The sequence below is a fragment of the Plutella xylostella genome, chromosome 25 (genome assembly GCF_932276165.1).
Source record: "Plutella xylostella chromosome 25, ilPluXylo3.1, whole genome shotgun sequence".
NCBI classification, from domain to species: Eukaryota; Metazoa; Arthropoda; class Insecta; order Lepidoptera; family Plutellidae; genus Plutella; species Plutella xylostella.
The window spans coordinates 1,034,520-1,265,819 of NC_064005.1; the positions used below are offsets into that span (position 1 = coordinate 1,034,520).

Below are 231,300 nucleotides of genomic sequence, written 5' to 3' on the forward strand. Positions count from 1 at the left end.
GGGTGTGCACCGGAAGTGGGTTGCATGTAAGGTCGTATTTACATAAACAGTATAAGTCGCAGAAATACAGCTATTTTAATATGGATATTTTTAGCAAAAATATATTTTATGAATGAAATCCGATTTTATTGAAGTTGGAAAACGCAATACACTTGCATCAAAAAACACCAGGAACCCATAAATCAAAGGTCAATCCAATCGAAGCGGTCCATACTTACTTCATACCATATCCGAAGACCACATTTTATATTATTACGAAACAGAAGCGTCAATTTCTATGAGCGGTCACGTAAAGAAAAACAGGGACAACCATAACTCACTTTAATGAGATAGAAAGAGATCAATCTAATCTCAGTGTTGCCGCTGCGTTTAGAAAAAGGAATGCGTTTTCTTTCTTTTATTCGGGAAAAGCAAATTAAGAGGACAAGGAAACTACTTTTATACCAATATTTCACCTTATTTCTGAACTGACCGTTCTGAAATCAGAAGACTTCTTTGTGACCATTGTCTTGTATGAAACCTTCTTGTCTTACTTTTTAAATATGGAACAGCATCTTTCCATTTGTCGGCAGTTTGCGGCCCTCAGAATAATAACGGCCTTGCGCTTCGCTTGCGCCTTCATCCTCATTCGTGAACCCTTATAAAGATGGCGACTGTATATTCGGAATTCGAACAGGCTAATAAAGAAATTGCGATTCCTTTTACGGTAAACATTTAATAGTGATGTGGCCACTAATGAAGTGCTTTAATTGAATAATCTCTCTAAGTGGATGCCGGCTGACATTGTTTTTACTGGAATAACTCCGTTTGTGGGTATTGTATTAATGTTGTTTATTGAAGTAACTATGTGGGTCTTGTGGGTAGGTCTGTAAAACTGTGCACTTAACTACTTAGATATCGACAACGCTATCATTGAAGCGGATTGTTTAAAATATTTTCCTTTGAAACGTTAGTCGGACTCTGTGTAGAATTTTCATTCGATGTCACAAGTCGAATATTCGGAGGACCGAGCAGTTAAACCGATTCAATAAGTCATTGAATATTTTTTTAAATGCGGTTATGTGGGTATCTTGTTACTATTAATCTAATTTTTGTACCGTAGTTTTTTCTCGCGGATTGTGGTGTTCTTTCGCGATCGGATTCTTTGATAATATAATACTTATATACAATACAGTCCAACTATACGGTCGTGAAAACGGAAGTGGATCCTAACTAATTGTTTAAGATCGTATTTAATCGATCTGTTATATTTATTAAAGGACAAATCCGTTAAAAATCCATAATCGAATGGTATTTTATTTTTAAATAACTGATGATCATAAAAAGTCTTAGCAAAATCGCACTCTTTGATGTCAGGACTTTATAGTTTGACTGTACACTTAAACATGTGGGTGTTGTGATTTAGGTAACATCGCTATTTTTGTGCATATGTTATTATTGCATTATGTATTTGAAGAACTACAAGTGTGTGTGATCGGATCATCAATTTTTGTCGGATTTGTCCCACGTTACCTTCGTGCCAGCCTGAATAACTCAAGGTTCTCATTCATATTTATCTATTAACATTTGTTTCTTAGTATTTTAACAAATACAAATCTCGCATCCGCTAAGCTCCAGTGGAAATAGCTAAGCAGAGATGTGTCATATTTGTATGGTGTCAACAATATTTGAGTACGAACAACAATAAATAAGTTCGGTTAGAAGATTTGTGACCTTATTCATTGGCACAATGGTTGTCATCAGGTTGAACTTAAAGCGGTTTGACAGGACTTTCTTTTTTGGCGGGAAAGAGAAAGGGCGCCTATTTTAAATTTTATTTTCAAAAATTTAAATTTTATTATATATATTGTAAATTAAGTGTGAATAAATGTATATAAAATGGATGGAAATGAAGGGGACCCGAGTAGTGCCAGTGTAAATAAAAAAAAGAGACCTGCGGAGAGTAGCGGCGGCGGTGAGGATGTAGACAATAATTCGTACAGTCCATTTTTAAAACAAAACTATGTAAGACTATATCCAGACAATTCTACAAACGTTGAGTTCAAAGTGTTTGTTGAAAGTGCGGATAAAAAGGACAAATTGGGAAACAAAAGTCCCATATATTTGAACCATATATTCACGACGGACATTAAGGGGGTAATTGGCATTCACCGAGTTAACGCTAACAAAATTGCGGCTGTTTTCAAACAATCCAACAATGCGAATAACTTTATTACCAACGCTACATTCCTGGCTAAACACCAATTAAGGGCCTATATACCAGCGGCTCAGATTGAGAAAACTGGAATAATTCGGTTTGTACCAACGAACATTTCCAACAAAGAGCTGTACAACAAGCTCTCAAGCACTAGTGAGATCATAGCAATAAGACGATTCACGAAAAAAGTAGGGCAAGAAAGGGTCCCACTGCAAACAGTCAGTTTGACCTTTCTATCAAACTCCCTACCAGACCATGTCCAATATGACCTATTTTCTTATAGGGTATTTGACTACATACCACCACTACAGCAATGTTTTAGGTGCTTTAAGTTCAATCATTCGGCAAAGGTGTGCAATGGCAAGCAGCGCTGCAGCTGCTGTGCTGGTGAGCACCATTACAAAGAATGCAGCACACCGGATGAGGTTCGCTGCTGTAATTGCAGCGGGCCTCATTTGGCTATTTCAAAGTCATGCCCAATTAAATTAAAAAAGATTATGGAAAAAAAGAGCAAAATCACATATGCTAGCGCTGCGGCCAGTAAACAACTAGAACTTGAAGTAAACTTCCCACCTTTACCAGCTGTAAATAAAACTCAAAATGTAAATAGTAATAAGTTTAATAATAAGAATGTAAACAAGTCTGTACAAAGTGTATCTAACAATGTAAATAAAAATAAACAAAAAGGTAACGAACCTGTCTCACAAGACTTTTCGCCTAAGGCTGTTGACTTAAAGACGCAGCTAATCAACAATGATGACCTAGTTAACGTCATAGTGAGCACCCTAATACAACTGGGTAATAAGAGTGACGATAATCCTATAACTACGTCATTTATCAAAGAATTATTATTTAAAAACCTAACCTAATATGGATAATAACTTGAACATAACACAACTCAAAATAGCTCAATTTAATATTCAAAGTTTAAATAACAAAAAGCCGTTACTTATAAAATTTCTACAGGAAAAAAATCTTGATATTTGCCTTTTAAATGAAACATGGTTTAAGGAGAACCAACATATTTCTATACCCGGTTACAATATTCACTTTAAAAATGCAAAAAATGAGCATGGTGGTGTTGCCATCTTAATTCGTCCTTATTTCAAATACAAATTAATTAACACTGTCTTTTATGAAGATATTCAAACAATAGCTATATCAATTTCTACAGGATGTGGAGAACTAACTCTATTATGTGTATATTGTCCACCTACAAGTAGTCATATTAGAATTAGTAAATTACATAATTTAATTAGATATCTGGGCAGTTCTTCTTTTTAACCTACATAACTTAGTCTCCATCAGTTATGAAGAAAAAATCATGAGTTTTTCAAATATTTATTTATTTATTTATATTTCAGCGTGCATTGTACTAAAAACACAACGGCTGTGCACGTTTACAAAAATATAAATTTATATTTTTGTATTTAAAATTACGTTACAGAGTGGTAAATCCGCGTGACAGAGGTGTATTTCATACGAATCTTGGCTGTCTCCCGCAACTTCATCCTGCGCATATTCGATAATGTTACAAAAAATATATATGACGACATAAAATATAAAAATTTATTTAAACTCCAGAAGATATTACCTATTTAATAAAACAAAATATATATTTTTAAATGATTTCAGAAATATTTTAAAAAAATGTTGAAAATTTGTCTCTTACTACCTAATGTTTTAGTAGTTACATTCTGTCACGTAGGTTGCCATTTAAAATATTTGTTTGAGCCACTCGTCCTTATTGCCATCGATCAGAGTTTAGGTCTCCTTTTCCCCTTGGTAAGATTTCCCCTTTGAGATCCAGACACCGCGTATCGGCCACCCGCAAAGTGTGACAGGAGGTGCGTGTGTTTATTCGGCGACAGCTTCGTCACGTAGGTAATTGTTAAAATAAAATACAATTAAATTATTATTTTGCTATTTACTCATTGGTAATAACAATTACTTTGCAATCAACATGTGAATATTACACTTTATGTTACTGTTTAAATGCTAATCGACTTTGCAACACATTTTACCCCTCTGTCACACGACAAATCTGTCACATTCTTACGAAACACTCCAACCTGAGGAAATTCACCAAAGAAAAATTGAAGAGAAACTACACGTTTTGGTTAAAGTAAGAAGCGGAAGGAACGTCCAATACACTTGCGCTGCATTAATAAAAAGTTTCGTTTGTGAAAAAGGTAATTTCGTGCTATTGTTCTCAAGAACAGACGATGAATGTGGTAGACTGTTTAATATGGTGGAGAATGATTTATCGGATGTTTGATGATAACATTAAAGTCCTTCCAGCTTCTAAGGCAATTAAAAAAGGAAAGAGTATTTTTTTCAAGTTCTAAGAGCCACTGCTGTATTTTCGAAATATGGCTAGTTAAAACTTTAACAAATTACGTAATTTTCCATTAAGTTACTTAAATTTTAGGTTGCCGAAAATATTATTTGTGCAGATAAACACTATTTTATGTAGTTGGAACAAATTTGTCCTTTAAGTTCCTGAAATACGGATATTTCACTCTCCAGAGGTTCTCAAGTGTGATTTCATTAGTTATACTAACAATAAAGATATATCCAGTAATTTTTTTGACTAACTTGAAACCATAATGATTTATAAGTAAGTTACTAAATTATTATTTTTAAATAAAACTGTTTTATTCCAAAACGCTGCCGCATATTTAATAGAATAACAACTATGTCACATCGTTTACCACTCTGTAACGATTGGTGTCTCCTGGTAGTCAACTTATTTTTGGTCGTTTATATGTTCTGTTATAAATAGTGCAACTTTGGAAAAATCATATTAAATTTAGTCATTGATGTTAACGTCTATGCTGTTAATTTTTGACTGTAATTAGTAGCGAAAAAATATTTATAGCAAAAACAAGCTTCATTTTAGCTGAAATTGTGACAGAGTGGTAAAAACTACTTAATAAATATTTTGTTATTACTAAAAATCCATTCCTTCATATGTTTTCTAAAATGGTATTTTGTTTATTAACGTATCAAAAAAGTTTCATTTTAATCGACGAAGACTATTTCGATAAAAAAAAATAAAAGATTCTGTGACGAAGGTGTAATTTTCTTTGCCTTATCCACGTATTATGTTCTGAAAATCTTGAAAAAATACTTAAGCTTCGCGGCCAACCACCTTTTTCGATAGAATAGAAATGTAGCTATCATAAAAATTATTAGAGTTCACCAAAAAGCTAAAGTAATTTTTTTCAAATTCGGGATAATTTTTTATCCATTATGTAGGTTAAAAAGAAGAACTGCCCATCTGCCTAAACCTATTTTAGTATCAGGTGATTTTAATGCTCACCATATTGCTTTTGGGTGCTTATCCACTAAAGGACGAGGACACCAATTATACAATGTTATAGATGAATTGGACCTATGTATCCTTAACGATGGTAATTTTACTACTATTAATTATCCTAATCGAAACCCATCGGCTATAGATGTCGCTTTTACCAGCTCAGCCATTGCACCCTTGTGTGATTGGACTGTTCACGATGACAATATGGGTAGCTACCACTTTCCTGTGATCATTACTATTGCACTTTCAATTGATAGATATCAAATAAATCCTCCAATAGATAAATTTATGTACAGTAAAGCAAACTGGCAAAAATACCACGAACTTTCTAAGTCCTTTTTTACAAATTTTACCATTAATAGTGATAATCCTTTAGAAACTTATCAATATTTTTGTAACAAGTTAAACTCTCTTAAAGAAGAATGCGTTAGGAAATTTACAAAACCTAGCTCATACAAAAGTAAACTACCAGCTCCTTGGTGGAACGATAGATGTGAAAAAAGTGTTATAGACTCTTATGAAGCTTTAAAATATTATAGAAGTAATCCTACAATAGGAAATTTTATAAAATATCAAAGATTAAATGCTATTAAAAAAAGAACAATATCAGAAGAAAAGAAAAATGGATGGAGTAGACTATGTAACAGTTTTAATAGAACTACACCGATAAGTAAAATATGGAATTACATTAAAATGTTTAAACATAGAAAAGCTTCCAATAAATCTTATTCAGACGAATTCATTGATGGATTTTTTGATAAGTTAACAGAAACCGGCTTACACATTCATGAATTAAATACCTATTTTGATCTTCATAATTCAGACATTAAATCAAGTTTTCTTATACAAAAATTTACTTTCCACGAATTTGAAAATAGTTTGAACTCGCGAAAGAATACAACACCTGGATTAGATGATTTTCCTTATATTCTTATAAAAAAATTAGATACTTCAGTGCAGAAATTATTTTTAAATATACTTAATAGTCTTTGGGTGAATCAAATAATCCCACAATCTTGGAAGACTCAATGTGTTATTCCTGTTTTAAAACAAGATAAGCCTCCAGAAGATCCAAATTCATATAGACCCATTTCTCTCTCTTCATGTTTAGGTAAAATATTTGAAAATATGATTAAAACTCGTCTTGATTGGTTTGTTGAGTCAAATGGCTTGATTCCCAATGTTCAATATGGCTTCAGAAAAGGTAGAAGTTGTGCTGACAGTTTCGCCTCCCTTATCTCAGATCTGGAAAATGCAAAACATAATAAAGTTAGTGCTGTGTGTGCTTTCCTAGATGTACAAGGTGCATTTGACAATGTCCAACCAAGTATACTTGTAAAAGTGTTATCAGGGCTGGGTATTCCCGGTATCCTATGTAAATGGATTTATAATTTTTTGATTGATAGAGTTTTATATGTAAAGCATAATAATAACTTATATGGACCAAAAACTGCCTCTAAAGGCACAATGCAAGGTGCAACTTTATCGCCATTGTTGTATAATTTATACACAAGTGAGATATGTAAATATGTAAATAATAAGTTTGTAAATATACTGCAATTTGCGGATGATCTTGTATTATACAGTATGAATGTTAATGTGGATGTAGCAATACATAATTTAAATAGTGCCTTAACACAATTACATAATTACTATAGCGGTAGATTGAAACTTAAAATAAATCCTAATAAAAGTAAAGTAGTAATATTTAGTAAGGACTCCAACAATGATGCAGTTATGTACAATGATGTAGAGATCTCAACAGCTAGCTGTCACAAGTTTTTAGGTGTTATCATAGATAATAAGTTGACATTCAAACAACACATTATGTATATAATTCAAAATGCCCTTAAAAGCTTAAATATTCTTAGATGTTTAGCTGGTGTATCTTGGGGTGCAGACCCAAAGACACTGACCGTACTATATAAAGCTATAGTCAGAAGTCATTTTGATTACAGCTGCTTTGCTTATATGAATAGTACTCATGTAAATAAGTTAGATATTATTCAGAACAGAGCTTTGAGAATTATTTTAGGTGCTATGTGCTCAACTCCTATTCGTGCAATGGAAATTGAAGCCATGGTAATGCCTCTTAATATACGAAGGCTTTTATTAGCTGAAAGATTTTCATTAAAACTTGTATCATCCAATAATCAACAGATAATTAAAAAAATCTTACCTAATTCAATTGTCCATCAAACACCTATGACCTCAGGTAATGATTTGTTATGGAACAGAAGTCCCAATTTGTCTCAGATTCTCCTGGAAATTAAAAGTAAATACTCAAATATATGTATTAGGCCTTTATGGCCAATGTATTTAAATACCTATAGCAATCTTCTATTCAAAATTAAAATAATAGATGTCACAGTGAATAATAATACAGAACTTCTACAATTTCTAGATCTTAATAGAGAATATTATAAACTTTATACTGATGGAAGTAAAACAAGCTCTCATGTGCGTAGTGCTGTATATGATCCACAATTGAACTTTTCTCAGAGCTTTGTTCTCAATAATTACTGTAGCATTTTCACTGCAGAGGCTTTTGCAGTGTTAGAAGCCCTGAAGCGTATAAACTCTGTACATAATCACAAGTGTTTCATAATATTAACAGACTCATTAAGTTTGGTGGAAAGTTTGAGGAACCCAAAATGTCATTTTAAAACTAATTATATTTTATTTTTAATTATAAATAATGTACAAAAATATGAATTGATGGGTATAAACATATTATTTATGTGGATTCCTTCTCATAGAGGGATCACAGGTAATGAAATAGCAGATAGAATAGCCTATGAAGGTATAAACTCTTTAGATGTAAGTACAGTTGTAAATATACCATTTACTGATTGTTATAATAGCATTAGTAATGACATGTACAGTTTATGGAAAGATTTTTGGAAAAAAGACCAAGAAATAAATGGAAAAGGAAAATGGTATGGAAGTATACAAGAAGACTTACCTTCTAAGCCCTGGTACAATGAATTGAAAATAGCCAGTCGAGATTTTATCACAACAATGAATAGACTGAGATTTGGTCACACAAAAGCACCATCGCATTTAAAAAGATTTAACATAATAGAAGATAGCACATGTTTATCATGTCAAAATGCTGTTGGAACGCTAGAACATATGTTTTTTGAATGCCCTACCCACAACATGGAACGTTTAGTTTTTGCAAGTGAAGTGAGTGAATTTATAACAAATGAAGATAATCCCTCCCGCCGCCTCATTATGCTACTAAAACTAAAAGTGTGCTTTAATGCTATATACTATTATATTAAAAATACCTTCAATAAAATATAGTGAAGAAGTGAAAGTGCAACTGTGCTGTGAAATGTGAAAATAAAGACATGGCTTAAAGGCCCAGTGGCCAAGCCAAAACCCTTATAAAAAAAAAAAAAAAAGCGGTTTGACAGTAAACAAAATGCGGATAGTTTTTTGTTTTGTTTTTGTATTCATGACCATCTTGTTCGCATGTTTAATCTAAGTTCACAATACAGTGTGCTAAAAAATATAGTTGTGCTATTTCGTTAAACCGACAACCAACAGCCAAGCAGCTTGTACCTTCTTGTAGTGTAGACTTGTAGACTTGTAGAGCACCAAGCTCTTAAATTTAATTACTCTCAGGTTGGTACCGTGGACAAGTATAAATGTATTGTTTATGGTTTACAAGAGGCAGGTTGTTCGACATTAGATGTGCAGGCAGTAGCTGAGAGTTGCGACCAATCTTAATGAATCATTATTGTACAACGGGCCGTATTGTTTGCTTTTTATACAGGGTGTAGCCAGAAAGTTAAGCTAATGTTTTTAAACAAAATAGTAGATTTTCAGTATTTAAAATATTAATTCTTAATGTTTACTTATTATTTATTTTGAGTCATGTAACTAAAAATAAATCTTTCACCAGTAAAACTATTTTAATTTTTATCACCGCTGCCGGCAGTAACTTGTAAAACCGATTAACGAACGAAGCTACCGCAAAATAAAATGATCTTAAATCAAAGCTACCTTAATGAACAGCCTGTACATATGTTGGAGCAAACTTATGTAACATTGTAGGTACAAGGATCGAACCTAGGAGCGGTGGTTCAAAGCCAGCCCCCCGCTGCGCCGGCGCTGGCCTACCAGGCGGGCAGAGAACGCAACGCGGCGCAGCGTGAGCCGGCCTTTAAACGTCTGATACGATAATAAATCCTGTTTTAAAACCTCTTCCCGCCCCTGCGCCCCTGGTCCCGCGCTGCAACTATTTCATGTTTAATGGACCAAATAACTGCTTTGATAGCAATGGACTTTGTCCAGAACAGTTTTTAAAGATGTTCCTTGTTAAGAAATTATTTTTATTGCCAATGCGGAAACCGTGTGTTACTAGGTGATTTAGAACGGCGAAGCCACGGAAAATACTGGCCACTTACAAAAATTACGAAGCTGCGTTTGAATTTCGAAATGAAGAAATGAAAATTCAAAATAGGAGCGTGCACATTGGCGACGGCGCATAAATCGGGCGGGCCGGTCCACATTTCAATTGTCGGTGTAAATATCTGGCGGTGTTCGCGACCGAAAACGCCGTTTTACTAAATAGCTGGAGCGTTTCGCGGCGCGTAGATTAGTGAGCGTTCGTCTACGCGCTGTGAAAAACCAGCGGTCGCCGCGCCGAGGTACCGACAGCAATCTTTAATATATCTTTATCTTTAATATCTTTATTAAGTAAAACACATTACACAGTTACTAATAACTAAACTATACTAAGGCTAAAGTAGATGTCTCATAAAAGTTATTGTTTAGCCTCCACTGCCGAACTAGGTAAAAACCTGTATTTCAGCAAGTAGCGCCTCACCCGCCAAAAATGACAAAATAGCCATAGACAAAGGCAAAACTAGACTCGCTAAGTCTGTTTATGTAACTTAAAAAAGTATATTACAGTTACTTATAACTAACATAAAAAAGTAAGAAATTACAGAATTTATTAAATTATAATAAAAAATACTTTAAAGAATTTTGAGAGTTTTGAGAATGTGCTTTCTTGTCTTAGTTGTGTTATAAATTCACAGAAAATGAGAGTAAGATTAATGTAATATATATTTTGATTATTACTACCGACAGCAATAGCATACTGGAAGCGTGAGAGCTAGCATATATACTAATAGCTACTTACTATACTTACGAGGGCACACACTAATAACCACTTATTATACTTACTAGAATAAAAACGCTGAAATTATCCTCAGCTATCATGACTATAATAATATAATACAATAATAATACAATAAAGATATTACTATAGGTATAATATTCATAAGCTACTTTAATTAGTGCACCTTGCATTGTTACAACTTAAGGGTGCGCGAAAGGAGCCTCCCGAGTGACGTTTCGATTGTACTTTTTGGATTATGGCTGGACATAAACCTGTACAAAAGGAGCACTAACACTAACACCCCATCCGCTCTGTCGAAAATATACTAAGCCATTCCCCTATCTACCCTAGATACCCTAAACATTTATTCCTATTACATCAAACAAATTGTCAAGCGTAGGATTGGACGCCCTCCGGCCACCCTCGACAAGAGACCAAAGCCGATGGTGGCTGGATGAGGAAGGCCGAGGACGCACTCATCCGCTGCTTGAGGAAAGGCAGTCCAGCAATCCACGATGACCATAACCAACATACCTAAAATATCCATCGCAAATAGTCGGTTATTTTGCCGACGGTCCACAGCGGTGCGTTGTGATCGTCCGTACTCTTTCCGCGCCGTCGAGCGTCTGAAAAATGCCCCGCGACCGCGATACTTCTATTCGGGCCCACTGTGCTGTGCCGTAGTCTATAGACTGCGCTTTATGTTTTTACTGGCTATAGACATTGGCATTATTCTTTATTTCTATGTGCTTTTTCATTTTGTACTGCTGGTTTTGTTTCTGCCGTTCATCAAAATCGGTCTTGGAACAATCTGCTTAATAAATTACATTCGCGAGCAATTTCACTCACAAAATACCCCTTTTTTAGAGTAATCTTGAGACTGAAAGACCCAGGTGCAGGTACTTACACCCCCACAGAGAATAATAGAATAGAATAAAATAGAGTACATACCTAATCTTTATTTCACTATGGAATAATAACAAATTTACATATAAACTTAATTAGGGTACAAAAGACGGGCTTATAGCGATCTCTTCCAGACCACCTTCGGATGGAATCTACTTTAATTATGCCGCTCAGTGTTTCGTAACTTTCCTTGAGTTTTTAATGCATGTATTTCAAACTAATTGCTTGTATAAAAATACTTTATAAATTATGATTACGCATAAGCCTTTTTTAATAAATTACTATACCAAAAAATCACCTAACCTCTAAATACACTTCATTCATAATATTATCAGTCCATTGGTTTGGTTTTCATAAAACTAATCAGTATACTTGTACTTACGTACTAATTACGTTATTCCTGAAGGAATATTTCAGCTGAAAGTGAGCGCCCGCGGCCAGGTGATCGGGCTCGGCACAAATAAATTGTAAACTCCGCTTATTGTTTCGGCAACTGGGCCGAAACGTAGCGATAGCAACGAAATAACCTCACCAACGTTAAAACTACGACATTCAACACTAAAACTCGACACGTATTGAACGGATGAACCGATTGTCATGAAACATGGCTCATTGCCTGAAACACTCAGGGTATCATTACCTATGAGCCTATGACCCTACCACAGACAGATACACGTACTCAGATACACAGACACGTTAAACTTATAACACCCCTTTCAGTTTCTCTATACAAAAAACACAAAAAAAAACACGCACTCACGCCTTGTACTAATGTACTCCCTTGCGGGGTAGGCAGAGGTGCATTGCTGCACCCACTTTTCGCCAGAGTGTTATGTTAGTCACATCCAAGACCCGAGAACAAATATCTGTGTTTAAACAAATATCTGCCCCAGCCGGGAATCGAACCCGGGACCATCGGCTCAGTAGTCACGTCACTAACCACTCTCTATACATTTATAAAAATTACTTCGATCAGATACTTACGATACCGATAGGTGAGGTGGACGCTTACCTATCATGTAATGCTATTGATTTTACTGTCACGCAGATTTTCATACAATCACACTCACGGGCAATGAAATAGTTCCACTCACAAAATGCCGACACGAAACGACCCCAATTTTTTCAAACGTTTCATTTAAAATTCGAACGTAATACTACCGTTTTTACTTGGTAATATCATGATGCTTTGTTTAATGTACTTCAATGTTGCAGAAGCAGCCATTAAGCTAGACTTTTCTGCTTAGGCGTAATTTAGTGCTTTTTTCAGTGGAACCTTTTCATAACAGTTATATGTCTATGTTATATATTTTGACGTTTTTATTGAAATTTAGTATGTATTAATTTGTTTGCACACCGTACTGTGCGGACTAGCTGTTTGTTTCCGCGTAAAACTTTAATTAACCAATAAACTTGTCTGCGAGGACCGTCTTAAATTGTGAACGAACGAAAATTGCACCGCACCGGAGCCTAACGCCAACTTTAATACGATCTTCTCTAAACTCCGTGATTATAATAATATACAGGGTGTTGCAAAAAGGTATACTAAGCCGAAACCTTCATGTGCAGCATGGTATATCGAAGCCCGAAAATGAAATCAGAATTTCAAAATTCGCGAAAAAAGAACTCATTCTCCATAGTAAAAAGTCACGTGACCAACTAAATTTCTATATCTATTCGCGAATTTTTAAATTCTGATTTCAGTTTCGTGCTTAGATATACCTACCATGCTGCACATGTAGGTTTCGGCTTAGTATACTCTTTTTGCAACACCCTGTATACTCTTTGACTCTGTGATCTTCTGTTAGGGCTTAAAGACACCACTATGATTAAAGTTTTAGCGTATTTACGGGCCTAGGCCTATGTGTTTATAACACCTTTGATAGGTTCGTGCGGGCAGGTAAGCAGAGTTTTCAATTTGCAATTTATAAACGCTATTCAGTCTATAATAATTATAGTAAGAACATTAAATTGTATATAATGGTTTAATGAGTTGGTTTGGATCCTTGGTTTTCCTCTTGTAGCTGTTGGGCGATGCAAAACTTTTATCACGGCTTGATGTGCGCGTCTTGTGCACCGTGCTAGCCCTTCAGGTTCGTGGCTATTTTTATAAAATTTAATGTCCTTTATTTACCTTTTGATCATAATTTTATTATTCGACTGTCGTTCATTCATCACTTGCTACGAGCTACGCGGCTACGAGCTACGGCTACGGTGCTACGAATCGCTACGCACTCGCTATTTCTGCTATTATCCTAGTCATATTTTTTAATTAACTATCATTCTTAGAACAATTATTTATTCCAAAAATATTCTAAACATTAGTTGCAGCTTGAGCCCTTTATGATTGATAATTATTCTGAGTGTGAGCTATTTCCACGATTGCTTAGGAAAGTTCTAACACCATACCGCGTACCCTCTTAGTACCGTTTCGTGTAATCTCTCAGTACCGTTGTCAATAGGTATTAGACGACCGAATGGTATAGTATTTTATGATCCTAACTGCTATGCCGAAGGTCCCGGGTTTTTCCCCGGCCGGGGCAGATATTTAAAGACATATATTTGTATACATATTTGTGTAGATATATCAGCTCGCCGACAACCATATTATAGGCTCTGCCTAGCTCTTGGGGTAGGATGGCCGTGTGTGAGATGCCACCATCAGAACTTCAGATCTGTTCTAACTACTTACTGCTGGTTCATATAAGTGTATCTATAGATGACTGGCAGACTTCTTAGGGTATGGGCGACAAACACTAGAGCTGGACTAGGATTTGACATGTTTGTAAAATATACTATGTATAATATACTTCGGGTTGACTGGCAGAAAATGCTTTTAGCGTTAAGTCCACCCTTTGTACTTTTATTTGTAATATCTGTACAATAAAGAGTTAAATAAAATAAAATAAATAAAATATAACCCCTAACCAGACCCATAGGCCCCTTAGCCCCTTAGCCCCCATAGATATCTGGTATCTCCCTCCCGGTAAGATCATTAGGTTTATAAAAGACCTGGGCCTGGAGAGTGAGATTTGACTCGGCAAGGGGAGTCACAATTGATCTTTTAGGTCGCAGTGGCGAATGGGCACTGGTTGCCCCCCGTTTTCTATAACTATATACCTACTTACCCCTAACCACAAGGCCAAAGAACTAAAACGAAATCTTCAATTTTATTTTATCGTCTCAATCCATTCGATTTTCAAAGTGCGTCATAAGTTTTTCATAAACCGTAAGTAATACAAACTTGTTTACACTGCCCAAGAAGGTTTTATCCAAAGAGGAATAAATTCAAAAAGTTCCCGCAAACACTTCGGCAACTACGCGGGAAAATATCACCTCCTTTTTACTTATTGCGTGCGCTCTTCTTAAATTATTCTGGGTCTATTTCTACTGAATGTTGGTAAACCTGATACTTTATTCAGTTTTTTTAAATATTGGAAAAAGTTTTAAGCTCGTTTTATGATGAATTGCCACAAAATAACGGGGTCCATCCACGACTGTCAACTGGCGTCCAGCATGCAGGGTAGTGTTGCCAGTTTAGTCACTGTTCACACTTTTGCATTATTCCACTGTAATATCTGTAACCTCTAAAGGTTAGGTTTGGAACAACCATTATTGTACAGTAATGTATCCTACAAGTTAGACGGACAATTAATTTAGTGGACTTCATTAGTTTCGTCTTGAAAATGAAACAAAGCATATTTTTTTATAGTTTTAATATTTTTTACACAATTCTTGCATTCATAATGCCGACAGTTCCTTGGGTGTTTTCTCAGGGCTATTGTAGTTGATCTAACGTATTCAAACCTGCCATTACATCGAGATATATGTACTGGATAAAGTGTACAATACAAATATATAGTTAATTTCCGTACCAATCGAATAATTGATAATTTTGACTGCTTTGCTCACTGAGAATCGGATCTTCACTATATGTACACATCGCGTCTCACCTTCAAATCAATATATGTATAATAAATATACATACAAATGTAAAGAGAAAAAGAAAATAGAATTCTCAATTAATACATTAATATACCTAACAACTACTATTTAAGATTTTCCTTCTTAATAAAATATTTTACACGCAAATAATATAACAATAATAATAATAAAGGGTAAAATATCAACAAAGTTTGCAGCTGCGTTTTACATGTGATTTTTTTTTCATCATTTTAATACTGAAAAATTATACGGCTTTATACAAAGAAATAGGGCATGATTCATGAAATATTTACACAAACAAAATACTATTATTAATATTAGCTGCGATGTATGAAAATGCTATTAACACAAGACAATATGGCGATATTACACTAGATTTAAGATCGAAGTAAGAAATATTTACAAAATGGACATCAGAAAATAACGGCGTAACTCAGATTTTCACAAAAAAATACGCAAGTGAAGATTTTGTTCTGTGAACAGGTGAATTATTCTAACAATACAAAATTGATTAGTAGAATGAAGATTTGAGATTTTTCAAAACTTTTGTGATGTCCATTTTAAAACGATATAGGTACTTCGATAAATTGGTAAAGCTTTCCGGTTAACTAAGTCCTACACGTTGTTCCGTTAGCTTATAGACCGATTTGTCAATATTTTTTTTAATATAAGTTATTTTATTCCGTTCGTATACATGTCATAAGGCTGTAATGCGCCGCATTACTTAAATTTTTATGTACTTTGTTACATTCATTCAACGTTTTCCAATCTCTGATCTGTATTTTGTTGCGTACTGTGGTTCCGTGAATATTTTTATATTTTTAACAAGTTGCAACTTCTAGTCTATTAACAGTAAGTTTCTAACTATGTATATCGTATAACGTGTTATTTTTCTGCGTATACTTTTTAAGTTTCTGGGTTTACCTTTGATTGCAAGCGAACAGTTTAAAAGGTTGTAAAGAAAGTTTTTTTATTATCTATTGAACTTTGAAATTTTCGAACCGGATATTTGAGACGGAATACTGGTCGCTTGCAGCCAAAAAACAATTTAAAACCAATATCTACTTCAAGAAGTACATAAGTAGAATTGAACTGAACTTATATTCCATAACTCTACATCAATTTAATCGTTAGTAAAACTCATATTTCAATTCAAGATTCACGGAACATAATAATGAAAATAATAATACACAATTAAATCTAGAAAAGCTCAGAGTTTCTCAGTCATTTTCGAATCTTAACTGTATTTTTTCATTCACAATTATGCACCGTTTCTAAATAATGTTACTTGTTTGAGGTTTCCTTACGACTGATCCAAATTCAGAAAATACATCATACAAAAAATCAGTGACTTTTCTTAACTTTGACCATTTGATTACATCCGAAGGTCTCCTAATGTCCGAAACAGTGAAACGATCCATGCTGTCGGATGGGCATGTAAAGCAGTCGGTCCTGCGCCTAGCTCTCTCCAGTCGTGTCGGTTAATCCGTCCCATTGGGCTATGAGAGTGATGGAACAGAGAGTGCTCCTGTGTACTGCGCACACACTTGGGCACTATAATCTACTCCTGCGTAGATGGCTGATCTCAAATGAGATTGGCCGCCGTGGTCGAAATTCGGCTAGGAGGACATTATTATTACATCCGAAGGAGTTCTTCTTACATTTGGATTAGTCTCAGGCGAACACTCTTACAAGATAATGATTATGTACTTGAACAAAATGATCCTGATAATAGTATGTAGTCGAAGGCTTTAAGGTAAGGTAAGGTAGATCTAAAATCTCTTTTCAACATTGTAAAATATAATATTTAATCGTCGTATACGTCGGTTACAAATTGTGCTTTAATCGGCTGAACACCAAGGCAACGTGAAATTATATTTAAATTTACAAATATCATTACAATAAGAATAATATATATTTTTTAAAGATATGTATTTTAATTTCTCCTGTAAAGAAATAGTTACAAAGCTACTTGTTTGTTAGTATACATTTTCAGCGTTTAAACTTCGAATAAAAATTGACATTTACCTAGAAGTACATCTTGAGCTTCGAGAGGTGGCGTGGGGAATAAATAATATTTATTGTGATTTGAGGCAACACTACAAAACAATTTTTACATAAAATTACACGGTTTATTCTGTGCAAGTTGTGAAAATTCATTTAACTGTACAAGTAACGAACATGTGAGGGTAACCCCGCATTTGATGGACAGCCTGGCAACACTGGCCAGCGCCGCCGTACAAAATGTGTTGCCGCCGATAAAAAATATAATTACATAATACACAACGCGTTACAAAAGTCCATTTCTAGTTCCGGCTTCGTCTGCTACCCTAGTACTTCCACAGATAGTTTACATTACATCTTACGACTTTTTTATTTATATTTATAATAATTACGTTAACAATACACAATTAGCTATAAATATTTATACGATTACTATCAAACCTTTTTATTGTTTAACCTTGCTCCAGACAACTGTAGGGCCTGCCCCACGGCGTGAGTGTGAGGGTTATCTGAAAGATTCGGCAACATCAACAGAATTACCACGGCTGCTAAAGACTACCACCGCCATGTCGTTGTTGCTTTATCCTTCAGATAAACTTTACATGGAAGCGGTGAAGCAGGCCCTTAGCATTTATAAATAGAGGCTGATTGTTCCGAGCATCGAATATATCTTACAGCTTAGTCCATGTTTCACTTCACTCATTTACAAGTTAATCCCTTTTAACATTAGAGTTGACTTTTATATCTTAATTTAGGAGATCGTATACTGTTTCAAATATTACAAAATGTATGCGTTTTTTATATATATACAATCGTCTCCTTTGTTCGTATCACGGTTGAACACGGTGTGTCTGTGTGTCTGCACATCACAGACGTCTCTACATGGTGCCGAGCGACCACTCGCATGCGATACTCTTTGCTTTATTATCTGTAAAAGAAGAAAAAAGTATTAGTTCCCGTTATTCGTAACATTTAATTAATTATCGTGACAGAATTATATTTGACTATGGCAACTCTGAAAGCGGTCGGCCATTTTGTGTGCCGAGTAACCGACAACACTTGCTGTAGAAGCTAGGAAAAATTGCAGTAAAACAATCGCAACTCAATATGTAAACGTTAACATGACTCCTTGCGCCATTGCATCTTTTTCTATTTTTTATTTGAATTTATCCATGCTACCAAAAAAAAGATTATTGCCAACATAACAAAAAACATTCCATTTTCAAACTCAAAAAACCTTGATACTCACATACACAACGTTCAGCATTAAAGATGGTGGCCGTAGTACTCCGCCGGCGGGTAGTGGTATCCCTGGTGGAAGGCGGGGTCGGCCGGGGGCCTGTGCATCATCTGCTGGCCGTCCATCATGTAGCCCATGGTGGCTTCGGGGCTGTAGGCGCCGCTGGGGCCCGCGTGGGGGAACACTGCCGGGTAGAACACTGGGGGTTAATCAAGCTGCCTGACTCAGGTTGCGGGGGGTTAAATGGGAGATGTTGTGAGCCTAAAATTAGGGGTCTTGGCGTGGGAGATGTGTTGAGGGTTGTGGAGGGAGATCCGTAGTGGTGTTTAATGATTCATAGTTAATGGTGAATATGGTGATAATGAGTTACGGAGGACTGTTACTAGGGATAGCAATCCAGCGGCGTTTTCAATCCAGCTGGATTCTTGCTTAATGGATTTTAAACACCTAATATTTTAATTATTTAGATTTCAAGACAATTTTCAAAACATAGTTACGTATTAAGTATATACAGTGAGGTTATAGTTTAAATATTTTTTAAGTAACCTTAGTAATATATTTCCAGTGGCTTTCGTAGAGAAAGTTTTTGTGTTCTAGCTGAGATACATAAAAGCCATGTTAATCCATGCTTTGATAGCTGATTTCAGCGAATAACTCAATACCGATTTTTCCTTAACAAAAGATCTAGGCCCGTCGGGAAACCGAGGAACGGTAAATCACGGCCGCCAAACAATACCCTTAGAATTCGAACGCACCAATAAAAAGCTCCAGTTCAATTGTTTATTTCTCTCAGCAATGCGCTCAATTTTACCACAAAACTGTTATGACTTCCGAACGCAATATTTCTATTTGGATTATCAATCGAAAGGTAATGTTTAGTAGTTGCAAGACTGCTACCAGTCGGTGGCGCTAGTGTCTTCGCGGGGTGGTTCGTTTTGTTCTGTTTCGTGCAAGTTTTCTTTTCCCGTCGTGTTTTTTTGCTGGTCGATGTCTAATGGGGTTCGGCCATTATGGGAGCCGATTTCCGTTCGCTGGCGGGGGTTTTATGGTGACACGGTCCATTGGCTCACGAGAGAACTGCGACAAACAGAGGGATCAATCCGCGGGGTCGAGTTGGAATACGCTATTTGCGATTTGCAAGCCAGTTTCCGATCACTGTATTTTTTTGTGATGAAAATTATGAGCTAATGAAAACTGAATAAAATATTATTAACTGCGAGGATTTTGTTATTGCATTATTTTTTAAGTTCAAAAGGTTTTGAAAAACTGTATTATAAAGTTTATAGCTAGAATTACATTCAACAGATCAAACTATATAATTAAATTTGATTCATTTGTTTTCGTATCACATTAGAAAAACGATCCGTTTCTGTCATTAAAATATACTTTTCGCAAGTATTTCCCATTTGATGCTTGCAAAATAAAACTCTCCAACTCAAACTGGGGTCAGTGGAGCGTGAATCCTGCACCAGGACAACAGCAAGACTCAGGAAGTAATAACGGGGCTCCTGGTACGGCGCCCGGGAGAGCCCCTAACTACCAGGAAACTATGATTTAGTGAGGGACAACTTTCAGGAGGCGCCTTGTAATCTATATTGTGCGCCGCATTGACGTGATCCCGTCAATTACGATTGTAATGCGAGTTTACGGACGTCTTTAGCGATAACATCTAAGTGTAATGTTTATAGATACTCGTAGTAAGTCATGCAAAACTTGGACCCGGCTAACCTACTTAACATTTTGGACGGTGGCGCCCAAAACGGGGATGACCATTTTGTCTGCAGAATTAATTTGTAATGTAACGATGCAATTCACTAAAGTAGTGGAACATCAGAATTCCGGCGGCGTTGGCACACTTGAGGCAGCGAGTCGACAACATAAAACAGCGGCGAATTCTAAATTTCCCCCGAGCAGCCAGCGCGGCGGACGCCACGCCAACTCCGCACACGACGGAAAATGGAAAAACCAGAGGGTGGAAGGATAGATGGAAAATTGTTTTGGCAATGGACTAAAGAAAATGGCCACCGCATTTCCTGTGGTCAAGCCAAAAAGCGCTTTTCCAATCGCTATATTAGTTTCCTTCTGCGTTTACGTATTCGCCGCGCGTGCGATCCCCCCACTTCGTGTGCCGCTACTTTTTCTTGGACGACTCAATCGCGCCGGCCACTGTTTTTTGTCCCAATTTATTTGACGTTTAACGTCAACACGTGCCAGTTTTAAAAATCGAACGTATAGAGCCATGAATGTTTATTAATGGATGGACATATCTGCGTTTGTCACGGCGATGGCGGTCGCTGGTCGCACGGCGTCGCGCGCTGCTAATGAATTTATTATAAGGGTATAAATTGGTCTCTGATGCGACGCCATTATAGCGGCAGACTGTAAATTACGGTTCGCTTCGGCTTTCGGCCATAGTGCGCTATTTCCGCTCGATCATTTATTGAGCTCTTTGCGAGGATTAAATCGTGTCATACACTCCGCTCCGGTGATAAAAGGTTTTATGTGTCGTAACTCCATCATCGTGAGGGTTTCAAAGATAGTTTCGCATTTCTGGACGAGCTCGTGAGCTTTTTAAATAGAGCGTGTATTTTAGATGACAGTGTCTTCTTGCGAGCGTGGACACTTTCCAGTGCACGAAACAGATATAAATAACATCAATCAGAAAATGTTTCAGAGCTTAAGGTAATCTGCAGTCCATGGTATTCGTAACATCGGGGAGAGAATATCGTAGATAGATATCACTCACGAAATTACAGACAGACAAAAAGGGAAAGATGTAGTGGAGTAGTTGGTAGGTCCGGGGCGGCGGCGGCGGCGGCGGGGGCCGTGATGGATCGCCCGGGACGGGTCAACGAATTCGAACATTATTCTTTTTTACCCTTCTTGCGTTCCCGCCGTTCGCACAAGTAAGCCCTTTTTCTGCGACGTCCTTTTTTCTCTCCCTGCCCCGGAATTTTTGCGCGGGAAACGTTTTATGGACTTGTGTGCTACAATTACAAAGTAAAAATAGATCGCGTATTTCTCTAAATGGATCAGGTTCGACGTCAGCTTTTACCGAATTGGTCGAGTGAATTTTATGTCGTGTATAATTTATGGTTTAGTTTAAAAAGTGGCCGTATAAATTTGTCTCTATCGTCATTATTCAGGAGCGCAGCTGGCCGGATGGTACTAGGAGCACATAACTCGCTGAAAGGCTGGCCGACGTTAAAAGCGGGAGAAAGACGAGGTCTCTCGGGACGCTCGTTACTGGCTGCGGCATGCGACCACCTGCATACTGGATGAAGCCGGACCGGCCGCAGAGCGGTCAGAAAACTCAATTTCCGACTTCAAAGCGGTAAGACAAATTTACGTTTCGAATTTCAGCCGCCTAAAGGGTGTGCGAGCGTGGACCGGCCCCGCATTCCAAATGCGGAACCCAATTTCGAAATGTCATTGTCGTTTTCATTTACAAATTACAGATGTAAAAGAAAAATGTTACCTGCTCTATTTGACTGGTCTATCATTGGCTGCACTATCCTACGTCTCGCGTTGATGAACCTGAAACAACAAAAAATACATCCTTAGTAATGTAAGCAAAAATATTCAGGAGGAGGAAAAAACAACAATTAATAATTGAGAGCACATGGGACTCATAAGTGTACAGCAAGACGGTTTATATTTGAAGCAATTACTCGAGCAATATGTTACACGTCTGTTGAATAAGTAATAACTGTAGCGAGCGCTGGGGCCCTGGTAGCGGCGCCGAGAATGCATTTCCAAATTAACTGTCAGATAAATTTTGCACGATTTCGTGATATTCTCGGATTGTTTCGCGATTCGATTAGTTTTTGTGCAGTAATTGTTTGGATAATTTCGACGTTTTTCGGGTTGAGCTAATTAAAAATTGTTTATGACATGTGCAGAGTTACGAGCCGGAGTGGAGGCAATCGTGTGGGTAATAGAATAACAGCACATGTTTGTAAACTAGTCGCAGAGTTGATTGGCTTTCCCAATACTGGTTCTGTGACGGCTTCCTGGGATAAATATTCCGTCACATATTTTACTGAGCTTCAGAGCTCTAATGCAGCAATAAAGTAGCAATTTGGAGTCAACAGTCGTCGCCCGTAGTCTGAGGAGGCCGGGCTACAATAATAACTGTTAACCCTTTGAACGGACTGTAGTAATTACTCGAACAGGGCGTCCGATGTGTCTAATGTAATGTTAATATCGAGATTAGTTCATTAACTCGTCATCCGGAGGGTTGAGGCACCGGGGACCCCGTTTAGCCGACTCCGCGGGGGAAAAAGGGGTAAATTTTACGACGTTGTAAAGAGATTCCGTTAAATTGTCTTCTGTATTAATTTGCGAGAGAGCTCTTTGTGACGCGGTAGTTATGCGGTGTTTTCTGTAATTTCGGAGATGATTGTCGAGTTTTATGGCCGATTCACTTTTATGCGTCACTGCGAAATAATTTGGAAAGAGTGTTCACGGATGGGCTTTTTAGTGCCCTTTTTACACGGTACACCGGTCAGGTTGCGCTTGTGAATACTGAACAAAAGTAAACGCTACAAGCTAATGCAATAATTCTAAACAAACGCACCGAAAGTCCCGATTGTTATTATGAATATAATTCCTGCCGGCATGAATGCGCGTCCCCTGATAACAGGCGCTCGTAAATCATAACATGCTCTAATCTGGATTTGTTAATATTGTCGCAGGGAAGGGTTGACACAAAGCCGCCGTCAAATGGTCACCGAAAACATGACTGCACATGCACACTGATATATCACTTCTCTATGCAAATGCGACTAATTGTAATAACATTTAAGTGTCAAATTATAATGGCGCATCTGTATTCTTAGCGCGCCGTATGCGACTTAATGGATGCGGGGGGATAAAGGACAAATTCGTTACGATAATAGTATGGAGACTACTCGAGGCCGGTGCCAATATCTATTATTATCATTGTGTGATTTTCCTGCGTTCCCTAAAACAGGAAAAGTTAAAAAGGCCATTTGGCCGCCGCGACACGTCCGCGGGCGATCCCCACCGGCGGGGCAATCTTAGCGGCCCCGGCGAGAATACGTAATGTCACTTCCCGAACGGAGATTAGAATGAGTATAAAATTTAATTTCGTCCCGAAGTTTTTGGATTTTAATTACCTGAGTACAAATTAAATAACGAGGGTTGCGCCGGCATTCCTGAACGGGTGATATTAGGAATTCTTAGCTCAGTCGAAAAGTTGGGCGTTAATTGTGAAATTATTTATTGGGAAACCTGGCTGTGATGGGGGTAATTGGGAGAAATGATTCAAGGGGATATATTCTCGCACAAACAATTACCACAACAAACCGCAAGTTGCTCATAAATAGTGTCATTACTGTCCCAATTTACAATGAGATATTAGACAGTGTTTATGTATGATAGTTTAAGTCTGAGTAGCGTTTTAAAAGACAAATGCCTGTTTCCCACCTGTAATTTTTGTCCCATGACCCGTCCATTCGCAAGAGCTAGGTACCTTTACCCGGGAGCCTCCAATCAATACCGCACCCCTGAAGACTCCGGATTCCCGGGGCAGGTGGGCCGACGCTGCTTGAAGCAATAAATTCCGTTTTTCCCTAATTAAGGTTTAATTCCGACTATCGCGGGCACAGGCGAGAGCTCTGAAATTCTATTTGTTTTGCGCCAACATTTTAAAACAGAATTTCAAGGGGTAAATTATTGTAAAAGCTTTAATATATATAAGTTTTTTTAACAAAATACATAACGTTCAGTGCATAAAGAAAATTATCAAACTTTTACCTGAATAACACCAGGAGTTCATAGATTGCGAGAATCGAATATCAGTGGCAATTTATCAGTAGACGTACGCATCCCCACAGCCTATCTGTAAGGGAGAGTGACCGCGGGCTATCGGGGGGCCGGCTTTATGAAAACTAATGCCTTCATTTGACCGGTCCCCGTCCACCGGCGATAAGCTATGTCGTCCTGGTATGCCAGGATTACTAACAGGGATTTGGACGACGCAGACCCACTGATAAAACTCGGCCGGAACTTCGGAGCTTTGGACCTTCCCGGAGTTTGTTCAATTAATGTTTGGTTTGATATCGAAGCGGTTTAGGGTTGCACCCTTTGCGTAATTTAATACCGCAAATATATAAAAGAAAACGTAAAGGTGAAACCTAAAATATATTTTAGACTTACTGGAAAATTCCTAATAACACCGGTTTCAATACAAACAATAAGATTTTCCGAAGTCTTGAAGATTTGAAGATTTGCCGGCTAAAGCAACATGATCCCAACACCATGTCCAGTGTTTGCAGGGATCAGGGAATCGTCAAAAGGGTGAATAATTCGCTTGTTTCCCGACACAAAGCCGCAAAGCCACAACCGACTGATTCCGGAGACTGCGGATGAATAGTGACTTGATACTGCTATCTCTGTATGAGATCCTGGTGATTGATTACAAAGGAATAGCAATACAGATGTCGGTCAGATTGTGGTCGCTAGTCAATATAAGAAAAATATATGTAGGTAATAAAGGAACACTTCATTATCCTTATCATGATGTTGTCTATAATCAAATCCAACAACAACATCGCAAAATAAAGCGCGATTAGGTCACGTACATATTCTTCTAATTCCCAGGGCCTTAAGCTTCGGCCTCAATAAGTCCGGGACACTATAAATATGACCCGTAGAAATCCAGCGGTGTCCACACCGCATAGAAACGGCCCTAAAATAGGCAATTGTAGGTGCTGCCCAGTAAATAATAACCAGGAGATCAAGAGTTAGGGAGGCCATGCCTTATTGTCCGGCTGGTGTTGGCGGATGATTGGATGTTGTTTCTTGATGCCGTTTTATCGACGTCCGAAAATAACAAGGGGAAAACTGAGCACAAATATGAAAACGAAAAGATATTAAAGATAATAAGGCTGTATCGTATTATATTTATCTATATCTTATATACTAGAAAGGGACGAAAGTTCTATACATAAATCAGTTGCTCGACAATTAATCTTTCAAAAGATCGGTGCGCAAAATTCGCAGCAATAAATTACGCGTGGACGAAAATGCTTCATTTTAAGGAAAGTGGCTCCTTAGTCCGCTGCTGCCCTGGTGGCCGGTGGTTCTAATTACTGTACGCAATATATCGCCGGTTCGACCCCCGGCCTGGGCTCGTCACGTCAAATGCCAGGCAGGCGAGTGCCATGGACAAAGCGATTTCCTTGTAGTTTAAGTATAAAATCTTTATATTCAGACGTAATTCCCTAAATTTGTTTGCCCGCTTTTAGCGCAGGTTTCTGCCTTTGGGCAAGTATACTAAACAACGAAGCTCCAATTAGCTCAAGGCTTCAGATTGCTTCCGCTCCCGCTCCCAGCCAGTGTCCCTGCCCTCCGCGCCGACACATGTCGCCAGCGTTAATAGTGAGGGTAGAAAATAGAGATTTTGACGACTGCTCCTCATTTGGAGGGGATTGCGCTATTACCGACCAGCAATCAATCAAGACCGGGAGCTGGGAAACCTACGGGGATTGTAAGCAAATGTAATTGGATAGTGCAAAGTCTACTGCCACTGTTTGCAGACATCTAGGAAGTGATGCTCATTTTAAGAGATTGCGTTTTATATAAACTGTAATTTATATTAAAGAGAATCCAACGGACAGAACACCGAGAAATAATTAGTAATTCAGTACGCAATTAGAATACTTATCTAGTTTTCATTTGAAATTGTTTCAGTCCTGAAATCCTGCAACACTTCCTTGACAATTTCGGGAGCGCGATCGTATTTTTCGTCCGGAATGCCGCCCGAAAATTAATTAACACCAGCAGTTTAGTGTCTCAAAAGTAATTACAGATACTAGGGTAGCATAAATCGGCAGTAAATATTTCGCGCCATCTGGTGTCAAAACACGTTATTGATACATGGGGTCGTAGGGTCGAAGGAATGGGCGACCCTGGCAGCATGTTGCCGTGATTGCCACTTGACAGGGGCGGTAAGGTGTTGCCAGATTATCACGATTTTTGGCATTGCAATTTTGTAGGGTCAGTCGCATGCGACGCTGTATTATGTACCGATAAAGGGTTAAATCGGCGCGTTGCGTTTCGAAAACATCTCTATTTTAAGCTACCAATGAACAATAATGTATTCTCATAAGTGATTTGTCTAATAAGAGCCAAAAATTGGATCAAGCAAAAATTACTACCTAATAAACAGTCGCAAAATCGCGTTGCTTATAACTCCAACCGCCATAAACTCTGAGAAAAGGGTTGAAGGTGTGAAGTTAGTATTGTAGCAGAAATTTATGGACAGTGGCAATTGTTTGCTATCCCTGACCGCACCTGACAGCAAGGCTTGTTTGGAAACCGGCGCGCTTCGGATCAGGGGTAAAAAACATTTGGTGACCAAAGTTACCAAGTTTGGGTTTGATTTATAATGACTGCGGCAAAGACAGTTTTTGCATCCCATAGATAAAGATATTCTAAAGTAAGTTAGATCATGCTTGCCTACCTCTACTTCAGTAAATAATTATCTTATTATCTTTAATGGTAGGTAGAGCTTTATCTTGAGTCGATGGATATTTTTCATTTCGGTGGACTTTTCATGAGGTGCAGTAAATCGGAAGCATTTTTTTAATAAGTTCTGTCAAGTCCTAAGATTCCTTATTAAACAGTATGTAGAGTGTGTAGGCCCTCTTTGATTGTATTTATACATATAATTTCCCGGTAGGCTAATACCTACATACCTATAAGATATGTTACAGATTTTTATTTATGAATGATAAAGCCAATAATTCCAAGCCATATGTATGGAGCGCGAGCCACGCAGCGCAAGCTGTTAAGCAGCCGTCATCAGACCATCCATCATTGGAGAGAAATTAGTTCGCGTTTCCGCCGCACGCCGCGCCGGCGCTAGCGGCGCTCATTAGCGGTCGCGTATGACTGAAACTGTACGATAATTTGTTGCAGAGCTTCATCTGTTCGCCTCTAATGTTGCCGATTCACGATGAAAGGTAATTTAAAAATAGAACATGAAAATTGCGGTAAACTTTATACAGAGAATCGAGATACACGATAAAATCACCATTAATATAGCACATAACGATCTAAATAATAAATACGTATTTAAACATGTTTTACGTCTACGTATGGTCATCAAAATTGAAGCACGATTTAATAAGATCGTTAAAAATCGTTTCGGAACATCACTATAAATCTTGGACTCATTTGAAAAGCTAATTGCAACATGATTTACGCCGGCGACAGCCATCCTCGTGTGCTATCACTGCATCTCAACTCCAGCCGGGTGTAAAATGGTCATTAGCTTCACTTCAACTAGCGACAAACTAAATTTTTCATTTAAATAGGATGACATTTGTAATTACATTAATAGACAGCCTGTGTGTTTATAGGCTGCAAGACAGATGTTCCTTTGCCGCACCGGTTAGAAAAAATGCAATTAATAATATCGCAATGTTGGTATTAAAATGTTGCCACATTGATAAATTGTCCCCGTTCAGGTGGCGCGTAAGTAATGACACTATCAATACAATATCCATTAAAATAATGTTTCTCGAAGTGCCGGGCGGCATGGAGAGATATCGGATATGTACTGCAACGGGTCAAGAGCGTCTTCGATCAACAACTGTTTATCTAAAACATTCCAATGCGACATAATAAATTACGGATATCAGTGTTGCCAACCGAAATCCAAATTAATGTTTTGGCGCTCGTAATATGAAACTTTTCTATCGGTAGGTACATACAATGACGATTGCATGCGCAGTATAGTTCCACAACTCGTACACTAGAAAGGCAAATGCATAATCAAAACCCTTATCTCTGTCAAGAAAAAAAAGTTAAAACTCGTTTCAGACGTTCAGAAATTCAGATTGCGACACGGCGATTACGCTATGTACTAATTCGTGTGTGCTTACTTTACACGCGAGGACGCCATTAACAATGGAAAGGAGGTTTTAGAGAATAGAGAGATGTCTGTTTGAGTTAAAATTTCAGCTTTTGCCTTTCCATATTGGATTAAAAGTTTTAGTTTTTCGTTGGTCTCTGTCAGTGGCCGTCAGGTGGCGTAGCGGAGCGGGTATAAAATTCGGCGTCCCGTAGTCATTAATTTGACAAATGACCGCAGGGCGGCGGGTAGTGCCCCAGACCGCGCGGCTGCCGCGGGGGCGCTGACACCGCCGATGGTTCAGAAACTCACTTTAATTTGTCTACCTACGTTCCGAAACAACAAAAAACACTTTTAATACCTATTATTTTCAATTACAATCAAAATTTCGTAGTTGCTTCTAGCTAAGCGTTCGAAAATGTATTTTTAAGCATTGGAGATTATAAGTAGTCTCTGTGTGTGAAGGATTTATATCGGGTTGTTAGGGTAGCGCTGCGTTACGCTCACTTCCGTGTGTGTTTTGCTTTACCCGGCACATTCCTTCGCCAATTTATTTGGATTTAGAACGAGATTGTGATGCCAGTTTGTTTTTGTATTAATCCTGCAACCGCCATTCCAATTACGACAAGGAACGCGCGGAATTTTTATGTGTTTTCATTTTCATAATTTCCATTCTACCTCTATTATTATGTTTTTGGAAGCGAATAATCTAAGCTCACCAATATAAATCGTTTGTACGGCTACCTAAAAACACAGTTTTATTATTTTATCAAACACGCTCAAAATTGAAATATCTTAAATCAACGGCTATCAATTATGTGGAATCGCGATGAATCCCCGCACAGCTGAAAACAACTCGCCCACAAAATCATAACGAATAGATGCCCACTCTCGATAGCTGTATCGCGAGACAAAAACCACAATAAATAAAAGCACGGTTAAAATTTTAAGGGCCGGTGCAGGGGAGGCCATTAGAGGCCCTTAGCGATGTAACGAATGTGTCTCCGAGAGATGCGAGCGAAGATCGCCCAATTGTTACCGGCCAGCGTGAAATCGCGCCGATGCATAAACGAAACAATACTTGGCTCCAATTTCAAACGTATGAATGGCTCCGTTCAATCGCATATCGAAAACCGTGTTCCATTTTCAAAGATCGCATCTTCGTATTCGCATTTCGAACTGCAGCCACCGCGTCGGCTGCAACTTCGTTTCCTTTCTTACTAATACTTTCGTAATGTTTGTTTAGATTGATGTAATGTCCCTCATTTTGAATCGAAATTTTCTGTTTATGTTAAAAAGCAGCCGGATTATGACCACATTATGACGCTTTTACCGTCGAGTATTTAATTAAATGTTCAACCTGACACTTATTAATTGTTATACCGCTCAGGAATGTCTTATAAAGCGAAAAACATTCTTAGTAGTTTCGATTACATCGATGACCAACCAGTTCCTTGTCACTTTACGGCATTCGTATTAATCGATTCGAATAAATCACTCATGATTTTGTACAAACATGAGAGAATACGTTTTTTAAATTATAATTTTCGATGTTACCAGTGGAAAATAAAGCATAGAGCCATATAATGCGATCGCATGCTGTAACGGAGCGAGGCGGATGTGACCGCCGCGTCTTCCTGTCACAATTAATTTCCGGGAGCGCTGAAATTGGCGCGAAAACTGTCGCGAGCGAGAGCAGCGCCACCGCGGCGGGAATTTTAATTACGCACTCGTATTTCGAATACCAATGTCGTCTTGTTTAAATTAAATATAAATTATTCTCTTCTAGGCCCGCTGCGAGCCTGGTGTTATTGTGAAAATTGCGTCGACTTCAATTACCAGTTGCCCTTTAATTACACAGGAATTTCTAATTTCTAAACTCTTAATAGGAAAGGTCCACGGAAAAAAATCCGTCACAGATAAGAAGATAAGCGAACACGACAGAACGGAGGAAAAGAAAAAGCGCTCCAAATGTAATTAGAGGGCAAATGAAAACTTTACAAGCCAGACGGGTGCACCTCTAAAAGCATTCAGCAAACTTTGATAAAGAGATTAAAGTATGACAGTTTGAAATATAGCCACGGTAGTTGGAGAGAAAAAATACAGTGCAAAAGTTTCTCAGGCGGGTTCAGTCTCCATTGTTGGCAACTACGGCGAGTTAATTTTGTAGAAAAGAAACAGAGGCGAGGCGGGCGCAGGTGCCGCCGCGCGCTGTATTAATTTGAGCGGCGCAACCCCGCCTAATGCTACGTATGATTGTGCCACACAGCGCTAAATTTATACGCAAAGTTATAAACGGAACGTGGCCGGATCCCGTGCATGGGTGGCTTTACAATAAATCCGAACGCGACGGATTATGACGTAGCGCAGTGACATCCAGCGAGTATCCTGAACGCAGCCGACTCCTTCCCGCCGAGAAAACTCTCAATTACGAACGCGGCTTTAATTGTAAATTATGGGTTGAGACGAGCGCGTTTAACCGACGCAGCTATTAACATAATTGTTTCAAAAGAAATGTTCTTGGTAAACGACAACTCGAGATCTTAGTAGAGATATTTTAGTAATTAAGAGGCATATTTGCATAGTGATGCGGCCGCCGCACTGACATTTCGTATTTCTTTCCAGTGTAATGTCGCGATTGCCATTTTGGGCCGTTGAGCTTATCTTTTTATTATTTCTTATCATTTTCTTAGAATTTATAGCAAAATATGAGCCGGCTTTGTCCCGATGATCTCGACTCGTCGCCACATCTTGTCAGTCCGGTTGTGGCGCCATCAACATGAGTTATCCAAATGTGCATTTTTAATTATAACGTTTTAGATGTTATATTTTCTTTATTGCTGGTATTACGTGTTGTTTTGCAATAAAAGTCGTTTTTAATTACTTTGTTATAATACTTATAATTGCAAGTATTATTTTCATTGGCAGTGCCGTGACAATTTTATTGATTGTAAAACCGTTTGTAAGTATTAATTGGACTGGAATGTTGTTTCTGGAGATTACAAGTTGACGTGTACGGTCTGCTGCAGACGAACATGGGGGGTCACTCTATATGAAGAAAAACTAAGTTTTGGAACGCTTCTGCGAGCCACGACTCTATCTAATTGTTTTAAAGGTGCCTTGCACGTTTGTTGCACGACGGTTCTTGTTCGTTCGTTGTTCGTCAGTATAGAGTAACCCCCCTGAGCCTCGGCCGGGAACGGGATTACGAGTACGGCTGCGTTCCGAGAAAGGGGATTTAAATAAATTCACATGTGACAACACTCGAGGGTGACGGATTGCTATATTTGGAGTTACAGGCTGTTAAATAAGTTAGGAGACTACACAAACTAACACTTAGAATAAGCACGGTTCTTAAGAAAGAAATGTGATGATCTTTATTTATTTATACATAGAAAAATACCTGTGAATCGTCGCGTAGTGCAGCTTTTCCATAGGCATTACTTAATGAAATATCAAAATAAAGCCAGGTATCTATCCCCTTTAAAGCACATCAACTAGTGTTGCCCAAATGCAAGAACAAGACGAGACTTAGCCAGTCTTGGTCTTGGTCTTGCGCCAATACACCTGGTCTTGGTCTTGGTCTTGGTCTTGCGCCAATACACCTGGTCTTGGTCTTGGTCTTGGTCTTGCGCTCCCAGTCTTGGTCTTGGTCTTGGTCTTGCAGCAAGAGTCTTGCAAGTCTTGCAATTACCTATTAGTCTATTACTATTTATTAAAGTTTACTTTTTGATTTTAATAGATATTTTTTTATTCGCTATGTTTATGGTATTAGTCGTAATGCGCATAGGTCCAGTTTTTCATTTTCTTTGATACAGTTTTTTGCATCTCATAGAATTCCTAAGCGTACTTACCTATACACCGAACTGTTACACCTAACTACTCAGTGAAATAGCGCTCTGCAAGACGCAAGAGTCTTGCAGGCTATGTCTTGTTCTTGCTCAAGTCTTGCACGGTCAGTCTTGGTCTTGGTCTTGCTAAAAATACGCGGTCTTGTTCTTGGTCTTGGTCTTGCAAAAACGCAAGAACAAGACCAAGACTGCAAGACCAAGACTGAATTTGGGCAACACTAACATCAACTAATTAGAAACTCGACGAAACAACAAAGTCCGGTAAACAGGCGAAATCTAAACAACCGTCCGCCATAACTCACACCCGCGCCTGAAGATAAGGCTTTCATTACGCGAATTCTGAATTTAAAACCGAGTTTAATCAACAAGCGGGCTAACGGGAAACCCGGCCTGTTTAATACCTCACCTGTACGCAAACGCAATTTTCAAGCCAAATGTTTGTTTTCGATCGATGTACTGATGGAAATCGAGGGTTAAGCAGATTCTGTTTAAAGAATTTTCAAACTGCTACTTTAGGTTATGTGCTTAGAATATAATTAAGCAGATATGTAGGTACAAGGTTTTAGAAGGAAAGATTAATGCGATTGACAGACAGACTATCTGCGCATGAAAATAGACTTTTGGTTTCGGAAAACGTCCCGACAGACGGCGGCTAGCTTGATTTATTGGGACACGGAGAGAACTTGATCCGCCATCTTGATAACGTGAGTGGCGCAGCTGAAGCGTCGCTAGGTATTCCTGCTCTCCTGGTGGCTCGTAAGTTTATCCCTATGTTTGTTTGTTGTTTCTGTCGTTAACTAAGCCATTTTATGTATCAGTCGCGGAGGTAGGACTGAGAGCAGACTCCGGGAGCCCTAACCCCTTCGCCGTTTGATAAATGGCCAATTACGGAGCGCCCGCGTCCCTTCTGTTAGCTTGTTGCCTATTTTGAATTGCTTTTGCTTTTTCGTTTAGATTAATATCTAAATAGGATAGATACGGATCCCGTTTAGGTATTTCCCCGTTGTTTTTAACGTAAATTTTCGGCGAGGAAAAGCCTTTTGTCTTGCCCGCCATTGTTCTAGCGCAGATATACCAGCTCAAGGCTGCCTGTGCCCGTTTAGATTAGTTCCGTGTTGTTTCTCTTTGTATTTTTTCTCCGGGCTCAGGTGTGAAATGGCCGCATTCTTAATTCGCGTCATCGGCGCTGATGAGGGTGCGGTCCCCAGCCCTCGACCCTCCGTGTTTATTTTTCAGTATTTAAAGTGGTATAATTGCGCCCCGCCTTAAGCCTGTCCAAATGGTATCCAACAAATACGGTTATCCGACATAATCGCGGCCCGCAGAAGCGTACACACATTTTTAGATAGAAACAAAAACAATGGGCGTATCGAAACGTAATAACGCTCCAGCACGCTCCTTGATCACAATAGGCTTTCGTGCGAGAATCACGTCCCAAATAACGGTCATTATCCGCCGCTGTACTTATTATTGTGATTGTAACAAACGCCATTAGAGCTACATAATAATATCATTTTCAATTGGTGAGCGGAACCGATGCGATTACGGCGAAGGCGCGGCCACGGAGCCGCCGGACGGAACGGGAACAGCGTACAACGGAACGCCAAGCAAATGGCGCGAAACGACTATTCGAAATTCGAATTTGACAGCGCACAAGATGGCGTGCGTCGGGATAACATTTTTGTGTAAATTTAATTGTTGCCGCGTACGCTCATGAAAGCAATTTATGTCCGTGATTGATGGTGCGGTGTTTATTAGAAAAAAGTTAATAACGGCTCGGACACGGAAATAGTCATTAACAGCGGGCCGAGTTGTTTTCTTCTGATTCGTGTCACGTTGGAGCTGCGGGTCACATCATCATGGACAGCGGTGATTAGATGAATCAAAGGGCACGAAGTACACCAACATAATTAAATAAACCGTGTGAAGTCTATGATTCCAAATTGTTCCGTATGTAGCGGAAATGTACGAGATGAACGTGATTTATAAGAATAAAAGTGGTTACACCGATGTGGGCTAGAGTCAACGACCGCCGCCTTCGCTCCGCTTCGCCCGATATCGACAAGATTGATGACGCCGGCTCAACAACAGTTCACGTGTTGGGATGTAACCACGTTAATTACTATACAAATTAATATTCGATAGCTTTTACATCAACTTAAATAGAATTGAATCTTCCACTTTAAAAAACTTATCCCTAAATCTCGTAGCTTTTACAACCACGTCCTTACGTCACTCAAACAAAAGATACCAACCTAGTTCGTCGCCAGAAACCAAAAGAAAAGAAACGTCATTTTTATTTTTTAAATTTAATTGAAGTATTAGCTGAACACAGATAAAGCCGGAGGCACCGAGTTTTTTCGAAAGTTTTATCTGATGGCTTACCATTTGAATGTTTAAAGGTGCAAGTAGCTACAAAGTTTTAATAGACTGTCTCAGGGCAATCAGATTGAATTCCAAAGAAAAATACGAGTGAAACGATAAAAATCTTTGTTTTTAAAAAAAGGTGGATATTACATTCATCGGAGGCCAATGACAAATGAAATGGCGGGAAAAAAGGAAAACACAAAATTGGTCAGTATGACCACGCCATAAATTCGGGGCTGGCTGAATGGCTCTAATTCCTTTGTTTGCGAAAACTGAAACGGGCGCGGACATAGCGGGAACTAGCAATACCATATTTCACTCACTCGCACTTGACGGATTCCTCTGTGTTGGAAAGTGATAGACGTAGAAGGTTAAGTTATTGGTCGTTCCGATGTGTAGTTATGTCGTCTTAGTGGATTTATTCCATCGTGGGTAGATATTTGGAGGCTGTTTCGTTTTTAACTGTTCCTATTTATGAGCCAGTAGAGTGACGGCGGTGTTACTCGATGTAATAAAATTGTTATTTATAATTATTAATTGTTAGAAATGAATAATATTAGAGCTATTCGTACTTAGGTTAAACAGATGACTTCGGAAATCCATAGGACTGTGTAGGAAATGCGACACTTTATTTCTATCCCTTTACGTGTAACTTGTAACGTTGACGTCATGAGACTTTACTGAAATAATATAGCACATTTCAGGATAATTTACAATTTAAAGCATTTAACAGTACAGATTAGTTTCAAAGTAAGCAGCGATCTCGCAACTGGGTTATGTCATTTCGTCAAGCAGCCTGGAGTCGCGCCAGATCGCTTCTGTTGAGAGCTCAGAAGAAACGGTTTAAGTATTGATACAATTTACGACCGCTTTTTGTTACCTATACCTAATGCTCTGAAAGACAAAGAAGTGTCAACAGTTAGTAAAATTATCGTATAAAAACAGCGGACTTTACATTAAAAACAAACTTTATAATGAATTTTCTCGAATTAGTACATCTGGGGCCCAATATAAAAAAATATTGTACCTATCTATGTCCTAAATAAATATTAAATAATAAATGTCAAGTATTTATTTCAAACATTCACGATTTTTATATTTATATGGTCACAGATACTTTGGGTTTCCCTTAAGTAGAGACTGAATAATTCAAACATTTGCATTACAAAAAAAATACAATTAAATATCTCTTACCACCTACGACGCGACGTGGTGCGTTCGGAAATCAAAACAAAAGACACACGATTCGTCTGGAAACGCGCGCGTCACCCGATACAGGCTTGCGTATGATTAAAATCGTCTCGTTCAGAAACGTTCAAAAACCTCTGATACGTATAAATAAATGGTGATAATATCTCGAGTTGATCCCTGCATTAGCTGTGGCCGTACCACCTTGGTTTTACGTTACGTTTCGCTTTCTTGTGTCAGCTTGTTCCTTGCTTTTAAATATATATGCCCTTGTCAATGCATTTTTATGTTGGTCTGTGAAATAGATTTAAATTACAGGATTCCGCAACAAGCTATGTGTGTAAAAAACAGCGAAAATCGTTAACTTTAAGGTACGCAGGTTGAGCATTTTGTTGCTATTGAAACCAAAAAGGTGCAAGTGGAAGACAGTCGAACCGAACTTGCATTAACTCGCCATGTCGCAGCTTATAATAAGACAAGATAAACAATTGTGAGTATGTACTTATTTATTTTGAAAAATTGCAATAATGTCCATATCGAAATTAATTTACATGGAATATATTAATCTCTCCAAAGAAAGATTGGTAAATATTTAGGCAGTATTGTTATTAAAATATTTTTTTGCCGGTATTATAAAAGCCAGCATTATTTAATTTTGCAGTTTGACATCGTATCGTCGGTTCTAGTGTGTTCGTATTGAGGTCATAATTATTTTATTACACACTTACCTATAAATAGAGTGTAAGATACCTGTCCATGGCGACCCCATACGGTCTAAGCTCATTCGTTCAATGACACAGTCATGATGCCTTTGATTCTTGTATTTACGCGGCCGCGCCTGACCCCATCGTTTTTTACTTTTTAATTTTGTTTCTTTTTTTTCGAGCGAAGCGTTGATTTTTTTCTTCGTGCCAGTTTCTTTGAGGCTTAAATTTCTGATGTGATCTCTCGGACGTCGCATTCTCGACATATTTGATTTTATTCCGATTTGTTGCTTTTTTCTTTCTTTTTCGCCTGCCTCAACGTCGAAATAAAGATGGCTACAGGCAAGTTTATGTCCGCGGGTGTTTGTAGTGAAGACATTTGAGATATTTCTCAGGAGAAGATAAGTATCGTCATAATTAGCCAAGCAGTTGGAAGTAAAGTTTTGTGTCCTGAGACTTGTTTAGCAAGAAGTAGTACACAGTCTCAGATAAATCATTTTCTGCATATTACTTTGTTGTTGTCGTGTTTTAGTGGAACTAATTAAACAGGAAATTATCTAAGCGGACCTTAAACCAGTGCTATTAAGTACACAAGCACTTGACAAGCGCCATGCGTCAAGACATGACAGTGGTACATCCCTCGTGTACCAGGGCGGCAGCGGGGCCGTCGCGTCGGCGTCCAGGCGCGAGGGAGCACACACAATACAGATCCTGCGTTATTGTCCAACAATGCGTGAAATGCCCTGACAAACGATGACAGCGGGCCGCGCGCCGCCAGCCTGCTCGACCTACCAGCAATTTATGATATCCTATTACGAGATTTAATGACACTAAACGTCGGGTCACTCTGTTTACGCCGTAAGTCACGCATTTGACCCGAAAACTCTACGCTCCAACTTTGCAGTCGAGACCTTGGATCTTGACAGCAGAGTGCCAAACTCCAAGATTTATCTGGCGAATTAAAGTCAGTTTAGATAATATTGGTAGTTAAACAAACAGCGCTATTGTAAAGAGGGGCTGTCGTGAACAGAATACACTTAGAAGCGAGAAGGAGGGAAACTGAAAAATTACCATATCCCGACTGTGTAAACACATCCCGCAATCTTCCCGTTGTCAGCCGACGGAGCGTCCGAACTTGCCGCGCCAAATATTTGCCAGAGTCTCATAAATTCAACGCGGGGTACCAGGATAACACACATAATGCACAGCGCCACGGATCGGTAAACATATTGTAATGGGAAACGCCGTCATTGTTTGCATTTTATGATGTCCTGGTGTAAACTGACGCCTGACATGAGCCTAAAAGGCAAATCTCCATTCCTGCTGTGGCTCTCTTCCTTGCGCGCAAATTATTGTACAGTGTACGAAGATGTCTCATAATAAACTCCACTAAATTATCAGCAGGGTCTTATTAAAGGCAAATGCGGGGTAAGACGCTAAACTCGATATACAACCTCCACGTAGCACCTAACTCTACGTAATGCCCTTAAATATTCGAAATCCGTCAAGAACGTAAATCGCGCGCTTTTGTATGTGGGTCGGGGAAGTCCTATTTACGAGACGCGGAGAGGTTCAGATAGCCCGCACCCGAATTAAACTTGAATTTAAAACCATTTTATATTAGCTAAGCTAGCTTAGATCGGTGCTGCGGCGCCGCAAGAGATAAGAGAATTGGCCTGTCAGGCTCCGGATGATATATTTGACCAACATTTCCATACCGCCGCCCCCGCCCGCGCCCCCAGCCCGCACCCTCCCTATTTTCATTTTGTACGTGTCTGGGATCTCTCGTATCCATAATATATCCTTTCTGTTTAGGAGTTTCATTGAAAAAAAAAGCCTGGAAACGCGGCTGTAGCGTAAAATTTTTATAGACGTCAAATCGTGACAGGCGAGTGTGTTTTTTCGAGTTTTATATGCTATTTTAGTAACGGAGTGATACAGCGTAGTTGAGCAAGTATTATTCATAGCTATTTCCTCGCTGTGCTCATTTGAATAATTAAAAATTTGGCAGCGCGAGGCGGGCGCACGAGAATGTCTGGGAAAAGCTTACGGATGGATAATCAGCCGGTTTTTACTGCACTGCGCCGAAATTATTATTAAAACACTTAGTTATTGTGAAATGAGGATCCTATAGGCAATTATATAATATGTATATACCATGAATATATGAAGATACTTAGGTAATATTTCCCGTACTCGGTCGATGTTTTCCAATAACAACTTGACCCGTAATTGTCTTAACTCTTACCACTAACCTGTGATTTAACCTTATTACCAGCTTTCGATAAACGGAATATAATACCGCGGTACTCGGAATAGCGGCAACTTACCTGTAATAAAAGAAAAATCACACATTAGTTATTACAACTCGCAATTAATTAGAGCTATAAAACGGAAACATGTTTATCTATTCGCACGATTTGGAATTTTATATTCGTTCACTAATGCGCTAAAGAGGCGATAATTCTAAAATTATATGTCGCGGGCAATCATTTTAGTCAAAACAGTAATTTGCTTAGTTTGACAGATGGCGCGATTCCCGCCTTTATTACGAGCTGCTTGTCTATGACTCAACTTTTAGGTTATGTCATGTTTTAGGTTATGATTGCTGATTCGATTATTTAAAGTTAAAATCTTTTACTGTATCAAATTAATAATTGACGAAATGAAATTACTTCAAATTACGTAAATTTAACATTGTTGGTTTCCGTGTACACCACGGCTGTCAGTCAATCTGTCTGTCCTATGATGTTTAAATTGGCCAGAACACTTTAATTGTATAATTCAATAATTATGCAATTTTATACGAGTTCGTTCACAATTTCATGGATACGCAGATTTTCCTATTGTGTTGTAATTCTTGTGCCACGGAAATGAGGGTAAATTGTTATATTTCCTAAACACAATGATTATTTGTTGCAGGGCTAGTCATAATCACAATGTATTCAGCTGCATATTAATGGGTAATTTTCCATTTACAACACCCACAGGCTATTTGTTACATGTATAGTAAAAAAAGATATAGACTTTTGAATGGTTTCAAAATAATTTGACTCAGGTGCCAAAATAATGTGAAAGCCTCTATAAGTATATTGAGTACAAACAACAAGTTTGAAAAGTTGGTTCTCGAACAAGTTGTAAGATTACGCAGAAACCCCAAAAGATGCCCAAAAACGGAAATTTGATTGGATTCTAAGTAACTTTAAACAAGTACCTATGAGTGTAGTGGAAGGTACAGGGTACATGAGGTACATCGAACACGCAGTCGAGCCCGAGCAGGTGTCCGGCACGAGTTGAACGCGCAGTGAACACAGCCTGAGCGACTAATTAAGCATAACTCTAAGTAATTCTTCCCACTTTTATTTTGCTAAGATTTCAGACCGCCTTAAATTGTGAAAAGTGCCTTCTCCCCCCCCCCCTCCGACCCCCCGCTGCCCTCCCCCCCGCACCTGCCTGCACTTGCAGCGACACCGACCACTGGTTTTTATTTCCTTTTCGCTCTTTTGTGTCGGTGGATGTCGATCTCTCGCTTCGGTACGCTCCGCCCATTTGTAACATCGACTCGCGTCGCGCCGCACCTGTCCCTCTCTGCCCGCCTGATTTATGTGGGAGTGAAAGAGTTTGATCGATGCATTGTTTTCCTCTCTTCAACTGTCCGCTAGGGCACGGAAAACGCCGAGGAAAGCCGGCTGACCCGCAGATTGCAGATATCGGATGGGAGGCGTTATTACCGCGCTCTCGCACTCTGTGTAAATTCGAGATAATGTGGCGATTACACTCGCGGATGCCTCGACTCGGCTCGGGTGTCTCGCGGTGGGAAACTGCGATCGTCTTCGTTTTTGTTCACCGCAGCGCTGGTAGGCTGCGTTCCGTTTTGTAAAACTATATTTACGATAATGTTATCGTGCGCGCGGCCGTATTACATTACCTACCTACACGGCGGACAACGCCCGTGATTAATGAGTACTCGGCCGAGGCGGAACGTCTGCTGGAAAAAAATCAATTCTATAAAGGAGAGGCCGATAGAAGTCCACCGCAAATGCAATGCGTTGCACAGACTTACAGCAATGTTTCTGTCGTCGACATAATGAAGTCATTTAGCGCGGCCCGCCATCGATCTCCGTTCGATCCTCCAATCATATTGTCAATCGGCCGGTCTCAACTGCTCTATAAATCGGCAGTTGTTTATGCTTTTCCGAAAAAAGCGATTCTGATTCTGAATAAAGATTTTAAGTCGCAACGGTGCGGCGGCAAAAAGCGCGCGCCGCTGACAAGTTGAGAAATGTCATGGCGGACTGGCCGTTTTTTTGCAGTATTTTGGCGGGATCGCCATTCTAATCAAAATTGTTTACGCGTCGGGCGAGCCGGGGTTAGCAGACGTGTTCGATATTTGAATTCGTTTTATTCTGCGACCGGCCAGCCTGCGTGGGAAAGCGTCATCTTTTCAATGACAACGACCGTTTCGATTCACTTTTTTTCTTTTTTAATTCGAAGATCGGGGATTTGATATTTAAATTCTCATTAGTTATTAGATTTTTAATTCGGAACTACCTACTCAATTGGTGAATTATCAGGTATTGTCTAATAACATGGTAATATGTAGATAAATGACGTTAATTCAACTCAGGATTTATCAAAGTGAACACACTATTGTTTGAGGCAAGTACCTACATAAAATCTCGTCCGATAGCACGTAAAGGCATCTTTCCCCGAGGGGGCGCAATAAATCAAAACAAAACAAATAAAAAGCGCGCGGCGACAGAAAGCGTTATTATCTTTATAATTGCACGTCAAGAAACAAGGAAACGTTTTCCCGCTCCTTTTACTTTTTTATTTCTTCCTCGAGGCACAGGCTTATGATATATTATGCCATGAATACAAGATGCCGCGCGACACCTGCCCTGTTCCTATGAATCCGAAATTGCGATCTTCATATCATTACGTTAGTTTAAATTGGACGCAAAATTGGAATTGATGGCGTCTCTAAAAAGAAAATAGCTTCATTTATTAACATGTAAGAAACACAGGTCGTCGACCCCAAGGAGGTTATACAACCGTTATCAGAGAAACAATAAGAGCATGATAACAAACAGAACACAATAGAGAACACACAAGTAAAACCAACAATAAAAGGCCACAAATATGCGATAAGCGCCCCGCCTAAATTGTAACGAGCCGTCTCACTATCGATGTCTCTGTCAAAAACTGTCAAAAACTTGACAGACGCCGTGTCAGGCTAACGAGCCGAGCGGGGCGCCGACTCAGCGTGACTCAGCAGAATTCGGAGCGTAGTAAAAGTTGCGTTCAGCGCCATCTATGTCTGAGTAGCTGCATTAAATGTTGGACCAAGGAGTTAACAATACTCCTATTACTCTGAACGAAATAAACGTTTCAGTACGACTTTTAAACTATCTTTAATGAACTGTGCGTATTTTAATTTCGGGTTTAAAATTAGTACCGCATTATTAAAAGCATGATCTCGAAGCGATACTACATAAAGATGCAAATAAGGCTGTACCCTGCGGCCGCGCCTCGAATTTATAGTGGCGCGAGCACCTCATTATGGCTAACAAGCATTCGAACTCTTTTACCCCATAAATATTATATTTTACACCTGCGCTAAAAGCCTTTCATTTTTAGTGATAACTCGTTCGGAATCGCCCCTGTCAGGCTAAATGTTCACCTGTTTTTACACACCTTTCATAGTTCTTAATTCTTTCTAATTATAATACCGAATTAGTTCCGGATTTACGTAATAGATGGCAGTAAATCCGCATGTAAATAATAAAAATATAAAAAGACAAGTTGGAATGCAATATCGATAATATAATAATTACGAAACCATTAATGTACCTAATGATGATAATATTGATAATAGATAAGACTTTATGACGTAAAATAAAAATGCCAAACAAATGTTTAAAGCAAAATGCCAATATTCTTTAGTGATGTTCTCAGAATTACGATTGATCTTTAAAATAACTGAAGACCACCGACATGTTTTGAATGAGCTGTTTGAATTTGTTTTATTATTCTCATGAATTCTTTGTCTTTTTCATTACGTTTTTGGAATTTTTAAGATAAATATCGATGTTTAATTCCAATTAAAATTAATTATGTAGGTAGGCAGATAGTTACTTTTAATAATCACCATTCTTTAGTATCAAGATTGCAATATAAATACGACACTGATCGAGTGGTTCAAGCTATTGAAATATACAGGCCATTTACTTTGAATTTAAAGTTTGGTTTAAACGTGAAAACTTATAGATTCTAATAGCTTTGAGTTAAGACATTATATGCATTTAATTTCCTTGGCCACACCAACGTGTGGCCTCATTTCTTTGGGTTTTGGTGTGCTGTGGGATTGAAAGCAGGGAGCTTTTGATGTGGCATTTAGTTTTCTTTACTTCCATGAAAGTTCGCGTGCTGTGCCTACACCCAGTGGCTCATTTTAACTATAATTACATTACATGCGACCGTAAACGTTGCTCGGTTTGACGTAAAACAATGGACATATGTTCCGATCCGACGCCAAATAGAAAATAACTCACGCTACCGAAATTAACTCTACACAAGTTCTTTCAAAATACAAGAAGCCACAAATTCCGATAAAATCCCAAACAGGAAACAACGACATTTCATATCGCCAATTGATACCGGAAAATCCCCCGAGGGACGCCGAGAAAAAAATAATACTCCACTATATCGCCCGCCTATACATATTTAATAGAGATCGCGACCACAATATGTAGCAAGGTACCAGGAGTACAGAAATTGGGAAGATAGTATCGGAATCTAGGCCGGTCTCCGAGGAAATCATTGGGAAGGCATCCGGAAAATTTACCGCGCATTCCGGCTTATGTGGCGGAACACCTGCCGCTTGCTTATGTGCGCCTGGTACGTGAGCTATTTACTCGCCTATCGAATACCTTTTTCTAAGGGGTGAAAGAAGAATCGATTCACTGCTCTGATTATTTACATTTACATAGTTAGTTAGGGAAAAGCTATTAGTGAAATCAATAGATCGGATTCCTAAATATTCATAAACGTGGGGTTATTATACTGAAGGATGTCTAGCAATTTCAGCCGCCCGCCATAATGGGAAGTCTTGTTAATTATTCAAAATGTCGACACTATAATGGGAAGTTAGTTTATAAATATTCAATAGACCGAACCGTAGCCCGCAGAGCCGACGACCGCTGGAGTAGAAAGGTTCTGGAGTGGAGACCCCGTGTCGGCAAACGGCGTGTCGGTCGCCCCCCAACCCGTTGGTCTGATGATCTGCGGAAGGTAGCGGGAAGCCGCTGGATGCAGATGGCGGGTGACCGTTTGGGGTGGCGATCGTTAGGAGAGGCCTATGTCCAACAGTGGACTACAGAAGGCTGAGAGAGAGACCGAACCGTTCGATACAACACTCGTATCGGAGTGGCAAACGTATATAAATTAATCAATCCCAATAATTTTCGGAGCATCGTATCGAATTAAAACGCCGGCCGGTAATAATGTTCATGTTTAAAAATAAAAAATAATAAAGACCGGATATTCAATTAGAACAGATTGTCAAATCAGAATTCAAAATTGGAATGATTTCGATTTAAAACAATTTTGCGGCCAGCACGCGCCCCTCTAATTTAAAAATTCAACAACTTGACATTTGGCTGCGCGCTGCACATTCGGACAATAACCGTTGCGGTCGACGTGGAGGTCAAAATAGACCAATTTGCGGTTTGGCTGAATGACTTGAAAACATCGTGACATTAGCGCAGGATCTGCGCTCAGCGCTCCGCTGATTGGCCAAATTGTTTTTGATTGCGCCCGCTTTATTTTATACGGTTTAAGAATAAGAACAAGAGTGTAATTGGACGTAATTTCGCTATATCGAGCATTGTGTACAGATTTGCTGGGAACAATGGGAAAAGTTTTTATTCTTGTATAAGTGGTACCTACGAGGAGATTAATACCTACCTACCTGGTTCTAAGCAATTTACTATCTACCTTCTAACATAATAGTCGAAGAAAAAAACTTGTACGTACAAAGTCGTTAAGCTGTAAGAATGTAACTGATGCTGAATATTCCAGTGACATGACAAGACAAAACATGGCCTTTTAAATAATTTTATAAACTGAACATTCACAGATTCCGTGAAACATGGTAATCAGGGGACAAACACACAGTGATGTGAAAATTGCCACGTAAGTATGTAAATGATCGTGATTATAGTAAATTTGCGTCCGGGGTTATTTTCGACATGGGAATCCTTGTAGGTATGCGATTCGTAAGAGTAATTTTAGTAATTGTTGAACACTGCGTTTGCTTTACGCATTCTATTACATACAGGGTGTCCCGTTACTCGAAGTCAAGTCGGTGGGATGCATTTTTTTTATTCTTGCCTATTTCGTTGTGTTCTGTACACCACTACAAAAAACTTTTATGAAGCTGAGTGTCACCCATGTCTCCAGCACTAACAATATTTGCGATATTTAAAATCAGTGACAGTCTTCTTTATAAATTCCAGCATACTGCATAAATAATAATAAAAACCGGCTATTTTAAATAACAAATTACGGTGAGATTTGTCGAATTTCCCACGGCACCAATCAGTCAAAACTCAAAACTAGATCTCGATAATCTACATTCATTAACACCACAAGCCAATAACAGAAATTAAAAGCTATTTCATAAAAAAAACAACTTCATAAACCAAATTCGACCACGATGCCGTGGCTAAATCCCGATTTAATTTATGATACATTCATATTAATTCATAAGGCAGCATGCGCTTCGCCTAATGTTATGATAATTATATGTAAATTCGATCGGGTGTACTCAGGAATGAGTCTATGCGTGTAGGGACCATACTGCGTCTAGTCTGGTGCCACCTTAAAAGGGCCTGCGTCGGCCGGCTTGCAAATTGTGGACAACTCATTGTTTTCCAAATATATCCTGCGACCGGCGTACCAGGCGAGCATAGAACACAGATAGTCATCTAGCCATTCAAACGTTATCAAGATCGAACCCGGTTCAAATTAGTCACTCAATTTTAAAACGATTTCGCGAACTTTGACAGTAATTGTGGCAAATGGGCCGTTAGAGGCGAAAACGATCGGTTCTGTCACAGCACATGGGCTTTGTGTCAAAATTATACATATTTTTGAATAAATTAATTGAAATGGGGAATATAAATGTCAAAGACAGTGTCCGTTATCAAATTTCAAATGTCTCAAGACCGGTAGTAGGTACCTATAAATAAAAAATATTTTCACATCTAAATCTGTCCAGCAGTGGATCAATCAATTACTTGTTGCTTCAGCAGCATTAAAAAGAAATTTTAACGTATTTTTTAGTTCCCCATAAATCAATGGAACTAAGTAAACAACTAGTCCTTTGTAACAGAATAGGCTATTAAATTTGGAAACGTAAAAATGTCGGCCATATTTATTTTGAGAAATAAAACGGCGGCTTCGGTGACGACGTTTGGCGCCATGGCTTGAGATTCAAAAATGGAATCAAGCGTTTAGGATGAGTTATTTGACGTTTGATTGTTTTTGGAATAACATTTTCGTCTATTTGAGGGACGTAGACGTATCGAGTTTTAGGATGAAGTAGATGCAACTGGCGCTAAAGATGTCACTATAGTATTTTGTCTGGGGACTGTCCTGTTACTATGATTGATAGTTGAAGGGAACGTAGTATCATGTTTTTTGCCTATTAAAAATAACAAGCATTAAAAACTTCTGCTTTTAGATTTCAGCTTTCAGATTATTATACCTACAAGTACTTTAGCCATCAAGTTTTCATAGCCGCAAATGAAGCGTCCAAAAAGTTGGCTAGCAATCGCCCGCTGATTGCCTAGTACTAAAGTGGCTAGCAGACCAGGCGCGCCATTAGGCGAGTTCACCAAGATCAAACGTAAATCACCCTCGGTACCAGGAGAGCATACCTGCGCCGCAGTTCATTCCCGCAGGCCGCATTAGCCGCGGGAACAGTCATTAGACAACGATATTACCTGTTATTAGCTATTAACCCGCAGTGGGACGCGTTACTCACACTGCATAGTTTAAAGACTCTGAAATTTTCCTCGAAAGCCTTTTAAAGCTTGTGAGAAATAAAAGTAAGCAATAGATATATTGATATCGTAGTGAAAATCATACCCTCAGAATAATAACGGCCGCACGCTTTGCTCTTTAATCGTATCCAATTCCTCCGAACAAGGACTCGATGCCCTGAAAGTTTTTAAAACTGGAGCACAAACTTTTTTATGGTTCGGTGTCGGCCTACACGCATGACAGAAGTCCACAGACAATATTGTAGCGATGAACTCAACAAGTGCAAGGAGGTTGGTTTACGACTCACAAGCTATAAAACCTTCGTGGAAGTGACGTCTCACTAATACCGCCTAATATGTCATAAAATAGAACTGTTGGGGCGAATCTGTAATGCGGGTTTAGGGAAACAATTTCATTCAAGCAACCTCTTGGTCTTATTATGTATTTTAGGATTCGAATACTTTTTTTTATTTTCCACCACAAACTTCAAACTAAACCCCATAACTCATTTCCGAACTGCAAAAAAAAACTTTTCGGCACTGAAACCCATCCGACCTCCGCATTGTGCCTATATCTAGCTGTATTGTTACAGAGTTCTAATGAAACAGAAGTGTACGGTTTCGCTGCTTTCTACGACAAAGGCGAGGGGCGCGCGGGGGGATGATTAATTGTCCTGCGCGGGGGGAGGGGTGTAGTGCGACCGACGAGTCTTGATACTGGGTAAGCGTTTTAGGGAATAATACTGTTTATTTAAGTTCACTGTGTACTGGGAATGACTGGGATAATTAAACTGCTTAAACCTTATGTGAATATTAAGCTATAGGTTTAGGTATAGGTTTTATTTAATAATATACCCAATTACCCATGTCTCCCAATACACATACAAATACAAATACAAATACAAATACAAATATCTTTATTGATAGCCAAAACATTGATACAGTCTTATTATATCCCTAACCCCTACACTAGGATTCCCTGTGTCGTAGGGATTAGTCTCTTTCGTCTTATGCTATACAATAAAAAACAACATTGTATGTTGTATCGGATATAAAATATTACTTATGTAACAATGTCAAAAAAGGTTGGTGTGCAATTGCAAAATATGTGAATTTAGAACCTAAGTAGGTTTAAATTGTAATGCATTTAATTTTATTGTGTAGTACCTAAAATAAGTGCGTTACTTATTAAATGGACAATAATTCAAGTACAAATCTGTGTAACCGTTATTGACAAAAATAAAACTTTATCAAAAAGTATCAAGACAGCACGAGTTCCGTAGAAGCGTTTCCCATCACAGTCCCCTGTTTTTCTCTTATCTAGAGAGCGGAACAATCCGCCCCCCCCCCTCCCCTCTCCCCTTGCTTCGGGCTAAGAAGCTGCGAGCTAAAGCTGAGGTATTTTCGAAAACTACTTACATCTTCTATCGAAGTATTTCTTGTATGAAAAAGGTATAAATAATCTGCAATATGAAAATCCTTTATAGATTTATTTATTTGCCGAAGTACCGATGAGGTAAACGAGTTCTCCAGCGAAAGCTGCGTAGTGTGGGACACCCTCAAACCCGCGGCACCATCAGTAGACTGGCTCGTAGTGGCCCTCTTTGGAAGACCATCTAAGCCCAGCAGTCGACTAAAGCGTGCTTCAAAAAAGCTTCAAAAGCTCCACTGTCCAGAAGACAACCCTGATTTTTTATTCCACAAAAGGACCTTATTCTAATACCGCTTAAACGCACCTGTATTGTTTAAAAGCCCTTTTAAATTACAAACAAAAATAAAAGGCCACATTCAAATTTGGAACGCAGCAAAAACCGGAAACGGCGAGTCCGCCCGAACGCATCCGAAAGCTTCCGAAAATCCCCGCGAGGGGGCGCCACCGGAAGATGTAATGATGTTTGTCAAATGGAAAATGAGATAGGGAAATGTACGGACCGGGGTACCAAATGCTTTTGCTGACGTCACACCAGCCCCCGCGACCCCTCCGCTTCCAAATTCAAACTTTGCAGCGTGTTCGTTCGTTTTATTTTATAAAATTGAAAAGTTGCGTCATTAGGTCTTAAACGGTCACAATAATGAGTTAAGTTTCGAACTGGCTTTAAAAATAAGTTCAATTTCATTGAGGTGCAATTAAATATACGGAGGTTTTTCTTTGAAAAAACCATGTCCCGTTCTTTGATTAAATATTAGTGAGATTATTTCAATAGTTAGGAACTTAATAAGTGGCGCCCTTTTAGCATTGGTATGCTGACATTTAATTAAAGTCTAGCCAACCAACTGATAACTATTAAATATTTGAAATTGTACTATTTTACACAGACCTACCGCGAGGATTGACCTTTTAAATATAAATAACTTTGTACAAAAATTATTCGCCTACAAATTAAGCACCTAGTTAATTAATTCATTATTGAATCATTCGGTTGTGTTTTAATGAGAAATATTAAAAGTATTATTATAAAACCTTTTTAAAGCAGTTTTCTCAGATGTGAAACCGGCAGTTCAGCTTATTTTTTGGAAACAAACTTAACATCGATGGAAGGGAAATGAAATGTGCAGCCAACTAAATTCAAATTTAGAGACCGGAGGGAAACAAAAGAAAAAGTAAGCATTTGAAAAAAGAACACGTTTGAATTTGGCATGTTCTAAGTTCAAACTCCATTCGGATTCTAGCTCAATGGGTTCAGCCATAAATCTCTGCGTCTCTCAGCAGCTGATGTTGGAAATTCGAAACAGAGGCGCTAGCTGCGCTGTTGTCCCCATTGTACTTATTGTTTGGGCGTAAATGCATTCCAATAATCGGCCTATTATCATACTCCTTGGAGATAATAATTATAAGATACGTCTTTGAATAACATTAAGGATACAGATTTTTACAACGAAAGCATGTTCATGTGCATTCTGCTATGCTGTAAATAAATATTATTTAACATAATATATTATAATTTACTAAAATTGATTAAGTATAACTAACACAATATACCTACGTATGGAATCTATTTTCCACAGGTCCAATCGCACAGTTGAGTGGGAAAAGCATCCAGCCTTGGACAAAGGAACAGAGGGCGCGAGTGTGCGCTCAGATAAAATAAATGGAGAACGGGTGAAAAATGATGACGCGGCGGCGGCGCGGAAAGACATCGCTCTCTGACAGGGGTCGGGCTTTCCACTGGGTCAAATGGGCTGCAGTCCGCGTTTTGTATTTTTTGAATTTAGAATTTGCGTTCTTCGCCTCGACAATGCTCGGATTCTTTATTCAAAAAGTCAAAATGGCCAATCCGATCTCTTCAATTGTTTTTTTTTCTACAAACATCCATCCAGCCAGGCTTAAGTTTCCCTAAAGCAATCTGTGTGCATTTTTACCGCCATTTTCCGGTTTATACGCGAAGTTCTCATGGGGTGTTGGCTACAATGTTACTAGCATCGTAAAACCCCGTAGAGGTCGCTTAATACGCAGTTAAGTGCCCGGATGGAAGTGCGCACACACCTTGAGTGTCGGCAAATGGACCACTGTGAGAGATGCCATCAGATTTAAAAGAACCTTCATGCCTACGACCTAATAACATAAACTACAAAACGGCTAGAAAGTAAAAATTCTTTATATTTATAATTTACTTACCGATCCCCCAAATAATTCGAATCTCAAGAAAACAGCAAAACACACTTACCTGAAACGGGAGAGAAAGAAAAATTTAATTAACATTCCGAGACGGAAGGGCTCTAATTTTGACTTATTAATACAACGCCACTTCAAATTAAAAATAATATTCGTTAGAGATCGCGGAAGAAACTGGCTGGAATTTCGCATTTTGGAAAAAGAAAAGAGACTGTCAAATTTTGCAAAAAGAAAGGAAGATAGCAGTATTTGTAAGGTCTTAAACGACGCAAGGCGCGAAGGCAGAGCCGTAAAAGGGGCTAAGCGTAAGGGCCTTTAAGGGAGTCCCCAAGTTATCTCGGTGTAGTAGCGCCGTAAAATAAAGGTTTACTAGGGCGTAAAGAAAATTAAAATGAATTATTTTGACGAGAGTACGAGCCTTTTTTGAGTAAAACGGCGTCTTTACGGCCCGCCCGGAGTTGGATTGTTATGTTGGTAATAAGGGGTAATTGTTTTTCGTCTTTGTTTTTAATACTGCGCTCTCGGTCGGGGGTTGTAATTATTCTGTTGGCTAACCTGTTATTGCACGTTTGGGGATGCCGTAAACTGTTTCTCGGCTCGTTCAATTAACTTTACGGACCCGTAAATTCTCATTTGAGTTTAAGACGGATAATGAATTAACGACTGCTTTGTTTTAGATTAAATATACATCTGGACTTTATGACGAGCACGGCTATTTGAGCTCGCTGATTTATATAGCTAATACCTTCTTTTATGTTAGATTTTAAAACCACAAGCGTCTGAATATCAGCTGAAAAAAACCTTAAGCTTTAACAGCCTTCACAAGCCCTTAAAAGATACGGTCGGCCATAATAGTGCTAACAATTTTCGCTGTAACTTCAGGAAGCCCCGACAAAGTCTCCGAAGGCAGTAAAACCTCATTCAAAAATCTCAAATTGTCCATCAAGAATCACTCGCCCACTGCTTGGGACAAGAGCAGACAGGGTCCGACTGATATCGACAAATAATATTCAACAGAATATCATGTAATTACTAATACTTACACATAATATAAATAGAAAAAAATATTATTGTACTTACTTAATTATTTTTTTTGTTAATTTTAATTCTGAAAATGTTTAAATACTGGTAATGGTTATACATAGTTTCAAAATAAGATCTTTAAAGATTCATTGTCATATGAGCTAAGTACCAATTTACAATTCTAACAATGAGCAATCACAGATTACTCAAAAGTTTTTAAGTAACATGTTACAGTGCTCCAAAATTGATAATGCGCATAGAAATCTTTGACAGTTCGGTTGTTTTCGATTATGTGACACATGATATTGACTCCTATTTCTTTCGAACAAGATGCAAAATGCAAGTGTTTTTTTTAAGGCTCATACGATTTAATGATCCGGGTGTGAAGATCTGCATGTGCATTATTAATTTTGGACAAGTGTACATAATTCTGCCGAGTCAGTCTGCAACCGCACTGAGTATCAAGAGAGGGTCCAAACTTTACGGTCCGCGTAAAATAACCTGCGAATGACACTTGAGTGTGATGCCGCGGGATTTTTGCCGTTTAAAATAAATAAGGGCCCAACTCCATGGTACAATTTAAATATTTACCTACTTTTCTTTTTTATTTATATGGACCTGTTTATTTTTGACATTTATTGTAATAAAATTGTGAATTCTTCTTATGAATATTAGTTAACAGCACTGACAGTAAATGTTAACTTTAATTGAAAGAAAATCCCCTAACAAAACAAGAGAATGTCGTTTTTATATTCTCACTTAAATCCAGCACAAAGTCTTTTTACATACGCCATCTCACAAAACACGAGTAAAACTCGGAATCTATAGCAAAACCCCACCCGTATAAACCATGGGAGAGGCCTAAAAACCCCCGGAATAGCTGGAGGGTTACTCTATACTGACGAAAAACGGACGAACGAGAGCTGTCATGCAAACGGCTCGTTTAATAAAAGGAGATAGAGTCGTGGTTCGCGCAGCAGCGGTCTGAAACTTTGTTTTTCGTTATACAGGGTGTTGCAAAAAGGGTATAGTAAGCCGAAACCTACATGTGCAGCATGGTATATCTAAGCCCGAAACTGAAATCAGAATTTCAAAATTCGCGAAAAAAAACATTTTCCATAGTAAAAAGTCACGTGACCAACAAAGTTTCTATGGTTTTTTTTTCGCGAATTTTGAAATTCTGATTTCAGTTTTGGGCTTAGATATAGGTACCATGCACATGTAGGTTTCGGCTTACTATACCCTTTTTGCAACACCCTGTATAGAGTGACCCCCGGGTGCGGCCGTAAAAACGTTTCAAAGTCGTCATCCGATCGTCCCGCCGCGATACGCATCGGACTTAAAATTCAGGAGCCGATTACAGTTGGGAAATCGCTGTTTTATCACTGCCGAGGGTGCGGACCCGCGGTACTGCGAGCTTGGGTACGAGAAAGATAAGCTAAATAAAATTAAAATCTGTAAATACTAAACGCTAATAATACAAATGTATTTAAAATTTGATTTAAACACATTTTGTACTGACAGACGTTTGACAGGCTACTAAATACATTTAGCGTTTGGTGAAATTCCACCTAAATCCGGACAACAAGTTATATTCTGTGTCGCATTTTTCAGGCTATGCTACGAGTATGTTATTATTATTAAATAAAGTTCTTCCAATTTTGTATAACTTTGAACAACTAAAAAGAAAATTCACAAAGTGCTTTAAAAAAATGCTACGAGCTTTGCTACGCCGTAGGCTTTCGTAGCATTTTCTATTAAATTAAAAAATATATTTTTTAAGGCCCACGTAGATAGTCTAGTGGGTTTCAAACTGTTTTATCACCGAAAGAATGTGCCCATTGGCGGTTCTAAGATGAGTCGGGCCGTACCTTGTGGGGGAAAAGCGGGTAAGTGTTTGTTTTTCTACACTTTGTATTCTACTTTTATAAGTTTATTTTTATAGGTAGGTGATACGTACTTCGACAGCAGATAGTTTAGAAAGTTGCAATTCAGCTACAGGTTAATAATTACTATTAGTTATAAATTATAAAGGGATTAATTACCTCGCATTTGGTTATATATTTTATAGTTTTTTTTGTGTCTTCAGTACGTTGTTATTTAATTTTATTAAGTACTAGCTGTTCCCGCGCGCTTCGCTTCGCCACAAAAAGTTTTCCCGTGGGAATTCCGGGATAAAAAGTAGCCTATGTTCTTTTCCAGGGTCTAGACCGTATGTATACCAAATTTCATTCAAATCCGTTAAGTAGTTTTGGCGTGAAAGAGTAACAGACAGACAGACAGACAGACAGACAGACAGACACAGTTACTTTCGCATTTATAATATTAGTTAGGATTTACTTTAAAGATAAGTTCTAACTGTACTTTACATTATTTATTTCACATAAGAAACCATTACATTTCGTGCAACAAAAAAATGTTTCCCAAAGGCGAAATAACACATCAAATCGGGTTTCCAAATTACTTACAGCCTGAGAACCATGAAAATTTAACTGAAAAACCCCTTTAGTTTCCCGAGCGTTTTACATCCGCGATACCAGGAGCCCATACGAGCAACAGAGGTGTACTAAAACTGGATGTAATGCGAAATAGTGTGTTTTTCCTTAACACTATGGAGATTTTAGGACAGCTTCGGGAGGGGAGATTTCCTTGTGATTTGATCATTGTTATATCGTTGCGGAATTAATTCTTACTACTAAACTGCTTTAGTTTACTTAATTAAAATTCCGATATATTTTTTTCTAAGTAAACTAAGTACTTAAACGTGTTCTTTCCCAGCAAGAAGAGGAAGTTTAATAAAGGCTTTTCCGTCAAAATATGTCATTTTACCGTCACGCAGCTACCAGGCAATCAGGATAGCTCATAACGCGCCGTATGCTCCCTCATTTCGGAAAATAACAATTTGCTCAACGTTCAAATGAAGAGCAGACTTGTCGCGGCCCTCTGTGCTCCTGGTATCAGTCATAACAGTAAACTGGTGCGTTAACTAGAGACGGTGCCCTGCAGGGCTGGCAAGAGGTAGGAAAGAGATAGAAGGTGCTTGCTTTCATTATTCATAGTAGTAAGGTTGAATAAGTGAGGAATTTACGAATGATAGTCAGTCCTATTGGATAGATTGCCCGGCAATTCCGTATGATATAATATAAATTCATTATAAGGTAATTTTGGTATTGGATTAAACCCAAGTTTCCGACGCAGCTTCAATACAGCATAACGTTTCATATTTATTTTTGACCGAACTTCAGAAGACTAAACTCGAGGTTTTCCAGCAAGCGATGGAGCGCATAATTCTTGATAAACACTATGACAGGCGCATAAAAAAATTCAGTAATAATAATGTAACAAAAGTTGACATTATATCAACTTCTATTTTATGTCTTAGGGATCGAGGCCATGACAAGTCTTAGGGATCGAGGCCATGACAAGCGCTCTGGGGCGTACTTGATGCAGAGGATCTCCCTCGCAGTGCAGCGTGGCAATGCTGCCAGCGTCATGGGAACCTTTGGGTCGGGTGCGTCCTGGGGAGGGCTATTTTAATTATTTAACTTGACGAAGGATGTTTGCTGACTTCTTTATTTTGTAAATGGACGAAGCATGTCGCGGATGAAATTATGTAATTTTATATTTTAATGACGAAACCTGTGGTGGATTTTTTTATATGGAATTGTTAATTTTAATTTGGTCTTGCATGAATAAATATATAATACATTTTATGAAGCGTCCACATCGCGGTTCGTAGACGTGCCTCCAGCTATAATCCTCCAAAATTTAAACTCAATAGAAACTATTTCTGATGATGCCAAAAATTAGTCGTGAAATAGTCATAAATAGTCGTGTTTTCCACAAAAATAGTCGTATCATACTTTCGAAGTTAGAGCTATACTTTATGGAGGATTATAGCTGGAGGTCTCCAGCTATAATCCTCCAGCCTCTGCAGAACAAACGGTAAGGCCTATCGACTTGGTTAAGGTCTCAAAAAATAGTCGTGAAATAGTCGTAATGACATGCCAAATTTCAGAAATAGTCGTCCAAAGATAGCAGAGATATAAAGGTACTTTGCTGCAGCCCTGGTGGAGGATTATAGCTGGAGGTTTTGAAAATATCGAATATCTTTGGAACTACTATGACTATCGGTTTGAATTATGTCTCAAAAAATAGTCGTGAAATAGTCGCTTCTATTTATTATAATTTTAAGCTTGATACAAGCTGTTAAATAATGATATCAAATTCTTCATACAAATCAAAGTGGACGAGAATGCCAAAGCGAGCCAGTACACAAAAATAATAGCACCGTAGCATTGAAGTATTCATGTCGAATTTATCTATAAATCATTAATTTCGTCATACTTTGCATCAATAGTATCTAAACGAATCTTTGGTATGACATTTTATTGCTTTTGCTCTTAGCATTTACCTTACTGTGTACAGAGAAAACGTATGCCAATACACGCACACATTTATCTCTGTTATCTTGACAAACGATAGCGACGATGACGACTACGGCGATGTAGTACCTAGGTCAGTTATTGTCATCCCTTACTATCCCGTGATCAGACAAATATTGCTATCCTTGTCTCCTTTCTAACCGGCATGCATCGCACGCATAGAACGCGTGAGCGACTGCGTCACCGGTAACATCTTGACAAGCTATAGCAAACCGGTATTTATTACGTCCCTTATGTGACTTATGTGACTTATGTTTATAGTTTAGTGCAAACTATGGTCACGATCGGTGTTATTGTTGGTTGTTAAAATATTGTGAGTGCTCTATATGCAAATGAATATTCAAGATGTTATATTCTAAAAGATATTAGTGGATGCAGATAAGAGTGTTTAGTGAGTGCTATGTTTGAATATTTGCAAGTAAGTATCCTTTTTAATACTCAATATCAAAGCAAGCCATCCCATTTTGTTATGATCAGCTTATTTATTAACATGATTTTTTATTGAAGTATCGTAGCCAAATTATTTTTTAATATACTTAATATGTATGGGGATTGTTATTCAATTAGCAATTTTACACTATGAGCTAGTAAATTGTGCATACATGCAATCAAGGCATTCATGTACATATCTTAGTAGATACTAAATGTGGATATTTACCCCTCAATAGCAAAAAAAGCCGTTATTGTATTTCTGAATGAAACTAGGCAAATAAATATATGTATTAAAAAAAATTATGTGTACCTATAAGCCTACCCATTATTATTTCAGGTGAAAACACAGCCTATCGATGTAATGCGCCGATAAACTATCATGACTGCATTGATGTAATGCGCTAAAAAACTGCAATGGCTCCGAATACATGATTACCAGATAACAAATCCTAGGTAAGAATTTATCACTATTTTCATATGGTATTGTGCTTATGCTAGGATACAGTGTTGTGGTGCTGAAGTTGATAAAGTTATAACAGCCAATTTACTAGTCAAAACTCATTTGTACCTATCAGTTACAAGCGACAAAAACGTGTTTCTGAACTAAATACCTATGTAAGTAATTCACACCCTGTGAAATTTCATACAAGTTTCAAACGCACCGTCCGACCAAACCGGTTTTGGACAAAAGCCAAATTGTTTTCTCAGCTATCTCTTTCGCTCAAAAACAATAGAGGTCGGTTATGGGACATAGGTATATATTGAAAAAAGCGAATACACTAATGAACAGTATTTCTACTCTACCCTTTTCGCACAAAAGTTCGCAGTTTCAAGTTATTGTTGCAATAAGTTACTGATAAGAAATTTTACTCCACTGTTTGCTGTGGTCTCCAAATGACAATAAATTACCAAACAAATAGTCTAGGTGAAATAACGTTATTACTACTCGTATCTACCTACTCATATTTTCGTTTTTAAATATTATATACATATATATGTATATAATATTTAAAAAAAAAAACAAATATTTTTATTAATAAGACGTTAATTTGCCTTATTTTTTTTCAGCGCAGCTTACGTGTGTTCTTCAATAACGTCGCAAGCTACAGTGGCTGTTCGTAATTTTTGCAAGTTCTACATCTACAGGATTCAGTTATCTGGGCATTATAGATACGCTATTATCACCTACGTAGTAATTTAGGTATATTTATTAAAACAATTATATAAGGTGTTGCAAAAAGGGTATACTAAGCCGAATGCTACATGTGCAGCATGGTATATCTAAGCCTGAAAGTGAAAACAGAATTTAAATATTCGCGAAAAAAATATATCATTTTTCATAGAAACTTAGTTGGTCACGTGACTTTTTACTATGGAGAATAAAAATAATTAAATCCTAATCTACCTAAAGATGAATGAAGGAATGAATAACTTAAGTATAAATAAAAGTACTTTCGGCCTGTGATGGTAATTAAATGAGTTATATTTCATTATGACAATAACCGTGATTATACTTACCTAAACCTACTAATGAACAATCTGTGATTACTTTAACTTAAGCTTATTATGATTTAGGGCTAGAAAATAATTATTTTTAAATAGTGAAATAACTACATATTTAAGTTCATACCATGTTTTTTTTTATTGAACTACGTCAATATTATATTATTACTTAGCAATAAACCAACTGTGATTATTTTAAATTAAACTAAATATGTTTATAGGTAATAGTCAAATAATACTGAGATAATTGTATTAAACCTAATCTACCTAAAGATTGTTTAATGAATAACTTAAGTATAAATAAAAGTACTTTCGGCCTGTGATTTTAATTAAATGAGTATATTTCAAACACCGTATTTTATTCTTATCGCTTGAGTGCTACCCTGTACTGCGTCTTCAATAAAACTAATCCCAATTTCACCGGCGGAGGTGGCGGCCACATCAACGCTAATAAAAAAACAAGAACAGCACTATTTGTGTGATCCCGGGATAGTAAGGGACGTAATAAATACCGGTTTGCTATAGCTTGTCAAGATGTTACCGGTGACACGTTCGCTCACGCGTTCTATGCGTGCGATGCATGCCGGTTAGAAAGGAGACAAGGATAGCAATATTTGTCTGATTACGGGATAGTAAGGGATGACAATAACTGACCTAGGTACTACATCGCCGTAGTCGTCATCGCTATCGTTTGTCAAGATAACAGAGATAAATATGTGCGTGTATAGGCATACGTTTTCTCTGTACACAGTAAGGTAAAGGCAAAAGCAATAAAATGTCATACCAAAGATTAGTTTAGATACTATTGATGCAAAGTATGACGAAATAAATGATTTATAGATAAATTCGACATGAGTAATTCAATGCTACGGTGCTATTATTTTTGTGTACTGGCTCGCTTTGGCATTCTCGTCCACTTTGATTTGTATGAAGAATTTGATATCATTATTTAACAGCTTGTATCAAGCTAAAAATTATAATAAATAGAAGCGACTATTTCACGACTATTTTTTGAGACATAATTCAAACCGATAGTCATAGTAGTTCCAAAGATATTCGATATTTTCAAAACCTCCAGCTATAATCCTCCACCAGGGCTGCAGCAAAGTACCTTTATATCTTTGCTATCTTTGGACGACTATTTCTGAAATTTGGCATGTCATTACGACTATTTCACGACTATTTTTTGAGACCTTAACCAAGTCGATAGGCCTTACCGTTTGTTCTGCAGAGGCTGGAGGATTATAGCTGGAGACCTCCAGCTATAATCCTCCATAAAGTATAGCTCTAACTCCGAAAGTACGATACGACTATTTTTTTGGAAAACACGACTATTTATGACTATTTCAAATGTATCAGAAACCGTGATAAACTTCACAAAAACTCAAAAAAATATCCAGAAAATATGACCTTACATGTCACCTTCACAAGATACCGTAACTTCTGTAACAATCTTTTAAAGAGAGTAAAACGAGCCTATGAGCAGAACGAGTTCGACAAAGCAAAAAACAACCCTAAAGCGACATGGGAAGTAATTAAAAAAGTATCAAATTTAGAACGACCCCGCTCTCCTCCTGTGGAACTTTTAAAAATAAAAGCTGACCCAGCAGCATCTATTAATGCTGTTAATGATTTCTTTGTTAATGTTGGGAAAAATCTAGCGGAAAAATTTACGCCAGCCACCAAAAAGGACAGAAATATAAACTGTGCTGAGCCGAACTGTGATTCTATGGCTATAATCGAAACATCTGACGACGAAATTAACAGGATCATCCTAAGTTTGCGCAGTGATTGTGCGGTTGGTTGGGATGGTATATCATCTTCTGTCATTAAGGCATCGCGACAGTACATTGTACCACTCCTGACCCATATCTGTAACCTATGCATCAACTCTGGAGTATTCCCTTCTGTCTTTAAAAAAGCCATAGTACACCCTGTCTTCAAGTCAGGAGACAGGGAAACAGTTAACAATTATAGGCCGATATCAGTCCTGACTACCTTATCCAAAGTCCTGGAAAAGGTATTAAATTCAAGACTCGTAAATTTTATGACCAAATACAATATTATATCCAAAAATCAGTACGGTTTTCAGGCAGGAAAATCTGCGGAAGATGCTTTACTTGATCTCACAAATACTGTGATTGAATGCGTAGATGAGCGAGTTAAAACTATAGGGATCTTTCTTGATTTATCAAAGGCATTCGACACAGTATCTATCCCCATACTGTTAGAACGACTATACCACATAGGAATAAGAGGAATGGCACTTGATATTTTTAGAGACTATCTGACTAACCGTTCGCAGTGTGTCACCATTGATAAATTAACTAGTGAAGATAAAAACCTATCTTTTGGAGTTCCACAGGGGAGTGTCCTGGGCCCGACCCTCTTCTTGATTTATATAAACAACCTCTGCAAACTGCAAATTCCTTACTGTAAGATCATAGCGTATGCTGATGACACAGCGCTCCTAATCAGAGGGAAGACATGGGAAAAAGCACATCAAAATGCCGAAAATGCTATTAAAACAGTAATGTCCTGGTTTTCTGCTAATCTTCTTACACTTAATATTGACAAATCTCAATTTATTACCTTCAGCGCCAGAGCCTATAATCAACCCCCATTAGAATCTTATCATCTTAAAGCACATAACTCCACATGTACTAAAGTAGAACAAGATTGCAACTGCTTAAAGCTGGAACGCTCCTCATGCGTCAAGTATTTGGGTGTTATGATAGACAATACACTAAGCTGGAAGCAGCACATTGAGTATCTTAAACCTCGTGTCAGAAAGCTGATTTATGTATTTAAGAAACTTCGATCTTCTGCTCCTACAAATACAATTTTTATGGTTTACCATGCGCTTGCTCAATCAATCTTATCTTATGGGATTTCTGCCTGGGGTGGTGCCGGTATTACATCATTTCTTAGTCTTGAAAGGGCACAAAGAGCTGTGTTGAAGGTATTATCAAATAAACCTTTTATATACCCAACAACCAAACTATACCAGGAAAGTCGAGTTCTGACCGTCAGACAGCTCTTTATTCTTCAGATAGTTCTAAGACAGCATACTTCCATTATATATGACCTAAACCATATAAAACTAAAACGTAGATATGACCTTGTCTGCAAAGTTCCCTCACATAAAACAGCCTTAGCACAACGTCACTTTAAAGTAATAAGTGCACGTCTTTATAATAAGATTAACAAAGAAATTAACATATATCCCCTTCAGTTGCGAAATTGTAAAAAATCTATTACTGAGTGGCTTTTAAATTTGACAGCTACTGAAACTGAAAATTTGCTCACCCCCATAATTTGAAAATGAATAAAATACTTACATACACACACACACACACACACACAACACACACACACACACACACACACACACACGCACACACACACACACACCCTAGATTAATGCATGCTTTTAAATATTATAATAAATTTATTTAGTTAAGATACTTACTGCGCCAGTGCCACCATATTTATAAACTGCCTGTACCCTATGGGAGAAACTGGTTTCTGGAACACAGTTTTTTAACTACTCTAGGAGCTAGTTGCTCAATTATATTATGTAACCCTGTATGTTGGTAAATAAAGATTTTTATTATTTTTATTATTATTTCACGACTATTTTTTGGCATCATCAGAAATAGTTTCTATTGAGTTTAAATTTTGGAGGATTATAGCTCGAGGGACGTGTTCGTAGCTCAACGCCTGAAATTCACTCTGACAGCGAGGAGGCAATAACGCCGCCGTTATTTCGGCAATTACATGTAACATTTCACCTGTGACGGCCCGAAATGAAATACCAGGGTCGCAGCGCGGGGGCGGAGGGACGTTGACCGTGGATCTTCTTCCGTCCTATGCTGTCCTAGTACCATAGTGTCAATAACTATATAAGTTTTTTAGGTTTTATTTTATGTCTCTAAAATTTATTATGAAAACTACCGATAGAGTAAATTGACTAAAATTATATTGACACCAGGTTATTATGAAAAATGCGTGGCCATTTTATTTTGAATAATCAGATTATAATTATAGTTAAGCGTATGGTAAACCTTTTTTTATGTTCCATCATTGTAATTTGAAATGATTGCATGCAAAATGCACAGAACTAATAGAAACCCAGTCTAACTAACTCCTACATTCTCGGGAGACTCACTAACGGTGCCTAAGTTTCTAGACATCACCTAAGTGGTTAAGAGCTGAGACATAACATAAGACCTACTTCTCAGTGTCACCTGCGCACAGATGCTAGGGACCAGAGAATATAGCGGAGCGATGGAGACCTAGGTCTGTGATCATGGTGAAAGTCGGACTTGCTTTCAGCTATGAAACGTACAGGAAAATAGAAAAAAAACGTGTACACGACTACACCGCGCTGAACTAACCTGAGAGACGTATACGTGCGTTTCCGTTTTAAGTCTAGATTCTAGAAAGACTAATGACCTAACTAATAAAATAAGAAGTTCAAATAACTTCTGATTTTATTTCTTAGGTTATCCGTATCATTGATAGTGGTACCATTTCAGACAGCAGATTACATTAAAACCGGTTAATCCATTTCATGGCTGCCACAGACCAACCATCAACACTTTTAATATTCTCAGGGGCTCAAAATGATGATAAATTCTAACTCTATTTGGTAAATGTTACAAATTGTCTCTTTAGTAACCAAACTTAAGTCCGTAGCACTCGGAAAACGTGAGTTTACTCCATCGCATATGCACGTATGCAACTGTATGTTCATGTATAATGCGCATGTGTGTGCGTGAGCATATCTAGTTAGTGAGTCGTCTTGCAGAATCCTTCCCTTGTACATTGTACCTACATATACTAGTATAGGGTAGGTACAGTACCACTAGTAAATAGTAAAGTGAGTTTAGTACAGGATCTAACTAAGTTTAATATCCTTTTTTGGTATACAAAGTGGTGCCTAACCCTTTCCATCCTCTTCTATGTTTTCGTCACAATATTACTGTTTATTTGTGGGCCTGGCTTTTTGAAGCAAAGTTTGAATTAAAACTACTAAGAAATACAACGGCCAAGACCAATTCCGTTACATGAAACTGAATTTCCATCGTAAAGTGTTATTAATCTGCTAACCAATACATAAACTGTCAGAACACTTTATTGAAAATAACCATCAAAACATCCCGCCCTGCCTTCAGTATTGAGCCGGCCAACCAATCACTGCTAATCTAACTGTAAGCTTACTAATCTAGCCGCTACCTAGACATCCTAGCCCTACCTAGGTCTATGTGTTTGTATTGTGGCGCGTCCAATTTCGAAGCACCTCACACAGGCTTTGTCTGCCGGTGTATGGGCAGTATCAGATTGTGGATAAATTAGTAATACCCGGTCTTTGAGGGGGCGCTGTGAGAGGTATTGTGATGAAGATGTAGCAAGATATGCGCTCCTGGTAGCTGTATCGAGTTGTGCTCGGTATGGTATGAAAATTACATGACCTTTCTACATAATTTTCGTCATCTCCGAAGGGGTACACGAAAACAACAGGCCGTTATCATTCTGATGGTACATGTGACTCGCCAATTTCGTATTGCGGCAATTAAAAGATGAAACGTATTAAAAATTCATCGCTCGTGTTTGCTCCGGCCGCCGCCGCAGCCTCGCACTTGAAGTACTAAACCGATTATAAAGGGTTCCCCCTGCAGGTGCACCCCTGATTGCTCCAGCCATCAGCGATCCTCCGGGGGGCAGTTTCAAGTGTAAATATTTTATTAGTGTGCGTGCCTGCCCACGATTTACCGTCCATATTTGCATGATAACCAATTAAAGAGACGTAATTACGCGTTTTGGGCTCAGATTACCCGCTGATTGGCCGGGTATAGAGATGAGATAATTTTAGTACCGATTCCCGACACCGCCTTGGCGCGGCGCTCGCGACGACAGACGCGTTTGACAGACGTCGTTAATTGCACATTTTATGCCAGTTGTTGTAGGAGACTCCTTTTTTGGTGCGACATTATACTTTATTTTGTACACAAATTATTCGTTAAGTAGGTACATTATAAACAAATAGAGGCTACTCATTATCCCTTCGCTGTATAGACCATCAGCTATTTAGTTTTTTTTATAAACTACGGGCTTCTGGTCCTCTTGTTGTAAGGGTCTCAGAAATCGTATAGTATTTCAGTAAGTATGTTCACGTTCAGGATTCACTACAAATGTACTGAAGATATTATTATCACAGAAAATTAACATAGCTGGTATTCGTTACAGTGTAAATAGGTACCTATTACTAATAAGGAAGATGAACATAATTGCGCGAGATTGAAGTCCGAGGCCGCACGAACGCGGATTCAATCCCCATTTGATTTTTACATCAGCATTACATGCTAATTTTCAATAATTACACCACCAATTTAATTAAAGTGGCGTTGTAATGTAGTCGTGAGTACCAGGCGAGCAGACCGCGCGAGAGGTCCCACCGCGGCCGCTAGACAATGGCAGCTCGCGGTGACCTCTGAACCTGTCAGTCAAACCATCGAGACCGCTTATTTCCATAGCATTATGATGCCTTAGTACCTACGTGGGATGAATAACTCTAGAAGAATCTATTGAAGAAAAGAGATTGATTGTAACGAAGAATGGCAGCCAAATAACTTTCGCAATATCCTATTGGTATTGCCACCCACTTAATGACAGAAGTAATCTCATCATGGGTAATACTTAATAACATAATGATTCGCTTATAAGACTCGTGAACTCTCTTAAACGTAATTATTTTTCTAAACGGCATTTACTATACAATCATGGCCATTGAGTCAACAATACACATTTTCTCATAAGAAACATGATGAGTTGGTTCACGCAGCATCTATTTTGAAGATCCTAACAAAAAAAAACCTGTTATGCCCTCGTCGGCCATGTTAATTTAGTAAAATATCCGCCGTAAGGCACCATCCACTAACTCATTAAAATATAAATGAATTTTCGATATGAGTTTCAGTAAAGGTCTGGACACACAGGCGGTGTAAAAAAAGATATATTTGACAAATTTAATTACTTTTAAATTAGAATATCACGTTAATTTTTGTGACGACCATAAGCTCTGTGTAATAAAATCTAAGAACAATAAATTATTTAGCAAAAAAAAACAACTGCATTTTAATAGGCATTCCATTTTCTCATATTTTTAAGGGTTGCCCTTAGTCCAGATTTTTATTTTAAATCTATCATTATTGCGTTAGCATTAAACATTATACTTTTACCAGACTGTGCTGTGACCTAAGGGCCTAACATAACAATTTATAGTCCAGAAATCCAACAATATCCTCTTCATTAGCGTGGTTCATAACACCACGCCTCTATACTGCAGTTAAAAATATTTATGCCACAGAAAATCGTTCATAGCCACTCGGGATAACTATTGACTCTAAAATACCCGACACTCAAGCCTCATCGACTATTGAAATGAATACGCGTATTGAAGCACGGCAATGTTATTTAAACTCCGAATAAATAATTCTTCTAAAATACGTCATTATTAACCTCGTAGTCAAATCAAGCGCTTTGTGAAAGAGTTTGTAAGGGTGCGGCCACACTAAACTACTAGTTATAGCATACGGATTTCCTGATAGAATATTATAATTATATTATACGTTATACTTTTTTGCGTTGCCACTGTTATTTGTTGCATTTTATATCTAGTATCACTTACCCTACAATGACAAACGCACGCTCGCTCTAAGCTATGTTACAATAATGTACACACAGGCCGAATCCTATTAATAATTCGCGAAGCCACGCGCCGCCTGAACTTTACGCAGCGAATCTGTCCACAATCCATTCAGCATTTTATAGGGCCTAGAGCTTACACCCACGGCCTAGTGCATATCCTAACAACACTGAACATCTCATTAGAATGCGTACTTAATGCCGCGACAGCCAGGACCGAACGTCGTAAACTTGACATCTTTATATGCGCGCGCGCAGTGTGATAGCGCATGTTTTCATACACGTCTCATCTAAGGATTTTACGATAATCATTTGCGCGAATTGAGGCTAAGATTTGCTGGTGGGATGTTTAATTAACCTGCTTTAGGTTTCGTGTGCAATGTGATGAAAGTTTGGTTTGGATATTTTGACACGCAGCTAGACTTTATGTCAGTTTCGATTGGATTTATAATAGGTATTCATTATGCGTATGACATATAGCAACTTTCTGAAATAAGTTTATTTAGAATATATCTTTATTGGTCACTTTGATAAACGTCTAAAATGTATGTCCCTCCAGATAATGTATGTCTTCCCTGATTCAGATGTAGAAATGTGTATGGTCAAACTCGTTTTTTTTTTACAATAGTGTGCACGCAGCTTTACCCGATGTATGCAGATTGTGCCCCCGTGGGCGGAAGACGCTAAAACAGCACGATTCGGCTCAAGATGGAACTAAATTGAAATAAATGTAAAACGCCATGTTGCTTATATTCACGTAATTACAAAAAGTACCTGGACATGACTTCCAAAGAGTGTCACAACTCTCAGTCTTCGGTCTTCTGCATTTAGCCACCTACCAGAGTACCTACTCACAGTCTTTTTAAAACATCGTTTTTTTACAACCATGAAAACTGATTTCCACGTTTCGGCAAAATGAAAATACATAAAGTAAGAGAATGAAAAGTTACTTACCAATTATTGACTTGTAGTATCGTTAACCCTGTATCCTGTGCTAATTGTTTCTTCTGATCTTCCGAGGGGTACGGATGCTGCAACAAACAGACAAAAACAACATTAGACACCTAAATAAATCAGATTTGTAAACCGACTCGATTTGCTTGAATCGGAACAAAAACGTAGCTACACGTTCCGAATTGCCCTAATTAAATTCAACTTGGCCTCCCTTTTCTATTGTTGGTATGTTAATAAAATGGAGATTCGAAATAGACAGTCGCTACTGAATTAGCTTACGGCGAAAATGCGAAGCGGTGTAATTTTCAACAATTGTTTTAGTAGGTTAGACCTATTTGAATAATTGTTTCGAATATTTGACCCATTTTCCAGTTTTGAATATTTGAATTGGGAATAGAATACCGCAGGAAAAGAATTCAGCACCTTTGTAACAGGGCGCCTGGAACACATAGAGGTCTAATGATATTGCTTTCCCAACTCGAAGGAAACTCTCGTCCCCAGAGACCGTCTCTATTTTATCCTACCCTGGTAACCTCGGGCGCAGGTAACGGGACGTGTTGGTAAATTATTAACTAGGAGCACGCCTGTTCGATTCCCGGCGGGATCGACTGGGAAATTTTCAGCAGAAAACATCATTTAATGTAAAGTACTAATGTCTGAATATGGAGAATCATTGAAACATTTTGTGGATTCATTTATACCTAACGTTGGCAACATTGACTTTCATTTTTGTTATTTTCTTAAACAACAAATCTGGAAACAAAATACGGTGGTTTCCGTATTCAAGATTGAAAAGAGGAATAAGAAAAGGATCGCGATAACAATCAGAAGTGTAATTGATACGTCATACGTTAGTCGTGCATGCATTCAAACATATTCCTCATTTTGTTTCTTTTGACTGGCAAGATTAAAAAGAAAAAGCGATCCTATGCCAATTTCTTATTACAAAAATACGGCTCACACAGCTTTGTAGCAGAAATTGCATTGTCTCTGACACCCATTTACGTTTACATAAAAATACGAAGGTGGATATCATAAAAACAAAACGAGGCATTATGGCGCGTCGGGGCACATGCGTTTTATTCACAAATAAATAATATATTCAACATCAACATGAAGAAGCTTTCCTCCTCTGATGGAGAATTAGGGATTTAGTGCCAATAAAACGGTTCGTAATATTTGTGGCCATAGAATGTTTACTGTCATTGTAAAAGCAGAAAGTGGGGACCTATCTACGCGATAAAAAATCTAAAAGAATTCATTATTGATGAAAGCAATTTTGATGACCCAATTTTTTCTGCCACTCTAGATCACCAAAGTCTGGTCTTGCGTTGTTATAATGTGATTGTAATCCAAAAATCGAAGAGTATGATTCTTTATGAGCGTGTAGCCGGAGCGAGGCGACGAGGGTGCTATTTACATATCCTCATCCGCACCCCATAGATTTAGGTGCAAGCAAATGGATTGTTCCTCGCCTATCCCATCCGACATAGCGAAATAAAATTTATAGTCCACTGAATTTCGGTTTTCTCGCACGCACGGCTCTCTTTTTTCCCCAATAGTCGATTTATTGCTAACTTATGCCCGGTATAATCTCGATTTTAATGTTTACCCGAGATTTACAACGCCAAGGAGAGCGGGACGCGATTGCTTTCTGAAACTTGATATCTCAATACCGATGTAGGTACATTTATGACGCCCTGGTGCACGGAGGAATAACTCATCGATTGCTTTTGCAAATCTCATGTGATTTCTAAATAAAAATGGCTGCCGAGATTCATTTGTCATTGTCATTTTCGAATTTCGAAAATGCATCCATACATCCATAGAGTGCGTCATCTTATCGCGGGGCACAGAGGACGCAAAAGGAAGGCACGCGTTACCAATTGGATTTTAAATTTTAATTCCGCGCGGCGGCCAGTGGGAATGCCTCGTGCAAAATCAAAAATAATTGCCGGTCTTTGTGCCGACGACAAAAAGCTGTATAAATTTGACAAATACCGTTATCTGACCGGAGGATTCGCTGTGAGTTTATCATATTTCGGTTTTGTAGTCGCCTTAATAGGCTTCATAAATTTTTGATATCGTTTTTCTGTTTCTCTGTTCGGCGGCGCGGCGCGTCAAAAAACTGAGCGCGCCGAAAAAACATTTATTATTCCACTGCAATGGAGGAGACTAAACGCCCGAGTTTTTTCAGTCAATTGATGCATCGTTATAAGTTATTAATAAATTCTTTAGACAAAAAATAAGTAGTTAAAATAAAAAAATGATTTTATAAGCGGCTTCCTTCTGTTTGTCTGACTTTGTTGGTGCTGTCCAAACAAACACAAGTTAAAAATATAATTCATCTCGGCAGGCACCGTCTTACCAATACAAATCGTATATTGCAGGAGCATTAATGCAATCTATCAGCGGAGAACAAATATTATTAGTTCAATTTGTTGAGCAAACAAACGGTACGCACGGTAAGACAGACCACCCCTGCACTGCAATTCGTTTACATTCAAAATGGATTCCTGTATTGTTATTGTATTTATAACCTATAAATAATTAACTAAAACACTACAGATATATCGTTTTCACTAAACTCTACCGTGAGATACTTCCGCTAGTGGATTACACTCATAAAGATAAACGCAGATACCAACATTTCGATGTTCATAAAACAAACATCAAAAGAAGACGTAAGGCGTACTAAAGCGAGCCCCTTTCATAAAACCGCGAATTCCCAAATGATATGCGTCTAGAAACAAAATTCCCGCGCTATGAGCGACTGTACGGCGTATTTTACAATTTTCTCAACGTTCGGTGTTGCCATAACAATAATAATATATTCACGAGCCCCGGTGATTTCCGGACGTGTCGTAAAAATCATGCAGTCTCGGAGGAGCGCGTTGTCTTCACAGAGGGCGAGAAAAATTGTATTTCCGAACGGGCTTAGGTGAGTTCCGAAAGTGAGAGCAAAGGAAAATACTATGTTATCTGATGGATTAAATTCTTCTGTACAGTGACGTGACATGTTCCGTATTTGGAGTAATTCAGGTATCCAAGTTTTCCGGAAAATTCAAAGTTTAATCGTGAACGCATGAAGTTAACATAAACAATTTTAGTTATTTACAAGCAGCCAGCTACCGTAGTCGTTACAGGGACCGCATGACCACAAATAGATGTCAAAAAACTAGGGGTCCCACGCATGGCGGCTTTACGTTCCACCAGGGACACATAAAGGTGCGGAGGTGGTCCTAACCCTATCGAAGTAATGTCCAACTGATGGATGGCGCTTTCTCAACCCTTCGCGGGCCTTCCCGGCACCAGAGCGTCTCGTTGCTTTATTTATTTAATGTCTTTGTTTATGCGCCGAAATACTCGTTGTATCCCCGTTTTTTATCGTGTGAATTTCTTTTTGTTTCAGTATTTTTTATATTTGAAGCAGATTATGTTCTCCAGTTTTTTATAACATTAATTTCGGATTGAAAATAGTAGGATGTCATGAAATCTGTGCAGTGTTAAGCTGGTATAGATCTATATTTACTCACGAAATTACAGCGCTGAAAGACACCTGCCAATTTCCGTTCAGAAACTACATTTTTACCAGAATTCAATAGGTTATAAAGAATTCACGCGTCCAATACGGGAGCGGTTACGTCGACAGGATCGGTTTAAATTATGCAGATCTGTAATGGACGGCGAAAAGCCCATGCATTTTTGTTGGGAATGGAAATAGTTTTAGAAGTTTAAACATTTTCAATGGGTTCAGGGAGCACTTTTATTCCATCAGTACATTTTACGTTGACATTTTTGTTTTAGATTTTCGTCACGTCATACCCATTTTTAGCTATTTGGAACGCAGCATCGCGTTCAAAAATGCAAAATCTGAAACACGACAAGCCATTCTATTCCGTGTACTCGAATTTGAATTTCGAAGCGAACCAGCACGTGAACTATCAATGGCCGCGGAAACAATGGCCTAACGAAGCTAAACAGAGACGGTAAATAGCATTCGATACTAATCTCTCGGAGCCGGAAGAGGCCGCGCTGACGGCCGCTCGGAACTACAACTGGGCTAGGAAATGAGATAGGTGTGCGTTCAGAAACTAAACGTTGATTTGTAAGGCCTTTGATGGAATTGGGCCGGCGACGTGTGCAACCGCGTTTCTGGACTTGAATTAACCGTTTGCCTTTGGCCTTTAATAATTTGTCTCCCTCCTCGTTACTCGAGGGTCAATCCGAGCCCTTTGATCAACAAAACTGATCCACCGCTGCCGTATCAATGATGCTATTAACATAAACGCTGGGTATTTTACGTCCCCCGCATTAAACAAAGCGACTGTCTAAAAAGCCTTCACGTCTGAGCCGCAGCAGAAGACAAACTTCGCCATTCATCCATACTTTTAAGGAATAACATATCATTAGCCAAATCCGTTGAAAAAAGTGGGATTGTTTTTAAGGAGGCTAGTGCGCGGCGAGATCAAAGAGCCGTCGCTCCGCGGTGCGTCTGCGCAACAGTTGCAAATCAAATAATAAAAAGCATATTCATGAGGACACCGAGACGCGGCTGCAGGGCTGGCTCCTCCGAATGTCACATTAATGTAGTTGCATTATGTCACTCGTATTATGTAGACTGTAGAGACTAATAAGACGTAATAAGAGTATTGGTAAAAGTATTGAAATGAATATGGAAGTGGCGGTGACAGTATGATTAGTTAATTCGTAATTATAATAATTGTAATCTCTTTTCTCTATATGCACTTACATTATGTCTTATGTCTCTTTCACCAAAAGGTTGGAAGATATCGCTATAAGCGTTAAAACCGCCTTTTGTATCCTAATTAATGCCATGTTCAATTATTATTTATTTCTTAGTGTGAAATGAAATTTCTGTAAAATCAAGAAAGAAATACATCAGAATTTCAGAAGCACTTTTAAAAGCGCATCCCTGTTCGACGACATCAAAATAGTCCCGTTTTGCATACAGCCCCGCGCACATAAATAAGGCCGGTGTGTTCAAAGCGGTACGTCTCGCGATTGGGCCCATTGTCCCGCGACTGTCACTGCCTTCCGATCTTCGATTTAGATATCCGGGACCAAAAGAAGGACGCTTTTCACATAATAGGTAGCTTCTTTCAAACTTGACTTTTTAAAACGGATAAATCTTGATGGACTTTGTTCGTTTTACTCAAGTGTAACAAAAACAATGCACGCTAAACTGCAAAACCGAGGGCTATTAAAAACTTTAGCCAACACACATAATGAAAACACAAAATTCCATCCGCGAAAGTTCAAAACCGCACGCCAGCATAAATTTAAACTACCGCGATATTGATTAGTGCTGCCAGCGGCTAAAACAGTAAATTATAGAGTACTCGATTCTGGAATCGGATGAATCGAATAAACAGTAACCGTGTATTGTGCTTATACGGTTGACAGGGGAGATAAAAGCAATGTGCTTGCATAGAATCATACATTATCTGCAGTAATACATGAACAGATAGCGCGGGAACACGCCACGTCAAAGCTAGAGGATAATAAAATGTTTCACAGTCTAAATGACGGATTGTGCCAATAGTACTTAAAATGTATCTAAACGACAAAAAAATGTATTTTTTTGCAAAACTATTTATATATCTTTTATACCTACGTCAAATCAAGAAAGAACTTATCCTGATTTAATTGGTTAGATAACATTCACAAGTTTTGTAGAAGTATTCAATTATCTTTGATCTCATTTTTATTACCATCGCTCATCCGTTGCCATCTAAAACGTTAAGTTAAATCGAATGATTTCGAGATTGGATTCAGATGCTACTCGATTCTAGACTCCGGCCGATGCTATCTCTCCAGTAAAATGTCGCAGATGGAATGAATAGGAAGATAAGACATTATAAAGACGTGAAATTATAAGCGAGTGCCTAGATCGAGCGATCCAAATGTTCATACAGTTTCTAGAAACTGGTTCTGCTACTTTTGATATACGTATTATAATCTCAAGTGATTTCAAATAGCAATATAAACGTCACATTAATTTTATTCCCGACTGCTCCATTATAATTTTACTTTCTACCTCATAACATTTAAATTAAAACAACAAATCACTCAATGATAAAAATCACAAAGACGCGAATGTTCGCACATATTTTCGAATCCATCGTCGCTTCGATCGAAAACGCATTCACCCGCTGATCGGACGCAACTAGGCATAAACAGCGAGGCCGCGGCTGACAAATTTCATATCTAACAGATATCGATTCGCCGTAAATCATCGGGCGATTCGCGGCCCGCGGTCTGCGCCTGCCTTTATGTCGCGCCCGCGTGAGTTATCGGTGTGAACGCAGCTTTATTTTATGGCCAGCCTCATGCATGATGGGTGAAGGATGTAGTGTAAGGCTCTGTGCACATGTGGGACTGGGCTGCGGACTGTCAGCGGTTGTGTTGTATTCGAGCGGTGTGATTTTGAATTGTTGGTGTTGGATTTGTCAGGTTCAAAGGTCAATATGGATCAGGATTTAACCCGTTAGGATCAACGTCTCAGCTTTTTAAAACATGACAGTATAATTTCTATTTAAATCATCTTGACCTTCTGTCTAAAAAAATAGCAAAAAAGGTGCAAGTTCATGACATTTGACCTCATTAGTGCGTTCTTTCAGATAGACACAGAGAGAACATCGATCGGAACACTTCATGACAAATGGCCGGGCCGGGGGCTCCGCCAGGGCCGTGTCGTCAGCGGAGCCCGAGGGCGGGGGCGGAGCGCGCGACCCGCCACGTGCCAGCACAGACCTAGCAGTGACGTTATTATAGAAAACTTTAGTTTTATTTAGATGATGTAGTTGGTTTCATCTTGTATTTCAAATTGAACCTAAATATTACAGTTGAAACACCATAAACGCCTTATTTTACAAAAATTATATAATACTTCATGATTAATTTAAATATAAATATTACTTTATATTACCAGTTATAGGTTAAAGTACATACAACCGATCCAAGGTGCACTAGTCGATGAAAGAATCTAATACTTACCTCCAATCGCGATAATCTTTAACATTAAGCTATACGCTGGTACAAGTGGGTAGGTGGGTAGTACAAAGTCGTGTTTTCAGCCGTTACAGCGGCCGTCGGGCGTCAAGACAAAGTCCCTTCATCGGCAGTGGCCACAGACCTATACATGCCATTATAACACCTAATCCCAACAACTACGACTTCTATTCCAATGAATATCAGATTTCAACTACCACATCCCAAAAAGTCTTATTCTAAAGCGTTAAAGCTCAATTTGGGCTGAACTAGACGCAAGTTGGTGTAGGTACTGCAGATGTAAGTGACTATTTGAGCATTAGATAAATTATTCGGCCACTATCCCTTGACAAGAACAGGATCGACAGGTCGAGACAAGGTTTAGGTTAATCCTAATTATACGGGACGGAAAGGGCTTTTGACTCAATATTATAATTCTCAACAATGAAAATAAAGCAAGCAGGATGTGCAATTCAAAACCTTTGAAACTCTATTTTCAAATTCCAAATTTAAAATTCTACTGCGTGTGGTGAGCTTCCATTTACGGAAGAAAAATTCGAATTTTGAACTCTGCGTAGCATTTTCTCCATTAAACCAGCCAGCTCCATTTCATCTTCCAAAAAACAAACTGTCTATCTATCTAGTTCTTGACGTACGGATATTGGAACTGGCCGAAAATGAGAAGAAAAAGAAACGGTGATTTTTGACATTTCAATATGCACTCATCAGCCGCAGCCGCGATCCCGGCGAAGTTAATTAACGGACATGATTGTTGCCAACGAAGATATTTCTGTACATCGGTACGGATTGTCAGTCTCAAAATTGAAAATCATCTATTTGAGAATTTTTAAGTATCTTTTCGACAGAAAAAATATAATATTCCATTTATTCTGACAGGATACCGTTAGCTTTTTTGGCATGATGGTACGAAAGAGCGAATTGGGTACCCATAACCACATGCCTACACAGAGAAAGATGTTTTACACCTATAAAAAAACAACAAACGCTGCCTTGACTCATGGTTTACGAACGTCAATCAGAGCTGTCAGAAATGACAGTTGTCTGCGTTCCCGCCTCCTATCTAATAGAGGCTAAGGATTTGGAAAAAACACGTTCGAAGTTCGAAACTCCGATTTGGCGATTAGCAGTATTTTTGAAAATGGAATCGCTCGCTTCAGGCACGTCCCGCCCACAAAATGGCTGACACACAATACTAATCACCCGCGAAGGGTGAATGATATACAATTTTATTGAAGAGATTTGTTATTATGTGATTATTATTGTTTAAACCTATCATTAAATGAGAGCTTTGCGCGTGGGAAGGGATTAGAAAAAGGTTTTTCTAATTTAAATGGCTCGTGCTCGGTGGATAATTGGCCGTGTTTTGAATCTCGCGCATTGATTCCTAAAGTCAAAGGTATAATTTTAATAATTTATTTTGTAGGGTTGTTTGTTACATTACTATTATTACCATTTACCGTCTAATCATGTGAATATGTTTAGATTTCGCCGATAAAGCTTAAAAGAAGAGCGTACATTCTCACAAACGAAGCCGTAAAGAAGCAAAAAGGCAAGCAGAGAATATTGAAAAGGCAGGTTGGCGGCCACTAAGGAGTATAAAGGCGCGTGTACATAGCGCCGCGACAATGCCACCCCGTATTTATTCGCGATAACCTTGTCATCTCGGTGACAGAGTGGCGTGGTTATCGCCGCCATTGTTGCACTGTATTGTTCGCATCGACAACTTTACAACATTGTTTCACCCGCGCTGCGATCGCCGACGCCCCGAAAGTGAGATTTTGAAATGCACCTCTTTCAGTGTTTCTGAACTTATCTGATATTTTCAGTTAAAAAATGTTTTTTTTACCTAATCATAAACAATGTTGCCTCCGCGAGAAAGAGACAATGGGCCAAACATTGCGAGCTCCTTTGATATAACCATGAAGTCAGGTACCAGGAGATCAAAGAAACTAGGAACAAAGTGAAAACTGTACCCGTTTCATTAGGCACAATGTTAACATGTCTAGCCGCAGGGCCCACTTTGTTGCGTTGCTGAACGTCACTCGCAATTCGGAGCTTTGAATCTTTGATATTCCTGAACGTAGCTCTTGTCGATGTCTGTCGGCGAATCACAAAAGAGGTACCTACTTAGCTCCTTTCTGTACGTTGTAAGTACCTTTTAAATATGTAGATACTTACTGACTTTATGAAAATACGTGATCGAGAGCCACACACAAAACAACAAAACCAATATAAACTAGCTCACTATTTCTACAAGAACAATAATCTGCAGAAGCTAAATCACATAAATTAGTGCAGTTGGAAAAAATTAAAAAATTAAAAAAAAATTTCATAAGAATATTCCGGAACACTGTCGATATTACGAAATAATCTGGATCTAGCGGACATGCAGTGACTAATCATAGTGGACGGTCTAGCCAGAAATAAAAATACCGAATAGAATAGGAAGAAGTGACAGCCCTGTCAATGTTCTATCAAGGTGCGCCTGACGCCGGTGTAAAAAAATAACAAAAATATCCACAAAAACTCTTATAACGGAACGCTAGCTGGCTAAATTCGCACTATTCGAAAAAAGAACAATATGGCGGAAATTTGAAAACGGCGGTGGCGGTGGACACAACGATGGAAAAAAGTATAATGTAGGTACTCGTAGAAAATCATGGGACAATATATTTTTAAAAGGATGTGCGTGTTTTAACAAGAATAGGTGTAGCTGTTAGTAATTTTGGTCCACATTACAGACCGTCATTAAGTAAACTCTAAATTAACAGGCACTCCCACAAGTCAAGCACCACGTAACCATACCTCCAAAAGATCCCAATAAACAAAACACACTCTCATAACGGCCCAATTACCCTGACCCTCACTAAAAGCATGTGTAATTTACACCTTAAAGCGGCCGCTGTAATGCGCGATCAAAATTATAATATCAATTACCGATGCATCAACAATTCATATCAGGCGGCAGACGTAGCAGAAACTTGGAATCTCATATACGCTAATGCGGTTAGAGGGGGGTGCGGGGGGCAAGGCGAACGTCGGGAGCTGTCAAAATGTCAAATTTCAGGACATGGCGGGGCGCAGTCGAGTCAAACGTGCCCCCTCTGTGTTGGCATGCACTACCAGGGTAGCAGTCTCTGTAGGAGCACTCTGAACGGTGTGGACCACAGGGTTGGACCTGAATTTGTAGATGAATATATATTATGCAATGTAAGCAATATTAATAATTTAACAATCAATTAAATGCTGTGATTATAATTCTTTTGACCAAATATTACTTAACGTAAATAAAAACGTTTAAATATAGCAATAACTCCACCTATAGATTTTAAATAAATACTTCTCAGTGAAGCACCATCTCCCAAACATCTATCGAAAAGACACAAAAAACAATGGAAAACTAACTAGAGGGTCCATGTTTGCAGCAGAACGGGCCTTTCACTGCACGTTTAATATTCATGCATCCTCATTGGTTGGTTCCAGGAACACACAGCCATTTTCCAAGAATCTCGCATCATGCTTGAATATGAATGGATCATTTTCGTTCAGCCTTAGTTCTCAGTTGGTAACTTTGAAAATGGAACGCGACTATTTTAACAAGACCGTTTTACCTAATTCAAATTTAATTTTCCAATCAATCAGAATTGGCAATATGATAAGTTTTTTTTAAACTGCTTCTTTTTCACAAGTAATGATGTTAGCCAATAGTCTGATATAAATTCTGTAATCATATTTAAATATTCGTTCAGCGGAAAACCTACTGTTCAACCCTTAGGCATCTGTCCTCTGATTGGCTGACGGCAGACACCGTCAGCTGTCTAGAATATGATTGGCCTGTGAAGATTCACTGAGGAGACGAGTGTGTACTAACTTTTCCTGCTTTCCTTTTATTTGCTCGTTGTCTATTGTTCATTGAGCATTTTGAATTACTCTTCTTTTTAGTTTTATTGCGTTTAGTTATTGTTCTAGAACTGTAAAGCATTGTATAGTTAAGTCAAAGATTTCAAGTAGTTTTTATTGTTATTATATTTCAAAATATAAGTTTATTCAATAAGTTAAGTTATATTTAATTTGCAGTTACAGAATGGTTTTCAAAACGCATTTAAGTATTGTTGTTTCCTTAAAGCTGCAAAGGTATGCAAATACAACGCCAGGATTCATGTTGTGTTCCAGTCGCGATATGATCTGCAATTGAGTCGTCTCGTCGGCAGAACCGTTTTTGCAGCATTTCGTGTTGAACGGAACACGCCCAGCGCTTTCGGAATGTATGGTCGCCGGCCGGCTGGGAACTGCCTATTCCAAATTTGAATTTGAATTTTCGTGCGGCCAATTATTTTGAAATTCGAATATTTCTACATAGAGTATAGCATGTAAGTATCAGTAATATGCCGAATTCTAAGCAGCCAGTCTTATCAAAAGAGTTTAAAGTTAGTTAATAAAAAAATATTTAATATGCTCTCAAGTTATTTGAACTTAGAAGTCTGGACACTCGGCAATCGTAAAGTTGGCTGAAATTACTATTATTGCGCAGCAGCCATTGCATTAACCATTTAATTCCGTATTCTGAGCTTGTCCGAGCACAACTTTGTATAATAAGCTTTTCTTAACTGAACGGGTTTAAGAGAATATTCTTGATACAGTGGACACATCTAACTTAGAAATTCATTCATAACCAAACGTTATTTTTATAAGATGCTATTATTTCTATTCAATTTGTAGTAAAGCCGATAAGATGATCACTGATAAACATTTACACTTTTATGGCATATACGCAGGTCACTATACATTCTAAGTATCTACAGCCAGGAATTCCATCTTGCGATTATTTAAAGTGTGAACTTAAAACATAATTCCAGCCAGTGTTACCGTGCAGTCACGCGAACACGCCCTTATTCCCGGGCAATAAGTTTCAGAGTAACAGCAAGATATAGTTTGCCAGTAAGTGGCGGTGCATTATGGAAATGGCCCCCCCTCCCCCCCCCTGAACTTTGCCTTCCCAAGACGAGAGCGGAAGCCTGTCTGCTTCCATAGAGACACATTTTGAAAATTTAATTCCAGTTTTCATCTAGTTTATCATCAAGTTTCACCAAAATACCAATTTAAAAAGCGACGAAAAACGAAACAATAATCGAATACAAAATGGCAGACAATAATAGACACTGGCTGGCTGTATGAGCAAAGGAAAAAATCATCCAACTAATTTTCCTCTCCATTTTCGGAGACGCGCATTTCCGAATACGGCCCGCAATATTTCCGCCAGCTCCTCTCATGTCACCCTGGTACATCCGAGCTGACGTGTCTGCTGAAGCGACCAATTCCGCTAATGGCTGCTCGCCTGGTCCCGCGAAATTACGAGCGCTTTAAAAGTGCAACTTGCCTTGTTTGTTTTGTCATAAAATTTCGCCAGAGCAGCTAATATTTGTGAAAATATTACGAGTAATGCGTCTGTTATTATTATTAGTGTGTTATGTTCGCAAGCCAGTTTTAAATCTTTCGTCTCTTATGTAGTACGTTTTTTTTCAGCTGCGTTTTAAATTAAAGTTACCTAGGTGCTGTCAGTTTAGTGCTCAACCTAAAACGGATGAAACAAGTTCCTGCTTTAAATATATAAACCAAGTTAAATTTTAATGTCTCCTTGTGACCTACACTTCTAGCGAGCCGCCGCACAATCAACTAAAACGCTAATCCAATATTTCAACATTAAGTACGGGAATAAAGTTGAAATAGTGAGATATCATCTGAGGTTACGACCGCGCCTCATCCCGTGGTTTATGCGTCGTTAAGGTGTATCCTGCCATCAATTAATGAGATATTTATCTTGGCTTTGACGACCGTCACATTCTACGGTAGATTCTTAGCGAGTTTTTCCGAACTTTAATAACATTACGTTTTATGAGGATTAACTAGTTAATTATTTTAGTGCACGTACGAAAAACATTCTGGTTCCCCTGTGATAAAGCATTATGATACCCGGCTTGCATAGCTCCCTGAGCGGTCAGTCTGCCTAATCGCGCGTCTCGCATTATCGCGCGGCCAGCCCCGAAGTTAATCGGCCAGCCTTGATTAGCTAAGCTCCTAGTTCCTCTGGGGCCCTGGTGCCGCTTATGCAGGCATGAGTAAGCTCCCGCTTGACCCTCCTAGGGAAATTGGATGCAAATACGAGATTAGCTGGCAGTGGATGGTCAGTGCGAGGAAAAACCACTATCTGTGAAAGTTTCAGGCTAAATAACCACTCCTCTTGCACCCTCTGTCCTCGACAACTTCTGATTACACATTGGAAACTAGGAGCACGTGAGATAAAGGTGAAACCCACTTATCAAAGTCCGGCAGGGCCGGATTTGTCAACAAAACAAAGTCCCACCTGTCTGCGCTATAATTCATCGGCACGGACCAAAATGCAAATGCGAATTATCAGCTCCATACACCCGCGGTACGTTTGATTATGCAAATTATTGTATATTAAAATTAAATAAATACGCCCCTGCCTGCTAACGGCCTTTTCCCGAATTTAAATCATTTTGTTTTTCGGGAGTTGCTAGTTGGTGGCGGGAATCTGTATTGATGCGCTTTTCCGAATTTGAACTGAACAGTGAGCGATTAATTTATGGCTTTATTGTTCAGTATGTCTACAACTGTTTTTTTCTATTCTATAAGGCATTTTATATTAAGTAAGTACTATTTTTTTATATAATACTTTTGCATTTACTTTTGATAATAAATCTTGGAATTTCACATTTAACTGTTTTTCTAGCAACAAAAAACCAACTGGGAAACAGTTTTCCGTGCCCCAACGAAGCTGCCTCACAATCTAGATATATGGTCGAGTTAAGATGTGCATCTAAATAGCCTCTGCCTCCCTGGTAGCTAAGTTTAGATTACTTGCACCAACTTTGCCGGGTTTCAGGGAAATGTAACTTTTCCTTGGGAAAAATTCCCCCGTGTAACCCGTTTGCTTGACTTGAATTTACTGCTCAACTTTGATGCTCTCCTGGTCATGCGAAACATAATCCAGTTAGGTAAATCATCCATTATCATCATTAAGTTATCCTAATACGTACTTTCCAAGTATACGTACATAATTATAATGTAACGTATGACGCCTACAATCTGACTTTAAAACGCAGCAAATTTTACTACGCACGTAATGTCCACCCTAAAAGCACCCTTTTTAGTCGATATATTTCCACGTCACCATAAGTTGAAGGGTTCATTCGTTCATTAAAGATTCACATACAAAAACACTTGGACCGTCCGTCTATTAAGCCTGGCCTCAGGGGAAGTGTACATTTTTAAAACCAATACACCCTTGAGGGGAGTAAATTGTTGCGTGAGATACACATTTGGTCAATTCCTGAACGCAATGTGAAACAAACTACTCTGTGTATAAGGTACAAAGACTATTGAGACAGTAACGAGTAAAACTGGCCTTCCTGTGCAACAAACAAACACGTTTCTAAGGTGAAAACCTCGCAGTGAAATATTTCTACGCAAACTTTGTACTCAACTAAATAAATGACTTCACGTACATAATGGACTCGTCACCTTTGCGGAACTTTTTGCATGCTTCCTCCATGCAGCTGCATATTCAACTTTTTGCTCTGGAGGTCTGGACTCCTTTCTCTGTGTTTGATTTATATTACACCAAGACTTTGTACTTTGTAGTTCTTTTTTTATACAAAAGTTTTGGGTTAACCTAGCTCATCTAACTACATTTACCTAGCTGTAGGGTACACTGTGTAAAAATAAATATAAACAGTGCGGGCGGGCGCCGAAATTCTAGTGAGATATCACACCTAATACCAGGGCACCATAAGTTAGAGACAGCAATATCCAGGCGACGGGCTCGCCCGAAAAATCCTCACGGAACTGGGTTCCCTCGTTTGATTAATGTATTCTAGTGTCACACTGTTATTGCCAGAAAACCCGTATTCTGAGCGCCGAAAGCTCCTATCTCAACTGTGCTACTGCAAATCTAGGGTATATTAAAAAGGGCGGAATATTCCTATTTATGTGAGTGCGATGTACACCTGTGTCTCTAATGTATGGCGGATTTTTACGTCTTCCGAAAAGAGGTAATATAAGTTTATTGCGTGAGAAATGTAATAAAGGTCGGCGTACGTCAAATATCTGTCTGGAAACATACTACCGCTGTATTTAAATATGGCTCTTTTCCCCTTAGGTATCTGAAAAAGTTATACTTCGTAAAAATTTATAATTCAACAAAAATATAGTAATAGTTTTGCCCCAGGTGGGCTTCGAACCCGCGGCTTGCTCCGAAAGCAATTTCAGTACCGCCTAAGGTATGGTCCTCCCAATGACCACTCACCACCACTCTGCCCAATGAATTAGATGCAATATCAAAGTTTCCTTTATTAACAAGGGTCTGTGTGTATAGAGTAGCCAACAATTTATGAACATGAAGTTTGTACTACAAAACTCATAAACGGCTGAGCTGGCGCCATTCTCATTTAACTTGACCGAAACTGGCCTATCTACTGCGCATATCGAACCCACCCCCTGGACTTCGCTGGACTCCTAGTACACAACGATTCTCAAACTTGCTTGTGGGATAGAAGAGAAGATTTTGGTAATCTTGTCTAAAACATTGAAGGGATAAAGGCATACTAGATTTCTATCGCTATGATCTTCATTGAGATTGTTTTCCTTTTCTTTAACAAATCGAAAGTCAATTATATAACTATTCTTTGGGAACAAGGTGTTTAAACAATAGAAAAGTATTTTACATAAACCAAGAGGTTTAGCAAAATGGCTGCAAATTATTCCGTAACAAGGAATGCATTTATGTAGACAAAATAAATTATTAGTGTTTATATCTCGGTAGTTTGGGAAGCAGATTCCTAGACGGTCCCTCTGTCCAGTGAGCGCGCGAGTCGTTAAGATAACAGTATCTGCAACTGGAAGCAAACCCCTCAGATCCTCCAGCGGATAGTGGCATAACCGGGAAATTGTACTTTTTTAACTAACATAAAAAAAAAATCTGATGTTTTAAAATAATTATTGGAATATTAATTTTAAATATACTTACCAACATAAACGTAAGTTGTGTTCATAGTTAGTAAGAGAAAATTGCTATAATACTGAGCATCTGCGGTAGATAATATTTGTTCAGTATTGTTATTCGATCAGGAATACAATGGATATTATAACAATATCTGTGTATAATACAGAAATCCGATAACCCGAATTATCTGAGGAGTCGAATCCGTAACCCTCCAACACAAACAAAGAACCCTTTTAGTAAACCACTGCCACTATCAAATGACAAGTATTAATTAGCTAAACCTACTGAAGCGCCATTTTCGATTTTTGTTGTTTTTCTTACTATAAAATAATATAATAGAGGAAAATCTTAACTTGTGCTTACTTACTTACCAAGTTAGATAAATAGATAGCCTCTCCTGAAACTCCTAAGTATATTTTTCTGTACCTGCTTATGTATGGGTTGACTGGGAGAAAATGCATTTAGAATTAGGTGCAGTTTAATATTTGAAATTTTCAAGTTTGAAAAGTGTAAAACAGATTTGAAGATGGTCGCCGGAATGATCGGACGTCCCATTCGTTTTGTCTGCGGAGACATAATGCCATCTCATCTCCACACTCTATTTCCGCTAGCAGGGAGCTTCCTGTCCGCCCGCAGCCGCGCAGCATTAAACGACGCTGACTTAAAAATTGGGTAGTTTTAGGACACCGTGCTCTCTGGAGTCCCCGGTTGAGCGGAAATGATTTCTGTTGTCCTCTGGGGGAGTCCCGCGATGGATTTTGGTTTAATACCGGCATGTCAAAGATTTAAAGCTTTCGAAAATATACGAGTAGCAACACAGTTTGTTTTAGTAAAAAAATATTGCGTTGCTAGGAAAACGAAATGCTCCCAAGTAAAAGGGTCCAAGTTTAATTCTTGGCAAATTTGCCGTCACCGGTCCGGCTCCCAATATTAATAAATTTTCATTTCCGAGCTTCGCCTGCAATTTGCGGGTCTCTCCTTCAAGTGAAACTTACGAGTTCTCGCCCTTCCTTAAATAAAGCTGGGACCCAACTTTGTTCAGGAAGATTTTTAACTTAGTACATAGGATGGAAATTGACTCATAACTTCCCACTTCTTTCGCTCGGTTCAAATGAGAAAAAAACACGGACTTTAGTTTGCCTTTTTTCCGTTACAGGGTAAAAATCATATTATGTAAACAACAACAAAGAAGCGATGGCTGCACTAACTTTCTAAGGCGAATAAATGGAGTAGAAATTCCTTAGATGAGAATATTATTCAAGCCGCGGCGATTTTCAAAGGGAACACGATACAGCAGAAACCGAACACTGCACGCTAGAGAATTCCGCGTTTTGAAGTATCCTCCTAACAAGTCATGCTCGCTGCCATCTTTATTAATATTTTACTAAAAATAACTCGTTGTAAAGTCAATAGAAAACGTGCGTGCGTTTTTTGTAGATAATATCCACTCATAAATATAAAGAAGTGTACGGGCATGAAAGCATATGAAGTAGTTGAAAAAAAGAGTTGTTTATTGTATAGAATGGCATAAAACGTTATAAGTTAGGTACTTATTCTCAATTCTACTACATATCCATTAGCGATAAAAAAAACGCTCAAAATTTTAATAAGATCTAATGTCAACTTTTTTCACAATTTCACCCATGTCAGGGCATAAAATTTATCTTTATTATTGTTTATAGTTAGAAGAACAAGGTTTCATAGTGTATTTTACTATTAAAGGACACGCGAAGCGATGCATGAGCAGGTTATAACGACTTTATGTTGTCATAAACTTGAAACAAAGGTCCTACATGGCGGGCGATTTGCATTTTAATTCTGCGTCTTGACAGATTTGTGTGTGACACAAAATTTATAAAAACAAACTATTTTTTTAATAACAGTTAAGTGCATATGGAAAAGTTTAAGTACGGCAAAAAGTTATTGAAACTGTAAGCGACAAGTAGCGCGGGACTGCGACGCGTCGCGACGACGACGGCTTACCAGCGCCTGTCGCGGGATTACTCGAGACTTATAATTATTTTTAGCCCCAGCAGAAGGGCTTAAGGTCGGAAGGTGGGATTTGGCCTAAGACGGCGACATTATTCAATATTATTTCTTGGGAAATTTTCGTTTGGGGGAAACCTGCGACACGTCTGAAACTGTATGAAAGTATTAAGTGAGATTTGCCGCGTTCCGGTTACAGCCAATCGCTTAATTAATGTTTATGATTGATGATGATATTTAATTACTGCCGCTGTTGTACCCGACGTATCTGTAAACGCACAATGTACCAGCAACAAAGATTTAAAAGGACAGTGCCTCGTAGAAATGTTGCATCTTTATGCATGAACCGGTTTGTAATCCAGAACTGGAATTAATTCAAGCGATTCATTCAATCTCGAACAAACGCGGCGCACCGGCCATAATCCAAGATGAAACGGCTGCGTTCCATATTCAAAGACCTTTGTGGCCAAGAATTTGAATGTTGAACATAACATTGATGATGGTTGACGCCAGCGCCAATTGAAACTACGGTGAACCAATCAGCGGCGATTCAGAATCCGCTGTGTGGCGGGAACAGGTGGCGCGCTGTCACCGGGCGGCGTTCCATTTCCCGCAACGCGTAATCGAATGAATATTACAAACGTCACGCTGACAGCTATGCAGTTTCATGCCCGATATGTGGGTCGGATGCTCTTTTTGACGCCAATTTGAAGCATTGTCAATGTCCAACCGCATTTCGATACGCTCATCTCACCGGCTTACAAAACAATTTGGATGGAATTTGAATAGAATAGCAATTGATGTCCTGAAAATGGATTAGGGGATACAGCGATGTACGGTAACAAAAGTTTGAAGCGCAGACTGTTTTACAGGGTACTTGTAATGAAAGCACTTAGCGCTAAGCGAAGCAATTATTAGTAATTTGGAGAGCAGTAATGGGCGCGGACAGCGATGCGCAAAAACGCGCCAAACGGAACGCGCTAAAAGCTCTCTAACTCGATTTCGTCGGTTACTTTTTTAAACTTTGAAAAGCACACCGAAATAAATCCTTCGATTCAGTGCGGAACTATTGCGATATTTGTACAATCCGGTGAGACTTAAAAGCTTCCGCGTTTTTCGTAATTAAAACTGGTATAACTCAAAGGAGTTGGAAATTCACGGAATTCATAGCCATAAAGAAAGTGGGATTCGTAGTCGAGCGAGGCGAATGAAACACAAATACCAGGCTTTCAGGAGTCGAGAGGAGATTTGGAGAGCGTCACCTGAGCGCTGAGCGGCGCGCGCCTTCTTCGGTCCTGGTGATTTATGGGCGCGGATCCGGACCGGTAATGAAATTGCACCCCCCCACCCCCCGCCGGCCCGCTCTCCCCCCGCGAAGCTATTCTGAAATTACTACGCAACACTTGAGCCGAGCACTAAGAGAGACTATCCCAGTCTTATGTTAATGTTTGAATTTTTTGCCGTTGAATTTCGTCTTTGTCCCCATTAATCATTGTGAGCCGCTGTGTGTTTCGTTTCAGTTGGTACAGTCGAAGAGCTGCCGCGGGGTGAACGGGGCATTAGACGCGATCGCTCTAACTGTACGTTTTTCTCCTGGTAGATAGCCAGTTGGCCAGTCCGTCGCCATTATTCACGGGTAAATCTAGTGCTAATAGCGGTACCATTCATTGTTTGACTCAGATAAATCTAATTAATGACCTACAGGTTTGACATTGATCACTTTACGGCGACATCATTCATTTGACAGCGGGAAATTTAAGGAGTCAGCTGCTGTTGTTAAAAGCTTCAATGTATCGTGTTGGAGTAAAGTAAAGTAAGCTCTTGCTTTAATAAATGTATACCTACCACTACGTATTCATATAGGTCGGGATCATTAATTCAGCGCTCATTGAAAAGTTTCGGAAGGACATCGCGCCACAATGAAATATTTATTGCTTTTGTGAACAATTTTAATTGAAAACCGCCTGAATTCGCCTAAACAGAACCGCAGTCATAGAAAAGTTCGGGTAGAAGTTTTTTCATACCCTTTTATGTTATGACCGTAGAGTTAAAATACGTGTGTTTCCAGGCGTATGGTACCTATATATAAAATTATAAAGATTAATAATAATACAAAATGACTTACCGTTAGGTGCTGAAAGAGCCATGCTCTTAGTATATTAGTGGCTACTTTGGGGAAGATGCCCCTCTTCTTCTGGTTCTTCTTGCCATTGGACTCGTCGTCCTCCTCGCCCGTGCCCTCGCCCGACCCGATACTCGCGTTGCTGGCGTCTCCTGAGGACCAAACACCGGGTTTAATGAGTATTGGGCCAAAAAAAAACTAAAGTTAAAAAGGACGACAAAAAAATAATTTGTTTCATTTTTGCTTGTTTGAAAAAAGTGAGCATTTGAGGTTAGGACCTCATTTCTTATGATCCTTTACGCAGGTCTTAGGGACAGTGTTAATTTCTTTGGCAGAGTATTTTTTATAAGTATCTACTTTATTTTTTAGTAGCTCTTAGGAGTATTATTTTTGTTATACTATAATTATAATTAAACCGCGGAATAGGCAGACAGACAGTAGTAACTGTATTCGCTAGGCGAAGACCTCAGTCACTATCACTGCGTCTGGCATATTAATTAGGCACAACTTCTATGTATTTAATCACCTGTCTCTGATTCGTATCTCGTAGTAAAATTTAATTAATTCCACCAGTAACGTCTTACATGTTATGCTACCCTGGTATCTCCATGCAGTATTTCAGTTAAGTAGAGATTTATAATTGTGAATTTAGTGATGGGACGACAATGTTTTTTTATCGATATTTCTGTAAATATTTTTTCCTTTAAATTTCCAAAATATGTATATGAAATAATTTTAAACCAAAATAATGCAACCCCTCTCCCTCATTCTAGCCCGATAGCGCAGTGAACCTCGTGCACGATGACATAGGGGTCCCAAGTTCGGTGTCCGGTTGCTCTCAAGCGGCTTAGAACCGGCACCGAATCGTGTGGATTACTCTATATTAGTACTAATGACTGTTGCAATCCGTTGCTTTGTGTGAAAAGGGGATTAGACAGTATGGTTCTCTTATTTATATTTTGTTTGCTGAAATTCAGAGTTTTTCTCTATTCCTGTACGATTTAAAACTGCTTGGTAGACTGTGTATGTGATGGAGGTTTTTTTTTTACTTTTGACGGAGTTGCAACGGTCAGGACAAGATAATTCGTAAGAATTGTTAAGATAAGTGTAACCATACAGTAACTACAAGCTTCTAATATTCGATTTTAAACTCCCAAACCCACATAATACAACCCATCCGTCTAGCAGGGCCAAAACACAATCACTATTATCATCAAATTCATCAATGCTCTTGACTCTCGCACGCAACTGTTTGCCTACACGCATTACGACGGGTCCCAGTGTGTGTGAGATGAATTAGGGGATTACCCTGCTATGCGAATGCACTCTGATTTTCTACGCCGATATTGTATACAGGGTGACCTATTGGTATGTTTTGGATAGCAGTTGGTTTACTGTTTGTGTTTGACGCGGTTATAACGTGTTAAAGTGCCAAAGGAGATAATAAAGGGAAGGAAGAAGATCATTTGAATGACACTAATAATTGTTAAAAGCCCGAGGTAACATCTATAAAAATGCAACAAATTATATCCGTTAGTACCTAAAAACAACGGCATAAATCTTGCACGATCGCATAAAACAATTACATAGACGATAAACTAGTTGTTTTCGTCAAATTCTGGCTGATTTTATTGTGTCGTCTACACCCTATATAAGGGCGACATTGCAACATCGGGGGGCGAGATGTAATGGCGTAAAAGTAATTTTATTACTTTGCCCCCATTACCATTACAATGTGGCCCCGCCGCCACCGGCATGAGATGTGCACATCGGATTCTTTGCCATTACGCGATGGCGTCAAATTACTATCGATAGATTTTGCGATAAGCATTTCCACCGGGCTACAATTCCACACAGCAAACTTTTTGAGGCTATCTATTAATAAGATAATTATTATAGAAGATATTGTGATGAGGACGTGCCACTGACGTGCGACTTTAAAACGTGTGGCTGTGATTGGGTTTCTTGGCCTTTTCTTTGTGTCTGGTTTCTCTCTTTATTACTAAATTTTGCAAAAGAAAAAACAACAAAAAACGTATTTGCATATCGAAATAAACATATTTTGCATCTCACTGAGTAAGCAACATTTTGAGGTCAAAAATTAAAAATTTACATTCTTACTTATAGAGAGAGAGAGCGGGTAAAAAGAATAAAAAATACAAACGAAACATCAGATAAATTCGCTGGCGTTTATTATTTACAGCTCGGAGGTACACGGATCGCAGAAATAAGACGGAGGCCGATCCCCGCTGGTACTGATTCGATTTGTTCCTGTACAGATGAATATTTGATTCGGCTCAGTGCACGCTAATTTGTTTATCGTGTTCCTCCTACACTGCGCTGCGAGCCTGGTAACTTGAAACTCGGAGTGTCTTTGAATAATTAAGTTACAACTAGGAGAAACCAAAAAGTTCGTTAGTCAACGAAGGACGAGGCGAATTGTGCCGCATTTACATTTAAAGTTTCCCTCGGAACTGCAATTTATAGCGTTAACTGCATTTCAGAGCATTTTTACTGAAAAATTCCTTTTTTCAGTTCTTGCACTTGTAGAACAAATTATACTATTTTCATATGAGAAATGGGTATAAAGTATCTAATTATTGCTACCGCCACAGTTTCGTTAGCCGAATCCTAACCACAAGGGCTCGGTTAGATTGGAACTATTTCGAGGCACATCTCAAATTCTGTCATTGACACCGAGCAAGGAGAGTCTATGAGATTTATCGCTCCTTCCGCCATTAGAGGGGGGAGGGGGTGCAAATGAGTGCAGCGCGGGGGGAGGTATCGAGTTACGCCAATCAACTGAAAGGACGCACTCCGCTAGTGCGGGATCGCTTGTCGATAGATTGCGGGCAAAGAGGTTTGAAGAGCTTCGATTAATTATGATGGTATGAAGCTTTGTCAACATCATCTCATTTATGCACTTACAATGTGTAAGCCAACATGTAGCGTCAAGATTATCACAAATTAAGTTACTTCGACTTAAAAATACTTAATTCAGGAAAATATAAGAATTTAGGCAAGTAGTTACTTAATAATCTTTTTTCAAATTAATGCAATCATCATATTTACATGTTTTTTATACAAATTCTAACCCGGCTGTTCAACAGTTGTTTCAGTAAGTTTCAAATTACTAACCCAATTCAAAATTCAACATATTTAATTTTTTACAAAAAAAAGTCGATAATTCCACCGGCCCCATCACTACAGAACAACAAGCGTGGTGTCGTAATGCGCTAAGCGATTTGATGGATTGGCTTCTTTGCAATCCCCTGTATTTGCAAATAGCCCTTATCTAGGCGAGGCAGGGGCGAGGGCGGGGAAAGAGGGGCACCCGGAGGGGCTAATTAAAATTGGCGCCAAAACGCAAACCCTGTCGATATAAAACTCCAAGCTTAGCGTTGCCGCTACAGGCATCTCTATTTCATGTAACCATAGAGTGCAAGTTTGTTTTTTTTTTAATTTCAAAAGGCGAAGGTGTAAGTTGCATCAAACTTATTGTACAGAGTAATGGCATTAGTTCGGTGAAAAGAATGCATTAAATTGAGCCCTCTTTCAGCACACAAAGGTTTGGAATGTAAATAAACTTCTTTTGTCAACGGTGTTGAGGTTCTATTATAATAAGTAATTCTGTTAGAATAGTTATTAAGTTAACTAGTAGCTAAGGTAAAATGTAAGGAGTTACGTTTAGGTACTTTTGACTTTAGTTTACAGAAGCATTTAAGCATATTCTGTTAAAACTACGATTGTCTTTCAGTGAATGGTTCATAACCATTATGATGTTGAATAAAGCTAAAAGCCAATAATATTAAAAGAACGAACAACAAATACGGCGCAACTCCATCTTGTTTACACCACATCCTAACTAATATTATAAATGCGAAAGTAACTGTGTCTGTCTGTTACTCTTTCACGCCAAAACTACTGAACGGATTTGAATGAAATTTGGTGGTCTAGACCTTGAGAAAGAACATAGGCTACTTTTTATCCCGGAATTCCCACGGGATTTTTTTTTAAGGCGAAGCGAAGCTCGCGGGAACAGCTATATAGCTAAAATATGTCTATGAGTCGAGCCATCACACTCCACTCGGCTATTCGACAGTCGTGTACGCGACGTCCTCAAAGTCTCCTCATTTAATGGACTATAAAGGCACCCCATAACTCGCTATCAGTCGGATCATGGCAGTGTTATACCCCTTAATTGGCCGTTCCGACGCGGAATCGTCAATTTGAGATATTAAACTAATTTTCAATGCGTATAATCGCGACATCCGTATTCTGAGATCCGCCCGAGGTGTTCGGCCTCCTATGATTGGCTGTTTGGTGCGACAATCTTTGCTATTAATGCTGGCTGCTTACACTTTTTAAAACAACACTGTGAAATGTATTGTCTGTATTTTTATTTATAAATAGACATAGATCGAAGACGTTATTATTCTAATTATTCGTCGGATTTTTAACACAAAGTACATTTACAGGTTCAATAAACGTGTAAAGACAATAATAATTAGTTAAATAATAGCGAAATAAGCAGGGAACGGCACATGAATAAGAAATGTCGAGTCACGGGGGCGGCGCTACGTCACGTTTCGTTTCTGCACAGTAATTAAGCGAACGCTGCGTTTTGATACTGCTTGCGTTTCGTTTATTAGGTGCTTTATTAAAAGTAGGTAGGTATACAATACCTATAAATGTACATTAAGCATCATCATCATTAGCCTATAGCAGTCCACTGCTTGACGTAGGCCTCTCCCATAGCATGCCACTGGATGCGATCTTTAGCTTGCACAACATCGTAATTTAAGTAAACACTTAAAGAAATCTTTTGTTGTCTTCTTTACATTTTGCTGACTCTACATCAAGCAACCAACCACCATACATTCATAATAGATCTTAAATTTTACGTATGTTTTGATATAAAATTAAGTGTCATTCCAGCATTTTAATGTCCACTTAATTTTTGCTTTAATGATTGATTATAACTTAAGACTTATTGCCTACGCCACCATTACTTTCACGTTTCCCATAAGCATCGCTTAACATTCTTTGTGTAATTTTCATAAAAATCTTTGTTTTATGTGGAATAGACACTTGAGGCATTTTATCACTAGACTTAAGGAAATACAAAGGCTTCTAAAACATTTAAAGATAGTACCTCCCTACACTATAAAATTAAACAAGCTCTCTGGAATAAATGCTCTTTTTTATTGGCAAAATTTATTTACAAGTTCCTCTCAGCACAGGTGCCTAGTTAGACAGATAATAATGTTAATACAGACCAACACACAAATACGGCACCCTCCGCGGACTCTTATTCGCGCATTGATTTCAATTTGAATTTTAACACTGCAATATTATACAAAATTACATTGCTTAATATTCACCCTGTGCGCTGATTTTTGCATATTTTTAAATTTAACCCTTCGCCGGCGCGGCGGGTTGACTGATAAAAATCGTATATTAAATAAGGAGGCAAAATTTTGTTCAGATGACTTTCATTAAGCAAGATACTTGCACCAGGAATACAGGACTACCAGGAGGTAGATTTCTACATTATTTTAATATCTTTTTCATGAGTCTGAACTGTTATGAGTCTGAACTATTAAGAACCTATGGGACAAGTCTAAAATAACGAGTATTTGTGACGTGGCGAAAATCAATTAAGTACCTAACAGGTATAAGTATTATAAATGTACAACAGTTAGAAAGACTGTTTTTTTGTACATCTGATATTGTAAAATCATATTTTTTTCCAGTAATCATCGTTCCCCGGTCCAGCAGCATATTAAATGGGGTTAAATTGTCAAAATGGGGGCGTAGTGGCGTTTATGACAACGCGACGCGACGACGAGGTCTTGACGTGATTCGATTTTGATTTGAACGTCATTAAAATGCAAATGGCGGCCGCGCGTTTTTAAATGATGTCAAACTAAACCGATGTTTAATTATATTTGGGGTCTGTTGCTGGTAGCAAAAAATATTGTAAATTTATTTATGACAGCATGAAATTTGTTATTTAAAGATCAAAGTTACACGTAATAATACACCTAAATCGTGATCCTATTACAGACATAATTGTTTCGAGAACCAGCTAATGAAGTAATTCTTTGCATATTTTTGCAATGTCCCGTGTAAATCAGAGCTGGCTTTTATTACCAATAACGCCATTGATAGGTAGATCGGATTGGCCCGCGGGGGGGCTAATCGTTCTCAGTGGGTCGTCTGGGCCCTGCGACTTATTATCGTAAAAATATTTCACTCGCGCACACAAGGGTTAATAACATCGGCTCATTGTGGGAAGTTACGTTTTTGTTTTACTTTTAAGATGTAGGTGTGTTTGTTGTACATAATATTATAAATCTGTTAGCAAACTGAACAAGACTCTACCAAAGGTCTAGGCAGACACATGTAACTTTAGCCCAGATCAATGATTCAATTAAGAAAAAAATAGTCATAACCTATAAACAGACACAGAAATAAAGCACAAAGCTGAAAAGTGTAAACGTTATTGCCGCCGTACAAGCTCAGAATAAGGTTCCGGCTTAAGGCGATAACTTAAAACGCTGGGAGAATACAAACGGCCATGTATGTGCTTAGCTACTACTAATTATTACTCGAATGCAGACGAGATGCTACTCATAAGTGACTTGGCAACCAACAAAGGCGGGATAAAAAAAAACAGATCATAATTTGCTCTTAAATGCAGTTGAAGAATTTGGCGCGAAGTTTCAAGTAGTGATGCACTAAAGAGAAGTTTTTTTTAAAATTATTTGAGTATACTTATAGTGATTAGGACTGGCAAGTGAAAGATTGAAATTAGGTAGAATAGTTTCGAACATATTGACACTACCTTAGCAGGATAGGAAAAAAATTAAGTACTTTCTGTTTTGTAAACCGTTCTAAATGTGAACTTTGATACTTAAGGGCCCATACAGGGTGACGTGCCGCGCCAATTTTGGGTTTTCAATGCTCTTCACACAGCACACGCAGTGACACGCACACATGTAAGTTTGCACAGTGGGTCGATAAACTTTTACTCGCCAACTTTATTGACAATTATGTTCAAGTCCATTTTGGGTGATTTTAGGGTAAGTAAGTATAATTCTTACTTACACTGGTAGGCACCAGGAAAGAGTAGAAATTAATAGGGGTGCCACTTTACTCTATACTCGGAACCCGATTAGCTTTCTCAAACAAATGTGGTATTTACTTGTAGAAACTACAAGTATTAAAGTGTAGATAATAAGTTTCGGGCATCCTCCAGCCAACTGAACCCCGACGACAAAGCAAAGTAAATACATAGTGTCGCAAAAGGGCTATACTAAGCCAAAAGGGGATGACTCAAGGGCTCATTCTGAACAACTTTTGTTCTACGAGATTTGCAAATTCGCGAAAAAAAATATTCGTTTTCCATGGTAAAAAGTCACATGTCCAACAAAGTTTCTATGAAAAAGGTTTTTTTTTGTTAATTTCCAAAACTCGTAGAGCAAAAGTTCAGAATGACCCCCTGTCTTACTCCTTTTTACCAGACTGCCGAAGGAGGAGGGTAATGTTTTTTGATTGTATGTATGTATGTTTGTCTGTTTCTTTGTTCCCTCCTGTAGCCTAAACGGCTTGATAGATTTTGATGTATGAGGTATTGTTAGAAGCTTATTGATGGCGCAATGGTTATAGGCTATGTGACGTTCCATTAAAATGTACATAGCGCCCTCTAGAGGACATAACGTGATGATCGAAAAAATAATAATTCAACTTTGCCGTGTAAGGTATCAAATGAAAAGGCTTGATTTTCACATTACAAAAATATGCATATTGAAGGTATTTAAATAACAACACCAAAATTATTGAAATAAAAAATGATCATGAACTACTGACGTAAAATTTCATAAAATAAAAACAACTAAAAAGTTACAAATAAAAAAACTTGACCGCCACTCAAGGCCGTTTTCTAAGTAACATTCAGCTAAATGGTGAACCCTCTGCTGGTCCCCGCCTACGATACTTTCCATTAACATTGGGACTTGTTTTCATCTTTTTAGCGTGCAGTCGGGTTTTTTGTTTGTTTATAATTTGTTTAGTACTACCTATATACCGCTTTTTCAATACCTGTAAGTACATTTTTTGGTAGCAGCATAATATTTTTACTTAATTTTAGGGTTTCGAACGTCAAAAGAAAAAAAGCAACCGTTATAGGATCTCTTTGTTGTCCGTCTGTCTGACTGACTGTCTGTCACCGCCCTTTTTCTCAGAAACGGGTAAAGATATCAAGCTGATATTTCGCATAGATGGGGAGTACCCCAAAAAAATATATTATGGTACTCCCTGTCCTACACAAGTAAATTGGGGCTTATATTTATTCCAGTTATTTTGATGTGTACCTATCCTTTTTTTTCTTTGTTGTTTTGTATAAGTATGTGTTTCTTTTCTTTAAATCTGTATTTTTTTGTTGTTGCTGTCTATGTGTCGAATAAATGTATCTTTATCTTCAAATCACGCCATCTATCGTTTGTTTTTTTTGTATAGAAGAAATTCCGTCACTGACAATTTTACGTTACGAATTTATTTTTATTTATTTTATTTTTATTTTTACATTTTTGTGGAGAACCAACAGCATTTTGTTAATAAATAATTATTACTTATGAACACATAACAACTTGATGCCATTAACAGAATGAACTTAGTAAACCCAGTAAACCTAACACATCCAGAGGAAAAATAAAATCTCTTTCTCTCTCTCTGAAAAACATACTTAATATGCCAAACTCGATGCTTTTAGCTATTAACATCTTTGAAATAAAATTGAGCCACCACCGTGTTACTGCCCTCATCAGATCCTCACGAGACCATACCTCAACCAGCACCAAGAGACTGTAACTATTTTTGATGCCTAACCTAATGTTCGTGCGTATTGTCATCACTTAGATCCATTCGCTATATTCCTGCTCCTCATCAGACCTTTACGAGACTGTAATGTCACGAGAATATTGCACACTATCTAATTTAATTTAATGTATTGAATATACTGGAAGAATTATGCTTCCTCAATTTCAAATCAAATTATGTTGGTGTCATAAAAGTTGAAAAAGTGCAATGACAACCAATGTGCAGTGATTTTGTATCTGTACACGATAAGATCGCGAGCTGTCAGTGCTGCCTAAACCGACGTGACCCTTCTTTGGAGGCCAGCGGCCAACTGAGTCAAACGTCACTTGTGTTTATGATTTTATAACACAGAAAGCCGCCATAGATATTTGTATGAAGATTTGAGGGAAAAAAATTGCTCAAGTTTGGGATTAATTTACACAAAATAAGTGTGTGTTTATTAAAAAACAAGGTATTTAGCGCCTAGTCCAAGCCTTTACCTTTATAATATGATAAAAATCATATGAAAATTCTTAATAATTACGAAACAGTTGTTACAATACGGGAGTGTGATTTTCTGGTTTTTCGTCATATTCTGAATTTTATTTACAGTTATCCATAACAATTTACTTAAATTCGAATCATTCAGCACCTAGCTAGACTCTTCGACTACCTGTGTGATTTTTTTCAAGGTTGTAGAGCATCGTTTACTACATAATTCTATGACAATGCCAACCCTCGATTACCCCTTGCTGACCCTTAATGTATACTGTGTTACTCTTATCTAATACAAAGTTTTCAATCTATTTTACAAATACTAAATGTCATTTTTAATTACATACTTAATAATATTTACACACTGTGTAATGTTGCTGCTTTGTAACTTTTCATCTTCTAATATTAATTCCTAAATCTTATCGATAGACGGATACACATTTTTTAAGGCTCATCCAGCACTTAAAGAAAGCTGCCAAAAATGTCTCGAGTTGGCAACACCGTAGATAATGCTTAATGGTGAAGTGTTGGCGCGGCGCGTCTACCCTGGCAACACAGAGGCATCTGTCACCGCCAGAAAATAACCGTCAATGCTGGCCACCTCAGCTTTCAAATTTCGAATCTGGAATGACATAGCTTGGTCCGACGCTTTAGGCTTACATAGAGAATCGGGTTACCTGTATCTACCTGTACCGGTAACCTGACTATGCGAAAGCGCTCACTCACGGAACATTTCCTGCATTTTTTTATGTCATGAGCGCTTTCACATAATCAGGTTACCGGCTTACGATAGAGAAAATTAGGAATGTATTCACTACAGTATAGGTACAAAATAAATCAGGTACAACACTAACATAGCTGTCAGACTGCGTCATAAACGGAGGTATTCGCGATCATTTATTTCGACTAAAATAACGCAAAATGGCGTCCAGACTCTGCATCGTTAAATGCAGTTTTGCTCATTTCGCAAATAATCCTGGATTAACTCGCGATGGATGTCGGCGTTTCGGTCCTTCTTGTGATCAACGTAAATAAGTGCATATATTTAGCGCTTAAGCGCTGTCGCCGGCCAAATTGCATTAGCATTGTTATGTGATCTGCTGCTTTGTAGGTATACTTGTGTTTAAACATTGCTCTATGGTTTAAACCTAATCTATAATCTATAATACGTTACTTAGCCTATACTTCATTATCAATAGTACAGTAAGGTGCAGATAAACCTGACCCCCCTCAGAAGCATTGTTACTATGAGAGGGGGGTCAGGTTTCTCTGCACCTGACCGTACCTATAAATAAATAGTAACTAAGAATGGGATATAGGTACCTAGTACAGAAACCAATACCTAGTATAGAACTGTCTTGAGGTAACTGTAACTCCAAATAATAATAAAGCAGTTGCAGATACGTAGAACGAGAATGAGGATACAATCTCAAATAAATGTTTCTTTCGCATGACACGCGTAATGGCGCGTGGGCGTAGTTAGTAATCGGAGAGGTACAAATATTTTCCGCCACCTACAGAAATGACGGTAGGACAAAAAGTAAAGCCAAAACAAACATTGCCTCGCCGGGCATCGAACGGCCGCCCACCTCGTTACCGCTGTAACGTATGGAGGGACGCGAATTAAATATAGACCGCACTTGTGCAACCAGGAGCGCATGTAGACACAGCAAGCTGACAGGTGCCCGGTTATAAACTTCACGGAGGTTCGATAGGCAATATTTGTTTCTTAAAGATCAGAACCTCCTCGAAGCACAGGTGGAGTCAAACTCACTTTTTTTTTTAAATATAACAAAGGTGCAGTGTGGACGGCTAGGCAAATAAAGATTATGACGTTAATGGGCGTGGCCGAAACGACAATAAATTACAGTAAGTAATCCGAAAAGATTCCAAATCACCAGACAGGGTGATCAATCAATTCATTATGGTGCTCTAATGAATTGTAGCGTGGCCGGCAGAGGCGGGCCGGTGACGTCACCACGCGACAACAGCAATAACCTCTGACGCAAACGGCGCGAAATGCAACAACATTTTAAATATGGAATCCGAATGCCGTTCAGAAATGCTTGATGAAACTAATCCTGTTTAAAAAGAAGAAAAGTGAAGCGGCCAGTATCAAGTCACGTGGAAAACTAGCCCGTGCTTCGAAATGTAAACAAGCTCGCCACGCCCGTTTCATTTTAATTACTGTAACAGATAGCGTTTCCGAACGTTGCACGCTTCTGTTCGGTGTTGGTCTCGTCTTTTAGTTTCGGAAAGTTATTAAACGTCAGTGAGTGACAAGTTTAGTGGGTAAAGTACGGAATATTGAGTTTACGGACGACTAAAAGTATACGAAGAAAAAGCGGTCTATTTTTAAAACGCTTCAGTTTTTACGATATCAGTTTCAGGCACTATTATACCTTAATGTTAGGATACAAAAACGTAATCGTCAATATTCGGGCCTCTTTTATTGATTGAAAGTTTTATATAAAATAAAGAAAATTTCATTATAGTGTCGCGCTTGTCATCAGTTAAAATGTAAATTTATGCGAAATGAGGGGAGATTTATGAGTTTCGGTCAATGATGTATAGGGTTCTCGGAATAGACCAGGTTATCTCGAATAGTTCTTCAATGACAGAGTTTCTGATGTGATTAGATTAGAATTTAATGGTCTCGGGTGTATTTTTAATATTCAACCCGCCTATTATATCAAAATCCGTTTACATTGATCGTAGCATAGGCCGAATTTAGTCATACTTACGTTTTTTGTTTACAGTTACAACTGCAAACTGCTCTCAAACAAAAGGCATCTATCAGATTAAAGATACAATAACATAAAATAACTAATATTGCTTCTGTTATTAACGCCATCTACCGTCGGATAGCGGAACTTCAGTGAAACAATCAATACTCCACCACCCATAAATACTTTATACAAAGTAATTTCAATAACCGCCCTGCGGCGTTGTAATTTAAATAAAGAACGAGCGAGTCATTAAGCGAATGAGCTTTTCTGGGGCTAGTGGTATTTTTCGCTTCGGCAACAGAACGCGTTTTGGTTCTAGCACACGCTTGCGGTCAGACGCAACTTGTCTCTCTAAGTGTACCTCGTTATCCTATCCTTGCAGTCCTTACGCCCTGGTACATCTGACTAGCACATGTTTTATTTACGTTTTTGAGGTTTTATACTCAATCAGACAGAGTGCGGTCAAAACGACATCGCGCTCGGTTTAACATACACCTGAACCTTCCTATATTATACCTAGCTATTGATTTAATGGCTACACAACGAACACGCAGCATAATCTCTGCGTGATTATTTCAAATCACCAACCCATTACACTAGAGGTAATCTTCTGTAATGGCTGCAACAACCACACGTCATGTGCGCCGTGCGCTCTGCCTTGTCTATAGTTGACATTTAAGTGTTGCTAGTTTAAAATATTCCCCTGAAACAGCGGAAATTTGGTGTAGGCATTCGTCAAAACTCATGTAACTGTTTACCGTGACGGGCATAATAGACAAGACTTTCATTCTTTATTTACAAGAGTCTACATCAAATAAAACCGTCAGCATCACTAACATCAAACAAAAAGAGTCAAACATAAAAGAATATCAATGAAATCCGTGCGAAGATTCCTCCTGTTCACAACATTATGCAATTATTTACACGATCTCTCGCCTTTTTATCATCAAAGGAGTTACGGTCACGTCAGAAACGGGATGGATATTGACAGCGAGGCGGGAAAGCGAAGGCGGCCATGACACTTTTTTGTTTTTAATTCGAAGTGTCACTGCGGACGGTAAAGCGCGCTTTATGCCGGTGTCGATGCTTTGTTTTTTATTCTCATACACTCGAATTACTGCTGCAAGAGCATAGTGCACGCAATTAAATAGTTGCTTCTTTTTTATTCACGCTTGGCGCTCAGTGCGAAAGGCATTTCATGAGATTATAACCTTTATTGAACTTTGTAGTTTCTTTCTTATTTTTCCGTCGGCTGAACGGATCAGCGACTGGATTACGTTATTTAAGTATCTGTCCTGAGTAATTTCATCTAAAATGAAGGCGATACAGAGGCACCGTAACGAAGGAGCAATAAGTTGCAACACAATAATTTGAATCTTGTCAAATCCCAGATTTTATTGCATACAGTCCGGTGGAGGAAGGTAGAGACCATTTTAGTTTTCAGAATTTATTTAGCAAAGATTTCTCGCTATAAGAAATCATATTAAAGTCGTTGAACGAGGGTTGAGGCCTGATATAAATTTGCGATTTTTATATCCGACTCATTATTATTTTGAAACGCTTGAAATGGCCGCTTATGAATAAAAAGTCCTCTTATTTTAATGCAAAAATATTGCAAGCTGACTCAAGTTATCGGAAAGGGGCCTTTGTGTAGGTGCCGGACCTGTATGACTATATGGACAAGTCTGATTTAATGTATATAAGATTCATTCAGGTAATATTATTTTAAAAACATAAATATTATGCTATTACTTAATGTACCTATTAGCTACCATTTTTCAAACTTTTTCCACTCGATTAGCTAGATATAGTCAAGACTTCTAATAATTTCTTCTTCTATAGAACTTTAATAATAATAACAGCTGACGTTGAATGAACGTCACTTATGAAATTATTAATGTAGATCTGGAATGTCAAGTTACTAGGTAATCAATTTAATAGGAGGTTAACAGCCATTGTTACAATACTATCTTGCATGTATTTTACATCCTACCTTCCACATAAAGATTGCTACTGTTGATTAAAAAATTCTTGGACGTTCAGTCATCCTCTCATTCAAGCCTACTACCACATTCCCGGCATACTATCCGTTATGAAAATGCATCTTTTCCATCAAATTTTTTGTAACTAAATTTTAAAACATGGTATTTTGTCAAATTACTATAATTTTGGTCAAACAAAACTACGACCTGTCAAAATTGAGCTCTTTAAATCATCTGCTTGACCCTTTTTTGTGGCTTTAATAGTTTCGTTAAGGCGTTTTTAAACGAGTCTCGGGCATATTTAGAATAGCTGCCGGTACGCTATGGCTCGACCCTGTACGGAATGTAAATGGGCCAATTTTAAAATTAGATTAAGTAGAAATAAATTGAGAAATACCATGAGATTATTTGAAATATGTAGCATCTGTAGATCACGTGCAGGATATTGGTCTCGATGTTGATGATTGTAAATGCTAACATGAAACCTACATTGTGTTGTGCGTGTGAAATATAATTTTATAAGCCGTAAAGATAACCTAACTGAAGTCCTCATAACTTTTGAACTACTTAACCGATTTTGATTTATTATATTAAGCTAAGGACAATTTACATTATGCCACCTGTCGATAAAAAACGTAGATACGATGCTACTAACAGACTTACATATATACACTTATACACACATATTTTATTTTATTTTTAACAGCCCATTTGTTTTTCCACTGCTGGTCAAAAGCCAAACAATCTTCATATAAAAAATAGTACTTAACTGAAAATGTTTTTTGATACAGTTTAATAATAAGTCTATAGAAATAAGAAACTGTCAGAGTTCGATTCCCGGCCGGCACCTCCGCCGTCGCGTCTAGCGCAGGCAAGATTTATACAAGAGCGTCATTATTCATATCCTAACAAAGCGGGACATAAATTACTTGGCCCGAAAATATCTAAATCCTAATCCATTCGGCGCGCTTGTCCCCGACTGAATCCGATTTTAAAATATTTATGAAAAGGCAAAAAAGGTATCAAAAAAACAAGTCCGAGAGACGAATTAAAAATAACAAAAAAAAGCCTCGAGAGCGAACGTTGGAAAAAAGTTAAAATGACTGTTGTGGGGCATCTCTGTATTCTTTTTTTCATATCGTTCGTTTCATTAGATTCGTTTCCATTCCGGCCCGGATTAGAGAGGTCCCCGTCCGACGGACAAATGCACACGTTGATTTATAACGGCCTCCTTATTTTAAGACGACGATTAGATGTAATTAATCGACATTCGTATCGAAGCAACTTCAAAATAAACAACTACTCTATAGTAAATGTACCTACATTCAAGTTATACACAAGGAACTCCGTACGGACCAAAACAAGCTCCATAAAAATACTGCGAACTTTTAATTTGTTTTGGTTGCCCTTAATAAAAGTGAATTGATAAACGCGAACGATTTCAATCAGTCAATTGTGTCGTGTGCTCACTCCTCAAAGCTGCGTCTCCGCGTCCGCGTGCATTGTTCAGTGACCTAAAGCTGCGTGCACACTCGCGCCGTCCGCAAACACTGTCCGCGGCTCCACGTGCGCCGCACGCCGGCGCTGCGCCTGACAGCTACCAAAATTAGTCACGTGGCCGCTAATAGCCCTATGTGAGGGTGGCTTTACCGTTTTTTTCGCCCCACGCGCTTTTCCTACGGTTGTTGTTTACAACAGTTGGTGGCTATCGATCCGACCTCCCGGATATAGACGTAAATACGACGTTATTCATCGAATGAGCGCCGGCCTCTGTTTGCTCGCCACCCCGGGTTTTGTTGTCTCGGCTGTTTTTCATTGATTTTTCGACCGGACGCAACGTCCCAATTCTATAGCCGTTACATAGGTAGCTATAGGTACGCGTATACATGACGGCCGGTCGCTCGGAGCGGGGTATTATGTATTATCTCCGAAAAGGCTCTCGATGCGCTTTTACGTGTAATCGGGGCCCGGGGTCGGCGCGCGGGTATCGGCGGGGCCTCATCTCCGCTGCCCGAAGGCTGGCGCGGCGTGCATGTGTGCGTGCGGCTCTCGGGGCGCATTGCTCGATTAGCGAGGCCGGCACCGCCACGCCGCCTGATTGGGCCATCCATCACCGCCGCGCCGCCCGCGCCCCGCGCCGCCGCCCTCCGGCCCTCCGCGGTGAGGACTGCCGCGCCGCTGACCGGGGATTATAACCTCTCCGCGCCTCGGCTCAGGAACCACATTGCCGTACGTCCGAAGCTCGAAGCTCCGACTCTACAACGGCGCGTTAATGCCGCGACGCTCACAACAGAGATCGAGGCGTATTTTTAAGACGGATACTTAGTGCGTTACATTATTATACTTTTGTAGTTTTTTTTGTCTCGGGCGTGTAACCCATACGGTGGTGTTTTCATACGGCAGGTCGACGCACCGCTCTGGTTATGATACCGAATGCCTTTGGATTTTTGATTGAGGTTTTATTTTATTTGCAGCGACGTTCGTCCCGATTACGATTCTCGTATTCGTTTACCGCTCAGCCGGTTTTTGTTTCGACGCGTTTTATTGTTCGTTACGAGATCGATTTTAACGATAAGTCTCGGTTTTAATGAAGACGTGGGTGTGCCCATTTTAGTGCCGCGATAGTGACTTTGCTTTTTGCGCTGTCCACTAGCTAAATTGCAAGCTGCCATTTCCTCCAGCACTGTGATCTTGATCCGTAATGGCCTAACCTACATGAGGTTTCAAAATCGTAAAAATTCCGCCCCCGTTATCGTAAAACCGAGGAAATGCGTGTCTGTACGACAGTTACGTAACAATAAACAAAGCAATATAAGTTTGAATTAGCATATAATCGAAGCTCGCGAGGCATCGCGGGTTACAGGTCACGGCAGCCGCATGCACTGTCACGGACAAATTGTTCTCTCACGCAACACGGCGCGGCCACACAGTGTGCACCCACATCTACATTAACGACAAATAAAGATAATACGACAAATTTACGGACACTGACTAATATATGCGATTGACACCAATTAATCGCTGTCTCCTTGTTCGAAATAAATCGTCAAGTGTTTAAACGCTTAAAAATCTCAAGTTACGTGGCATTGTGTTGTGGAGATAGAAAGTTTATTGTTAAAAGGTCGACATATAAAACAGTTTTGTATTTGGAACTTTCGTAATAAACTTGAGGAGAAGTCTTTCATATCCATTATGTTTTCTTAAATAAAGTATAAAACTATTTTATTAGGCAATAAAGATAATGTAGCTGCAACTTTTAAAAGTCGATGTGAACAATGCGACTAGGTGTCCTCCTGCCCTGATCAGCTGTGTAAAGAGCGCCATCTCTTATTCCGCCTACTCATTCGGCGTTGTCGAGGCGGGCGTTTATTGAATAGCGTCTTTTACAGCGTTTTTACGATCGTAAGACATTCGTACACTTCCGTAAAAGGCTGTAAGGGATCGCTTGATTCTGTTAGTGGAGTGTGAGTCAGCTTTATGGCGGGGTAAACGCGCATAGTTGAATAAAGTACGTACCCTCTAAACGGTGGGTGAATTGTTGATGGCACTGTTCGAGGTATTCCTGTCGTAAATTCGTAATCCTTTCGGTTCAGAACACGCATGACGAGGTTTCATGACTGGATAATATGCTGTGTGTGATATGCGATTATTTCTGGGAAGAAAGTTGGGCTTATATTTTACTAGCAGTCCCCGCGCGCTTCGCTTCGCCTTAAAAAGTTTTCCCGTGGGAATTCCGGGATAAAAAGTAGCCTATGTTCTTTCCCAGGGTCTAGACCATATGTATACCAAATTTCATTCAAATCCGTTCAGTAGTTTTGGCGTGAAAGAGTAACAGACAGACAGACAGACAGACAGACAGACACAGTTACTTTCGCATTTATAATATTAGTTAGGATGATATTGGCAACATTATTTTTTTATGCTTCCTCAATAGTCATAATCACCCTTTATTTAATTCTAGTCAACTACACTCGCGAGCAACCAAATCGACTCAAGCCTTGACGGCGCAAACATACATTAATACAAGTAAAATTATGAATAGAAATAATAAAAATGATATGTCATTTAAAAGCTTAAGATGTCAGCTTTAATTTGATATCATTATTATTGAAATCCATTCATCATTTTTGAAATAAATGATGTCTGAACGCAATTGTAGGAAAAACGGGAATTTAGGAAAAAAGGGTATGGGTATCGTATTATACAAATTAAACAAAAAATGTTAAGATAAAAATTTATTTATTTAAATCAATACTTTGTATTGCCCCCTCTTGCCCTAATTACAGCCTGCAGCCTGTTTCTCATAGACCTTATCAACTTTTTGACAGTTTCCTGAGGAATGCCGTCCCACTCCTCTAATAAAGCTGTCTTCAGCTCGTCCACGCTTGCAGGGACTGGATTCCTGGCCCGAACTCTTCTTTTGAGCTCGTCCCATAAGTGTTCGATGGGATTCAGGTCAGGACTGAGCGCAGGCCAGTCCATCGTGCGCAATTCCTTCTCTCTCAGAAACTGCCGACTGACTCGTGCCGTGTGGCAGCGGGCATTGTCGTGCATTAGCACGAAGTCTTCACCGACAAATTCTGCATAGGGCACAACATGACCGAGTAGAATGTCGGTGATGTACCGATCAGCTGTTAACCCGCCTCCTCGGCCGCCTCCAGGCACGAAAACAAGTGCGGTTTTTCCCTCTAGAGAAATACCAGCCCACATCATGCAGGAACCGCCGCCATATGCTACTGTTTCAGCGAAACAACATTGGGCAAATCGTTCCCCCGGACGCCGGTAGACCCGGCCTCTCCTGTCACTGCCATGCAGACACACTCTGCACTCATCAGTAAACAGGACCGACCGCCATTGCGCAATGCTCCAATCGAGATGCTCTCGAGCAAACTGAAGACGCGCTTGTCGGTGGCCTGCAGTCAATTTGGGGCCTGATGCAGGTCTTTTTGGTGTCAAGTTGGCTTCCTTCAAGCGTCTTCTCACTGTCCACTCGCTGACAGCCACTTGTCGTACACGTCTCAGTTCTTGCTGCACATCAACGCCCGTAAGGTGTCGATTGCGCAGCGAGGTTGAGACAATGAAGCGGTCGTCTCTCTCTGAAGTGCAGCGGTGGCGGCCCGTTCTTGGTCTTCGATTGAAGGCACCAGTCTCTTGGAACCGTCTGTATACTCGGGATACAGCAGACTGGCTCAAGTGGAGCTGGGCAGCGACTGCTCGCTGACTTAACCCTTGTTGCAGCAAGGCAACAACTTGAGCAGCTTCTTCTGGTGTGGTATCCATGGGTTTGCGAAAACAAGGAATACAATGCAACGAGATGTGTACCGGTCAACTTGCAACAAGCGACTGATAAGGTACACCGGATGTGGAAAGGTTTTATAGCGGGATCAGGTAGCGCAAGGCGTGGATTCCTAATGAGGTAATTAACACTGACGGGCAATTAAAATGCGTCATTAAATCTGCGCTTAGTTTTTTTTTATGGTATTGATCTTAATTGAAAGCCTAATTCTTCAGCTTTCGAATGACATATCACTTTTATATTTACCATTTATCGTTTTAGGAAAATCAATGTATATGTGCGCCGTGAAGGCTTGAGTCGATTTGGTTGCTCGCGAGTGTATAACTTTGTTTAACAATAAACCGTATGCGTTGGATGACTATTAATTTGAATATCAAAGTAAATAAACAACGAGTCTGGTAGTCAAATAGAGTGGACGGTCGCGCGATACGGATCTCCAACTGCGCCTCGCCGGCAATCGATACCGGCCATACAAAGTAACGTTTTAACGCTCATTTAGACGCCAGAACGAATCACGGGCTGTTATTTAAATTGCTCAAGACTTGACTGTAATTTAACCCGAGAAAAACGGGTTTTTGAAGCGAATTTCGCGCTATCTCATCTAAAATCCGCAATAGAATATACAACTCCGACTTGATAGCGCAATTCTCAAACGCTATAAAGTAAATATGTATGTGGCGGATGATATAAGCACTCGGTCATTGTGCGGCGGTGTAATGAAGCCACGAATGCAATTTTCGAGCTGACCTCGGAGTGCTAAATCGACAATGCGGCGAAGAACCTTTAAAATCTCCAAGCGAAATGAGCACTTCGAGGCAGCCGGTAATGTAACTAAAATGCATTTCAGGGCCCGAGCGGTGAGCTTTGTGTTGCACGAAACGAGATTAAGATTACAAGTTACAAGAAACTATGGGAGCAGTACCGCTGTAATACAAACGAAGGTTGCATTGCGTCGTGGAGGCGCTTGCGACGTTGTGCGCCGCGCCGAGCGCTAACGAACACCGATTCTCGCTCTAATTTGCGGACATGGCGAGCGATCGATCTCATTGGATTTTTTGAAAAAGGAACCGAAAGCACCTTATGAGCCGCGGTACTAATTGAGCAATTTACTGCTGGCCCGCTCGCGCTCACGTATCGCCCGCTCGTCATCTCTGTCGGCCTCTAATTCGCATTCCGCATTCGAAATTAGAATATTTAAAAATTAGTTCGTTTTTCATGTTTAGGCGTAAGCCTATGGTAATTATTATGCTCGAGGGCTCGACTTGATAAATGAGTTCACGGACCGAATCGGAGGAGGTAGGTACACAAAAAATCGCCTTGGAGACAAAATAGATATGACTACCCACGCGGCGATAAACAATGTTATTTTTATTCAAATCTGTCTGATATAAAAATGGAATTCTAATCTCTAATGCATATTTACAGTCATTAGATTAATGCGCCGTATGATTAATATCAGTAGATGTGCACAACAATTATAAAATGAACGTTAAATTAGCAATTTGGGGTAAAGCGTCTGTGCGCGGGCAACCCCGGCACATTCCGCGTTGCCATGGCGACGGCGGCGCGCGGTCCCGCCGCCATTCACCCTCACTCCACAAACGAAATACGACCTTATTTTTTGCAGCCCAAGGAGCTAATTACGAATGCCACTTAATGAAGTTATAACATTCCGTAACGACACCCAGAATCGTCAATAAGCAATGAAACTGCGACCTTAATGTCTGCCAGTAAAGTGCCGTTTCGAATGTGCAAATGACTTAAGAATAGCAACATAAGGAATTGTTTTATCTCTTTCGCACCTCGTAAAGAAGTTGTGTGTCGTACTCTTTCGTCGCGGCTGAGTCCTTTCTTATTGAGGGCGGGATTGATTCCGTCTGTATCATCTCTTTCCGTCGCCGCTGCGTTCCGACCAGGTTCCGACGGTGATCCGTCTTCGGCAGCATTCATTCGGGACGTTAGATAAAAATCGCAATTGTAACGAAGCCCCTTCGAATAAATTGACTTTGCTTCCGATTCCATTTTCGATTTTACTTACTTCAAATTCTTTATTACTTTTATTTTTGTACTTAAATTATTAATACTGCGTAACAATATTTTGTGTGCCCGTACTCGTAACACTTTAGCACAGAGTCCAAGTATTCTAGGTCTAGATTTTACGAAGTCTCTACTAAACAGCTAAAGCCCGGTAATTGATATAGTGTGTAATGGAAACGGGTAATGTAGCTGACGTGTTGAAACAAGAGCGAGATAGATGCACGCAAATCACACTGGCAAGAGTGAAATGGCTATTGTTTTCCTGTTATCCCGAATAACGGCTGAAGTGCATTACGCTGTCTGAGTAATTTGTAACTGTATTCCTATAGATATGAGGACTAATTTGGATTGATGGGGTCAATGTGGTCTGTGGGACGCGTCGATAGATGGCGCTGGGGTATTGATTCGAATTTTGAAAACTGGTCGGAGATGAGTTAGTTGCAGAAAGGATTTCGCTGTAGGTATTTAGTTTAGCAGTTACAGACGTCTGTGAGCCTAGTACAAATGTACGGTTATTAACAAGATTGATTGTTATTTTGGCAGCGATTGTTCTGAGGATTTTGTTTCTGTCGTCAATGCGTCATCTTCTGCGATATGATAAATTAGTTTACACTCGTAACTAGTGCTTGCATTTTCTACTCGTCGTCTTTTGTTCATTCATGGCATCGCATCTTTTCTTTTCTACGAAAAAGTGTCATAGGTTCGTTGACGTTGCTGACAGAAGCGACCTTGTCCGCCCGCCGAGATGTCAGCGCCGATCTCCCGATAGCGGCTTGATCGATGACCTGTCATTCGGGGACTCCTATCGAATCTTACGTCGATGTGTTTAGAAAAAATACACTAAAACCAGCAACGCATACGTATCTTGATTATTGGCAAAGTTATAATATTATTAATACGGTTATAATATTATGAACTATTGTATTGTGAAAAACATTATTGAAACTTAGAAGTCGTGCCACGACGGAAAACGAATTTAGATAACTTTTATTTTTAGAACCGAATGTATTAAATGAGCATGATTTTCTTTTGTTATGGTAAATAAATTACTTAAATTTAGTAGGTTACAAATTCCTTGCATCTTCTAATCTAGATAACACAGAATCCAACAAAGAATTATCATCATAAGAAAACACAAACAAGACTTTATCTAACCTACATGGGGTTTGGCGCCAAAACTGCTGTCCCTATGACCTTGCGAAGATTGGAGCGCAAACAACCTCCTTGATGGATGGGCCGCCATATCTCTGAGTGACGTCACAAGGTGAGTTGGAAAATCGAAAATGGCGGCGGCGGTTGACAGATGTCATGTTTAGGGCACATGGGCACATGCAGTTGTTGTCAATTTTAAGAATTATAACTCTGCGCACTTTTTAACAGTAACATTGAAAATCAGCCAAGCCTAAGACCTAGTTTAACCATACTTTGTAAGATCATTTACACCCTGTTATATCATAACAAGGGATAAGTTGTATATTTTTGACATAGGTATCTGTCAAGAATTCAATATGAAATTTTTATTTTAGATGACACTTACAATGTAACAGGGGGTTAATGATCTAACAGGCTATGGTGAAACTAGGCACGCTGGTACCATTGCTTCCCTGACATGACAGAGTCGGCCAACCTCCGCCTCCGCTCTGCAGCCCTAGTATATTTACCTGGGTACTCACCGGGGCTGCCGAGGAACACGGAGGAGTATACCCTCCGCGCCACGTCGGGGGGGGAGGACCATTCCCGCCGCGACGGACACCATTTGCCTGTGAAAAAAAAGAAACGTTAGTCTTTGGTAAGCGACGCCATTTAAATTTTATAATGGTGTATAGAACCAGCGCTGTGGTCTTATTCTCTACAGCACATGCTGAGCTGGCGCCTTTTTAATGCTCTGTTTAGCAACCTGTTGTGTTATTGTTTGTTTTGTATTGTATTATTTTCTGAATTGTTGGTGTTGTTTACAGAGTGTCAAATAAATGTTTCTTTATCTTAATAACACCGTTAGGTTCCTAAGGGTGCCTTACTTTAACCACTGATGTGTTTGGTATCACAAATTATTTCAAATCAAGAAGAATTATATTATTATGAGCATAGTCTTCAATCTCATACAAAAATATTAGTATCTTCTGGGAAAGAAGCACTGCACTCACTGTTTAGAACATAAAAACAAATAACATTTCGTATATACCATTTCATTCAAAAATAGAACCCTCTACGTTAGTACAGATAGAAAAAGCCATTACAATTCTCTCTAATGGCCTCCAGCTACTACACATGCGACATCTTTTTTCAGCCCACTGTCGATTCGAGACGAAAAAATACTACATTAAGCTCTTCCCGCCTATCTAATGGATTCGACCAACTCTCACAGGACCTAAGCGTCATTCATTACGTGGAAAAAAAACATAAAAAAGAAAAAAAAGTCTCGACTCGAAAACACACCTCTTGGGAGCGCAAAGATGTTACCACCCCAGTTCTTACCCCAATGAGGGGCGCAATATCATACACCATTAGCGATTTTGCTTACTTTTTTAACGGTGTCACACCGTATACATTACTTTTTGGTGATAATGGAAACGCCGCGTTATGCCACACAAGCATTTTTATGGAGACGCGTATATTTGATGAAATATGACCATCATAATATTATTGAGTTCACTTAACATTTTTGATCATATCTTTATATCAAAATCATTGCTATTAATGTCGTATAAGTTAAAATAAAATGTGCAATTATATGAAAAGGCATTCCGGGAAATTATATTGGCTTGCTCCTTTTGCGATTCTTTTAATTGAAGAATAATAACGAGTTCTCCTATAATCGGTCCGCAGCGGGCAACACCGTAGGGGGTATTCCGAATTTGAAATTTGAAAAGAACACAAGCGCCGTAAGTTCGGTTGGTATCGTGTTCTTTTTTTGAATTCGAAATTTGGAATGAGAGCGTTGCACGGAGCGCAATGGTGCATGTATGATTGATCGCGCCGCGGTGACGCGCTATGCTAGCAAAAATGAACATTCAATTTCAGAAAAGTCCTTGACCTCTCTGTAACAACTGTTCCCCACTCGTAGCTCACATAAATCGTTTAAAAATACACCAACTTCAACAACCCCTGATGAGGAACAGCACATAAAAGTAAAATTGCATTGTCACAACAGCAAATGAGACCATCAACGAGCCGGTAAGAAAGTTGACGCCATAAAACGAATACGGGGAATCTTGTAACCGAAATAAGGAAGGCACTCTAAGTAGGAATTAAAGTAAAATTGTCGAGGTGTGACTCCCTCGATGGGATATAACGATGTAACGTTCCCAGCTATATTCATAAGGCGAAAAATTGTAATAACCTGTGCGAGTTTCAAAAAAAGGGCGCGAAGCGAAGGTGGCAATAGTATATTATTTATATGAGGGCGGCCGCGACCCCGGCGGGGGATTTGTCCGGGAAATTGTCTAAATATGCCGTTATTTTCATACATGTGCATTAAAAAAAATACAGAAAATTGAGGCAAAGGAAACAATACGACTCCGAGCAGCGATCAAAAGATAGCAATTAGACATTCATCGTTGTTTTGTTTCTGGACGGAAAATTAAAACAATTACTCGGAATATTACACCTTCGCAACGGTTTCGTTGATTCGTATCGTTTCTGAACGAGTGTTGCTGTGTTTCTGAGCTTAATAACAGATATTAAAACATTGTATGAGAAACAGAATTAGATCTTCCGAAAGTAATAATTTTCACGCAACCTACAATTAGTTTTATTCGATAATTGCTGAGCCAGAATATTTGGACCTGTGAAGAGGTAACTTTAGTACGGCCTCCTGTGCGTCTGTTATTTAGCCGTGGGTCAGGTGGTTTTGGCCGAAATATAGGTTTAATTACTGTTATCGGATCGTTTCTTCCATTGTAAGGGTTTTGGGTTAAATATCTATTCTGAGAATGGGATTTTTCTTTTTTTTATTGAATTTGAATGCTTGTATTACAATTATTTCATTGTTTTAATTTAAAAATAGACGGATCTTTCCTTTAATACACAATATAGGCTAACGTTTACAGAGCCTGAGTTTAATTGACTACCGTAGAAGTCAAACCATACACCTTTTTTTTAAAACATGGCGATATTATATCATTTGGAAAAAAAACAAAATCATAGAGTCGATAGAGTTTACTTAAAAAATTACTCGACGACGCTTGACAAACGGGCAGAGACAATTATAACAATTTTTCAATAAACTCGCCGTCGGCAGTCCGTTTCACTTATAATTGTGGCAAAAACTTCTCAAAAAGGGCCGCTGGATGCTTATGAAATTGCCATCGGCAGCGCTAAGACGTCGCCTGCCATCCACCATCCTCCTAAATTACATCCCTTTATAATATAAGTGTAGAAAAAGGTGGACTTAATGCTAAAAGCATTTGCTACCAGCCAACCTACCTACTTATATAAAGTGTTTATGACCCTAACTCCTATTGCTATCGAGTTTTTATAAACATTTTATTTAAGTATAGGTAGGTTGGCTGGTAGCTAATGCTTTTAGCATTGAGTCCACCTATTTATTCTACACTTATCTTATAGGTATGTCATAATCATTTTCTATTTAAGTGGTTATTATTGACCCTATGTTGAAGGTCCCGGATTCGATTCCCAGCCGGGTTAGATATTAAAATCTGGGTATAATATATGGTCAAAATGTTCTTTTAAATGAATTTGATTTTTGAAATAATTTAATCACTCCACAGACTGTCTTTTTATGTCCGTGCTTTTTGAAGAGCGGTAAGTAATATTATGTAATAAATAATATATTATGTTAAAAAAACGCCGTCTTCAATGTTGAAGTACATTTACAGCGCATTAGAATATTACCAAATAAAAACGTAAGTAAATTTTGATATGAATTGATAAATGAAATGTTATAAAAAATTTGGCCATTTGACGTGTAAGTGAAACTTTTTCATTGCTCGGGTGTATTATTATTAGAGAAAAACATTCGGTTTACAATTTTTAACTAACGGCACACACAGTAGCTTTTATAGAACCAACTTGACGCACAAAAGCGCCATTTTAACCCTCCAATGGCCACATACCAAATTAACACCTTGACTGCAATTATCTGCCAAAAAACTATCATGAATTATGGCCGACCGGGGAAGCAGCACGAACGCTTTATTTCTTATTTATTTTACTCATTTGGACTCCTCAATGAAAAGGGTTATCGTTTTGTTGTGTTAGCTTTAACGACCAAAGTTATTCCAATTGGGATTGTGACGAGAATGATGGGATGATTTTGTATGATTGACGATGGGTTTTTACTGAAGATTTTCTGTTAGGAAAGGGAAAAATTATACTGCTATGGCTGCGCTTGCTATTAAGAAAAACATGAAATGAATATTGGAAGAAAAAAGTGCAGGAAATCCTCAATTCCATCACGATACCTCCTCAAAAATGCACTAATTGCGCCGCCCGCCCAACCGGCTGGGCGGATCAGGCGGCCGACACCGACCACCCTATTTTCACACCCATAAAACCCATTTTGCAACAAACGAATCCGATGCGTCTTTTACTGTCTTATTCAAGTTGAAGACTTCACTTTCTTTGCAGACTTTGTAAGGTCTTAAGCTCCGTACGGCTTGTCGTTCGATAGTAAGCTCTGCAGGGGTGTTAATGGGGGGTATATTCGTCCGGCACTCGGTCAGGTCGTCGACATTTTCCGGAGGAGGGTACAGACCTGCGTACGGCACCTGACAGGGAGTGTAAGTCATCCATAGGCACCGCCGGCCGATCGATAGGACTCGCCTATTGGGGTATAATTGACGTTCCGTAGCGCGGTTGAGGGTTAATTTTCGAATTTCGAACGCCCGTTTCGGCCTTTGTTCTTTGTTTGCAATGGATATTGTTATGTTTTTATAACGTCTACATGGGAAGGAGGTTGGATGAAATCGATAGATAACGGACCTCAGAACAAGTACTATACATACCTACTGTGTAGCCAGACCTAAAGCTAAAAGCAATAATTGCTAGTATTATAAACATTGATCCCTTTCCAACTTTAATACACGTATTGGCAGCGACACAGTATCGAAGTAAAACATTTAAAGTGTCAGCGCACCACAAGTGGCCATCCATTAGACGGGCGACAGTTCCGGGCTTTTTTGCCGCCGTTTTGACATCTGTCAAAGTGACAGCTAGTGTCAAGGCCACCGCTAGTCGATCATTTGTGGCTATTGACGTACTGTAGTACCCTGGATGTTTCGCGTATACTTACTTCATGCTACGAGTAACTAGTGGCATACTACCCTTTATGCATTAAAAGCAAAATATTTGCTTGTATCCGTAGATAGATCGGCCTATTCAGGACCAATTTAAAACTTATTAATAATGTTTTAGTATCGACACCTTGCATCTATAGATGAAAGAACAGGCAACAGGTGACCTGCCGTGCAGTTTGACAGTTTGACTATTGATGACGTATGTGGCAGTAACTTAAACACTTTATTAGGACTTAAGCATTAGGATACCTAAGTTGCTCTAAGCAAGTAAAGTTGTCTAAGCATTCTTTAATGTTTATTATACAGGATGTCCCAAAAGTCTTGAGGGCTGCTCAGAGCGACCAGAATATCGCAAGATGACCTTCTGAGACATCATGGAGACAAAAATACAAAGCTTTTACAACCAACATTTAAAGAACAACTTTACGGCCGACTTAATAAACGCAACACCCACAAAATCATAACATCTCACCGTGCACGTCCATAAAATAAAAGCACGTGGTTGGAAATGGTGCAGTCCGAAACTCCAAACTAGCAATTTTGGGTACCACGCCCCGCCGCCCCCGCCGCCCCCCGCCCGCCCCGCGGCCAGTCGCCATTAACACGCGAATAAAATTAAAACTCATTTCGAACGAACCGCGGAAACTATTTTGAATGAAGAACGCGTAATAATTGTGAAATTAACCGAAGAAAAGTGATTTTGGGGACAAGATGTCCTTATACTTTTGACGATAAGTGTATAAGAAAATGATCATCAACATGTTTCTCAAGTGCAAGAAGCGACTTCAAAAACCACTAAAACGTAAAAAATAGATACTTACCAATTCTATGTAAAAGTACAAACAATAATAGGTTAGGTAAATCATAAGCAGGTACCTAAATAATATTTTTGACGTTGGTGCCATTGCCTGTAGGTTCGAATATTAACATCTGCAATCGAATCGGTCATCGATCATCGTTTTTGAACAAATTCCTAACACCCTCACTAGACTTCGGGTTAAAAATGTTGCCAAATATAGTTGCCAGTCTCGCAACAAAATAAAAAGGAAGGTTCACATATTTTTTACCAAAATAAAATCCATTTCAATCAAGCAAGGGCAGTGACCTAGAAAGCAGAATTGCCAACCCTACAGATTACCTTAGCACGCACACAGGCGTAGCACAAGAAACCCCGTGTCATGGTTGTGTATATTTTTTTCAAAGTTGGCATGAATAATCACATTTTTCTATACGATCCGCATTTTATTCGAACCCGGTTCGGTTTAGTCTCGATATAGCCTAAATCACTGGGCTCACGAGGGAATAGCAGCTCTATCGTGAAAGTGAAAGAGTGTGTTTTAGGTTGAAGACGGTTGGGGTTGTGAAATTTATGAAAATGGAACTGTATGTTTCTAATGGTGGTATGAGTTCCGAATGCGGTGACTCGCTCGTTTTTGTATTTTGTATCAGAGTGCTCGATTTTTTATGTATTTTATTGCAAGGACTACGTACTCCTTGTGTAAAGCCTTTTCAGTACAGTCTAAACTTTTTATTTAGGATCCTTTTCAGGTTTTTTCCCGTTTTATGAACCGCTTGCAAATCTAAGCTGCTTAACATTTTACCTACTACTATTAATATTTGCTGTAAAATACATACTCGCTTTCCAAAAAACCCTAAAGAAACAAGCAACTACCGAATAGGAGAAAAACTGCGAGTGTGTTTCACAAACCCCATAAACCCCTATAGTTCACGGGGGTCACTCTCGCAACTCACTGTCCCCAATTACAAATGCTAGTCACTTCTTTAGTGACTGCCCCCGCCCCGCACAGTCACCATCAAACTATCATTAGACCACCCTATTGTTTTTTTAACATCCATTCATTCATTTCATGGGAATAGAGTATGAATATTTTTGACGCCAAATGCTGACGTGAATTTTGTGCTGGAGGGGTTTTTGGGATACTTAGTAAATGTTATGAAATAAATACATTCATTTTCTTGTAGCCCCCTGCAGGTTGGCTGGTAGAAAATGCTTTTAGCATTAAGTCCACCTTTTGTAAACTTATATTATATAGCTGTTCCCGCGCGCTTCGCTTCGCCTTAAAAAGGTTTTTTCCCGTGGGAATTCCGGGATAAAAAGTAGCCTATGTTCTTTCCCAGGGTCTAGACCGTATGTATACCAAATTTCATTCAAATCCGTTCAGTAGTTTTGGCGTGAAAGAGTAACAGACAGACAGACAGACAGACACAGTTACTTTCGCATTTATAATATTAATAATATAGTTAGGATTTGTGCAATAAAGTATTAAATAAATAAGAGAAAAGTATGCATAGCTGACCTCCAGTAATGGAGAGGCACTAGAAGAAGAAGAGAAGGCTGATATAACACACTTTGACAGAAAAATAGATCCAGCAGAGGTCAAGAATAGTTCTTGTAAAAGTTGTAAACCGTTTGGTAGGTAGGTATGACTGGTATGACCATTTATACCCTAATGTAGAGTTTTGAAGTCCGACCATAGAGAGAATAACCATACAAAATCTTTGGACCTTGCTGAAGTATTCCTCCTTGTTATAAAACGAAGACTAAAGGTAGTTCAGGTTTAAATCCAGCTTTAGACTACTGATTTATATATATATATATATATATATATATGCTGATTTGTACGGAATTACTGATTTGTACTGATTCGTATGGACATTTTATTTGTACGGAATTACTGAATGTACTGATTTGTATGGAAACACTGGACTAAACCAGAACTATCTTTAGTCTACGTTTTAAAATAACAGCGGTAGACTCCAGTAAGCAGCTACTCCACAGACACACTCAAGCCAACTTATAACTCTATCACTTGGAAAATCCTAAACACTAGAGGAACTTGTAACGTTTGAGTAGTGGGTGCAAGATGGCGACGGCGGGGGTGCGGGCGGGGTAGTGGGAGGGGGGGCGACCCTCGGTAACTAAATTTTGAACTGTCACGTAGATTAATGATGCCAGCCAGTGCGATACGCGCTAATGTTAGATGGACTAGTGTGGATGCGACGCGTGGCCAAATTAGGAATGATACGATTTATGAGTTCTACCTAATCATTCTAATAATGTCATTGGTACAATATTGGATAGTTATAAGCGACTTCCAATTATGAGATTGAGGTAAGTGTATTTCGCACTGCTATGCAATTTTTTCTGTGACATAGCTAAGGACACTCTCCTCAAATGCCACATCGTAAAGAAAGTTGCATTGGACTCAGTCCATCCGTTTCGAAGCAACGTATACACAGGCACACCTACACAGATACACGACATGTGTAACTGTTTTAAAAGGCTGAACCAATTTTTATGAAATATGGCTAAGAACACTCGGGGTAGCATTACCTACGACCCTAAAAAACAAAACGACAATCATTTCAGCGGTTTGGGAGCTACGCTGCCACAGACAGACAGATACATGCACGTTAAACTTATAACACCCCTCTTTTTCCGTAGGGGTTAACATGCAGTGTACGGCCGTATCCACGTTACTCTGTCGTCGTCAGCAGCTACCACGAGGGTACAGAATGGATTTCGGAAATCGATTGCCTCCAAAAATATTTACCAAGACCACGTGCGTTCCGCTCCCCGCCGCGAACATGTGGTATACATGTTCGATTCCCGGCCGCGTCTTGTGAGTACCTACTTGGTTTACTCGGAATTTGGGTAAGTACTGGAAGGTTGAATAAATGTTGACGAAGTAAGGAATACTATGAAAGGACGAAATGAACGATACAGTCAGTGTCTAATAATTTGGTATTATTTAGTTGCTGTAACCAAATTCCTAATTAAACTGTCCTCAAAGCTATTAGATGTTGGAAACAGCTGTAAATACAGCCACTATTTCACCACCTAAGTTATAGCCATCAGAAATGTGACCACTATTTGGAACGGGAACAAAAATAATCCATAAAACACACTTTCCCACTGCAAAATGTCGGTTGTTTACCAACAAGCGATGCGAACAACCACCAACCGCTAAATAATGGCAATAAATCTCGAACCGCGACGGCCGCCATCATTAAAAGACAAATATTACAAAATATTCAACATTATAAATAATCTAAACCATGACCTAGCCAACGCGACCTGCGCATAAAAAAAACAAACTGTGTAATATAAATTATTTTCATAAGCATTACGCACTAGCACACTGGCCGTAAACGTCACACCGATCAGCTGATCAAATATATTGCTACTATAAAAAGTGAAAACTCGAACGCAGCCCCCTATCACTGTCTCCCTCCCGCCGGCACGCACCGGGCGCGAGCGACAGAAACAGCAACAACTTGTAAGGCAGTCGGTGTAAAATGATATATTAATGTCAGCCAAGTTTAGGACCTCGCGAGTCTACAAAATAATAGATGGTCACAAATAAATTACTCTGCGAGTGCAGTTTCTGAACGAAATTCGGTCGGTCGTCGACCTCGGCCGTGGCGGGTAAATCACGATTGATATATTATTGTTCGCTGGCCGCCATCTTGCGTCCAAATTTGAAATTGGGTTTTAGGGCCGACGGGGTTTTTGTGCTCGTCCTGTTGCTCTTTTTGAGAATATGACATTGCTGCAATCCGAGTAAAAAAAGGTCTAAATTTTGAAGGCGTGAAATCATAATTACACTGATACTGACACCTGTCATTCTCGTGCACATCTTGACAGTTACGTGTGTCTTACAGAGGATGTGACGATTAAAGTGGACAATCAGGCCGCGGTCATTAAAACAGTGTTCCGATGAAAGATTATAATCATACGTTAGACAACAAAGAGTTGTAATTTGTAGAATTAGCAGTAATTGTTGCGATTTGTCGCTAACGTCATTGTGTTGAAAGGGTTTATAAAATCTGTAAGTATGTAAAGTAATAAGGTAACTGTGGAATATACATAGTTATATATATAAGTATATAATAAGTTCCACAGGTATCTGCGGAACTTAACATCGCCTTTTTAAAACTGATATTGGCTGCTTCTGCAAGTTATTAAAGGCATCATTTTACAAAATATAAATTATAATACATATTATGAATTTAAAAATAAGTAATAATAAAAAAAAATGACCCTTCAGAAATTTTAGTGCATTTTGAAACTATACCTATAACTATAACCTTTGTGGAGGGAAAACAAAGTAAGGCTGACTAGAAAAAAAGTAAGTAGGTTGGTTGAATGATCCTGTGAGCCTGGTCAGCGCAACAATCGGAAACCAGTTTGAGAACAAAATAATAATATAAATGATAAAGTTTAATTCGTTTTGTAATTAACTAACAAATGTTGTTTAGCAGTTGGACGATTATCGGCTACGTCTGTCTCGGGTCTGTTAATGATATTGAGGCAGAGAACTATTAATCTTATTCTGGGTTCCATACGTAAGGTCTTTTTAATTCTGATTTTCAAATCGTCGAAAGAGTTCGTTCGGTATTTGATATTACCTCCGAGCCGATTGTAAAATGGACACGACAAACAATGTTTTGGCGTACTTACAACCCGATAACAAAACATAAGTACTTTATTTATAATAATACTTCTTTAAAATTAAGTACCTAAATCTCTCCTTTTTACAAACGGTCAGGTTAACCTACCTAATCACCACTCAAATCATAAATTCTCAATTTGAATTTCGAAACATATCCAAATTTTCTATCAATTCTTAATTTTTGTGAATGAAATTAACTATCCGTTGATTTGCGATCACTAGTCGATTTTCAAAGAGAACTTTTGTATTGTAATTTAAAAATGATTGAATTTGTTTCCCTATTGAATGAAATATATGAATGGTAACCGCTTAAAATTTTGAATGTCTTGTTCTTCCTATAGTTAACAAATCTGCACGTTGCATTAATTGTAGTAAAGGTGGTTTTCGATCGCGGGCTGCGATATCCATTTTAAAACGTCGTAAACGCCGTAAAATATAAATGAACGTTAATAGAAGAGTTTTACGAGGTATTTTTGTGTGTTTATGGCAAATGAGAGAGGTCGGGAGGCTAATAAATTAACATGCTTTAATGACCCAATCAAAGTTTATGACGCGCGTCGAATCCCGCGAGACTTCTAGTGTTGGCGATTGACTTATTTTTGCGTAAAAAAATGGCGGGAGACCATAATAATTTCGAGTTTTATGGAGATTGGAATTTTTGTTAACATGTTTTTTTTTCGCGCCATGATTTATGCCGCTTCCTGTGCTGCCAGTACTCACCCATGGCATCTGAAACAAAAAGAGATAGGTCGTTAAATATTGTCCTTCTTTCAGTAAATTTTACGATTACTTGCTTACACGGAGAATGGAGTGGCACAGTAAAATACAACTCTTCATCTAAAATTGTATTTCTAGGTGGGAATTATTTAAATAAGTAACAAGAAAACTCTTGGTTATTTTTTGATATAACCACATCCGGGTAAAAATTGATTAAAAAGATAGAGATGCTATTTTGTAATAAAGAAAATCAATAACATTATAGGTAGTTTAGAAAATTTATAAGTCAGTACAAAGATTTAGTCGAGCTATATTTTTATTCTCTTATCAAATAAAATAAGAAGATTACCGAATAATCAATGGTTATCGAACATTTTAACTGTTTTATCACCACCTTATCGGTAAAAACCGGATTGCGTATCGTAAATATTTGACATATTGACAACATTATCTACAAGAAAACTTGAATCTTGACAGGAGACTGACAGGAATAATTTGAGAGTAGGTAAAATGAAATGCGTTATAGGCATAATATAGGTTAATGTATTTCAAGCATTACTAATACTCTGTTTTCATTATAAGGTAAGTTATGAAATAGCCGAACCAATATTTAAAAAACCCAGACATTACCAATAAGTATAGCTAACACTCGGAATAACAATTATACCTAAGATACAAAAAAAAACGGTTCAGCTATTTGGGAGCTACGCTACCACAGACAAAGACACAGACATAGTAAACTTATAACAGTTATAACCCATAACCCCTCTTTCTTTTCGTCGGCGGTAAAAATAAAAGTGTACGTTCAGTTTTGAAATAGTTGTCTGTTTCCCTAGTAGGTAAACCCGCCAGTACTACTGACTTAGTTTCCTAAGCTAAGTATAGCCACGGTACCAGGAGTCCATGTGTGTATAGGAATACGTATTATTATAAATGCATTGCTTATTAAGACCCGACTCCCACTTGGCCGGCCGGCACGCAAGCCCCTAGAGCAGGGCTTACATGCGACCGCATAGAGAAAAGAAAGCTGGTATGATTCATAAAACCTTTACATTATTCTTTATTATAAAATAGTTTTTTTTTATTAGAAATAATATATATCAGTGAACTTACTGAAGGCGTAAGACGAACCCAGCAACATAGAGCAATCAAATTGAAAGTTTAAAAAATCTGTGTCGTATATTTTATTTCAGGTATCTTTAGAATGATAGATGAGCAAACTTTTACCTTGTCTTAATCTGAAGTAATCTGAACTACCTACTTACTACTTACTAACTTTTAAACTGTCTTGTTGAGTTTATATCAATTTTATAACAATTGTAGTATTTTTTAAATACATATACTTAAATAAAAAAGTAGACCGTTGCAACACAAGCGTTCGGGCTCCATGTAAACGGAGCACATAATAAGTGGAAATGTACGTACGTTTCCAAGTAGTGGGCACGTCACCGGGAGGCCGCTGCCACCACACCCGGCTGGCGAAACTCCGGTTTAAACTTTAAACCCAGTTAACTGAGATGTTTATTATTGAGTCTGATTAACTTATAGAGTACAGATTTAAAATTGTAAAACCGTACCTACATTATGTTATGGTTTCTATTGCTTAGTGTAAAATTCCATTAATTTCATTGAACACATTTTTTTATATACCAGGTACATAGAAAATGCTTGCAGAATTATTCAAGTGCACATATTGAAGATTCACATTTATCGTTATGACTATAATTCTGATAGACTCAACTAGGTGTTTTAGTGTAAACCAACAACCGAACCTATACGAAAACCTGAGTTTAAAATCCTTTACTCCAGTTTAGCACGAAATGCAGCCGAGCGAGTGGCATCGGGCCGATCGTGAGGCTGATCGTTCGGAAATGGAATGCAAACAAAATTAACCGTCGGCTAACTGTTCAGGAACTGCACGCATGGGCCGGGACCAGAGAAACGTGGATTTATAAACGATATTGCTCATTTGTTTCCGAACTTTTGTGTTTGCCAAAGACTCTGCCATAGACTTGGGGGCTTTCACTAAGCATAATTTTATACTTTGGATTGAATTACTCTATCATATTCGATGTTCGTTTGTTTGGTAGAGTTTGTTGTTTAATTTTCGATCTGCCCTTAAACTGAATGAAATTGTCGTAGTTATTTGTTGAAAGTTTTCAACGGAATGCGGCCCGTAAAGAGTCATCAATTCAGGACAATTACTTTGTATACGTAATGGCGGCACGCGCTTCAGTTATTCAGCCTAGATTTCTGTTATCTGTGAAAAAAGTGTTGACTAGTCCAACACGCGACGTTCCATTTTTAATTACATTTTCTTGTTTTTATTCCACTATCTTCACATGGCTATTTGAACAGTCCATTCCGTGATTGACCTACCTATATGAATATACTTATGTATGAAAAATATTCTTCTCAAGTAAAGTGAAAGAAAAACAACACAATTCTTTTTAAAGAAATCTCTCTCCGGTACCAGGCGAACATGGGTGCGGAGGTGTCCTATAATTTATCGACGCGACAACGCTAATGCAGCGGAGGACGCTTGATAGATAGCGCTGCAGCGGCTGATATGATACGAGTGACGCCGCCACGGCCACTAAGTGCAATCACTTGTTCCCTGATAGTGCCATGGGATTCGCCCGCCTTCGGATGATGTACGGTACGCCTAGGGTCTCTGCCCGCCTGGTATAATGGTTTATGTACTTGGGGGCTTGCTTTGTTTGTTGCTTTTTGCGACGTTACGTATGGAGCCAAATAAAATGTTGATGTCATTTTGGAATAAAAATAAAGAATATTACTTTCGTATGTTCATTTTTGATTGTCCTAAAAATAATGTATTTATGCATATACTTAAATACCTACTTCAGACTTAATGCTAAAATCATTTTCTACCAGCTACGAGTAAAACCTAAAAGATATGATTGTGTGGATTTTTCGTATGCGTTCGTGAGGTCCCCTACGACATAACTCAAGCGAAAATAACTAACAATTTAAAAGTAGATCCGCCCGAAGAAAACCTATTCGGAGACGCAAGACGTACCCTCGCGCACGTATCTTTTATCATTTCGTACAGCTCCCGATCCGGGGTAAATCCGGGTATCCGGGTTCCGATACGGATCCGGTAATCCCGGTTAATAACGCCCGCCTGAGCCTCATGTAACCGCGCAGCCGCTCGCGATTATCGTACGTAGGTATTAGTTGGATATAATTGCTTGATTATTATTTTGGCGACTGTTGAATGTCTCTTTCTAAATACCTATGTGGAATTTCACTAATGGATTTCCAGTGTTCACTAGCTTTTCACCTTATTAGTCAATTATTCAGGTGAGCAGCCTTAAGCCACATTATATTTTATACTAACGAGCAATGCAAAGGTTACATACATATAAAACGGCAACGGCAGGTGGAACTTTTTCAATGCTCGAGAGTGTGCATGGTTTTTCCATGTATTTTTTTCTTTACTTGCTAGTAATAATGCTTGTTGATTTCCTCAGAACAAACAAGCTTCCCCTAACACGACCGGGGCGCGTGAAAATCCCGGAAAATTCGGCAATAGTGCCTCGCAGAGACCAGGGCTCCATGCCGTGTAGGGGATCACCGGCTAATGATTCCCGCACTGAAATCCCCGCGATATGGAGTGCGCAAAATACCTGGAAAATGCGATGTTTTCCTTACGAGGGCAGAAATTTATGGTGTACGAGGAAATAACAAATACATAGGATGGAGATAGGGATGAAGAAAGGCTTTTTTTTCTTAAAGCCACACCTACTATACCATTAACCTATATTTACAAAATCGGTGAACATTAAAGTAGCAAACCGAAGCTTCTATTAAATTCCAAACATTTCTTTTCAGTTAAAATCTCCTGGAAAAAGTTACATTACAGAGTTGTTACCAGTAATCCACATTAACGTTTTTTATCACCGCAAACCCTTTTGATGTCGACCCATCTGTCGGGATTTCGCCGTAAGGACTGGCCACACGCAGCTCGTTTACACTACGTAACAGTTTTACGAGTCTGACAAACAAACAGCGGTTCCAGGCACCGCGTATTCACTGCTGAATCAAAGCGCACCGAATCTCTGCGTTCCTAGTCGTTCTTGTCGTTTGAAATCAACTTTTCATTAGACTTCCTACTTAATTACCTCCTTGCCTTTTCAACAAAGGAGAATAAAAGAAAGATGCATCTCCTGAGCCCTCACAAAAGCCCAGTAATTTACATTAAAATACAAATTATAATAAAAACGCGCGGCCATTTTGAGTGGCGGTTAGACATGAAATTTTCTATTCGCTCGAACAAAAGGCACAATTAACGACGCCATTGTTCGCTCCTCCAGCGCCCGATTAGTTCATTATTATTTAATTTTATGTGAACAGTTGTCTGTCTCTCATGCTCTCCTGCCAAAGAGCAAAATGTTCAATACACATTATATTAGGCAACTACTTTCGTTAAAGCGACACGTATTCACTGACCAACCAAAATTCGCTTCTAGTTTAGGTCTTCATGTGTCTTCAGTCTATCATAAAGCGGAACAATGAAACAAATTGTTTGAAGTAAAAAGACAACAACTCCTAAAATTCTAAACACCTTATTAACAACAATTAGTTGTTACTGTAACACGTGCTGCAATCGGAACACGACAAAGGCGCATCGTTCCTGGAATCATTCCGTATCCAGTACGCCAGCCTCACCACATCCCTTTGATATCTCGCTACACTAATAAATACACCTCCTCTATTCTTCTTCCGCCCTGGTACACGGATTCTTTGAAACAAACGCAATCGTAATGAAGGAAGCTTTTTCTGTACGGAAGTTACAAGATGAGAAGAAGGGAACGTGACACTGTTGGAATAATTATAGAAAAGGTTGGCAATCACATTATAATTAAACCCAATTAAGATCATACAATAAGCCAGACCATCGAACCCGAATCCGTACTAATCCTAAACTAAGCAACACTTCCAGTAAACGACAATAAAAGTAAATATTACCGGCCGCGACTAGACATTGCGCCATTTTGATATTTTCCCGCCATTTCACAACCGCCATGTTAATTACTTTAGTGGGAATTCACGAATGTTTGCCTGATTATTAACTGTTTCAAGATTAGATTAGCCAGTGGCACACGATGATAAAAGATTCCGCATCTCGGGAGTTTTGTTAGTAATTTTACATGGTTATTTGTATAGATTAACATATTTTGGAAGGTTTATTTTCCTCATAAGTTAGGTATACAAAGACCATAGAGGCTTATTTCTGAAGCTCACACTCCTTATTCTAAGGTCCGTATAACCTCCAAGCTGGTTGTGGCATCGCGTGTGGAGGCACAGTTAGGACCCGCCCCGGACTGCTAATAAAGCTAATTAATCAACATCGCCTCTTACCAATGTGACGTCACACGTATACGGGAATATCACTTGGCAATATTAATTCATTAAGGAGAAGCGAGGACAGGAAAATGGCAAGCAAATAGACAAGCCACGGTACACGGTACAAAGTACTATTCAGTGAATCAATGCCGATCTGGAAGGACTTACTAGCTGAATGGAATAGTACATCATAAATAAAGATTGAATTAAAAATGAGAGACTGAAAAATGTGGAAAGCATCTAATATACTTGGCTAGAAGACTTAAGTGGACACTGGTCATGTGGTACCTGCACATAAGGGTAAGTAATTAAGATAATGATAAAAGTCAAACCCTCTCTAAATCTACTTCTAAGAATCTTCATAATCACCAAAGCATTTAAAGCTACAGGTACATCCACTAAATAAATCTAGACCTTCCCTCTAATGCCTGCAAACCACGCCTTTCGACCTAAGACCTATCTTGATGACTTAATTACAATATTGCAACGAGGAAAACGCAAAGTGCACTTTATAAGACTTCTGTAAGGCGCCTTTTAAAGATTTTGGTAATTTTTGGTTACTTAAAAATAAAAAGAATGTATTCTTAAATTAAAGAAGCAGACTTTTCTAAATGTACAAACAAAACACGGTTTCAGTAAGAGTAGGCTGTATGTTTACAACCTTTGCCTTTTTTGAGACAAAAAGTTCTCTATGGAACTAAAAGTTTTGTTCAGTGCCTGGATTGCAAAATTATACTGCCTTTGCACAGTTTGCTAACACTTACTACTGTATAGTATTCATCTTGTACTGACTATAAGAACAAAACACGTTTTCAAAAAAGTTGTGAATTTTAGTACTTTGCAGACACTTTGGCTTCGCATTTGTATGTAGTACTTGTTAAGATGCTATCTACAGTCTAAGTTGGACGTAACCTATTATCGGGCGACTTTGTAGCATCATAAAAAGCTAAAAGCGTTGCACGGCTACCCTCAAGTTGAAGACTGAAAGCCGCGGGGCGTGGTGGCTACGCCCAGTGTTTTAGCTAGGACATGCGATGCGCGAGCCTCTCTATTACCGGTGCAACTTACTGCCGAGTTATGCTCTACTGGTACTTTTGAAGGTTGCCGGTTTTAAACAGATACAAAATCAACAAAGCATTAAACGAAAAGATATAAATTGCAGCTATAACTATAATTATTTATGCGATTACCAGCAGAATTCATAGAAAACACAGTAAAAGAACCACTCAAATCGCCACCCAGGCAGATCGAGGGTCCGATCCATGATAAATTATCGCATGAGTGGAGTTAATAGAAGAATAATGAAACAATTACGACAAACAGGGTTTGCGTGTCCGTCCGTAGGTGAGAGAAGATCTCACGGCACCCCACGCTACCAGGGGCGCAGGGACCCCAGCAACAAAAAAAAATGATAGACACTTCGCGTGTGATCAGCAATTTAAGCTGCACTGTCCTACGCGCATATTGGACGCGTCGTCAAATTATTTTCGAATAAATCGATGGTCACACCTTGTTTTTTGGGGTCATTATAATTCGTTTATTTGGTTTTTTGACAGCCTAATTCCTAGGGGACCAGATGGTTACACTGAATAGTAGCATATGGGACCAGTGGCCATTTCACGAATAATTTTAACACCTTCAATAGATAATTTATCGAGTAGTGGCAAGAATGTTATGGCCACATTCAGGTTTTTTTATCGTATGTGTATTTTATAAAATGTGGTATGTAAATGCACCATTGGTCCATCCTACCTACACTAAGTTGTCGCAACTCTTAGACTAGGTAGAGTTATCCAAATAAGCGCACCCAATGACGGAGTGTATGAACGAATTTCTTCATCTTTTATCAGCCCGGTAGCGCTGAGCACACAGCTGCTTCATCCGCCTCTATCTAATCTACGGTCAGTGTTTGTTCTGGGGAATTTACTAAATTCACTCCCGATAACGAATGCCGGTGATTTTTATCAAATGAGAGATATACGACGAAGAATCATATGGTGCTCTCGGAAAAATAGAATTAAAAGATTTGGGTAACTATTAATAGAAAAAGATAAAAAAATAAGGGTATCTGGCCCTGTAGCACAGGGCGCTAATAAGACGTGACAAAAGTTCTCCGTCGCGCTCATTCTTGAGGCTGCGCGATGTGACTGAGGGCGATGCAAAACTTTTGTCACGCATTAAATGCGCCCCGTGCTAGCCCTTCTGATTATTGTTTTGGTTTTGGATCTAGGTCTCAAAGAAGAAAATAATTCCTATCTCTATCACAAAAAAAATGTTGGATCATGTGCCCAGCCTGTATACTAAATCCAAAATAATTAAATATTCGATCATGAAATCAAATATAAATCATCAAACAAGCAAAATGTTATTCCATTTGTGTTACACCAATTATGCATCTGGATGTAAACTGTAGTGTGTACCAGGCGGACAGGGCTGTCAACACTCTAATATTTTTATAATATTGATATTGACAGACACGCGTATTGTCACTAACGATCCTACTGCAGTAGAACGGCGTAGTTTGTCAGTCACCGGGCCTCAAGTGCTTCTAAACAAACATCATTGAGTCGAGAAGGGAAGCAGTGAGCAAGAAAGTAAATAACTTTGTGTTTGTTAACAAAAACTTAATCTTCTCAAGTATTTTTATCGTGAGTCTCTATCCGGCAAGCATAACTCTTTAAAACCCAAACATTTGCTCAACAAATAACTAGAATTATGCTTGCAATTCCCACGGTAATTTGTCCATTTAACTATCTTATAATCTCCTCAGAAGAAGGTAGAAAAATAAAAGGAAACATTCTCAAACTACGAATTATTTCCGCCCAATTTTTCCCCAGAAAATTCGTGCCCCATATTTCATGCCGCAACCCAGATTTACCCTCAAAACAAGCCTGAAATCTCCATAGAAATCGTCTGTGGGCAAATATCAGTCGTTCAGTTTTATCATACGAATGGACGGGCCTAAATAATAGACCCTTATTACCATATATATTTTGGGCAAAACTACATTCCGCGGCCGGTACCACCCCGCGACGGGCACTCTTCAACCAATGTCTTTGGGACACGAAAAAAAGGCTTCTGGGCTGATATTTAATTTGGCTATAAGACGATATTCCATGTCTGTTTCGACACTTCCTTCCTAGCTCTGTTATTTTTCCGTCTCCACTTTATGTTATTGACTGATATTAGTCTTACTAGTCTCTGGAATCTCTGGACTGAGTTATTATTAAATAATTATATAAAACTTAATTAAAACCACCTTGTAATGTGTTATACATATAATTACTCGTTACCAACACAAACTGGACATAACTCTGCCATGTCTAGGGTTCCATGGGTGGATCCCAAAAACCACAAGACAGTCCCGAAATTCATTACAGCGCGAACATCCTCGGAATTCACAATATTGAAATCGTTGGCTCCCTCGGAGTTCTTCGTCCCTGGTACCCCCTTGTTGAGATATTACAAAACCTCAATGGCCTTATTGCAAACAAACATGAGAAACTAAGGGATAGTATTTGAGGGACGTGGAACTATAACATTGTTTCCATTGTAAATGGTACTTTACGTACGTTTCCTCTTTTTGTTTATTCTATAAAAAATATCAACAACGCCAACGGTTGGAGCAGAAAGTAGTTACTAAACTATAAAGACGACTACTGTAAAATCAAAGCTAATATCAAAACAATTACCAAGCTCGTAAATTGTGGCCACTAAATACGCCGAATCAGTGTTAAATCATAAAAGCGCCACTTGGCTAAGTAATAAATGTAATAACTTTTACAACGGCGCTCGATGGGATCCTAAAGTGAAATTAAACTTCTCATAATCCGCTGAATGTTGATACATTGATAAAGTGGGAATTTAGTTACTACAACTATGTTATGGTACCCTGGTATTGGGGTAACCTTATTCTGTACGGTACCAGGCGCTAGGCTGTCCTGAAATCCCAGTACTTTTCATAGATTTATCAACATTTAATGTTACTTAATGATAATTCTTATTAATAATGTTACGTCTGTAAATAAATTATTTTAATACTTTTGATGTATGTTTGGTTTGCAGGTGTTTTTCACTTTTTCCGAGTCACTTCATGCAGAAGTTTCATTGGGTGCTTGACGGATCACTGTAGCAGATGATGGGCCATCATTTCGCCCGAGCCCAATCGTAAATAGCGCAGCTTCACCCGCTACGTACCAGGCAAACATGTGTCGTAAAGAGACCTCTTCGCCTAACAATTTCCTGATGGTCTGTAAATAGTAAGTTTATTGTCTTTTTATGAGGTACTCGGACCGTAAAAAGGAAATAAAAGAGCACCGCCGATGGTGATAATAAAAAAAAAAAATTTCGACTCATCCTCGTGATTATCTCTTTCGGGTTTATGGGCTTCCCTTGAGAGGGAGGGAGACGGCGATGGTTTTATGGTTGTCGTGGCGGTGTGACCCTTTCGTATCGATGGGGGTAAAGGTCGTAAAGAGAGCATAAGGATAATGTTTTGGGAGCAGTATACTTGGTTCATTCATGATTTCGTTTTAGTGCATTCGGTAGACATGTAAATCGGATCAGTGCTATTTGACATCACCTCATCTTATTGTTGGCTATTAGTGCTATGTTTCTTTACTAACTTTATGTTTGTTACTTTCTTTATCTAACCACTACATTTAAAACGTTCTTTTTCTTTTTCTACAAAGAGCTGCGCGGTCTGTCACAAGCCATTTCTCAAAATCGTTGTTACTAAATTCAATCATCATCTCAGATACCGGCCAAAAATCATTAGAACTTACTTTTTCTTTTCCGCTCAACTCAAATTCAAATTAGGAACACGGTAAGTGCGCTATTAATTGTTAAGGGATGCGCCTCGACTATTCGAAGTCGGAAGTTTGTCGGTTCGGTTCCGTCACTCCATTTGTTCCTCTTGGCTGAGCCTGAAGCGACTGGGTCGCATCCTAATTCTTAAAGGGCCATCACCAGACCTTTATACGTTAATAAAGTTGCGATATAAAAAGAATGAAGGCGTCCGAGGGTGGAAAAGGGTATGGCTTAAGTACTCGTTTAAGGAGATTGCAGGGGCGTGTGAATTTGTCGCCACGATTCAATTGTCCGATGATTAAATAAAGACAAGAGATCTCTTGTCCGACTGTTGTTTGGTTTCCGAACGATTCCCCTTTGTCTTCTCTAGCCTTTGTTTAAGCGCGCAGGGCATTCCCAAATAAACTTAAATCTGCCTAATTAATTGAAATGTCTCCAAAGCCTCAATAATTGTTTTTTCCCTCATTTAAAGTTACTGTAGCATGCAACTAATGGCCACGCAACATTCATAACTTTACTAACTTTCTTTATAAATGTATCTTCGAGTATTATGATGACGTCCCTAACAACACCATAGACAAGCAGTATTGTTTCTTAAACGTCCATGGCTATGGCTGCCGTTTCAAACAGCCAACATTTTCCAGGCGCCAACATGAAAAGTATCTAGCAAATTCATGATCCAACCCCTCTAGAGAATGTTGCATAAACACGGGGATAATCTCAATCTTGATGGTCCGTGGGCCCTAAACAAAGAAGAGTGGCTGTAAAGGAAGCGAGTGTTTTATTACTCGTTCGGGGTTTATTTTACGTGCTCTCATCTTATACAGATTTTATACATCCGTTAGGTTGGCGCTACTGATGTCAAGTAAAATGGCCGCTCTGGCGGGAAGTGTCAAGACCTCTGTTACGTTTAGTTGGATTAATGAGGAGTATAAATTCAATTTACAGGTATACTTTTTTTAAATTCGATATAAAAAAATACTTTTATAAATGTTTTAAGTGAGAATTGAATCCTTGACTAATCCAAATGATTCATCAATACTCTATAAGACTTTAATTTCGAATAGTTATCAAATCAGAATAAAGAAACTACAAAAAATGTGCATATGGCAATAAAAAGAAAATAATAGTACCTAAGTATTCAAAAAAGAACCACAACCCAAGTGACTCTTACGCATTGTAATCGTCACTAAATCGAATGATCGGGCACTCGAGCAAATAAAGTTAACTTATCCACAATGGACCCCGCCGGTAATCGAATCTGGGACCGCCACTTGAGGACACTCCACTGTTACTTTGTTAGCCGATTTTTGAAGGGAACTTGTGGCAGCCCCGAGGGCGAATTATGCAAAAACTGCAGGAGAAAATTGTATGGAGTTTTCTGTTTCAGTTTTATTGAATTGTAAGTTTGTATGAACCGTTAGGTTAGGTTTGAGACCTTAGGTTTGTAGGTTAGATTTGTAGTAATATTTATTTATTATAAGTTCCTATTTATTGTAATTTGTCTATATTATTTCTTTAAGGGCGTCTTGCACAACAAAGTTAAATAAAATTAAATCTATGACCTCTTGCTCTGACATTATACTGTCAGAGCAAGAGACAAACTATTTAATTTTATTTAACTTTGTTGTGCAAGACGCCCTAAGTATACTTACTTAAGTAAGTATCTCTATATTTATTGTATTAAGTAATTCATCAAACTCGAGTCATTGTATAATATGCAACTTCACACATGTACAACATACAGAAGTGCCCATTTCATATTCCAGTCATAAATCAGATCGACGCAAACGAGCTAAAAATTACACAGACAATGCATTCGCACAATGTCAAAAACGATAGGCTGTAATCGATTCCAAATCGATACTACACAATCCAATTGTAAAACCTGCGAACTCGCATCGAATCTAGTTACGATCACATTCCGTATTCCGAGGACGCGCCGCAGACAGATTTGAATATTTGACGTGAGCTACGAATGCTAACAACAGCTTAGCAAATTGTCACTTAATATCCAATAGTTGCCACTTTTATGTATTATTTATGCCCGTCTACAAATTTAACGTGTGCCGATACGGTCGAGTACATTGTGAAATGCAAAATCTCGGTTCGGAAACTGATGTGAGACCAATTATTCTGCATTACCGACTCGTGACGGGCATGAAACGCCGCGGATCTGTAATCAATGCATTGATTCTGAATTTCCGAACGCTCCGTTCGAAATTTAAAACTTTTTTATATCCGGAAAGCGTGCACTCCTGTTGTTTTAAAGTTGATGAACGACGGTTAAAGTGTTATTTGACACTTGAAATAACCATTTAATTTCGTACATAGCTACGTAGCCTATTCACACGCTCATTTTTGTTTTGATGAAAGTGACTTTCAGCGTCGCGGCTCGCACGTCACTTTGGAAATTAATGAACTTGTAGCACAGACATGAGTTCTGGCCTCAAGACTCAAAACTTCGTGTATCGGAAATAGAACGAATGAATAATTACAAAATATCTAATGAACATTCGTGTGAAAGTGTCACAAGATGTTCATTAATGTTTTAAAAGAGCCTTTTAACCTCAACGGTGTCACATATTTTGTAACGTAGTAATGAGACAAGACATTGAAAATTTGTGTCACATGTAACTATTACATAATAATCACGTATAATTTTAAGAAATTCGGTACTCTGGAAACATAAAGATAGATAGATAGAATATTATATATTTGCACACAACAAGAAAAGACGTAGCAATACTTATAAACTTTCACATTGTTACAAAAATTGCTGTCTTTTTTCTAGATATTCTTAAAAGGATATCTATGATCAAATACTTTCAAGTGTACTTAATAATTCTACCTAATTCTAAAGGACATTGTAGTTGTGGAGCCCTTTGCCATTTCCTAGTTTTATCTTAATAAAAATATAAAAATTCTTGTTACAAATCGATAGCTGTCATAACTTATTGTACCAGGGCAGCATGGCACATTAGTAATGCAAAGGAGAAGTTTTTGAACTTTTTTACCGCATCTCGGTCTGTGCCGTGTGTGCTTGATTACGAGTTTACGAGAGGCCGCGGTCGCCCCGAGGCTGGACTATTCTAATTAAAATCGCCCCGTAAATGCTCTTTCTGCGGTGTTCATTTTCATCCTTCTAAATGCGCTTTTTGTTATTACTGTTTAGGTCGGTTGGGTTACCTTATTGTTATTGGTTGTAAGTAATTTACATGTTAATTAGCGTTTGTTTATTAGGGCGCCCTTTTGTTAGTTGGAAATGGAGAAACAGATTTTGAGTGCTGCTTCAGGACTTATACGTCTGGAATTGATCAAATGAGTCAAACTTTATGTTGCCCTCTTGGAAAAAAACATTATAACCAAAAGACAAAAAGAAAAAAGAATAGTACCTGATTTCCATTTAGTAATTGTTTGTACCAGGGCTACCAGGCGCACATGGGCAGGTGGAGGCATTAGCATACGTAATGGCCAGCACAAAGCCTTCCTTACTTTATGTTAATACATATTTTACTCATACATTTTTAAATAATTCCCAGCTTTTACAGACATAGCGGCGAGCGGTTAGGTTTTTTTTTTCAATTTTCATAATTATGTTCCATTATCCATTTATCTAGCAGATTTGACTTCAATTTAACTACAATAAATTGTGTGCATACCTCATCTACTTGAATAGTAGATAGAGATAAATACATACCTTAAAGGTATCAACAAGAATTTAACTAAGTAGGTGGAATGATAGAAAAAATATTGCGACTCTGCATAGAAAGATACGACACCTCACGTCCAGACGAAAATCGCTTGACGAAAACAACAACGAAGGCCTCACGGCGTTTGAATCTAACCAGATTGTTTCAAGCTATTATGATTCTTATGCGATCTAACTATTCAAAGATACACCTCAGTAAGAAATCAACATACAATCGTTTGGGAATGACTGTTTGCAAATCAAGGCGGGAAGCGGTGACAACTGGTGATTAGCCGTGTTTTGTTGTGTTCGAAATTTAAAATTTGATCCATGTTGGTGGTCGATTCTTCCTATCGTTTATGAGATCTTAGTAGAAACATAAAGTATTGATTGATTTTAGCTAATATACTGTATTAAATATACACGACCTATTTAGCTAAGTATTATGATATTTAGTTATGGCTACTGCAAGAGGTGAAACCAGATTAATTTGGCAACTTACATTATACGCAAGCATTTTAATTAAGCTTTAAAATATAAACTCTAAACCAAGTTTAATGGAAAACTCCTGGTACTTACAAGCGTTGAGTAAAATTTAACCAAACGTAAACTCACCGCGGCCTAGCGGATTCCTTCGAAACTTCGGCACAAGATAACAAGTCGCTAGCTTTTAAAGTAAGCAGCTTTACTCTTCTGCGGCTTAACTTCGCAACGCTTACTCCAACTTCGGCGGCCGTCGAGCGTAAAACATCTACTTTACAACTATCGAAAATTTAATAGATTTTATGTAAAAACGAAGATAAAAGTCATGAAACATCCAAAGCAAAAACCTCCGCACATAACCCGCAAACACATTCCCAATTCATAATAATATTTTATTCAAAATATAACGTTCCAATTTCGAATTTAGCCTGCAAAAGCGCTCCCCTAACATAAAAAAATATCAACTTAAATATGCTCCTACCAGGCGAGCAGAAACAAGTGATAAATCACCTTCGGGAAATTAAAACTGTCTTTAAAACAATACTTTTTCTGCATCTGTATGGCACCCCTATTTGCCATCTCTTTCTAACTCGAACTCCATGCCTAAGTCTGTCTCGTTTCACAAAGCACACGGCTGAGCTTAGATAAGGCATTTGTTTCCCAGTTTTTTTTTTCAGGATTTCGTGTTCATTTAATTTTTTGAGAGTGATAGCTGATAAGTAAAAGTAATTTAAGTTTATAAGCTGTGTTGTTTAGTAAGTGTCTATATGCGATTATTTAGTCATCATACCGAAATACTCTTTTTTACTATCTGTACTTCAAGGTTACTGTAAACAGTAACCTCAACGTACCTTACGTACAGTACATAAATGTACTCAGGTAATATATACCATATCGGACACAATCAAGTTGGTCAAAGTCATTTTACACTATAATCTCAATCAGCCATACCGTTTTCTCGTAAAATCAGTTTCCATTACCACACAAAACAAAAGTACCGTATCAAACCTAATTATCTCTAAGAAAAAAATTAATTACTTTTTTGACGTTTACAGAAAGGCGGGAGATAGGTGTTGTCTATGCCTCACTGCTATCAGCGTCTCTGATACTTTCACCCTCATTCAAATACGCTTTTTAGGGTTCCTCGGTTATCTGCTCACTCGAACCCCTAGACAACCACCTATCTCAGAACGCAATTTAAAGATAACTAATGCCAAAAGTCATTAGGCGAACTTCCATTACATAGAAATAAATGCAGAAGAAATGTTCCGAACGGCGCGGCATGTTGGCAACACTGATTTTATAGATTTTTACTTTTTAATGACACGGGCCCATGGCTCATTATCAAACTGCCAAGTCTAAAATAATTTATGACAATTAAAAACTTTATAACCTGGTAATAAAACTATAAAACGGGACACTTTGAAAAAATCGTTCCACTTTTATTACAATAGAAGATCTAATTGGAATCTATGGATGACGTACTAAAGGTGGTAGAGAAATCAGTAAAATTTTTACGACCCAAAAAGCTATAAAGTACCTATACCTATAAGAAATTAAAAAGGTAAGAAACATGACAAAAAAACATCATTTTCGGACATTAAAAATATTTTTAGGAGAATTAATAAAAACGTAATAAAACAATGAGCCCACGAAGTGAAATTTGTGGAATCGTTTCATATTAAAAACAGTGTTTCATAATTAATCGATATTTTTTTTAGAATATTCGGTCTTGGTTTTGATAAAATCTGCCAATTTTCTTAATGTGTAGCCATAGTAAGTTTACAAAATAAACAGTTTAAAAATGACCCGGACCTTTTTTGTTTCATTAAGGATTTGGGAAATATTGTGTCACCGCTTGAAGAATTTAAAAAAGCGGACTTGATTAAATTTAATGTTTTGCAGTTGGCCCTAAGAGAGCAGGGGGGAAACGTGAACAGAATATTTTTACATTTTATTTACAGTATAAAAAAACAGTATTAGTACTTACCTAATAAGTTAGGTTTAAGAATGGTTACATCATGATTTCTAGATACTTTGCTTTCTTACCGTCTTTGCCATCAAAAGTGTGGTTCTGTCAATACATAAGTCTCGAAATATGGGCTTACCTGTGAACAAATAAAAATAAAATTATATAACTATTATAATCTGGAGTGGAAAAATAAAATATTTTCCCTGCAACTACCAGGAGAGCATGGAAAAGCAGGAGGAAAAACTCAAGCAGACAACACAATAGAAGGAGCGCGCAGAACGCCAGCACGCAAATTCCAAAAAAAAAACTGGTAGATTTCTTTGTAACATAACAAATTACTTGTATCTAATGAAAAGTCCTGTCGAGGGTGGACGTGGATAGCCATTTATAAGTTTTCCCTAAGACCGACACAATAGGTAAAAGGCACAACTTTGTTGCTACTCGCATATATTTTTTCTCAAAATGGCCGCGACTTCGGTCACCAGATCTGCCACTAATAATATTATGAACAAGACTATTTTTTGTAGCTTAATGGAATTCAATAAATTTATATTTATTACCTGAATAATAAAGCTTAACAAAACATCCTGGGTTTGTAAGCTTCTGAAAGCTTGATGAGTTTATAGTATTCCATATATTCCAATTAGAAAACAATCGGTTTTCTTTATTTTTTACTTAAATAGCAATACTTTTATCCAGAGTTATTGGTCAGTAGACCTAGTTATTGGTCAGTAGACCTGATCCTTTTACTACCGGTTTCTATAACCTATCTATCTATAACTGGTAGTTACTTTCATACGATTTTGACAGATTGTTACTTTTGATTATGTCAAAATCGTATATGAGATATAGAAACTGACAGTTAGGAGGTGATAGGGGAAGGCATTTCAGTCGATTGATATTACAGATTTTGGATAACAACATTAACTGTAACCAATGTGCTAATTTCACATTTGTCATATGTCAAAAATTATTGCTAATAATAAGGGAAAACGCGATACGATTATAATTGTATGTAGTAAAAAAAGCTTTCGATTCAATGAAGACTGCTATATTTGTTAATATTCATAAACGTCACTTGCAATAATAATCATCGCTCGTCAGTGTGAATGCACCTTTATGATATCTGTCATTCATTCGTAATGCAGGAGGGCGCCAACAAACAAAAAATATTAAGTTGTATAAAGTACTTTTATATGTAATGTTAGTGAAAAATATTAGCCTTGCTTTTTTCCGTCTAATCGTTTGTCAAAGCCTTCCTATGTATATTTCCCTAATTCTAATATTTATTATGTACATTTAGTTGTTATGTAAGTACATTGTAATAATTATTATTATAATTTTAGTTCTTTCTTCTTCATATATATACATTTTTTTGCACCCGGTTTTACTAGTTTACCCTGTAGCTCCTGTAGGTTGGCTGGTAAAAATTGCTTGTAGCATTAAGCCCCCCTTTTGTACATTTATATCTATCCTATCTATATGTATTTGTGCAATAAAGAGTGAAATAAATGAATAGTATGTCAAAAACCAGGTCCATTCGACAGGCACCAGCAGCCACCATCTCCCTTCAAAACCGGCTCGTTTTTTGGGGTCCAGATTTGACCCCATATCACGGGGTCCATTCTCTGGTGGAATAAATTTTTAATCAAAATATTTTCGGTCCCCTGCACGGCAGAATGTTAATTTCCCCATTGTCGAAGTGTTAGTTGTGACTGACAGAAGTTAAGTCTACCTTGGGCGTGGTTTAGGTCGCTATGAATAAATTAAAGCTTTTTTTTTCATGTGCATTAACGAAATTTGGGGATGGTTTGTAAGGGAACTGAAGCTTTTAGGATGTAATTATACTTCTGAAATCAGGGTATGAATTTTATTGTTCTGATATTTAAGGAATTATTGTAGCGATGTGCTTAATACTTACATAATATCTACTCAATTATAAAATAAAATAAAATAATTTTTATTTTATTTATTTATTTTTATTATGCCCGAGATAATTAATGTTACTATTTATGACGCACCGGCGACCATAGACAAACCCGTGTAAGAACAAAGAGTAAAAGACCTCAAATTTAAAGTGAAACTAAAATAACAAAAAACAATGGCTGACAATTAATTCTAGAACACACAACAAAAGGTCTTCGTTATGCCCAAAAGTGCTTCTTAGGTGACAAAGTTGCAAAGCCACCGTGAAACATATGCGCATAAAAATATAACATATTCCGAAGTGTAAGTTATAGCCATAAACAATGGCTTAATTGGCAGTTATTAGATACGGTAAGTATTTTTAATTTTTCAGTGTCTTGGTAGTGTGTCTGGCCAAATGCGAGACGGACTCGCTCAAAAAGGGTTCCATAATATTATGGTCTTCTTATTCTTATCTCTTCGGTTACAAAGAGGTACTAGTGCTAGTCTAGGGGTTGTCACCGTGCTAAGGATTAGCCAGTAAAATTATCATCGGTCGTTGACGACCCAGGCGTCGGACGAATATTTATTTTTTGACATACGGAACCCGAAATTTTTTTGAGGTCTGGTGGAAGTCTGTCGGGTACAAAATTTTAAAGCAACGGCTTTTTCTAGCCACAGAAGGCAAAGGTTGCGGTGACAAACAGCCAACTTGTTCACCACACTTTCCACCTGACAATTTATCTCAAACGACACAATAGCTGGCCGGCTACCGTGCGGGAGGTAACATACCTTGTTTGTTTAAACATAACGTATGCATTGTTCCAGTTAACTAAATGCATGTAAGTTGTTAACATAATTCTATTTAACAAGTGGTTTACGCTTAAAGCCGTTTACACGCTCCATTTTTCGCGGAGACACGTCTGTAATGACCTTTAAGTATTTTTGACGACATCTTCAAATAGATTGGTGTGAACCCGCAGAATATTGACTCATACTTTGGCATTGTCACAGTCATACTGTTCTAGTCCAGACAGCATGTACTAATGTTTAGATCTAGAATCTCTCCGTTGAAATAATGGTTCTTGGGCTTTGCTATCTGTACTACACTCAGGCGTAGGTTGGAGATGTTGTTAAAGACAAACACGTTGCTGGGGTCGCCATGTACCTCCTGTGCAGCCATGCTGGCCTGGTACCTGGTGGGTCCTGGCGCTACATAAGTATGCAACGACTCGCTTTTCCGTTTCAATTCTCTTCCTTTTATGAACAAAGTAAAAACGGTAGTGAGCTACCAAACCAGTTTTTAATGACATGATAAATTACCGACACTTTCGGCCCTTTACTGCAGTTGCAGACAAACAAACACTCCTATTTACATACGCAACTTAAAAAATGCTAATACGACCACCAGCCTATGAGAAACCACGATAGAAAGAACAATCCAAACACTGAGAGATCAAACTAGGATGGCGGCAAGAAAGAATTTCTTTTGTGAATAGCTAGAAGCCAAATCCCGGTAGCTTCAGTTTTGAAATTTGTTAAAGAACGAAAGTTATGTCGTGTTTTGTAATGATGCAGATGATGAACCACCATTTCTGTTTGTATGTGGCCATTAGCATCAGCAATGAGAGCCGAGTGAGACAAGTGTGAGAAAAATACAAAAACAGTTGAAAATGGATAATCAAATTCCTAAATTCAAATCTTTCTAGCACCCCACTGCCATAGACAGATTCCCCAGACAAGCGCACAATGTTATCCTAACAATTACCACGGTTAAGCATTTTAAAAAAACTAGCAAGGGTTGAAGGCACAATACAATCACGCGGTATTATAACTCCTTTGTCCACGTACTCTATGGAATTTAATACTTTTATTCATTCGACGTTCGAAAACTATGTTTCTTTTTCTACGTTTTCTGTAAAGGTGAAGGATTATGTATGTATGGTATCTAGTTTTGACGTGTTATGAGTTTGGAGTTTAATTATATAAGCGGTTCAGTCAGTATAGTTAATTTTACCTCTTTGCCACCTTACTTTTACTGGTACTTTTAGTCTATTTTGCTTCTATTTACTGGCTTCTGTATACTACCACAAAATTAAATATTTCGTCTAAAGGCACACAAATAAAATTATACTCATTCCTTAATAAAATTGCAGCTTCGACGATACGTTCTAAACAAACAAGAAAAAACCTACCAGTAAACAGAAATAAAAGAAGTCATAATTCAAAAGCGCTCTATACATTCATCCCTATGAATCGAAGGGTGAAAATTACAATTGTCGAAACATGGCGTACAAAAAGCTGACACACAGAATGATACAAAATGATCCGTCATACGAGTGACAGCTGCGTTGAAAAAAAAAACTATAGTGCGAATGAAAAGAGCAAATTGACAATTAGAACGATGCAAATACTGGCTGAAATTAAAGCTATTCACGCGAAGTTTTTTGTTTTATTAAAATTAATATTATCTGATCTTTTTGCGTTATTTTTATAATTCACATTCGGAGAATGATCTGGTTTTCGTTTCAGTGTCTATAAAGATTTTGGGTACGTAACGATTTTACATATTCTATCCGTTATTTATGGGCTACTAGCTTTTTCAAAAATCCAATGGTTCATGAATAGAGAGCGCTGCAAAGAGCTGACTGCCAACCTTCAATGATAGAGAAGCACTATAAGAAGAAGAATGGTTCATGGTACTACCTAATAATAAAGCCAATTTCGCATCTTGTTTTCAAATGAAATTCCTAACCTACATTCAGGTTAAAATGTAATTTTGTCATAAAAGAGCTTGGGCTAAGCGAAACACCGTCAAGTTTGCAGAAGTATGCCGATGTAATGTACTAGGAATGCAGAAACTGCAGGCACTATATGACACGGGCGCAGCGCACGCTCGCTGGGTGCCTACAGCCGGCATTACGTTCAGAAATTAGATTCTTCGTATGAGATTAGACTGCGTTTCGGTGTTAACGAGTTGGATGGCCGGGAGAATAGGAAATTCGAAGTTTAAATAACTCGCGGTCTCAACATTATTGCAATCTCTTTCAAGAAACATAATAACAATAATAATTATCATGAATAAAAAACGCAATTTGTAATTTTAGTTTTTTAGAGAAAAAACAAAAATAGGTTAGTCTTGACTTGATACAAAATAGCGATTCAAAAAGTTACAGTTGAAAATAGAACAGTTCGGGATAGTGAAACATAACCCTTGGCTGGGCTTCGTTTCCCGCGATTTGTAAAACAAAACCAGTGGGCCTAGAATTTGTGGTTACGGTTTTGGGTTTTGGTAACCGAATGTATTGTGCCGTTGGGAAAATGCAGAACGGTAAACATAAAACAAAATACCACACCGACTGATCATGTAGAATTATGTATATTTACAAAGGATTTTAGAGTATAAAAGTATTCGTCACCATCATCAGGTCCTAGAAGCCCTAATCAGGGGCTTGGCATATCCCCATATGGCTTAAGCCAATTGAAGAGTAGATTTCAGATTATAACAATATAATAATCTATAGGTTGGTATAATAATAATTTCCGATCGAACCTCGCGTCACCGGGCGGAGACCTGAGCGGAACCACCCAGAGGGAGCGTCGGGAAGGACCAGCCGGTAACTCACTCGCCCCCAACCTAATCTAATATTAAACACATTCGGATATTAGATACAAAGTGAGCATTCACAGAATTTAATAATCCCGCTCCCACACCTAAATATCCGTCCCTCTCTAGAGGTATGCCTCTCTCGCTCCCACTTGAATTATTAACAACAATTTTATGATTACATTTATCGGGCGACGTGCCCCGCAACGCGAACAGCCATTTGAAAAATGCTAGGAAACGTCGGGTTCGGTGCTTTATTGAGTTGGATAGATTTGAGTTATTCGCTCGCGAGGGGTCCGGATAATTTTCAATGTTGCGTCTGAAATATTGATAAGGTCCAACTCGTATCGGGAATTTTTCGACTCTCCAGAGAACGTTTCCGACCGTGGCGCGACTTTAGATTGGTCAAAAGCGGCCATAAATAATTTTGCAGCTATATTTTACGTATTGCTTTTATTTTACGTTTAACTTTAGTACAGCAAATTGTTTTAAAAACAAGAAATAGTTCTGTTGAGATTCAACCTATAGGATGCGCTCAGAACACAAACAACGCGATAAATATTCTCCAATAATTAATTTCAACATTCTCAAGTTACAATGGAAATCTTGCAGTTATCTCATTTGCATCCTCTGCACATGCAAAATATTGCCAGTAAAGAAAACTCATGAACATAAAACATTTGCTAGAGTAAACAGGGACCGACAGCCGGAACAGTCATATTAATCGATTCGAGTTTAGTTTCGTTACATTAATCGGAGAGCCGTGACGATTCCGTAGTGAATAATCGAATTATTTCACTGATTACTGCTCAAAGTGCTTCAATAAATATGCATGAAGAAACCTGACGTTTACGAGACAAGTCATTGTAACCCAATTTCAGAATTAGCTCAGGTTGAAATTAAAACTTGATTTCATTAATTGAATAGGCAAAGCGAATTCGCTTAAATCAAACACGATAGAGTAAAATAAGTACAGCCACTGTCGGTGTTTAAAAATACGGCAAAAACCCCGGATGAGAGGCGTCGAACGCTACAGAAATTCTAAAATTCAAAGCCGTCGACGAATTCAAAGCACATTTCTGACCACTGAGCGGTCATTTGTGTCGTGAGATGAATGTATAATAGTAGGAGTAAGGTGACGGTGACGAGGTGAGGGGAGGATGACGATAATGCAGACAGACGGATCCGGGGGCAGTAATTATATTAAGACCTCGGGCCGCCCCCAAAAAGTGGTCTCGTAACGTAACGCAATAATCGCCATATTTCCAACGCGAATAATGCACCATTTTTTCCACGTTGCTCCACTTAAGCCCCAGATTGTAACGCTATCATGTTACAATTATACCTATATTTCCAAACTGTTCAGCAACATTAAATGCAACATCGCCAGCGTGATCGGACGAAACATTAATATTTTTCATGAATAGTCCGGCACACATCAGTGTCTACATAAAAAACGCATTGCCCAATTAGCAATCGCATCGGCTCTCGTCGGAAATCTATCGTATAATTGTCAGTTAATTGAAAAACGTAATTACAGTCGTCGGCCGCGTGGCGGCGCCACTGCGTGCGTTGATTAAATATTAAATTCGCAAATATTATAATCGAATCGTCCCCCGCTTCCCCTGGGAGGTGGGAGGACTCTATTGAATTATATCGAAATTTTGAATAATTTACCGAGAGAAGTTAGTAGCATGATTTGTTAAAGGGTCTTTATCTGGACGCTCGCCACAATCTGTTAGCAATTGTTGAGCGTGTCACAAAAAGTGCTGATCCTAACACGGCGGTACACATCGGCGCTAAAATTCAATTTGGCAATGACTTTTTGCAACGTTCGCACCGACACCGCGGCCCACAAACCAAACAATTACACAAACGTGCGACGAAAGCATAATTTTTGCCGAAAACTAAAGGAAAATGTGAAAAAATAAATCCACGCGACGCTTTGTTAGTTTACGCGCCAACACTCCCGCCATTTTTGACAGCTGTCAAAAGCGCGGATAGCAAACGTGTCTTTATAAAGTCACACCTTTGTTTATACGACTATTGGAAAAAATACTCCACAAACAAAATGCATTTGCATTTTTAAATGGAAATGTTCTGTATTTTTATTAAGCCTTCTTCTGAGAAGGCTGAACAGGCCGGGCACTTTAAAATCGGAATAACACAATGTAATCCCACACAAATTACCCCGGAATACATGAACGCAGCGATAACTGTCAAGATGTGATGCAGATACACCTCATTTCAATACCTATTGTACAACAAAATCAACATGAAATGTCTTATGTACGAGTCCCGAACGCACCCATCCGTCATTTCGGTACAACAACGCGAGATACGATCGAGATTCAGAACGTCACATGTCTTATTGAAGTGACGAATGATTTCGACGTTTCTGAACGATGACAAACGCGCGTCTGAACTCGGCGTTCCTTTTTCAAAATTTTGAATGGCTTTCGAAGACGAACGATAAGGATGTGACGACGTTTTGTGTCAGTTTCCAATGAGCTAGCGAGAGGTGCTGAGTTGTTTCGACGGATCTAGATCTGTTCGCGGACATGTTAATTGTTGGGCCTGGCCGCGAGTGGGTGTCGCGGTGCGTTTAATGAAAGTTTATTCAACTTTGATATAAAGGATTTGCATAGCTATGTGTCAAGGCTCTACTCAACTGGTTTTTTGTGGTAAACTTAATGAGCAAAAAGAGAACAAAGATGCAAATAAGAATTAATTGCGCCACTCTTCCGGCTATCATACGTTACTCCACAAACGGATGCCCGCTCGATTGCATAGTTACTAGTTACCACACGCTTCGATTATTCCATTTAGCCAACAATGTAAATGTATTTATTTATACATTTATACGTGTGAAAATTTGACGCTTGGGCAACCTAATTACGTCTATATCTATGCTACCCTGGAATTATGTTATTAATTATAATCACTTAATTCATAGGTTTCAATAGTTTTCTGCCCAAAATAATGAGCATCATGTGGAGGATCATCCACGTATCCTGCATCCTTTTCCTTCTGCCTTTAATTTACTGCCATTATCTTTTCTTTTGCTGTCATGTGATCGTGGTAAGCCGTTCTCAGCCCGATGTACATAGGCCTCTGCTTAGCCTTAGAGTGCGAACATAATTATTTACTTTTCATCCAGAATCCAACCATCTGTCGACCGACGACAAGACGATTACATCATCCATATATACTGGCTAGGAAGCCAGTTTAGGCTTAATATATTGATCCTATTGTAGAGTTAGGTGAATGATGTTGCATTCATCATCAACACCATTAGCCAACAAACACACCCCTTATTCATCATCATCACAACCCATCACGTCTACACTGCTGGAGCAGAGGTCTCCTTTCAATGAAGGAAGGGTTTTAGGCCTAGTCCACCACTCTGGCTTATTGGGGGCTGGTGGATCACCCCTCACTGCTAAGATCTGAATAAGTGAATGATGCTGAACATACCTGGATCCGTGGCGTCGAGGGTCTGTGGCGGCGGCTGGCTCAGCGGGCCGGGGGTGCCCCCCGAGCCGGGGGACCGGACGTCGTCGTTCACGGCACCTCCGTACGATAACGACGAAGAGGGCGGCCTCTGTGGAAAGAACGAGACAACAACGTCAGAACAGCAAGGATGAAAAGAAAAAGTTTGCATCATAAATAAGACCTTCTTGGTTGCCGGTCCCAGGTCACTGACCAGAGACAAACTAAATAACACATCGCGTGACCATAACGCACCCGAAACAAGGTGAAAAAAATTGTATTGACAAATAATTACATTGCAACGAAAGGTGTTACAATTCGTTGTACGTTTCGATCGACGATCGTTAACCAAATGTACCCTGACAGATATTTCGCTAACGATACAAAATTACGCCCTTTCCCTTTGAATAAACAAAATTATAACAATAACAACAAGTTATAATGATGAACCCGCGAGCCGAGTAAGTCATTTTCAGCTCGCACATATGGTGTGAACGGGACGCATTAGCGAACACGTTTCCTGTTACAAAAAAACAATCTCTTAAAAACAACACTATTCGTAGTTTGGCGGGAACTAAACCCGAAATTGGGGGGTGTAAAAAGAAAAAGTCAGGAGGCATGTGTTCGATATTCAAATTAGGATAGATCTGAGGAGTGTCAGTTTCGGATTGGTGTAATTGAAAGCGGCGGCGGCGGCGGACATCTGTTCTGAATTTGAATTCAAATTCGCCGTCTGTTCGATTTCTTTAATGATTATTGAAATTGCCAGTTGGACTATCCAGCAGAGTTCTATTTTTGCATTGGCATTTCGTAATGTTACGTTGGACTGAGCTCAATATCTTATTTCTTATAAGAGCACTTCAACGTATGGTGATAAATGTATCTACTTCAGTCCATTCATCAATGCTTCTGTGATATGTATGTAGGTATATTAAATTATATTAATGCATTAACATAACCATATACCTACTAATTTATTGTATTTTTTTATATTTACACATGTTTCATTTTACGCTATATCAACTAGAGTTATATTGCTTAGTCAACTTATCTTTGTATGCAATGACATTTAGATCTATGTCTTTGGTTTATAGCAATAACAGGTATCAATTTTCTCAAGTCTAAATTATAACCCATAACAATGTTTACTGCAACACAACTAAACGTAACCTAAGCGATTTGCATAAAATAATTAAACATGCCCAACCTAAACATGGAGTTAAAATTTTAAAATAGGACACTTGAATGATTGCGCTGGAAACACCTTATTTGGGCGTCCAATCAGGAGCTGTCAGTTTCATTTCAAGTTTAGAATTTAGAATGTAACGATCGAAATGACACTGGCTGGCAAAACCGCTGAATTTATTTTTTATGAACAAATTATTCGAATTTTAATAATAGGATGTCAGCAAATGTGAGCAATTCTTACTTTGAATCTTTATGCTGGGCTGTTAGTAACTAAGTTCTTCCTATAGCTGATGGTGATGATAGAAGTGACGTAAGACTTGTGAAAGCAGGTTCCCCGATGCTTGTCGACAAGGATCATAAGGCAGGTGCCTTCTGGGTGATGAGTGCGAAAGTAGAACTAGGTTGGTCCAAGTTTAAAGAAAATGCGGATGAAGGACTAGAGCTATAATAATAACGCTGATGGCTTAATAAAATCTCATGGGAATCACCGTGAGTTTAAAATGTCCCTTCTATTACGTCCTAACAGTGGACATTGCGACAAACAAAAATTACCTATAAGTAGAAATTAAAACCATATAACTTACCACAAATTATCAATCATTAAAAAAAGTCTAGACCTCCTTGCACACCCAAATAATTTTCCGATAAAAAGACAAATACAAAAAAAGAACGGCGGAAGCGGGTACCGTCATTTTCAGTGTTGGCAACACTGACTTGCGCCAAAGTGTAAATGGCGACTTGGCGTGCGCGCGCCGAATCATTAGCGCCCGAGCACTTCCGAAACATTACGGTAACGGACGAACTCAATGGAACCGGTTAAATTTAAATTTGGAACGCATTGTTCTGGGATCGTGCAGTTCGCTAGCTACATGATCATGAGTTCCTGGTACTTGATCTGGTTAGATCAGGACTAAAAACTCTCGGAAAACTAAATTCGATTGTTTTTTTTTATTGTTAATGTCCAGCTGTTTTCATGTCAAGATAAGATAGATGTTGAGTCTCTCATGTGCTATCTAAGTAATTTTTAATGAGAAATCAACAAATTCAAGGCGGCCTTAACCAGAAATCTAGCATAAGTCCTATTTTTCAGAACATCTTACCAACATACTACTTAAAAATGCATTTCAAAGTCCTCATCACAGCTGCTTCATCTTCCTCCATCATGTACGTATAGATTGCATCCATAGCTCCGTCTTGTTAGACACTTCTCGTCTGGGTGTATTTAAAGCCAAAACAGATTTCTCCCAGTAATCCCGGGTCGGTTCGTTTGCTGCAGCTGTCGCTGCGCCCGCGCAGGCGTCTCGCTACAACGAACACGTTCCAAATACGAATGTTTTTCAAATTAAGGAGGTATACTTAGCTTGGATGTTTTGGGGATTTCGGCTAATTTTATATTTTATTAATTAATGATCACAGTCAATATGATGTTAAATATTTTCATATATTTAGAGCTGATTGTATTTCAAATTATTTTACAAATTTCATTTAATAGTCGCTTTATGCTTGCTTTCTATAACGTCGATCAAAATAATTCAATGTAGCATCTTTACCTATTGGTCAATTTCAACAATAATTTGCCATTCAGCGGTGGTGAAATTAAATCTGAACCGAAATAGGCGGGTTTTCTAACTGAGAATGAATCATTTCTGAACAGACTGTTGGTCCCACGAGGTCCATAGTTCGATTTCGGGAAGAGGCGTGGCGACATTTGTGATTCTTACAAGTGAAAGTTTTTTGCGGTTTCCGAACAGCTCGGCCAATTTTGGCAAAAAATATTTACCGTCGATTTCACACGAGACACTTAACAAAGATGTCCGAGTTATTTTCACGGGAATTTTTACAAGCAAATCATAGTTTTTGCGCGCGAAATACCTTTACGCCGCCATTTTCGAGCTAACGGGATCCGATTGATTATCATCTCGGTTCAATTATTGATTTTTATTCGCAAATCTCCTAAAAAAGATACTTCTTTTACAAAACCCCGCATTTAGGGTGATAACTGATAACCCTACAGTCAAGTATAGAACTTAGTTACTCCACAGTCAAACATGATTGTGTTGATGCTTAGAACAAAAATATTAGCACTAAACATTACACAAATTCATTTGAATCTAAACTGCAGTCTTGAAGCAACAACATTACAACTGCGATGCGAATGTAAAATACACTTCTCAACGCGATGCACCAATTAAGCGAAGCACTAAAAATTATTGTTATAATGCAAAATGGCGAAGCAACCGCATATTAATTTCGATTTACGTGATCAAACTAATAATCTGTGCGGCGATCCTGTGTTTTTCTTCAGGCTATAGAAGAAATTGCAGCCATTATGATTATTATGCGGAGGGAAAGTAGAAATTCACAGATTAAGCGGTAATGTGCCGGTATTGCACATTTACCATCCTGCTGCCATGCTTAGTGCCAATTTCGCCATTGTCGGTTATCTAACCGACAGGGATTGATTTATAAATTAAACGTCATCTCCATATAAAATTCATGACAGATGTGTCAAAAGTTAACCGCTACTCCCTGGTTATGCTCTAACCGAGAATGGAGAAATTGGCACTTAGTTGGCTGAACCTTACGATTAAAGGTAAGCGTCCATCTATCGGTATCGTATATACGCATCATACGATTTTCGAACTTCGTTTAAGTATAATAATAGAATTTTTACAAATTAAAAATTTATAGGTATTGAACAGTAGGAGTGACAAAAATGCAGTCGATGATTTGAAGGAAGTTTACTTAAGGGTAGGCTAGTCAGACTAAGGCCAGATACTAGCAAATACCTTGTAAATATATACCTTTAGGTTCAACTAGAATATGCAGATGTTGTGAAGGCATTTAAAATATATACGCACCGTCCCGCTAAACAGATGGAAGGAGATTATACTAATGATTATAAATTGACTGGCTAGTCTCTGTTCGTTAGCTATTTTAATTTGACCTAACTAACCTTACTACAAAAATGCTGCAACATCGAAAATAAACCGAGAAAAATAACATGAGAAACGAGTTTCGCCAGACCAAAACGTGGACAGAGTCAACAGAGTGAGATGTTTGTTTATCGCAACAGATCTAGCTTTAGATCTAGATGCCGTGCGTCTAGCCGCGGTACCAGGCTGGCAGAGGTATCGAGATGGAGCCGATATCCCGCTAAAGGACGTTTTGATTGAACGCACCGGACAGGGGGAGATAAGACCGGTACGTATTTGCATATTAAACGAGCTAAAATTAATTTTCTTGCGAGATGTTCGAGGCAACCCGTGTACCAGGGCCTCATGTGTGTAGAAGCACTCACATTATGCCCACACAACAGGTGATTGACCCGTCATTGGAAGAAAAGGTTATTTTTTTAGTATTTTTTGTGTTTGCGAAGAATACTGTAAAAGCTTATTTGCGAGGGCGATAAAAATCACAATACAATTTAGTTAGACTTTCAAATCTGGAATATTCCATCTAGGTATGCAAAATTGCAATTTTCTGGACTTCAAGATAACTCTGAAATGATGTCCTCTGGCGCAGCCAACTTTGCTCTTCTAAGTACTTATCTTCATTAAAAAGGATTTCATATGCGTTTACTGAAAAACACGATCAGTGTTAATGTTGATAAATGGGTTTAAGTTTAATTAAAGGTCCATTTAGCAATTAAAATAGTGTTGATTAATGAAGCGTTAAGATGTAACGGTTTACAGTCGCCATCTTTGTATCGAATAAGCAGTTTTTTTATTTTTTTATTGATCCGTTTATCACTTTCTTACAATTATAAATACTATAATGTGGCGCTAACGTAATCTTATCATAGGTAAAAACGGGGACACAAGTTTATAATTTCTTCTATGTTATTACAAACCATTTTTTTTTTCATATTTAAGTAATAGATAACATTATAGCATAAAATATGGAGAGTATGTAAGTAAGACAAAGATAAGCTTATAGGTATTTATGAAAGCACTATTAGTATTCATTTCTTTTTGCTTGATTTAGGCTCAAGATAATAAAAACTAGTATCTGCTTGCTATTTTATAACTTACTAGCTGTTCCCGCGAACTTCGCTTCGCCTTTTAAAGTTTTCCCGTGGTAATTCCGGGATAAAAAGTAGCCTATGTTCTTTCTCAGGGTCTAGACCGTATGTATACTTAATTTCATTCAAATCCGTTCAGTACTTTTGGCGTGAAAGAGTAACAGACAGACAGACACAGTTACTTTCGCATTTATAATATTAGTTAGGATTAGGATTAGGATAGGATATGATGATAACGCAAGTTATTTATCAGTTTGTATATTTAAAATTTCTCATGCGGTCCTTTACCTTTATTCAAATAAAGTTTAAGAACGGTGACCAAGTGACATTGTATGAATCAGAAATGTAGATAATTTTGTGCCAGCCTAATATGAATCCAAACAAATTGTAATAAAATAGCTATTACTGATGAAAGTTAAAACCAAAAAAACAAACAACTCTTATTGCAACGGACTACAGCTTATATCAGCGATTAAACAATGATAGAAGATACGAATAACACTTTATATTTTTTGATGGGACATTAAAATGCTACTCATGAGTTGTAAAAAAATGTTGAACGCATAAATATGGAAAAGTGATTCGAATTAAATCAATTGTCCTTTTGAGGTCTTGATCGAGGTCCGTGGAATATAAATCAGTATATGGCGCCTTTATTAATCTATTGTTAAGTATTGTGTTGCATTAGCCGCCAAAACAAACGTAGGTACTTACAAGAACATATTTAGGTAATTAATTTACTGACAGACAAATTAGAGTTTTATATATTATAGAGATTTTAACATTCAATTTGGACTATAATGATTAGACACTACTAATGCAAAATATACTTGAAAATAATTTTGCTTTTAATTCACGTCAGCATAAACACATTACCCTAAAATCGAAATTAACAGTTGACAAACGAATATACCTCAATTCATTGAGTTCATATTATAATAAAGCTGGGCACATATTTATTATTGTGGAAGCTAAATTGTTTATACAGAAAACAGCGACCCCTGCAGACGTCAAGCGCACAACTCCAATGATGAATTTAAAATTCACAAAAAGAACAATAGCGAAAGGGTTGGACCGTTTGTTCCAAGTTTGAATGATTTCAAATATGGAACGAAACGACGGCGCGTGCGCTCGGTCAAATTTCAAAAGGCCAGGTGGAATCAGGGCTGTACTGTTTTTGATATTTATTTACTTAGGCACTGTACATGTTTTCTTTGGCGGGATAAGGTATGTCGCTATGAGTTACAGATGATAATCGTTTGCACTAAATATAAAGGTAATCTTGGGCAGTAGCCTTGAAAATGTATGTCAGTTTAGACTGTATTTCATAATATTTTGTATACCTACTCTTGAATAAATTGTTCTTAACGATGAGACCGCCATTTGTGTACCGGCTATGTGTTCTAAGTAAGTAGTATATTATAAATTTTGTAAATTCTGTTCTTGTAAATAATATTCTATCTATCTGTGTACATATCTCAGGGTATCTCCTGAGCTGGTCACACGGACTTCAGAAACACAATCCAATTACGCGAAAGCAATTCAGAGGCGAAACACCGACAGTGCAATTCTCTCTTACAAAAATATCAGAACCCTTCGATGTCCAGCGTACACCCCCCGCACCCCCGCGCCTCTGTAGGGGGGTGGAAGGGAACAGTACCGGACTTTTCCATTATCATTAATTTGCTACAATGAGACTTTACTACGGTGTCATCTTCAAGTGAAAGGAAAGGACATACGTCTTAATATTAAAGAAATAGCCGTTTTAACGTAAAATGCTTTTGCTTGTCGACTGCTCCGATGTCTAGCCAATTTATTAAAAATAGTCAAGTGGAGAATTTGGTTGTTTCGCTACAATTATTTATATGTTAAAGTAGAAACTTCAATCAAATAAGTTTACGCTTTATTTAATACGTTTTTTGTAGCTAAGTATTTGCTCTGCTTCATAACACGAATTATGTAAACTTGTGCTAAAACAAAATCGAATCTATCTTAAACCACTCGCTTTAATAAAAGAGGTGGTAGGTACTCTTTACGGAACATTTACACCGCATTTCCATTCGAACTCCATTGACAAACCCCAGCCAATAAATAACCGAAAACCGATCAGCCATTGTCTTACAAGGCGGATTAAAAACCACCCTCTTTTGTTTTATAGGAAACAGAGGCCCGATCGATGGCAGTGCTGGAGCTGCGGATACCAGGGGCCCAGGAATCCGACGCAGTATCGCGTTTCACATGCAAAGAATCGGGAACGGCCTGTTATTGAATCGACTGCTGAAGGGTCGAGGAACTACTAAGTTTAGGACGTGGCTTTTTGCCAGATAGGCAAGTCATGCCTAGATTTTTTAAAATTTTAGATTACGTTCTTAGTTGTTACTACTACAGGTTATGTGTTTAACAGTAAAATCAATATAGATGAAACATACCCAATAGATAGGTAATGGTAAGTTCTATTCATACGTGACATTTAAAAAAATCATCCTGTTACAACATAGCGCTACAAGAGAGAGAATAGTATTCCGAGTCGGTTCCCACATCTTGGCTAAGTGTAAAACAATAGGGTGCCATGAATACAAACGTACACACACCCCCGCCGCTTCCGCTCCACTCGTATGCACAACATGCTGAAATAAATGATTGAGACATACGCTCCCATGTTTACCGAGATTTGCTTAACAGAATCTCCTCCGATCCAGGTGAAATTGCCCCATAAATAATGTTACAGTGGTTACAATAGAATTGTTATTCGTTTAGAAAATAGAGCAAGTTTAAATTACAAAGCCTTCATTAAACGAAAACAAACCTATCGGTACAACCATCGCAGAATCCAATGCATTTATAACAGCTACTTAAAAACCAATATCTGATACGTGTATCACTGGAACGTTGATCGCATCAGCTACGTTAAAGACGGCGGGCCTTGCACGCCGCCCTGCGGGACACCAGTTTATAAAACTCCGTAACAACGCGTAGACTCGGCGCTGTCTAGCTCCTCCGAGGCAGGCATTAATATTAACTAAGTAAATATTCAAATAAACAGAGGAGCACACGGTCAGAAGCTCGGCACACATCATTAGTTATTCAATGTAACGGAACGGAGCACATACATTATTCAGAGATCGTAGGTGAGGACTGTGTCGCCCAGCGCACTACAGCTAACAGACTACTAAGGGCCAGTTTCCTACTCTTCCGGTCCTTTAATTGATTCTTAATTTGAATTTTATTGTGGGACGTGTCGTTATTTAAATTAAATAGTCTCGCCGCGCAGATTTCTTTGCGCTCTCGGCCCCAAACTGCTAATTTGGCAGTTAAGCCTCATCCGACTGCGAGGATCGGGTAATCGCGCGAGGGCGTCCTAGTCGAACGTTAACGTTTTTAAGATTAGCTTTATGTTGGTCTGGGGCACGGTTACTTCAATTTCCTTAATTAATTACTCGTATCCGAATCTTTTATTACGCACATTTGCATATCCACATGAGGGGTGGTGTTAGAACCGCAGCATAAAAAGCTTTCTATCCGCCATCACGTCAACATATTCAAATCCTTTTAGAATGTCAACCGACCGGACAATTCAAATCCGGGCTTAAACAATAATAGTAACTTTATTAAAGTTTGAAAAAATCTGTCAATATGTGAATGAAAGGCAGCATTATGCGGCATTGGGCAGAGTCGCGCGCCTCTCAATAGGCTTTTTCACAGAGAGCCTTCATTGTGGGCAGCTTAAAGGGTTTCATGCGACAATACCGGCTGAGTTTAATTAACCGGAGTTTAAAGCTTAATTGTAAGTGGAGTTAAGCCGAGGAACACGTGTCGGTGTCGCGCAGGGCAGTGTTCTGGGCCCGCGATTGCTCCGCATTGAAATTTTCATAATAACCGCGACTATGAGTTGTAGGCGCAGGCTCCGAGCCTTTGTTTGTCTGCTCGAGGGTGAAATTTGGCGAGGGAAGTGTTCGTGCGTTTGTTTGGCCAAAGTTTGGTGTTGGATTTTAAAATACTTATAATATTTTAAGGTTTGAAATTGAATTGTAAATTCCGATCCGATTATACGAATATTGATGTATTGATTAGAAGTCGAAAACACCCTATTTACATCATTCAAAACAAAATACGCCGCAGCTGAAGTAATTCCGATAATACTATCATTAAACCAGTACAACAATGGCGTTATCGACGCCATCTGAACTCTAAACACAGTATCACAGCCCACCACAACTTTATCAGGCTATTTACTATTTACCAGCGGAGCAATTTACAGGAAAACCAAACAACAATTACGGAACAAAAACAAATAAGAGGAAAAATCATTAGGGGAAGGCCTTGGAGGGTCGATAACAAAGAATAACAGGCAAGAGTGGTACGCCACTCATTATGCCCCGATTGTGCAGAAGTTGTTTGGCCACAAGCGGGGGTTGCAGGTTCGACAATAGACGTCGTGAGATTACAACTGTCGGATGTCGGATGACGAGCCGAGACGGGCCGGGGGTGGGTCTGGATGTTGGTAATTGTCACACTCGCTTTCAGTTTGTTTTGCGGATGGTGAGTTCGGCTCTGCGGTTGTGTGGTCGAGTGGGTTAACATGAGGGGGTTATTTTTCAAATATTATTTTGTATAGGCTAACTTTTATTCTCTTTTTACCCCAAACACCTTCTCAATGAATGTACCACTTTAATAACATAATAAAAAAAGAATCAATTATTAATATTATTAAATTAATATTTACTTAGAAATAAATAAACAAAACATATGCAATAAGGTAACCAGATACCCGCAAACACGAATACAAAGCCAAGTCCCACACCGTCCCTCACTCACAAATGAATATAATCATCATAAAAGGGTGCAAAAATTACGCGAAACCTAATCAGAAGAAGACATCATTAGCCACCTCAAAACAATATCTTGGTCAACCCCATCCCGTGGGCTTTATGGGAACCGATTCCTCTCACTTGTCCCCTAGATTCAAATCAGCAACTGTTGCTTATCGCTCTTATAAGAGCTGAAGAGATGCTATATTTGATTACCATATAGTGGTGTCAAAGTTTGGGGTCCACAGTGAATGGTGTATGGTTTCACGAACAATGCTGATGGAAGAGCGTGGGGCTACGCGAGGGTACTATCTGTTGTTGTTAATACAATTACTATTGATTAGCTCGAGTGCTACTGTCAGGACTGTGACCCATTTTTGATGTAGCTTGTTGTTTCGGATACGGGATGCGTTGTGGAGACTGTTGGGAATATAATCAAATTAATTACCATGAAACAGTACAGCAAGCATTTAATTAATCAATAAATTACCGATAAATTCCCCAACTACTAAATCGATCGAAATCATCCAACTGCGACCCCGCGCTGTTTGCCGAAACATCAAATGTCAGCAAAAAAACGAGCCCTAGAAAAACATTGAGTCACCATACAAACAATTATCATTAGAGGCGTCGGTCTGTAGGCGAAAAATACGCCAATAACAATAATTGCGACTGGTGACGCCGACGCCACGCGTGCCAAGTGTCGGGTGTCGTGGGAACTGCTCCGCATCACGACCCCTCGGTGGAACGGATCGCAACAGTAGGGCCAGACGCCGCGGAGGATCGAATTGGGGTGCCTTCGCCTCTGGTGTTGGATGTAGTGCGAAACTAATAACATGACCTCTGCGTACTCAACAAAATTGTAGAGTGGGAGTCACATATTAACTGGGAATGGTAAAGAAGAACAAGATATCAACAAAGTACACTTCACGAGAAAATACATGCAGTTACTAAAGACCAAAGTCCTAAGTAAAGGAGACAATAAAAACAATAAAACCGAAAAAATATACGCCGACAAAAGTGACAAAAACTTTTCTTTATTTCGCAAAAGAGATGCAAAAACATTGTCAGCGAAAGGGAAGTGTGCGTTTACAGATAAGAAAGAAAAAACTTTCATCCACATCAGGAGAAGGGACAAAAAGATGATTGAAACAAACCTGTGAAAGTTTCCGAACGTCCCTTTGTAAGTGTATTAAACGACGAAACTTCAAAGGAAACAACTGATATAAAATAAATACTTCCAATAATAAAAAAGTTGTCAAGAACGAATCAGGACGCGATAGAGTTTTTTACTCAACATTGTTGCAAAGTAACTGGAGTTATTTATTCTTTGTGCTTTTAGGATATAAATACATAGGATGATTCCTTTCTTTGCTTATTATTTTTACACATATGTACCTATTTATTATTATAATAGTCATAGGCACCCACACGGTTATGATGCCCACCGGTCCCACTTATGTACTAGTAATGTATTAGTAAGATGTCATTGTACTATGTATTAAGTATATCTATATAAAAAAAAAACATGGTACTATCGGAGGATGACTTCAGTTTATCACTACAAACTGTAAGTGATACGACTTAAACTAACCCATATCGGAACCCTAAAACAACAAAGTATGAGTACGGAATGGCCAGGCGAAGTTTTTGTAAACTTGTACAAGGTTGAAGAATAAACCGGGCGAGGCGATGTGGAAAATTCTGAGGAGTATTATGATAAGTATGAAGTTCCCAGTAAGGGGATACAAATAGGAAAGTAGCTCGGGACAACTGCATTGAATATAGAAGCAGGCGACCCAACCCGCGGAGTAAACAAAAGAGTTTATGAGACGAATTTTTCGCTTTAGCAGTTTTGTGGTAAATAAAAGATGATGCGGATAAGAAAACTGGGGGCAAGGGAAATATGGTCACTAGTAAATTCAGGGCTGGAAAACTGGATAAATTATTAACAAATTTCGGTGTGCTGTAAACATATCTGGAAGAATTTCCAGCTGCATTGAATAAGAGCGATAAGAATCAATTATTAAGTAAGTTTAAGCGTCCTGTATGTTTGTCATAGGCATCGACTGGCATGTTCGTGAATAATAAAAATACAAAACCGAAATGTGTTTCCGTCTTCCGCCCCGCTACATCAATAATTTGTCAACTTGGAAGAAGTTTCGAACGACTTTTGTTAATATTAAGCCGTGACAGGTTTTCACAAGATATAAACTTAAACTAGCTTTTTTAATGTACTTTATCGGTCAAACTCGGGTCGATAAGATTAGCTATCACTCCATTCAGTTCCCATGCCACAGTTCGCTATTTAGTGAACTCTACTAAGGAATTTGGTTACTTCAAATATTTATTTAGCGTTTTGAGTAGGTACTTCAATCTTTTCTCGATGTAATGATGACACATTTACAGCTGCTTGTATTAGGCAAGTGGTTGTTGAGTGTGATCTAATTCACATGAGTATTTTGATACAAAAACACGTTACACACAGTTAGGTATGTCACGACAAGAAATAGACGCAATTCCAATATGGAGTACATAAGGGAATGCCGGAACAGTGTGGCTGTGGCATCGCACCCCAACACGGCTGCCGAGCATTCCGCATACATCTCTGGAATTTCTTAATGAATACAGCCGATCTCTTGCAAAGCCAACATTGGCTGCTGCTAATGATACCCACCCTTTAGAGCACCCTTTAAGAAATCGCATCCACTAATAGAAAGACGACATACCATCCATCAATTTCCCCTCAATGTTTTATTTATAGCTTCCCATCCACGGTGTGCTAATCTTACGCTGTCTCAGGAAAATTTTGGGGTATCAAAGATCCCATACGTAGCCAGACACGTACGATTTAAGCACTAATAGCTGAAGAGATAAAACACATAATTGATTGCTTTGTCTTGGAGATTGAGAGTACCGAAATGGTGAATGAATTTTATTGCCTTAGTTTAAGGGTGGTTTCGGCTTGATACGGTGATGTGATAGGGAGACATGTTTGCAAGATTTGTTTACATTAGATCTGAGTGGTGGTAATAGCTTTTTTGTTTGTTTAAAGGAGTTAGCGTTGTAATTTTGTTTAGTGATAATGCTAATACTTTACCTTTCTTAGATACTCAGCATCAGATTACACGCTACTCACTATCTGATCTGGTCACAAATATCGAATAAAATTGTAATCAAGATAAATAATCAATACATCACGTATGTATTTAAACAGCCATAGTAAGTATCGTTACGGCACATACTTTCAGTTTTCACAAAAAATCATTAACTTCCTGATACACAAGATTCAAGTGCTCTTCAATTTCAAGACAAAAAACTGAAAAACCCAATTTGAACTGACGTGTCTGCAGTACGTTCTATAAATACCGGGGCACTTAGAGGCAGATGGAGAAAAAAAACATAAGAAATACTATGCAACAGAGGGACCAGAATAGCTCCCTGAGGGACTCCTTATTCTGAAACGCGAGCGACACTGACTCCGGCATACCCCGGCGGATAACGGGCGATAATATTCTATTTCGTTACATAAAATGAGGTTTTTATCTCATTAACATACCCAGTTCTCAAAGAATGCTGTGGGTGAAGTGATAACCGAGATTTCGGAACATTATAAAGAGTTAATGTATATGCTACTTAAATTAATTTATCTTATTGAAATTACGAAATACTTCGAAGGCTTGCTTATCCGTGTATGACGACAAATACTTACCTCTATAATATGTATATTATGATATTAAGACAAAACCAGCATAACTACATTTCAACAATCATCACTTAAAAACTTCAAATTAAGAGCAGAGAACAAGAGAACAGAAACAAAAAACTACATAATTTAAAAATGCTTTCTTATAATCGAGGTATGTAAATTAAAGTCCGTCTCGGCATCCAACTCATTAACGCGGGTTCATAACGCGAGGCACTAAATCAACCCGAAGCTATTGTCTACCAACAAATATAGAACGGACCTCGCCTCGACTCGATGCGAGCACGATTCTCTCGAGTACTCGATCCAGAATCGATAGCCGACGCCCTAGAATGCGCGGCGACGCTGCCAAATAATTGACAAAGTCGTGGTCAGAAGTCACACGCCAGAAAACATATTTCGCAATTATGCATCTAATTCTAGACCTGACTACTCGAGTTCGGGCTAACTTTGCACTTTCACCGTTTGTTTTTCTCGTATCTCCGGCAAAGGAAATAATGCCTGAACATTGTTGTGTTTTTAATGCTCCATTTACCGTCTCTGGCGCATTTCAGCGCACAACAAAACAGTTGAAAAATTAACTAGCTCCGTGCCCACATAATTAAGCCACTAATGGTCGTCTGTGTCAACAACCCGGGTAATTCGAGTGTTCGAATCGGATAACCAATCGAGGACGCGATATTTAATGACTATCCAATAGCCTATCGCTAGATGCGTCACTGAGTCTACGTTTTTGGTAAATGTATCGTTTTCGGGGAGCCCGCATGCGTTACCGATCAAATTGAGTCCGGTGCCGTTTAAGAAAACAATTGACACAATCTGGTTCGGTTCGGTTCGTTCAACCCGCTCGTGAATCATCGGGCGCGCTCGGCGGTTGGCAGCTCGCCTAATCGGCGCACGTCGAAGTCGCATATATCTCGTGGGCCGTCATCGTGTCCCATTCTTGAGGTGGCTCGGAGAGCTGGCTGAGTGACAGGGTGGTGGTGGCTACGGTTTTGTCTCGGCTGACAAATTGTCGCGTCGGGGCTGATGACAGTGGCGGCTCCGGCGTGCCCAAGGTCAGCTGCTGGGCGAGGGACGACTACTCATGAAGGTCGAGAAAGGTTTTTTCTAGTTTCAAGGCGAATTTTACCTTTGTCAGATTATGAGCATGAGTAAATACGTCTTACTGAGATACTTTCTGATGTAAAAGTTCATTATAAGTGAAGATCTTATATTCAATAGGCCCGTTACGTTACAAAACGAAGCCTCCCATTAAGTAAAATTCACTGAAACTACCAGCGGAACCTCCATAAACATGGGATATCTGAAATTTTCCTTTATGTAACCGAATATCCATCGAACAACATCAAAACTCGGGGCCTTAATTCTAAAACGATCAAATCCTTCGTTTTCTGCGAAGTTGATGGCGCCTTCTCGTTTCCTCGCTTCAGGAGTGAAGAGGACGGAGACAAGATCGATGAGGGAGAGGCTGCAGATGATGATTCATCAGGCCTTCGATGTAGGATAACGATCGGCGGTGTAAATGTCAGGTATAAAGTTACTTCTCGTTAGTACAGAGATCGGACCGCTCTTGTCAGCTTGTTTATTAAATTTTAGCTCGATTTTTGCCGGAACATTCCTGCAGACTATGTAGATCGTGCCGGGGGCAGGTGCACCGCTGTTCAATGCCTCTATGTGGAGCAATGTATACAGTTTTATATAATTTGGTTTGCGCATTCGTTACTCCCGCGGCTCCGCCTTTGTGCCGGTACAACTGCGTTCATATTTTCTCAATTTCACATTCTCTCTCAGCACGTTACAAATCAAACACGGCCCTTGTTAGTTTTCTCAACGCGTTTTTACAATCTCTAACGCCCGAAACAAGCCATAAAATGTCACCCGAGCCTGATACTTCGATAGCTAAAAACAACTAATTAGGGCTCCGAATAATAATTAAAGTCCGGCTAATAATATTCGGCGGCGGCAAAAAGTCCCGGCGGCTGGATCTCGCTCGTCGTATTTTCGAAATCGCCGCGCGGTCATCTTTAAAGCGTCTGCGGAGGATTCTTGAGTGCAACTTTTTAAACTTATTTCTACCGGCCATCCAATCAAAACTGTACCTTAATTTAAACTGTATAGATTTCCAATTTAAAAGTGCTCCGGTATATACAAGTTACCTTATAAAATGGAGGTGGAATGTGTGATTGTATGTCGCGAGACTCAAGCGCATATGCGGTGTCACACGGCTGAATTATTTCAAAGATAGTTCCCGAGATATCCTCGACTCGGCTCGAGAGCAGAACACTTGGGAAACTTGATACTTGTACTAAATTATTTGGTAATTAATTTAGCTTTTGTTGGAACGAGTATTTTTATCTGGCCCGAGGAATATTTTCCGTTTCACAATGGCAGGCAGACGCATTTTCTTTTCAACGAAGAACAATGCTAATGAAGGCATTATAAAACTGTAAGATGGGACCACAAAGATCTGCTGATCTGGGCCATCTCAGGAAAATTTGTGCGTTGTATCATGGCACTACATACATATTACAAAACTCTTAAGACCTTATTATTAGGAGGCATGAAATGATGTCCAAATATCAGTCTTATTCAATTGTTTTCTACTACTCAAAATATGATTTTGATACATATTTTTAATATCTTTTCAAGTTCAATCGAGTCAGGATCGAGGCCCGACAGTACCGCAGCATATATAACCGGTTGTGTGGCAAAAAGAGCGGCATCCCGAGAACAAATTTATTTCTTTATAATATACAAGTGACTGTCTAGGTGTTTGACTTAGCAATCGACTCTTTATATAGACGTCGCTCGTTGGGAAGAGTTTCATTGGATTCATACTTCGAAACCATGACGGGGTTATTGCCATTAAATCTTGGCTCCTTATTAGTGGACTGTAAATTAGAATCAACAGGAAATTCATCCTCAAATAAAATTACTTTACTCCCTAAAGGTTCGTCATCTCTGGAAATAGTTAAAGTCGAATAATTCTCCTCTGAATAAAGCTTGCTAGAAGTTAAAACCTGACTTTTACGATCTAGTTCGTCTGAGGCCAGAGTTTCACAAGGGAAAACTGCATGGCTTTATGATAATAAGATTCTTTGTGTGCATATGCCACGGATAGAGGCAGTGCCCATATTGGGACCCGGCGATTGTGTCATAGCTGAAATCAAAAGTGGATACACTACACCGGCCGGCCGCGTTCCAAATTTGAAATGATAATGCTGGCCGCAACGCAGCAATATTTGAAATTTATAAATGGAACCCGTTCGCGGACGCCACTTATACTTTTTAATTTTTCCGATTATCTCGATCCTCGATTGACCTTCGATACAATGAATACGTCGCCGGGACTTTTGCTCTTTTTGTCGTTTCGACGTTCGATTTTTTCGGCGATATGAAATCGAATAAGAAATTTTATAGATGCATAATGTCATAACGGTATCCGGGGACATCCGTTATTAAATAAATTGACGTTTTAAAATAACATTCTGATCCAGTGCACGTGCCCGTGAACATTCGTATTAAAGTTTCAAAACTTTTTGTCATTATTTATTTAGAGTTTTTGTTGGCAGTTCGTCCAACGTCCATGTCTCTACAACGTATGCCCGCTCTCGCTGACCGCACTTGGCTTTACTACGGCGAGGAAAAACATTTAGTAGCCCTCGTCCAGTTCTCACTATGTATCCGAATTAACCCCATTACTGTTAATTGGGGTCCAGTCGACAGATTGAACCAAACTTGAGTTTTCGACTTGAGGAGAGAAAAAAGATTTTTCAAGTCTAAGTGAACACACGTGCGGACACGAGTTTGCTTCCCGTTTAAAATTAGAACAGTCCCCCCCTCAGTCTGAGGGGTCCGGGGGCGGGGGGGAGGAGGTGTGGGATTAGTAACGAAGGACCTTTTTATAGAAGCTGCGCCGGAGCGCGTCGCCAGCACTTCTTGTAAACATACTTTAGTTAAAGCAGAATTTATAAAGTGATTTTAACGAGGTTTACAATTAACGGTTAGCAGATTAAACACTGCGGTATGAGTGTGAGGCATGAAATTTGAAAATTAAGTACTATAGCAGAAAAGTGCATATTTTGTTTCAAAAAAATACATTCCACGTAAAGTGGCAAACGCGAATCGAAGAAAAAAATGGCGAAAATTAACCTCCTGGGAACCGCCAATCAGGCGGCCGCGTTCAGAATAAAAATGGGCAACTTTACATGATTCCACAGTAAACTGACGACGGCCAGTGTTGCCAACAACGACGGTGAATACAAATTCTATATAAATGCACAATATTTACATTTTGAATTACGCACCGCGGCTTGGCGCCATTTGCTAAAAGAATTTGATAACGCGGACACGATTTGACGGACCAACAAAGAACATTACATGAGGACTAAATCCAGCAGTGCATTTAATCAGAGAGACCTAAGTCCAGCAGTGGGTATAAAGCCGATGATAATGAAGATGATGATGATGAATGATGCAATATAACATACCATATTGATGATGGAATCTTACTTAAAAATAAACTGCAATGGCTTAAGGAACTTCGTAGAGAACCAGCACCAAATCACCAGGATCTCATAACTCGTCGAGCAGCAGACCAGCCAGTAAAAAGCGTCACAATTAAATACAGACACTCCCAAGTGGTCAAAATTGTTTGACATACGCGGCGGGCGCTAGATCCAGTTAGCGATACGTCATTCTGCATGGACGTGACGTGACTAGCTCTGTTGATCTCTGGACTCCTGGTATCTACATCTTCAGCTACTGTTTTTTATTCGTGTTCATGAATATGTTTTTTAGAATTAATCTTCATAGATTGAATAAATACAACTAGGTATATCAAAATTCCACGTATCTTAATATTTTAATCCTAATGAATAACAAGACAGCATTTGACAGACGTGTACCGTAAGGGGCGTCATCCAGGTCCTTGTCGCAATCTATCTGGATCTAGACCGAGATGAATGCGAAGTGTGAAATGTTTGAGTTGGGTTTCAGTTAACGGTGTACTCTGGAGATTTGACAAATTAGGTTCGTTTTAAACGATTCACACAGGTGCTAACGTGGTATACTGAATTTTTTCATACTTGACATAAAAGGTAAATAATCTTAGTGTGTAGTTTTAATCAAAATATTATAATATTAAGTAAGCATATTGTTATTATTTCCTATGTGGTTAGACGGTCCGCTAGTTTGTAAAAGTAAAGTTTGTAAAGAAATAGCTAGATCTCACTTTTAGTCCCACATATCTCCATCTGCCCCAGTTCCAAGTGTAAACAGTCGAATTCCCGGTGTCTCATTAGCTCTAGACCCAGCGGCCGCCGTGTAGCCATCTGTCACGTGTCATCACACCTCCAGTAATGAACTGAGTTTGTTTGACTTCGTGTTTCATTTCATCTGATTCCGATGCTTAGAACACGCACGTTTTTGAGATCAAAGACTTTTTTGATCGGACTCTTTGGTGGCTCAGCGTAGACGTCGTAGATATGTTATCGGAGGTTCTACCTTTTTTGGCATAAGATTTTTTTGCCTAATCTCGTATTGCATAGTAACGTTTGGTCAAAGTCTCGTTACGCCGAAAATCGTATGGCATAAATCTCGTTTAGTAAAAAGTTATTTCGCATAACATTGTTTAGCCTAATAATGGTATGGCCAAATCTTGAATAGCCTAATAATGCTATGGCATAGGTTTATACAAAGTAATAATATTCGTTTGGCTTTAACTTTGACGGAGCGTCACCCTACATAGCGCAAACTGGTGCCTTGTATTGTTTCCGCTGTTTGGGAAACGCTCCGCTCCGCTTCGTTGCGCTCCGCTTTGGTTTTGATGAACATGTGCACCTAACACGCTCCTCCTCGCTTTGCTCGTCGTCGCACCTATTTTTAGGTTTCGATCTAATGGGGTTTGTAATAATTATATTGGTCGTTAACTTTCGATTTTTTGATCATACAATATCGTGATTTTCGGGATTTAGGACAAAAATACCACAATTTAAACATTTACTACATACTTAATATATTATTTATTAAGATAACATTAGGAGAAACAAGATTATACATAGGTATAGACGAACATAAATTTGAGCAAACGAAACTTAGGTGTTTAAAGATTGTGCCTAAAGAGTTTTAGACGAAACGAGCCTTATGCCACATAAGTCTTGGCAAAGTGATGGTTCGGCCAAAAAAGTTTATACCATACGAGTTATGCGAAATGAGTTTTGGTCAATAAAGATTATGCCAGATGAGCGGAACCCGTTATCGGAACTTGGTGGGATTATTTTGATTGAATTTCAGGTTGATGTTGAAGTTTATTTAGTTCAATTTACTAATTTAGTTAATACCTGCAATAAATACCATAATTTGGTATATTATGACACATATTAAAGCTAATCTAGCAAACACTAAACAGCTAAATATGATTTGCATCACCCGATAAAGCGAGAACAGCTGTCACATAAAGATGCTAATCATTCCCCGAAAACAGTGTTAACTTTGGCACAAACAGGCAAAATGTCAGAAATTTAATCACAATATTTTAGGACAAAATTAATGTTACTAAGACGGAAACGAGCAATGACCCCGGCCATACTTCACTACGTAATTTGCGTGAAATGCTCCAAAACTATATAAATAAATAGAGACGTCATCTTCACACCACAGTCCATGATATACTGCGACATCTTGGTGACAACTCGAGAAAAAACGAGACAGAATCATGTCCTGCTAACTGAGAGAGAAAAGGACGACGCATCCCGCACGAGGTATAAAAACTCGCGCCGTTGATTTCATAATTTATTTGTAACATATTTTGTCGTTGCGTGAAGATCGGAGATACATGGCCTTTTTGTAGACACCTAGTGGGAAATACACATCAGATGTGATTTCAAGAGTAATTTATGGTGTTTGTTTAGCGGATGCTACGCATATGTTACTACTAACAACCCCTTTATACGTACTTAAAAGTTATTATTTGTGGTCGAGACGCCGCTTAGCGGTTAAAATGTTAATGTCCCGAAGCCGCACATCTCAAACAGACGAATTGCCGGAAATTCGTTTTATTTCTAAATTCTTATTTTGAATTTGGATCGTAACTAATAAACACACATTCATATTTTTATCAAATTTCGATAGCGCGTCAGCGGCGTCCCACTCAAATTTGAATTTAGAACCATATTTTCGTTCTAAAATCCATCATTCGCGTATTAGCGCGAGTTTTCCCGCCGCGCTGTCGGCCGAGACACGCCGCCATATTTCAGAACACACGTTTGAGATATACGTTCCGTTTTATCAATGCATCGTCGCGATAATTTCAAAGATTTATAACTAATTATTGCCGTTGTTAATCCTCTGTCCACGGTACGTTGCAACGGAACGTCTTCGATGATTCATTTTTGCGATTGTGATGGAGTGCGGACTCTACGTGAAATGTCTGCTCTATCTTTGGATACTGTGGGCTTATTAATTGGTTTAACCATTTTCGTTTTTCAATTATCATCTATAACAATAGTAAATGTAATAAGAACGGGTTTATCATTTGAAACATGTTTAATTTACACGCAGTTTAGATCTGACTTCATTCTTATGCTGTTTTGAAGATTTATCGATAGCCAATCAGCTTTCTGCTGAAATATGATAGACCCCTGAAAACTCTTTGTAGGCACCTATTTTTTGGGTAGATCTTTGATTATATACCTACTTGGAAAACATTGAAAACAGATATGGAAGGGGTCAAGCTTTGGGGATGGTTGGGTTGGGAGGTGGTCCTCAAACAGATTCGTCCAATGACAAGAGACGACTATATAGTTTTACAAACATTCTAGACATTAGTAGGTACCTACCTATTTAGCCAATATCGCAACAGATATAAGTTGTGCTATGTAGATAGTAGATATTAGTTGAAGTCATGTCGTTGTCGGTGACGCTATATTTATAAAATGTAAACAACTATTATTATCTCCAATAAATGTGTGACTTATATCAATTCCCTGCGTTTCTAATAAAAGATCTTAAACGAAACAATACCACGAACTCAGACCCAAGCAGAGCTCTACATCCATGAGAGATATTGTACCGAAAACCGCAGGTTAAATAAATAAAAAAAACTACAAATCTTCTTCAAGTAACGAGACAAAGAAACATGGAGCGTCGCCTCTGTTCCCTTCTTACATTTTATTTATATATAGGGACGGACGGACAGACGACAGCCGTGGCCGCACTATAAATAAATAATGCTCCAACATATTATTATTATCATAGAACGGAACGTTCGCCTCTCGACCGCTTTGACAGTTTTTTTTTTAATTATATTTTGAAGGCAAAGATACCACTTTTACTGTATTCTGCCAATAGGCAACTTACTTTACTACTACTGGTCAGTAATCAGTTTAAATTGTCAAATTTTTAGTAAACATTAAGGCATCAACATAAGGTAACGCACCTTATGGCAAAGTAAAAAACAAAATAGGTACTATGAACCTAGTTTTTTGATGGAAACAAATCTGCCGAAAAAGTATTTGGTTTCAAGGTCATGTTGTGGTATTCTGCCGTCATCTGCCTTTCTTCGTTTGTGCCCAATATTATTGAATTTCGTACCGGATGCTCGTATTCGATTAACCAAAGGTACTGATGAGAAAGTCCAAAATACTTTTTCGTTTCCTTTAAATGAGATTTTATAATTGCTTGGCAGAGATGATGATGATGATAATAATTTTAATTATTATTCTCTTAAGCATTGTGGGAAAAGTAAAAGCAAAGATATCGTATGTTTCGATAAAAAATACCTTCGTAAGTAAACCGACACTGCCAGTACATAAAGAGTTCTTGTTTTTATAAATAAATAGAAAAATAAATCGGGCGAGTACGGAGCACATCTCTAGAACACGTGGGGCAAAATTCTCGACGAACTGGCAGCTTATAACGTCCAGAAATAGACGCCTCGGATCGTACAAAGAGGTAAATTTCGATGTCCAAAGTGATGCGATATGATTCTCAACCGAACTAATGATTCTTACGAGATTCTCGACGATATGTACGCAATAAACATGAGAGACAAAGACGCTTCACATTTGTTTAGCATCAAAGTAAAAAATGGTATTACTATTGTGTTATGTCACGTATATCACCTCACTGATGCGTATCTATAGATTAGTAATGATCACTTTAAAATACAAGGTATAAAATAATAAAATTTAATTGTTGTTTTTCTGATTGAAAGCAATTATGAGCAAGTTTGTGACCGAGAAAGATTGCCAATCAAAAATACATTCCGAAACCGATTCGAATGTGCGTTCAGAAATCGTGCAATTAGTTCTTCTATTTAGAAGCCCGAATGGCGCGATGGTAGTCGCTTCATTGATTATTATTTTAACGGACAATTAAAATTTGATAGCCACTTCTACTTCGTTCATCTTGGACGGACTCGCGGTGTTATATTCACACATTTGGGGACGTACCAAAGTCGTGTTCACGCAGGGTAATTGCTACTTTATGATTGTCACAATAAGGTATCATGTGAAACGAGAAGCCGTCAGTTTGTGTTCTTTGTTGGGAGCAAGTGCTCTGTACGAGTGTTGAGGCTAAGCGTCAATAAAAATGGTCGTTAAAATTGTGAGTCGCGTCGTAAAAGCTGCCCTAACACTTAAATTTTACGGTACATTTTTTAAAAGAGCGTCCCGGCGCTCGTGATATGTGTTAAATAAAAATCATGCGTATTGCACACATTCGTTAAGGATTGACACTTTATAAGTGGGATAATTTTTTTAATTGGTATGACGACATCACTTTATTTAGTGTCATTGTCCAAGTCGCAGACGTGCAGTGTCTGATTAAGATCATTTGCATGATAAACATTAATACTGTTATTAATAACAGCATTTTACTTATAAATCATGTTTATTCTCTCCTTAAATCAATACAAATCTGGCCACTGCAAGTGTCAAATGTTAGTTTGACAGCCCTATCGTCTGGAATGGTTGAATGGTAACCGTTCCGAATTCAAATTTGTAATATAGGAAAGCCGTGATTGGCCCCCGGGCGTGTGACCAATCGCTAATTAGAACGACGTGTTCAAACTCTGTACGGAAGCCGATCGGTTCGATATTTAAATCTTTTTCTTAATTCGAATTTTTGATTTTGAACGCGCCATTTCTATTTCTCGTTCGACTTCTGGAGGCAATTATAGTTGTTTTTCTAAAGGTTTGTATTCTTTAATGGGTTCTCTAAAAATGCGTGGTCGTCAAAAGCATTCATAACGGTGGCTTGAATGAAGTTTTTTCTTTCAAACTAGTCGATGAAATTAACGATACTAAAATGATTAAAGTTAACGGGTTATGGAGAGCACGAATACGTGTTCATATTTTAGTTTTTAAGTGAATAGCCCTGTAATGTGAAATTTCAAACGAACTCTTAAATGCTTTAATTTATAAAAGGATATCTGGATGGATGATGATGATTCTGGCCCAGTGACTGGCAATAATTGTAAGTAATATTTCTACGTTCTTACTCGGATCTCACCTTAAACCGTGACAAATTCGCTCGGTGACAAAACTAAGCTCCAAATTCTCCATAGTCGGTTAGATCGTAACCAGGGAAAGGTTGATCAATTATACGTCATCTCCATGCTAAATTCTTGACAGTTGTGTCGAAAGTCAAGCAATAACCCCTGGTTGTGTTCTAACCCACTATGGAGAAATTGGTAATATAGGGTTTGTCACCGTGGTGAAAGGATTAGCCAGTCAGAATAGCGTCAGTCGCTGACTGTCCAGAGTGCGCCTGACGTATGTAAAGTACCTAAGGCCTGGGTCTCCTATTTTATGCTATATGCGGCGTCCGACTTTGGCGTAAACGTTTGGATCAACGTCCTACGGCCTACCTACGGCGTCTACGCGCCAACGTCGGCGTGTGAGGGAGACCGCATCAGTACATTTATATAGTGAGCATCGTAACGCGGCCTACGGCGGGACGCTGGACGCGACCTACGGCGTAAATAGGAGACCCGGGCCTAAGTACCTACATGAGACGTCAGAGTATTTTTTACCTTTGGCTATTTCCTTAGATAATTATCACCATACTAATAAGACATATACCTATAGGTATTATGTGAAAGCTACGATGATACTGATATACCTGTGTACCTCCCTATGTACCTACAATTACTACTATTGTGTGGTTCTCATAATATAACAACGATGGAATTATAATCATTAAACTGTATCGTATCGCAATAGAATAGAGTGTATGTGGCATTGTAATGCAAAGTCCATGTATTATGATAGTTCAATATAAATTATATTATCAGTCACAAAAAACACTGCACATTTGTGCTACTACTATACCTAGTATTTCTTATAACTAAACACATAGCCATAGACAAAACTCATTACCGAAACCCCCCAACAGGTACCAACAAATAATAACATTTCGCAACAAATGTTGTTCCATTAATAAGGATATAATCAATTTATTTTTCCTCCCGTGGCTCCTCCTTGGATGAAGACATCGGCGCCCCGCGGCTGGGGGCTCCGGGCCGGGGCTCCGCAAATGGCCCGTGCTCCGCTAAAAGAAAAATCCCAGCACGACACCACGGCCCTATTATTTCGAACTGCACTCCGAAAAACTCCACATTTTATTCTGTGTAAACAGATTTCTATTTTATTACTTGTTTCTTTCTAGGCCTAAGGCTGATCGCAAAGATGCCAGCAGGAAATAATTAAGACACGGCAATAAATTAACTGAATTTTACGGTCAATTTAATAATAGAATTTTCGCGAGCCTTAGCCTGTCGTAAATAAAGTAACCCTTTCTCGTCCAATGGTTCGCAATAAAATTGAGCAGAGTCCAGTGATTGGTCAGCGTCCAGCCAATGCAGGGACGTTCGAGATTTGAAAGCTGCGGCGGTTTACGACCGCGGCGCGCCGCCAGCTTCTTTTAGCCGTTTTGGCGGGAAAATTGACATGTTTAAGTCCAACCGTTACTCGGGCTGCATTTAGAAATGTCTACTATTAAGTGCATGTTGAAATGAAATCAATGATTCCTTCGAGAATTTACTGTACAATTGACTATGAAAACGAGTCGATGTTATACGATGGAGGTTAACTAAAATTTACTGTGTAATAAAACAGTCAGACTCATAGACGGACAGACAGTCTGGGGAACTAATGAGAATTCTGGTCGTAACACGACAAATGCCTGGAACGACTGGTCTAGCACACATAAATACAGAGTTCTCGCTAGCCAGCCTGCGTCTGCGCACCTCACTTTAATACATATTAAAATGCGCAATCGTTCGCCTCAGCGAATATTAATCCTAGTCCAGTAATCTAATTGGTATTGACAGGTCGAAGTTACGACTGAATAAAACTAAAAATAGAACCATAGACAAGACATTATTCTATTCATTGGCCTTCCGATTTATGCGTAGGATTATAGTGAATGGATCTAGGACTCCACCGCAATTATTATGGACATCATTGCAGCTCCAAATATTATGCGTCTACTTTCGTATGCATGGACAATTATTTTGAATTTCATTGTCTTCAATAAATTCAATTTCACAACAATGAAAGTTTTGGTGGCAGTTGAAATGTATCTCTGTAGTCAGTGGCGAAGGTTGAATTAGCGGCGATGGCGTCCTCCGACCATAGACAGCGCTCCCGCCGCATGGACCATAGAGAATTGCGAGACGAATTGCCGCGGATCCGACCAAAATCCAGGATTTGTCCCCTATTTTTATTATTTTTATTACTCACATAGTATTGGCTTTTACATTATTCATTTCGTGCTCCGTCGTGTTATTAGATAGATGACAATCCCGTGGATTGCTGATGTCTGTTCGTGGGAGCTCGGATTAACTATGAAATGTAAGGAATGTTTTCCTTGATTGAATACGCACTTCTTATTGGTTACTCTCTTTATTGGATGGCGTGTTGCGTAATCTTTGTGCGTAGGGATTTATGGCTGAATTATATTCTGTCTGGCTTGTGGTTTCTACAGAAGATATCTCTGCATTGTCTGACTTGAGGCTAATAAATTAGCTATCCCAGTTATTGCAAGATGGAAATATCTTGGAAACAACATGAGAGCATGAAAATACTTGTTCCCCAAATATATTTTTCCAGAATTTAAATTTGTATACATTAACTTTGTACCTACCTATCAGGCAGCAATTACAAAGACCCCCAATATTTCCTCTGCTAAAGACCCCGAAATCGGAATCCATCAAACATCAATTGCAGACTATAAAAAAACATATCAGATTGTTGCCACAAGACGGAGCGTTTCCTTCTCGGTGTAAGTTTCTGAAGCGGGCACAAAAGATTAACACGCGGGGGGCTATAAAGAAACAATTTTCCAGGTTGCCCCCGCAGGGAGGGGAGGGGAGCCCTCATTGAATACTGCCGACATGATAAAAATACAATATAAGAATAAAGGTTTCCTCCTTTAAAACTTTTTGTGTCGTCTTCTGGCTTTAAGAAAAATCTTTGCCGAACTCTTTGGTGGAATGAAAAGTTTTTTAAAATTAGAAACGAAACGCAATTTTAATTTCAAACAGAACATTTTATTGTTTAATAATCCGTTCAGAAAAATAAAAGATGTAAAATTAATTACATTGACATACAGATGGACGTACACCAAATAGCATTAATATTATACATTTAAGTTAAGTTTAGATTTAAAAAATAAGTTTCCAATATTAACATCATAAGAAACCTACCGATTTGTATACCTAATGCTTGTTGCCTAAACTTAGTCAAGAACCAACTACACAAATCCAAAAAGGATGTAAAAAACTGATATACAGACAAATATAACTTAGGAATATAATAATTATTGATAAAAAATAAGTCCCCAGTAACATGGATGGATAATTTGAACGAACATTTAGGATCAATGAGGATCTCGCCATTCACGAAAGAGGTTGCCTTTACTGTTAACAATGTGGAAAAAAATATACACAACACAAACAAAACAATTCAGTCTCAACGTCCAAAATATTTCTTAAAAAATAACAAAGACTCTGAAATATGTAAGTCGACGTTTATTAGTATACGTTGATGTGGTACCCTAGTCTAGTTATAATTTGAAAACGCAGCAGCTGACGTTGGCATAAAATGACAGTTGCCATAGCTTCAAAAATAAAAATATATGTTAAAATAAAATGGCGGTTCAATCAAAATTTAATGGCTGCTTAGTAATATTGTTTTTTGCATTTTGAATAGAAAAATACTGTAATGAATCGTATTTATTCTCCCTAACATTAAATACTCAATTTTATAGGAAAGAGATATATTGAAACTCTGCAAAGGTCAATGAAACACAGTGATAAAACGCCTAATTTCTGTAGAAGCATCTAGATATCTATTCAATTAACGCGCATACATTTATATTATTCTTCCGACATTATTTAGCAAATTCGCAATTTTGTTATTGATACTTGACATGGTGGATTAGTGCCAACACAACGAAAATTCCAATCACAAAATTGCCAACTGCAAGAAAATATATCGAAAGAGAAATTACACCTAGCGTATACTGAATACGTATTTTTTTTGTTTTTTCTCTAACTAAATTGTATTTTTCTCCTATTCCCTTAGAAACTTAATAATGTATACCGGCGTATAATTTTACTTAGCATGTCTCCATGTTGCATACACTAGCCCAAAACAATAACACTAGAACTACTTTGCAATTACAATAATTTAAAATCTTAAGTAAAACTTATTATCTCACTTAGGCAAGTTAAAAGTTGTATGGTTTTTACGTATACTTTGTTTTCGAATAGTGAAGTTTTAGTATCCTAATTACGTATTTAAGTCTAAGCTCAAATGTTAAGATGGCTACCTTGACTATGAGGAGCGTTTTGAAGATATGCTATAAAATAAAATAAGTTTGACAGGTCTAAGCTGGTCAGCTACAAACATAACCTATGATTTTAGCACAAACTAAGAACTGTCAAACAAATTTTAAAAAAGGAGCACATTTCCAGAACATCTCCCTATATGGCTTTTAAGGTATGTGCACACAGAGTGTGTGGCCTGAGAATTCCGAGACACCTGCCTGTATTTACTCACTAAAGGTTATTAGTATACACATATTACATTCAACGTTATACGTATGTTTTTTTAATCGTATACAAATTTCGGTGCAACACATTTAGTGAACATCGCGTGATGTCCGTCTAGTCAGCGAACTAATGCAGCCGGGGCGAGTCCAGCCGGGATGACCCGGCCGGGGCGAGACCAGGGACTGCCCCGGCTGCGTCTATACAAGAGACGACGCCATGTCGTCACGTCATCGTCACCGTCCACTCGACATAAGTCGCACCCGTTTTACCCCTCCACTGTAACTCTTTCTTATGTAGCAAATTTTGAAAATAATATTCATCTTTAATTCTTTTACTGTTTCAATTCATATGAACTTTACAGTGTAAAGAGGCTGGCCAATTGCAAAAACGAAGATTTTTACTAAGGAACTAAACTAAAACTAGGCGGTCTTCCTTGAGCTCTGACTTTCTTTCATATATATCTACCATCAGAACGGAGCTGGTCATCATGTCAGAGCTGTCAGAAGACCGCTAGGGTTGAAGTTAAACGTACACGTATTCTGTAAATAAAATTTCGAATACAGAAGCATCAAACAACGATCATAATCAAAGATGGCGGCCGCTCGAGCTGTCAGAAACTGGCAAGCCACTTTGACGATGATCGCCGCGAGAATACGGTTGGAAAGGAGGCGGGAGAGGACTTATCATGCGAGCACCCCCTTACATACTTCGTTTTTGCAATGGCCATTCTAAGAGCAGGGGTGCACGAGGTAGCTCGTGGTGGAATTGGGTGCAAGTTGGGGATCGCGCCTCTGTATATGGTGGGGCTTAGTGTAGGGGGTACTCACGACGTCCGGGGTGGAGGCGCCGTCGTGGCTGCTGTCCGGGGCGGAACGAGGCTCGCCGTTGGAGTCCGGCGGCCGGGCCGACTCCCGCTCGTCAATCACCAGGTCTATCGGCATCTTGCCCTTGAGGCAGCTGATGTAGCGGTGGCAGAAGTTATCGCATAGTTCGTGCACCTGCAAGGGAGGGGGGAGTGAGATTGGCTGTTGACTGTGAGTCTATGGTAGCTGGGAATGTCAGAAATATGGGATGTTGGCAGAATGATTTTAATTGAAATTCGTGATGCATATTTTTTCACGATTATTGGTAGGTTAAAAGTATATTTGTTTAATGTCTACGTTAAAACATGTGCCGTTATGAATCCGAAAGCCGAGAGCATGTCTGCTAACCGCGTAGATTCTGATACAAGCGTAGATTAGAAATTGACGAGGCTGATGGATGTGATGCCATAAAAACTAAAGTCACTGACACATTCTTGGCCACAAAAAAAAAACATTTTATGACGCTACTAAGTACGAGATCGTAAACCCGATAATGATTTTGAAACAATCAACATTTTAACTAACGGCACGTGTAACGAATGACATTCAAATCTTACAAAAAAATCACCAGCTCGTTTTTACAATCGGGTCAACGTCTTCGAACGTGATAAACACATTCAAATAAAGAATAAACTCGTCATTGCCAGCATTCTACATGAAGAGAAGAGTTTTGCATCATCATAACATAACTGTTGTCCTGTCATAAACATATGCGACCTTTAAACTTGGATCAGCATACAAAAGCTACGGAAAAAACACATAAACAATAGAATAGAAGGAATACATTTCAAGTCGACTCGCACGCCAACTGTCGCTCGGAATAAAAACGAATCGTAAAAACTGAGCGCAGTCAATTCATATTTTTTTTCTTTTCACTTTTCCCTGTCCAAGACAAATTCGGCCCACAGCGGGCGCATATTAATTTCTTGCCCGAGCCTTATAAATTTTCATAGGCATAATTAGCTTAGAAATTAACATAAGGCAATAAAAATACTAACGAAATTTTTAGATAACATTTACACGGTGAAAAGTAATAAAATACTGGCAGGTGGAGTGGCGGGGGTTCGACCAGAGACAAATGAAAAAAAACACGGAGCAGCTTATAAAAAGGATGGTGTCTTTGCGCAAGTTTTTGAAAATAGAACACGCAACCGGAAACATGGCTACCCGTCGTTGACAGCTAATTATGTTTTCGGGATACAAATCCGAGTTTCCTATTCGCCAACTTTTTATAATTAATAAAACAGCTGTAGGGCGCAGTGTGAATCGATTTGACAATATTGATTAATAAATTATCACTTATACACTATCGATAATTACCTACTTCGTTTTGGATTGATGTGGTTCTTAATTCCTGCCCTTTATACTTAATAAAGTGATTGTAAGAAAAAAAAGTGGTCACGGAATGTAATTTTTAGGCTACAATAAGAATAAATCGTTTTATTGTTAGTTAGTTTATCATTATATTACATTTACAATGTTAGTACAGTATAATGATGGCCATAAAATATCTCGAGGCAAATTAATGAAGAATTAGGCGAATATCAGTGTTTTGTTTTACTCATAAGTATAATATTTTTTTCATATATGGTGTAAAATGTTCCTTAGATAATTTATATCCAACTTTCCAATACAGAGCGTTCTTAATGTTGGTAGGTACTTACGTCCTGATAACTATTATTGTATGAACAACAGCCAAACTTTACGAAAACAAATAAAAAAATAGTGACAACTTGACAAATCTAAAAACTATTTCTACACCAACAAAACAGACCTTCCTACATGTTTTTTTTTCTAAGTCGTTAAGGTTTATAAGTACCAACGTGGTTAAGTGATTTATGAGTTAGGTCAGATTTGTTAGTTTACTGGCTGGTCCTCGAACCTGGGACCCCTCGTTTACGACCTAACAGCAGTTTTATATCTTTTATACAACACAATCTAATTCCTTTTTAAATTATATATTTTACTGTCAAAAAACAAATGATTCTGTTCTTGCCATTATGTAACCAACCAACCAACCATGCCAACCATGAGTTGTTTAATTTAATTTTTAAATTCGAATTTGATTATGTATCTTTTTACACTAACTGGCACTGACATGATACAACCTACTTGAACAAAAATCCAACTAGATCGACCGTGGCATAGATAGTGAGTACTAGTTGCATCGCCCACACGTTGGCAACACTGGCCAGCCAGATAATAAACATTTTAAAACATCAAAATTATACGCATCACTATCCAGTAACACATACCCATTACGTCTATACTATAGCCATGAGCATAGCACATAGAGTCCATATTGTAAACATTCCCCATTTCAACAATAATCAAATTCAAATACGGAATGTCTATAGATCAACAAGACACATTCAAAATAAAAGTCATTCGTTCAGAAACACTCCATCTCTCAACCGTGGCTTATTCCAAATTTAAATTTCTGAAAAGAGTTTGATGTTCGAAAACGATAATCGTCCCAAGACTCTTTGGAATGCCGTAATATCTCATTAAAAGGCAATATGTGTTAATAAATAAAGTCGTATCAAAGGATTAGTTTTGAGCTATAATAACTTTTATGGCATGTACATTGGGCTTAATGTTGTCAAACGAAGATTCGTTTTCGGCTTTTTCCAACTGATTTTACTCGGTTCCAAAATCGTCGAAGAGTTACGATGTCAAATCTTGGGCGCTGTCACTTAAATCGAAAATAGTATCGACATCAACATGTACCTACTTAGACTATGCGGGAAGGGGAGAATTATACGGACTTTGAACTTCTAGGTGTTATGGTTGGAAATCATAAATTTAATCTAGGCATTGAGACTTAGAAGAAGATAATAAAAATAATAATAGACGACCGAATGGCGTAGTGGTTAGTGACCCTGACTACTGAGCAGATGGTCCCGTGTTCGATTCCCGGCTGGGGCAGATATTTGTTTAAACACAGATATTTGTTCTCAGGTCTTGGATGTGCCCGTAAAATGGCAATAGGCCCGCCCCCTATTACATTGGGACTAATATAACACTCTGGCGAAAAGTGGGTGCAGCAATGCACCTCTGCCTACCCCGCAAGGGAGTACATTAGTACAAGGCGTGAGTGCGTGTGAATAAAAATAATCATATAATATCATTTTCCGTTAAAATACTATGTACTATAGTAATTTAGGTACATGTAAAACGTCTTAGGGGCCGTCCATTAATCACGTGAGGCTCAAAGGGGGGGGGAGAGGGTACTGAAAACCTCACGAAACATCACGAGGGGGGAGGGGGGGTTCTCGTTAGACATCACGTGTATAAATTATTAGTCAAAAATTAGGTATTTCTGAACCGATATTTTGGACAGCGCAAAATTTTTAACGATTTGTAGTATGACCTATATTTTTTCTAGTCAAAAATTGCCTTTACATAGACTTCCAAAAAAATACACGTGATCCAGGGGGGGGAGGGGGGGTTGGTCCCAAACCTCACCAAATATCACCAGGGGGGAGGGGGGGGTCAAAAAATGAGAAAAACGACCTCACGTGATTAATGGACGGCCCCTTACGTATACATACTACAGGAACTGATTCCAGGATCCAACCTCATTATGGTTCCAACATACTGGCCATCAATGAAGAAAATAAAAATAAAATCCACCAATCACAGAGAGCCTCTCAAAAGGACTCCATTTTCAAGTTAATGGAGGTGATGCAATCAGCCGGCAGCCATGCTTGAATTATTAGACAAATAAATCAAAAACGTTATTGGATATTTTAATGTAAACATAATTTCGGCATTGAAATAAAAATGTATCTCCGCTATAACGCTGATCTCATGATTGATACGGTTTAAAAAATTATAGAATGTATTGTTTTTTTTAAAGAAGTATCATATAACTTATTGAACATTTTTGAACAATGTTGGATTAATTTTTCCGCCACCATACCCACCTTTCACATTTTTTTTTATTGATAAAGAATTTGATTATTTCATTTAACGAGCTTTTTTTAATGCTTGTTCATAACAAGTTGTCTTTGTACAGAGATCGGGTCGTGTTTTTAGGGTTCCGTAGCCAAAATGGCAAAAACGGAACCCTTATAGTTTCGTCATGTCCGTCTGTCCGTCTGTCCGTCTGTCCGTCTGTCACAGCCGATTTACTCGGAAACTATAAGTACTACAGTGATGAAATTTGATGGGAATATGTGTTGTATGAACCGCTACAAAAATATGACACTAAATAGTAAAAAAAAGAATTGGGGGTGGGGCCCCCCATACATGTAACTGAGGGATGAAATTTTTTTTTTCGATGTACATACCCGTGTGGGGTATCAATGGAAAGGTCTTTTAAAATGATATAAAGTTTTCTAAAAAACATTTTTCTTAAAGTGAACGGTTTTTGAGATATCAGCTCTCAAAGTCGTAAAAAGTATGTCCCCCCCCCCTCTATTTTTATAACTACGGGGTATAAAATTCTAAAAAAAATAGAGGTGATGCATGCTAATTAACTCTTTCAACGATTTTTGGTTTGATCAAAGTATCTCTTATAGTTTTTGAGATAGGTTGATTTAACTGTAATTTTGCTGCTACGGAACCCTTTGTGCGCGAGCCCGACTCGCACTTGGCCGGTTTTTTTTATTTTAATTACAAGTTAAGCCCAAAAAACGGCTTGTGTAGTGAAGCGGAAATGAAATTCAACTAACGGCATTTTTTCAAACTCTTTTTGGACAAAAAGTAAGACGAGATAGAAGTCGACATATTGTAGGATGTGCTCAGATAAAAAAAAAACATTTGAAGAAGCACAGGCAGGTAGACGAAGCGTTATCTTCATTTTATCGATTAAAAATAATATTATTTATGTTTCGATGCGAGTCGTGCATTCAATTATTCCATAGCTTAGATGGAATTAATTCGATTGGCCTTCAGAATCGAGACCGATCGAGCGATTTTCTTTAATCGACTCGCGGCCCTCGGGCTGCGCTATTTTGAATTTCGAAGCTGCATTTTGTTTTTATTTTTTTTAAATGGCCTTTATCCCTCCGGCCAGCCAGTACAGAGGTATCGCATTACGGGTTATGTCGTTACAGCTCTTTTTGTAATAAGAGGATTTTTTACCGAATTTACCGGTTTCTCTCTAACATCAGATCAATGCGGCGGCGGGTATTTATGGTATGAACAGTGGGAGCGACGCGATGCGGTATCTGGTTTCTCGAGATCATTCGTCTTGATATAGACGTTAGCCAAACTAGTTTAGTCGAAACGTGACCATAATATTGCAGTTAGATTAATTCCATGTCCACTCACCGTGTAAAACAGTTTTGAATTCTGCGTCTAATTAATGTTATTACGCGCGAGATTGTTAAGTTAGATTGTCAATAGCAAAAAGCTGAGTCCTGCAGGTACCGTTAGCATGAAACTATAATGGCGACGAGACACACGCAAGAAGCTGGCCGGCCGCGAACGGAACTCCGAATTGGAGACAAAAACAAACAACATTTGAAATTCGAACATCAACGAGTCCCATTCAGCTCGGGGACACCTGACTGGCCATAAACACGAAATAGACTTCAGTGGTCCAAATTTGAAAGTGGAATCGAAGATTCTGTGGTGCGCTCAACCGGTCCTGTCGCAGTGTGCGTGCGCGGTGCGTGTGTCCGAGAATCGATACACGGGTATCGATTCAGTATCGAGCCCTCAGATAATCGAAACGATATTATGTTCGATAACGTCAGGTGATATTTTTCGGAACCGGTTCGGGGCTCCCGGCGGGTCAGCTTGAAATGTATTCCAATCAGTAATTTTAATATGAAAATGTCACTTACTTTTTCTAATTCTAATAGGTGAAACCGTAGGACTTGTATCGCTTGCACCATCTGTGGAGAAAGAAAATACACTTTTAAATAATAGACATGTTAACTTACATACTTTTACTATACGTATACATATACTCGTACATACGTCTATTTAATATTTTATGGCCTCATAACATCAGACAGTCGTCAGTTAATAAGTAGCAATATTAACCATACTCGTATTAAGTATACAAAATACTTAGTGTACTTATATGTAGACCTATTTAAAATATATGAATTTACCTATTTCAAGCATATTATAATTTTCGCAATATTTTAACGATTCCATAACAACTATTCGTTTAATAGACTCCGGTGTCGAGGCAGGGCTTCTCAAGCTGTTCTCAAAGTGAGCAACAATGGACCGGGCTATGAGCATTCGCCGCGGGCCCAGAGACGGTAGGGTTGGGAAACCATGGAGTATATGGTACATGTATCTATAAAGGACATAATTATTTAGATGTAATTCCTTTTAAAGTGGCCAGAAATTTAAGTTAATTTTACTTATCCCAATCATAGGTTTTTTAAAAATTGTAAGTGGATTCAAAACCTTAGTTTAATCAAAGCCCAGAGAGCAAATTTGAAAAAAAAAAACATAGTTCTATTTCCAAATCAGATTTTCTCTCTGACCAGCCCCGCTTACACTTTTTAATGCGTACAAGCGTGCTCCAGGGTTACCAATTAAAATCATATCTCCAGGCACACAAAATATCAGCACCCTCGCTTTATTTATTCTGTTCCGTTGACTCAGGCGCTTGTCCCTGATAAAAATATGTTTGTCTGCGTTTGTACACTTGCCACCGAGCTGAGCTGTTTGCTCGACGCTCAGGGAAGGGGAGTGGGGCCTTTTTGGTACCAAACTCCTTACGGGGAGGAAGGCCTTTGGATTTCATGATTTTGAGACTAGGTAGGCTGTATGGGCCTTATAGTTAGCTAAGGCATTATTGATTCTTTTTTCTTTTGTTTTTTTCGCACAGCTAGGTACTTTCATTTTTCTTTTGCCTTATTATATATCTATGCAATGGTAAAAAATAACATGATGAAAATATTCAAAAAACTGTTATTTTAACTGGCATTTAAAACAAACATAGAAAAGTGAAGGCACCAAATCGACGAACAATGGGAAAAACCTACACATATTATGTGATTCTTGGCCACTTGTGCTAAGCATCTATTAGTCACGGCCCAACATTGTACCAGGATACCAGACTTTCAAGCAGTTGTTTGTGCTTGTCGCATCTGTGTTTGTACTACACACTCTTGAAGGGCTTAGCTCGGTAAACATGGGGTCCAAATTGAGCTTATGGCTTTTAATTTTTTAAATCTAGTCATTAAAGCTACTGTTGTAAACGTTGGGTCGTATAATTTAATCTGCCAACTAACTACTTGACTTTAAAATGTTTTTGGAGAATCTAATTAACTTAAGATTTCTCTTGTTCTTCTACTGTATAGACTATAGATACTTGACCAATAGTCACAGTTCGACATGCAAGACTCCGCCAATCACGCGCCAGCTTTTGTCTATCAACCAATCGGGTGACAACAACCCGTGATAGAAGGTCAGAGTCACAATACCGGCTGCCCAACTCGACACATTGCAAGCGACGGCTCGTTACGAAATTACTTTCAACAATTTCAATTAACAAGAAGAAATGGATCATTGGGAGCCAACGAGCCATATGCCCGGGGACGATGGTGGCCCCCGGCGTTTTAGCAACATGTAGAGAAATTGTTGAGTTCCGCGTGGTTATGTTGCATAAACAAGTTTTTATAATGAATCTATTATCGTATTGGATGATGGCTATGCTAATTTTGTTTCCCTTATTGTGGAGAAATTGTATCTGTATTTGTTTGTTAGTTATAATCGTAATGGGCAGAATATAAGTTTGGATATTTAACCATGTAGAGACTAAACCGCATAAAGAACCAAAAAAATCTATCGATTACACCTACCTATTATACCGTAAAAAACTCAAGAATATTTTAGAATCCAGGACAGAACCACTTTTTAAAACGTTGATGTCCACTTGACGACATCATTACGTCAACGTATTGACATCTGTCAAGCATTGCATGCAGTAATGAGAGCACTGACAAAAGTCCCTGATCAAAAGAGTTAAATTATTTGCCTTGGGGCCGGAAAGGCAAGAATTTAAATATGCTATTTTGCTGTTGCTTTCAAACCCAATTTACTACTTGCAACGTTACTTAATTTTTGCAACTCTACATTGTCAGTTATATTTTGTGCTCATTCATTCGAATGTATTGAATGTTTTAAACAACACTCTTTTGAAATGCAATGGCTTTTTCCATGCAGCCTTCTTCAAAATATTGTGTAAAAAGTTTGACAGTCACCCAGTGGCACACATGCATCACAGACTAGAGTTAGGTACACAGATAAATTTTGACAGAAGTTTGCTCAGCGCCCGGATGTCGTCGTTTGTTTATGCCTTATCTGACGAAGGTTGGTGCTGCCGGAGAGAGCATGAATGGCCTCTTATCACCAGTGTTCAGGTAAACTAGCCAGAGGAACATGGCGTCAACGGCGGAGCTACTGTTTATTGACACTATAAATTCCCCGCGTCAGAAAACACTGATCGCTTGTTTAGTGACGCTCGGATAGATAATACGCCGACATTGCGCCCATATGTAAGCATAATGACCTGATTAGCAGACCTCGTTTGCATCCACGCAAAAACCATTCGGTAACGAAATTTAGATGTGTTTCTGAGCCATATTTGGTGTTAATAATGGATTTTTCGTCGAACAAACTCGGGCTGCGTGCTCGCTGGACGTCAATTCGTAATGGCTTAGATTTTATTTGTTAAAAATCGGTTAAGTATCCGTGTCGAAGCGACGGTGGGTGGCCGCCATCTTGCTTTTATTATTTTACTTTTTTGTCCGCAGCTAGCCGCGGGAGGCGCTGCGTGCGATTCAGCCTTTTTACGAGTGACAATAATATTTTTTTTCATCTTCATTTTCCTATTCCTTCTTCTGAGAATATTTTCTCGTTTACCTGCAGCGGTTAATTTCGGGCTCTTTAACTAATCAAATCGTAAATAATATTGTGTCTCGCGACTCTCCCGCGGGTCATAAAGTTGTGATGTTTTATAGAACGTTAAAATGGCCACAGGAGACCATTCATTCGTGTTGTAAGAGAAAAGCGATGTAATATTACTTACTAATGAGTCAACTTCGGGGTCTGCTATATAATAGGGTTTCTCTTGGCGTATCTGTAACAAACAAAAATGATATTAATTATTAGAAGTTTAAAATATATTTATTACAGAAATCTAAATTGTCACAAGTCCTTTACAAAACAAAACTGTGCAGCTGTCATGGCGCAGCCACCATACAGCTATGAAGTGACCTAATGTTAGGATATTATTTTTATGTGTGCTTTCATAGACGTTTTTTTTTTTTTTATAAACCTGCTTTTGTGTTCATATTATTTACCGGCCAGTATTAATGCTCCTCCACTTTTTACTTTTAATCTCAGCAGTCGTAACGTATTCTCACAAAAAGGTTAGTTTTTACGAAGTAGTTGACCGGAAGCGAGATAGTATCGAGCTCCTCAACCGCGGGTAGTTTCAAAACTTTTTATAAACATGAAGATGAATAAATTCACACATGCCTGCTCAACCGTACATACATTTACATACACAAATACGTAATAAAGATTTGTATGAAACAACTATTTTACTTTTTATTACTCGAATTTGCATAGAATTTAAGGTTGGTAAATTTCTTCATTTACAAAGATAATCAGGGAGATTATCTAGCGGATTATACGAAATACTTCGTTGAGTAAAAATGTTTAGATTTAATTAAATCGACATAAAGTTGTTGCGCGGTACACAGTGGTTCCCAAGCGGGCGCGGCCGGACATACTATTCCACAGAATTATACCAAATCAAAATGGTCGAGCAATTAAACTCGAACGTGAGTAAAAACGACTTTACAACAATACGCATTAACAAAAACAAAACAAACGAAATAAAAATCTACATAATCCAACTATTTCTCTTATCAAAGTGACCGTTTAAAATTAACAGATGCAAGCCATAAATTGTTAATCAAATTAGTACCTTCGTGCCTTTGTGTTAAGACAGCTATTGCTTTGACCTTTTCACGGATATGCGCGCATGCATTAAAATGTATGAACCGATTAAGATCTGTAGTCATAAATGTCAGTGAAGACGTATTGATTATTAGACAAAATTGACGTTTCGAGCCTTCATAAACGTCCTTTTTCCGTTTTTAAACGCAATTCGCTTAATAAAATATTGATTATTAAAGTGATTGCAACATCACTGTATCTTTTATCGATAGCAGGTTCTTAAATTGGTACTAGCAATGCCAATGCAATTTTTATAATCCTTTTTGTGTCGAATTCGTTGGATTGGAAAACGAGTTGCTTGTTAGTTAGTATGTATCTTGGGCTCGGGTCGCCGGTCCGGCTGATTGCTAGGTAATGACGGGGCCGGGTGACGCTCGGCGCCACACCTCCCGTGTAATACCTGTCATTCGCCCGGCAGGTAGGTATATCACGGGGACAAATTGTGTCTTTTGTTGCACGGACAAACGAGCCCAAGAGGTGACAGTACCAATTATGCCCGTATAGTGAACTGGAGACAATCTCAACTCTCTGGTGCTGGTGATAAAGATTATATTGCTTGATTGAACATTGTGCAAGTGGAGTTTAATATAGCTACGTTGCAATATGGTCTCGTACTTGACATGAGATGGTTTCATGCATACGTTTTAGTTCGTTTCGGGAACGTTGTTCTCACGAATATTTGCTAGTCTCAACTTTTTTGTGCACTTTTCGTTAACGACTATAACGACTCAAGAAAAATTCTCTTTAAAAGCCCTCTGGCTTCCATTTCCTGAGCTGACCAATCCGGGGCGGCCTCTCCCTACGTACAAACATGAAAATATAAGAGAAAACACATAAATCGACGTATTAGCCCCTCCCCTCCGCCCGCGGCGAGGAAGTCCCCCATTTTGGGGGCCAGCGACCCGTAAAACCCCCTACTTTGGACTTGGACATCACGAATTAAATGCTAATAAGGTTAGTACGCGATCGCTTGATACGACTCGAGACTGGAAATGTAGGTGTGGTTGAGGTAAACGCCGGGTATATTTTTCGTTGTTTTGAATTCGAAATTATAGGTCTTGATAAAACACCAGTCTCGCCTCTACCTTGACATTCAGTATTATTATTGAAGCAGTCAAACCATAGGTTATTAGTCTGATTATATAACAGATACTAACTTGAGTATTGTTGTTTTACGAAGCAGTTTTCACTTTAGGATAAATTGGTGTCAGCTAATGGAAACCAGTTCCCAAAAATGCCGTCGCTAACAATGACGCCAATGAAATTCATTTTATTAAATATGAAACGCGCAGCGGAATGCCGATATTGCATCGATTATCATCGACACACCGTCATTCGAATAACGAATCGGATGCCACTCAAAAATACGCCGTCGATTTAACATAAAAAATGATATAAAAGGTTTTATTTCCGAGACGTTAGCTGCAGTGTCACCGCACTCCGCCATGACTGTTGACTCGCATCACAAGCTGATGCGTTCCAAAACCTTACTAAGCGTCTGAACGACAATTGTCACTATTATCTTCCTATTCTTCGCAACGTTTACCTGAGTTTTTTCGTTGCCTCTCCTTTGTGCAGTTTCAGTCGACGAGAAATCTTGTATTGTTTGTGTAATTGAATAAATGCCTGCATGTAAGCCTTTTGTTTGTCTGTCGAAGGGAGCAGTCTCGAGGCAGCACGTGTGGCGAAACGCACAATCACACCAGGATCGGTATTGGTGACACTCGATTCTATGAATCTGCTTATTTAGAGCATGTTTAAGAATGCGTGGGAACTTTATAGAGAAGCAAAAGTCAGATTGGGCTGTTGTGATGTCGTCGCTACCTGGAAAATATTTTCAAGTCGGCTCGGTCCTATCGATCGAACGCCGTCGAGGAATTTCTCTACATTAAACGAAGGCCATAGAAAATTAAACTCTGTTTACGGATATTTAGGCCCATAATGAATTAACGGAGCTCCGTCCAGTTATGACCTCAAGTAATGGCCGATCGACGGCATCAAAATCGCTACCAAAAGTGGTACCCTGTAATTTGTAATAAAAAATCTATTTATAAAATAAAACTTCTCGACGCTACCTAAGATTCTCGTTGATCGATCTCGTCAGAGTTTAAATAAATCAACGGTCGCAAGGCATTTTGACGCTTGTCACAAGTAAAGATATGATTTAAAGTCGCTCGCTCATGCTCCGGTCTTTAATGGTAAATTATTCTATAATGCGCAAAGGTCGGCTTTTGTAATTTAGTTAAGTTGCCTCCTTTTAATAACTTTTTATAGCGTCGATAGCGGGCAGGTGATTTTTTTTACATTTTTCCGAAAAAACCATCCGGTGCTTGGCGCTACTGAGGTAGTTCGTATTTTAAAAATTATAGTGTATTAATATGACGCGTTACATTTTGGATCGGAGATTTTATTTATAGTGTGCGCGTGCGCCGGTGACGCGCGTGCGGACAGCGCGGCGGTTGTTCCTGCTCGGCTCGGCCGGGTTTCACGTAATCATCTGTTTTGACAAAACGACGTGCGAATATATTTATTTCGTTCCGTTTACTGCCGGCAGTAAAAGGTAATGAACAAATGTCTTTATGGTAGACTTGTAAACGTCAAATATCAGTCATTTCTCTTAAGGCACACAAAAAATGCCATAAATATTCTTAACAAAATGGTTCCTACTGAATATTGTGCCCATAAACGCAGGTCTATAAAGTGAGGTTACGATATTGTCTTTTTGTTGGGTCCAGTGTTGGAATTAAAAGAACTTAGACATGCAGACTACCTTTTGTTTGGACATGGGCTTTGTTTACGTCTCAGTCCCTAAAACACAAAAGAGAAGACACAAGTCTTCGCTATAAGTAACTATGCAAATATTCTAAAATTATTCATAAGAAGAAATCACAATTGGAGAATCCTTTCTCAAATATTTCTTTCCAAGTCATCTGAGAACTACACATAACTGTGAAAACAATGAATAATTGTCATGCAAATAAAATCGCCCAAAAAGCCATGATGTCATACAGTGAAGTATGAGTTCAGAAATGAGTGTTCTAAGCATCCCTAATGCTGGAGAGAGACAAAAACCGGCGCGAGAGCAGGACGGGTGCAATGAAAGGACCGTTTTTCGTGCATTTTTTGCCCCGAAATCCGTGCGTTCAGAAATTTTATTTTAATACAAGTATTCAAAAGATACGAGCAGGTAGAGGGACGCCTGCAGAGACGGGTATTTGCTTAGTTTATTTTTTTTGCTGCTCAAAGAATTCAACTTGATTTATAGCCGTGGTCTGTGACGATTTGTGACCCGTAATTTTTGTGATGTGAATTTTGTCACTAAAGGATTAGGATGCATGATTTATTAATTTACACCCGGTTCTGGACAGAGGCGTGCATCAGTTTGACAGTTGGACCTGTAACGTATAATTTTGACTGCTCGCAAATGGAAACGTCAAATGATCCGTCTAATGTTCTCGTGTTTGAAATAAATCACTTTGTCGTGTTGTGTATGTTTTACGACATATTGGCTTCGTAATATTGGACTAACAACTAAAAAAAGTAAATTGGTTTTCTGGCCGCACGTGATTTGATAGCCACTTAACGTGTGACATAATATGTGATTTTCTTTTGACAAGTGGGACAAAACCTACAAGACATAGACTTAAATATACATTTATGTCCAGTTATTGGCAGCCGCGGCCCACTGTGCATCGTCTCGCGCAGTAGGTACTTAACGGGTCCCTAGTGGGTGTTTACATGGCGGGGTCAGTTTTTCGGCCATTAGCCGAAAGCCGAAATTAGTGGCCGCAATAAACGGAAGTTTAACGCCACCTGTAATAGGACTCGACGGTGTAGTTGCAGGAGAGATGAATCGCTTGAGCTTTGACTGGTGCGTAAGTTGCCATTGTAAGTACGCTTAACAGGCCTGTCAAGATACAGAAAACTACACTCTACACACACTAGCAATGAAAAAGTTCCAGTAATTGAAGAGCATTGACAGTGCAGTCGTATTTATTACAAATTAAAAATGTAAATATCATGTTAAAATTACTAATTATTTTATGTTTTGAAAAAATTGGGGCATTTGGTGTTGCTATTTCTTACCTGAATGGAACTTTTTTATTGGTTGTGAGTGGGTATTTATTTAACCTAGAACTTAGTTTATGCACTCAATTTACATTGTACTGAGCGCTAGTAATTTAGTTTTAACAGTTTATCGAATAACTTCATCAATCAGATATCATGAGTCTCTGGATCATAAAAATTTACTGCCCAGTTCAATGTCTACACAATTTGAGACGTGGCACACTGTGCTAAAGTGCATTTTTGTTTGAATTAAACCCAAGTAGGTAACTTACCTAGTTGTTTTAGCACACAAGTTAAATGTTAGTTAAGTACAGTAATTAATATTATGTCATTTAGATAGATAGCCTAGATATACTGGTATTGAATATGTATGATAAACCAATTCTCATTTTTTTATATAGGTAAGTTTACATAATGTTTTTATTTATTTCAAATGTAAATGATCATTATTAATTGAACAAACGCCTATAAAAAATATATCTTTAAAAATTATTTCACGAAATACCTTCAATCACTGTTAGCGATACGCCTAACGGTAACAGACGCCTACTACTAGAAAAAGAAACCAATAAAAAAACCACATCAGTAGGTGTTTATGTCCACCTCATCCGGATCAATAGCCGTCAAACTTCAAGTGCCAATATTATGTCAACTTATTAGTGTTAACCCTTCCACGGCTCTGTATCTTGTGAGACCACGGCGGCGGAATAATCGTACCTACAGAAAAATAACAAACACTGCAAGTATTCATAGCTTCGTGTTTATCCAGCGGCCACTCGAGAGCACACTCACACACACGCTCAATTTAAAAATAAACAACACACGCCGAGTCAAAAAGCGTTTTTCAACAAAAACACAATTTTAAACAACGCAAAACTGCTTTAAACAAGAGCGGGCGGCCGTGCGTAACCCCATTTTTGTGCCGGTTTCGACCCCACGGGATAATGGAATAATAGTTTGTATAAACCTTCGCACAAAGACTGGGGAATAGGCAACCCTCTCCTGCATGCATGTGTTTGTCGAGGAATAAACGCGAGCGTTTAGAGTACGTGGCATATAATGAATAACTAAGCATATTTCGGGCCCTTGATTTTGCGTTTTAGGGTTCGGCGACACGAGGTTTATGTTTGTGTCTGCCATCATTCTTGTATTAGCGAGTTAATTTAGATGAATGTCATCTATGAATACCTACGTAGTTTACCTGTGCTATTTGATTTCATACTACAATTTCACGGGAAAATACAACTGGGCAGTACAAGGTAATCTTTTAAAAAATACTAGTAAATTTTCTGTGATTTGATATAACAAATAATTTATTGCCATCTTCATAATACATCTTTAATTTTTTCAAACTCCGGAACCAAAATATATAAGTAAGTACATAATTAGAAAATTAAAGCAGCTTGTTTTTATAATTCTAGCTAACGGCACCCCAACGTAATCCCAGTGGGGTAGAAATTTAAGCGTAATGGTGCAATGTTTAATAACTTATCTGCGGGTTGTCGAATGCTTTGCCTTTTGTGGCTGCAATTTTTAAATTTGCCCTTTAAACACGTCCATTCTTTGACTAGCTTCACGCTGCGTTTCTGTCTCGATAAAAAGGCAGTCCGCGTACCTTTTTTTAAACCAATTTGGATTTTTCAACCTAAATTACACAGCAATAATAATGGCTAAGTAGACATCAGCACAGGTCACCCATCATGCTTTAAAAAAAACATTTTTCCGTGCAAAAAATACGATTGCAGTATAATTACAAACTTTGGCAGAGAATTATAAATTTTCCGTCCATTTTCCGAGCACTCGAGTCTTACATTAGGGGCTCTAATTATCGACACATTGACAGAACAATCACAGGGCGGTTCCACTGCGAGGAAGTAATTCCTGAGGGTTGGGGGTCGCCGAAGGGTTAAAAGCATTACTGGACATAATCTTGATTGATCTTGTACACATCCGTGGCGGATGTGGACGGATACAGCCACGGGATTTGTCCCATTGCATTCACAGAAGCCGTAATAAATAAAAACTTCAATTCTAAAAAGCCAAAATAGTATATGGATCAAGCAGAAAATTTATGTCGTCTAAAATTGCCCAAGTCCAATGGCTATATTTTTATTTATATTGGTTAGCAGTTATTATTTCGGCGTCCAGTCGGCCCAACCCTGTCCTGCGCTATGTCTCTGGTCTCTGTGACGAATTGCTCCAACACCCGGATGTGCCTGCAGGGGTCCGTCAGACCCACCGTCGCCGTCAAAGGGTTGATTGCACTTTTCGAATTCGCGTTTGATGATTTTATTTAACCCTGGCTTTGGTGGTGGGTTTATTTAGTTATTACCTACATTAGGTTCATATACGTATTGGGCTTTTTGTTTCTTGCCAATGGTTGGAAAATAGGACAGACAAATTTTAGGTTATTTTTATGAACGAAAAACCTCAAAATATTAAGGAGGTATTAGTATAAGCCTACTCACGCACATGGACTTTACTAGTAATCCTATTTAAATGCCCATGTAGTACGAGACTACGAGCCTACCGCCTCACTAACCTAAAAATATCTTGAACATTTGTGAGGCTTCACTCCACTGCCTTCCATCCTACCAGGGTAGCAGGGACAAAAGAAACAGCTTAGAACAAAAGAGTAACCCTTTTTAATCAAAAAGTAGCCGTAATAACTGGGTGACAACGCTTGCTTTGTGTCTACCCCCTTGCAGCTTTGTAATACCTGTAATTTATATTTCGACCCCTGTAATACCTAGACACACCCTAGGTTCGAATAAATGACATAGTATTCTAAAAGTGCACTTGATCGCGGCCACAGAATGAAATGTGCGTATGAAATATGCAACTCTATAATGGCGGAGGACAGTAATACGAGTCAAATTATAGGGAATACGTGCAATTACACACTAGAAATATCTATCTCTTTATTTATTGAGGCCTTGTAATTGTCTAGAAAACGTTTCTGAAAACTGCTTTCATATCGTTCAATAAATACGTAAGTCCATGCTATTTTTTATTTATAAATAGCTCACTTTTTTATCAAAGCTCGTCACACTTAGTAAAAATAACAAACAAGAATACGTTTTCCAAAACATTGGCTGCATGAGAGAATTCCTTAATCCTTCAAAATATCCCGAAAAAAAAAACATTGGCAGATGCACCGTTGCAATTTTTTTCCCGCCGACATTTTGTGTTTATAATACTCGCATGTATTAAATTTACCTCCGTATGTATGCATTATGTCGTTGGATTATTATAACCAAATATATTCATGCGAGGGATCAGCATGCAAGATGTTTTTGAAAGTTTTAATCTTGTTTATTTTCGGTAAACGAAACGATATTTTCAAAAGGTATTTTTGTATTGCAGCTTTTGTTGTGAAAATGGCGTCCTGAGGATTATGATTTATTATGTGGGTATTATAAAACCGGCAGGAATTTTATCCGTGGACCTTGATGACTTAGATAGATAGATAGAATATTCTTTATTTGTACATAATTGTTTATTTATCAGCTTTAAAATGTTCTCAAATCGCCAGATTCATAATAAAACGCCACTGAACCCAGACCTAACCCTGCAATTGACTGAGCCCTCCCCTCACCCCCCTAGTCAGCTGTTTCTGTCACCCCCCACGGCCGGATAAAACGTGCCCCGATAAGTAAAATAGCCAGGGATATTTACCATTATTAATTTGAAATTATGCTATTTATTATAAGTAATATACCTGCCTTCTATAAAACCTATTGACACCGACTCTAACAACGCTGTAAGGCATAATCAAAGGTATAGTAATATATCCAATTTCCTCATTACGCATTTTGAATATTCCTATACTTTGTAAAATATAGCATGAGCCCTTTAACAGCTGTCAAAATTATTCATCTGTCATTTGTTGGTTTTCAAGGATAAACTAACTTTTTGCACTCAGCGTCTCATATAGAAACGATTTGTGATCTAGATAAGTTGGTTTTACTCCGACACTGTAATCATATTATATCAAGTTATAGTTCTATGACGTCAAATAGCAAATTACTATTTTTTACCTCAAAAATAGCGACAAAATCCACAAAAAGCGTTAACTACCGGCAAAGCCGACTGCTTACCTATGGGTATGGGTCTTTAAAAGGAGAGGTGTCCACAATAGTCTGTTTACCCCAATTCCGTTGTAAATTGAACTCTAAGGTGTAGGTAATAAGCGTGTGTCGGGTCAAGGTATGTCGGCTGGACATACTTTGACGTGTCGGCAAGAATGCGCGCGCGCTGCCTGTAATTACTCATCCTGTTTATATACAGGCTGTTTCGAGTATTGCAATGCTGGATAGACAGTTCTGATTAAAGATCATAAGTAAATTAAAGAAGTTATATACCTAAGTTTACCAATTATTTAAGGATTTAATATTAATGCTGTATAAGTAAGTTTGATATATTTCTTAAGCAAATATAGTTATTTTTTCATATAAAAGACTTTCATGACTTCTTATTAATAATGAACCTAAAACGCTACCCACTTATACATTTACTAAGACCTAATTTTCACCTACACATCTCTACATGAATGATCACCCTGTGCAGCGCAAGACTGGTGCGTACTGTATTTATGTCATTATTAACCAGTGCGAATTAATACTCATTTGGTGCGCACGTCCAGGCTGCGCGCGCAAAAACCGCCATTCCGCGCCGCGGCCTCTCTGACAAACCTTTTTCCCTCCAAAATGGCCGGACAACAGCACATTCTGCCAAAAGAGGATGCTTAAAATCGCCGGCCACGTGTGAAAATTTGGGTATACGGCCTCCTTGGTGGCAAAACAACTAGAGAACGTGACGACATTTTTATCAGCCAGCTGTAAACACGTTTATTACAGGTAGCCGAAGTAGGCATGGCTTATAAAACGGACCAGCTTTAAAAATAATAGAGGTGAAATAATAGGTTTGGCAACCCCTTAATAAAATGTCAAGAGATGGATTGACCAATCACGTGGCGCCGCGGCCTCATTGGCCTATTCAAATGTCGAACCCTCGGCGATTACGAAAATTTGAATTCTGCCCGCGTCCCGTGCTCACCGCAAAGAGGGATTCGAAATTCAACATTTTAATTTGCAGTCCAGTTGCACCTTGGTAAATTTATGATAACTACCGATTAAATTGCGCATTGGTTTTTAAACTGGCTTTACCGGTCAGCATAATTATATCGGTATATTTATTTACATTGCCTTGACAAAAAAAACAAAGCACTCTGCATCCGATAGGCAGTATTAAAAGAGTCATTTTATTAAATTTTAGGTAGTATGTAATCTTTAGTTCAAAATCTGATGTATTTATTCCCAGACACTTCCAGAGAGCAGGACAAAAACATTGTTTCGAATCACAACAAATACAAAATCAAGACATCAGGAATGTGGTTTCGCGGAATACTGCCGTCACCGAGTGATGAAAGAACGTCACTTCTACCCCACCGTGGAACACTCGGTGTGAGAGAAGTGGAAGAGCATCATCATCAATATTGAAATCTGTATCAAGAATACAGAATGCGATTCAGCGGAATATAAACGATCCAATCGGCAAAGACTTTTCATAAATATTTTCATACAAATACCTTAAATTAAATAATCCCGTCTTATTCAAACTAAATGCCAATTTCTCCATAGTCTGTTAGAGCATAAAAAGAGAGTAGTGATTGACTTTTGACACATCTGTCAAGAATTTTATATGCACTTAGTGCCAATTCCTCCATAGTCGGTTAGATAACAGACCAGGATTGGTTTATCAATTATACGTCATCTCCATATAGAATTCTTGACAGATGTGTCAAAAGTCTACCACTGATACCTGGTTATGCTCTCACCAACAATGGAGAAATTGGCACTAAATCTATTAAACATACTTGCTTTGATTTATTTACTTGTAGTGACTTCTCCACGTCCACTGTGCCAGGTCCAGTATTAATGGTGGACAAAAACGCGAGCCAGCGATGGCGGTCGCTAATTGGTTGACGCACGCCACCGCCGCAAGGTGCTTATGTTAATCTCGGTTTAGTTTAGTTAGGTTTAGACGCACGGTGGAGTCGGCCCGTGCGACTAGGTAACTTCAGATTTGTGATAAATACTGAAAAATATAGAGAAAATATGGCTACTGGTTGATTGACGAAAGCAGAAGATAGTATTTGATCAAATACGCAGTTTGTCCTATAGTATGGCATGGAACAGGCGATTTCCGAGTGAATTAAATACACCTCCCAATTTATTCAAAGATATTATGTAAATGTGCGTAATCAGCTAATCAGCAAAAATATATAAGTAAGTTTATTTTTTTAATAATGATGACGTCATATGTAGAAATAGAAATGCTGATGATTCTGAATATGTAGGTACATCGTATGATTCTGGCGCTGACACACACCGCCTGTAATCATGCGCGGCTGAAACCCATTGATTATGCACAACTGACTGACCCCTATACTAGAATGAGTAAGGAATTTTAATTGCAAATCCACAACTTATAAAGGTACAAACTGGATTTTTCTGTTAGCGGTATTTGCATTTTACACCGATTACACATTTGCATTCAGACGTTTTGTTATTAAACTTTTAAAATACTGGCATCATACATGCATTCCTCTTTTATCGCACAAATGAATAAAACAGACTGGCTGGAATTAATCTGGGCTGGAAAAAAAGAGTTCAAATTTTGAATTCGGAATATCCGCACGGCTCAGCCTCGCCGCCGCGCCACGCACTATTTCTTTTATCGAGTTTTCAAATATAGAACACTGTTACGCGCGTTCAGTAATTAAACACTCGAGCCACGCTTATTACGTAACGGTTTCTATCTCTTTCTAACCTGCTCTGTGTATGCTATCCTTGCTTGAAACAATTTAAAGGCTATCATTGCATCTATTAATTATCAAAGCCTTAATAGATGCGAATATGCCATGAGTTTTCATAATGAGGTTATTACGGAGTTGATAGCATTTTTTCATAATGATAACAAATTTACTAAAGTAGCGCTGTCATGTAATTATTGATGTTAGAATTAAGATTGCAAGTAGGTTTTACGTTTTATTTTATAACATCTAGGAGTGTTCATTAAAATTATATTACGTAGGTACTAGGGCATGCAATACCGGAACAATTTTCAATACCGGTATTGAGTTCCGGTATTACAACTCAATACCGGGATCCCGGTATTAATACCGGTATTAGACTTCCTTGTAATAAATGGCATATACTGTGTTTAAAGGTCGTATACGTCAAAATAAAACAAGAAAATGCAACCATATTCTGTATTTTGTTGTAGATCTTTACGAGAATTAAGTTTTAGAGTTTAAATTGTAGAATAAATTATTTTTTTACATCCGGTGTCGGTTTACGCATGGTCAACATTAGATTTCTAGCAGCCGAAAACTGCATTAAACGGTTGGGAACAAGTGCGCTTTCACAGTATATAGGAACACAAGGCTAACTAAATACAAAACAAATTTTTAAAATCATTAGACTACCGATTAGGTAACTGGTTTCAAGACTACAAAATCTCAGCTGAGCGACACAATATAATTTCCCTTGAAATCAGACGATCTTACTTAGATTCAATTTTCTTATATAAATTAATAAACAACCATGTAGATTCAATTCCATTACTAAACAAAGTAGAATTTAAAGTACCACGAATCGCTTCTCGTACAAAATTTATCTTTTTTTCAAGCTGTTGCAGCACTAATTATGCAAAAAATACTTTTTTTAGACGAACTGCAGATAGTTACAACAAGCACCTCACTGATGTTGACATTTTTGATTTATCCTTAAGCCAATACAAAAAAGAAGTTTTAGAAAGATTTAAAAAAATGTGATAAGTTTCGTTAAACAAAATACCTATATATTATTATAATATAGCTACCTATATTTACTAAATTTATTGTTAACCTTAAACTAAACTAAACTGTATTATTATTCTTTAAGTGTAAACGTAGCTATGTACCTAGTGTGAATTAATGTAATATTAGTGTATCTTTTTATGGAACTCCAGGTCTATTTGCAAAAATGTTTGTTAAATTATTAGTAAGTGACTGTTTGTTTCCTGAATAAAATAAATAAATAAATAAATAAATAAATCTTAATAGCTTTATTTATAGCCTAAAAAAGTCCGATTCCGGTATTACTTCAATACCGGTATTAACTTTCAATACCGGTATTGAAAAAAGTGGGAATTTTGTCCGGGATCCCGGTATTACGGATACCGGTATTGCGGTATTGCATGCCCTAGTAGGTACATACATGGGTTAAAAAATACATTGTATATTCACTCTACATATATCCGCTTAATAAGGGAATATTCCTTATACGGTGCTTGTTTCCACAACGGTTAGCACTTTCCCTGTTCATAGAATAATATTATCGAAGTTGTGTTAAATGAACCTAGAGCCGTCACTCGAACAAAGATCGTAATTTAGATTCTCTATTGTAATTACAATTAATCGACTCCGTATTGATGTAATTTCGCAACCGTTATCGGGAGATAATGTTAATTAAGCACCTATATAAACGGATTTGGCAACTTCAAGTAATTTCGACAAAAACCAACAGCATTTCGGCTCGAAAAAGAATCGTGAGAGATTTTTCTGGAGATCCGAAATTGGTGCAAAGAAACGGTCAGGTTTTTCAGGGATCGCCTCCAAAACAGTGTGGACGGAATTCTTGGGTGACAAAAACTATGCGGGGACGATAAAACGAAATCGCCGATGCGTCGGAAAAAAAACTGCGACGGCTGCGTGCGAGCGAGAGACAAAAAACGAGTATCGTATCGCCGTTCCACTCTAGCGCGCGCGGCTAATGAATAACTGCGCGGCCAGGCCCGAGCCGCCCGAGCGACAGCTGCAGCCCCCAACATTATTTATTTTATTTCGGTGCGAATCGTATCATATTATTGTAAAGTGACAAAGAGGTCAAATTGCGCGTGAACATACATCGAGATGCATTCGAGTTGACATTCTATTGCTGCAGCGACGCGCGGCCAAACAACGCTCTGAATGGGCGACAACGTAGGTGACTTAAGCCTCATTTTATTTTCGTCATTTTATAAATATAGATGAGGTTCGTTGGTAGATAGGACCCTAATAGATAACGAGCCGCAAATAGATCTGCCGGATCATCATAATACAATAGTAAAGATGCGCGCGCGCTCGTCCGTGGATCGACTAGTTTTTTCACTCGGCGCTACTCGCCGCTTGTAATTACAAATGCACGCATCATCTGTGTGAAGAAAACTGCATGCATACTTGCTCTGAGATTCATTTTACATCTTACCACGTCTAAGTTACGAGGCTACAGCTGGAGAAAACTCTTTTTACATTCAAAATTAGTATTCAGAGATAGTGTGAGAAACATACATCACTGGTAATCCTTTACGGCGCAATCAGACGCGAGTTAATGCTTCCACGATGCATCTGAACTAACAATTAGTAGTAAAATTCTCATCAGTGCGATCTAAAAACTGAACACGCAATGGGAATGAAGTATCTTAGCTCCGGATCACACAAAAGGTCGGAGATATCACGTGATATTGTCATCAAGGCGCAACAAAAAAGTGACTTTCATAATAGACCTAAGGAATTATTGCATAACACATTAGCTACTGAATTAACTATAGAAAAAGGTGTCTCACACCATTCTTTAATTAAAGCAGCGATAATGCATCGCATTCCTTTTCGCTCAATTGAGCGGCTGACTCGTTGCGAAACTGAGCCAAATCCAATAAAGTATGCGGCAATATGAGCAAAAAATGCTACCAAATTAATTCAGTCCAATGTCAATGAACGCATTTAAACCCTGTCAATATGACAGCAGTGTCCACAGACTGCCGAGGTGCAGGACAGTCTGTGATCGACTCGCCACAGATCAATCAGACGTCGACAATCTCCGCGCACGCCACTTAAATAAATTTATTACGTATTAAGTACCACGAAAATAAACACGGTTATGATTTATTCCCCAAATGAATTATAGCAAAGACGCGCTGCGGCCGCGCTAGAGCGAGAGGGCGCCATTTTACGTGTCTGAGCAGCTGATAACTTTTATTATAGTAATTAAACTGTTCATTATAGATCCTACATCAGTTTTGTTAATAGAATTTGACTTGCGGTAGGCCCAAAATAATTCCGCAAGATTTATCATCGCTTTTGGAATCAATCAATCATCTTGACCATATCGCGTACAAAATTTCAACACAAATAGTATAGACCTGGTCAGTTCCATGACACTAACGGCTGCTTATCACAGCCGGGAGTCAAGAAAGTCATCGCTGTTTACAATATTACGCCTATAAATACAATTTACTTCCATAATTACTATGCAATGAAGTCTTTGACTGATAACGATTCAATAATATTATTAAAAGTGAAATTGAACTGTGCGTCGAGACAACGCCACTTCCGTCGGTTGTATTTCTGACGTTTCGGTGAAGACATGGCGTTCCTTTTCCAATTGTCTGTTACCGCAGTGTGTCAACGCCTATTGTGCCAACTGTAAAAAACGTAAAAGCCACCAAAGAATTGCGGTTTAATAAAGTTATAAATACACTTCCCTGATTGACGGTTTGTGTCGAGATTACCCGTTTTACAATGTCGAATTGGTATACAAAACAACTCCATTTTATTAAGTGCTTTTTTGTTACCTAAATTATAGGTGTTACCTACTGTATGTCAATTCACCTCGTCATGTTATTACAGCAAAACCACATAATGAAATGCCTCGAAGTTTATTGTTGGTCCCTTTCTTTCGCAATTTTTTTGATTGCAATTGTGAGAAGTTAAGTGTTTGGGTAGAGACTTTTTGCCAAAACTTATTGTGTCCATAGACAACATTTTAAGGGTTTTCTGAGAATATCTTTGTTAACATTGATTTTAATTACAAAACGAATATTTATTACCATTGCAGAATCGATTCCACAAACGGCAACGAAGATGCGTTATAGACAAAAAGCGATTATAATTTTAAATGGTCATTTGCGTACAAACAAGAATAAGGAAGCGAAGCGTAGTACTTCGTCGCAACTACCGATAAAGATGCAAGCGAGATGGATCGTCAACGACGAAAACAATCCGACCGATACGAAACAAACTTTACTACGCAAGTAATCCAATGCGAGGAACGATTTACCGTTGCTAATTACACTTTATCGTTTATTATGGCAGAAATTACCGCCTCTGATTTACGAGCAGCCATTTTGAGAGCGACATTTTAATATTCGAATATCGAATGAGTTCGCGCGGGAGGAGTTTTTTTCTTTTTCCCTCCGACTCTGATGGTAATGGAGGCAGGTGCGCGGTACAAAGTTATTTCGCCCGGTATTCTCTGTTCACAGAATAATTTTTGGTACGAGCGCGTTGAATGGGCTCTGTGTTCGGAAATTGGGGAAGTATGGATTTTTATTACGCAGTTCGCGCGCCGAATATTCCGGGGGGTTTTAAAACTTTTTAAAATCAGTTTTTGTCAATCCGTGCGTTGGATTTCATTTTCGGTTACAAGCCGCTTTCTTTTTTAATTGTTTTAGATAGCTTACTAAGTTTTTTGAGCCCGTACCTGATGCTTGTAAAAATTGTATAATGTAATGTTAGATATGCGATTTATGTATAGTTTAACTATTAACTCTTTGGTAGATTCCAGGTCTATCCTGGTCATACGTTACGATGTTGGACCGGACCTTATTATAATATCACATTCACAAGTACTAAATACATTCGGAAGACCGAGAACAGAGTGTTGCAGCGCCAATAACAAACTAAAACCTAACAACAACAAGCTTAAAAAAGAAAAAACCAAAATCAAAGCTCACCTGTTTGCTGAAGACAGCGATATCCTCATTGAAGGACTCGGAGGAGCAGACGTCCCCGCCGGCGACCCCGGGGTCGCGGGGGGTGCAGGTCGCCAGCTCGCACTTCTCGAAGATCAGCGCCAGCAGGGGGAACAGGGGGTGCCTGCAGATAAAGCTGATGGGTCAGAAGGGGATAACGTGCCTACAGATATAGCTGATGGGTTAGAAGGTGGTTGGTCCTGTTATAAATACTTATTTAGGACAAAAACGTTTATAAAAAAATATTTACTTTGTAATATGAGGGAATCCTAAACTCTTGACAGGCCTAAAACCCTTCCTTCATTTTAAGGAGACTCTTGCCTCAGCAGTGTAGACATGATAAGTGTGATAAGTATTCTTTAGGGTGGTAGGTTTGGGCATTGCTGAAGATAAGCATCACCAGTAATAAAATCAGAATTTTAAAAATTAGTCCACAGCATGCAAAGAAATCAAGCATTCATTAACTTTCAATATCAACCCAACACTTCCATCAAAGCCACTTCACACAAACCCTCAAAACAAGTCACATCAAGGAGTTCTATTCACACTACAAGAGCGATCAAAAGTCTTAATTGCGCTTCTTGGATCTGATAAGAGCTCTATGGGGTCTCCAGACAACACGCGGGTCTGGGGGGTTACTTTATAATGACGAAAAACGAACGAACGAGAGCTATCATACAATCGGCACGTTTAATACAATAAGATAGAGTCGTGGCTCACGCAGCAGAGCTCCGAAACTTCGTTTTTCGTCATATAAATTGACCCTCCTGACCTCCGATTGAGATACAGATTAGATGAAGACACTCGTAAGATTTCATCTTCAGTCAGTGAAACTTTAGGATTCTATGGCTACCTCTAATGCAAAACAATGGAGTTGTGGATGGCAAAGTTGTTTTTGGTGAAGATGGGTCTTTAGATTCTAAGGTGAAAGTGTAATTTGGGAGGCGAGTGAGTTACATTTGTGGTAGAGATTCGTTTGTCTGCCCAGTGGTGTATTTACCTAAGGGGCAGTAAAATTTACTATCATTATTACTCTATGTGAGAGTCGAACCAAAACAAAAAGCAATGCCATAAATATTTATGTTGATATAAAGAAGAGATATAATACGTTTTAAAATATATAAAATTAGAAGACTTTGAAAAAGTAACATTAACAGCCTAGATATCAAATGAAAAGGTTAACGATTCTGACGAGTAGCACATCGACAGAAAAAAACGTACGGAAACGTTACCCAAGAAAGAGCACAAATATGACGGCTCCATCAATGCAAATAACTATCATTATTAAACTATTAATAGAAAGTCAGGAAGAAAACAAACCTATAATAACAACGATCAGCTAAACGCAACAATAAATAATCTTATTGAGAAAAAGCAAGCACAGTTCGACTGGACGTGTTGCCGTCATGGTTGGGTTAAATATAAATTACTGTTTTAATTGCTGGCCATAATTCTGCACTAACTACGAAGAGGTTAAGGACAAAAAAGTTTACAAGTATTGTGACCTTTTTGCGCGCATCGTCGTATGTAAATGCGACTCAAAGGGCAAGAGCTGTGAGAAGCTCACAGTTCATGCTGCCTTGGTCTTTGACAAGCTCTTATCTGATATCTTTACTATTCCATCTTGTCTGAGAAGCTACTTTAGATTGTAGGATAACTTTGACATCACAAGTTTATTTATGTCATAATATGCTACTTTGTCTTTAAGTTTCAACTAAACTTGTCGATTCATTTCAATTCCTATCGAATTAACTAAATTAAAAAAGGCTCAATACATACTAAAGTACTGAAACATCTGTGCTGTGAATGTTATTATATTTTTCATATTTGATAGCAGCAGATACAATTTGCGATTAAAGTATTTTGATAGATTACTAATCAATGTCTGCTAATTGTCACACTGTACGTTTCTGATAACCTTTGATAATGATAAATAACTTATTTTTATACCTATAAAAAATATAACATATGAAACTAAATATACTACTTTTATATCATTAGCTTCATAAACGCAAGCCATAAAAGTACTTAAACCAAAGCATAATAGTAAAATATGGAGATCAAAATGGTGATTATAATTATTGCAATTAACATTTCAAGTTTAACAGAAGTAAAATAGATAAGAAACAAGATTAAAAATAAGTAAACACACGGATTATAAAGTTTGCAACATAGTATAAGATAAGATAAATTGCATAGAATGCTCTAATTTAGGACACAATACCATAATAAATCTAATATAGGATAAGTCCTAAGAGTGTCCTGTTGGTTTTCGTACTATTATTATAGCACTAGAGAGTGTAGAGAAAACTTAACTTACATTTAAATGAGTATCTACATGGTCTACCATTTAAAGTCTGCCTTCTAATCATCATCATCAGCCTATAGCAGTCCACTGCTGGACGTAGGCCTCTCCCAAAGCACGCCACTGGATGCGATCTATGCTCTATGCCTCATAAATTTGCAAATTCTTTCATGGAATTTATGGACAACACTAAGTAGAACTTGAGATAAAATCTGATGAAGAATTGAGAATAATCACAAAAGTACCAGGAGCCAAGAAACTAGGAGGAAGTGAAAACAAACGCACGTTACCACCGGACTCACCCGTATATGGCGTCCTTGTCTCTCTTGTGGACGAGCGGCTCGCCGGGCAGCGCGTGCGCGGGCGCCGCGGGCGGGGGGTAGTGCACCGCGGGGAGGTGGGGGTGAGACAGCCGGTGCTCGTGGTACATGGCGGCGCCGCCCTCCATGTAGCCTCCGCCGTGGAGGGTCTCGTCGTACTGGAAACAGAAGAAGGTGATAAGGATACTGGAAACAATGGAGAAGAGGTGGAAATAGAGCAAGGTGTTAAGGATATAGGAGATAATAGAGAAGAAGACATGGAAACAGAAGAAGGTAATAAGGATATTGGAGATAATGGAGAAGAAGAGGTGGAAATTTTACAAGATGATAAGGATATTGGAGACAATGGAGAAGAAGAGATTGAAAAGAGTGATGGAGGACGTCAGGGGGATATAGACGTCAATGGAAGAAAATGTGAGATAGATAGTGAAAGAAAAGTCTTGGTAAACTTAGGATGGTTGATGACGATGGTTGGATGAATGTATGAAGAAATCTAAAGACTCAGATGTTGTGATATTACCGGAAAGGAAAATTAAGATTTATAGGAAAAGCTACACTAAAAATGCATTTCATTTAGCTACAAACATAGATGGTTTAAAACGATAGTATAAGACATCAACTTAAATTAACGTGTAAGATGATGATGTGAAATCTCAATGCGAGTACCTAATGTGCCTTAATGCTTTCAAAAGGGCTTCAAGCCGGTAACAACAATTAAAAGACCTCTAAAAATAAAATAACATCTCTTAGAAAAGGCTGTAAGGGCCTGCTTAAAATATTCATTAAAATAGTCGACTCACTCCACCACTTCGTCTGATTGTTATCTTCGATCAATTAACTTGCTTAAACCTTAAAATGTGTTCAACCTTTTAAAGAAGATTAGTGCCTTGATGAAATAAAAAAAACTCATCCTGTGACAGGCTGCATAAGTGATTTCAATAACTTCTTCGAGAAATTAAAAAAATAATGTAATGATAGTTATTTTGTTGTTAAAACAAAACTATTTTTGCACATTACTACTAAGAAAGCTGGGAAACCCAAAGTTTATGTAAATGTAATACACGTTTAACCTCTTGAACTGATAAACTGATTTAAAATCAAAACAGAAGACAATGGCCTTTGAGAAAAACTCAAATTTTTATTCATAGCCTTAAATGTCTATATCTTGTAACTTGACTTAAAAATAAAGATAGCTCAGGTAATTCTATTTATTAGCATTTTAATGATGATGAAGAATTTCTGTTTGAACAATTTAATTAGTCGCACGTTGTGTAGCCAGTCAGTATAAAATTCGTAGACAATAACAATAGCTTCGTAGACAGGAATTTACATTTTTAATGCATTTACTACTAAAGTCAAGGAACTTTTCATGGAAATTGACAAAACTGCCATTTAAAAGCTACAATCACAAAGTCCTATAACAGTTGAAGCATTATATTGAACAAAAATAATCTTAAACCATGGCTGAAGAACGAAATTAAGAAAAATAAGAGTAGTTTTCGATGACGTCACTCACTGGGCGAATCGATCGCGCAGGCCGATATCAATAACCGGCCTTTTTCAAGAGCAAACACGCCGTACCGCGCGCCATCAATTCGAATGACTCCGCATTTTGTCCGGGCTATCGATCGCTTCGCCTGTCATTATCAGGCCCAGCCAGCAGACGTGCTGTGTACTTAGATACTCTTTTTGGGCGCCTTTTTGCAGTTCAAAAATGGAACAGACGAAATCGATAAATATTGATTTCATGCCTTGAATTTTATATTTATCTAGGTACTTTGTTAGCAATTTTATTGTTATTAATTTTCGTACTCCTACTGCTAACAAATATACGTTATTCATGTGCTTATACTTTTTATAAACAGTTTTTTTTTTAATATACTCGTGTTTACAGTTTTAACCCTAAATCATGTCACCTGTCGTATTCACAATTTCTGAAACTGTACTTAATGCTGGTAAATAAAAAAGTAGCCTAGATACCTGAGTGTAAAAATGAAAATAAATTCTTTAACTGCCAGTTCTAGTTCTTTAGTAATTAGTCATCTATTGTAATAACTAGTTTTATAAGACTAGGTCTTTGTTCCCGGTTTCTCTCACGTTACCTATTGCCTGTAGCGCAGTTTTATTATACCGTGTCGTGTACACTAGGTAAACAATACTAAAGAACATAAACTCACTGCTACTGACAGCAAAATGAGCGGGGAAGGATTTCTTAATCAATATTCATAAGGCAAGGATTCTTAGCTCATTCAGCCAAGTTTATAAACTTTTTGAATTTTTCTATCTTTAAGTTTAGTTAAATATTGATGTCGATTCTGAAGGCAGAAATTAAATTTAGAGCTGTCAAAACCTTAATTTCTTTGTTTAAAATTCGACTCTATGATTGTTTCCGTAAATGTCATTTTATGCTAGCAAATTTTTAAGTTTGACAGCGTTAAAATTAGAATTTCTGCCTTCAGAATCAACATCACTGTCAGTTTCTCACTTGATAACGTCATGTTAAGCAATACTGTGATTTGGAGTAGGACTTACATTCTTGCTTAGTAGAATTACTCAAGTAGCTAAGCTAAGCTAAGCTATCATTTTTACCAACACTCTGAAGAGTATTTATTTACGGACTACACATAATAGTTACATACTCCGATGCACTTTATTAAACGGCATTTTTTTACTTACAAATTTTTATATTTATTTTTAGCTTTTCTTTAATAATACTTTATTTGCTATCCGTACAACAGAAGGCCTACGTTTACGAGGCGAAGCCACGTCACTTTATTAGTATATTGGCATGTTAAATCCATTGTAATTGTTTTTATAGCGTACTGGATCATAATACTTATCTGGGCGGAAATAAAACTGCCACTGGTTCCTGCGTTGACGGTACATAAACATATTTTTAATCCTTCGACGAAAAACATAGGCGTTATACGTTTAAAACGTGCGTGTGTTTGTGTGTGTCAGAAATGGCTGAACCGATTTTCGATTTGTTTTAATTGGATCATAGTAATGTATCATTGTAATTGTTTTTATAGCTTACTGGATCATAATACTACCGAGTGTTCTAATCTATATTTTATCAAAATCGGCGTAACCTTTCAAAAGTTATACAACTTTTAGTTTATTGTTAGTTTAAATGTTAAAATATTTTTAGTTCAGCCGGGCAAAAAGAGCAAATAAAACGATAAATTTTGCAAACACACTTCATTTTCTTTATCATACCCATAGCAGGTTAATATCCGTTTATTAGGCATTGCTGGATTGGGAAACTGGCCCTTAGTGTATTTAAATATTTAATATGTAATTTATACGCAAAATTGTGAATGTCAACAAGGTAAACAGTAAAACGTTTTACATAAGGGTATACACCTATAAGGTTTAATTAAACATAATTAAATTAGCAATCGAATAGATAAATTCAATTATTGAGTCTTGTTGGTGCGCATTTTACTGACTCTATACTTAAAATATGTTTTAAACTAAAGTATAGTCCGATTCACGTCACTTGACCTATTTTCCGGTGTATCTTTTTTGTATTATTACATGAATAAATGCGACGTGGCGTGAATTGCATTGGAATTGACAATTTCTCGTCTCACGAGCTGCTATTGAAAATACTGTGTCACCATTTTTGGTCAAGTTAAGTGAATTGCATTGTACCTGAACAGGATAATATACATAATATTAATTTAATAATTATAATAAACTTGTAAGTTGGTACGGAACCCATTATGGACCACATACTAGGCAGTTTTTATCTTTATCTTACATACTTTACGAGAAATCTTTGTAAGCCTTCTTTTACAACTAGGTAGCTGAGATAAGTACCGTCGGCAAAACAGATATTAAATGTACTTATAGCGAAAATACTTTAATTAAAAGCTTTATTTACAAGGGAAGGGATACGTAGCATGAGAATTGCTTAGTAAATTATTTAACCAAGTCTGTGTGTATGCCTGTACCAATTGCACCATAATCTTTGATTTTGATACAATAATATTTTATAAATCTATACATCTCCACCAATATAGGTAATATAATAGAATATAACTTTATTTAAACCACATAAATAAGTCATACAAAAACAAACTTATAAACTAGAAACAATGCCAATAGGCTTTATCACTGAGAGAGATCTCTTACAGGCAACCTTTGACTTTTTAGGATCAGGCTGTTTCCGCTGGGGGCATATAACTCTATTGTCGACTGTACCTACAAGTCTGTTATCTAAATCGTTTAATATTGTGTATCTGTATATCATAATTATGTTTCAGTATTTTACGACAGTTGCTACCGCACTTTACTATGCTGACTGAATGTAAGATAAAACAGTAAATGGATATGAAGCCTTATTTACTGTGGCTTAGTGTTATATACTTAGCAAACTAGGTATAGTATTAAGATATTTAAATTACGTAGGTATTTTGAAAAATAAATGTTTTAATACGGAGATGTTTAATTCCAGGGAAATAAGAATAAAAGTAGGAAATTATTGGTTTTAAATTATACCTACCTACTTAATAAGAAGGGAATGTTACAAAGGTGAACCTCAACAATTGTTTACAGTCTGTTGTAATCTCAGCCATAAACGTCATACTAAATAATAATTATTTTATTAATCGTAGTAAAAACGAACAAACATTACACTTTGCCTATACAATACATGTGTACTAGTTATTATTCTATGCTACATTACGAAACATGGTTACTCTTGAATCTTGTTATTAACTTTCTCGATAGATTTTTTTTTTAAATTCGATTTTTGGCACTGCTTTTATTTTACTAAATTGAAGTAGAGTGACCATGCGGCTTGAATTTTGCGAGATATTATTAATAATATACCTATTATTTATAGGATGAAATAAAATGTGTTAAAGACTTAACTTGTAAAGTTGTAATATTTACTAAAGATAGTAAAAGAATATTAATGAATGACAGTAATTAAAATTTTCACACAAATTACTCATGGGATTGAGACGTGACAGTCACAATTAGAGGCAATTGACATATCGATGTGGTATAAAAACGACAAGTGCATAGATAATAGACATATAGGCACAAGCAGATGCATAACTCTACGACACCACTTCTTTATTCGTATTCATTCACAAGACGGTAAATTTTCACATTCATGATTAGGTCACAGACAGACAACTGACATTCTATCACGTATCAAGCCAATTATTATTCTAGAATGACACTTCATTGGAACCTTCAAGTTTTCCCACAAAAACATCGCTATTTTTACAAGCCAGAATAGTGTATTAATTGAACTTTAATTATATTTGTCGCCTTGCCTTGCGGGGGTCTTCCACCTTTAATGTAATTCAAAAATAGTATCGTGGCCCACTGGGCAGGCCGGTGCGATCCCGGCCACAAAATATGTAATGACTACCTTTTGACGTCTTGAAAGCCGGTTCCAAAATTAAATGATACGTTTTAAAAATGGAATCGCTCTGTCCCGCCTTTTTTCCTCTGAGAGATAACCTTTAGTCCATTTGGTTTGCCAGCTTAAAAAAAAGCGTTCGAACGTTTTAATTTTTTTAAATGGCATTCTTGTGGTTTTTTCTTACTGAGAATCTTTACGGAGTAATATATTTGTGTGGTGGTTTTTGCTTTATAAGTTTTGTTACTGGATTAAATTTTAGCGGTCACTTACGCTTTGTCGTAGCTTGAGAGACATATGTCATGCCGTCAGGTCCTGATGAGTTTTGACCCTGCCAGCTAATTATAATCCGGACAATATTAATCGCTTCGAATATTTAAATGTTTTCCAAATTACTTGTGGGTGTTATTTTTTTATGACTTGCGGTCTGGGGATTTGTGCGGCTTTAATTCTCGGAAGCGAAGTTTTTACTATTGCCGGAATGAGATTAGCTATATTGGAGGATTAAAAAATGTTCTCACCGTTAGTGGAGCTATGTGGGATTGTAAAAAATCCACAAAGAATAGAAGTAGGTTTCTGAACGCAGTTGGGGAAGACAGACCCGTCACTTACACTCGACGCGGGGTGGGACATGACAAACGCCACCCTCCCTCCCTCTCTGTCTCGCGCCTCAGCCCCGGCAGCTTTCTCTCTCTATTCTGTCATCTGGCATCGCATTCACATGTCTAGGGGGCCACCAGAAGCGATTCGTAACAGTGAATAATGTATTTGAATCGTTCACAAAACGTGACAATACATGAGAGAGCTAGTTGTGTTCGCGACATTATGTAACCGGAGCCGATAATTATTATTAACAAGTCCGGCCGCGAATGCAAATGCATTAATCTACCGCAGTAAAAGATCACATCAAAGTGAAGTAGCATCGTTCAGGTGTTCTTTATGTATTTTTTAAATTGATAGCGTAAATCAAGCATCGTTAGTCGGCCCCACATCGTTGGTATCCAATTTTACTGCCGGCAGTAAAACTTAGAAAAATCTTGACGCAGTGCGAGTGAGACGTACCCGGTGTGAGCTGGTGCTCCGACACCAGACTATCAAATTTAACAGCTTAACTGTATTACGACCTCTTACGGCCGGGAACGATCATAAATTCCTCTTCATTCATAGATCGGAGAGCGTAGTGGAGCAAAAGAATGCGGAGTTTGTTTCTTAAAACCATAAATACTAATAAAACGTTACTCGTTACATATCTCGGGCACACGTCTTCTTAACGACACCTATTAGATTAGGTTAGGGTCTTCTGTCTGGCCGATTGAATAGAAAAATTGTTAGCAGAGAGCAAGAGTTGTATCCGACCGGAGCGCCGGATGCGGGCCCAGACGTCCATTATTCCATTTGCCCATCCGCAGCGGGCCGCCGACTGCGTCAATGAGCCAATCAGGAGCCACCCCGCGCCAGCAGCACCTCGCGCCTCGCTCCTGCCTGGAGCTGGCCACTTCCAGACGAAACAATTACAACTATCTAAACCACACTCTGTTCCCATTTCAAATCCAGGCGTTCGGCGTTCTGTGTTTAAAAATATGACTGTATTCAGATGATAAAAATGGAAGATCACGTTATCATAAGGTTAACGTTCTTAAAATTAATTTAAATGCGACATTAACCTTCGACCTCTGAGATTATTAATTAACAAATTGAATCTAGAGTGGAGATATCGATGCGTGCGAATGTGAGGTTATATCTGTTGCCGAGATGTAAACAGTAGGTTCAATAGCTGGCACATGAACCCTGGCGATAGTGGCGACCCCTTATCGTGTACTGCACTTCAGGGGACTGTCCAGACGATGCCTCAGATTTAAGTACCTACTTACAGTAATACTCAGATTCCATACTTTACGCCGGAATCGCCAGGACATGAATTTTGTAAAAAGATAATAATTTTGATGACGGCAATAAAATTCTACTTAAAACGCTTAAAGCCTGTTACTAAGTTTTAAGTTACTATAGGTGTTGTTTTAAACAGTTTTATAAGTATTTATTCCGCAATAAAATTACTTAAGTTGGTATAATGGAATATATTGTATTTACGTGCATAAAAAAATACCGAAATTACCAGAAAGGATGGTGATCCTAACAAAAATGAACTGCCATTAAGATAACGAAATTTCCTTCGGACGATGTCCAACTCCTTCTTATCAAAATAAGCACTTAAAGTAACTTTTTTAATACAAAAAGTCTATCCTACACTTTTTAAATTCAATTACAAATTAAAAACTTGTTTCTAGAACGATACATATTTTAAATAAATGCATCCAACTTCGTTCCTATTTCAAGAGCTGAAACTCTAGTGTAAACACCACGCCAGTTTTCTTTTTTCTCTAAACGCAAGGCAATGGAAAAAGTCATTCAGCCTTCTCACGATATAACCTCCAGAAAATAAAAAAGTGAAAAGGTCATCATAAATAACGTTGACATAAAGCCGCCCACGCGTGTCTTATTAGCTCGTCTGTCCGTCTGTCCGTTCGTTAACTCTATTGTGGCTGTGAATGCGAGATTAGCCACAGTACGGCATGATTGACTATTTAAGTTCTGGGTTCTTGTGACGCGGTAGGATTTCCGAACGCAGCGCTAGGAATGCCTGATCCCGCGCAGGGCCGCCAACGTTACAATAAATAAATGGATCGAATTTTGACTTGTCATAGAGGCGAGATATTATCCCGTATTGAAAACTTTCTAGGCATTATTCTATCTTGTATTTAGGAATTATATCCTGTATAGATTTGAAAGCGTGACAGATAACCTTCAGGCATTATGAAACCAACTACGTTTTTATGTAATAGAGCCGAAGTAAGTGGAAGACATAATAAACAAAAACATAGGATCTTTAATACTCTACAGTCCTCTACAGCCAAAATTTTAAAAAGTACTCTCGAAAAATTACCGAAAAATAATTGTCAACAAAGATACCGACCGGCCATTGAGATTTTTGCTTAATTGAACTCTTAGATCTTGAGCCAATTATTTTGAAGCACCCAACAGTTAGTAAAAGCATTCCCTAGTGCTGCCAGCCGATGAAACAAACAAGAAATTCCCGTATTAATTTAGTTTAAAAGAGTCCCATCGAGATTTACACAATGCGGGAGCGGGTGATGGGGTTACTCTATACTGACGGAAAACAAACGAACGAGAGCTGTCGTGCAATCGGCACTTTAATAAAAGGACAAAGAGTCGTGGCTCCCGCAGCAGCGCTGAGAAACTTCATTTCTCGTCATATAGAGTGACCCCTCGGGGACGGGACTCGTTCTTGGCAATAATTTGGTCATCGCCCCGCGCTTGTTGTGACCGACTGAACAAAATTGCCGCGACGCCGAAAACGACGCGACCGACCGCCATTTTGTTTAAAACAAAAATAACTCGACAAGAAATAATTCACGACGGGCGCCCAACTTTAATCTAACAGATAAGCTTCACTAATTATCCGGAACGGCTAACTATTCATCTTCCGACGCTTATAATAAGTATAACTCGGAGGATGGACGCTAAATAGGCGACAGTTCCATTTTCAAACCTCGTTATTGAAACCAAAAACTTGGAGGAAAAAAAGCTGAGTTCTTCAAGTTCGGCAAACACCGCTCGATATCCAACCCTTGTATTCAGCATTATAGCTGAATCATGGCGGTTCAATCAATATTAATATTGTTTAATTCGGTATCTGGATCCCGACGGCATTAGCTGAATTACATAGTTTCGGGAGTTGAGGATTTGTCGATGGCCGATAAACAACGCGCACGCGGCGTGTTGTGATCCGTGAAGAAATAACGTGACACGAATATGCCTCGACGAAACAGAGCCGCGAGCACAGGATTCGATACCATTTTCGAATCTACACAAACATATGGAAAAAACAAATGCCACTTTTGGAACTAACAAATTTGCCTTTCGTTTTGACAGTGACATTTGACGATACGCAACGTAAACGGAGGTTTCGAATCCTGTGCTCACGGCTCAGATTCAAAATCTACCGGTAGGCTTACTCTACGCAAGGTTGCGAGCGGAGTATTTCGATAAGGGAGATTAAAATTGATTTCACGTGTAATCCTATTCGCTCTACAAGAATTATTGTCTGCTAATGCACTAAAATTTGTCGTCGCAAAATTTATCGATTGGCTAAAACTCTAAATCACACATCGCGCAAGATTATTACTATTTACTATTCTCATCAGGTACAGTTTTAATAAAAAGGATGTAAGCAGATTAAACTCTGAATTAGCGAGCGAGCGGCATTGCGGTGAATCTAAATTGTCGATTAAACAGAATCGTTTCTGAATCGAGTAACGATACTCGAAGGCTTCGAGTGAGGTATGAAACAATGAGGTTGTATGTACCTGCCGCGGGCCGGCGGTGGAGCCTTCCGACGCATTTGGAACACTGGAGAGAAAACCTTTGAATAACTTTCAAAATACTCTCTTATATTGTATGTGTTTTGTGTCTGTAGGTTGATGCAATGTATTTTATGCCTGCTTATATTATGTATGTTTTGGATATTTTGATTGTTATAAAACACGCAATTTTTTTTGTAAAGACCCTATTAACAAATTATTATAACATCCTTCTAACAGGCAATGCTGTCCTAACCACTTTTTTCTTAAATCATCTTTTTATTATTTATTACTGACAGTTTATTAAATTGTAGAATTTGTGTTGTGTATTTGTATTGTGGTTTCATTTTGAATTAATTATGCTTAAGTGAACTTGAAGTTTTACAAAGTAAAGTATGTACCTATTACACTCAACAATGAATGGGCAACCAAAGAATTTGTTTAATCGCATTTTATTACTTAAAAAAAATCACAATTGATTATTTCATAATATAAAAAGAATACCAGCTAATCTAACAGTTCTACCGATATTTTCTAGCGCTGTATCTTAAAATGGTCGCTTAATCATTATATCGCATTAAAAGCGTAATGTCCCAAACCAGTCCCACCGGTCGTGTGTTTTATTATATTAATATATCATTCCCCGTGTATATATAAATATATAATATATCAAAACTAATTTATCTGGTCACCGCGATGAACCGGTGGCCGCATTAAGTGACGTTTTATCTACAAATGGAATTTCCATTTTTGGAATTAGAAAACGGATAGCGTTCTCTTTGAGATTGTCTGATTGGCTGAGAGGTGGGTTTGGATGTGAATTCTCTTTTTAATTAATTAGGTTCCATTCATTTGAAATGTGTTTTTGCTAACCAGGTACAGTAATTTTACAATGTAATAATTATCTACCCTCAACATGGCGATACGAACACTGTACGTTTACACTTACACAAAGAGCTAGTTAATTTCCACTCTTCATACACATTCATGCCATTCCGACTAACTAGGTGAACCTATTTTAACAACCTCATTAGTTAACACCTAAAAAGCATAAACTGACAACTTCGGCAGTGTTGCCCGCTTTAAAAATTCAAAACTCATCGTTAATACCGCCTCCTTATCATTTCTCGGGACATTACTAATGGCGAAGCATTTTCCAGCACTTAAAACATTAAAATCGACTGGTTTTATCGCGGAAAGTCAACAACAACTACCTATACAATACTGGTATAATCTTAACGGTTGGAAGTAAGTGGCAATAATAAGTTTAATGCCATGTGCGTGGCCGCATCGCCCGCAGATTGGCGCCATCTTAGAAAAATAAACGTCACCACAGTAATGGCGGCAGCAATCATTGTATCGTATTGGAATTGGACTTTATATTTGTCAAAAAGCGTCGATGAGCTTTAATTTTATAGTTAATATATATTTTTTAATTTTCAAAAGAAGTGTTTGATAAATTGAAGAAATAATTAGGTACTTCAGGAGAAGAGAAAAAGATAATTTGCAGATTGATTACAAATAGATTTTCTTTATAGAAAATAGATCTAGAACCCCTCAACTATCCCTCATAATGCTTTCGAAATCCACTTTTATTTCACACCACACTGTAGATTATTCTCACAAATTCTTGTTTAGAGTTAGCTAAACACACATACTAAATTTATCTCCACTTTTATAGGTCACAGTTTGGCTAAACTGGTGGCTATCAGCTGATTACAAATATTACGAAAAACTAGATATTTAGTGGACAAATTGATAGCATATCTCCGTCATAAAACTTTATTATGGCGATCCACTGAATAATAGCCAAACAAGTACTGTGTCAACATAATTTTGCCGTTACAATTTTTGTGATAAAACGTATGCTACTTTAGTTGAAGATACTGACGTTGGTGATGATTACCAGTTATTATCTCTACTATGAATTTGTATCTCAAAAGCCTAAGGAGAAATTTGTTTAACAATAATGTCTGAAACATCTTCTAGATACCTACCGTCGGCAACATTCAAGAGTGGTTCACAGAAATGATTTCAACAACGCTTATTTTGTAGTAAATCTTTGATAGAAAATTTAACATCATTTACTTTTTTGTATATTTAATTTATAAATACGATTGAGTATTTAATGCCGCTGTTTAACATTTATAACCTTATTCGCCGTTTTGTCTATCTTAACGGCGACTTTATTTATAACGTTTTATGTTTCTACAGATTGGTAGGTATTAGATATTACCTTACCATAAGAAAAATAATGGTTTTTAGTGTTGAAACACCTTGAAGTACCCTTTACTATAAAGTTATTACCAGTAGTGGCTTTAACTGTTAGATTAAATACTTTGTTTGCCGGAATGTTAATTTTTATCATTATATTGCATGTCATAAAATTTTATGTACACCTAGGAACATTATAATACGAATTTTTACTATACTTGTTTAATGACTACATTATTTTACGCTATTCACAACGTCCAAGTAAGCAAACTGAGATTTTATTAAAATTTATTCAAAGACAACACAAGTTCAGAGCTTTTTCTGTTTTAAAAAATAATTAACAATTTTACTGACCGCTACATCGTATAATAAAAGATCTTGACTAGGCGTTTGTAATTTAAATCTTTCGGAAACAAAAAAGTGATCTTATCAATTCGGAAGACCGAGAAATTTTAAAACTACCTACTTGTATTTTTTTAAATCCTTCAATTTATAACCAACATCATAAAATACGGCTTCGTATTTTTTACAATATGAAGCACATAGTTAGCAATATATTTTACTTTAGCGAAATGTTATTGTTTAATGTTAGTAATTACTTTTGGAGATAGTGGTTTCTTTATTGTTTCTTCTTTTAAGTTACACATTCACTTTTTCTGTATTAGGTATTTGTTCAAAGTTGTTGGTCCGATTCCCGTCGGATGGTCAAATTCACAAACTGATAACGCAAATGTAACAGGTACAGGTATTTTGTTATCAACGCATGCCTACTCATGTTTTATTAGCTTTGCTCCAATTATTATCGTTTAATACTATTTATCAACAATGAATTTATTGATAATTTATGAGCAGCAACCGTTGGACATGTTTGATAATTCGGTGATCACCGTCGATATTTTTTACGATTATTTTTTTTGTATTGCGTTTCACTTTATGTATATTGTATTAAGTAACATTAACTATAGCGTGATTTTCTTCTTTTCTAACTTTGATTCCTCAACGTAAATTTCAGAAGATTTTTTACATTTTAAATTGTATTGAAGACGCATTGATTTATTATTATAATAAAATCATCAATGTAGTGTAAATGTAGATAGGCATAAATGTTTTCAGAAATGTGTTAATTATTGTCTACCTCCTAATGCAAAACAATAGAGAACCAAACATTTCTGAACAAAAGAGCCAAAGGATTATAATCTTTATAAAATTTACAACCCAAAGACAAAACGGCCAAATAAAAGTCTTTGGAAAGTGTTCTTTTATCAAAATCTGCCGTTAGGTTGGGACTTGGGACACTTTTTGGGGACAGATTTTTTCCTTTGCTACATTGTGAAGTTTATTCATTGTTGTCAATTTCTGGAATCTCCTTTTGTGGGCATGCAGGCGCACTGAGCCGGTTGTAACGCAGTTACAGATTTTACGGTTTGTCCCCATAAGAGCAACGCACACAATGGAGTCCCGCAGGGCGATGTATTTAGCCCATTATTATTCCCGCCGGTTCAAACCAACTTTTTATCCTATCAGGTGTTCATCTCCGCCATCACATTCATGTATTCCGGACCGCTTAGATCACATTCTGTCACTTAACCATTCAGCGCAATTTTTTTACAGACTGAAATGATTTGTTTTACATTCTTATCTAGGCTGAGCGTATTGTTATTGATGTCATCTTTATTTAAATTAACGTCTAGACTATCCACCTACCTATAGCTATCAAGAATGCCTATGTAATAATATCACTGAAAATATTTTGGTCGTTTACCGAGATTATAGACACTATGGTTCAACTCCCATTATTCTCGAAATAGTAGGAAGGCGCTTCTGCATTTTAAAGCCTTATTACGCATTCGGGTCTCGTTTAAGTAGTTAAAGCCAGTTTGTAGTGTTAAATATGTTTGATGTATTATCATATACGATGCTTCTCACTATACTGCTAATGACTTTATTAAGTTTATGTAGCTTTTGGTCTTACACTTCAGTTTGTAAAGAAGTCTTTCAGTTATTTCGTTTGCACTTCACTTTTGCTATCTCTGTTATCATTATCTTCTTAATCATTATCAGTGTCACTTTTCTCGATAGGTACCTACTATCATCAGGGCTTTGTTGATGATGGAAGACTTCAATAAACTGTGGTGGCACACCTAGTCCTACTAGCCTACCTATGTCTGTGTCACTTTGGGGGTGGATGGTCGAGCTAGTGCAAGTGTGTACATACCCTAGGCTGAGCCATGAAAGCTCGGCCCGAGCCCGGGTGCAGAGCTCCGCTGGCCACCACGAACGCTTGTCGTCACGGGCCGAACCTAACACACACACAAGCACCAACACATGTATTGATTGACACCGTCACTGCGGCCCGCTACCTCACTAGTGTCATGCTGCACTCGCGACGTTGCTAAAACTGTACGGTTTGTTGTGGGATATGTTACGCGGCGAGGCCGAGCGTGGCGCGGGGTGTGCGGGGGACCCGGCGCGCTCGGCGGTCAGACCGTGACTGCCGCGGAGCGCGCGCCGCGCCAGCCCGGGGGCGGGGCCGCCCGCCTCGCCGCGGCTCCGCCAATCAGCGCGCGCCCCCCGCCGCCCCGCCGCCGCCGCCACTCCGCGCGCGCGCTCGCCTGCGATGGTCGCGCGCGTTTTTTCTACGCTTTTTGCCGCAATTACAAGCGAGTTTTCCTCGTACGGATTTTCTGTTCTGCTAATCAACATAGCTGGGTTCCTCTCGGTCGGAACGCTCGCGGTGTCTATTGATGATGCGGAGGTCGTTGGCTGTTGGGGAGGTTTTTTTGCTGGTCTTCTTCCGTGTTTCAGTATGTCGGTGGTGAGTGACGCAGCGCGCATGCGCCGGGCTTCAGGCTTCAGGCGGTCGCGTGCCGTCGCTGCGAGCTGCTGAAACAATGCTATTCTTGTAAACTTCATGGAAACCCGTGTTTTCTGTCGGTCGTATTTTGAAGGTATCATTCGATCTGATATCCCTATTCACAAGCTGATACCGTAGCAACAGAACACAATGTTTCGATCACCATACCTAGATTTTATCGAAGGCTAAGCTTGCTAAACCAGGATATTTTATATTAGGTAGGTAAGTAGGAAGGCATATAAATTATGCGATAGGTACACTGGTATATTCCAAGTTAAATTTGTGTGTAAGGAGTACAAATTAAAAAGTAACCTCTTATACCTTACCTACTATTTTATAAAAAAGGTAGGTTAAGTATGTAGTTCAACGAGTATACTATATAATTTTCCATGAATAAACTGGCCTGCAACCCACAATCCTCTACGGCCACCCCTGCAATAACTGCCATCACTAACATATTATCAGCTCCTGAACTACCATCTCATTGAGATAGGTAGGTACAACCAAATTCATACGTCCTGCTTCAGAGGATACTTGAGTCACACAACCTCCAAAATAATAGTAAAGTGAAGAAAACATTTAATTTAAAATTGAACATAACTAACATTTTCTTTTTTAGATGGTACTATTCTGATGTTAAATGTATACTTCAATGTAGCAGACGGAGTCATTAAGCTAGCTTTTTTAGTTAGGAGTAATTTAGTATCATGTCACTGGAACTTTTAATTTCATTGCTTATGATCCAAGGCAGTCTCCTTAGAATGTTGCTGACAAACACTAGAGATATAAGTACTAGAATCTTTCACTAGAATAGAATAGAGGTTGTTGTGAGGGTTGACAGATTAGTGTCAGTCGCTGACTGCCAACTGCCCAGAGTGTGCCGATCGTACCTGTAGGTTATTTAGTACCACTATAACCTTTAACCATAGATGAAGGTTTAATGTAGAGATGAGCTGAGCCACGAGCTATGTTGAGATGATGTCGAGTGAGAGAAAATTGCCCTTCAGACCTATCCATAAATCGAAAGTTGGGGTTCTAGTGTTCCATAACCTAACCAACGTTAAAAACCCCTGACATTTAACACTAAAAGCACCATAAATTTTGAGCGGCTAACTGCCAGTTTCAATAGCTCTATCTACCGATGTCTGGTAGTTAGGTAGTTTCTTTCATAATACATATTTTGACAGGTTTTTCAGGACTTTAAATGTGTCAAAATAAGTACCTATAAAAGTAACTACCACTCATCGGCATCAGTAGTTATTGAAACTTGCAGTAAGCTGATTTCAATAAACAGACAGTGTAGTCAGACATTCACATAGGCATTGCAGACGCCGATTCTCCGTACATTTATGAAAATAAATGTTTGGTCCGATATGTACGATACCGATTGGTAGACGCTTACCGTAACAAATAGTCGTTAGAGGCTGGGCGAGGAGGACAGAAGGGTATCTCATGGCAGAGGGAAGCTTAAGGAATAACCTTGTTGCAAGGAACATCCGCCACCGTCAGTCTAGGTATGAAATCCGAAGAAGTGAAGATTGCAGGCTGGCTGGTATAATTATACTATACAATACGAACAAACAAACACTCACACCTTGTACTCCTTTGCGGGGTAGGCCGAGGTGCATTGCTGCACCCACTTTTCGCCAGTATTATGTTAGTCCCAATGTAATAGGGGGCGGGCCTACATACAATATGAATTAATTGAAATACACATAGCATGAATTACATTATAAAGTAAGAGAAGCACTGTAGGCGGTTTTATCGCTAAAAGCGATCTCTTCCAGGCAACCTTTGGAATAAATGGAGAAGGCGTACACGTATTGCATTCAAATAAAAGTATAAATTATGTGCATACAATATAACGTCTACTGTTTCAATTAAGTAGGTACCTACTCTATCTAGATCTAGCAATGAGTGGTAGCTAATTTTATATGATTTTGTAAATTGTATGAAATACCTACTTAGATAGTAAATGCCAGAGTTATCGATAAATAGAGCATTCTTCTAATCTAATACCTACTAATGGTTGAATTAACCATCATAAAAAACTGGCCCTAAGTTATAGAAACTCGCAGTTAGTTAGGGACGTATACATAGATAGGCACCTAACACTTTGCTGTTCTATTCTGTGATTAATATACTTAATTATTACATTTATTAATGTAGCTAGGCAGTAAGACAGTACAAAGATCTCTCTACATTACAAACAAATATTTACATGCAAACACATATTTAAAAGTTTAAAAAGTTTTTTTCTTTGATCACTTTTAGCCAGCAAAATTGCCCTTTCAATGTTAAGTCAGTTCCTGTAGTACTTAAATGAAATACTCGTTGTTTTAGGGTTGAAGCAGTTACCCTTGCTTGCTGCCTCATCTAGTGAGATTAAGGGCAAGTTTTTTGATTCGTAGTCAACTTTAACCATTAGTCTAGCTAGTCGCTTGTCAAGCTTGACAGCTACATGATCATTTTTTAACCAAAAGGTAGTTGCGATTTTTCAACAATGGTTTTCGTACTAAACTAAGTCAGAGTCAAATATTTTTATTCATCGTAAAAATATAAAATTTTCTGATGAATGTCAATTTTTACAAACTACTCTCCGTTCGGATAAGGGGGGCTCTTTCTACTACGGATGAATAAACTGGCCTTAGGTCAACTAAAAAGGCCAAAACAAAAACCTATCTACGAAAAAATAATCAAATCATTACTTAAGTGCCAGCGTCGGAGGCGCATTCCAAAAAGGTCACGAAGTTTATCCAGCAAAAAGGTTGCATGTCCATCGACAAGTTTAGCAGCCATTTTAATTTTATACAGTTCCTCGCGGCCCCGCCCAACCTTATTTAGTTAGTTGGGAGCTTTTTGCCACTGCACTTAATAGTATTTTCAACCACTTTTTACAGTACCTACTTACCAGCTTGAATAACCAGCGTAACTTGAGCCTCAACCCTGGCCGTCGCTTGCAGAAGTTGTATGCAATAGGGGTGCCGCTATACGCCGTCAAGTGTCAGCATATAGTGGTCGACGGGAAATAAATTTATGTGTTCAGGTTAATGAACTCAAGTAGGTGGTTATGTTTATGTGTTAATGTGTGTTTGTTTTTTTCATACTTACAAACACTTGGTAGGAAACTTAGGTAGGGTAGATGCATTTGGTTTCTTATCACTTACCTACTTATCAGTAGTATGAACTTCAGTAAGTATGAACTTACCTAAAATAGATCTTCAAATAAATTCTTGGTAAAATTTGTATTTATTTCTTGTGTACCTTCAAGATCATATCAAGATGATTCAAGAATCAAATTAGTACATTCAGAATATTTATTTAACATTTCAGTTGTTTTTTTTCTCAGGTTAGGTTAGGTTACTTAGGAATGTACTTAATTTTTTATCAGTATTTATCAGTTTTTACATTGAATCTGAATCGCATTTTCATAAATTCAAAATTAATTGTATCATGTGTTAACCTTTTGACAAGAAACCTCTACTTACAGCCTCACCCCCTTATTCATAGAGAAGTTACTGAACGTTTTAACTAATAAACTGTTTTGTCCTTCTCCGACAAAGAACAATTTGTTCTTTGACAGAGAGGGACAAAACAGTTTATTAGTTAAAACGTATTGTAACTTCTCTATGAATAAGGGGGTCAAACTATAATGCTGAAAATGCCCTCACAAATACTACTAACGCCATCTGTTGCCGAGTAGCGACACTAACGTTCTAAGCCAGCAGCAGAGCGGTTCCAGTAGCTTATTTTCTTAGGTTTATTCACAGATAGTGTATTATGTACATTCTCAAACACTTTTTGAATAATATGGATAACTACACTTAAGAATAAACACAATATGCATAGTAGTAAAGGCGCTTAGTGACTATATACTATGTTAAATTAGTAACAAATTAAAAAGTAAGTTATGATATAAAGCTAGTAAGTTATGTTAATGTTCTTCTCCTTTTTTAAATTGTAACTTTATAATGTACAATAAAGTGTTTATAAATAAATAAAGCTTAAGTACTTTTAAAAATTTTAGATCACTTTACGTGGAGGCCCATTGCATTCACCCTACTAAGGACGCTTTTAGAAGTATTCTAATTAAATGTCTAATTTACAGAATAATATTATTATACTTACCTAAGTCTCTCTAAAGTTTTGACGAAGCTAGGGTGGATTTTATGTTTAATGAATTTTGTATTTTATTTACTCTAAAGTTATGCAAAGGTGACTCAGAACCGTCAGGTTTTTGTTCTCAACATGATCCCAAAATCCACGAACATCTCCATAATTAATTATCGAGTCTTAAGTCAGACGTTTCGGTTAATTAAAAACGAACAATAAGAAATGAACTCATCTCAACATGTGTGTTTAGGTATACAATCATCACTGCAAGAATGCCCATTTTTAACCGACCTCAAAAAAGGTGGAGGTTGTATGATATGACTTGAACAAAAAACAGGTTGATTTGGATTGTTGTTAGTTAGTTGGGGTATGGAGATCTGATTGTCTCCGACTACGTAACTACCTAGGTCGTAGGCTCGTAAGTTTGTACCTACTTATTATTATTATAATTATAGTATTTAATCGAAGTTACACCTCAGATATAGCAGTCATAGTTTTGATTATAATATAGGGGGTGACTCATGTGGCCTGCTTTTTCTACCGCTATGGAAAAGGAAAAAGTCATAAATATAAGGTTTGCTTCTCTATTTTACCTTTATTTATGGAGATTAGACATTTTTTTCGCGAATTTATCTCATATAAGTACTCTCGAGCAATGAAAAAGTTCCAGTGACCAAATTAATCCGAAACGGAAAAGACTAGCTAAATGACGCCCTGTCTCGTCTGCAAGATTGGAGAACATTTAACAGGGCATCAGAATATTTATTTATTTATTTAAACTCTTTATTGCATACACATACAAACATACAAAGTAGGTACAGATCATTACAGGTTGACAGTCTATGTACACAAAGGCGGACTTATCGCCTTAACGCGATTTCTTCCAGTCTACCTTTATGGTGAGAAAATAAAAATATAAATACCTAATATATTTTACAAATTAAAAACGTAAATCAATTTCTAAATTAAAGATTTAAAAAATTTAGGTCATTTAGTGTCGGTCGACATTTTGTATGTGGAACTTTTTCATTGCTCGTGACTGTACTAACTTATTACTATGTTATACCAACTTACTACGTAAATAGATGACAAAATAATTGTCCGGACAACCTCATTACTTCGGGGACAGAAAAAAGCGTCAGACCAAACTAATCTTATTTAAAATCACAATTGAAATGCAAACATCTTTAGAATGAGTATTTCATGCTAGAAATTAGTTACGGATATGATCGCTGAGGATTTGGCCTATTCTCAGAAATTCTCTTGTTTCTAGATGCCGCAACGACACTTGAGGTTCGACCTGTGGTGCTTCAACTGTATTAAAGTTGTTATTATACTATATCCTTTTGTTCGCGATATTAGATAATTCAACAATGTTCTCGTATGTTCTAGTTATAAGTGTGTGTAATAATAGTTATTATATGTATAGCGTATAGTTAGATTAGTTGCTAAAAACAGATAGTTCGATTACCTTCGCGGAGGTTCTGGAACATTCCATCATTTTCTCGAAATTTCCACAACGTTCTAGAAAAGTTTGTATAGTATAGATAGATCCACAATAGTCTAGTAGTTTCTAGAACAATGGGTAGGGAATGTTCCACAACGTCCGCGAACTTTCTAGATGCTAAGTTAGGTACTTATAGTTAGTAGATAAGTATGGATTGTTCTACCTACTTAGTAATAATAATAATAAATAGTGTGACCTCGAGCATCTCTGGAACTTTCGGGAAGATCGCTCGCCGGCCTATATAAAGCGAGGTGTCCGGCGCACATTAAGTTCAGTTCTAATAGAAAGCTCGAACAGTGAACAACTCCAGAGACACTCGAGGTGAATAGTGAAAATTAATACTGGTGTTTTCTTTGAATTCGTACCACCCGGCATTCGTGTTAGTTGTGAGTCGTGTCGAAGGGGCTCACATTTATGGTCCTTCGTGAAACCGGATTGGAAGTTAAGAAGATGCCTGTAACGAGGTCTCAGAAGTCGTACGCAGTGAAGAGGACTACGGACGAGACATCTGCCGTCTCCACGACGAGGTCTGCAGATGCAACGCAGTACGCATCGGCATCGGGTGCAACCACAGGAGGTACACCAGGTCCACAACCGCCGTCAGAGCCGACGACGGAGACGCTGACCCCTCCATTGTTGCCACCCTGCGCTATAGTCGCCGGTGCCACAACTGCCGTTGCCCCCACCGCCGCAGTCAGCACTGAAGTTGATAGTGTCGAGTCAACATCGACGAAACAGGGAAGATTACGTCTTCCAAGTTCATCGCGCTCCACTGCTTCTAGTTCACGGCGAAAAGAATTAGCCCAGGCCCGCTTGGAAGCTCTTGAGAAACGAAAGCGCGCGGCGGAAGCTAACGCTCAGGTGGCTATAATTGCCGCCAAAGCTAAAGCTGAGGCAGCTACATTTGACGCTGACTTGGCTGCAGCCAAGGTCGCCATACTAGAGGAAGACTCGGAAGAGGAGCAGATAGAACCAGATGATGAAACCATAAAAGAAGCGCGCACGTACGAGTGGGTTCGGAAAAGTACACTCGCAGTCACGTCACAAGACGTCGTCTCGTGCGAAGTCCCACCTGAACATGCGGGAAATGTTGTCGCCAGCAGAGTAACGCCTAATTCAGCAGGGAAAGCAGTTGCCTGCCAAGTTCTGCCTGAACCTGCAGTACCAGGATGCCATGCTGAACGAGCAGCCATAACCGAAGACCCAAGAAGCGTACACCATGCGCCAGAGAAGCCCACGAACGTTAGGGCTATCGAACCTGCTATTGTGAAACAGGACTACCAAGATCTTGCAGCTGCCATAGGCTCTGCTGTTGCTCGCTCCATACAGCCTATTAGTACAGTTTCTGCACGAATAGTGGAATTACCGAACTTTAATGGTGCATCATCGGATTGGTTGCCATTTAAAAGAGCCTTTGAAGAATCTGAGTACCAACTAAGTGAACAAGAGAATCTAGCAAGATTGCGTAAAAGTTTGCGTGGCCTTGCTAGAGACGCAGTGCACTGTCTATTTGTTGGGTCGACAACTGCGCGAGAAGTCATGGAGCTTTTAGAAGCCCGATTCGGCCGACCAGAAGCGATTGCCATAGCTGAATTGAATAAGCTGCGCAGCCTGCCGAAACTATCTGCCAACCCGAGTGACATCTGCGTATTCGCGTCGAAAGTTATAAATGTCACGGCCACTATACGGGCACTTGAGAACCCACAACATTTGTGTAACGCCGAAGTCGTGCGAACAGTCGTGGAAAAGATGCCGTCTGCCGTACAGTTCCAGTACTACAAGTTCAACAAAGAGCAACCTAAAGGCCAACCTAACCTCATCACGTTGGCTAACTTCTTTAAACTTATGACCAGTGAAGTTGGTGAATTCGCTCCAGCAGAAATTATTAGTGCTGAAGACCGGCGGGAGCCTCATTCGAGAAAACCACAGCGAAGTTATCACGTCACAGACACATCGACGGCTTCCAACACGCTTACTACGTGTCCGGTCTGCAAACAAGAGCACAGCATCACCGATTGCACCAAGATGAAGAAAGCCAGCGTACAAGAAAGATGGAACTTGGCCAAAACACACAAGCTGTGCTTCCGCTGTCTAAGAGTTCGACGGTTTCGGCACATATGTAAGTTGAAGAGATGTGACATTAATGGGTGCCGATCTTCACATCATCCAATGTTGCATGATGATATTGCAAAGACAACGCACAGTGAAACAACGACCGTCAACGCTGTGACGACAACGAAGACAGTAGAAAAAGTGAACAATGTGTCAGGGCTGCTAAAGATTTTGCCAGTGCAAGTGTCGGGTCCAAAAGGCGTGGTTGACACTTTCGCCTTACTTGACGACGGTTCAACGTGCACCATAATAGAATCAGCAACCGCCGAGAAAATTGGTGCTGAGGGTCCAACAATGCCACTAATAGCTGAAGGAGTCGGTGGTGCACAGATACGAGCATGTGATTCAAGGAGAGTACGTTTTCATATAAGTGGTCGTAACACTGAACGGCGTGAGATTACTGCGAGAACAATGGATAATCTCAATCTGTCACCACAAGCCGTTCCACGACGAGTCATCCAAGATTGTCCTCATTTGCAAGGTTTAGAAAGTCTGCTTCTTCATCAAAATGGGAAGCCAACAATCCTGGTGGGCCAAGATAACTGGGATTTGCTCCTGGCTTATGAACTTCGAAGCGGAGACAAAAGCCAACCGGTAGCCTCACGTACTGAACTAGGATGGGTTCTCCATGGAGTGAGTCAACTTAGAACTGCAGAAGAAGTGCATCGTATCTCTCACATACAGAATCATCAAGACGAAACTATGGAGGTATTGATGAAAGAACACTTTGCACTAGAATCCCTGGGAGTAGAACCTAAACGTTCCTACAACGACACAGATCGGCGTGCACTGCAGCTTCTCGAGGACAATACCAAGAGTCTACCGGCGGGAGGCTATGAAACCAGACTGCTGTGGAAAGATCTCGATTACAAACCACCTAATAACTACGAGTCAGCTTTAAGACGCCTTGAACTTTTAGAGAAAAAACTGGACAAAAATGCTGATTTGAAACGACGGTACAAAGCTCAATACTCAATACTCAATACTCAATCTTTTATTGCATCCATAAGTTTTACAGGTGTTAATAGTCTGCAACAACTGCAGGTATTGATAGACCAAGGCTACGCTGAACGTGCACCTGAAACAAAGCCTGAGAGATTATGGTACTTGCCTCATTTTCCGGTAATCAATCCGCAAAAACCTGAAAAACTACGCATAGTCCACGATGCTGCAGCTAAGACTCGAGGTATCAGTTTAAATGACATGCTCTTGTCTGGACCAGATATGCTCCAATCTCTACCGGGAGTATTGATGCGCTTTCGTCAACGACCCGTAGCCGTAACGGCTGATATTAAAGATATGTTTCTACGGATTCAAGTGGTAGAAAACGATCGTGACATGCAACGATTTCTATGGAGAGATGATCGCAGAGAAGGAATGCCAGATGAATATCGTATGAAAAGTGTTATTTTTGGAGCCACATCTTCACCATGCACAGCCATTTTCGTGAAAAACAACAACGCTAAAGAATTCAAGTCAATATATCCTGAAGCTTCGAGAGCAATCATAAGAAATCATTATGTTGATGATTTTTTGGCCAGTTTTAATGATGAAGACGAAGCAATCAAAACGTCATCACAAGTGGCTCAGATACACACTCAGGCAAATTATTTTTTACAACGCTGGGCATCAAATTCAGTGAAAGTGCTTGAAAAACTCGCACCTGGATGCAGCGGGAAGATAGTACATCTTGATCCTGAGAAAATACTGGGAATGATCTGGAACCCAGAGAAGGACACGCTTTCGTTCAATGTTAATCGGGCTAAGATTGCGGAAGATATCTTGAATGGAAGCCGAATTCCTACGAAGCGAGAGGCCTTAAGGACAGTCATGTCTATATTTGACCCACTTGGCCTTGCAACTCCGATCACAGTACAAGCAAAGCGTATACTTCAAGACACGTGGAGATCCGGGATCAATTGGGATACAGAACTACAGCAAGCAGAAGCAGAGTCATGGCAAAAATGGATGGGACATGTACAATCGTTACCACTGTTGGCAATACCACGGTGTTACAAGCAACTACATAGTGCCGCACATATCGAGTTGCACACGTTCGTCGATGCTAGTTCCACAGCCTACGCAGCTGCAGTCTACTGGCGAGTTATAGATGAAAAAGGAGGAATCCATGTCTCACTGATTAATGGTAAGAGCCGAGTCGCACCGTTGAAGACCGTGTCTATTCCACGACTTGAACTTCAAGCTGCTGTATTGGGATGCCGACTCGCTCAGACATCTATAGACGAACACGACTTCAGTCCTGCACGCCGAGTATACTGGTCCGATTCCCGGACAGTATTGGCATGGATACGCAATGGCCCGCGTGTATACAAACCCTTCGTTGCACATAGAGTAGCTGAAATAGCCGAGTCAACGAAAACCAACGAGTGGCGATGGGTCTCAACCAAGGAAAACGTTGCAGACGATGCTACCAGGGAACCACCGTCTAGTTTCTCGTCACATCACCGCTGGTATCAAGGCCCCGAATTTCTATATCTACCTGAATCGGAATGGCCAAAAGAAGAAGAAGAAACTCCTCCAGCGGAAACAATAGAAGAAGAGCGGGTACACGTCTTAGCGTCAGCAGCTAAACTGAAAGAATCCCTTCCGCTAGAAACTAATTTCTCCAGTTGGTTACGCCTGCAACGAGCAACAGCCCGAGTGTTGCAATTCATAGAGTTACTACGAAAAAAGGAAACATGCGCTGTAGCTCAAAAACGTACGAAGAAAATAGAAAGAGATGACCCAACATGGCAAAACAAAAAAGCTACATCAAAACCACAACCGCCGACTAAGTATAGAATAAGAAATCTGAAATTAATACCGATTCCAGCTGACATTATGAATCGTGCAGAGCAAATATGGGTACGCGCACAGCAAGAAGAGGTTTTCTCCGAAGAAATAGAAATGCTGCGCAAAGAGAAAAACCCATCATCGTCCAGTCGTCTACGCCTGCTAGCCATATTTTTAGATAGTGAAGGTATCATTCGAATACGATCAAGAGTTGCAGTTGCAGAAAATATTACTGCAAATCAGAAGGAGCCAGCAGTCTTAGATGGAAATCATAAGTGGACCCGACTTTACATCAATTGGATTCATAAGCAGCTACATCATGGTGGTTTTGAGATAACAACCAATGAAATTCGACAGCAATACTGGATCTTAAGGCTGCGCCACGCTGTTCGTAGTGAAATTCGAAACTGTCAATACTGCCGCATAAGGGCCGCCAAGCCAGCGTGGCCTTCTACGGGGAATCACCCTCACAATCGTTTGGCTCATCATCAACGACCCTTTACATATACAGGGTTGGATTGTTTTGGACCATTAACCGTAACTGTTGGACGGAGCCATCAGAAGCGCTACGGAGTGCTTTTTACCTGCTTAACTACCAGGGCTGTACACATTGAAGTCGCAGGTGGACTTAGTACAGATTCGGCAATAATGGCGTTACGTCGATTCATAAGCAGAAGGGGATGCCCTACTGAATTGTGGTCAGATCAAGGATCCAACTTTAAAGGCGCCGACATCGAACTACGTAAATCAGCGCAAGAGGCACTTCAAGAGGAGGCATCGGTACGGGCAATCAAGTGGAGGTTTATACCACCGAGCGCACCTTTCATGGGCGGTGCATGGGAGCGGTTAGTGCGGAGCGTGAAAACAGCACTTCATGTAACGCTGAATCAACAAGCCCCCAAAGAGGAAGTCCTGAACACCTTGCTCATCGAGGTCGAGTACACGTTGAACTGCCGACCATTGACACACGTGTCTACATCACCCGAAGATGAAGAAGCTCTAACCCCTAATCACTTTTTACTAGGCGGACCATCACGTGTACCACTGCCTGGTACCTTCATCGAAGGCGATGTATCTGGCAGGAAGATGTGGCGTGTCAGCCAGAAATTAGCGGACAACTTCTGGACACGTTGGTTAAGAGAGTACTTGCCAGAACTTCAATACCGCCGCGACCCTCGAGCAAAAGGAGCTATCCGCCTTAACGATTTAGTTCTGATAGCTGACAATTGTCTGCCAAGGAATGTGTGGCCACGAGGCATTGTCATAGCGGTTTATCCAGGCCCGGACGGGGAAGTACGTGCTGTTGATGTTCAAACAAGTAAAGGAGTCCTGCGACGCCCTACTAAAAAACTGGTAATCTTACCCCGCCACGATGATGTCGACGCGAACACGTAGGATACAGCTACAAGAGCTGCGGCGGGAGTAATGTTCGCGATATTAGATAATTCAACAATGTTCTCGTATGTTCTAGTTATAAGTGTGTGTAATAATAGTTATTATATGTATAGCGTATAGTTAGATTAGTTGCTAAAAACAGATAGTTCGATTACCTTCGCGGAGGTTCTGGAACATTCCATCATTTTCTCGAAATTTCCACAACGTTCTAGAAAAGTTTGTATAGTATAGATAGATCCACAATAGTCTAGTAGTTTCTAGAACAATGGGTAGGGAATGTTCCACAACGTCCGCGAACTTTCTAGATGCTAAGTTAGGTACTTATAGTTAGTAGATAAGTATGGATTGTTCTACCTACTTAGTAATAATAATAATAAATAGTGTGACCTCGAGCATCTCTGGAACTTTCGGGAAGATCGCTCGCCGGCCTATATAAAGCGAGGTGTCCGGCGCACATTAAGTTCAGTTCTAATAGAAAGCTCGAACAGTGAACAACTCCAGAGACACTCGAGGTGAATAGTGAAAATTAATACTGGTGTTTTCTTTGAATTCGTACCACCCGGCATTCGTGTTAGTTGTGAGTCGTGTCGAAGGGG

The 231,300-nt window shown here is 38.6% G+C and overlaps 1 protein-coding gene and 1 long non-coding RNA gene across 7 annotated transcripts; one reads left to right on the top strand and one right to left on the bottom strand.

Annotated features, from left to right (window-relative positions):
* Nucleotides 1–17,791: 17,791 nt before the first annotated feature.
* Nucleotides 17,792–218,435, bottom strand: LOC105381563 (homeobox protein homothorax). 6 transcript variants are annotated; one of them, XM_038107214.2, is made up of 14 exons: nucleotides 218,146–218,435; nucleotides 203,937–204,112; nucleotides 201,312–201,453; nucleotides 184,486–184,536; nucleotides 181,274–181,324; nucleotides 175,440–175,610; nucleotides 145,808–145,934; nucleotides 120,497–120,505; nucleotides 109,716–109,802; nucleotides 86,645–86,793; nucleotides 66,477–66,553; nucleotides 22,230–22,288; nucleotides 18,761–18,935; nucleotides 17,792–18,439 (listed from the first exon to the last, which is right to left on the bottom strand). In XM_038107214.2, exons 1-13 carry the CDS (start codon nucleotides 218,158–218,160, stop codon nucleotides 18,778–18,780), a joined length of 1,272 nt encoding a protein of 423 aa, XP_037963142.1. In that variant the 5' UTR covers nucleotides 218,161–218,435; the 3' UTR covers nucleotides 17,792–18,439; nucleotides 18,761–18,777. The 6 variants fall into 6 exon arrangements, with proteins under 6 accessions (XP_037963142.1, XP_037963140.1, XP_048486150.1 ...); XM_038107212.2 differs by having other exon boundaries at nucleotides 18,761–18,950; XM_048630193.1 differs by having other exon boundaries at nucleotides 86,645–86,809; nucleotides 109,705–109,802.
* On the top strand, nucleotides 56,136–57,556 carry LOC125490565. Its single transcript, XR_007267758.1, has 3 exons — nucleotides 56,136–56,295; nucleotides 56,647–56,762; nucleotides 57,378–57,556. It is a non-coding gene; the product is annotated as an uncharacterized LOC125490565 (long non-coding RNA).
* Nucleotides 218,436–231,300: the final 12,865 nt, after the last annotated feature.

Coding starts and splice junctions, on each gene's coding strand:
- LOC105381563 (XM_048630192.1), bottom strand. Junction 184,537..201,311: donor TCGCTGTCTTCAGCAAACAG/GTGAGCTTTGAT, acceptor TGTTTGTTACAG/ATACGCCAAGAGAAACCCTA. Junction 145,935..175,439: donor GCGCCTCCACCCCGGACGTC/GTGAGTACCCCC, acceptor TTCTTTCCACAG/AGGCCGCCCTCTTCGTCGTT.